At 44.6% G+C, this 288,358-nt stretch overlaps 5 protein-coding genes across 7 annotated transcripts in view; 4 read left to right on the forward strand and 1 right to left on the reverse strand.

Moving 5' to 3' along the window:
• The first annotated feature begins 7,783 nt into the window (after nucleotides 1-7,783).
• Nucleotides 7,784-23,880, forward strand: TIMM50 (translocase of inner mitochondrial membrane 50). 2 transcript variants are annotated; one of them, XM_077285893.1, is made up of 12 exons: nucleotides 7,784-7,997; nucleotides 11,290-11,537; nucleotides 13,448-13,592; nucleotides 13,675-13,706; nucleotides 19,729-19,750; nucleotides 20,290-20,348; nucleotides 20,435-20,554; nucleotides 20,956-21,060; nucleotides 21,448-21,546; nucleotides 22,222-22,378; nucleotides 23,352-23,458; nucleotides 23,637-23,880. In XM_077285893.1, the coding sequence occupies exons 2-12, from the start codon at nucleotides 11,385-11,387 to the stop codon at nucleotides 23,739-23,741; spliced, it is 1,104 nt and encodes a 367-aa protein (XP_077142008.1). In that variant the 5' UTR covers nucleotides 7,784-7,997; nucleotides 11,290-11,384; the 3' UTR covers nucleotides 23,742-23,880. The 2 variants fall into 2 exon arrangements, with proteins under 2 accessions (XP_077142008.1, XP_077142009.1); XM_077285894.1 differs by lacking the exon at nucleotides 11,290-11,537 and having other exon boundaries at nucleotides 7,785-7,997.
• A 41,673-nt stretch (nucleotides 23,881-65,553) lies between these two features.
• DLL3 (delta like canonical Notch ligand 3) lies at nucleotides 65,554-194,685 on the forward strand. The gene is made up of 9 exons (XM_077285897.1): nucleotides 65,554-66,037; nucleotides 66,952-67,191; nucleotides 74,057-74,114; nucleotides 96,906-97,163; nucleotides 145,479-145,840; nucleotides 180,415-180,634; nucleotides 180,721-181,351; nucleotides 183,954-184,065; nucleotides 193,603-194,685. Exons 1-9 carry the CDS (start codon nucleotides 65,987-65,989, stop codon nucleotides 193,606-193,608), a joined length of 1,938 nt encoding a protein of 645 aa, XP_077142012.1. The 5' UTR covers nucleotides 65,554-65,986; the 3' UTR covers nucleotides 193,609-194,685.
• A 2,535-nt stretch (nucleotides 194,686-197,220) lies between these two features.
• Nucleotides 197,221-261,608, reverse strand: LOC143806012 (adenosine deaminase domain-containing protein 2-like). The gene is made up of 9 exons (XM_077285898.1): nucleotides 261,454-261,608; nucleotides 229,481-229,567; nucleotides 227,581-227,703; nucleotides 227,352-227,505; nucleotides 226,889-227,053; nucleotides 218,138-218,346; nucleotides 217,673-217,907; nucleotides 213,423-213,546; nucleotides 197,221-197,560 (listed from the first exon to the last, which is right to left on the reverse strand). The coding sequence occupies exons 2-9, from the start codon at nucleotides 229,548-229,550 to the stop codon at nucleotides 197,393-197,395; spliced, it is 1,248 nt and encodes a 415-aa protein (XP_077142013.1). The 5' UTR covers nucleotides 229,551-229,567; nucleotides 261,454-261,608; the 3' UTR covers nucleotides 197,221-197,392.
• Nucleotides 261,609-265,868: 4,260 nt separating this feature from the next.
• Nucleotides 265,869-268,284, forward strand: LOC143806010 (uncharacterized). The gene is made up of 3 exons (XM_077285895.1): nucleotides 265,869-266,155; nucleotides 266,310-266,472; nucleotides 267,242-268,284. Exons 1-3 carry the CDS (start codon nucleotides 266,059-266,061, stop codon nucleotides 268,260-268,262), a joined length of 1,281 nt encoding a protein of 426 aa, XP_077142010.1. The 5' UTR covers nucleotides 265,869-266,058; the 3' UTR covers nucleotides 268,263-268,284.
• A 4,686-nt stretch (nucleotides 268,285-272,970) lies between these two features.
• The window catches only part of CAPNS1 (calpain small subunit 1), a 24,867-nt gene continuing 9,479 nt past the window's right edge, over nucleotides 272,971-288,358 (forward strand). Inside the window, exons 1-5 of one of the 2 annotated variants that reach the window (XM_077285900.1) lie at nucleotides 272,971-273,289; nucleotides 276,963-277,088; nucleotides 277,471-277,504; nucleotides 285,476-285,565; nucleotides 286,386-286,443. In XM_077285900.1, the coding sequence (XP_077142015.1) occupies nucleotides 276,976-277,088; nucleotides 277,471-277,504; nucleotides 285,476-285,565; nucleotides 286,386-286,443 (295 nt within the window). In that variant the 5' untranslated portion in view covers nucleotides 272,971-273,289; nucleotides 276,963-276,975. The remainder of the gene's footprint in view (nucleotides 273,290-276,962; nucleotides 277,089-277,470; nucleotides 277,505-285,475; nucleotides 285,566-286,385; nucleotides 286,444-288,358) is intronic. The other variant, XM_077285899.1, reaches the window with a different exon arrangement.

Below are 288,358 nucleotides of genomic sequence, written 5' to 3' on the forward strand. Positions count from 1 at the left end.
GACCTATAAAACTGTCCCACTAGTTAACCCCTTCAGTGAACACTGTAAAAAAAAAAAAACCCGAGGCAAAAAACGCTTTATTATCATACCGCCGAACAAAAAGTGGAATAACACGCAATCAAAACGACGGATATAAATAACCATGGTACCGCTGAAAACGTCATCTTGTCCCGCAAAAAATGAGTCACCATACAGCATCATCAGCAAAAAAATAAAAAAGTTATAGTCCTCAGAATAAAGCGATGCAAAAATAATTATTTTTTCTATAAAATAGTTTTTATCGTATAAAAGCTCCAAAACATAAAAAAATGATATAAATGAGGTATCGCTGTAATCGTACTGACCCAAAGAATAAAACTGCTTTATCTATATTACCAAACAAGGAACGGTATAAACGCAAACCAAAAGAAATTCATGAAAGCTGGTTTTTGGTAATTCTGCCTCACAAAAATCGGAATAAAAAGCGATCAAAAAATGTCACATGCCCAAAAATGATACCAATAAAAACGTAAACTCGTCCCGCAAAAAACAAGACCTCACATGACTCTGTGGACCAAAATATGGAAAAATTATAGCTCTCAAAATGTGGTAATGCAAAAAATATTTTTTGCAATAAAAAGCGTCTTTTAGTGTGTGACAGCTGCCAATCATAAAAATCCGCTAAAAACCGGCTATAAAAGTAAATCAAACCCCCCTTCATCACCCCCTTAGTTAGGGAAACATAAAAAAATTAAAAAATGTATTTATTTCCATTTTCCCATTAGGGCTAGGGTTAGGGCTAGGGTTGGGGTTAGGGCTAGGGTTAGGGCTAGGGTTGGGGCTAGAGTTGGGGCTAGGATTGGGGTTAGGGTTGGGGCTAGGGTTGGGGCTAGGGTTAGGGCTACAGTTAGGGTTAGGGCTACAGTTAGGGTTGGGGCTAAAGTTAGGGTTAGGGCTGGGGCTAAAGTTAAAGTTAGGGCTACAGTTGGGGTTGGAGCTAAAGTTAGGGTTGGGGCTAAAGTTAGGGTTAGGGTTGGGGCTAAAGTAAGGGTTAGGGTTGGGGCTAAAGTTAGGGTTGGGGCTAAAGTTAGGGTTAGGGTTTGAATTACATTTACGGTTGGGATTAGGGTTAGGGGTGTGTCAGGGTTAGGGGCGTGGTTAGGGTTATGGTTGGGTTTAGGGTTAGGGGTGTGTTTGGGATAGGGTTTCAGTTAGAATTGGGGGTTTCCACTGTTTAGGCACATCAGGGCTCTCGAAATGCGACATGATGTCCGATCTCAATTCCAGCCAATTCTGCGTTGAAAAAGTAAAACAGTGCTCCTTCCCTTCCGAGCTCTGCCATGCGCCAAAACAGAGGTTTACCCCAACATATGGAGTATCAGCATACTCAGGACAAATTGGACAACAACAATTGGGGTTTAATTTCTCCTGTTACCCTTGGGAAAATAAAAATTTGGGGGGGGAGCTAAAAAAACATTTTTGTGGGAAAAAAAATAATTTTTATTTTCATGACTGCGTTATAAACTGTTGTGAAACACTTGGGGGTTCAAAGTTCTCACAACACATCTAGATAAGTTCCTTGGGGGGTCTAGTTTCCAAAATGGTGTCACTTGTGGGGGGTTTCTACTGTTAAGGTGCATCAGGGGCTCTGCAAATGCAACGTGACGCCTGCAGACCAATCCATCTAAGTCTGCATTCCAAATGGTGCTTCTTCCCTTTCGAGCTCTGCCATGCGCCCAAACGGTGTTTCCACCCACATATGGGGTATCAGAGTACTCAGGACAAATTGGACAACAACTTTTGCAGTCGAATTTCTCCTTTTACCCTTGGGAAAATACAAAACTGGCGGCTAAAAAATAATTTTTGTGGAAAAATTTTTTTTTTTTATTTTCATGGCTCTGCGTTATAAACTCTAGAGAAACACTTGGGGGTTCAAAGCTGTCAAAACACATCTAGATAAGTTCCTTAGGGGGTCTGCTTTCCAAAATGGTGTCACTTGTGGGGGGTTTCTATGTTTAGGCACATCAGGGGCTCTCCAAACGTGACATGGTGTCCCATCTCAATTCCAGTAAATTTTGCATTGAAAAGTCAAATGGCGCTCCTTCCCTTCCGAGCTCTGCCATGCGCCCAAACAGTGGTTTACCCCCACATATGGGGTATCGGCGTACTCAGAACAAATGGCACAACAACTTTTGGGGGCCAATTTCTTCTCTTACCCTTGGGAAAATAAAAAATTGGGGGCGAAAAGATCTTACTTGTGAAAAAATATGATTTTTTATTTTTACGGCTCTGCATTATAAACTTCTGTGAAGCACTTGGTGGGTTAAAGTGCTCACCGCACATCTAGATAAGTTCCTTAGGGGGTCTACTTTCAAAAATGGGGTCACTTGTGGGGGGTTTCAATGTTTAGGCACATCAGGGGCTCTCCAAACGCAACATGGTGTCCCATCTCAATTCCAGTCAATTTTGCATTGAAAAGTCAAACGGCGCTCCTTCCCTTCCAAGCTCTGCCATGCACCCAAACAGTGGTTTACCCCCACATATAGGGTGTCAGCGTACTCAGAACAAATTGTGCAACAACTTTTGGGGTCCATTTTCTCCTGTTACCCTTGGTAAAATAAAACAAATTGGAGCTGAAGTAAATTTTTTGTGAAAAAAAGTTAAATGTTCATTTTTTTAAACATTCCAAAAATTGCTGTGAAGCACCAGAAGGGTTAATAAACTTCTTGAATGTGGTTTTGAGCACCTTAAGGGGTGCAGTTTTTAGAATGGTGTCACACTTGGTTATTTTCTATCATATAGACCCCTCAAAATGACTTCAAATGTGATGTGGTCCCTAAAAAATATTGGTGTTGTAAAAATGAGAAATTGCTGGTCAACTTTTAACCCTTATAACTCCCTAACAAAAAAAAATTTTGGTTCCAAAATTGTGCTGATGTAAAGTAGACATGTGGGAAATGTTACTTATTAATTATTTTGTGTGACATATCTCTGTGATTTAAGGGCATAAAAATTCAAAGTTGGAAAATTGCAAAATTTTCAAAATTTTCGCCAAATTTCCATTTTTTTCACAAATAAACACACGTTATATCGAAGAAATTTTACCACTATCATGAAGTACAATATGTCACGAGAAAACAATGTCAAAATCACCAGGATACGTTGAAGCCTTCCAGAGTTATAACCTCATAAAGGGACAGTGGTCAGAATTGTAAAAATTGGCCCGGTCATTAACGTGCAAACCACCCTCGGGGCTTAAGGGGTTAAATGACAGAGAATTACTCTATGTAAAAGCTTGTGTTAAAATTGCATTCGGAAGTCAGACAGATGCTAGGTTAGAAAGATTGCATTGTACTCATGCAAGGAGGTGGCGGGGATCCTCACGTGCCTTCTCTCTTCTGGACGCTGTTCGCATGTCTTACGTGCGGCACCCTGATGTTTTATTAATGTAATGTGTAGTTTTCTAATGTTCCTGTATTGTGTGTATACTGTAATGTGATGCATTTGTTATGTATTGTGTAAGCTTAGGGACAGTTTAGGACCGTAGGGGGATTAGAATAGAGGGGAGCGTCATAGAGATAGGATAGAATAGATAGAAGTGTTGATTCAGGCAGTATAGGGGTTCAGCAGATGGGAGGAGTTACAGAGCAAGGAGGTATAGGACAGACAGCTCTTCCCAGGGCAAGATGTGAGGAGCAGTGAAGCAGACAGTTTACAGGCCGTGGGGATAAAGCTGCTATGGCAGTAAGGGACCCCAGGCTGAAGAATTGTGCAGTCGGGCACCAGCTCAACAGGACCTTCCCCAAGAAGGGTCTGGGGTCTAAGACCGGGGAGGGAGCAGCTGAGATGGCGCTCCCGGCACCTTTCCCAATTGCAACCGGACGAGGGGCTGACAGGGAGCTGGTGACGTGGAAGGCACAGATGGGACACGGACTATCCAAAGAGGTTGCCCGGATGGCAGGGAAAAGGAAGGCACAGACAGGATAGAGTTTGACCAGAGGTATGACAGCGAACGCCGGGAAGAAAGAGAGAAAGGTTACAGAAAGAATAGAGTCTGCCCGGAAGGCAGGGAAAGTGCAGGATAAGTGGCTCTGTGTGAATTGTGCTGCCCGTGTGATGAATACGCTGCGGTCTAGTAAAGTTAAGCTGTTGGATAAAGACCTCGTCTCTGAAGTGATTTGTGGAGCTCATGGATGCGGAGCCGACATGGCAGCTGCTGAGGGGAATCTGACAGGGCCTGTAAGTGTGCTGTGGCAGAATGGACTTTGCATTTCATCTGTGGGGCACCAGGGGACGGGAACAATACAGCTCGTTGCCACGAATACCACCCTGGCCGCCTTACACTTGCATGAAAATCGCATGCCACTCATCTGACTTTTCAGGAGCTACATCGGACCAATTTTATTCACGCTGATGGGTATGAGCTCTGAGGAGCAAACGTCGGCAAGCGCTGCTCTGAAGATGACCGGTTCAGTATGCCTGCACTGTAAATCTTTAGGAGCGGACCGTGCCTCTCGGACCAGCAGAACAAATATGAGAAAACCCCTTTAAGATCCTGGTTATACTGTACTTTTATACACTGGATGTAGTACGATGAGTCTTATACTATATGGCCAGCAGGTGGCAGCATCAGCCACAGTTTGCTCTACCGGAGAGACTCCCGCCAGTCTTCGGTAAGGAGCCTTATGTCAGGGAGCAGCGGCTATTCCTCTCTGCCAGGGCGCTGCGGCTGTTACTGGACGTGTCACTGCTATATAGATGCTGTAGACAGCACTGCTATAGGCCCTGTTCATACACCCATTTTTCATGCCCATGAGACAAGTCCGATTTGGATCTAAGTCTTTATCAAACTTGCCCATAGTGGTCAATGGCTCTGTGAAAACAGTGGTCAGATACCATCCACGTGTCGCCTCAGTGCTGTGTAATGGGTAAAAGTACCTTGGAAATGTTGTTTTGCATATGAGGAAAATGGATGTCGCACTTAGGGTAAAAAAATGGATGAAAATTGGATGCTGTACATTGATGAAAAATGGTAAATCTGAATGAGGCGAACACGAAAAGACCCCCCAACGCCACCCAGCTCCCCTTATTGTCTATGGGGCTGATGGAAATAGCTGAGCTCTGTACTCTTCAGTCTCACAGACAATGAATGGAGTTGGGGGGCCGTGCATGGAGCCCACCTCTGCTCCACTCAGGATGGGACTCCAAAGCCCTGATGTCAGGTTTTCTGGGGGTCCCAGGGATCAGCAGATTATCCCTTAAACTATAGAAAGCAGATAACTTTTATTTTGTGTGTGTGTGTGGGGGGGTGGGGAGATGGGGTGCAGATAACAATTTCAATCACGGCATGGCGGTACTGTTCGTTTACTAGATTATGGCATGCAGACACTGTATAGTATTGGCTCTGCACATTAGTGTTATGGCACTGTATATTATGTGGCAGTATATATATACAGGTGTGTCTCACAAAATTAAAATATCATCAAAAAGTTAATTTATTTCAGTTCTTCAATACAAAAAGTGAAGCTCATATATTACATATAGTCATTACACACAGTGATCTATTTCACGTGTTTATTTCTGTTAATGTTGATGATTATGGCTTACAGCCAATGAAAACCCAAACGTCATTATCTCAGTAAATTAGAATAATTAACAAAAACACCAGCAAAGGCTTCCTAAGTGTTTAACAAGGTCCCTTAGTCTGTTTCAGTAGCTCCACAATCATGGGGAAGACTGTTGACCTGACAGATGTCCAGAAGGCAGTCACTGACACACTCCACAAGGAGGGTAAGCCACAAAAGGTCATTGCTATAGAAGCCGGCAGTTCACAGAGTGCTGTATCCAAGAATATTAATGGAAGGTTGAGTGGAAGGAAAAAGTGTAGTAGAAAAAGGTGCACAAGCAACCGGGATAACCGCAACCTTGAAAGGATTGTTAAGAAAAGGCCGTTCAAAAACATGGGGGAGAGTCACAAGAAGTGGACTGCTGCTGGAGTCATTGCTTCAAGAGCCGCCACACACAGACGTGTCCAGGACATGGGCTACAAGTGTCACATTCCTTGTGTCAGCCACTCATGACCAATAGACAACGCCAGAAGCGTCTTACCTGGGCCAAGGAGAAAAAGAACTGGACTGTTGTCAGTGGTCCAAGGTGTTGTTTTCAGATGAAAGTAAGTTTTGCATTTCATTTGGAGATCGAAGTCCCAGAGTCTGGAGGAAGAGTGGAGAGGCCACAATCCAAGCTGCTGGAGGTCTAGTGCGAAGTCTCCACAATCAGTGATGGTTTGGGGAGCCATGTCATCTGCTGGTGTAGGTCCACTGTGCTTTATCAAGAGCAAAGTCAGCACAGCCGTCTACCAGGAGACTTTAGAGCACTTCATGCTTCCCTCTGCCGACAAGCTTTATGGAGATGGAAATGTCATTCTCCAGCAGGACTTGGCCCCTGTCCACACTGCGAAAAGTACCAATACCTGGTCTACAAACAACAGTATCACTGTGCTTGATGGGCAGCAAACTCATCTGACATTAACCGCATAGAGAATCTATGGAGTATTGTTAAGAGGAAGATGAGAGACACCAGACCCAACAATGCAGACGAGCTGAAGGCTGCTATCAAAGCAACCTGGGCTTCCATAACCCCTCAGCAATGCCACAGACTGATCACCTCCATGCCACGCCGCATTGATGCAGTAATTGATGCAAAAGGAGCTCGACCAAGTATTGACTGCATTTACTGAACATACATTTCAGTAGACCAATATTTCTGATTTTAAAATAATTTTCCAAGCTGGTGTTAGAAAGTATTCTAATTTACTGAGATAATTACTTTTATGTTTCATTGGCTGTAAGCCATAATCATCAACATTAACAGAAATAAACGCATGAAATAGATCCATCTGTGTGTAATGTCACTATCTACTATATAATTGTCTAAGGGTCACTTCCGTCTTTCTGTCTGTCCTTCTTTCTTTCTGTCACGGAAATCCCAAGTCGCTGATTGGTCATGGCAAAACGGCCACGACCAATCAGCGACGGGCACAGTCCGGCGGCAAAATGGCCGCACCCTACCCCCCTGCCATCAGTGCCCGCTCCATACTCCCCCCCAGTCAGTGCTCACACAGGGTTAATGGCTGCATTACACCGCGTTATGCCGCGGTGTAACGCACTCTGTTAACACTGCTATTAACCCTGTGTGACCAACTTTTTACTATTGATGCTGCCTATGCGGCATCAATAGTAAAAAGATCTAATGTTAAAAATAATAAAAAAAAATAAAATATCATTATATTCTCACCTTCCGTGGGCCCCCGGATCCAGCCGACGCCGTTCCCGCTCCTCGCGACGCTCCGGTGACCGGTCCATACATTGCGGTCTCGCAAGATGACGTAGCGGTCTCGCGAGACCGCAATGCACTCTTGGGACCGGAGAGTCGCGAGGAGCGTCAGTAAACGCCTCGGCTAGATCCGGGGGCCGACGGAGGGTGAGTATATAACTATTTTTTATTTTAATTCTTTTTTTTAACCGGGATATGGGTCCCACATTGCTATATACTGCGTGGGCTGTGCTATATACTACGTGCAGGGGTGGGATTCAGCCGGTACGACCCGGTACGGGGCAGCCGTTTACTAAAATTTCTATCTGCCAGCGTTCCGGTAATTGAAAATGGTTGCCACGCCCCCGGGGCCATAGCAACTGACAGCAGGCACGTGACGGGCTGCCGCTCCGGGGTCGCATGGCTACAGCAGGCAGCGCACGGCTCTGTCCCCTCCCGCTGCCAACTGTTACAACCAATGCGCCAGAGCCCGCGCCGGGTGATGACGTAACAGACGTCAGTGCTTGGACCCACAACAGCTGCGCAGCGGAGCCTGCAAGGGCCGGGGTCCGGACCCTGCCGAGGATGCAGCCGCTGACTGTACGAGCGGCGAGGCCTTGATCTACCGCAAGGAACGGGGGCTTCACACCTTTCGGGCCGCAGCTGTCACCGGGCGGAGAAGACCCTGAGCGGAGCGTCCCCTGGTAATGATGGTGATGGCAGCAGATCTGTCACTAGTTACCTCTCCTGTCCTGCAGCTGTGCTGATCACTGTCCGCATCATGTAAAGGTGCCGTTACACTAAGCAACTTACCAGCGATCGCGACCAGCGACGTGATCGCTGGTAAGTTGCTGTGTGGTCGCTGGGGAGCTGTCACACAGACAGCTCTCTCCAGCGACCAAGCGACTTCGGCATCGCTGAAACTGTCTTCAGCGATGCCGAAGTCCCCATGTAAAAAAAAAAAAAAACACTACATACGCACCTTCTGTCGTCCTTCATGTCCCTCGGCGCTTGCCGCACTGACTGTGTCTCAGCGCCGGCCGGCCGTAACAGCGGTGCCCAGCGGTGAACCGCTGTTACTGCAGGTTCACCGCTGGGCTCTGCTTTACGGCCGGACGGCGCTGAGACAGTCAGTACGGCAAGCTCCAGGGGACGTGACGGACAACAGACGGTGAGTATGTAGTGTTTTTTTTTACTTTTACCATGGTATCCATGGTAAATATCGGGTTACTAAGCGCGGCCCTGCGCTTAGTAACCCGATGTTTACCATGGATACCAGTGAAGACATCGCTGGATCGGCGTCACACACGGCGATCCAGCGGTGTCAGCGGGAGAGTTGCGACGAAAGAAAGTTCGTCCACTCTCCCTGCAACCAGCGATATCCCAGCAGGATCCAGATCGCTGCTGCGTGCCAAACATAGCGATATCGCTATGCAGGACGCTGCAACGTCACGGATCGCTGGCGATATCGCCTAGTGTGACGGTACCTTAAGATGGCTGCCTGTGCTCCTCTCCACACTGTGTGCAGGATCTGGCCTTCATGCTCTACTGTTCTCTGGTAGCAGCCATTCCATTCTAGGGAGAAACTGATGGTAGTTTTCTTCATTGGGGTTAGTGACAGGAAGTGGAGAAATGTCAGTGCCCCCAGTTACAGACCTCCGTATGTGCAGGTGTCTAGCGGACCTGTATATTGATGTTGTGTAGATAGACTGACGAGTGTACGTATCTGGTTATACCGGTGGTTGCAGTTGTTGTTCTCCGCCGTATGGATGATGCTTTTGCCTCGCTGCAGGCTAATGATGGTTGTGCTTGGTGATACGGTGTATACAATGCATCCATGATAATCATCTGTCGTTCGGGTAATATGTGATGTGCAGCTACACTGCCCGCACTCCGCAAGCTGCAATGCACGGGGGCGTCTGCCATCTTCCTATAATAAGGCTCTGATCACATGGTGCGCCGACATTCCCGGTGTCTGTTCTGTCTTAGGGACCAATAAATGGAATACGTGATCTGCTGCATCCTTCGTGCTCATTGTTGACAGAGTGGCCCCAGTGATCATGATTGGGTCTGGTTTTTTTAGAACAGAAAAAAGTCCTTAAGAAACCAAATCCAAACAAACCCCATAACTATCAATGAGGCCTCTCTCGTCTCCACTGGCATACCTGATACAGCGGGTCACTTATTCTGTTTGTTCCTTAAACAGAACAGTCAGATGGAGTGTCCGAACATCAATGTGAACAGAACTTTAAAGGGTTAAACTCAACAATCCAAGTTATTAGCCAGTCCTCAGGAGAACAGCATTCAGCTTTCTGCATCAGTCCCATAGCCAATGTGTGGAGGGGTGGCATGCATGGGTCGCCACCACGCCATTCTGTCGGGGCATGTCACAGCCACCTTCTCAGGTTCAGTGAGAGTCCCAGGGGCCGGACCCCCCCCGGTCAGCAAGTTATCACCTATTCTGTGGGTGTAATAGATGTATGGAAATTATTAGCAGCTTTTACATTGTGGCATGCCCATCCTAACAGCATGAATTCCCACTCTATCCATGGTCGTGTTCACTGCAGGTTGTATTTCACTTTTGTAACGTCCCTTTGCTTAGGTTGGAATTGAGAAGAAATCCATAACTTATTGCAGATTTTTACATCATGTTCAATAAGTCCTAAAATCTATGCAAATTATTTCCTCCAATAAAATTGAGATTTCAAACAGACATTAAAGGGATTTTCCACTTCCTTAATTTACCTCTCATACTATGGCCAGGTTTTTGCCAATCACCCTGAGAGGTTTTTTTTTATTCTCCAGACTCTCAGAGTCTGGAGAATCGTGCCACTGGGCGTGGCTTATTAGTATGGGCGGGGTTATTGAAAATGGGCGTGGCCAAAATTCCGGCCGCCGCGACTTAGAGGACCTGTTGTTAAAAATTTGAATCCCACCCCTGACTACGTGGCTGTGGTATATATTACGTGGCTGGGCAATATACTACGTGGCTGTGCTATATACTACGTGGCTGGGCAATATACTACATGGCTGGGCAATATACTACATGGCTGTGTTATATACTACGTGGCTGGGCAATATACTACGTGGCTGTGCAATATACTACGTGGCTGTGCAATATATTACATGGCTGTGCAATATACTACGTGGGCTGTGCTATATACTACGTGGCTGTGCTATATACTACGTGACTGGGCAATATACTACATGGCTGTGCTATATACTACGTGGCTGGGCAATATACTACGTGGCTGTGCTATATACTACGTGGCTCTGTGCTATATACTACGTGGGCTGTGCTATATACTACCTGGGCTGTACTATGTACTACGTGGCTGGGCAATATACTATGTGGCTGTGCTATATGCTACGTGGCTGGGCAATGTACTACGTGGCTGTGCTATATACTACGTGGCTGGGCAATATACTACATGGCTGTGCTATATACTACGTGGCTGTGCTATATACTACGTGGCTGTGCTATATACTACGTGGCTGTGCTATATACTACATGGCTGTAAGCTACATACATATTCTAGAATACCCGATGCGTTAGAATCGGGCCACCATCTAGTATAATATGTGAGTTTCACTTTTTGCAATGAAGAACTGAAATAAATTAACTTTTTGATGATAATCTAATTTTGTGAGAAGCGCCTGTATATAATGTGACACTGTATGGCAGCACTATTTGGCAACATACACGGTATTATTAGAGCCCTATACACTGATATTTCTGTACACAGTGTGGCTGTATCTATGAGGGGCTGTAGCTCGGCACACTATTGCAGTTTCTGAGTGCCTGCCTGGGAGCGATATTATTTCCTCTGTTTGGCCTGTGCCCCCCATACATTAGCGTCCATCATACCGTAACCTGCGCCACCTCCCCCCCCCCACGTGTAGTATCAGCACTCTGCTGCCACACACAACATGGTCGCCGAACCCTGACAAATAATTAACACACACCCCCTTTTCCTATTGGCTGCTCTCTTTCAGCGTTTTATTGGCCGTTGGCTCTCCGAAGTTTTGATTTGGTTCTGGATATTCCCGGCTTCCTTCGGATTGGCTGGCAATGCGCAGTGCCAGGAAAGATGGCGGTCTCGCTGGTGCCTGCGTGCGGGAGGTCGGTGCGGTTACTCCTGTCAAGCCGGGCCGTGCTGAGATGCCGGCAGCTGAGTACCGGCCCGGGGGAGAGTCTTACCGGGGCTGTGCTGCAGGACAAGCTGCGGAGCCAGCAGAAGGAGGTGAGGGCTGTCACTGACCTGTCTCTGACCTGTCACCTGTCTGACCTCCCCTGTCACTCGTGCACACGCCCCTTCTATCTGCTGTGCCCCCCATAGTAATGTGCCCCCTGCTCTGGATAGCGGCACTCACCCTTCTGGCAGCTGCTCATCTCCCTGGGATATTGTGTAATGTAGCTGTGTACCATTCCTGACAATGGAGCGGGGTGTGTGGCCCCCATGGACCCCCAGGACGCGATCACAAGGAGCCAATGTCGTAACAGCCAGGGGGTCTGATGAAGCCCCCATCACTGCGGCCTTGGTCTTACTAATCTCAGGTTTAGCTCCTCTCTGGGGTGAAAAAACAGAGGAAAAAATATTTAAAGTCTTCCCCCTTTTTGCTGGTTTATAAATAGAAAAACAAACAAATCTTTTTGTTCAGTATCGCCGCGCCCGTAAAAGTCTGAGCTATTAAATATCAAATTAACCCGATCAGTAAGCGCCGCCAAGAGAAAATCCAAACTCCAGAATTGACGAGTGTTTGTCACCTCAATTCCATTAAAAAAAAACAAAAAAACATAAAAACTGATTACAGAAAACAAGTTTGCGGGCGGTCTCAGAAAATGGCGACGGAAACAAAAAATTTTCTTTTAGCAATATTATCACCACATAAGGAAAAAACACTAAAATGATGGCTGAATTGCAGGTTTCTTTTTCAGCATTTAGGTTTTTTTTAAATTTCAGTACGTTTTATGGTAAAATGAACGGTGTCATTCAAAATCGTCCTGTGAAATCCATGCCCTGATCTGGGTACGGTGAGGGGAAAGTGACAAAGTTCTGGGTCTTGGGAGAAAGCAAAGAATGTGACTAGGCTGTGACAGGGAGGGGTGTAGCGCAGATAACAGGCTGTGATTAGGCAGAGTTTTTATAACTTGGGTTTATTCCATGGATCCGTGAAGGGTTCATGTCTAGAGCCGGCGCCATTCGATTTGCAGGATCCTGTTCATTGGCGGAGTCAGTGATCTGTGGCCCCTGGGTGAGAGCGGCCTCCTACCTCCCCGGCCTCTGTGGCTCTTCACTTGATTAACCGTTGTGAACATGAAACATTGCGCCAAGCCAGAAGGTCTGTGGTGGTCCGAATCAATTCTCAGGGCTTCTCATGTGGAGCTCCGGGGTTGGGACCGGGTGGGCGAGTGCACCGTGAGGAGCTTGGGGCGCCAGGTGGGCGTGAGGAGTGGGCATGCACATCGTGAGGAGCTCGGGGTGCCGGGTGGGCATGCGCATCCTGAGGAGCATGTGGCTCCGGGTGGGCATGCGCATCGTGACGAGCTCGAGGCGCTGGGTGGGCGCTCGCATCGTGAGGAGCTCGGGGTGGGCGTGCGCATCGTGAGGAGCTCGGGGTGCCGGGTGGGCGTGCGCATCGTGAGGAGCTCGTGGCGCCGGGTGGGCGTGCGCATCGTGAGGAGCTCGTGGCGCCGGGTGGGCGAGTGCATCGTGAGGAGCTCGTGGCGCCGGGTGGGCGTGCGCATTGTGAGGAGCTCGTGGCGCCGGGTGGGCGCGCGCACCGTGTGGAGCTTGGGGTGCCGGGTGGGGTCCTGCCTGCACAACAGGAGACATGCACCTGACCTGTGTCTAGTGGGCAGATATATACTGCTCGCTTCAACCTATAGCCGACACAAATCAGCTGCTTATTAGATTTTCTTTCCAGCCCTTCGGCCATCAGTGTCTGTACACCCCTCTGTGTTTGAGTATCTGCACCCCCTGTATTGAGATGCACCTCCTCCCAGATGCTGTGGTGGCCGTCACTTTCTGCTTCTCCCCCTCATATCCACATACTGATGCCCCCCTTTGTGTCTCATGCTCCCCCTATACGTTCACCCTCTCATAACCTTTCTCTTGTGGACTAATTACTTTTTTATTTTTCCCACCCACAGGCCACTGAAGACCCCCAGAGTAATCCTGAAACGGAGGAACAGCAGAAGAAACAGAAAGAAAACAAAGCCAGGGCTAAAAAGTTTGTCCTCCGAGCGGCCGGCGTCATGGGCGTGTTGGGGAGCGGCTTTATGGTGTATACATTTGGTGAGGACCCTGTGTTGTGCACTGGTTGGGGGGTTACTTCGCCTTTCTTGTCCTTCTGACCTGATCTGTGTTCTGGATGCAGGTAGCAGTGCAGTAGACGAGGCGGGAAATAAGGTAAGAAGTTTATATATAATATACATAGACACACCCGCACTGTGGATTTAAAGGTATAGTTCCCTCTGAGAATATAACCTTGTGATGGTTTCCACCCAGTAGCTGTTGACAAGACCAGTATAACTTCATCCAACTGGGAGACAAAAGTTATCACCTCTCCACAGCATAGCTGATGACTCTTAGATCAGTGGTAGTCTGACTGTTTGAAACACCCCCCTATAATTAATAACCAGCAAAGGCTGGGCAGACAGCTGTTGACTGATATTAATAGGCTATTTTCCCCCTCCCAGACTAAAAACATCTGCTCTCCGCCACCCCAGAAATGGCGCATCCATAAGATGCGCCAATTCTGGCATTTAGCTTCATTCTTCTCACTTGCCCTGGTGCAGTGGCAAGTGGGGTAATAATATTGGGGTTGATTCCAGCTTTGTATTGGCAGCTGACATAAAACCTAGGTGTTAGCATTGGAGAGGCATCTATAAGATGCTCGCATTACTAACCCCATAGTCATATTGTAAATAACAAGCACCCACAATATAGTCCTTTAATTGAAATAAAAACACTGACACTAGTAATGAGCGAATATACTCGTTACTCGAGATTTCCCAAGCACGCTCGGGTGTCCTCCGAGTATTTTTTTAGTGCTCGGAGATTTAGTTGTCATTGCCGCAGCTGAGTGATTTACAGCTATTAGCCAGTTTGATTACATGTGGGGATTCCCTAGCAACCAGGCAACCCCCACATGTACTCATGCTGGCTAGCAGCTGTAAATCATGCAGCTGCGTCAACAAAAACTAAATCTCCGAGCACTTACAAATACTCGGGAGACCCCCCCCGAGCGTGCTCGGGAAATCTCGAGCAACGAATATACTCGCTCATCACTAACTGACACCTTTTATTTGAAATCTAAAAAAAAAAAAAAGTTATACCCCCCTTTACATCTAATCCACTGAAGCTCATGTCACCTGTAAAAAGACAAACAAAAAATAATAAAGCACAATTTTCCTCACTGGTCCAACAAGAAGATAATCCATTGTGTCCCGCAACAAGTCTAGCTCTGCAACATCTAGAACGTTGGCATGATGCAAGCTTTCAGCCTGGCATCCAGCAAAGACACTGAGCTGCGCAGCATTAGTGGCTTTGGGTGATATGAATTATAGGCGAAGTACTCCGTTCACCTCACTGACATCACTGCTAGCACGAGAAAGTTCATGGCCCCTTCCTTAATATCAGCCGACAGCTGTCTGCCTAGCCTTTGCTGGTTATTAATTATAGGGGTGCCCCCCATGTCCTTTTTTTTTTTTTTCTGAATTATTAGGTAAATACATTTTACATTAAAATACACACAGACTATACTAATTATATATGTCACTGACCTCTTTCTGGCTATTCTATGTACATATCTATTCTATTCTGATGGGTCACGCCATGAATTTACTGTATTTGGCTGATGAAATGTTGACTTCTCTAGGAGACGTGCGTAAAAATCGGGCGACACTCGCATGCTCCGAATATAAAAAAAAAAAAAGAGGTTACAGCTCTTAGGCTGGGTTCACATTGCGTTAATGGCAATCTGCTGACGGCATCCGTTACATAGCGGCACTAACGCTATGTAACGGATCCGTTAGCGCACCCATTGACTGCCATTATGTAGCGCATCGCTAACGCATGTCATAATCGGCATGCGTTAGCGATGTGCCGTCATTCTGTGACGGACCCTCGGACGCAGTCTGCAGCGTTTTCGGGTCCGTCACCGCTAGCACAGATAGAGCATCTGCGCTAGCGCGATCGCATAAACGCAATCTTTTTCGGCACTTGCGTTAACGCAATCTGCTAGCGTATGCGTTGAACGGACTGCACTAACGCAATGTGAACCTAGCCTTAGAAGAAGGGGAGGAAAAGAAAAAACTGAAATTGCAAAAAAAACGAAAATTAGATTTGTCCTTAACGACCGCTGGCAGTTAAGGGTGCTTATTCCTCAGCGTCGCTTTTTGACGAAACTAAGAAATAAGTGTATAGCGCCACCCATTGTTGGAAAATCTCTGGGGTCTCTTCCCCAGTCACATGATCGCCATTATTCACCGAATAACGCCAATCACAAAAAAAAGTCCGATTTTCCATTCATATCAGAGGAGAGAGAAATGGGGTTCCATTTTGGTACCTCCTCCATCCCTGGATCCTCCTGCTCTGTCCCCCGGCCCTCTGCATCATCTTCCTGGAAGAAAATGGTGTGCCTGCTGAGATCTGCTGGCCGATACCTGGAAACAATAGATTTTTCCTATTCGTTCATTTTGATCACAGTGATAGACCTGATCACAATAATCAAAATAAAAAAGTAGTAAATCAAACCACCTTTATCACCCCCTTAGTTAGCTAAAAATAATAAAATTAAAAAAATTGTAATTTTTTTCCATTCTTTGCCATTCGGATTGGAGCTAGGGTTAGGGGCTAGAGCTGTGGTTGGGGTTAGGGCTGTGTTGCAGGGTTTCCACTGTTTAGGTACATTGGGAGGTTTTCAAAATCGACATGGCGCCCGATTCCAGCCAATTTTGTGTTCAGAAAGTCAAATTTTCACAGATTTTTGTGGTAAAATTAGGTTCCTCTGCTTATACTCGAGTATTTAAGGTATGTTTCCAAAATTGTGCTGATGTAAGGTAGAGATGTGTGGAAATGTTATTTATTAACTATTTTGTGTGACATATCTCTCTGATTTAAGGTCACAAAAATTAAAAGTTTGATAATTGCAATGTTTTCTACATTTTTGACAAATTAGTTTTTTTTTCTATAAATAAACGCAAGTCATATTGAACAAATTTTACCACTAACATTAAGTACAATATGTCACTAAAAAACAATCTCAGAATCAGTGGGATCCTTTGAAGCGTTTCAGAGTTATAACCTCATAAAGTGACAGTGGTCAGAATTGTAAAAATTGGCCTGTCAGGAAGGCTCCGTCACTAAGGGGTTAAGGCTGCTGGGTTCTCCATTTACTCTATAACTATCTACCTGTAGTCTGCTGTTTTCCCTGCGGGGGCAGCATAGACCTGTATGAAGAACTGTCTTTGCTGACTACGCGGCACTAGGGGGCAGTACACACTCTGGGCACATCTGAGGTTGTTACCTCCAGGGTGTCAGAACCTTCCGCCATTCTCTGCGAGGGTCAATGTGAAAAACAAAACTTACGCAAAAATTTCCAGCATGATGTGATAAGCATTTTTCGTGGTATTGCAGAGACCCAAAAAAAATATACATTTTTTTGTCTTTACGGCGTTGATTAATTTTTATATACTCGCCCATTATTATTTTTTTTGCCATCTTTATTTTTAATGGGGAAAAGGGAGCAATATTAATTTTTTTTTTTTTTTTCCAGATTTTTTAAACGTTTTCACTTTATTAGAGATCATCTTGTGCCATATACAACGATGCCGCTGTATCGCTCCATGGAGTGTAAATCACGGTCTACTCTGACACTCGGCCATGGGCTGGATTTCAAGGGAGCTCCGTAATAAGCACGGGGGGTCTTCAACAGATCCCGGCTGTTATAGCAGTCCATCGGTGACCCACAATTGTCACAGGCGCATAGGATGACACACGCGGATGTCAGTAAGGGGTTAAACCCCCTATATCACTGGAGTCCACATGACAGCAAATAAGTTGTGCAAAACCCCAGAGAAAGTGGAGTGTAAAAATAGTAATCTATGTGCAGCGATTTTATTTTTTTATTACCATGAAGGCAGATTTTATTGGGCAGCATGTGCCGTCCATAAACCAGCGACATATTGGCCGGGGGTCCCAGCTGCTGCTCTGCCATAGATCAGTGTAAGAACGCGACTAATTGATATGTCATAAAAGTGAAGGAGCCGGACATAAGGCGCTCGGCTGTATGTCCTGGAGGGGCTGTATGTCCTGGAGGGCCGCCTAAGTGGTCCTGCTGCCACCTAATAATATGGCGTATGGGGGGCTTTTCAAGCTTATGATGAACGGTATATGACCAATTTGTGATCAGCCAACGCAACTCTTATCTGTAACTTCCATGGTGCCAACCAAAACTGGCACAAGGCTTGGTGAAATACGTCCCTGAAATACCAAAGTGTTATGCTGGGGGTCTGCCTTTGAGAACAAGGGTCTGAAATGCTCCATCAGAAAGGAGCCGGGGGCTGATAGTGTGCCCCTACTTCATTAATTATTTCCTAATGTCAGGCATCGGGGGTCTCGCTCAGTATTGGCATTCTCATGGAGAACAAATGAAGCGGTGGCACAATCTCAAATTCTGTGGGGTCTGTAAAGCATCGACGAAATGAGAACTTGTTGGCGTGTGCTTTTGGCAATAGTTGATTACAGGCTTTAGGTGTAGGAACCCTTTCTAAAAGTGACATAGACCTTTTATTTCTCCTCCTGTGTGGGATCTGTTCCCAGGCCAGTCCCGTGGTCTGTGGGAATATCACACACGATCTATAATGGAGCCCACTTCTCAGTCAGGTGACAAGTGTGTCCCTCTCTGATGCTGGGCCTTGTGCCTCCGCTTCCTCCTCCTGCTCCTCTTTGATGCCGGGGAGGATGTCGGACAGAAGGTATACAGCCATTTTATACTGTTATTAGGAGGGTTATGTGAAGAGGAAGCTCGCTGCACCGTTCCCACGCTCAGGAGGCTGCACTGTCCTGGGATATGTGGATGTGTGCACGCCGAGGATTCGGATTCTGCCGTGTGATGCGGGACCACTCCAAACAACGCCTGAAAAATCGCTAAAAACTCCTCTTTGTCTACGTGCACGCGGTGTCAGGACGTGCGCAATATCGCGCTGACATCCTGCGCAGGATGATCATTTTATGGGGCGCTTTTTCGGTCCTGAATTCACCTAAAAAAAAAAAAAAAACACTGATATGGCTGGAGCAAACGGTGGCATTACTCCATGTATGTGATTTGCAGACTTGCGGTCACGTGCTGACCGGTCTCGCCCAACTTCTTTTAATAGAAGTGACCACATGACCAAATCGCTTACATGTAGTCATGGGGCTGCTCGCTCGCACCAGCAATACCGGAGAATGGCGTTCCTGCTATCAAACCTGGACGACCCCTCTAATCATCTCATATTGTTCAGAGTTTTGAGCATTTTTCTTCCACTTTTTTGGTAAAAATCTCGGTGGTTAAAAAAAGAAAATTAAAAATACATAAGGGAAAACTCTCCAAACCGGGCACCGTCCAATCAAATCGCTGCCAAAAAAAACTCTTCCGAAAAATAAAACTTTTCAAAATGGAAGGACTCCACAAAGAAAGGTCTCTACTAGAAAACCTGTTATTTTGACTGCCGTGTGCACGTAGCTGTGGAGGGGAGGACGGGCTGGGCAGCCATGATTCCCCTACAGGACATATCCCCAATCTCTGTAAATCTGGGGTGACATAACATAGAGGGTAATGGATAAGAGGATGAGGGCGGTAGGAACTCCTACAGAAGCCGTGGTGCCGCTCGTAGTATTAGGATAGTACATGACATGGAGAGAATGAGGGGTCTGTACTGTCCCCCCAGGCGTTTGGTCTTCTAACATATTGCAGGTACTTCTGTCTGTGGCCATTACGGCCCCTTTCATCTGTGGCTTCCTGTTGACGCCCTGGCTTCCTCTCCGGGCCTTTGATATGCGCAGGGTCTCACCTTGCTGTGACTGCCACACTTATGGCCGGGGCTCGGGCACGCTCCTCCTCGGTGCCCCTGGGTCTTTGATGTTTAGTGTGTGTTTAGCAGCACACTTCTCCATTGTTCCTGCTCTCACATCTTCTGCAGAATTGTGCCAAGTGTGAGGGTCCTATTTGGTGGCCATCTGGGCACTACCCTGCAAATACCGGCCCGTGCATGCAAGTATGGATCTACAAAGCTTCACTGTGCGGCGGTGACCCTCGCATCGAGCGAGACCCCCCCACTAATATTGTATAGGCCCTTATGAATCCTGTAGGGGTCCTGCCGGGTCCTGATCTGTCATATGGGGACGTGTTGTGATCGCTCTCTAATGTTCACCTTTTCTTTTTTAGATCCCCGATGAGTTTGACAGCGGTGAGTACACGGATATTTCCATTATCTGTACCCTGGTCCATACACCTCGGACAGGTGCTGCTTGTATGGGGGTCGGCAGGAATCGGTTTTGGTATTATGAGTGATTGGCCGTCTATGGATCCATTTCCTCAAGTTGCTTTCTACCCATTGACCAGATATGGGGTCGGCACAATCTGTAGGGGGACAGTGACCAGCCCTATATTGGCACCGCAGATATTGAGAGCACCAGTTATGATCTGTAGACTGTAATGGACCCGCTAATCAGAACCGTTCATGTGTTTGGGGCCGAGCGGTAATCCCACTCACGGCTGCTACTAAAGGCACAGAGCCATGTCTGATATCGGTTCATTATAGGGGTGGTCCGCGTGGTGAAGCCCCGTATGATCTTGTATTCATAGCTTTCCCAGCAGTTAGTGCAATGACTATTATAGGGCTGAGCTGCAATACCACACACAGCCAGGAGACAAAGGGGCACCATTACTGGATGTAAGCAGACTTGTTGTTCTAGTCCTTTTCACCCATCCCGTTTCTTCTTGCAGATCCTCCATTTTTACAGCAAATTAAAAGGACATACAAATACTTCAAGGACTATCGGCAGGTGAGCGAACTCCCGCTGTGCCGCTTCTGCCCTCACCTGGGGTTCTCTGTTCACCCAATTATATCGCTTCTCTCTCCATTTTACAGATGATCATAGAGCCGACAAGTCCCAAATTGCTACCGGATCCCTTGAAAGAGCCGTATTACCAGCCGCCCTACACGCTGGTCCTGGAGCTGAAGAACGTCCTGCTACATCCAGAGTGGTCGGTGAGTCTGCTCCGTCAGTTCTCGCGCTCTTAATGGGGTTGTGCGCCATTGGAAATCAGCGTCTGCTTTTAATTTACGGAGCTGAGCCTGGTCTTAAATGACGCAATACCAGACACGGCCATCGGCGAGGGTGGCGCTTTAACCCCTTTGTGACTTAGTCAATTTTCACACATGTTGTCGACATAGCTGTAGGAGAGCGTGTGTGTGTGTGTGTGTGTGTGTGTGTGTGTGTGTTTTATGGCTTTTTAGTCCATTTTTTGTTGTTGTTGTGGAATGGGCTTGGTTGCGTACGTGCACCCGCACCTGACCTCCTCTGTTCATGTCCAGGTTTGGAAGGGGGTATAATTTCTTCTCGTTAAGTGTCGTCCACTCCCCGTTCTGATCTTGTTCTCTGCTCTCAGTTAGAAACAGGATGGAGGTTCAAGAAGCGAGCTGGCATCGACAACCTGTTCCAGCAGCTGGCGCCTCTCTATGAAATTGTTATATTTACCGCCGAAACTGGCATGGTAGGTGCAAGCCGTCTGTCTTGTGCCTTCTTTTTCTTTATATCTGCTACCAGGGAAATGTAGTATTACATCCGACCATCATGTGTCCTGCAGGCTCCTCGCTCTGGGTCACGGAGAGGAGGTTCCGAATTAATCCTCTGATTTTCTTATGCCCTATTAGGGTGGTTCTAGTTTGCATTTTACAGCATCTACCCTTATAGGACACATGCAGGAGGCTTCTCCTGTATCTCGGTGCTAAGCAATGTGGACCCTGATCAGTTGGGGTCTCATACCCACCAATAATGTAATCTTCTGACTTGTCAAGCATGTGCAGCTATCATTAATGTTACACGTACACACATATATATCTTTCTGTAACCTGCTGCTAAAATGTGCTCTGTTCTGCAGACCGCATTCCCCCTCATCGACAGCTTAGACCCTCACGGATTCGTATCCTATCGGCTTTTCCGAGATGCCACCCGGTACTCAGACGGGCACCACGTGAAGGTAAAAGGGATCGATTGTATGTAGTTTTGTCAATCAGCTTGTATCCTTCAGCTAGGGCGACATGCCGTCAGCCTGGACTTAAAGGGGAACTCCACTTTTGTACAACATACTTGGAAAAGCCAGAGGTAAACTCTTCATAAAATGTTGAATGCATTCGCACTCAATCCTTTATCTCATCCTCCGTTCACATAGTATGATGAATGCCACGTTCTGCTCTGAAGGGGTCTTTTTACAATGATGGCCCATCTTAAAGGGGTTCTTTAGAATAACCATATGGATAGGCTATCCATTGAATAGGTCATCCCAATCAGATCAGTGGTGGTCCGATGCCCGGCACCCCCACTGATCAGCAGTAAGAAGGTTTGTGGTCGCCGAGTACGCGGCGTACTGAGCCCCAACACCACGGCTCCACACACTGTGTAGTGGCTGTTTTTGGGTACTGGCTCCTATTTACCCCAATGAGAGCGAAGTTTCTGTACCTGTGAGCGGCCATTACCAGTGTACAGAGCTAGGCACGTCTGGAAACTAATTAGTGGGGGTGCCGGACCCCCTCAATCTGATATCAATTACCTGCCCACAAATGGTCTGCCGACATACTAGTCCTGGACAGTTGTGATTTTCGACCTCCTCCGCCAAGCTGTGTGCGCGCTCACCCATCATGTTTACCGTTCGCAGGATATCTCGTGTCTGAACAGGGACCCGTCACGTGTCGTCATTGTAGATTGTAACAGAGAAGCGTTCAAGCTGCAGCCGTACAACGGCCTGGCCATAAAGTCGTGGGACGGAAACTCTGAAGACCGGGCGCTCTACGACCTCGCCGCCTTCCTGAAGAGTAAGTGCGGTCCTGACTCGTCCTACCTGTGTAGATATATGGAGCTCCCAGATTATTAGGAACGTGGGTCAGGAGGGGAAGTAGTCTCCATGCAGATGGCACGCCAGGTGAGATCCAGGACTACAGTGTTACCCACCGAGCCACCCTGGTGCGTTCACTAGAAAACAGGGGCTTCACAGAGACACGTCCGTCATGCCCAGAACTCCACATCCTCATGGGCATAAATGAGGCTGTCGGGAGACCCACGGCCGGTGTGTACGTGAACCGCCACACAGGGATGTGTTAACGCTGGACCGACACAGGCTGTTTAAGGGATTCCTACTTTATAGTTACTAGTGATGAGTGAATGTGCAGGTATAAGGTGTTATCTGAGCATGCTCAGGTGCTGACCGAGTGTCTTTGACATGCTCCAATACCATGTTCTAGTCCTCGCGGCTGTTCGACAGCCACAACACATGCAGGGATTACCTAACAGCAGCAGGGACTCGAACATATTTTTCAAGCACGCCAAAGACACACTGTTAGCACCCGAGCATGCTTAGATAGCACCTTACCTGAGCATGTTCACTCATCACTAATGGTTACTGAAATTAGGAGAATGAGGAATCGCTGACCCCTTTTAAAAAATGTAAAAAATAAAGCATCATACACTTGCACTTTACAGCCTGTGCCGCTCTGCTGTACGCTGGCGCTTGTTTCCTTTTCCTCTGGTGCCGCACCGCTATGCATTGAGCAAATTGCAAATAGTTTTTGTTTGTTTTTTTTCCAAGTCTGAAAACACTAATGGGTACTGATGAAGTTTTCATCTTTGGGAAATGCAATCCTATTTTTGATGCCCTGTCCATAGCCATTAGAAAGCCGCGGACCCGGTTGCTGGCGTTCTGGTGCAGTGTGTCTGTCATACAGCCGTCCTGAGTGCAGGTGATCGATTTCACTACAAATCTGATCATTTCTATATTCTCCCCCTCTGCAGCCATTGCAACCAGTGGTGTAAGTGATGTCCGCACCGTCCTGGAGAACTACTCCCTGGAGGAAGATCCCTTAGAAGCGTTTAAACGCCGACAGACGCAGCTGGAGCAGGTAGAGCGCCATCCGGTGGCACAAAGAGTGGGACGTGCATTGTGCACAACCCTGATACCTTACAGAATATGGGGGATGGGCAGCAGGCACTAGGCAATATTCCAAACAACCAAATGTCCATGGCTGTGGTTCCCTTTTTGCATATATTATATGTATATTTTCTCTTCTTTCCCCGCAGGAGGAGCAGCAGCGATTAGCAGAACTCTCCCAGCTTAGTAAGAGGCAGTCCATGTCATTAGGTTCTATCACCGGACGGTTTTGGCCTCGCTCTAAACAGCAGTGACCTCAACAGCGCCCCCTATAGTCAACGCAAGCCGAAGACAGACGAGTGTGAGCCGCCCCGCCATCCCTGTGTACATATAGAGGGGACATGGTCGTCTCTCCATCGGACATGTGTATGAATAAACCTTTTTGTAGACTTACTTGGTCACGTTCTTTACTCCAGTCATATCGGAATTTTTGTGTCTGTCCTTTTATTTGCGACAGAGGCCGCCTACCAAATGTTCTGGATTATCAGACAGCCGCAGAACCGCACGGGCACATGTTATGTATTTGCAGCCGAAATTTCTGCACCAAAACTGCATTTGTTGGCAGGAAAAATACTGTGTAAAATATGTGCATTTTTTTTTTTTTTGTCCCATTCATTTGGGTATAAAAACAATTGACAGCCTGCGGATCTGAAACTGCATCAGATCTGCAAGGAAGAAATAAGCAGCGCGTGCACGAGACTTCAGGGATTGCAAACTTTGCTGGTACAGTTTCCGCTGCAGAAAAAAAAAAAGACGCGTGAACAAGCTTTTATTTGTCTCTTTAGACAAGTTTTCGGATACTTTCTCCTAAATCCCTGAATTCCCATATAATATAAATAGAACACTACATGCGATCAAGAAGTGGCACCTTTAACAAAAAAAACCACACGCATAGTCTACCATTTTCTAGGAACAGGGGGTTTTGTGAACCGTACATTAAAATAAAAAGGCACTCTGAATAACTGATACTGTTTTTTTCCCATTTTCTAGTACACAATATGGTAAAACCAATGGTGTCGTTCAAAAGTACAACTCGTCCTGCAAAAAAATAAGCCCTCACTTGGCCATATTGACTGAAAAATAAAAAAAAAGTTATGGCTCTGGGAAGGAGGGGATCGAAAAACGCAAAACCGAAAAAAGCTCTGGGGGTTAAGGGGTTAAATTCTGGGGGGAAATGTCCTATTGATTGATCGATCGCTCCTGGTTATAAACCATCTGTGCGGTTTGCAGACTGACATTGACCTTCTACCTGGGTTATTGCCCACGGCTGTCATATTTGCTGCGGTTATTGAAGTAGTATCCCAAAAAAAAAAGATTTGGGGGGGACTACAAAATAACGTGTGGGGCAATAAAAGCGTGTAAGGGGGCAACAGTGAAGATTTATGGTGGGATTAGGGCCATGAACTAGTTTGGTTCCCTGGCTGTCTGGGATTGAGCAGGATACTTAAAACATAACTACTACGAAGTGATGTATATGGGGCGTGAAAGGAGCGAGCGAACGGGATGGGGGAGGGGAGGATGTAGAGCCATGAGCTTTGGGTCTGGTTTAATCATTACTTAAAGACATATTTCCCACCTGGCCCTGGAGACAGTTCATAATATATAGGAGCCAAACATGAAATGTATTTGAAGTCAAACTGTTTAAAAAAAAAATAAATAAATTAAGAATTTTCTATTCGCCACGACAGCACCCACTGAGAGAGGGGATCCGCCCCTGGGAACAGGAAACCTACAGAGAGATAAAAGGGGCGGCCCCCCCTCGCTCCTCAGTTGGTTTCCTGTTCCTAGACGGGAACCCACAGAGAAGACTCTATGGAGTAACTATGAAGAGGAAAGCCCGCCTGGACTGCCGCCTGTACGACTCTGCTGAGCGGCAGGGGCTCCAGAGCGGGTAGACAGACGGGAATGATCCTGCGGGCCACCCCTCATCTGCTGATGCTGCTGCAATGCCTAGTAGTTATCAACGGTCTCCCTGCTGGGACACCGTTGTATGAGGCTACCGTCCTTCCTCGTCCGGCCGGACCTGGGTCAGGTAATATACTCCGGGGGTATGTGGACGTCTCCCCGGTGGGTTTTTTCCCCTCCTGGTCCCTCCGGAGTGGAGGTATTGAATTACTGGTAGCTGCAGGTGCAGCACTTACCATGGCGTCTTCCAGCGTGCAGCAGAGACGCGGGCGCATGCGCAGTAGCATCGGCGTCCCGGAAGTGCTGGGTTGAACTTCCGGGATCGCGGGGGCAGCCTGGGCTCGACTACAGGCGCTATTGTGCCGGTAGTTACTGCAAAGCATCTGCGGCTGGAGAAGCCAGGGCTAGTCGCTAATCTCCCCTGATAATCAGGTACTGAGAAAAAAAAAAAAGGGGGAGTGTTTTCTCAGCTGTGGGCAAGCGGTGCTATATAAGGCAGTTCAGAGCACTCCTGGTTGCGCAACATGTCGTCCCAGGAGGATATCGAGCGCCCACTGGAGGATTCAATCCTGCCTAGTGGTGATGCCCAAAAAGGCAGTGGACACTCAAAGAGGAGTGACTCCACTGAGAAATCGGGGAAAAAGTCAGGCCGCTCTGCACCGAAAGCTGATCGTACAACCCGGCAGACGGTATTTAACCTTACTCCTGGGTGAATGCGTAGCGGGCTTTATGGGGACTAATGGTAGTTTCTCCTACTTCTATCTTATAGGGTAAGCGGACGGAGAAATCTAGGCACAAGCAGTGTGCGATGTGTAATGAGCCCCTGCCGGACTCCTATATTAAGAAATTGTGTCAGAGTTGCATAGATTACACCTTACAGCAGGAAAGTTCTGTCAGGATGAAAGAAATTCGTCTCATGATTAGGGAAGAACTTCAGTCCTTGGGAGGTAGTCCGGCGGTGAATGTTGAGAAAAGAACCAGGAAGGCGCCTTCACCTGCAGCAGACACGTCAGCAGAAAGTGGGGAGGTCAGCTCAGACGTTTCTCAGAGATCGGGCTCCTCGGATGACGAGGATTACGTCTGTTTCCCTACAGACAGTGTAAATAATCTGATTAAGTCAGTGAGAGGTACTATGGGGGTATCAGAGTCTAAAGAACCTCAGACACCTCAGGACGCTATGTTTGCTGGTCTTTCGCAGAAGAAAGGCCATGTGTTTCCGGTGAATCAGGCCATCAAGGACCTGGTTAAACGGGAATGGAGTAAAGGACAAAAGGGGTTTGTGCCAGTCTCGTGTAAAAGGCGGTACCCCTTTGATGATGAGGACTTGACCACTTGGTCCAAAGTACCTAAAGTGGATGCGGCTGTGGCATCCACCTCCCGCCGTTCCTCCCTGCCAGTGGAAGATGCAGGTTCCTTATCAGATCCTATGGACAGGAAATCTGACACAATACTTAAAAAGTCATGGGAGGCCTGTGTAACTGCCTTTAAACCTGCAATTGCAGCCACATCTACTAGCAGGTCTATGCTAGTTTGGCTCGACCAGCTGGACCAAAACATCAAAACTGGGGTATCCAGGGAAAAATTGCGCTCTGCTATTCCTTTAATTAAAGGGGCGGCGGCATTTATTTCTGATGCCTCTATTGACTCACTCCGTCTGGCGGCCAGAACGGCCAGTCTTACTAATACGGCTCGTAGAGCCTTATGGCTAAAAAACTGGAAAGGAGATGCCCAGTCCAGGTCAAAATTGTGTGCCATACCCTGTCAGGGTGAGTACCTCTTCGGAACAATATTAGATGAAATACTCACTAAGGCGGGTGAAAGGAAGAAGGGGTTCCCTAATCCCTTTATTCCTTCTTACAGAAGGGCGTTCAGGAAGCCACCGTTCGGCAAAAAGGGAGGCTTTAAAGACCGGTGGAATAATAATAAAGAATTTAAACAAAAAGGAAATTTGTTCAATAAACGTCCCTTTAAGCCAGCGGATAAATTCCGTTGACCCAGTTCTGCCAGTGGGGGCTAGACTTCTAGAGTTTGCAGAGCAATGGAAGAAAATAACGGTCAATCCATGGGCCATCAATTTAGTATCTTCAGGCCTCGTTTTAGACTTCATCCAAACACCTCCGGATTCCTTCCTTCTTACATCCTTAAAATCTAGGCCTCAGCAGGAGGCCCTTGAAACGGAAATTAGATCCCTCATATCCAAACACGTATTAATAAAAGTACCACCATCCCAGATAGGGAAGGGCTTCTACTCCCCCTTATTTCTAATTTCTAAGCCCGACGGCTCTTTCAGAACCATAATCAATTTGAGAAAATTGAATTCCTTTATAAAACCCAGAACATTTAAAATGGAATCTATTCGTTCAGCTATTAAAAATTTGTTTCCAAATTGTTACATGGTAGTATTGGATCTTAAGGAGCTTACTACCATCTCCCCATACACCAGTTACACCAACAATTTCTCCGGGTAGCAGTGGTTATAGATGGGGAGGTCTGTCATCTACAGTACCGGGCAATGCCATTTGGTTTATCCATGGCTCCAAGGGTTTTTACCAAGTTACTATCAGAAGTAATGTCCTTCCTACGAGTAAGGGACACACTAGTAATTCCGTATCTAGATGACCTGTTGATTGTAGGTAAAGATTCCCTACAGTGTGAGAAGAGGTTGGGGGAAGTAGTATTTTCTTTGCAAAAACTGGGCTGGATTATAAACTGGGAAAAATCCAGGCTCCAGCCAGTGACATGTCAGAAATTTCTGGGGCTCCTATTGGACTCAGTTGACCAGATATGTAGGCTTCCTGATGAGAAAAAGACCACCATAATACATAAAGTGAGTATAGCCATCAGTAAGCGTAGTATGTCATTAAGGAATGCCATGTCTTTATTAGGTTCCCTGACTTCTTGTCTTCCCGCAGTCCAATGGGCGCAATTCCACACTAGACAGCTACAGAAATTTGTATTACAAGAGGACATTAGGAAGGAAGGAGAGCTGGATGACACAGTCGTTCTAACGTCAGATGTGATACACTCCCTTGCATGGTGGTTAGATTGGGGCAATCTATCTAAGGGAGTTTTATGGGTTATCACTTCATCCACTAATGTTACCACGGATGCTAGTCCCGATGGCTGGGGGGCACACTTTCAGGATCAGGTAGCCCAGGGTCTCTGGTCTTATGCAGAGCTTGAGAATTCCTCTAATGTAAAAGAGTTGAAAGCTATATTTTATTCCCTGCTCCACTTTCTCCCTCAGCTGAGAGGCTCTCACACAAGGGTCTTCTCCGACAACACAACCGCAGTGGCCTATCTGAACCGTCAAGGAGGTACTCGGTCAGAAAATCTTATGGGAGTTGCTTCGGACATCATGGAGCTAGCCGAAGGTCACCTACTATCCTTGTCGGCGGTTCATATCAGAGGCATAGACAACCTTCGTGCAGACTTCCTCAGCCGCCACACTCTGCATCAGGGGGAATGGATGCTCAACAGGGAAGTGTTCAAGTTAATAACAGCCAAATGGGGTGTACCCCAGATAGACTTGTTCTCCACACGAGCAAACCGTCAGGTGAGGATGTTCGCCTCTCTATGCAGAGAGGACAATCCGGACATATTCGATGCCCTCCATATAACATGGGCATTCGACCTAGCCTATGCATTCCCTCCATGGAATCTACTGCCTGTGGTCATAAGAAAGATAAGGGAAGAAGGGGCAAGAGTTCTACTGATAGCCCCATTCTGGCCCAAGAGGCCATGGTTTTCGTGGCTCAGAGCGATGTCAATTTCAGACCCCTGGATTCTGCCTCAGACCAAGGACCTTCTATCTCAGGGGCCGTTCCTACATCCTCAAGTAAAAGGAATGAACTTGACTGTCTGGAATTTGAGAGGCAATTACTAGAGCTTAGAGGGTTCTCTAAGGGGTTAATAAATACCCTCATGAGGAGTAGAAAGCCTTCCACTACCAGAATTTATGTTAGGATTTGGAAGAAATTTCTTGAATTCCATACTGCACAACTCTCTTCGGAAGTTCCTATATTCTCAATATTAGAATTTCTACAGAAGGGTCTGGACTTGGGACTCTCGGTTAGCACATTAAAGGTCCAAATTTCGGCTCTAGGAGCTCTGTTTAATTCTGATGTTGCAGGCAATAGATGGATATCTAGGTTTATTTCCGCTTGCGAGAGATCAAAACCTATTAAGGTACCACAGATTCCTCAGTGGGATCTGACGTTAGTCCTGGATGCATTGACACAAAGCCCTTTTGAGCCTCTTCAGACAGCCTCTCTGAAGCATGTCTCATTAAAAACGATATTACTAGTGGCATTAGTATCTGCCAGAAGGGTGAGTGATCTCCATGCCTTATCAGTAGATCCTCCATTCCTATCAGTGACTTCTGACAGAATAGTTTTAAAAACAGATCCATGTTATCTCCCTAAAGTAGCCACTAGTTTTCATAGGTCTCAGGAGATCTTGTTACCTACCTTTTATGAGAACCACTCGACTCCAGAAGAAGCTAGGCTTCATACCCTAGACGTTAAAAGAGCTATTCTAACCTATATAGAAAGAACTAGGGACTGGAGGGAGAGTAGGGCTCTCTTTGTGTCTTTCCAGGAGAAAAACAAGGGATCCAGAGTCACAAAGTGCACACTGTCGCGCTGGATCCGGGATGCTATAATCTTGGCGTACAGATCTAAGGGAAGAGACCCTCCTCTGCATATCGGAGCACACTCCACTAGGGCCGTATCGACTTCCTGGGCAGAAAGAGCGAACGTGCCAATACACCTTATATGTAAGGCTGTAACTTGGTCTTCGCCTAATACCTTCTATAAGCACTATAGACTAGACCTATCTGCTGCTTCTGATCTAACCTTTGGGGTATCGGTTCTCGGCTCAGTTAACCCACCCAATCTATAATCTCTGTAAATCTCTCAGTGGGTGCTGTCGTGGCGAATAGAAAATACCGGATTACTCACCGGTAATGCTCTTTTATAGAGCCCACGACAGCACCCATTCGATTCCCTCCCTTTTCTTTATTTAGTTGCACGTGGTGTCTTGTAGGGAGATGTATATAATAGAGTAAGATGATATGAAGTTGTAAATATGTATATATAACTAAACCTGTTAAACTAAAAAACCTGGCGGCGGTTCCTCCTTATTCTCTGTAAAACAACTGAGGAGCGAGGGGGGGCCGCCCCTTTTATCTCTCTGTAGGTTTCCTGTTCCCAGGGGCGGATCCCCTCTCTCAGTGGGTGCTGTTGTGGGCTCTATAAAAGAGCATTACCGGTGAGTAATCCGGTATTTTTTTTATATCTAATATATTTTTACGTCAATTGCTTAACAAAGAAATGTTTTTATACAGTATGTCCCTGTCTCCCTTTTGTGTTTGTGTGTGTGTGTGTGTATGTATATATATAGAGAGAGAATTTTTTTTTTTTATATATTTTTTTTTTTTCTTTCCTTTTTACAATTGACCTAAAATGGGAATTTCATTATATCTATATTGAAAATTTCCTTTATTTGATGTTAATTGTTCAAAAAAATTAAGTGTGTGTGTATAATACACACACATGTAAAATGTGTATGTGTGTATATAATTTATATTTCGACGAATCTAGAATTGACAAAAAAAAAAATTATTTCCCTGGCGCAAAATATTTATATTTCGTACGATTTTCATGATTCCTATTTATTTATTTTGTTAAAGTGAAGATAGATTTAAAAATGAATCTAATTGAAATGACACTTAAAATGTTAAATGCATTAAAAAAAAAATCTGCAATTTCTGATAAAAATGTGTTATGACATTAAGAAGTCATATTTTTTTTTTTCTCCCAGTAATTTGTTTACCAGTCCGTAGATTCCCGACTTCACCGGTGACCTCCGCTGCATACAGCTGCTTCACTCTAATGTACTCAATTAGTTAAAAAAGTTAAAAGAACAAAAAGAAATAAGGATCTGAATGTGAGTGCGGAGCCCAGGGCAGGTTTATAGGTCTCTGTGGTCGGAATAAATTTAGGAGTCAGTGGTAACAGCTGTCCCTCTATTGATGCAGGGGCTGAGGGTCAGTGTGCCGACAGCTGGACCCGGCTCCTTCTGTTTCAGGCCTGACATAGAGAGAGGCCGGGTCCCCAGAGGCAGATAATACGCTCATAGTTATCTGTGGAGGCTGCGGGGAAGGTCCAGGGGTTTAGGGATAAAAAGAGGGGAACGGCCAAACTCGGGGTCATTGCACCTGTATCGGGGGTTGGTGTCATTACTCCATTATCTGGCGGACCTGTGTAACCCATCTATGCTCCCAGAAGACAGGTGAACACTTGCAGACTGTTCCCGAGGATCCGTGCTCCAGTCATTCTCTACACGATTGCCAGTAAAAACAGTGCCACAGAGAATGGAGCGGAGGTGCAACCCCTGTTACATTCAGATGGGGGCATTTTAGAGACCAATTCTTGGGATCGATGAGGGTCCAGTAGTGGGGGCCACCACCACCCAACAAAATGAATAGGCAATAACCTTCAATGACCGGGATAGCCCTTTGAGACCCCATACACATTAGGTTATTGTTGGTGGGATTGGTACCGTCTGGATGTATTGGGAAGGGTCTCCTAACTCTACCGCTGAAAAATGGTGAGGGGAGAGAAGAGTAGAAATATATAAAAAAAAAAAAATAGCATTTTTCCTTGCCAAGATGGGTGCGAAATCCCCCAAGGTTATCAGCAAAACTACTTCCATACAAAAACTCCAAAATAAGGGCAGCTCTCCAAAATCGTACCGTGATAAGAAAAGACTCATTCTGGGAAAAAACGTGACAAGGGCTGATTAAAATCTTTTTTTTTTTTTCTCATTTGACTTTGGAGAGCTGGTATGTAAAAGTTTGGACACCCCTGGTCAACATTACTGTCATTGTGAACAGTTAACCAAGTTGAAGATTAAATTATCTCTAAAAAGCCTAAAGATGACACATTTCATTTGAATATTAGGCAAGAAATATATATATGTAACTTTTACATTTTAAAAAGAAAAATGGGCCGATGCAAAAGTTTGGGCACCCTTGGAGATTTGTGTTCTCAAATAAATTTGACCAAGGTTTGAGACCTTAATTAGCCTGTTAGGGCTCGTTCACACTTAAGATGTAATTGGACGAGTGTAATCTGATAAAAAATGCTAATGACTCTCAGCTCTTGCTCTCCTGGGAGCAGAGTGTCAGTGCTCTGCACTCCGATCCTCTTGCACATGAGAATCTGTGCAAAGCTGCGGAGGAGATTGAGAAAGTAATATCTCCATCTCCTCCATTGCCGGCGCCCGCGGGAAGCGCACTGCACTCGGGTGACATCCGAGTGCAGGGCGATGTTTCACACTCTCCCATCGAACTATATTGGGGCGTGCAATCCGATTCTCAGATGCAATCGCAGTATGTTGCCAAATCGGCAAGAGAAAATTATCACAGATGTGAGCTGCCCAATAGGCTAACATTGGGCACAGTGCAATCTGATTTTTTTTGTGTTACAACAGTAGAGAAATGTTTCACCACCACTCCTTGGACACTTTGGAGAAATGGCCGCACCACTCGTTCGTTCCACAGCCAAACCTATGGAACACAGCTGTTCGTGCACCAGGAATGAAAACTAAAGGGGTCTGGCTGCTGTACATTATTCACCATATTTCCAAAAGTACGTAGAATCGGTGAGATGTTCTCCAGACCAATCTTCGGTTATCATTAAGACAAAAGTGAGACTCGTCTCTCATGAAGACAGACCTGCAGACCTATTCAAGCCTCCATTTCTGTCTTGCATTGCACATTGATAGCCATGGACGTCTGGCTCGTAGCTCAATGTGCAAGTGCCTTTTGATGGTTTGAAGGGGATAATGTGTCACAATTTCGGTTGGTACGTGACGACCAAATTTCACTTGTACAGGATGGACCAATCCTGCATCCAGTGCTGCGACCATTTCTCCAAAGTGTCCCAGGAGCCCTGTTCTCACAACCCCAGGCTTCATGTTGGTGGTGCCACTGTGAGCAGCCAAAACGTGCTATCATGGTCTACAGCGTCTCCGGACATCCCTCCCATTGAGATCATCTGGGACATCATGGGTTGTTGATCACAAAGTAGCTGCCAGCAGAGGATCTTGATGATTTGCCCAAGTGCGTTCAGCTCCAGAACCTTCCTCAGGTGACCAATAATATCCTCAGTGATAACAGCCGAGGCTGGAAGTGCCGGGATTTCTGCACAAGGCTCCGACTCCAGACTGAAGAAATTGAAGGGTACTGCAGGGGTGACCACAGACCATTTCTCTGTTCTCATCCTTTTTGGCAGTTTTTTTGGTCACTTTTGGATTTTGTCATTGCTCTCACCACTAGAGGTACAGTAGAATGAGGTGGTGTCTACAACCCACACAGGTTGCTCAGGTAGTGCAGCTCATCCAAGATGGCGCATCAATGCGAGCTGTGGCAAGAAGGGTTGCTGTTAGTGATGAGCGAGTATACTCGTTGCTTGTGTCTCCCCGAGCACGCTCAGGTGATCGCCGAGTATTTGGATGTGCTCAGAGAATTAGTTTTCGTCGCCACAGCTGCATGATTTACGGCTGCTAGACAGGTTGAATACATGTGAGGAATGCCTGTTTGTTAGGGAATTCGCACATGTATTCAGGTTGTCCAGAAGCTGTAAATCATGCAGCTGAGTCCACGAAAACTAAATCTCCGAGCACATCCAAATACTCGGAGATCACTCGAGCATGCTCGGGGAGACCTGACTCGCCCATCACTAGTAGCTGTGTCTGTCAACAGAGTGACCAGAGCATAGAGTAGATACCAGGAGACATGGAGGGGGCCATAGGAGGGCCACAACCCCGCAGCAGGACCACTACCTCGTCCTTTGTGCAAGGAGGAGCAGTACCAGTACCATGTGTCTGCTCAAACTGTCAGAAACAGACTCCATGACAGTGGTATGAGGGCCTGATGGCAAGTGGGTGCTGTGCTTACAGTGCAGGGCGATTGACATTTGCCAGAGAACACCAAGATTGGTAGATTCAACATTGGCTTTCGTTTTCTTCACGGATTAGAGCAGGTTCACACTGAGCACATGTGACAGACATGACAGAGTCTGGACACGCTGTGGAGAGTGATCTGCCTGCAACATCCTCCCGCAGTAACGGTATAGCAGTGGGTCAGTAATGGTGTGGGGTGGCATTTCTTTGGAGGGCCGCACAGCCCTCCATGTGCTCGCCAGAGGTAGCCTGACTGCCATTAGGTGCCGAGATGAGATCCTCAGACCGCTTGTGAGACCATATGCTGGTGCACTGGGCCCTGGGTTCCTTCTGATGCTTGACAACGCTAGGACTCATGTGGCTGAAGTGTCAGTAGTTCCTGCAAGATGAAGGCATTGAAGCTATGGACTGGCCCGCCCGTTCCCCAGAACGGAATCCAATCAAGCACCCTGAGAAATCGCTCCTGTCAAACCAATCTAATCAGTTTTTATGAAGAGGTAAGCTATAGGCTGGACCACGGTGAGTCATTGGACGTGGTATATCTCGATTTTTCCAAAGCGTTTGATACCGTACCGCACAAGAGGTTGGTACACAAAATGAGAATGCTTGGTCTGGGGGAAAATGTGTGTAAATGGGTTAGTAACTGGCTTAGTGATAGAAAGCAGAGGGTGGTTATAAATGGTATAGTCTCTAACTGGGTCGCTGTGACCAGTGGGGTACCGCAGGGGTCGGTATTGGGACCTGTTCTCTTCAACATATTCATTAATGATCTGGTAGAAGGTTTACACAGTAAAATATTGATATTTGCAGATGATACAAAACTATGTAAAGCAGTTAATACAAGAGAAGATAGTATTCTGCTACAGATGGATCTGGATAAGTTGGAAACTTGGGCTGAAAGGTGGCAGATGAGGTTTAACAATGATAAATGTAAGGTTATACACATGGGAAGAAGGAATCAATATCACCATTACACACTGAACGGGAAACCACTGGGTAAATCTCACATGGAGAAGGACTTGGGGATCCTAGTTAATGATAAACTTACCTGGAGCAGCCAGTGCCAGGCAGCAGCTGCCAAGGCAAACAGGATCATGGGGTGCATTAAAAGAGGTCTGGATACACATGATGAGAGCATTATACTGCCTCTGTACCAATCCCTAGTTAGACCGCACATGGAGTACTGTGTCCAGTTTTGGGCACCGGTGCTCAGGAAGGATATAATGGAACTAGAGAGAGTACAAAGGAGGGCAACAAAATTAATAAAGGGGATGGGAGAACTACAATACCCAGATAGATTAGCGAAATTAGGATTATTTAGTCTAGAAAAAAGACGACTGAGGGGCGATCTAATAACCATGTATAAGTATATAAGGGGACAATACAAATATCTCGCTGAGGATCTGTTTATACCAAGGAAGGTGACGGGCACAAGGGGGCATTCTTTGCGTCTGGAGGAGAGAAGGTTTTTCCACCAACATAGAAGAGGATTCTTTACTGTTAGGGCAGTGAGAATCTGGAATTGCTTGCCTGAGGAGGTGGTGATGGCGAACTCAGTCGAGGGGTTCAAGAGAGGCCTGGATGTCTTCCTGGAGCAGAACAATATTGTATCATACAATTATTAGGTTCTGTAGAAGGACGTAGATCTGGGGATTTATTATGATGGAATATAGGCTGAACTGGATGGACAAATGTCTTTTTTCGGCCTTACTAACTATGTTACTATGTTACTATGTTACCCTCAAAAGAACATCCGCCGCCTCATCAGGAGCATGCCCAGGCGTTGTAGGGAGATCATACAGGCACGTAGAGGCCACACACAATTGAGTATCATTTCCTTGTTTTAAGGCCTTTCCACTGAAGTTGGATCAGCCTGCAATTTGATTTTCCACTTTGATTGATCCAGACCTCCATGGGATATTAATTTTGATTTACTTTGATCATTTTTATGTTTTATTGTTCTCAATGCATTCCACTATATAATGAATAAAGATTTGCAACTGGAATATTTCAGTGATATCTTGGAAGTGGTAATTTAGCATTCCTTTAATTTTTTGAGCAGTGTATGTATGTGTGTATAAAATATATACAGTATATCTGCTGGACATGAAAGGAACATCTTTAGCTATCATTCATTATCAGCCATTGTTACAGTCCCCCTGTAGTCATCATTAAGCAGTCCCTTTTCACTAAACCAAAATGTTAGGATGTTGCTGGATAATTTCCCCTAATTCATATGCTGTCTACAGTGTGTCCGGGTGTGAAGTGTGCACTCAGCAGTAAGGGACAGTGTGACATCTAACGCCTCACCAACATGGAGACCTGCAGTGACAAACTTCCCAGGATGTGCAGTGTAATTCTCTTGTATTGGCAAATGGGAACGTGATTAGATAGATAATAGCTAAGATAGATAATAGATAAAAAGATAGATAATAGATAGATGATAGAAAGATGGATAATAGATGAAAGATATATAGATAGATAGATGATAGATAATAGATAACAAGTAATAGATAATAGAAAGATAGATAATAGATAACAAGTAATAAATAGATAATAGATGATAGATAATAAATGATAGGTATAGATAAAAGAAAAATAGAGAAACAGCACCTAAAAAAAAAGTCAAAGTTGGGTGCAAAGCTTCATAGTTACATACCAGTCTCTATAGTAGAAAAAAATGAGGAAGTGGCACATCATAGATTTAGTTTTTTTGCACTGTTTTAATGGCCCATTTATGCGACGTTTTGACTCTGTGTGTAAGCCTTCTTCAAGAAGACGACTCTTAACAAAGAGCCGAAACGTCACATAAATGGGCCATTAAAACAGCTTTTTTTTTGCACTAAATCTATGGTTTACCGCTTCCTCATTTTTTTTACTAGATAGATTATAGATAGATAATAGATAGATCATATCTATCTCGGCTATAACAGGCCCTGCTCTTCTGGGAAAGATTTCTACAACATTTTGGAGGTGTCTATTGGAATTTTTTCCCTTTCATCCAGAAGAGATTTGTGAGGTCAGACTCTGTGTTCTAGGACTAGGTAATCCAAATGGTGTTGGATGGAGTTCAAGTCCGGCCTCTGTGCTGCCGGTTGTATGTGCACACGATGCAGATTTAGTGCAGAATTGGTGCAGAACTGCACTGTGATTTACAGTACAATGTAAATCAATGGGAAAAACAAAAAGCTGTGCACATGGTGCAGAAAAATCTGCGCAGAAACGCTGCAGATTTCAAAGAAGTGCACGTCGCTTCTTTTGTGCAGTTCTGCAGCGTTTCTGCTGCAGATTTTTCTGCACCATGTGCACAGCTTTTTTTTTTTTCCCATTGATTTACATTGTACTGCACAGAAACTGCATAGAAACTGCATAGAAACTGCACAGAAACTGCACAGAAACTGCACAGAAACTGCATAGAATCTGCGCAGAAACTGCATAGAATCTGCATAGAATCTGCATAGAAACTGCACAGAAACTGCATAGAATCTGCGCAGAAACTGCATAGAAACTGCACAGAAACTGCATCAAATCTGCAGATGCAGATTTAGTGCAGAAAATTCTGCACCACATTTCCTACGTGTGCACATAGCAGGCTCAACTGCTGAGCTGAATCCACTAAGCCTCAGGTCAAGGTAGGCACACGGATCCCATGCATTGGTGCAGCAATGTACATGTGTAGAAAGGTCTTGGCAAGCTGGAAACAACAGCAGGACAGGTACAGAAAGGATCCGGGTAAGTCCGAAGCAGCAATGAAAGGATTCAGACAAATCATTGGTGCAGTGCAGGAATGATCAATATGAAGAGAGTCCAGCAACAGCTCAGTAGTCCACTGAATAAATCAAGGTGGTGGATGGCAGAGGATTAACCAACAAGGCAAAGTTACAAAGATCCAGCAAGGCAAATATGAGCTGAAGGTGAAGCACACCAAACAAACTGAAAACATAAGTCTAGTTCCTAAGACACAGGTCTGTGTCTAAGTGGGCCTTAAATAGGCCAAGAGAGATCAGGTCATAAAGCATGGAGGCAACTTTCAAAACCTGATGTGGAGCACAACAAAAGCAGCGGACCCAGGGGAATGAAGGGGAGCCCAGGATACCCCGGAAAAGTGCATAATACAAGTCATATTCTTCCATCAAACTCGCCCAATCATGTTTTTATAGACCACGTGGACTGGACACAGTCATAGGGAAAAGAGCCATCCCTAAAATGTTCCCACAAAACTGGAAGCTACAACTGTCTACAATGTCTTGTGCTGAAGGATTAAGATTTCCCTTCACCGGAACTAAGGCTCTGAGGCCGAGCCCCGATAACAAGCCCATAGTATTATTCCTCCCCCACCAAACTGTACAGGGGCATAATGCAGTCAGGGGGTAACATTCTCCTGACATTCGCCAAACCGAGACTCTTCTATCAGACACCAGATAGAGAAGTGAGGTTCATCACTACACAGATCACGTTTCCTTCAGAGTCACGTTACGAGGTTTCTTGCGGTTTCTTACACTTCTTAATAATATCACTCACAGGTGATGCGGAAGATTCAGAAGGAAGAAACGTCATGAACAGACTTATTATACACAGATGTTACACAATGAGAGGCAAGGGGTGAGATGCTATACACCTGACTCTATAGTATAATGCACCTCCCATAGGCAGACTCTATATAGTATAATGCATCTCCATAGTCAGACTCTATAGTACACTGCTCAAAAAAATAAAGGGAACACTCAAATAACATCCTAGATCCGAATGAATGAAATATTCGCATTGAATACTTTGTTCTATACAAAGTTGAATGTGCTGACAACAAAATCACACAAAAATCATCAATGGAAATCAAATTTATTAACCAATGGAGGCCTGGATTTGGAACGATACTCAAAATCAAAGCGGAAAATCAAATTACAGGCTGATCCAACTTCAGTGGAAATGCCTCAAAACAAGGAAATGATGCTCAGTAGTGTGTGCGACCTCCACGTGCCTGTATTACCTCCCTACAATGCCTGGGTATGCTCCTGATGAGGTGACGGATGGTCTCCTGAGGAATCTCCTCCCCGACCTGGACTAAAGCATCCGCCAACTCCTGGACAGTCTGTGGTGCAACGTGACGTTGGTGGATAGTGCGCGACATGATGTCCCAGATGTGGTCAATCGGATTTAGGTTTGGGGAACGGGCGGGCCAGTCCATAGCTTCAATGCCTTCATCTTGCAGGAACTGCTGACACACTCCAGCCACATGAGGTCTGGCATTGTCATGCATTAGGAGGAACCCAGGGCCAACCGCACCAGCATATTGTCTCACAAGGGGTCTGAGGATCTCATCTCGGTACCTAATGGCAGTCAGGCTACCTCTGGTGAGCACATGGAGGGCTGTGCGGCCTTCCAAAGAAATGCCACCCCACACCATTACTGACCCATTGCCAAACCGGTCATGCTGAAGGATGTTGCAGGCAGCAGATCGCTCTCCATGGCGTCTCCATACTCTGTCACGTCTGTCACATGTGCTCATTGTGAACCTGCTTTCATCTGTGAAGAGCACAAGGCGTCAGTGGCGAATTTGCCAATCCTGATGTTCTGTGGCAAATGCCAAGCATCCTGCACGGTGTTGGGCTGTGAGCACAACCCCCATCTGTGGACGTCGGGCACTCAGACCATCCCCATGGAGTCAGTTTCTAACTGTTTGTGCATACACATGCACATTTGTGGCCTGCTGGAGGTCATTTTGCAGGGCTCTGGCAGTGCTCCTCCTGTTCCTCCTTGCACAAAGGCTGAGGTAGCGGCCCTGCTGCTGGGTTGCTGCCCTCCTACGTCCCCTCCACTTCTCCTGGTGTATTGACCTGTCTTCTGGTAGCACCTCCAGCCTCTGGACACAGCAAACATTGCCACAGCTCGTATTGATGTGCCATCCTGGATGAGCTGCACTACTTGAGCCACTTGTGTGGGTTGTAGAGTCCGTCTCATGCTACCATGAGTGTGAAAACACAACCAACATTCAAAAGTGACCAAAACATCAGCCAGAAAGCATTGGTACTGAGATGTGGTCCCCACCTGCAAAACCACTCCTTTATTGAGTGTGTCTTGATAATTGCCAATAATTTCCATCTGTTGCCTATTCCATTTGCACAACAGCATGTGAAATTGATTGTCAATCAGTGTTGCTTCCTAAGTGGACAGTTTGATTTCACAGAAGTTTGATTTACTTGGAGTTATATTCTGTTGTTTAAGTGTTCCCTTTATTTTTTGAGCAGTGTATAGTGCACCCCCATAGGCAGACTCTATATAGTATAATGAACCCCCATAGGCAGACTCTATATAGTTTTATGCACCCCCCATAGGCAGACTCTATAGTATAATGAACCCCATAAAAAAATACAATGCTCACCTCTCCTGCTTCTTCCCCCTCGGCTCCCAGCTTCAGCACATCTCCGGACAGTGGGAGATAAGTACTGACGTCATCGCGCCCGCTGTCAGTGTCTGGGTCAGTGACGTCAGAGGCTGAGAGGGGGAATGATGGGAGAGAAAACGTAATGCTCCCTGTCTCATCAATGCGGTCAACTGTATTAGCATCTTCTAGCCGATGCAGTTGAACTTGCGATGACGGGCGGAGGGACCTACTGCTGGCACCGGGGCTCCCCTCCTGCTCAAGGGGCCGCATAGCGGCCAGGTGGAAATGCAGGAAGATCGATTCTCCCTGCTCTGCCGCAGAGTGTAACTGTATGGGTGTGCTGTGCACGCCGATACAGTTACAGTAGTATAGCTCCGGGTAGGCTCCCTCAGAACTTGGAATCTGGGCGACCACCTGCCTTTCAGATAGCTACGCTACTCACCGAATATTATACTCCGGGAGCAAGGGGATGAATGCTATGCACCGGGGGGGGGGGGGGGGGGGGCTAGAGGCCAGATGTTATACACCAGGGAGCAATGGAGCTGTAGGTTATACATGTGGTCTATGGAGCTGGATGTTATACTCCGTGGGGGCAATGGGACCGAAAGAACAGTCTGAACTCAATTATTAAGATGCGAGTCTCAAAACATTTCTCCATATTGTATAGATGGATACACACAGAAAGGTAGATAAATATAACATAGATATTTATGACAGATGGATATACAGGTCCTTCTCAAAAAATTAGCATATAGTGTTAAATTTCATTATTTACCATAATGTAATGATTACAATTAAACTTTCATATATTATAGATTCATTATCCACCAACTGAAATTTGTCAGGTCTTTTATTGTTTTAATACTGATGATTTTGGCATACAACTCCTGATAACCCAAAAAATCTGTCTCAATAAATTAGCATATTTCACCCGACCAATCAAATAAAAGTGTTTTTTAATACCAAACAAAAAAACCATCAAATAATAATGTTCAGTTATGCACTCAATACTTGGTCGGGAATCCTTTGGCAGAAATGACTGCTTCAATGCGGCGTGGCATGGAGGCAATCAGCCTGTGACACTGCTGAGATGTTATGGAGGCCCAGGATGCTTCAATAGCGGCCTTAAGCTCATCCAGAGTGTTGGGTCTTGCGTCTCTCAACTTTCTCTTCACAATATCCCACAGATTCTCTATGGGGTTCAGGTCAGGAGAGTTGGCAGGCCAATTGAGCACAGTAATACCATGGTCAGTAAACCATTTACCAGTGGTTTTGGCACTGTGAGCAGGTGCCAGGTCGTGCTGAAAAATGAAATCTTCATCTCCATAAAGCATTTCAGCCGATGGAAGCATGAAGTGCTCCAAAATCGCCTGATAGCTAGCTGCATTGACCCTGCCCTTGATGAAACACAGTGGACCAACACCAGCAGCTGACATGGCACCCCACACCATCACTGACTGTGGGTACTTGACACTGGACTTCAGGCATTTTGGCATTTCCTTCTCCCCAGTCTTCCTCCAGACTCTGGCACCTTGATTTCCGAATGACATGCAAAATTTGCTTTCATCAGAAAAAAGTACTTGGGACCACTTAGCAACAGTCCACTGCTGCTTCTCTGTAGCCCAGGTCAGGCGCTTCTGCCGCTGTTTATGGTTCAAAAGTGGCTTTACCTGGGGAATGCGGCACCTGTAGCCCATTTCCTGCACACGCCTGTGCACGGTGGCTCTGGATGTTTCCACACCAGACTCAGTCCACTGCTTCCTCAGGTTCCCCAAGGTCTGGAATCGGTCCTTCTCCACAATCTTCCTCAGGGTCCGGTCACCTCTTCTCGTTGTACAGCGTTTTCTGCCACATTGTTTCCTTCCAACAGACTTACCATTGAGGTGCCTTGATACAGCACTCTGGGAACAGCCTATTTGTTGAGAAATTTCTTTCTGGGTCTTACCCTCTTGCTTGAGGGTGTCAATGATGGCCTTCTTGACATCTGTCAGGTCGCTAGTCTTACCCATGATGGGGGTTTTGAGTAATGAACCAGGCAGGGAGTTTTTAAAAGCCTCAGGTATCTTTTGCATGTGTTTAGAGTTAATTAGTTGATTCAGAAGATTAGGGTAATAGGTCGTTTAGAGAACCTTTTCTTGATATGCTAATTTATTGAGACAGGTTTTTTGGGTTATCAGGAGTTGTATGCCAAAATCATCAGTATTAAAACAATAAAAGACCTGACAAATTTCAGTTGGTGGATAATGAATCTATAATATATGAAAGTTTAATTGTAATCATTACATTATGGTAAATAATGAAATTTAACACTATATGCTAATTTTTTGAGAAGGACCTGTATAGGTAGGGCTGGAGGAATACTCAGTATTGTTATTGGACCTGTGTTCACCACAGATGAATAAACAAGTCACTTTCTTTCTCCTAAATGAATATATATCGTGGACACATAGTAATTACCCTTCATTTGCACCCACAGATTTTGATGATTACATTTCATTTTGGGGACACAGATAGGTACATAAATGATAGATCTCTACATATCAATTCCTTGTTTTCAGTGATTATATATTATCCCCCTGCATCATCAAAATGTGTGTATCATCTCCTCACTGACTATATATCTGTATATATCCGCCCCTTGAAGAAGCACAGGTGAAACCTACATTGGGTGTAGACGGCAGCAGCGGAATGTCACCTTATCTTTAATAAGGTCTAAAATATTATACTTCATCAGGACTAATTCCACAATGTCTCAGGACAGACTGAACTAAGCACTTATGGCCTAACGGCTCTAATAGGAAACGTCACGCCTTAGGAAGGCATCCATTATATGGACCATTTACAAGATGATCTTGTAGTAGATGGAGCCGTTTCTCGTAAAATCTATGATTATTATATCTGTATAATTTTCTCCTTGTTATTATATCGGTATAATATCCTCCTCGGTGATTATTATATCGGTATAATATCCTCCTTAGTGATTATTATATCGGTATAATATCCTCCTTAGTGATTATCATATCTGTATAATCTTCTCCTTGTTATTATATCGGTATAATATCCTCCTCAGTGATTATTATATCGGTATAACATCCTCCTCAGTGATTATATCGGTGTAAGATCCTCCTCGGTGATTATTATATCGGTATAACATCCTCCTCAGTGATTATATCGGTATAAGATCCTCCTCAGTGATTATTATATCCGTATAACATCCTCCTCAGTGATTATATCGGTATAACATCCGCCTCAGTGATTATTATATCGGTATAACATCCTCCTCAGTGATTATATCGGTATAAGATCCTCCTCAGTGATTATTATATCCGTATAACATCCTCCTCAGTGATTATTATATCGGTATAACATCCTCCTCAGTGATTATTATATCGGTATAACATCCTCCTCAGTGATTATTATATCGGTATAACATCCTCCTCAGTGATTATTATATCGGTATAACATCCTCCTCAGTGATTATTATATATGTATAACATCCTCCTCAGTGATTATTATATCGGTATAACATCCTCCTCAGTGATTATTATATCGGTATAATATCCTCCTCAGTGATTATTATATCGGTATAACATCCTCCTCAGTGATTATTATATCGGTATAACATCCTCCTCAGTGATTATTATATCGGTACAACATCCTCCTCAGTGATTATTATATCTGTATAACATCCTCCTCAGTGATTATTATATCGGTATAACATCCTCCTCAGTGATTATTATATCGGTATAATATCCTCCTCAGTGATTATTATATCGGTATAATATCCTCCTCAGTGATTATTACATACGTATAACATCCTCCTCAGTGATTATTATATCGGTATAACATCCTCCTCAGTGATTATTATATCGGTATAACATCCCCCTCAGTGATTATTATATACGTATAACATCCTCCTCAGTGATTATTATATCGGTATAATATCCTCCTCAGTGATTATTATATCGGTATAACATCCTCCTCAGTGATTATTATATCGGTATAACATCCTTCTCAGTGATTATTATATCGGTATAATATGCTCCTCAGTGATTATTATATACGTATAACATCCTCCTCAGTGATTATTATATCGGTATTATAACATCCTCCTCAGTGATTATTATATCGGTATAACATCCTCCTCAGTGATTATTATATCGGTACAACATCCTCCTCAGTGATTATTATATCGGTATAACATCCTCCTCAGTGATTATTATATCGGTATAACATCCTCCTCAGTGATTATTATATCGGTATAACATCCTCCTCAGTGATTATTATATCGGTATAACATCCTCCTCAGTGATTATTATATCAGTATAACATCCTCCTCAGTGATTATTATATCTGTATAACATCCTCCTCAGTGATTATTATATCGGTATAACATCCTCCTCAGTGATTATTATATCGGTATAACATCCATCTCAGTGATTATTATATCTGTATAACATCCTCCTCAGTGATTATTATATCGGTATGACATCCTCCTCAGTGATTATTATATCGGTATAACATCCTCCTCAGTGATTATTATATCGGTATAACATCCTCCTCAGTGATTATTATATCGGTATAACATCCTCCTCAGTGATTATTATATCGGTATAACATCCTCCTCAGTGATTATTATATCGGTATAACATCCTCCTCAGTGATTATTATATCGGTATAACATCCTCCTCAGTGATTATTATATCGGTATAACATCCTCCTCAGTGATTATTATATATGTATAACATCCTCCTCAGTGATTATTATATCGGTATAACATCCTCCTCAGTGATTATTATATCGGTATAATATCCTCCTCAGTGATTATTATATCGGTATAACATCCTCCTCAGTGATTATTATATCGGTATAACATCCTCCTCAGTGATTATTATATCGGTACAACATCCTCCTCAGTGATTATTATATCTGTATAACATCCTCCTCAGTGATTATTATATCGGTATAACATCCTCCTCAGTGATTATTATATCGGTATAATATCCTCCTCAGTGATTATTATATCGGTATAACATCCTCCTCAGTGATTATTATATCGGTATAATATCCTCCTCAGTGATTATTATATCGGTATAACATCCTCCTCAGTGATTATTATATACGTATATCATCCTCCTCAGTGATTATTACATACGTATAACATCCTCCTCAGTGATTATTATATCGGTATAACATCCTCCTCAGTGATTATTATATCGGTATAACATCCATCTCAGTGATTATTATATCTGTATAACATCCTCCTCAGTGATTATTATATCGGTATAACATCCTCCTCAGTGATTATTATATCGGTATAACATCCCCCTCAGTGATTATTATATACGTATAACATCCTCCTCAGTGATTATTATATCGGTATAATATCCTCCTCAGTGATTATTATATCAGTATAACATCCTCCTCAGTGATTATTATATCGGTATAACATCCTCCTCAGTGATTATTATATCTGTATAACATCCTCCTCAGTGATTATTATATCAGTATAACATCCTCCTCAGTGATTATTAAATCGGTATAACATCCTCCTCAGTGATTATTATATCGGTATAACATCCTCCTCAGTGATTATTATATCGGTATAACATCCTCCTCAGTGATTATTATATCGGTATAACATCCTCCTCAGTGATTATTATATCGGTATAACATCCTTCTCAGTGATTATTATATCGGTATAATATGCTCCTCAGTGATTATTATATACGTATAACATCCTCCTCAGTGATTATTATATCGGTATTATAACATCCTCCTCAGTGATTATTATATCGGTATAACATCCTCCTCAGTGATTATTATATCGGTATAACATCCTCCTCAGTGATTATTATATCGGTATAACATCCTCCTCAGTGATTATTATATCGGTATAACATCCTCCTCAGTGATTATTATATCGGTATAATATCCTCCTCAGTGATTATTATATACGTATAACATCCTCCTCAGTGATTATTATATCGGTATTATAACATCCTCCTCAGTGATTATTATATCGGTATAACATCCTCCTCAGTGATTATTATATCGGTATAACATCCTCCTCAGTGATTATTATATCTGTATAACATCCTCCTCAGTGATTATTATATCGGTATAACATCCTCCTCAGTGATTATTATATCGGTATAACATCCTCCTCAGTGATTATTATATCGGTATAACATCCTCTTCAGTGATTATTATATCGGTATAACATCCTCCTCAGTGATTATTATATCGGTATAATATCCTCCTCAGTGATTATTATATCGGTATAACATCCTCCTCAGTGATTATTATATCGGTATAACATCCTCCTCAGTGATTATTATATCGGTACAACATCCTCCTCAGTGATTATTATATGCGTATAACATCCTCCTCAGTGATTATTATATCGGTATTATAACATCCTCCTCAGTGATTATTATATCCGTATAACATCCTCCTCAGTGATTATTATATCGGTATAACATCCTCCTCAGTGATTATTATATCTGTATAACATCCTCCTCAGTGATTATTATATACGTATAACATCCTCCTCAGTGATTATTATATCGGTATTATAACATCCTCCTCAGTGATTATTATATCAGTATAACATCCTCCTCAGTGATTATTAAATCGGTATAACATCCTCCTCAGTGATTATTATATCGGTATAACATCCTCCTCAGTGATTATTATATCGGTATAACATCCTCCTCAGTGATTATTATATCGGTATAACATCCTCCTCAGTGATTATTATATCGGTATAACATCCTCCTCAGTGATTATTATATCGGTATAATATCCTCCTCAGTGATTATTATATACGTATAACATCCTCCTCAGTGATTATTATATCGGTATAACATCCTCCTCAGTGATTATTATATCGGTATAACATCCTCCTCAGTGATTATTATATCGGTATAACATCCTCCTCAGTGATTATTATATCAGTATAACATCCTCCTCTGTGATTATTATATCGGTATAACATCCTCCTCAGTGATTATTATATCGGTATAACATCCTCCTCAGTGATTATTATATCGGTATAACATCCTCCTCAGTGATTATTATATCGGTATAACATCCTCCTCAGTGATTATTATATCGGTATAACATCCTCCTCAGTGATTATTATATCGGTACAACATCCTCCTCAGTGATTATTATATCGGTATAACATCCTCCTCAGTGATTATTATATCGGTATAATATCCTCCTCAGTGATTATTATATACGTATATAACATCCTCCTCAGTGATTATTATATCGGTATTATAACATCCTCCTCAGTGATTATTATATCCGTATAACATCCTCCTCAGTGATTATTATATCGGTATAACATCCTCCTCAGTGATTATTATATCTGTATAACATCCTCCTCAGTGATTATTATATACGTATAACATCCTCCTCAGTGATTATTATATCGGTATTATAACATCCTCCTCAGTGATTATTATATCGGTATAACATCCTCCTCAGTGATTATTATATCGGTATAACATCCTCCTCAGTGATTATTATATCTGTATAACATCCTCCTCAGTGATTATTATATCGGTATAACATCCTCCTCAGTGATTATTATATCGGTATAACATCCTCCTCAGTGATTATTATATCGGTATAACATCCTCCTCAGTGATTATTATATCGGTATAACATCCTCCTCAGTGATTATTATATCGGTATAATATCCTCCTCAGTGATTATTATATCGGTATAACATCCTCCTCAGTGATTATTATATCGGTATAACATCCTCCTCAGTGATTATTATATCGGTATAACATCCTCCTCAGTGATTATTATATCGGTACAACATCCTCCTCAGTGATTATTATATCGGTATAACATCCTCCTCAGTGATTATTATATCGGTATAATATCCTCCTCAGTGATTATTATATACGTATAACATCCTCCTCAGTGATTATTATATCGGTATAACATCCCCCTCAGTGATTATTATATCGGTATAACATCCTCCTCAGTGATTATTATATCGGTATAATATCCTCCTCAGTGATTATTATATACGTATAACATCCTCCTCAGTGATTATTATATCGGTATAACATCCCCCTCAGTGATTATTATATCTGTATAACATCCTCCTCAGTGATTATTATATCGGTATGACATCCTCCTCAGTGATTATTATATCTGTATAACATCCTCCTCAGTGATTATTATATCGGTATAACATCCTCCTCTGTGATTATTATATCGGTATAACATCCTCCTCAGTGATTATTATATCTGTATAACATCCTCCTCAGTGATTATTATATCGGTATAACATCCTCCTCTGTGATTATTATATCGGTATAACATCCTCCTCAGTGATTATTATATCGGTATAACATCCTCCTCAGTGATTATTATATCGGTATAACATCCTCCTCAGTGATTATTATATCTGTATAACATCCTCCTCAGTGATTATTATATACGTATATCATCCTCCTCAGTGATTATTACATACGTATAACATCCTCCTCAGTGATTATTATATCGGTATAACATCCATCTCAGTGATTATTATATCTGTATAACATCCTCCTCAGTGATTATTATATCGGTATAACATCCTCCTCAGTGATTATTATATCGGTATAACATCCCCCTCAGTGATTATTATATACGTATAACATCCTCCTCAGTGATTATTATATCGGTATAATATCCTCCTCAGTGAATATTATATCGGTATAACATCCTCCTCAGTGATTATTATATCGGTATAACATCCTCCTCAGTGATTATTATATCGGTATAACATCCTCCTCAGTGATTATTATATCGGTATAACATCCCCCTCAGTGATTATTATATATGTATAACATCCTCCTCAGTGATTATTATATCGGTATAACATCCTCCTCAGTGATTATTATATCGGTATAACATCCTCCTCAGTGATTATTATATCTGTATAACATCCTCCTCAGTGATTATTATATACGTATATCATCCTCCTCAGTGATTATTACATACGTATAACATCCTCCTCAGTGATTATTATATCGGTATAACATCCATCTCAGTGATTATTATATCTGTATAACATCCTCCTCAGTGATTATTATATCGGTATAACATCCTCCTCAGTGATTATTATATCGGTATAACATCCTCCTCAGTGATTATTATATCGGTATAACATCCTCCTCAGTGATTATTATATCGGTATAACATCCTCCTCAGTGATTATTATATACGTATAACATCCTCCTCAGTGATTATTATATCGGTATAACATCCTCCTCAGTGAATATTATATCGGTATAACATCCTCCTCAGTGATTATTATATCTGTATAACATCCTCCTCAGTGATTATTATATCAGTATAACATCCTCCTCAGTGATTATTAAATCGGTATAACATCCTCCTCAGTGATTATTATATCGGTATAACATCCTCCTCAGTGATTATTATATCGGTATAACATCCTCCTCAGTGATTATTATATCGGTATAACATCCTCCTCAGTGATTATTATATCGGTATAACATCCTCCTCAGTGATTATTATATCGGTATAATATCCTCCTCAGTGATTATTATATACGTATAACATCCTCCTCAGTGATTATTATATCGGTATTATAACATCCTCCTCAGTGATTATTATATCGGTATAACATCCTCCTCAGTGATTATTATATCGGTATAACATCCTCCTCAGTGATTATTATATCTGTATAACATCCTCCTCAGTGATTATTATATACGTATAACATCCTCCTCAGTGATTATTATATCGGTATTATAACATCCTCCTCAGTGATTATTATATCGGTATAACATCCTCCTCAGTGATTATTATATCGGTATAACATCCTCCTCAGTGATTATTATATCTGTATAACATCCTCCTCAGTGATTATTATATCAGTATAACATCCTCCTCAGTGATTATTATATCGGTATAACATCCTCCTCAGTGATTATTATATCGGTATAACATCCTCCTCAGTGATTATTATATCGGTATAACATCCTCCTCAGTGATTATTATATCGGTATAACATCCTCCTCAGTGATTATTATATCGGTACAACATCCTCCTCAGTGATTATTATATCGGTATAACATCCTCCTCAGTGATTATTATATCGGTATAACATCCTCCTCAGTGATTATTATATCGGTATAACATCCTCCTCAGTGATTATTATATCGGTATAACATCCCCCTCAGTGATTATTATATCGGTATGACATCCTCCTCAGTGATTATTATATCTGTATAACATCCTCCTCAGTGATTATTATATCGGTATAACATCCTCCTCTGTGATTATTATATCGGTATAACATCCTCCTCAGTGATTATTATATCGGTATAACATCCTCCTCAGTGATTATTATATCGGTATAACATCCCCCTCAGTGATTATTATATATGTATAACATCCTCCTCAGTGATTATTATATCGGTATAACATCCTCCTCAGTGATTATTATATCGGTATAACATCCTCCTCAGTGATTATTATATCTGTATAACATCCTCCTCAGTGATTATTATATCGGTATAACATCCTCCTCAGTGATTATTATATCGGTATAACATCCCCCTCAGTGATTATTATATCTGTATAACATCCTCCTCAGTGATTATTATATCGGTATGACATCCTCCTCAGTGATTATTATATCTGTATAACATCCTCCTCAGTGATTATTATATCGGTATAACATCCTCCTCAGTGATTATTATATACGTATAACATCCTCCTCAGTGATTATTATATCGGTATAACATCCTCCTCAGTGATTATTACATACGTATAACATCCTCCTCAGTGATTGTTATATCGGTATAACATCCATCCTCAGTGATTATTATATCTCTATAACATCCTCCTCAGTGATTATTATATCGGTATAACATCCTCCTCAGTGATTATTATATCGGTATAACATCCCCCTCAGTGATTATTATATACGTATAACATCCTCCTCAGTGATTATTATATCGGTATAATATCCTCCTCAGTGATTATTATATCGGTATAACATCCTCCTCAGTGATTATTATATCGGTATAACATCCTCCTCAGTGATTATTATATCTGTATAACATCCTCCTCAGTGATTATTATATCAGTATAACATCCTCCTCAGTGATTATTAAATCGGTATAACATCCTCCTCAGTGATTATTATATCGGTATAACATCCTCCTCAGTGATTATTATATCGGTATAACATCCTCCTCAGTGATTATTATATCGGTATAACATCCTCCTCAGTGATTATTATATCGGTATAACATCCTCCTCAGTGATTATTATATCGGTATAATATCCTCCTCAGTGATTATTATATACGTATAACATCCTCCTCAGTGATTATTATATCGGTATTATAACATCCTCCTCAGTGATTATTATATCGGTATAACATCCTCCTCAGTGATTATTATATCGGTATAACATCCTCCTCAGTGATTATTATATCGGTATAACATCCTCCTCAGTGATTATTATATCGGTATAACATCCTCCTCAGTGATTATTATATACGTATAATATCCTCCTCAGTGATTATTATATACGTATAACATCCTCCTCAGTGATTATTATATCGGTATTATAACATCCTCCTCAGTGATTATTATATCGGTATAACATCCTCCTCAGTGATTATTATATCGGTATAACATCCTCCTAAGTGATTATTATATCTGTATAACATCCTCCTCAGTGATTATTATATCGGTATAACATCCTCCTCAGTGATTATTATATCGGTATAACATCCTCCTCAGTGATTATTATATCGGTATAACATCCTCCTCAGTGATTATTATATCGGTATAACATCCTCCTCAGTGATTATTATATCGGTATAATATCCTCCTCAGTGATTATTATATCGGTATAACATCCTCCTCAGTGATTATTATATCGGTATAACATCCTCCTCAGTGATTATTATATCGGTATAACATCCATCCTCAGTGATTATTATATCTCTATAACATCCTCCTCAGTGATTATTATATCGGTATAACATCCTCCTCAGTGATTATTATATCGGTATAACATCCCCCTCAGTGATTATTATATACGTATAACATCCTCCTCAGTGATTATTATATCGGTATAATATCCTCCTCAGTGATTATTATATCGGTATAACATCCTCCTCAGTGATTATTATATCGGTATAACATCCTCCTCAGTGATTATTATATCTGTATAACATCCTCCTCAGTGATTATTATATCAGTATAACATCCTCCTCAGTGATTATTAAATCGGTATAACATCCTCCTCAGTGATTATTATATCGGTATAACATCCTCCTCAGTGATTATTATATCGGTATAACATCCTCCTCAGTGATTATTATATCGGTATAACATCCTCCTCAGTGATTATTATATCGGTATAACATCCTCCTCAGTGATTATTATATCGGTATAATATCCTCCTCAGTGATTATTATATACGTATAACATCCTCCTCAGTGATTATTATATCGGTATTATAACATCCTCCTCAGTGATTATTATATCGGTATAACATCCTCCTCAGTGATTATTATATCGGTATAACATCCTCCTCAGTGATTATTATATCGGTATAACATCCTCCTCAGTGATTATTATATCGGTATAACATCCTCCTCAGTGATTATTATATACGTATAATATCCTCCTCAGTGATTATTATATACGTATAACATCCTCCTCAGTGATTATTATATCGGTATTATAACATCCTCCTCAGTGATTATTATATCGGTATAACATCCTCCTCAGTGATTATTATATCGGTATAACATCCTCCTCAGTGATTATTATATCTGTATAACATCCTCCTCAGTGATTATTATATCGGTATAACATCCTCCTCAGTGATTATTATATCGGTATAACATCCTCCTCAGTGATTATTATATCGGTATAACATCCTCCTCAGTGATTATTATATCGGTATAACATCCTCCTCAGTGATTATTATATCGGTATAATATCCTCCTCAGTGATTATTATATCGGTATAACATCCTCCTCAGTGATTATTATATCGGTATAACATCCTCCTCAGTGATTATTATATCGGTATAACATCCTCCTCAGTGATTATTATATCGGTACAACATCCTCCTCAGTGATTATTATATCGGTATAACATCCTCCTCAGTGATTATTATATCGGTATAACATCCTCCTCAGTGATTATTATATCGGTATAACATCCTCCTCAGTGATTATTATATCGGTATTATAACATCCTCCTCAGTGATTATTATATCCGTATAACATCCTCCTCAGTGATTATTATATCGGTATAACATCCTCCTCAGTGATTATTATATCGGTATAACATCCTCCTCAGTGATTATTATATCGGTATAACATCCTCCTCAGTGATTATTATATCGGTATAACATCCTCCTCAGTGATTATTATATCGGTACAACATCCTCCTCAGTGATTATTATATCGGTATAACATCCTCCTCAGTGATTATTATATCGGTATAACATCCTCCTCAGTGATTATTATATCGGTATAACATCCTCCTCAGTGATTATTATATCGGTATTATAACATCCTCCTCAGTGATTATTATATCGGTATAACATCCTCCTCAGTGATTATTATATCGGTATAACATCCTCCTCAGTGATTATTATATCGGTATAATATCCTCCTCAGTGATTATTATATCGGTATAACATCCTCCTCAGTGATTATTATATCGGTATAACATCCTCCTCAGTGATTATTATATCGGTATAACATCCTCCTCAGTGATTATTATATCGGTACAACATCCTCCTCAGTGATTATTATATCGGTATAACATCCTCCTCAGTGATTATTATATCGGTATAACATCCTCCTCAGTGATTATTATATCGGTATAACATCCTCCTCAGTGATTATTATATCGGTATTATAACATCCTCCTCAGTGATTATTATATCCGTATAACATCCTCCTCAGTGATTATTATATCCGTATAACATCCTCCTCAGTGATTATTATATCGGTATAACATCCTCCTCAGTGATTATTATATCGGTATAACATCCTCCTCAGTGATTATTATATCGGTATAACATCCTCCTCAGTGATTATTATATCGGTATAACATCCTCCTCAGTGATTATTATATACGTATAACATCCTCCTCAGTGATTATTATATCGGTATAACATCCTCCTCAGTGATTATTATATCGGTATAACATCCTCCTCAGTGATTATTATATCGGTATAACATCCTCCTCAGTGATTATTATATCGGTATAACATCCTCCTCAGTGATTATTATATCGGTATAACATCCTCCTCAGTGATTATTATATCGGTATAACATCCTCCTCAGTGATTATTATATCGGTATAACATCCTCCTCAGTGATTATTATATCGGTATAACATCCTCCTCAGTGATTATTATATCGGTATAACATCCTCCTCAGTGATTATTATATCAGTATAACATCCTCCTCAGTGATTATTATATCGGTATAACATCCTCCTCAGTGATTATTATATCGGTATAACATCCTCCTCAATGATTACTATATCGGTATAACATCCTCCTCAGTGATTATTATATCGGTATAACATCCTCCTCAGTGATTATTATATCGGTATAACATCCTCCTCAGTGATTATTATATACGTATAACATCCTCCTCAGTGATTATTATATCGGTATAACATCCTCCTCAGTGATTATTATATCGGTATAACATCCTCCTCAGTGATTATTATATCGGTATAACATCCTCCTCAGTGATTAGTATATACGTATAACATCCTCCTCAGTGATTATTATATCGGTATAACATCCTCCTCAGTGATTATTATATCGGTATAACATCCTCCTCAGTGATTATTATATCGGTATAACATCCTCCTCAGTGATTATTATATTGGTATAACATCCTCCTCAGTGATTATGATATCGGTATAACATCCTCCTCAGTGATTATTATATCGGTATAACATCCTCCTCAGTGATTATTATATCGGTATAACATCCTCCTCAGTGATTATTATATCGGTATAACATCCTCCTCAGTGATTATTATATCGGTATAACATCCTCCTCAGTGATTATTATATCGGTATAACATCCTCCTCAGTGATTATTATATCGGTATAACATCCTCCTCAGTGATTATTATGTCGGTATAACATCCTCCTCAGTGATTATTATATCGGTATAACATCCTCCTCAGTGATTATTATATCGGTATAACATCCTCCTCAGTGATTATTATATCGGTATAACATCCTCCTCAGTGATTATTATATCGGTATAACATCCTCCTCAGTGATTATTATATCTGTATAACATCCTCCTCAGTGATTATTATATCGGTATAACATCCTCCTCAGTGATTATTATATCGGTATAACATCCTCCTCAGTGATTATTATATCGGTATAACATCCTCCTCAGTGATTATTATATCGGTATAATATCCTCCTCAGTGATTATTATATCGGTACAACATCCTCCTCAGTGATTATTATATCGGTATAACATCCTCCTCAGTGATTATTATATCGGTATAACATCCTCCTCAGTGATTATTATATCGGTATAACATCCTCCTCAGTGATTATTATATCGGTATAACATCCTCCTCAGTGATTATTATATCGGTATAACATCCTCCTCAGTGATTATTATATCGGTATAACATCCTCCTCAGTGATTATTATATCGGTATAACATCCTCCTCAGTGATTATTATATCGGTATAACATCCTCCTCAGTGATTATTATATCGGTATAACATCCTCCTCAGTGATTATTATATCGGTATAACATCCTCCTCAGTGATTATTATATCGGTATAACATCCTCCTCAGTGATTATTATATCGGTATAACATCCTCCTCAGTGATTATTATATCGGTATAACATCCTCCTCAGTGATTATTATATCGGTATAATATCCTCCTCAGTGATTATTATATCGGTATAATATCCTCCTCAGTGATTATTATATCGGTATAACATCCTCCTCAGTGATTATTATATCGGTATAATATCCTCCTCAGTGATTATTATATCGGTATAACATCCTCCTCAGTGATTATTATATCGGTATAACATCCTCCTCAGTGATTATTATATCGGTATAACATCCTCCTCAGTGATTATTATATCGGTATAACATCCTCCTCAGTGATTATTATATCGGTATAACATCCTCCTCAGTGATTATTATATCGGTATAACATCCTCCTCAGTGATTATTATATCGGTATAATATCCTCCTCAGTGATTATTATATCGGTATAATATCCTCCTCAGTGATTATTATATCGGTATAACATCCTCCTCAGTGATTATTATATCGGTATAATATCCTCCTCAGTGATTATTATATCGGTATAACATCCTCCTCAGTGATTATTATATCGGTATAACATCCTCCTCAGTGATTATTATATATGTATAACATCCTCCTCAGTGATTATTATATCGGTGTAACATCCTCCTCAGTGATTATTATATCGGTATAACATCCTCCTCAGTGATTATTATATCGGTATAACATCCTCCTCAGTGATTATTATATCGGTATAACATCCTCCTCAGTGATTATTATATCGGTATAACATCCTCCTCAGTGATTATTATATTGGTATAATATCCTCCTCAGTGATTATTATATCGGTATAACATCCTCCTCAGTGATTATTATATCGGTATAACATCCTCCTCAGTGATTATTATATCGGTATAACATCCATCTCAGTGATTATTATATCGGTGTAACATCCTCCTCAGTGATTATTATATCGGTATAACATCCTCCTCAGTGATTATTATATCGGTATAACATCCTCCTCAGTGATTATTATATCGGTATAACATCCTCCTCAGTGATTATTATATCGGTATAATATCCTCCTCAGTGATTATTATATCGGTGTAACATCCTCCTCAGTGATTATTATATCGGTATAACATCCTCCTCAGTGATTATTATATCGGTATAATATCCTCCTCAGTGATTATTATATCGGTATAACATCCTCCTCAGTGATTATTATATCTGTATAACATCCTCCTCAGTGATTATTATATCGGTATAACATCCTCCTCAGTGATTATTATATACGTATAACATCCTCCTCAGTGATTATTATATCGGTATAACATCCTCCTCAGTGATTATTATATCTGTATAACATCCTCCTCAGTGATTATTATATCTGTATAACATCCTCCTCAGTGATTATTATATCGGTATAATATCCTCCTCAGTGATTATTATATCGGTATAACATCCTCCTCAGTGATTATTATATCGGTATAACATCCTCCTCAGTGATTATATCTGTACAATATCCCCTCGGAGCGGACGCCACACTGTGGCTGACATATTGCCGGGTGTTGTGACTTGTCGCCTCCTCTGTGGCCGCGGACACGTGTTGCCGGGTAACCTGAGCGCCCTGCTGCCGCCCGGGTCCAGATGCTGGCGCTGGGCCGCTGGCCTTTGTTGTGGGGCGGATGGAGGAGGCCGCAGCTGAGACACGCGTCCCTGTCATTACCATTACAATGGGGACTTGAGAAGAACAACAGTTTGTCAATCTGCCCCCTCCCCGCCATGTGTCAGAGCTCTAGCAGCAGCCATGTGGCCCAGGGGACATCAATACCCCCCATCTCCTATACACAGGGCCAGACAAAAGACAGCGACCCCCCTGCACCTCACCTCCTGCTAGATGAGAGGGGGCTGCCCACCAACACTTACTACATGATTATATATATATATATATATATATATATATATATATATATATATATATATATACCCACAGCCTGTCATGGCCTCGTCCCCCACATCAGGGCATAATCACAGGATCACCGCATCTTCCTGCAAAATTTACTGACGACTGGTTGATAATTGATCATTAGCGATTCTCACCTAGGCCAAAATTACATAAATCGCAGGTAACCGGGGCCCGGTCGCCTCCTCAGGTGTTCTCATACCTCCCAAAGACTAAGCACACAGAATTGGGGACCACCACAAAGACTAACCACGCAGAATTGGCGACCACCACAAAGACTAACCACGCAGAATTGGCGACCACCACAAAGACTAACCACGCAGAATTGGCGACCACCACAAAGACTAACTACGCAGAATTGGGGACCACCACAAAGACTAACCACGCAGAATTGGGGACCACCACAACGACTAACCACGCAGAATTGGGGACCACCACAAAGACTAACCATGCAGAATTGGGGACCACCACAAAGACTAACCACGCAGAATTGGGGACCACCGCAAAGACTAACCACGCAGAATTGGGGACCACCACAAAGACTAACCATGCAGAATTGGGGACCACCACAAAGACTAACCATGCAGAATTGGGGACCACCACAAAGACTAACCACGCAGAATTGGGGACCACCACAAAGACTAACCACGCAGAATTGGGGACCACCACAAAGACTAACCACGCAGAATTGGGGACCACCACAAAGACTAACCATGCAGAATTGGGGACCACCACAAAGAGTAACCACGCAGAATTGGGAAACACCACAAAGACTAACCACGCAGAATTGGGGACCACCACAAAGACTAACCACGTAGAATTGGGGACCACCACAAGACTAACCACGCAGAATTGGGGACCACCATAAGGACTAACCTTGCAGAATTGGGGACCACCACAAAGACTAACCATGCAGAATTGGGGACCACCACAAAGACGAACCATGCAGAATTGGGGACCACCACAAAGACTAAGCACACAGAATTGGGGACCACCACAAAGACCATGCAGAATTGGGGACCACCACAAAGACTAACCATGCAGAATTGGGGACCACCACAAAGACAAACTACGCAGAATTGGGGACCACCACAAAGACTAACCACGCAAAATTGGGGACCACCACAAAGACTAACCACGCAAAATTGGGGACCACCACAAAGACTAACCATGCAAAATTGGGGACCACCACAAAGACTAAGCACGCAGAATTGGGGACCACCACAAGACTAACCATGCAGAATTGGGGACCACCACAAAGACTAACCATGCAGAATTGGGGACCACCACAAAAAATAAGCACACAGAATTGGGGACCACCACAAAGACTAACCATGCAGAATTGGGGACCACCACAAAGACTAACCACGCAGAATTGGGGACCACCACAAAGACTAACCACGCAGAATTGGGGACTACCACAAAGACTAACCATGCAGAATTGGGGACCACTACAAAGACTAAGCACGCAGAATTGGGGACCACCACAAAGACTAACCACGCAGAATTGGGGGCCACCACAAAGACTAACCATGCAGAATTGGGGACCACCACAAAGACTAACCATGCAGAATTGGGGACCACCACAAAGACTAACCATGCAGAATTGGGGACCACCACAAAGAGTAACCACGCAGAATTGGGGACCACCACAAAGACTAACCATGCAGAATTGGAGACCACCACAAAGACTAACCATGCAGAATTGGGGACCACCACAAAGACTAACCACGCAGAATTGGAGACCACCACAAAGACTAACCATGCAGAATTGGTGACCACCACAAAGACTATCCATGCAGAATTGGGGACCACCACAAAGAGTAACCACACAGAATTGGGAAACACCACAAAGACTAACCACGCAGAATTGGGGACCACCACAAAGACTAACCACGTAGAATTGGGGACCACCACAAGACTAACCACGCAGAATTGGGGACCACCATAAAGACTAACCTTGCAGAATTGGGGACCACCACAAAGACTAACCATGCAGAATTGGGGACCACCACAAAGACGAACCATGCAGAATTGGGGACCACCACAAAGACTAAGCACACAGAATTGGGGACCACCACAAAGACCATGCAGAATTGGGGACCACCACAAAGACAAACTACGCAGAATTGGGGACCACCACAAAGACTAACCTTGCAGAATTGGGGACCAACACAAAGACTAACCATGCAGAATTGGGGACCACCACAAAGACTAACCATGCAGAATTGGAGACCACCACAAAGACTAACCATGCAGAATTTGGGACCACCACAAAGACTAACCACGCAGAATTGGAGACCACCAAAAAGACTAACCATGCAGAATTGGTGACCACCACAAAGACTATCCATGCAGAATTGGGGACCACCACAAAGAGTAACCACACAGAATTGGGAAACACCACAAAGACTAACCACGCAGAATTGGGGACCACCACAAAGACTAACCACGTAGAATTGGGGACCACCACAAGACTAACCACGCAGAATTGGGGACCACCATAAAGACTAACCTTGCAGAATTGGGGACCACCACAAAGACTAACCATGCAGAATTGGGGACCACCACAAAGACAAACCATGCAGAATTGGGGACCACCACAAAGACTAAGCACACAGAATTGGGGACCACCACAAAGACCATGCAGAATTGGGGACCACCACAAAGACAAACTACGCAGAATTGGGGACCACCACAAAGACTAACCTTGCAGAATTGGGGACCAACACAAAGACTAACCATGCAGAATTGGGGACCACCACAAAGACGAACCATGCAGAATTGGGGACCACCACAAAGACTAAGCACACAGAATTGGGGACCACCAGAAAGACAATGCAGAATTGGGGACCACCACAAAGACAAACTACGCAGAATTGGGGACCACCACAAAGACTAACCATGCAAAATTGGGGACCACCACAAAGACTAACCACGCAAAATTGGGGACCACCACAAAGACTAACCATGCAAAATTGGGGACCACCACAAAGACTAAGCACGCAGAATTGGGGACCACCACAAAGACTAACCATGCAGAATTGGGGACCACCACAAAGACTAACCACGCAGAATTGGGGACCACTACAAAGACTAACCACGCAGAATTGGGGACCACCACAAAGACTAACCATGCAGAATTGGGGACCACCACAAAGAGTAACCACGCAAAATTGGGGACCACCACAAAGACTAAGCACGCAGAATTGGGGACCACCACAAAGACTAACCATGCAGAATTGGGGACCACCACAAAGACTAACCACGCAGAATTGGGGACCACTACAAAGACTAACCACGCAGAATTTGGGACCACCACAAAGACTAACCATGCAGAATTGGAGACCACCACAAAGACTAACCATGCAGAATTGGGGACCACCACAAAGACTAACCACGCAGAATTGGAGACCACCACAAAGACTAACCACGCATAATTGGGGACCACCACAAAGACTAACCATGCAGAATTGGGGACCACCACAAAGACTAACCATGCAGAATTGGGGACCACCACAAAGACTAACCACGCAGAATTGGGGACGACCACAAAGTCTAACCACGCAAAATTGGGGACCACCAAAAAGACTAACCACGCAGAATTGGGAACCACTACAAAAACTAGCCATGCAGAATTGGGGACCACCACAAAATCATCCCTCACTGCTAAGAATTTGCCACGTGAAAACCCCCTTTAAATGCATATTTCTGCATGGTGGGGGCCCCCAACTATGCACCACGTAACCATCGGGCAAGTTATTAATCCTCCTGGTGATAAATAGCGCATAGGGCAATTAATGCGCCATGAGGAAGGACCTGCCACTGGAAAACCACATTAAGTCTGGGGATATATGGCAATTTTAGCCACTATTTTACATCGACAACGCTGCAGACAATCACTGCGTTCAGGGGCTCTTCCCCAGTTGCTGGCCCAGGCTGCTCAGAGCCGCTAACCTCACTGATTGGCTGCAGCGCTGCCACAATAACATCAGTGTTGCTTGCAGATGATAACAGACACTGGGAGCAGCAGCAGAGACTCAGTATTGAACCAGGGGAGGAGGAGTAAAGCTGCAAGTTTTGGAAAATCACTTTAACATATTCGGCACAGCTACGTTCGTGACTTTCTGAATAAAATATTAAAATATAATGTTTATCAGGAGGAATCGCTGTATTGACAACAAAACATTTTTTTTTAAGTTTTCTTTTGGAAGGAGTGAAAGGAAAGTGGAGAAGGGGCCCCCTGGGGGTCTGTTGATCAAGGGTCCGCGTAAATCTGTAGTCGTCGCGGAGAGAGCGCGGGGGTCTGCTGACGATGGCGTTGTGAAGGGTATCATACAATGATAAAAATTAATGATCGCCGATCATCTTCCTACATCATTGATCAGGGAAGAGGATCCTTACTTGGAGCCCCCCATAATTTAATGGGTGCAACTTTAAACAATCCATGGGTTAAGTTTTGTGGGGGTCCACATTTGAGTTTTTTGGATAGGCTGAATATATCGGATCAGTACTTTGTGATGTAGCCGGGGAGCAGATCTCCTGATATAAGGACACCAGGAATAATCTGTCATTTATATGCAAACAATTAACTTTGGGGGAAGGGCTCCACCACATATAGATGAGGGAGGGGGCTGTATATAGAGGGAAGAGGGATTCCTCCCCTCATCAGGCGCACGTCCGGATAATTAATATTCAGAAGTTGGTCTGAGCTCTTTCTCTCTTTAGGAAACTAAATCGATCCCTATTATTCCCCTTAATCCCATTTTTAAGGCGCAATGATAAATATAAGGGGACTACATGGAGGGGTCCCAACTTCATTTTATTTTGCTGATCTAATGATGCAACATTAGCAGGAGGGGAGCAGATTGTAGGTGTCGTTGAGGGTTACGCTATGGGTGGTGGCATAGGGGTTCAGCTCAATATTTGGGGTTGGAATTGAATGTATCTGGGGTCGGGGGTTTAGAGTTCATGTTCGGATGGGCTGTCACTGACATTCTAGGGGGCCCTGAACCCTGTAATAAGAGAACAAAAGGGGACGCAAGATTTTCAGGGGCCGGGACAAAGACAAAGAGACAGAAGGAAGGAAGCAGGATGCTGGAGAAAGTGAGGTGAGACACAAGAAGTGTGCTGGGGTGAGAGGGACAGGTGCCTCCTATTAGCATACAGCTGATACCCCCACCCCCATCCCTCTCATCCTATTCACTGGCTATAACAAAAGACCCCCAGCCAACCATAACAAGTTCTCTCCATTACAAAGCGTCCCCCCTTCATACACTCACCTCATTAACAAACACACACCTTAATAATGGGGAGGTGAGCGTGACACACGTCAGGGGGAAGTGTGCGCATTGTGTAAGTAAGGGGATAGGTGCGGCTCTTATGTATTATGGATAGTATCTGACATATGCCATATAGATAATTCGAGCCCGACAGTAGCCACAATGGGGCCGGGTTATGTGATATCCTATAGGAAGCTTCACCCGATACCTCCATCCTATACTACATATACTACTGATGCTTGTATAGTGCATGGACAACCCCAGAAACGAGCGCACTGTCCGGCGTACACCATATATACGTTCTCAGAAGTGCGCGCTATTCCAGAAGTGAAGGAGGCATGTTCGTCATCGGTCAGCCGAACCTCCAACCTTCTATGTAAGAGGGTTTCCTCAATGAATGGAAAGGTCGGGCATGTTGGATCTCAATTTGCCCAATCCTTTTGTGCTCACTAGATAAAGCCAGTGTACTTGGCAGAGGCTTATTTTACTTTTCTGTCTATAAAACATATGCATGTTTGAGAAGAATAGATGTTAACGTCAGGACTATTGAAGGTGTATACCCGGCTTTAGACTCCTTTCCCGGTACCACAAAGGGGTTAGGTCAAGCTTTCTAGTATTGCAGTCTGCAGTGTCACAAATACCTGAATACTTAATGGATCCCAATAAAGTCAACATGGTCTTTTAAAAAGTAGATTGTGTGAACAAAAACTTAAAAGGGGTGTCCTGACCTTCTGGGGTTATCCGATCTGCCAAGTACTTCTGGAAAATAGCAGTTAATGTGCACTATCTGGCAGTGGCCACTACACATAGCATGGTCACAAATGGCTAATAACGGCTGATCGGTGCGGCTGCCAGATGTCGGACCCCCTACTGATTTGATATTAATGATACTTCTTCAAGAAAAGGTTCTAAACATCAACCAGTGTAAGAGTCTGATGGAAGGTTCTGTAAGGAAGCCTTGTCACCATTCTTTCCGTGGAGACGATGGACACCTCGGTAGAAAGCGATGGACCCTGTTGTCTGTCAGTGGGCATCGGTGCTGTTTGTAGTGACACAGATCCAGCACCGTATCATGGTTTTTATTCAGAACAGAGCCTAGTAGAGGCGTTGTGTGGTTCTAAAATGATGCCCGGAGCCACCGGTCCTATTTTTGTCAGGGTTCTCAATTCAGACCAATGTAAAAGACACTGATTTCTCCTACATCCAAGAAGGTAGAATTTTTCCTTAGGAATATCTTCCCCATTATTCACTTTTTGAGCCACATACAATCTCCCAAAAAATGAGGTCCTGATAATGTGAAATGTTGGCACATTTTTGGGGGACAACTTTACATCAGTCAGGTTTCAACTTTTCACTCCAAAATTTCCAGGATTCTCTTTTTGCGCCGATAGATTATGAAGCTCTTATTTTTTATGTTTATAATTCTGCAAATTGTCACATTGGAGGATAATATTACATCACGGTCCCATTTTTAGTCCAAGCTTTGGCTTTCGATCTTCTGACAATACAGATCCCCAGGAGCTGTGGTCCGGGGGTGAAGCCATTGCTCCTGTTGTTTAGGATAAGACTTTAATTTGTTTTCTTCATGGTTTTCGGAAAGCTGATCAAAGAAAAGTGTGATGTGAGGAGGAAAGGATGGAAAGGAGGGAGGAGGAGGAGGAGGGGAGGCTAAATTTGTAGGGGGAGTGAGGGAGGGGGCTATGTAACACCAGGAGGCTCTGTATAAAGCCCCAGGATTGACTTAGAAGAACTTTAGTCACAGCCAAAGCAGACAAGCTCTGAGGACAAAAGACCACACAGGATTCAATAGAGAGCGTGCCCATCAGCGATGCCTGCCTGATCAGGACGCATCACTTCTAAAGGAAAACTCATCCAGATGCCTACAAAGCCTGCCAGGCTGATATACTTTCTATTTCATAAACTTTCCTAGGCTGAGATATACTTTTGCCTGCCAGGCATTTATACCCTCTAGGTCTAACACCAGTTTGGATAACTCTTGACATTTACAGAAATACTCTTTATCGTTTTTCATTACACTTTGCTTCGTGGAGACACCTGCCTTTAGTTCCTAATTCTTCAATTCAATCCCTCTAGTAGGACTACATTGACTTCAGCTTCAGCCCTGAGATTTACACGTGAACGTCGATACCATGACAGAAAACACTCCACTCTTCCTGGTGGTGCTACTGTTCCTGCCAATGGTGAGTACCAACCATCCTGAAATATACATACAACAGGGCAACATTTGTAACTTCAGTCGGTCATACCTGGTTACATCTACTCTATGTGATGATTTCATATTTGAATACTTGTGATAACTTCCCCCCAATCGTCTATCCCCTTGCAACATAGATGGTTTTGGTCCATATGTCCTGTGATCTAGATTAAATAGCTCTGGTGCGGTATATGGTTTGGCACTGTACAAAGGCAGTGATATTACCAAGACATGAGTAACAATTTCGACTAGTTGGTCTTCAGTGTTTCTTATCTTGAAGAACCATCATAAGTTCTTGTCACTGACTACCAGGTGGTACAATGCATGGGCTTCAATTTTGACTGGTTGGTTTTCAGTGTTCCTTATCTTGAAGAACTGTCATCAGCTCTTGTCAATGACAACCTGGTGGTGCAATACATGGGGGACAATTTTGACTGGTTGTTCTTCAATGTTCTTTATGTTGAAGAACCATCATCAGCTCTTGTCTAGGACTACCTAATGGTCCAATACAAGAGTAACAATTTTGACTTGTTGGTCTTCAGTGTTCCTTATCCTAAAGAATAATCATCAGCTCTGGTCAAGGGCAACCTGCAGGTCCAATATTTGAGTAAACATTTTGACTGGTTGGTTTTCAGTGTTCCTTATCCTAAACAATCATCATCAGCTCTTCTCAAGGGCTAAGTGGTGGTCCAATACATGGGAAACAATTTTAACTGGTTGTTCTTTAATGTTCCTTATTCTAAAGAATCATCATCAGCTCTTGTCAAGGGCGACCTGGTGGTCCAATATATGACTAACAATTTTGACTGTTTTTTCTTTAATGTTCCTTATCTTGAAGAAGCATCATCAGCTCTTGTCAATGACTACCTGCTGGTCCAATTACTGTCTCTATATTCCCAGGTGGAGGCAGCTGGAGTGTTTGAATTGAAGGTCCATTCTTTCAGCAGTCCCCGAAGTGTTTGCGTAGCTGGTCGCTCCTGTCACATTTTCTTCCGAGTGTGTCTTAAACATGCCCAGCCAGTGGTGTCTCCAGATCCTCCTTGCACATTTGGAACAGCCCTGGGCGACTTGATGGCTGTGGATCCAGCGGCCATAGCGGCCAGTAGCCCTGTACGAGTCCCCTTTCACTTCAAGTGGCCGGTGAGTAACATTACAGCTGTTGGGGTATTGTGATACTTCATGTAACGTCCCCTGTTTCAAGGCCAGGAGGCAGCGACATTGACCCGGCCAGGTGGCTTCTCTGCTGTTTTGTTCCTTTCTAGTTGACAGCTGGTTGCAGAAGTGGCAGCTGCTGACAAAATAAAGATTGATCTTTGACCCGCATAAAGTCTTTATAGACACTCGTAAGATAAATGCGATGTATTCTGTAGCCCAAGAAGTGATATTTAAGATGAACCGTAGATGTATAGAAGTATCCCTTCTCAACTGGAAATTACATTTCCATCTTCTAGTAATGGATCGTTGAGCCACTGGTGGTGGACTTCGTAGGCTCTTCATATACTACTTCCAATAGATTCCCATCTCTTTGAGCTTTTGGCTTGTCCTCACATCCACAATAACCTTTGTATATTAAAATGACCCTCGACCCCGAGATTGTGTCTATACATTTATCGTGTATACCTCCTACAAAAATTTCCATACTTATACACACATCATCAATAAAACATCTAAGCCCCAATTCATCATTGTCTTTGAGCCTATTTTTCTGGTGTAAATAGTTGTAATAGTTGCTTTACGTTTTATTCATCATTTATTTTGCGTCCTTTTTTAAGGTAACTTTACCTGGTTTTGTCCTTTTTTTTATCTTTTATTAATTCTGTATTATGGGCGTAGTTTTGGTTAACCAGATGTTATAGCCTAATTCAACTTTTGCAACTTTAAAAAATAGGAAAATTTTTATACACAACTGTACGCCAGGACCCTAGTGGTGGTACAAAACCTTTATAATTTTTTTTTTCTAAGACTAACATGTGCTGTTTTACAGGACTGTGCGACTTTTTGGTCACAAAAATAGATAATAATACGTACAAAAAATAGAGCATCCTTAATTTAGCTAAAAATTCATCAAAATGGCTGAGCCACTTTAAAAAAACTTTGCGTAAAAAAATAAATAAATGGCAATACCACAAAACAAAAACAAAAGTCACTGAAAAAGGTACAAATGATGAATTGAACCCTTAATTTTATTAATGATAGACTACAGTTATGCTTTATTAAAAATGTGTGGTAGTGCATGACTCCAGAGATTTCGGAATATAATATTGGAAGTTTCTACCAGAGATTTACCATAAATTTGTGACTACAGGATGCACTTTTTAGCAAGTTAACATCTTGCTAAAAATTGTGTGCAGTCAGGAAGGACAACAGTGTCCGTCCTCTCCGACTGCTTCCTTAAAGGGAATCTGTCACTAGTTTTTTGCCACCTAGTCAGAGAGCAGCATAATTTAGAGAGAGACCCTGATTTCACTGATGTGTTACTTACTGGGCTGCTTCCTGTAGTTTTGATAAAAGCACAGTTTTATCAGCAGGAGATTATCACTACAGGACTAGTAAACCTGCTGCCATGTACTCCTCCATATTCATGAGTTCTGTATAACCCTGCCCCCCACCACTGATTTGCAGCTTTCTACCTAGGCATGTTGTACACAGAAAGCTGCTAATCAGTGGTGGGGGGCTGGGTTATACAGAGCTCAGCATTCAGAGAACTGGCAGATCTGTAGCAGAGATAACAGAGACTTTATCAAAATTGCAGCAAGCAGCCCATTAAGTGATACATCACTGGAATCAGGACATCATGCTTCTCTCAGAAGGGGTAGGAATAAACCTGATGACAAATCCCCTCTAAATCATTGGGAATAGCATGCATAGGCTGATGTGCTCCGAACACTGATAGAACTATGTGGCTCCGTAGTACTATCTTTGTTGGGGAGTCAGAAGCTTTTCTCCTCCATTTGCACTTGCTATTCTCTGTGCACTATATCCTGTTTTGCCAGATTTATGGTGGTCATTTATGGTGGTCAAGGAGGATATCTTCTACTAAAGTGTATAACTGGCACATAAATGAAAGGCATTACCCAGGTAAGACACTAAGCACATAGTTTTTGGTTGACCTTGCCTAATATTATGTGCACTAGATTTTGGTATGAATCCCTACTTCTTTTACCACCCCTCTTCTCCCTTAGACCTCCAATGTACGTGACATTAACCCTCTGCAACTTTACATCACCAGCATAGCTCTAATTAGTACAAAATATATATTTTTTTCTTATTTTCTGTTCTCTAAACCTGGGCGAGTGAGTTTTTTTTTAGTCCAAACAATATAGTCACTGAGGGAGGACTCTATATCTTTTTGAGATGGTCCTAGTCCAAACATATAAATGGTACCTAGTGAATATAGAGGTAGTCATACTTGTCATGTATAGTCATCTTACCTGGTGCTCTCTCATTGCCCTACTAAGTTCCTCCCGCTTCCAAGATGACTGCTGCAGTGGCACAGGGAGTGCAGTGGTAAAGGCCCAACATACACTGAAGTCAAAATTGGGCTGACTATCAATTGTTCATCTGTTGAAAGAGCATTTGTTAAAAAAAAAAATCTCCGACATACCAGCCTTGTTAAATTTTTCAGGTCAACAATGCAGCCAGTCCTTATCACTGGTGAAAAAAATCCAACATGCTCGATTGATGTTTTGAAAGGTAACGATCTCTTATCAGTCGGGCATCAATGATTCTTTACTATCAAAATTAGTAATTTTCGCTCACTTTTATGTGTATGGGGTATTTATGTCTGAACAACACCTTTCCTTTGCTGGGCAAATAGCCTCTACAGAGAAACAGGGCAGAGACTCTGGAGCCACCTATTGGAGGTAGCAACCCTAAAAGTCAACATCAACTCTTTAAAGGGCCTTGCCACATGATCGAAAATAGGAAGCCAGACCAGAAGATCCATTCTCAGCCATGTGTTTCTGAGTTTTTGCCCTTCAGTAGTGCAAAACAAGAGGACAACTGGTTGGTCTCTGAAGAGGCTGTCTGAATGTTAAAATTCTCACAGGGTCGCTGCATGGGCTATAAGTCTATCTACACCAATTTGGCGGTCTGTTCAAGGAGAAGTGTTACCCCTTATGCCCTTGTCATAGGTCTCTCACTCAGCCAAACAGTTCTCATGCTTTGCACCGAAATTTGTGTCTGCAAATGGATGTTTTGGTTTGGCTTAATAGTAATGTCCCAAGGGCCTTGACACATGACCAAAAATAGGACGCCAAACCAGAAGATCCATTTACAGACACGAGCTTCTGGATTTTTGCCCTTAATCAGTGCAAAGCAGGACAACTAGCTGCCTCTGAAAAGACTATCTGCATATTTAAATTCTCAAGGGGTCACTGCATGGGGTATAAGTTTCTCTACATAAACTTGGCACTCTGAACAATGAGACATTTTACCCCTTAAGCTCTCTGTCATAAGTCTCTCACCCAGCCAACCAGTTCTCATCTCTCATGATTTGCACTACTGAGGGGCAAAACACCGGAAACATGTGTCTGCTAATGGATCTTTTGGTTTAGCTTGCTATACAAAGTCATGTGGCAAGGCATTTTAAAGGGTCAATAGTGGCTTTTATGTTTGCTACCCCCAATATGTGGCGCTTGAATTCCTGTTGTCTTTCTCACTGAAGAAGCAATTTCCATATTTACATTTTCAGGGAAACATTGCATGGCCTATAAGTCTCCCTACCTCAACTTTGGGTTTTCCATAAGGAGAAATTTTATAATCTTTTGATTCTCTGTCCTGCAGAATAGGGAAGGCATGGCTTAGGTTTACCAGTAGAGTGCCCTTGCCACTGTGGTAGCTATATTAGAAACCAGAGAAAAGAAATGTTGATGTGAACAGAGGAAACAGGGGAAGCAAACAGAGGGCACCAGGCAAGGTGCAGTGGTAAAAGTCACCATACACATAAGACAAAGGTGGGCTGGCGAACGACACATCTCATACACAGCAGCCATGTTAGATTTTGTCAGTCGATGATACAGCCAGTGCTTATCATAGGGACAAAAAATTCTGATCAGCGTTTTGAACGATAATGATCATTTATTGGTCAGGCATAAGTTGCTTCGCTGAGGTCAAAATAGGCTATTTTGGCTCATTTTTCTATTGTGTGTATGAGGTTCTCAAAAAGTTACCGTCATTGAAATTTTAATAAAGTCAATAATACTCATGGAAATAAGAAACTTTGTAATATATGTTATCAGAGAAATCTGCTTCTTTCTCCTTGTGTATGTATCTTTCACTCTCAATTCATGGGTAAAATCTGTATTCAATGAAGTCATATCTTACCATTGCTTAGATAGGAGATGGCAATTGGTGCCTTTAAAATTCTATGGAAGGGGAGGAGCTAGAGGAACACAGGCATTCTCCTGCAAGTTCTCCTGAAACAATAGTTACAGTTCTCCATAGAACTTTATGAGCACCATCTGTCATCTCCTATCTCTTTAATGGGGAAATCTATATTCATTTAGGACAGATTTTACCTTTGAAGTGAGGATTTTGAGAATGAATATTCGGTCCAGGAGGAGAAAGAAGCAGTTTTGTCTAATACCACATTTTACAGAGTCATTTATCTTCACATTAATTATCAATTTCTGAAAGAAAAAAAATCACAACGACAATTACTTTATAAGGTTAAGGCTATATGTGACCGTTGCATGACCAAAGTTTGTTTAGTGCTGCTGCATTGTACCGCTATACAAGGGAATAAGTTGCATTGTGACATTTACACTACTGAGACTGTGACAAGCAAGTTGGCAAAAATTAGACTCAGTTGGATTATTTGTGACTTGGTTGTTGCGGTAGCGTAGGTGAAGGGTCGCAGTGCGACTCCATGCACTTGTATAGTGTTGCGATGTAGCACAGCTCCAAACATACTTCAGTCATGCAACGTCTGTTGTGGCCATGTAGCCCTAGCCTTAGTCTGAACCGCGCTTTCCCTGTGCTGTGCAGATATGTATAGACACTTCCAGTTCCAGAATGGAGGGTCCCTTAACTGTTTAAAAGCAAATTGAGCACTTAGTTCTCCTCCTGTTATCTTCCTTTAAGGGGTCTTACTATCTCGTAGGGTTACAACATACTCACGGAATATGCCATAAATGTACAACAGATGCGAATCTCACTAATGGAACCCGCATCGGTCTTGCGAGACGGATTATAGAAGGGTCTGAATTCTCATCTACTTACATGGGAATTCCGTCCCCCACCCCCCTGCATTAACAGCAGCTCACAACGGGGTCCTGCACGAGAGAGAGAGATGCAGGTCCGATCGGTGGGATCCGTATCTACCTAACATTTATGCCAAATTTTGAGGCTATGACAGCAGTTTAGTTGTTGGCAATAGCCCTTTAATATATTACCCAGTTTGTGTTTTGGAGACCAGACGTTTCGCCGTCTATGAGGCATCTGTGTGGCATTCTAGTAAAGTTTCATAATTGACTATTTAGACTACTCCGCGATCCCAACACATTTACTTTCAGACCCTAAATACTAACCGTCCTATAGTTCTCATTGCAAGATGCTCTTCAGCTCTGAAAGTTGCCACGTGGCTATCGGCACAAATGGTGGATCCCTAGCTTTGTGAAGGAATATCAGAGATGCTTCAAAGGTTTAGTATTAGATACCCCTATATTACATTTCACATTTAGTAACGTATTTTTTTATATATATATTTTCCTACCGAAGTTACGTCTTTAAATGAATGCTCGTTAGCCTTATGTCCGTCAGCCATATACAAGAATACACTGTGGTGCTTGGAGGTCCAGGTAGTACAAGCATCACGCAACGTATGCCTTAGAGAAGACGATGGTCAGAGCACTGATGGCTCATCTCGCAGTCACAGGGTTGAGTCCACTCTTTACCATTAGTCAGTCCATTAACAATTTGCAACCGGTCTTGGAGTAAATCTCAAATTACGATTTCAGATGCTCGATACCAGCTCAGTGCTGTGGTCTTCACCAGGTTTGCTCTTGACTTTCATTCGGCCATGGTGACATTTTCTTACATATCCAAATTCTATCCCATGTAAAGACCTAGACAGTCCACTGACCATCTTCAAACTATTTTACAAAAAGTTAATAAATGTAGAAAAACTGTAATTCAGGACTAATCCTTTCCTCTGAGGGTTCCAATCTCCGACTTTTCCTCTTGACCTCCATCGCAACACTGTCCCCACTTTACCTTCATTTGGAATCTTTTTAAAGGTCACCTTCAAAATGGGATTTACCAGACCTGTAGAGGACTTAGACCCCATAAAACTCACACATGCACTACAGATTTTACTTTAGTTGGACAGAAAAATGATTTTATTTCATGTCAGTGAAGGCTCCGTGGTGCACCCAGGTATTGACTTAGGAGGCGGAACAGTTCACTGAGCCCTTCGGCCACACCAAGGGTGCACAGAGGTCTCATCATCTGCATATGAAATAAAACCATTTGTCTGTTCAACTAAAGAAGTAAAATCTGTACTGCAGGAATAAGATTTATAGGGGACTGAGTCCACTACAGGACTGTATATGTAGTTGACATTGAGTTTTATGGGATGACAGATTCTCTTTGAAGCGAATCTGTCACCAGGTTTTAACTTCCCCAACCTGATAACAGATTAATGTAGTAACAGAGACCCTGATCCAGCAATGTAACACCTACTGGGCTGCTTGCTGCAGTTTTGATAAAATCACTGTTTTTTCCGCTGGAGATCTAGCAGTTCTCGGAATGCTGAGCCCTATATAAACCCCACCCCCATCACTGATTGGCAGCTTTTTGTGTATACTGAAAGCTGCCAATCAGTGTTGGGGCGGGGATATACAGGGCTTATGAATATGGAGGACTACATGGCAGGAGGTTTATAGTCCTCCACTAGTTTTTGGTTCTGCAGACGACCTCCATATTAAATTTTATAGGTCCCAAACACAACATCCAACTAGTACATGCCTGTGTTGTACTGACTTGGACACTTGTTTCGTTGCAGGGTGTTTTTTCACTTATCATTGAATCCTGGAGCACACACACAGCAGAGAAGTCTACAGGTAAGTGCACTTTGTAGTGTTACCAATATATCACAATGTCTAGTTCTATCGGTATTTGCATACCTCCCTCATTTTATGGGGTTCAACTCCCAACTACCATCTTACAGGGGAAATATTTGTACATTTTTTTATATGATTTTTCACTGCCAATCTCTAGGGTGGCACTATTAATATAAACCCAATATTGTACTTGTCCACTCTATGTCCTAAGGGAACCCACCCATCAGATGTGGACCCTAGACATGCCCCATGCTGAGATGAAGTTGTGTTTCACTCCGCGAGTTCTGGACAGGATGCCAGGAGTAGATGTCTGCCAAATAAGCTCTCAGATGAGAGAATCAGACCATTTACTGCTACATTAAATAGTGGACTGCATGGTCGAATGATGAAAGGAGGACACCTGAAAATTGTTGACCAATTAGACTCAAAAATTGCTGTTTTTAGGTACTATACTATTACAAAGGAGTAAATTGTTGAGATTTACTACTTATATAAAGTAAGTTCTCAATTCCCACTCACTTCTCTGTCCTATAGCTATATACACTGCTTTCAGTCTTGGACCCATTATTTTTTACCTATATTATATAATCGATGAGATCCATACAATGAGGTTAAAAATGATTGTCTGATATTGGGCAGCCCCAAATTACTTGGAAAAGAGTCCATTCACTCACAGTGAAGGGTTGTATACTCTAATAAAATATTAGAAGACTAAATTTCAAAAGAGCCTAAAGTATCTGCCATGGGGTCCATAAAGAGGCCTACCCCTACCTAAAGCTGGCCCCTTCCCACTTTCCAATTGGCAACATAATCTTGCTTCAGACTCTCTAAGATAGAATTGAACTGAGCTATTATCTTTGCCTCATCTTTGTCATGTTTTTTGTATATTCTGTGATGCCAGTTTTGTTGTGTATAGGGATCCAGATGAGAAAGCTCTTGGCTAACATCAGTCTAATGTATTTTGGGCTTTGAGGCCCCCATACACATTAGACTAACATTGTCCAAACCCGATATCATCAGGATCGGCCAACTTTTTAATGTGTATGGAGGCATTCTGACTCCCCCAACAGGTGATGTCAGAAAAAGAAAAGATCTGGCATGTCAGATTTCTGACAGCTGATACTTTTGTTCTTTGTTAAATAAGCCACTGCCACAGTAGTCTGGCAGTGGCTCTATCATGGAAAACACAAAAGCGCTTAGCAAAGATGAGTGTTCCTGTACATGGGGGACTCAGGATTGATAGCCAAACAATCATTTTGCCAATAGATATCTACTGTCTATGGGGCGTATTAAAGAGTCCTTTCAACTCTCAGTTACCACAACAATGAGGTCTATAAACTTATAAACTGAGACCAATTACTGGTACTTCTAATCCTTTCCGTTTAATTCATATCTGATAGTTATATAACAATTTCCCCAACGCCTATCATACAAGTTCCAGCAGTAATTTGGTATATGAGGTGTCTGGCTGTGGCTTTTTCCCAGAGTGAATGGCCATGTAGATTAGATAAAAGTTGGCCAAACTTGATTCTGGAGGGATTGGCTAACCATCTAACATGTACAATGGACTCTTAACTCTTCAAGTGATGTCGGTGGAAAGAAAGAATCGTTCTGCTGAATTTCATAAGTTCATCAGGGAAATAAGCCTCTGCCAGTAGAGTCTGACAGCAGATCTCTCATGGAAAACAGAGGAACTCTTAGCCGAGTCAATCGTTCCTGTGTATTGGGGAAGGGGGAGACAGATGTTGGCTGAATGATCATTCGGACAGGTATATAATGTGTATGGAGGGACTTAAGGGTTTGTTTACAGTACATTGTAGACTGGCACCTTCACTGTCCCCATTGTTAGAACGTTAATTTACATTCTTTTGGCTTATATGCCCAGAGATGTTACATCAGACTTTACATACCAGAGTTGCTTTACTAATAGTTATATTGTACATTTTAAAAAAGTAATTTTCATACACCCTATTATGAAATTCAGAGATGGCTATGGCCCAAATGGTAAGGTACTCCATATCACCATCTTGGTCAAACTGGCCTATGGTCTTTGGATGCTCCAGTCCAGACAATGGCGCTTTGCACCATGCGGCCGCTCTCCACCTGGCATCTTAATTATCTGGCGTCTCCACCTGGTATCTCGTCTCGAGATGCCAACTGGTATCTCGATCCATCCTCAGGATGTAGATACAGTGGAATGCAATGGTGGACCATTCGTTTCCTGTTCCACCATTCAAACTATGCATGGAGTCTCAGTGCAGCAGGTATGATGACATCACTACATCGCGCCTGCTGGGCGGAGTCTCAGTCCACAAGAGGCACAGAGCGGAACAGTGCATCAAAGGAACAAGCCTAGATGAGGTTTTTTGTCAGTCAGTACTTATAGGGGGGGAACTGTTAGGACATCTTACAATGTGGAGAGATGTGGGGGTTTCATAAAGTGTGTGGGGACATCATAATATTTGGGATACTGTGGGTTCATCATAACGTGTGTGAGGATCTGGGGGTATTACCGTATACCGTGTGTGAAAGTCAGTGGGCTCTACATCATACTGTATGTGGGGGTATGATACTGTGTGTGGGAGCATCATGCTATGTGTGGGACTGTGAGCTCCATATTTGTGTATGTGGGAATGTGGGTGCATCATACTGTGTGTGGGGGGCATCATACTGCGTGTGGGGGGCATCATACTGTGTGTGGGGGGCATCATACTGTGTGTGGGAGGCATCATACTGTGTGTGGGGGGCATCATACTGTGTGTGGGGCATCATACTGTGTGTGTGGGGCATCATACTGTGTGTGGGGGCATCATACTGTGTGTGGGGGGCATCATACTGTGTGTGGGGGTATCATACTGTGTGTGGGGGGCATCATACTGTGTGTGGGGGCATCATACTGTGTGTGGGTGTATCATACTGTGTGTGGGGGGCATCATACTGTGTGTGTGGGCATCATACTGTGTGTGGGGACATTATACTGTGTGTGGGGCATCATACTGTGTGTGGGGGGCATCATACTGTGTGTGGGGGCATCATACTGTTTGTGGGGGGGCATCATACTGTGTGTGGTGGGCATCATACTGTATGTGGGGGGGGTATCATACTGCGTGGGAGGCAGTGGCGTCTATCATACAGTGTGGAGGGCTGTGGACCCACACTACACTATTGTATGTGGCTTTGATTAACTACTACTGATAAGAATAAATGCTACTATAAGCGCCATTGTAGCATTTATTAACAATATCAGCAAGTCAACATACTTAATTCTGCTGAACATTTACGAGAAACTGTCAGCAGGATTTCACCCCACAAATTGTTTATATGCACACGTAGCTCTTTCGAAGACAAGTCCAGCAACACCTTTACATGGCCGGACCGTTCCTCCGTTATTGAGAAATCAGCATTTGAATTGACACGGTGGCTCAGTGGATAGTCCTGGGTTCAAAATCCCACCAAGCACAACATCTGCAAGGAGTTTGTATGTTCTCCCCGTGATTGCGTGGGTTTCCTCCGGGTGCTCCAATTTCCTCCCACATTCCAAAGACATACTGATAGGGAGTTTATTGGAATTTAGATTGTGAGCCCCATTGGGGACAGCGATGATAATGTGTGTAAAGCGCTGCGGAATATGTTAGCGCTATATAAAAATAAATATTATTATATGCAAATGAGACTAAAGAGCTATGGTAGATCTGAAGCCCCTGTCACTCCAGCTCTATGAACATAGAGGCTGTCTGTCACAGTCAAGCACGAGCAGGTGGCGCTGGACGAGGAATAGAGCTGGAGTGACAGAGGCGTCAGATCTATCATAGCTCTTGAGTCTCATTAGCATATCAATACAAAAACTGATTTCTCAGTAATGGAGGAACAGACTGGACATGTAAAGGTATTGCTGGACTTGTCTTTGAAAGATATACACACATATAAATAGGGGGCTAAAATCCTACTGTCAGATTTCCTTTTAACCCCTTCACTCCCAGAGCCACGACTCTTATTTTTCTGTCCACATAGACATATGAGGGCATGTTTTTTGCAGGACGAGTTGTTCTTTTGAAAGACACCATTCATTTTACCACATAGTGTACTGTAAAGTGGGAAATAAATTTCAAGTGCAGAGAAATTGTGAAAAAAAAAATCGCAATTCTGACTGTTTTTTTTTAAATTGTTTTTAAGATGTACATTTTGTGCTAAACATAACCCTGCAATACGATTCTCCTCATCAATATGATTACGGAGATACCCAACATGGCCATTTTTTTTTAAATTACTTTAGTGGTGAAAAAAGCTTTGAAAAAAATAATTTCGGGGGTTGTGACACCATTTTCTGAGACTCGTAACATTTTTATTTTTTCGGCCGATGGAGTTGTGTGATGATGGCTCATTTTTTGCAGGGCGAGACCATGTTTTCTTTAATACCATTTTGGGATTGATGTGACTTTTTGACTGCTTGTTACAACCTTTTTTTGGAGTCACCTGAAGAATGATAATACCAGGATATTTTTACTGCACAACAAACACCATAAAACAGTTCCCCCCCTCCCCCCAAAAAATAACAGAATTTAGGGGTTTTTGGGGGTTAATTTTTAGCACATCATAGGTTAAAATGAATGGTGTATCCTGCAAAAAAATAAGCTTTGTTGACAAAAAAATAAAAAGTTTTGGCTCTTGGAAAAGGGGAAGAAAAACGAAAACGCAACAATGGAACATTTCCTAGTCGGAAAGGGGTTAAGGTGGCCACACACCTTAGATATCGATTGGACATTCACTTCACTTGGGATCATGGGGGAAGACCTACCGGTTAGCCCTCCATGGTCAGTATGGTATCTCCTACTCCATGGACCCCAGGTGATACCAAAATCAGGGTTCAGGAGCCCAAGAACCAGACTCTCTCATCTTGAATGGCGCAGAGTTGAGCATACTTGACTCCTGCTCCGCTCATTGTCTATGAGACTGGCAGTGAAAAGCCAAGTACAGCGATCAGCTATTTTCAGCAGTCTCTTAGAGAATGAATGGGGGGAGGAGGACAAGTTTGCTCAACTCTGCTCCATTTAGGCCTCATTCACACGTCAGTATTTGGTCAGTATTTTGCATCAGTGTTTGTATTCCAAAGCCAGGAATGGAACTTACAGAGAAAAACTACAATTGAAAGATTGACACCTGTTCTGTGTTTTGAAAACATTTCTGGTTTTGGCATACAAATACTGATGAAATACTGACGGAGAAATACGGACGTGTGAATGAGCCCTTAAGATGAGAGAGTCTGATTCCTGGCCTCCAGATGTCAGGTTGGCAGGGGAAACAAGTGGTCAGACCCCAGTGATCAGTATTTTATCCCCCATCCTTTTGGATATAGGATAACTTAGTATTTGTGATATATCCCTTTAAGGCCCCCTACACATTGGTGTGTTTTTAAGTACGGTATGTGTGGTGACAGTTTTTACACATATTGGAGACTCTTACACAGGTACATCCATTAAAATCTATATGTTCGTGTTTTCACACACACCGTGGGTCCATCTGACCCCCATATGGACATGTCCATTTTTTCCTGCAGCACAGATGTTAATACGTCCCGCATGGATATCACAAAGTATGACATCCCTGTGCCGCCCGTGTGACACGCACTGGAATAGAGTGCAGACAAGAAATGACAAGATGTTTAGGTGTTAAATGTGCAAAGATAGATAGATGATAGATAATAGATAGATAGATAGATAATGGATAGATGATCGATAATAGATAGATAATAGATAGCTGATAGATAGATAAATAGATAGATAGATAGATAGATAGATAGATAGATAATAGATATATAGGTAGATAGATAATAGATAGTTAATGGATATATAGATGATAGATAGAAAATGGATGGAAAGATAACAGATAATATAGATAGATAATAGATAAATAGATAGATATATAATAGATAGATGATATATACATATTGTTTAGATAGAAAGATATCCATGAGATGTATAATTAGTGTCGTGTGTGTAGTTTACTGTGCTTGTATTTAGCTAATATATAAATAATGGAAAAAAGCGATGTAAGGTCCCCCCCTATTTTTTGATAACCAGCCAAGGTAAAGCAGACAGCTGCTGGCTTCTATTATCAGCCTGTGAAGTTCCATGGTTATTGGGCTTTTCCCAGCCTAAAAATACCAGACTGCAACAGCCCCAGAATTGGCGCATCACGTTAGATGCGCCAATTATGGCACTTTGCTTGGCTCTTCCTGATTGCCGTGGTGCTCTCGCAATCGGGGTAATATTTTTTGGGATTGATGTCAGCTGTGTAATGTCAGCTGGCATCCAGCCCAGGGGTTAGTAATGGAGAGGCATCTATCAGACACCCCCATTACTAACATGGTAAGTTAAAAGAAAGCTCAAAAATATGTAAAAAAAAATACTCCCCAACTCCCTGGTTCACTAATTTATTAATTAAAAAAAAAAAGCCATGCTGGTTTGAAGTAGTCCAAAGATTTCGATGTAGTCCAAAAATGGCAACCTGAAAGACATAAAAAGAGAGAATTAAAGGGAAGGTGCCATCAAAAAAATTTTTTTTACAGCAATTGTAAAAATGTAAAGAATTAATGTTTAAATTTTCTTAAAAAATATTTTCATTTGTTTATAATTTAGTAAAATATGAAAAATAATTTGAAAAGTTTTGGAATTTCCACTTTTAAACACTAGGGGGAGCAGCTGCTGAAATTTCAGAAAAACCTAGTGTACAACTAGCTCACATTACAGCACTGCAGTAATTATGGGCGGAGTCTGCTGACGTGTGTGATGTCTCCTCTCCTCCCCTTCTGGGTGTTTGCTAAGGGATAAGAGCGGATGATATTCAGGAATCCAGTGAGCAGCCATTTTGTTGGTGACTGCAGAGTAAGGCTGCCGTCCCACTAGCAGTATTTGGTCAGTATTTTACCTCAGTATGTGTAAGCCAAAACCAGGAGTGAACAATTAGAGGAAAAGTATAATAGAAACATATGCACCACTTCTGCATTTATCACCCACTCCTGGTTTTGGCTTACAAATACTGATGTAAAATACTGACCAAATACTGAATGTGTGACGGCAGCCTTGTACTGACAAGTATTTCAGGAGAGCAGTGTGCTGGTCTATGGGGGGCACCCTGTTCAGTGCGCAGAGCAGCCAGGGATTGCACATAGAGCGCTGTCTTTTATACACATGGATGGACCGTCTGCTCCACAGAAATCCAGGAAACATTTCTGCGGATTGATGGCCTGTTCTGATCCAGACTCTGCATGCAAAGACCCCATTCCCCTCCTCAGATCCTGTCTTCTCCATCCTGTCCTGGCGATGTGTGAAAGTGAGACAACAGACGCAGTCCGGGGTGACGCTGGGAAGGAAATGTAGCCATATAGTAACGATAAGGCCGGAGACACACTGGTGCGAGATACGGCCGAGTCTCGCTGGTTAAAAGCAAGCTGTGGCGCCGGCACTCCGGAGCGGAGCTGTGCAGCTCCATGTATTGCTATGCAGCTGCACACTCCGCTCCGGAGTGCAGGTGCCACAGCTTGCTTTTAACCAGCGAGACTCGGCCGTATCTCGCACCAGTGTGTCTCCGGCCTAAAAATGAGACCCCTCTCTTCAGCTGCATCACCAGCCCTGACTGCACCTAACTGGAGGTCATGCTGCCCCCTCTATTACCCCAGACCCGTGTGCAGGTGCTCAGCCAGAACCACCATAGAATGGGTCCGCTTTCTGAAGATAATACTGCCATAGTGTTCTCACATAATACCGCCATATAGATCTCACATAATACCGCCATATACATCACACACAATACTATCAAATAGATCACACAATACTGTCATACAGTTCTCACATACCACCATATAGATCACACATAATACCGCCATATAATTCTCACCTAATACTGCCACATAGATCACACATAATCCCACAATATAGTTCTCATATACCACCGTCATTTAGTTTTTACATCATTCCACAACACTGATCAAACATAATATTGCCATATAGATCACATATAATACCGTCACATAGATCACACAATACTTGGCGGCATAATGTGTGATATTATATATATTATAATATCCCGGCATAATGTGTGGTCTTTATGGGAGTAATATGTGATAAATATATATATAGCGGCATTATACGTGATCCATATGGTATTGTGCTGCTCTAGGGAGGTGAGAGACGTATGGTGGAAGGAGCAGGGTGACAGGAGCACAGTATTTCAGGACAGCAGTGTACTGGTCTATGGGTGGGAGCGTGTGCTCACACTCACACGCTCCCAACTGTATACTTATAGCCTTTACTGGCTATTAAAATGGGGGACACCCACCCCCAAAAAAGACGTGGGGCCCCCTATAATTAATAACCATCAAATATTATGCAGACAGCTGCGGGCTTACATTAATAGCCTAGGAAGGGGCCATGGATACTGTCCCCCCCCAGGCTAAAAACATCAGCTCTCAGCCGCCTTTTACATGCGACTTTTCTGGCGCTTTGCCTGGCAATTTCCACTTGCCCTGTAGCGGTAGCAAGTGGGGTTCATATTTGTGGGGTTAATGTCACATTCATATTGTCCGGTGACATCAAGCCCACGGCTTAGTAATGGAGAGGCGTCTATAAGGCACCCATCCATTACTAATCCTATAGTTGTATTGTAAATAAAGACTCGGCCAGAATAAAGTCCTTTATTAATCTTTTTTAAACCATACCGAATGCGTAATCCTCGACTCCCTCATCTCCCACAGCAAAAATAATAAACCACAATGGGGAAAGACACGCAGGGGGGAGAGGAGTGCATAGGAGAGGATTAGATACTGACTGCTGAGCCGTGTATCTAATCCTGTCCTGTGATACCGACTACTGAGCCGTGTATCTAATCCTGTCCTGTGTGATACCGACTGCTGAGCCGTGTATCTAATCCTGTCCTGTGTGATACCGACTGCTGAGCCGTGTATCTAATCCTGTCCTGTGTGATACTGACTGCTGAGCTGTGTATCTAATCCTGTCCTGTGTGATACTGACTGCTGAGCTGTGTATCTAATCCTATCCTGTGTGATACTGACTGCTGAGCCGTGTATCTAATCCTATCCTGTGTGATACTGACTGCTGAGCCGTGTATCTAATCCTATCCTGTGTGATACTGACTGCTGAGCCGTGTATCTAATCCTATCCTGTGTGATGCCGACTGCTGAGCCGTGTATCTAATCCTGTCCTGTGTGATACTGACTGCTGAGGACACAGTACACGGGACAGGATTAGCTACCCAGGACAAGATTAGCTGCACAGGACAGAGGTAGCAGTGGTAGGTGTATATAGAGGCAGGTAGCAGTGGTATATAGAGGCAGATAGTGGTATACAGAGGCAGGCAGCAGTGGTATACAGAGGCAGGCAGCAGTGGTATACAGAGGCAGGCAGCAGTGGTATACAGAGGCAGGCAGGCAGTGGTATACAGAGGCAGGCAGACAGTGGTATACAGAGGCAGGCAGACAGTGGTATACAGAGGCAGGCAGACAGTGGTATACAGAGGCAGGCAGACAGTGGTATACAGAGGCAGGCAGACAGTGGTATACAGAGGCAGGCAGACAGTGGTATACAGAGGCAGGCAGTGGTATACAGAGGCAGGCAGGCAGTGGTATACAGAGGCAGGCAGTGGTATACAGAGGCAGGCAGGCAGTGGTATACAGAGGCAGGCAGGCAGTGGTATACAGAGGCAGGCAGGCAGTGGTATACAGAGGCAGGCAGTGGTATACAGAGGCAGGCAGTGGTATACAGAGGCAGGCAGACAGTGGTATACAGAGGCAGGTAGGCAGACAGTGATATACAGAGGCAGGCAGACAGTGGTATACAGAGGCAGGCAGACAGTGGTATACAGAGGCAGGCAGACAGTGGTATACAGAGGCAGGCAGACAGTGGTATACAGAGGCAGGCAGACAGTGGTATACAGAGGCAGGCAGGCAGTGGTATACAGAGGCAGGCAGGCAGTGGTATACAGAGGCAGGCAGGGGTATACAGAGGCAGGCAGTGGTATACAGAGGCAGGCAGGCAGTGGTATACAGAGGCAGGCAGACAGTGGTATACAGAGGCAGGCAGTGGTATACAGAGGCAGGCAGGCAGTGGTATACAGAGGCAGGCAGGCAGTGGTACACAGAGGCAGGCAGGGGTATACAGAGGCAGGCAGTGGTATACAGAGGCAGGCAGACAGTGGTATACAGAGGCAGGCAGTGGTATACAGAGGCAGGCAGGCAGTGGTATACAGAGGCAGGCAGTGGTATACAGAGGCAGGCAGGCAGTGGTATACAGAGGCAGGCAGTGGTATACAGAGGCAGGCAGGCAGTGGTATACAGAGGCAGGCAGGCAGTGGTATACAGAGGCAGGCAGTGGTATACAGAGGCAGGCAGTGGTATACAGAGGCAGGCAGACAGTGGTATACAGAGGCAGGCAGACAGTGGTATACAGAGGCAGGCAGACAGTGGTATACAGAGGCAGGCAGACAGTGGTATACAGAGGCAGGCAGACAGTGGTATACAGAGGCAGGCAGGCAGTGGTATACAGAGGCAGGCAGGCAGTGGTATACAGAGGCAGGCAGGGGTATACAGAGGCAGGCAGTGGTATACAGAGGCAGGCAGGCAGTGGTATACAGAGGCAGGCAGACAGTGGTATACAGAGGCAGGCAGTGGTATACAGAGGCAGGCAGGCAGTGGTATACAGAGGCAGGCAGTGGTACACAGAGGCAGGCAGGCAGTGGTATACAGAGGCAGGCAGTGGTATACAGAGGCAGGCAGGCAGTGGTATACAGAGGCAGGCAGGCAGTGGTATACAGAGGCAGGCAGGGGTATACAGAGGCAGGCAGGGGTATACAGAGGCAGGCAGGGGTATACAGAGGCAGGTAGTGGTATACAGAGGCAGGCAGGCAGTGGTATACAGAGGCAGGCAGTGGTATACAGAGGCAGGCAGTGGTATACAGAGGCAGGCAGTGGTATACAGAGGCAGGCAGGCAGTGGTATACAGAGGCAGGCAGGGGTATACAGAGGCAGGCAGACAGTGGTATACAGAGGCAGGCAGTGGTATACAGAGGCAGGCAGTGGTATACAGAGGCAGGCAAGCAGGCAGGCAGGTAGCAGTGGTATACAGAGGCAGGCAGTGGTATACAGAGGCAGGCAGGCAGTGGTATACAGAGGCAGGCAGGCAGTGGTATACAGAGGCAGGCAGGCAGTGGTATACAGAGGCAGGCAGTGGTATACAGAGGCAGGCAGTGGTATACAGAGGCAGGCAGTGGTATACAGAGGCAGGCAGACAGTGGTATACAGAGGCAGGCAGACAGTGGTATACAGAGGCAGGCAGACAGTGGTATACAGAGGCAGGCAGACAGTGGTATACAGAGGCAGGCAGGCAGTGGTATACAGAGGCAGGCAGGCAGTGGTATACAGAGGCAGGCAGGGGTATACAGAGGCAGGCAGGGGTATACAGAGGCAGGCAGTGGTATACAGAGGCAGGCAGGCAGTGGTATACAGAGGCAGGCAGACAGTGGTATACAGAGGCAGGCAGTGGTATACAGAGGCAGGCAGGCAGTGGTATACAGAGGCAGGCAGGCAGTGGTACACAGAGGCAGGCAGGCAGTGGTATACAGAGGCAGGCAGTGGTATACAGAGGCAGGCAGGCAGTGGTATACAGAGGCAGGCAGGCAGTGGTATACAGAGGCAGGCAGGGGTATACAGAGGCAGGCAGTGGTATACAGAGGCAGGCAGGGGTATACAGAGGCAGGTAGTGGTATACAGAGGCAGGTAGTGGTATACAGAGGCAGGCAGGCAGTGGTATACAGAGGCAGGCAGTGGTATACAGAGGCAGGCAGTGGTATACAGAGGCAGGCAGTGGTATACAGAGGCAGGCAGGCAGTGGTATACAGAGGCAGGCAGGGGTATACAGAGGCAGGCAGACAGTGGTATACAGAGGCAGGCAGTGGTATACAGAGGCAGGCAGTGGTATACAGAGGCAGGCAGGCAGGCAGGTAGCAGTGGTATACAGAGGCAGGCAGTGGTATACAGAGGCAGGCAGGCAGTGGTATACAGAGGCAGGCAGTGGTATACAGAGGCAGGCAGGCAGTGGTATACAGAGGCAGGCAGGCAGTGGTATACAGAGGCAGGCAGTGGTATACAGAGGCAGGCAGTGGTATACAGAGGCAGGCAGACAGTGGTATACAGAGGCAGGCAGACAGTGGTATACAGAGGCAGGCAGACAGTGGTATACAGAGGCAGGCAGACAGTGGTATACAGAGGCAGGCAGACAGTGGTATACAGAGGCAGGCAGACAGTGGTATACAGAGGCAGGCAGGCAGTGGTATACAGAGGCAGGCAGGCAGTGGTATACAGAGGCAGGCAGTGGTATACAGAGGCAGGCAGGCAGTGGTATACAGAGGCAGGCAGGCAGTGGTATACAGAGGCAGGCAGACAGTGGTATACAGAGGCAGGCAGTGGTATACAGAGGCAGGCAGGCAGTGGTACACAGAGGCAGGCAGGCAGTGGTATACAGAGGCAGGCAGTGGTATACAGAGGCAGGCAGACAGTGGTATACAGAGGCAGGCAGGCAGTGGTATACAGAGGCAGGCAGGGGTATACAGAGGCAGGCAGTGGTATACAGAGGCAGGCAGGGGTATACAGAGGCAGGTAGTGGTATACAGAGGCAGGCAGGCAGTGGTATACAGAGGCAGGCAGTGGTATACAGAGGCAGGCAGTGGTATACAGAGGCAGGCAGTGGTATACAGAGGCAGGCAGGCAGTGGTATACAGAGGCAGGCAGGGGTATACAGAGGCAGGCAGACAGTGGTATACAGAGGCAGGCAGTGGTATACAGAGGCAGGCAGTGGTATACAGAGGCAGGCAGGCAGGCAGGCAGGTAGCAGTGGTATACAGAGGCAGGCAGTGGTATACAGAGGCAGGCAGTGGTATACAGAGGCAGGCAGGCAGTGGTATACAGAGGCAGGCAGGGGTATACAGAGGCAGGCAGACAGTGGTATACAGAGGCAGGCAGTGGTATACAGAGGCAGGCAGTGGTATACAGAGGCAGGCAGGCAGGCAGGTAGCAGTGGTATACAGAGGCAGGCAGTGGTATACAGAGGCAGGCAGTGGTATACAGAGGCAGGCAGTGGTATACAGAGGCAGGCAGGTCTAGGTGGTATATAGGGGCTGGTAGCAGTGGTAGATGCATAACAAAATAAAAACGCTGTACTTACCTTCTTTCCTCTACCAGGAAGTGCTGAGTCATGTTCAGGGCAGAGCAGTGGGACGATCTCCCTGCTCTGCTCTGAACAGGTTGGCAGTGATTGCAGCCTGTAATGTAATACTAAGTACAGGCTGCAATCACAGCTCCTCGCTGCAGATACTTACCCCGGACCCTCGGCAGCAGCTTCTCCCAGCAGCAGCTTCTGCCATCGCACGCACTGAGCTGTGTGTGCGATGGCAGAGGGAAATAAACAAAATGGCCGCAATCTCCTCTCACAGCTGTGACGTAGCAGCTCAGTGGGCGTGGCCAAGTCACAGCTGAGAGGCAGGAGATGCGGTCGGAGCCCGACCGTTGGCTCCTATGTACATGGCTGCCGTAAGTGAGGAGTGCAAGTGTCGTGCCCAGACACTTACACCCACACTAATGAAAATGGCGGCCTCCAGTGGTGAATGTAAAAGTGAATAAATAAAAAAGTATGAAAGAGGTACATTTACTTTTGTATTAAAAATAATTGATTGTATAATCAATAATTATTAATACAAAAACTAAAATCACGGCACCCTCCCTTTAAGTAATTCAATAAAGACAAGAGACAGTCCCTCGATCACCAATTTATTAACCCCCACAACTCCGACATAATTCATGGCGTTCCTATGACGTCTACTGATTCTGTAGTACAACCTATGGAGGTTTGTCCTCAGAACCAAGCTTCCTAGGTCATTCCTGGTCAGGCTGTACTCTGTGTGACCCAGCAAGGGAGATGATGTTAGTAACAGTACTGACGTCCACCACCGCTTTTGCTGGATCTGGTGGAGTGCAGCCTGACCGGCAGTGACCTATGAAGCTTTATTCTCAGAATGAGGTTCCATAGGTTGTACTACAGATTTGGTAGATCTCATGGGAATGTCATGGATTACGTGGGAGCTGCGGAGTTAATAAATTGGTGATCGAGGGACTGTCTCTTGTCTTTACTTACCGTATATACTCGAGTATAAGCCGACCCGAGTATAAGCCGACCCCCCTAATTTTGCCACAAAAAACTGGGAAAACTTATTGACTCGAGTATAAGCCTAGGGTGGAAAATGCAGCAGCTACCGGTGAATTTCAAAAATAAAAATAGATGCTCCATACCGTTCATTATTGCCCCATAGCTGTACCATAGAAAGCTGTGCCATATAGTGCTCTGCACCGTTCATTATTGCCCCATAGCTGTGCCATATAGTGCTCTGCACCGTTCATTATTGCCCCATAGCTGTGCCATATAGTGCTCTGCACCGTTCATTATTGCCCCATAGCTGTGCCATATAGTGCTCTGCACCGTTCATTATTGCCCCATAGCTGTGCCATATAGTGCTCTGCACCGTTCATTATTGCCCCATAGCTGTGCCATATAGTGCTCTGCACCGTTCATTATTGCCCCATAGCTGTGCCATATAGTGCTCTGCACCGTTCATTATTGCCCCATAGCTGTGCCATATAGTGCTCTGCACCGTTCATTATTGCCCCATAGCTGTGCCATATAGTGCTCTGCACCATTCATTATTGCCCCATAGCTGTACCATAGAAAGCTGTGCCATATAGTGCTCTGCACCGTTCATTATGGCCCCACAGCTGTGCCATATAGTGCTCTGCACCGTTCATTATTGCCCCATAGCTGTGCCATATAGTGCTCTGCACTGTTCATTATTGCCCCATAGCTGTGCCATATAGTGCTCTGCACCGTTCATTATTGCCCCATAGCTGTGCCATATAGTGCTCTGCACCGTTCATTATTGCCCCATAGCTGTGCCATATAGTGCTCTGCACCATTCATTATTGCCCCATAGCTGTGCCATATAGTGCTCTGCACCGTTCATTATTGCCCCATAGATGTACCATAGAAAGCTGTGCCATTGCTGCTGCTGCTGCTGCTGCAATAAAAAAAAAAAATGACATACTCACCTCTCTTGCTTGCAGCTCCTCAGCGTCCCGTCCCGGCGTCTCTCCGCACTGACTGATCAGGCAGAGGGCGGCGCGCACACTATATGCGTCATCGCGCCCTCTGACCTGCACAGTCAGTGCGGAGAGACGCCGGGAAGATGGAGCGGCGCCCGGCGTGTGGAACACGGACAGGTGAATATGTAATACTTACCTGCTTCCGGCGTCCCGCTCCTTCCCCCGGACAGCTGGTCTTCGGTGCCGCAGCCTCTTCCTCTATCAGCGGTCACTGTTACCGCTCATTAGAGAAATGAATATGCGGCTCCACCCCTATGGGAGTGGAGTCCATATTCATTTCTCTAATGAGCGGTCCCACGTGACCGCTGAACAGGGGAAGAGCTGCGGCACCCGGAGACCGTGGGACGGGCAGGGGGAGCGCCAGGAGCGCCGGGACTAGGTAAGTATGCGACTGTCCTCTCTCCCCCTCACCCGCCGACCCTGCTGCCGACCGTGACTCGAGTATAAGCCGAGGGGGCACTTTCAGCCCAAAAATTTGGGCTGAAAATCTCGGCTTATACTCGAGTATATACGGTAATTTTCTCTTTTTATGTCTTTCAGGTTGTGATTTGTGGACAAAGTCAGAATCTTTGGACTACTTTGGACCAGAATGCCTTTTTTTAAATATATAAAATGGTGAACCAAGGAGTCAGGGGATATTTTATATTTTGCAATAAAATATTTTCGTGTGTTTTTTTTAATTTTAACTTAAAGGGTTTGTACTTGGAGTGTCTGATAAATACCTCTCCATTACTAACCCCTGGGCTTGATGCCAGCTGACATTACACAGCTGACATCATCAATCCCAAAAAATATTACCCTGATTGCCATCGCACCAGGGCAATCGGGAAGAGCCAGACAAAGTGCCAAAATCTATATGATACACCAATTAGGGGACGGCTGCGAGCTGGTATTTTTAGGATGGGAAGGGGCCAATAACCAGGGACCTTCCCAGCCTAATAAGATCAGTCCCCAGCTGTTTGCTTTACCTTGGCTGGTTATCAAAAAAATAGGGGGGACCCCAAGCCTTTTTTGTTTGTTCAATTATTTATTAGCTAACTGTAAGTACAGTAAACCACACACGCACGGCACTAATTATATATCTCACGGATATCTTTCTATCCATCTATACCAGATCTATTGATCATCTATCTTTTCTCTATCTTTGCACATCTAACACCTAAACTTCTGTAATTTCTATTCTTCATTCTATTCCAGTACGTGGCACATGGCTGGTGCACATGGACGGCATGCGAATGACACATACGGACATGAATAGCACCGGCACTGGTTTTTCCAGTACCGGTTAATATCAGGGACTGTGACGGGGGCTTTAAAGAGTATGCCTTTCTCAGGATCCTCATCTCTTCAATAGATTTAATTGAGGAACAGAAAAGCTGCAGTTACAATAAAAGATTACTGCAAAACACAAAATGCTTGTTCATCGGGTGAAATTATCTTTTGTGAAAGAACTGTCGAGAACTATGGCAGTCTATGTGCACAAAGCGATCTATGGCGTGGCATGCAGTCAGTCTGCTGTGTAACCAGGATTATACTGTGACTACCATTCATGGGACTGCACCAGACTTACTAAGGAATACTTTTTTTTAAATCTGTATGTAGAGGCTGAGACCCAGGTACCAGTCATGTATCACTTACCCAGCGGTGTTTTGCAGTTTCAATAAAATCAGTGTTTTATCACCAGGAGATTATCACTACAGGACTAGTTGTCTCGGGCCTCCTGGTCCAACCACGTCCCCCACCACTGATTAGCAGCTCTCTCACACTATACAATGTACAATGAAAGCTGCCCATTATTGGTGTTGGCAGGGTTATAAAGGGCTCAACATCTGAGCTCTGCTAGATCAGCAGCAGAGAAAATTGTTTTTGTATCACAACTTCTGTATGCAGTAAACTAAGTGACACATCACTGGGATTAGGGTATCTGTCCCTACATCATTCTGCTCTCAATTACATTATTATAGCTCCATTTATTCCATGGCGCTTTACATGTGAAGAGGGGTATACATAATAAAAAAACAGTACAATAATCTTGAAACAAAATGAGTCACCGACTGGTACAGAAGGAGAGAGGACCCTGCCCGGGAGGGCTCACAGTCTACAAGGGATGGGTGAGAATACAGTAGGTGAGGATAGAGTTGGTCGTGCATCGGTATGGTGGAACGATGGTTAGTGTAGGCTTGTCGGAAGAAGTGGGTCTTCAGGTTCCTTTTGAAGGTACCCATGGTAGGTGATCAGGAGTCTAGATCATAGATGTATGGAGGAGACAGGTTGTGGATGGCTTTGTATGCCAAGGTTAGGGGTTTGAACTGGAGTCTCTGGGTAATTAGAGCCAGTGGAAAGATTGACAGAGAAGAGAGGCCGGGGAATAGCAAGGGGACAGGTGGATTAGTCGGGCAGCAGAGTTTAGGATAGATTGGAGGGGTGCTAGAGTGTTAGAGGGGAGGCCACAGAGCAGGAGGTTGCAGTAGTCAAGGCGGGAGATGATGACGTCATGGACTAGGGTTTTTGCAGATTCTTGATTAAGGAATGTACGGATCTGAGAAATATTTTTGAGTTAGAGATGGCAGGAAGCAGAGAGGGCTTGGATATGTGGTTTGATTACATAGCTAAAACCTCCTGACAGATTCCCTTTAAGGTGGCCCAAAAATATACTGCCCGTTACATGTTAATATTTCTAGCAGGGAACTCTCTTTTGTAGAGATCCCATGCTGAGGAAGGATTGGTGGCTAGTAGGGAAACATGCTGCTTTATATCCCAGTAGTCACATAAGTACAATGTTACACCAAGAGAATACACACTACAAAGGTTGTCTCATCTTCTGAAGGAGCGCAGTGATCCTTAGGCTTCCTGCTTGTACGACAGCTGGGCCAGCGGCGTGACCACAAACTATGTTCTCTCCAGCTTAGGTTCTGCAACATCAGAGAGACGCAGGGGCTCTGAAACTGCCTGGGATCTGGAGGTAACAGTGCACTCCAATGATCCGGCGAGCTTCAGAGCAGCGCTTACAAGCCCTATTGGCAATGAGAAGTAAACAATAAGAACAAAAATTGCTACATTCTTCAGAAGTGAAATTTGCAGTTTGCAATTTTAGCCATTAACAAACATGAGAATAAAGCCGGCCATACACATTAGATGGCTGTTGGCCGAACAATGCTTCAGCCAATTGTTTGGCTATCGGTGATCTCGGCGGTCTCTCCCATACTCAGGAGCATTCACATGGAAGAGCACTCCTGTGTTTTCTATGGGAAAGTTGCCGACAAGCAACACTGTCTGATTCCGGCTTATCTCCGAGAGAGTGCAGTCCGAAACTGGACATGCCGCATTGATATCTTCCCAACGATCAGTTGGCCGGAGCCCCCATACACATTAGACTGTAGGCAAAACTGGTCGATATTGGCAGGTTAGGCCAATATTAGTCTTATGTGTATAGGGAGCTTTAACCATTTAAATGACTTAACCTATCATTTTTTAATCTATCATTTTGTGCTACTCCAATGAGGGTACAATTGTAGTACTTGGGTGGTAGCATCAGATGGAAGAATACAATCAGTTGACTTTAAGAAGGGGTAAAGTTGATCAGAGAGATGAAGGAAGGGCTACTTCAGGGCTAGCTTCATCAGAAGATGGAGGGAGGGCTGAAGTCTATAGAAAAGTTGAAGAAGTTCCAAGCAGAAACAAGAAAAAGGATTAACAGTGAAGGCTTTTGTAGATGTCCATAAACCTGAAGACAAATGTAGCAGACAAAAGAGTGAATGACTTGGAGGTCAAAGGAAACTACTGAACACTGCAAGAACAAATAAAGGGGAGGGAAAGAACAAAGTGAAGAACATTGGAAAGTCCTGTGAGCAAAAAAAACAAGATGGAATCGAGAACAATGAGAAGTTTTAGGCTACTTTCACACATCAGGTTTTTGCCGTCAGGCACAATCCGTTGAATGTTGAAAAAAACGGATCCATCGCAGATTGTGAAAAACTGATGAGATGGATCTGTTTTTTCAACGGATCCGACTAGCATATCCAGATAATTGGAATTAAAAAAAATTAAAAAATTGGAGCATGCTCAGTTAAAAAAAAACGGAATCTGACCCCGAAATCTGTCATTTTCCAGATTCGGCACCTTCCGGCTCCCATAGGCTTCCATTGTAGCAAAAAGCCGGAAGCGCCGGATCCGGCACTTCTGGCTTTTTCGCCGGAGACAAAAAAAGTTACTGTGTACGTTTTTTTCTAACGCCGGGAAACGACATTTTTGCCGGATCCGGAAGAAACGTCTATGGGAAAAAACTGGATCCGGCGGCATCTTTCGCCGGATCCAGTTTTTTAATAATTTGCCGAATTGAGCCAGACGGCGAAAGACTGATGTGTGAAAGTAGCCTTAGCTGCAAAGTTGAAGGATTATCTGGAATGAGGGTTCCTAGAATGAGCAAAACACTTGTTTGTTGGGTGAAATGATCTTTTGCTTTGCCTAAAATTTCATTGCATTCAGCAGTACATTGCCCTGTGTAAACTGGACCTGTGCTGCCGAGAATAAATGACAGCCTATGTGTACTGGACATCTGAAGCGGGGTTGGCCAGTGTAAATGTATTAATACATCGTAATACATCCTATCTAATAATACATCCTATATTGATTCTTATGAGTGAGCACAATACCGGTCAGATGCCGGCTATGTTTCATAGCAGGCATCTGCCTGCAACTGCAGCAACTGGAGTTTGCTCTGATTGCTGTAGTTTAAACAAAAATATACAAAAAATTGAACTATTCCTTTTTCCTCCTATTAAAACATACAAATAAAAATATTTAGTATCATAGCATCAGCAAAAGACTTATCTATCAAAATAAAAAGCTAATTCAGTAAACACCATCAAGAAAAAAAATAAAATGCCAGAATTGTGGTTTTCCGATCTCTGAGTCTACACCAATAAGATCCAGAAAGTAAGAAGTGATGAAAACTTCAAATCTACCCTAAAATTATAACAATAAAAAATGTCAGATCTCCATGCAAATAAACAAGCCTTCACACAGCTTCATAGACGTAAAAAATTAAAGTGTTACAAGACTTGAAAAGTAGCGAAAATAATTTTTTTTTAATTTCTGAAAATTTGTGCACTATTTAAATAATAAAAAAAACATAAAAGTTTGGTAGCGCCATAATGGTACTGACCTGTAAAATCGTGTTCCCAGTTAATTTTTTACAGCATGATGAATGCTGTAAAAACAAAACTCCAAAAAACAAATGCGGAATTGTTTTTCTGTCCAAATTTTAACGCATTTGAAAACATTTTTCACATTTACCGCAACACTCAATCTTGGAAGATGAGGAGAAATAAAGGCACATAAATTGAAAATTGATTGGTCAGGAAGGGGTTAAACCACCGTTGACTGACCGATCAGCTGTTGCCTAATGCCACCAATGAATCGGTTTAAAAGCATCCTAAAAAGAGAAACTTGAGAAAGGGAACTTAACTACACCTTAACGGACCATAGTAGATAAATGAGATTGTGCCTCTGTGGGTTAGAGGAGTTGGCGTCAGACACAGCCAGACTCCTCATAGAGAAGGCAGTGATGGTTTATTACCATCTTTGCCTTCCCGATAGCTGTATACACAGTGCTAAACAAGTACTGTGTACACAACAAATAGGAAAAGCTAAAAGCGCTTCCTCCCCTGTACAGAGTAGTCAGCTCTGCTATGTGGCCGGGAGATTGAATTTCTTCTTTAACCGGGGCTAGTTTACCATCCCTAGTCACAGGAGAAATCATGTAAAAAAAAGTATTTAAATGCCCCTTAGATGTCCTTTATGACCTTATGGGGCACTATGTGAAATAACTGAAAAAATACTCGATAAACAAATAAAAAACAAGAAAAATAACAATTAAAAAAAAGCCTCGCCTCGTAAAGGAAAAAAAAGTGTCGAATATATAAAAAATGTTTTTTTATGTAATAGGGAACAAACTTTATATTTTGGTGCTCATTTCTGGTTATAAAAAAAGTGACAAACAGACATTTTTCATCTGTTTTCCCATTGATGTGGAAAAAAAAAGAGAATATGAAAATAACAAAAAATTACTCACAATATATCACGAAAACAAGGTGCAAAATTTTTGAATATTCAAAATCAAACATTTGTTATAGTTCTTGAAACTGAATAAAGGAAAATAACTGAAAATGTGCCCAGTAAGAGTGTGAATGGATTGATCTTGCATTGGTCTTTTTTCATGAGTCCATAGTACAAATTAAAATAAGAAACCTTGTAATATTTCTTATCAAACAAATCTGCTTCTTTCTCCTCCTGGTCTGATCATTTAAGGTACCGTTACACTAAACGACTTACCAACGATCACGACCAGCGATACGACCTGGCCGTGATCGTTGGTAAGTCGTTGTGTGGTCGCTGGGGAGCTGTCACACAGACAGCTCTCTCCAGCGACTAACGATCAGGGGAACGACTTCGGCATCGTTGAAACTGTCTTCAACGATGCTGAAGTCCCCCTGCCGCACCCGGGTAACCAGGGTAAACATCGGGTTACTAAGTGCAGGGCCGCGCTTAGTAACCCGATATTTACCCTGGTTACCATTGTAAAAGTTAAAAAAAAAAACACTACATACTCACATTCCGATGTCTGTCATGTCCCCCGCCGTCAGCTTCCCGCACTGACTGTGTCAGCGCCGGCTGTAAAGCAGAGCACTGCGGTGACGTCACCGCTGTGCTCTTCTTTACGGCCGGCACTGACAGTCAGTGCGGGAAGCTGACGGCGGGGGACGTGACAGACATCGGAATGTGAGTATGTACTGTTTTTGTTTTTGTTTTACTTTTACAATGGTAACCAGGGTAAATATCGGGTTACTAATCGCGGCCCTGCACTTAGTAACCCGATATTTACCCTGGTTACAAGTGAACACATCGCTGGATCGGCGTCACACACGCCGATCCAGCGATGACAGCGGGTGATCAGCGACCAAAGAAAGGTCCTGATCATTCCCTAAGACCAACGATCTCCCAGCAGGGGCCTGATCGTTGGTCGCTGTCACACATAACGAGATCGTTAGCGGGATCGTTGCTACGTCACAAAAAAGCGTGACGTTGCAACGATATCGTTAACGAAATCGTTATGTGTGAAGGTACCTTAAGTCACAAAATTGTCAGTTCTTGGGTACAATGTGTCTTCAGTGAAAAGGAATGTTCCTATTACTGAGATAGGAGATGACAGTTGCTTCTCATAAAGTTCTATGGAACTAGCAGCGGAATGTCTGTGTCGGCCTCTGGCTCCTCCCCTCTCCATAGAAATTTATGAGCACCAATTGTAATCTCTTATCGCAGTACCCAGAATACAGATTTCAGTGACAGATCAGTCACGGAGGAGAAAGAAGCAGATTTCTCTGATCATTTTTTTAATTTTCACTATCATCTAAAATTTTCTTTTTAGGGCAATGCTTTCTTAGATGTCGTCATCGATGAATATGTCTGTACTGTACTTTTTAGAGCAAAGCTGTAATTTAAATATTCATTATTCACACTGTAGAAAGGTTAAGCTGATACTGTAATTACATGAAGTATGCATTTTCCATTCCTTGCAGAAAACCCCAACAACCTACTGAGCCGCCTGGCCACTCGTAGACGCCTATCTGTCGGCGAAGACTGGTCTCAGGACATACACCTCGGGCAGCAGAGTGAATTACGTTACTCCTATCATGTCACCTGTGACGAGCATTACTACGGAGACAGCTGTTCTGATTACTGCCGACCGCGGGATGACACTTTCGGACATTATGTTTGTGACCAAGAGGGAACGCGGTTATGTCTGAATGGCTGGAAGGGAGAATACTGTGCTGAGCGTGAGTATCTCTGAATTCCTACTACAACTCTTTGTGCCATTCTTTTGTTCTTTTCTTTTATAATATCTGCTTTACCCATAACATAAAGTGTCAAAAGTCCCAAATACAGATTAAACTAAGGGCCTCAATACACATTAGACTGAAGTTGGTTGAACCCAACGATATTTATGGACTCGGCCAATGGGCTAATGTGTATGGGGCAGCAGCCCACGGATGGTCAGGGGAGGTGACAATCGGACATGTCCAATTTTGGACTGCCGATCGCACTGTTCTACCTAAGAAAAGCCGCTGGCGGTAAGTTAGTAGCTTTTTCATAGAGAACACAGGAGCGCTCGGCCAAACTAGCGCTCCTTTGTATGTGAGGGTCATCTGAGATGGCGTATGATGGCTGACAGCCATCTACCTAATGGCGACCGAACTCGGCAGACTGTCCAAGGTGTATGGGAGCCTCCCGACTCTCACCTAAGTAATGATTTTGGAGAACAGAAGGATCAGCAAAGATTGGTTTGATTTCCAATGGTCGAGAATTTTGATCTCCAGGTAATAAGATGCTGCCAAAGGAGTCTGGCAGTGGCTCTTTCGAAAAGAACACGGAGCCTGGTGTTCCTGTGTATGGCTGAGGCGGGAGAGCTGTCTAATGCCTCAATACATCCCAACAAGCCCGATAGAGGAGAAGGTGCTTTAGGCTAAGTGTTTATCTGATCCCTTTATAAGGAAAACATTATAATATTGCTAAGATGTCTCCACATAATAGTGTCTTAGTAATATTAATATCATACATGAATGACAGTGCCATATAGTGCCCAAGTAACCAACCAATTTACTTTTAGGTGCAGGCACGGCATGTTAACCATGGTGTTTTTTTTTGTGCTAAATTTCGATATCCTAGCTGCATGCTAAACCCTTCAAAAGTGTCGGCAAGTTGATCAGACCCATTGGTTTAAACATTCCTGAATATAAATGTGCTTTTTTTAAAAAATTGCATGAGTCAAAGTAGTTATTTTCCCCTATAATATGGCCCTACTGAAGAAAAAGTCAGCCAGCATCCAAGATAAAACTTCCAATTTTATTCCGTTTCACAAAATCATGGTCCATCATAGACAGTAAGTCATCCACCATTTAGACGCCCAGATGGCAGATAGTCAATGAGAGACGGGAACTGCAGTCAATTTTTGCTCTCAAAATTAAAAACGATAATAGGAGCGCTCCATAGTGTAATACTGTACAATCATAAAATGCTGAAAAAAAAGGGAAAAAGAAATCCGCTCACCTTTTAGAGTTATTCAAAGGATGGCAAAACTCTGTGACGCAGATTAGGTTTGGATGTTGGCGCTCCACCGGTAGAACCGGGCAAATTGAAAGCCTTAATTTAGAACATAATCAATTCACATGTGACAGTAACAGTTTCACTTGGGAACTGCTGACAATTTAGAAAAAAAAAAGGTCCAATAATGGAGCGTATTGTACAACGCGTTTCAGACTCCTTCGTCGGTTACATATGAAGAAAGGGCAAGCCCACAACATTGTAATAAATCTTCTGCATAGAAATGTCAATTTTTACAAAAACATATAAGAAACAAATAAATACACTACTGTGCAAAAGTTTTAGGCAGGTGTAGATAAAATGCTGAAAAATCAAAATTCTTTTAAAAATGGAAGTGTTAATAGATTATTTTGTATCAATTAACAAAATAAAAAGTGAATGAAGAAAAATGAAAACTAAATGACATCAATATTTAGTGACCGCCCTTTACCTTCAAAATAGCATCCATTCCTCTAGATTGGAATTTGTAAGATTATAGTCAGGTGTATAAATAACCACTTACAGCAAGTGAGTGATAATGATGTAGATTGAAAGACCAAGCTCTGCTATAAAGGTGAGGTTGTGGAAGACAGTTTCATGTCACAAGTCACACACCATGGCAACACTGAGCACAGCAACAAGATACAGGGTAGTTCTACTGCATCAGCAAGGTCTCTCCCAAGCAAAAATTTCAAAGCAGACTGTGGTTTCAAGATATGCTGTTCAAGCTATTTTGAAGAAGCATCAAGAAAGATGCAACGATGAGGACCGTAGATACAGAGATCGGCCAAGTAAAGCAGATGAAAGACACATAATGCTTACATCCCTTCTAAATGAGAAGATGACCAGCAGTGCCATCAGTTCAGACCAGGCAGCAACTACTGGGACCCAGATATTTATAAATATCTAATGTTTAGAGAAGTCGTCTTTATGGAAGAATTGCGGCCAAAAAGCCACACACTCCTGTTGTGAATTCTGCTCTTGGGTTCCCTCCGGTGGTTGTTGGTGGTAGTGCAGTTGTCCCTGGGTTGCAATCCTGGGCAGGTGACCCTGCTGATTGCAGCTCTGACTGGGGTATTTAGGTGTGCAGGATTCATTAGCCCTTGCCAGTTGTCCATTGTTCTTGGAGGGTTTGCATCTCTGTCTGGTTCCTCCTGCCCTGCTCCAAATCAGCAAAGATAAGTGTCTGGTTTTTGTTTCTACAGCACACATGCTGTGTGCTTTACAATTCAGTGCTATTCATTGTTTTTTCTTGTCCAGCTTAGACTGTGTTTGGATATTTCAGTCAAGTTGGATTCTCAGGAGATGCAGATATACATTCCATGTCTTTAGTTAGATGGTGGAATTTTTGTACTATCTGCTGTGGATATTTTTAGGGTTTTAATACTGACCGCTTAGTATTCTGTCCTATCCTTTCCTATTTAGCTAGCGTGGCCTCTTTTGCTAAATCCTGATTTCTGCCTGCGTGTGTCTTTCCTCTAATACTCACAGTCAATATTTGTGGGGGGCTGCCTATCCTTTGGGGTTCTGCTCTGAGGCAAGATAGAATTCCCATTTCCATCTATAGGGGTATTTAGTCCTCCGGCTGTGTCGAGGTGTCTAGGATGTGTTAGGTACACCCCACGGCTACTTCTAGTTGCAATGTCAGTTTAGGGTTTGCGGTCAGTACAGGTTCCACCTACTCCTGAGAAAGTCTCATGCGGCTCCAAGGTCACCGGATCATAACACCCTCCAGATGGAAACAAGGCTACGTGTCTCAGGGAGGACCTTGATTGGCCATAAATCTATTCTGTAGCAGGACAATAACCCCAAACATACAGCCAATGTCATTAAGAATTTGTGCCAGTTTTGATGGAACTCAGCAGGAGGTTGTGTTCCAAAACATGTTGAAGAACTAACCACAGATCTTCTGTGGATGTCAAGTTGTGCAAATCCTTTGGTCTCTTCATGAAATCCCAGGCAGATGCAATGATGTTGAGATCAGGGCTATATGGGTTCGTATAATCACTTCCAGGACTCAGTTTTCTTCTTCTTGCTGAAGATAGTTCTTAATGACATTAGCTGTATGTTTGTGGTCAACATCAACAGAAGATCTGTAGTTAGTTCACTAAGATGTTTTGGGACAGCCTTGCTGCCAAGTTCCATCAAACACTACACCAATTCTTAATGACATTGTATGTATGTTTGGGGTGGTTGTCCTGCTGCAGAATAAATTTGGAGCCAATCAGACGTCTCCCTGATGGTATTACATGATAGATAAGTATCAGACTCTATGGCTACGGTCACATTATCAGTATTTGACATCAGTATTTGTAAGCCATACCAGGAGAAGGTCAAAAATGCAGAAGTGATGACGTGTTTCTCTTATACTTTTTCTCTGATTGTTCCTCACCTGGTTTTGGCTTACAAATACTGATGTAAAATACTGACCAAATACTGACCGTGTGACCGTAGCCTATTACTGATCATTGAGAACACCATTAATTCCTGCAAAGTCCACAACTCTATTTGCTGAAATGTAGCCCCAATCTTCCAGGGACGCTCCATCATGCTTTACTGCTGCCTGCAGATGACACTTGTCACTGTACCGCTCTCCAGCCCTTCTGTGAACAAACTGCCTTCTGTTACAGCCAAGTATTGACTTATCAGTCCAGAGCACCTGCTGCTATTTTTCTGCACCCCAGTTCTATTTTCATACATAGTTGAGTCAGTTGGCCTTATTTCCATATCGAAAGGTAATGCTTTTGGCCATAATTCTTCTGTGAAAACCACTTCTAACCAGACTTCTCATAATGGGTGTAGCTGGGTCCCACTGGTTGCTGCCAGTTCTGACCTGATGGCACTGCTGGACAAATTCTGAATTTGAAGGAAAGCAAGCATGTTGTGCCTTTCATCTGCTGCACCAAGTTTCCTTGGCCGACTGTGTCTGTGATCCTCACCACTGCCTATTTCTTGGTGCTTCTTCAAAAGAGCTTGGAGAGCACATCTTGAAACCCTGGTCTGCTTTGAAATCTCTGCCTGGGATGATGCAGTATAACTACCTTGGGTCTGCGCTCAGTCTTGCCATGGTGTATGACTTGTGACATGAAACTGTGTTCCACATCCTCACCTTTGTAGCATAGTTTGGATGTGTCTCACCTAGTCTTAAGCCTCCTACACAGCTATTTCTCTTTCTATTTATGACTGTGTTTCAACGTAAATATGAAACGATGATCATTATCACCTGTTTGGTATAATCCTACAAAATACATGAGATTGTGCAAATGCACCTAGAAAAATTGATCCTGTTTTGATGACAAAGGGCGGTCACACCAAATATTGATGTCATTTCCATTCTTCTTTAGCTCATTCACATTTGAATTTTGTTAATTGATAAAAATAAACGCTTCTATTTTTTTAGAGCAGCATTTCTTCCACACCTGCCTTAAACTAGTCCACAAAAGAATAATGAATTTTTACATTTTTGGGGGTTTGTCAACTGGCCAGATTGTTGTTCCACCACCCCTAAGACCTGGACTACACTGCAACTTTTTTTTTTTTAATGCAACTGATTATTTTCTACTAATAAGTGACAGCTGCAGTCCACGCAATTGAATGCAACTTTTTGGACTTTAGATGGTGCTAAATAGTCAAAATCAATCAGAAGTGCTACTAAAAAATCACAGTGAAGCCCTCACCTTCTACTCGCGCACTTTTGCCTACAGAAATAGGGCATTTATCTAACATCAATGACTATATTGTACACAACCACGAACCTTTATTTTTACAGCATGTATGACGCCCGTATCACATTATAAACACCCCTTTCGCTTCCTCGTACATCTAAGTTTCTCGCCTAAAGCGATGACGATCTTATAATATAATCCTATAGGTTGCAAGCACAAAAGCCCCGTGCGCGACCAGCTGTGCATCGCGGAACCTGGAGCATTTCTATGAATGTAAACCGTGTCTTCAGATAATTGCCCTGAGCTTAAACCCTTGCTTGGTCTTTTCACACTGACTTTTCTCTCCAAAATGAGTCCCAATTATCTGCGTCGCTCATTATGGGCCTGAATAAGCAAACAGGCATCACGTGAAGTCCTGCGGTGCTCCCAATTCACGAGGACACAGTCGGCCAGAGAACTCTACGAATATAGCGCAACTTTTTGTGACTCAATGCCTCTGTAAATCTTCTGCATCTAACCTCGCCGTTTGCTCATCTCTGGCTTCTCCCAATCCTTCCACAACATTCTTCGAAGCTAAACACATTGGACAGGGTAGATAAAAGACGAGATGAGTTGGTCTGAGCACAAAGACCTAAAAGCAGCATATGGTGACTGGTTATGGGCCGTGCACCCTGCCAGACGGTCATCAAGGTAAATAGGAGTGTGTAGGGGGTTGGGGACATGTGGTTTTAACCAGATTTCATTGTGAGTAGCGAAGACAGATTAATAGCCCCCTCCTCGTTGGTCCCCACTCCCCAATTGTTCTGTGCACAATAGAGGCAGGCGGCGTGCATTAAGCACCCTCCATCCCCCCTTGGGCAGGTGCTGTTTGTGTATGGGGCTGATATCTGCAGTTACAACATCTCATCTGTCTGCCACTCAGCAGCCATACAGAAAAAAATCTAATAGCGCAGGGGGGACTGATGAGGGACGATGTGATACAATGAGGGGCTGATGAGAGCTCGGGCTTCTGCCGCACATAATAAATGCAGCGCTTCTTAACACATGCTAATAATGCATATTTGCTCCTCCAAACCAGTGATGATACAAATGTAGGTTAGATTTATTTATTTATTTTTTTAAGCAATGGTGAAAACATATCAGAAAATAAGCCAAAAAAAGTGTAAAAAAAAATAGAATAGTAAAAAAAAAATGTTTAAAAATTGAAATCAGATGGCAGCAACCATGGAAAAAAAAGTCTTGTTTTAGATACTAACAAGTCCACAGATGTCTCTTTCCCTGAATCAACTCAATGTGCTTGGTCTAAAAGCAGATGTAGCTGTCAAGAGGCCATTAATGAGAAGCCAAGCAAATAGGAAGAATGGTGGCACAAGGGCTGGAGAAGCCTGGACATCGGAGAATAGGAGGAAGGTTTTATGGACTGATGAGTCTAAATAGGAGATGGATAGAAGGAACAGAAGGAAGTGTGTCCACCCACCGCAGCCATGAAAGGCTTTTCACAGCGGGTCTACGACCATCAGTTGGCCGTGGTGCGAGTTAAACAATATGTAGAACATCTGGAGTTGGTCACTGATTTTTAATGAAAGGAATCAGGAGAATTACTTGAAGAAGGCAAGCTAAAGACTCAAAGCCAACTGATGTGAAGAGCAAGAGTACAGAGGTGGTGGGGGGCCTCAAGTACTGATCAAACTATACAGCTAAAGCCCCCAATACACATTACATAGCCAGCAGGTATCTCGGCCGACTCCCAGATACAGGAGTGCTCACTCTCTTACAGAACAAAAAGGATCAGCAGTCTAAAAATCAGAAATCAGGATCCTTAAAGGGGTATTCCCATCTCCAAGATCCTAGCCCAATATATAGTAGGTGTAATAATATTAGCAAATACATCCAATTAGAAATGTAGTATAGTTTTTCTGATTCGCTATGTCTCTTTCCTCATGTGTAGACAGTGCATTACCTTAGGTGTCCATGGTTACGACCACTAGCAACTAGCTGTCACTATATTCCTCAATAGGAATCCGCAGGTGAAATCCGCACAAAAAAACACTGGAAATCTGCTGTAAATCCGCAGGTAAAACGCAGTGCCTTTTACCTGCAGATTTTTCAAAAATCGTGCGGAAAGATCTCACACGAATCCGCAACGTGGGCACATAGCCTTAGGGTTAGGGTTGGAATTAGAGTTAGGGTTGGAATTAGGGCTAGGGTTTGAAATAGGGTTAAGATTAGGCTTGTGGTTAGGGTTACGGATAGGGTTAGGGGTGTGTTGGGGTTACAGTTGTGGTTAGGGTTGGGATTAGGGTTACGGTTGGGATTAGGGTTAGGATTAGGGTTGGAATTAGGGTTACGGGTGTGTTGCGGTTAGGGTTGTGGTTAGGGGTGTGTTGGGGTTAGGGTTGTGATTAGGGTTATGGCTACAGTTGGGATTAGGATTAGGGGTGTGTTGGGGTTAGTGTTGAAGTTAGAATTGAGGGGTTTCCACTGTTTAGGCACATCAGGGGTCTCCAAACGCAACATGGCGCCACCATTGATTCCAGCCAATCTTGCGTTCAAAAAGTCAAATGGTGCTCCCGCCCTTCCAAGCCCCGACGTGCGCCCAAACAGTGGTTTACCCCCACATATGGGGTACCAGCGTACTCAGGACAAACTGGGCATCAACTGTTGGGGTCCAATTTCTCCTGTTACCCTTGCAAAAATAAAAAATTACTTGCTAAAACATAATTTTTTGAGGAAAGAACAATTTTTTTTTATTTTCACGGCTCTGCGTTATAAACTTCTGTGAAGCACTTGGGGGTTGAAAGTGCTCACCACACATCTAGATAAGTTCCTTCGGGGGTCTAGTTTCCAAAATGGGGTCACTTGTGGGGTGTTTCTACTGTTTAGGCACATCAGGGGCTCTGCAAATGCAATGTGACGCCCGCAGACCATTCCATCAAAGTCTGCATTTCAAATGTCACTACTTCCCTTCCGAGCCCTGACGTGTGCCCAAACAGTGGTTTACCCCCACATATGGGGTATCAGCGTATTCACAACAAACTGGGCAACAAATATTGGGGTCCAAATTCTCCTGTTACCCTTGTGAAAATAAAAAATTGCTTGCTAAAACATCTTTTTTGAGGAAAGAAAAATGATTTTTTATTTTCACGGCTCTGCGTTGTAAACTTCTGTGAAGCACTTGGGGGTTGAACGTGCTCACCACACATCTAGATAAGTTCCTTGGGGGGTCTAGTTTCCAAAATGGAGTCACTTGTGGGGAGTTCCTACTGTTTAGGCACATCAGGGACTCTGCAAACGCAACCTGATGCCCGCAGAGCATTCCATCAAAGTCTGCATTTCAAAACGTCACTACTTCCCTTCTGAACCCCGACGTGTGCCAAAACAGTGGTTTACCCCCACATATGGGGTATCAGCGTACTCAGGAGAAACTGGACAACAACTTTTGGGGTCCAATTTCTCCTGTTACTCTTGCAGAAATAAAAAAATTCTGGGCTAAAAAAATATTTTTGAGGAAAGGAAACACATTTTTTATTTTCACGGCTCTGCGTTATAAACTTCTGTGAAGCACTTGGGGGTTCAAAGTGCTCACTACACATCTAGATAAGTTCCCTTGGGGGTCTAGTTTCCAAAATGGAGTCAATTGTGGGGAGTTCCTACTGTTTAGGCACATCAGGGGCTCTGCAAATGCAACGTGACGCCCGCAGAGCATTCCATCAAAGTCTGCATTTCAAAACGTCACTACTTTCCTTCCGAACCCCGACGTGTGCCAAAACAGTGGTTTACCCCCACATATGGGGTATCAGCGTACTCAGGAGAAACTGGACAACAACTTTTGGGGTCCAATTTCTCCTGTTACCCTTGGGAAAATAAAAAATTGTGGGCTAAAAAATCATTTTTGAGAAAAGAAAAATTATTTTTTATTTTCATGGCTCTGCGTTATAAACTTCTGTGAAGCACTTGGGGGTTCAAAGTGCTCACCACACATCTAGATTAGTTCCTTGGGAGGTCTAGTTTCCAAAATGGGTTCACTTGTGCGGGAGCTCCAATGTTTAGGCACACAGGGGCTCTCCAAACGCGACATGGTGTCCGCTAATGATTGGAGCTAATTTTCCATTCAAAAAGCCAAATGGCGTGCCTTCCCTTCCGAGCCCTGCCGTGCGCCCAAACAGTGGTTTACCCCCACATATGGGGTATCATCGTACTCAGGACAAACTGGACAACAACATTTGGGGTCCAATTTCTCCTATTACCCTTGGGAAAAGAAAAAATTCTGGGCTAAAAATCATTTTTGAGGAAAGAAAAATTATTTTTTTATTTTCACGGCTCTGCGTTATAAACTTCTGTGAAGCACCTGGGCGTTATAAGTGCTCACTATGCATCTAGATAAGTTCCTTGGGGGGTCTAGTTTCCAAAATGGGGTCACTTGTAGGGGAGCTCCAATGTTTAGGCACACAGGGGCTCTCCAAACGCGACATGGTGTCCGCTAACGATTGGAGCTAATTTTCCATTCAAAAAGTCAAATGGCACGCCTCCCCTTCCGAGCCTTGCCGTGCACCCAAACAGTGGTTTACCCCCACATATGAGGTATCGGCATACTCAGGAGAAATTGCCCAACAAATTTTAGGATCCATTTTATCCTGTTGCCCATGTGAAAATGAAAGAATTGAGGCTAAAAGAAATTTTGTGTGAAAAAAAAGTACTTTTTCATTTTTGCGGATCAATTTGTGAAGCACCTGGGGGTTTAAAGTGCTCACTATGCCTCTAGATGAGTTCCTTGGGGGGTCTAGTTTCCAAAATGGGGTCACTTGTGGAGGAGCTCCAATGTTTAGGTACACAGGGGCTTTCCAAACGCGACATGGTGTCCGCTAACGATGGAGATAATTTTTCATTGAAAAAGTCAAATGGCGCTCCTTCCCTTCCGAGCCTTACCATGTGCCCAAACAGTGGTTTACCCCCACATGTGAGGTATTGGTGTACTCAGGAGAAATTGCCCAACAAAATTTAGGATCCATTTTATCCTGTTGCCCATGTGAAAATGAAAAAATTGAGGCTAAAATAATTTTTTTGTGAAAAAAAAGTACTTTTTCATTTTTACGGATCAATTTGTGAAGCACCTGGGGGTTTAAAGTGCTCACTATGCTTCTAGATAAGTTCCTTGGGGGGTCTAGTTTCCAAAATGGGGTCACTTGTGGGGGAGCTCCAATGTTTAGGCACACGGGGGCTCTCCAAACGCGACATGGTGTCCGCTAAAGATTGGAGCCAATTTTTCATTGAAAAAGTCAAATGGCGCTCCTTCCCTTCCGAGCCCTGCCGTGCGCCCAAACAGTGGTTTACCCCCACATATGAGGTATCAGCGTACTCAGGACAAATTGGACAACAACGTCCGTGGTCCAGTTTCTCCTTTTACCCTTGGGAAAATAAAAAAATTGTTGCTAAAAGATCATTTTTGTGACTAAAAAGTTAAATGTTCATTTTTTACTTCCATGTTTCTTCTGCTGCTGTGAAACACCTGAAGGGTTAATAAACTTCTTGAATGTGGTTTTGAGCACCTTGAGGGGTGCAGTTTTTAGAATGGTGTCACTTTTGGGTATTTTCAGCCATATAGAACCCTCAAACTGACTTCAAATGTGAGGTGGTCCCTAAAAAAAATGGTTTTGTAAATTTTGTTGTAAAAATGAGAAATCACTGGTCAAATTTTAACCCTTATAACTTCCTAGCAAAAAAAAAATTTGTTTCCAAAATTGTGCTGATGTAAAGTAGACATGTGGGAAATGTTATTTATTAACTATTTTGTGTCACATAACTCTCTGGTTTAACAGAATAAAAATTCAAAATGTGAAAATTGCAAAATTTTCAAAATTTTTGCCAAATTTCCGCTTTTTTCACAAATAAACTCAGAAATTATCGACCTAAATTTACCACTAACATGAAGCCCAATATGTCACGAAAAAACAATCTCAGAATCGCTAAGATCCGTTGAAGCGTTCCTGAGTTATTACCTCATAAAGGGACACTGGTCAGAATTGCAAAAACTGTTGAGCGGATCAGAATGTTTAGTGATTGAATAGAGTGTTACCCATCCCTAGTGTGTGGTAATGGGTCTGGGTCATATGTTCACAAGGCACAGATCTGGCCAAGGTTACAACAGAATTTCTGCAGTACTCAAGGTTCCTAACAGCACAATGGCCTCCATAACCCTTAAATGGAAGAAGTTTGGGACCACCAGAAGTCTTCCTAGACCTTGCCGTCCAGCCAAACTGAGCAATCTTGGGAGAAGAGCCTTGGTGAGAGAGGTAAAGAAGAACCCCAAGATCACTGTGGCTGAGCTCCAGAGAAGCAGTAGGGAGATGGGAGGAAGTTCCACAAAGTCAACTATTACTGCAGCCCTCTGCCAATCGGGCCTTTATGGCAGAGTGGCCCAACAGAAGCCTCTCCTCGGTGCAAGACATATGAAAGCCCGCATAGAGTTTGCTAAAAAACACATGAAGGACTCCCACACTATGAGAAATAAGATTCTCTGGCATGATGAGACGAAGATAGACCTTTTTGGTGATAATTCTAAGCAGTATGTGTGGAGAAAACCAGGCACTGCTCATCACCTGCCCAATACAATCCCAACAGTGAAACATGGTGGCAGCATCATGCTATGGGGGTGGTTTTCAGCTGCAGGTACAGGACGACTGGTTGCCATTGAAGGAAACATGAATGCGGCCAAGTACAGATATATCTGGGATGAAAACCTCTTCCAGAGTGCCCTGGACCTTAGACTTGGCCGAAGGTTCACCTTCCAATAAGACAATGACCCTAAGCACACAGCTAAAATAACAAAGGAGTGGCTTCAGAACAACTCTGTGACCATTCTTGACTGGCCCAGACAGAGCCCTGACCTAAACCCAACTGAGCATCTCTGGAGAGACCTGAAAATGGCTGTCCACCAACGTTCACCATCCAACCTGACGGAACTGGAGAGGATCTGCAAGGAAGAACGGCAGAGGATCCCCAAATCCAGGTGTGAAAAACGTGTTGCATCATTCCCAAGAAGACTCATGGCTGTACTAGTTCAAAAGGTGCTTCTCCTCAATACTGAGCAAAGGGTCTGAATACTTATGACCATGTGATATTTCAGTTTTTCTTTTTTAATAAATTTGCAAAAATTTCTACATTTCTGTTTTGTTCAGTCAAGATGGGATGCAGTGTGTACATTAATGAGAAAAAAAACATATTTGATTTTACCAAATGGCTGCAATGAAGCAGAGTGAAAAATTTCAAGGAGTCTGAATACTTTCCGTACCCACTGTATGTGGGGGTCCATACTGTATTTAGGGAGCTACGTGCGGGCTCATACTATGTAAAGGGGACTATGTGAGGACTCATACTGTATATAGGAATCTGATGGTCATACTGTATGTAGGGAGCTATGTGGGGCTTATCCTGTAGGGCAGCACGGTGGCTCAGTGGTTAGCACTGCAGCCTTGCAGCGCTGGGGTCCAGGGTTCAAATCCCACCATGGACAACATCTGCAAGGAGTTTGTATGTTCTCCCTGTGTTTGCGTGGGTTTCCTCCAGGTACTCCGGTTTCCTCCCACATTCCAAATACATACAGATAGGGAATTTAGATTGTGAGCCCCATCGGGGACAGTGATGATAATGTGTGCAAACTGTAAAGCGCTATATAAAAACATAATGTAAGCAACATGTCTCGCTTACAGATACAGACTGTCTGGTTTCCCGGCTGCGATCCGGAAGATACCTTTTGTGTTCCGGTTGTAAGTTTCTTTGGACATTAAAAGACATTTGTTTTGAACTTTTCTGTGGTCACTGCCTCTATATCACACTGCACCAACCCCGCTGCACTACAGAGGCTATGTTAGAGCTCGTACTGTATATAGGAGTGTATGTGAGGGTTCATACTGTATATAGGAGCGTATGTGAGGGTTCATACTGTATTTAGGTGGATATGGGGCTCATACTGCATATTGGAATCTAAGGGTCATGCTGTATATAGGGAGCTATGTGGGGCGCATCCTGTATATAGGGAGTTATGTGGTTGCTCATACTGTATCTAGGGGGCTATGTGAGGGTTCCTACTGTATGTATGTAACTATGTGGGGGCTTATACTGTATCTACAGGGCTATTTGTTGGCATATTGGAGCTATGTGAGGGCTCATACTGTATGTAGTGGTTGTGTGCGGACCCATACTGTATCTAGGGGGCTCAACTTGTATGTAGAGGGCTATGTGGGGCTCATACTGTATATAGGGGGATGTTAGCATACTTAATTTTGTTCAATAATAAGATACAATTAATATAATTATAACTAATATGTTAATATTTATATTGAGCAGAATTAATTTCTTCCTATTGGTTCGGCCTCCACAATAGTCACGGTCTGTCATGTGGGCCCTTGGGAAAATTATTCTCCCACCCCTGGTCTATTTTGCATAGCCCTATGTTCTGTATAGTGCTGTATATAAGGGAAAAATTAGCATGACACGTTATGCTATCTTTGTCGTTTTCCATCTACAGATGTGCACCAGAGAACCTGTGTGTTACTCGCATGATCTATCACAGGGACATGTCATGTGATACATCGTGTACCTAGGGAGGGCCTACACCTTCCAAACTGTCTGGGACCATGGCTACGTTTAATCCACTCCTGGTTGTGCATATACCTACTATTTGGCCAACCCTGGTATTGCAGCATCGGCCATGGCTGGATTGTAATATTTCACCAGTTTTTTAGGTGAAATATTACAAATCGCTCTGATTGGCAGTTTCACTTTCAACAGCCAATCAGAGCAATCGTAGCCACGGGGGGGGTGAAGCCACCCCCCCTGGGCTGAAGTACCACTCCCCCTCTCCCTGCAGATCGGGTAAAATAGGAGTTAACCCCTTCACCCGATCTGCAGGGACGCGATCATTCCATGACGCCGCATAGGCGTCATGGGTCGGGAAGGGGTTAAACTGCACGCTGAATCAAGAAGTGTTGTAATCTTTTTGATAAAAAGTTATAACTTTATTAAGGGTACTGTCACACAGTGGCACTTTGGTCGCTACAACGGCACGATCCGTGACGTTCCAGCGATATAGTTATGATATCGCTGTGTCTGACACGCTACTGCGATCAGGGACCCCGCTGAGAATCGTACGTCGTAGCAGATCGTTTGAAACTTTATTTCGTCGTCAAGTGTCCCGCTGTGGTGGCATGATCGCAGCGTGTAACAAAGGTGTGCACGATATTCCCAATGTCCCGTATGACTTCTACATCGCAACTACGTCATGAAATTATCGCTCCAGCGCCGTGCATTGCAAAGTGTGACCGCAGTCTACGACGCTGGAGCGATAATCAAGCGACGCTGCAACGTCACGGATCGTGCCGTCGGAGCGATCAAAGTGCCACTGTGTGACAGTACCCTAAGACACACAATACAAAAAATAAAACAATGCCTCAAAACCATAAAGATCAATTATGCGATAGCAGATGGGCGTAGAAAAAATCCTAATGGTAGCGGAAAGCACCCGGTAATACAGACAGTCTTTTATTTATTACACTAGCCAATAAAGCATGCTAAGAAAATATCTTTGGCACATGTTGTTGTTTTCCTTGGTTTGGAATTGGTTGATGTAAGTATACTATATATAACGCATAATCAGGAACGCTAACCAACTTGATTAACATACCATGGACACATACACTGCAAGTGCATCTGAACAGCAAGGTGGATTGCTGTTGAGGGGAGATAGAGAGAAAAAAAAAAATCTATAAATCTTCAGCACAGCGAGTGTGAGCGAGCTGAGTGTGACCTGAGCGTAAAGGTACCGTCACACTAGGCGATATCGCCAGCAATCCGTGACGTTGCAGCGACCTGGATGGCGATATCGCTGTATTTGACACGCAGCAGCGATCTGGATCCCGCTGTGAAATTGCTGGTCGCTGCTAGAAGGTCTGCACATTATTTGGTCGCTAGGTCGCCGTGTATCGCCGTGTTTGACAGCAAAAGCGACGATACCAGCGATATTTTACACTGGTAACCAGGGTAAACATCGGGTTACTAAGCGCAGGGCCGCGCTTAGTAACCCGATGTTTACCCTGGTTACCAGCGTAAAAGTTAAAAAAACAAACAGTACATACTCACCTGCGCGTCCCCCAGCCTCTGCTTCCTGACACTAAAGCGCCGGCCCTAAACTGAAAGTGAAAGCAACAGCGGTGACGTCACCGCTCTGCTGTTAGGGCCGGAGCTCAGTCAGCGTCAGGATGCAGAGGCTGGGGGACGCGCAGGTGAGCATGTACTGTTTGTTTTTTTAACTTTTACGCTGGTAACCAGGGTAAACATCGGGTTACTAAGCGCGGCCCTGCGCTTAGCAACCCGATGTTTACCCTGGTTACCCGGGGACCTCGGCATCGCTGGTCGCTGGAGAGCGGTCTGTGTGACAGCTCTCCAGCGACCACACAGCGACGCTGCAGCGATCGGCATTGCTGTCGCTATCGCTGCAGCGTCGCTTAATGTGACGGTACCCTAAGTGTGAACGGCGGTAAGTGTGTGACTTGTGATTCAGTGACTTTGGAATCAGGGAGTTTCCAAGGGAGGAATTGCTTCTGTTTTTTTTTTTTTTTTTAATTAATACTTTGTATTTATTTTTAATTAACGTTTCTGTGTGGTGCAATCCCCATAAGGAAATGTGCTCCACAATTGTTAATGCCATCCAGTGCACATCTTGCCACATGTATGCAGTCCTTGACCAGCTGGTCGAGGGTGCATACTGCTGTGCGAGATGTGAGCACATTGTGCATTTGGAAACCCAGATACTGGATCTAAATATGCAGCTGGCAACACTGAGATCCATAGACAATATGGAGAGGAGTCTTCTGCTCACAGAGCAGACGCTCAATGGGATAGATGAGGAGGGGGATGGTAGGATGGAGCTGCAGGACAGTGTGGCAGTTAGCTGGGTGACAGATAGAAGGCGGGGTAGAGGGAAGAGTGCCAGGGAGGCTAGTCCTGATCTGGCACACCCCAATAAGTTTGCTAAGTTGGCAGATGAGGGGGGTGCCAGTACAGGGGTAGCACTGCTGCAGCCAGGCATGTCCTCTGAAAGCCGGAGGAGTGACTGCTCCAGTAAGGAGGGAAATAGGAGAGCAGGGCAGGCCAGACAGGTGCTGGTAGTGGGGGACTCAATTATTAGGGGAACAGATAGGGCAATCTGTCACAAAGACAGGGATCGTCGGACGGTGTGCTGCCTACCTGGCGCTCGAGTCCGACACATCGCTGATCGGGTGGACAGATTACTGGGAGGGGCTGGTGAGGACCCAGCGGTCATGGTGCACATTGGCACAAATGACAAAGTTAGAGGTAGGTGGAAGGTCCTTAAAGATGATTTCAGGGAATTAGGCTGCAAGCTGAAAGCAAGGACCTCCAACGTGGTATTTTCCAAAATACTGCCTGTACCACGAGCCACGCCAGAGAGGCAACGGGAGATTAGGGAGGTTAATAAGTGGCTCAAGAATTGGTGTAGGAAGGAGGGGTTTGGGTTCCTGCAGAACTGGGCCAACTTCTCAGTTGGCTACAGGCTCTACGCTAGGGACGGGCTGCACCTCAATGGGGAAGGTGCAGCTGTGCTGGGGGAGAAAATGGTTAGAAGGTTGGAGGAGTGTTTAAACTAGGGATTGGGGGGGAGGGTATTCATTTTATAGGAGGGGAAGATAGTGCAGATAGAGACCTGGGCACAAATAAGGAAGTTGGGGTTGGGGGTGGCGGTGGCATGGGGGGTGGGGTTAGAACAGTTAGTAATTTAAGAAAGAATAGAGGTACAGAGAGTAACATCAAGTGCATGTATACTAATGCCAGAAGCCTTGCCAGCAAAATGGATGAATTAGAACTAATGTTGTTGGAGCATAATTATGACATGGTGGGGATATCTGAAACATGGCTGGATGAGAGCCATGACTCGGCTGTTAACTTGCAGGGCTATAGCCTGTTCAGAAATGACCGTACAGATAAGCGAGGGGGAGGGGTGTGTCTATATGTAAAATCTTCCTTAACCCCTTCCCGACATGTGACGTAATAGTACGTCACATGTCGGGACCCCCGCTTTGATGTGCGCTCCGGCGGTGAGCGCACATCAAAGTCGCGACATGTCAGCTGTTTTTTACAGCTGACATGTGCGCGCAATAGCGGCGGGTGAAATCGCGATCACCCGCCGCTATTAACTAGTTAAATGCCGCTGTCAAACTCAGACAGCGGCATTTAACTACCGCATCCGGCCGTGCGGCCGGATATGAGCGCATCGCCGACCCCTGTCACATGATCGGGGGTCGGCGATGCTTGTGCATTGTAACCATAGAGGTCCTGGAGACCTCTATGGTTACTGATTGCCGGTGGCTGTGAGCGCCCCCCTGTGGTCGGCGCTCACAGCACACCTGCATTTTAGCTACATAACAGCGATCTGATGATCGCTGTTATGTAGCAGAGCCGATCGGGCTGTGCCTGCTTCTAGCCTCCCATGGAGGCTATAGAAGCATGGTAAAAGTTTAAAAAAAAAGTAAAAAAAAATGTGAAAAAAATAAAAAAAATATAAAAGTTTAAATCACCCCCCTTTCGCCCCAATCAAAATAAATCAATAAAAAAAAAGCCCAACCTACACATATTTGGTATCGCCGTGTTCAGAATCGCCCGATCTATCAATAAAAAAAAAGCATTAACCTGATCGCTAAACGGCGTAATGAAAAAAAAAATCGAAACGCCAGATTTACGTTTTTTTGGTCGCCACGACATTGCATTAAAATGCAATAACGGGCGATCAAAAGAACGTATCTGCACCGAAATGCTATCATTAAAAATGCCAGCTCGGCACGCAAAAAATAAGCCCTCACCCGACCCCAGATCACGAAAAATGGAGACGCTACGGGTATCGGAAAATGGCGCAATTTTATTTATTTATTTTTTTGCAAAGTTTGGAATTTTTTTTCACCACTTAGGTAAAAAAGAACCTAGTCATGTTTGGTGTCTATGAACTCGTACTGACCTGGAGAATCATAATGGCAGGTCAGTTTTAGCATTTAGTGAACCTAGCAAAATAGGCAAGCAAAAAACAAGTGTGGGATTGCACTTTTTTTGCAATTTCACTGCACTTGGAATTTTTTTCCCGTTTTCTAGTACACGACATGGTAAAACCAATGATGTCGTTCAAAAGTACAACTCGTCCCGCAAAAAATGAGCCCTCACATGGCCAAATTGACAGAAAAATAAAAAAGTTATGGCTCTGGGAAGGAGGGGAGCGAAAAACGAAAACGGAAAAACGGAAAAAGCTCCGGGGGTGAAGGGGTTAAAACCCATCCTGCGTGATAATATAGGTGAATTTAATGAAAATGTAGAGTCCCTGTGGGTGGAGATAAGGGGAGGGGGAAAAAATAATAAATTACTGATAGGGATTTGTTATAAATCTCCAAAAATAATGGAAGCAATGGAGAATATCCTCGTAAAGCAAATAGATGAAGCTGCGACTCAAGGAGAAGTCATTATTATGGGGGACTTCAACTACCCTGAAATAGATTGGGGAACAGAAACCTGCAGTTCCAGCAAAGGTAATCGGTTTTTGACAACTATGAGAGACAATTACCTTTCACAACTGGTTCAGGACCCAACAAGAAGGGGGGCACTGCTAGACCTAATATTAACCAACAGGCCAGACCGCATATCAAATATAAGGGTTGGGGGTCACTTGGGGAATAGTGATCACAAAATAATAAGTTTTCATGTAACCTTTAATAAGATGGGTAGTAGGGGGGTGACAAGGACACTAAACTTCAGGAGGGCAAATTTCCAACGGATGAGAGAGGATCTTGGTGCAATTAACTGGGACGATATCCTGAGACACAAAAATACACAAAGAAAATGGGAGACATTTATTAGCACCCTGGATAGGACCTGTGCACAGTATATACCGTATGGGAATAAACATACTAGAAATAGGAGGAAACCAATATGGCTAAATAGAGCTGTAAGGGGCGCAATAAGGGATAAAAAGAAAGCATTTAGAGAATTAAAGGAAGTAGGTAGTGAGGAGGCATTAAATAAATACAGAAAATTAAATAAATTCTGTAAAAAGCAAATCAAGGCAGCAAAAATTGAGACAGAGAGACTCATTGTCAGAGAGAGTAAAAATAATCCCAAAATATTCTTTAACTACATAAATAGTAAGAAACTAAAAAATGACAGTGTTGGCCCCCTTAAAAATAGTCTGGGTGAAATGGTGGATGAGGATGAGGAAAAAGCCAATATGCTAAATGACTTTTTTTCATCAGTATTTACAAAAGAAAATCCCATGGCAGACAAAATGACTAGTGATAAAAATTCCCCATTAAATGTCACCTGCTTAACCCAGCAGGAAGTACAGCGGCGTCTAAAAATAACTAAAATTGACAAATCTCCGGGCCCGGATGGGATACACCCCCGAGTACTGCAGGAATTAAGTACAGTCATTGATAGACCATTATGTTTCATCTTTAAAGACTCCATAATAACTGGGTCTGTACCACAGGACTGGCGTATAGCAAATGTGGTGCCAATATTCAAAAAGGGGACAAAAACTGAACTCGGTAATTATAGGCCCGTAAGCTTAACCTCTACTGTGGGTAAAATCCTGGAGGGCATTCTAAGGTATGCTATACTGGAGTATCTGAAGAGGAATAACCTCATGACCCAGTATCAGCATGGGTTTACTAGGGACCGTTCATGTCAGACTAATTTGATCAGCTTCTATGAAGAGGTAAGTTCCGGACTGGACCAAGGGAGCCCAGTGGACGTAGTGTATATGGACTTTTCCAAAGCTTTTGATACGGTGCCACACAAAAGGTTGTTACATAAAATGAGAGTAATGGGGATAGGGGAAAATATGTGTAAGTGGGTTGAGAGCTGGCTCAGGGATAGGAAACAAAGGGTGGTTATTAATGGAGCACACTTGGACTGGGTTGCGGTTAGCAGTGGGGTACCACAGGGGTCAGTATTGGGCCCTCTTCTTTTTAACATATTTATTAATGACCTTGTAGGGGGCTGTTATGACCCCAATGGCGAGGGTCTCAGAGGAACGTGGAAGTCTGCAGAATACAAAAATCCAGCTCATAGGGCAGTGGTAACTGGGTTGACCATATATCTACTCCTAACGCCAACACTAGAAGTAGCCGGGGATCATTCCTACGTTGATTCTAGATGACACGCGCCAGCCGGAGAATCTAGCTACCCCTAGTAGAGGAAAACAAAGACCTTTCTTGCCTCCAGAGAAGGGGACCCCAAAGCTGGATAGAAGCCCCCCACAAATAATGACGGTGAGGTAAGAGGAAATGACAAACACAGAAATGAACCAGGTTTAGCACAGAGAGGCCCGCTTACTGATAGCAGAATAAAGAAAGGTAACTTATATGGTCAACAAAAACCCTATCAAAATCCACACTGGAAATTCAAGAACCCCCGAACCGTCTAACGGTCCGGGGGGAGAACACCAGCCCCCTAGAGCTTCCAGCAAAGGTCAGGATATAGATTAGGAACAAGCTGGACAAAAATACAAAACCAAAACAAATAGCAAAAAGCAAAAGGCAGACTTAGCTGATATAACTGGAACCAGGATCAGTAGACAAGAGCACAGCAGACTAGCTCTGATAACTACGTTGCCAGGCATTGAACTGAAGGTCCAGGGAGCTTATATAGCAACACCCCTAACTAACAACCCAGGTGCGGATAAAAGGAATGACAGAAAAACCAGAGTCAAAAAACTAGTAACCACTAGAGGGAGCAAAAAGCAAATTCACAACAGTACCCCCCCCTTAGTGAGGGGTCACTGAACCCTCACCACGACCACCAGGGCGATCAGGATGAGCGGCATGAAAGGCACGAACTAAATCGGCCGCATGAACATCAGAGGCGACCACCCAGGAATTATCCTCCTGACCATAGCCCTTCCACTTGACCAGGTACTGAAGCCTCCGCCTGGAGAGGCGAGAATCCAAGATCTTCTCCACCACGTACTCCAACTCGCCCTCAACCAACACCGGAGCAGGAGGCTCAGCAGAAGGAACTACAGGCACAATGTACCGCCGCAACAAGGACCTATGAAATACATTGTGAATAGCAAACGACACAGGAAGATCCAGACGAAAAGATACAGGATTAAGGATTTCCAATATCTTGTAAGGCCCGATAAAACGAGGTTTAAATTTGGGAGAGGAGACCTTCATAGGAACAAAGCGGGAAGAAAGCCATACCAAATCCCCAACGCGTAGTCGGGGACCCACACCGCGGCGGCGGTTGGCAAAGCGCTGAGCCTTCTCCTGTGACAACTTCAAGTTGTCCACCACATGATTCCAGATCTGCTGCAACCTATCCACCACAGAATCCACCCCAGGACAGTCAGAAGGCTCCACATGACCCGAAGAAAAGCGAGGATGGAAACCAGAGTTGCAGAAAAAAGGCGAAACCAAGGTGGCGGAACTAGCCCGATTATTAAGGGCAAACTCAGCCAACGGCAAGAATGTCACCCAATCGTCCTGATCAGCAGAGACAAAACACCTCAAATAAGCCTCCAAAGTCTGATTGGTTCGCTCCGTCTGTCCATTAGTCTGAGGATGGAAAGCAGACGAAAACGACAAATCAATGCCCATCCTACTACAAAAGGATCGCCAGAACCTGGAAACGAACTGGGATCCTCTGTCTGACACAATATTCTCAGGGATGCCGTGCAAACGAACCACGTTCTGGAAAAACACAGGAACCAGATCGGAAGAGGAAGGCAGCTTAGGCAAAGGAACCAAATGGACCATCTTGGAGAAGCGATCACATATCACCCAGATAACGGACATGCCCTGAGATAGCGGAAGATCAGAAATGAAATCCATGGAGATATGTGTCCAAGGTCTCTTCGGGACAGGCAAGGGCAAGAGCAAACCGCTGGCACGAGAACAGCAAGGCTTAGCTCGAGCACAAGTCCCACAGGACTGCACAAATGACCGCACATCCCTTGACAAGGAAGGCCACCAAAAGGACCTGGCCACCAGATCTCTGGTGCCAAAAATTCCCGGGTGACCTGCCAACACCGAGGAATGAACCTCGGAAATGACTCTGCTGGTCCACTTATCCGGGACAAACAGTCTGTCAGGTGGACAAGACTCAGGCCTATCAGCCTGAAATCTCTGCAACACACGTCGCAGATCCGGAGAAATAGCTGACAAGATAACTCCATCTTTAAGAATACCAACAGGATCAGCGACTCCAGGAGCATCAGGCACAAAGCTCCTAGAAAGAGCATCGGCCTTCACATTCTTTGAGCCTGGTAAATACGAGACAACAAAATCAAAGCGGGAGAAAAACAATGACCAGCGGGCCTGTCTCGGATTAAGGCGTTTAGCAGACTCGAGATACATCAGATTTTTGTGATCAGTCAAGACCACCACACGATGCTTAGCACCCTCGAGCCAATGACGCCACTCCTCAAATGCCCATTTCATGGCCAACAACTCCCGATTGCCAACATCATAATTTCGCTCGGCAGGCGAAAACTTCCTAGAGAAAAAGGCACAAGGTTTCATAACAGAGCAACCAGGGCCTCTCTGCGACAAAACGGCCCCTGCCCCAATCTCCGAAGCATCCACCTCAACCTGAAAGGGAAGTGAGACGTCAGGCTGGCACAAAACAGGCGCCGAAGTAAACCGGCGTTTCAACTCCTGGAAAGCCTCCACGGCAGCAGGAGCCCAGTTAGCTACATCGGAGCCCTTCTTGGTCATATCCGTCAAAGGTTTCACAATGCTAGAAAAATTAGCGATAAAACGACGGTAGAAGTTAGCGAAGCCCAAGAACTTCTGAAGACTCTTAACTGACGAGGGCTGAGTCCAATCAAGAATAGCTCGGACCTTGACTGGGTCCATCTCCACAGCAGAAGGGGAAAAAATGAACCCCAAAAAGGGAACCTTCTGTACACCAAAGAGACACTTTGAGCCCTTGACAAACAAAGAATTTTCACGCAAAATTTTAAAGACCAACCTGACCTGCTCCACATGCGAATCCCAATTATCAGAAAAAACCAAAATATCATCCAGATAAACAATCAAAAATTTATCCAGATACTTCCGGAAAATGTCATGCATAAAGGACTGAAAAACTGAAGGCGCATTGGAGAGCCCAAAAGGCATCACCAAGTACTCAAAATGACCTTCGGGCGTATTGAATGCGGTTTTCCATTCATCACCTTGCTTAATGCGCACAAGGTTGTACGCACCACGAAGGTCTATCTTGGTGAACCACTTGGCACCCTTAATCCGGGCAAACAAGTCAGACAACAGCGGTAAAGGATACTGAAATTTGACAGTGATCTTATTTAAAAGCCGATAATCAATACAAGGTCTCAAAGATCCGTCCTTTTTTGCCACAAAAAAGAATCCCGCACCAAGAGGGGAAGAAGACGGACGAATATGTCCTTTCTCCAGAAACTCCTTGATATATGAACGCATAGCGGTATGTTCAGGTACCGACAGATTAAACAGTCTTCCCTTAGGAAATTTACTGCCTGGGATCAAATCTATAGCACAGTCACAGTCCCTATGAGGAGGCAGTGCACTGGACTCAGACTCACTGAAGACATCCTGATAATCAGACAAATACTCCAGAACTTCCGAAGGCGTAGAAGAAGCAATAGACACAGGCAGGGAATCCCCATGAATACCACGACAGCCCCAACTTGAGACTGACATAGCCTTCCAGTCCAGGACTGGATTATGGGTCTGTAACCATGGCAGCCCTAAAACAACCAAATCATGCATTTTATGTAAAACCAGGAAACGTATCACCTCGCGGTGTTCAGGAGTCATGCACATGGTAACCTGTGTCCAATACTGCGGTTTATTTGCTGCCAATGGTGTAGCATCAATACCCCTAAGAGGTATAGGATTTTCTAATGGTTCAAGAGTAAAACCACAGCGCTTAGCAAATGAGAGATCCATGAGACTCAGGGCAGCACCTGAATCTACAAACGCCATGACAGGATAAGACGACAGTGAGCAAATCAAAGTTACAGACAGAATAAATTTAGGTTGCAAATTACCAACGGTGACAGGACTAACAACCTTAGCTATACGTTTAGAGCATGCTGAGATAACATGTGTAGAATCACCACAGTAGTAGCACAAGCCATTCCGGCGTCTATGAATTTTCCGCTCATTTCTAGTCAGGATTCTATCACATTGCATTAAATCAGGTGTCTGTTCAGACAACACCATGAGGGAATTTGCGGTTTTTCTATCACATTGCACCGAATTAGGTGTCTGTTCAGACAACACCATGAGGGAATTTGCGGTTTTGCGCTCCCGCAACCGCCGGTCAATTTGAATAGCCAGTGCCATAGTATCATTCAGACCTGTGGGAATGGGAAAACCCACCATAACATTCTTAATGGCTTCAGAAAGGCCATTTCTAAAATTAGCGGCCAGTGCACACTCGTTCCAATGTGTCAGCACGGACCATTTCCGAAATTTTTGGCAATACACTTCAGCCTCGTCCTGCCCCTGAGACATAGCCAGCAAGGCCTTCTCTGCCTGAATCTCAAGATTGGGTTCCTCATAAAGTAAACCGAGCGCCAGAAAAAACGCATCAAGATCAGCCAATGCCGGATCTCCTGGCGCCAGCGAAAAAGCCCAATCCTGAGGGTCGCCCCGTAAGAACGAAATAACAATTTTTACTTGCTGAGCAGAATCTCCAGATGAACAGGGTCTCAGGGACAAAAACAATTTACAATTATTCACGAAATTCCTAAATTTAAACCTGTCTCCGGAAAACAGTTCAGGAATCGGTATTTTAGGTTCTGACCTAGGATTTCTGATAACATAGTCTTGTATGCCCTGCACACGAGTAGCCAGCTGGTCCACACTTGTAATCAAGGTCTGGACATTCATGTCTGCAGCAAGCATAGCCACTCTGAGGTAAAGGGGAAGAAGAAAAAAAAAAAAAAAAAAACTCAGAATCTTCTTTCTTATAATCCCTCTTCTGCAATGCATTAAACATTTAATATTGGCCTGGCAAACTGTTATGACCCCAATGGCGAGGGTCTCAGAGGAACGTGGAAGTCTGCAGAATACAAAAATCCAGCTCATAGGGCAGTGGTAACTGGGTTGACCATATATCTACTTCTAACGCCAACACTAGAAGTAGCCGGGGATCATTCCTACGTTGATTCTAGATGACACGCGCCAGCCGGAGAATCTAGCTACCCCTAGTAGAGGAAAACAAAGACCTTTCTTGCCTCCAGAGAAGGGGACCCCAAAGCTGGATAGAAGCCCCCCACAAATAATGACGGTGAGGTAAGAGGAAATGACAAACACAGAAATGAACCAGGTTTAGCACAGAGAGGCCCGCTTACTGATAGCAGAATAAAGAAAGGTAACTTATATGGTCAACAAAAACCCTATCAAAATCCACACTGGAAATTCAAGAACCCCCGAACCGTCTAACGGTCCGGGGGGAGAACACCAGCCCCCTAGAGCTTCCAGCAAAGGTCAGGATATAGATTAGGAACAAGCTGGACAAAAATACAAAACCAAAACAAATAGCAAAAAGCAAAAGGCAGACTTAGCTGATATAACTGGAACCAGGATCAGTAGACAAGAGCACAGCAGACTAGCTCTGATAACTACGTTGCCAGGCATTGAACTGAAGGTCCAGGGAGCTTATATAGCAACACCCCTAACTAACGACCCAGGTGCGGATAAAAGGAATGACAGAAAAACCAGAGTCAAAAAACTAGTAACCACTAGAGGGAGCAAAAAGCAAATTCACAACAGGGGGCATTCAGAGTAGAATTTCAATATTTGCAGATGACACTAAACTCTGCAGGGTAATCAATACAGGGGAGGACAATTTTATATTACAGGATGATTTATGTAAACTAGAAGCTTGGGTTGATAAATGGCAAATGAGCTTTAATGGGGATAAATGTAAGGTCATGCACTTGGGTAGAAGTAATAAGATGTATAACTATGTGCTTAATTCTAAAACTCTGGGCAAAACCGTCAATGAAAAAGACCTGGGTGTATGGGTGGATGACAAACTCATATTCAGTGGCCAGTGTCAGGCAGCTGCTACAAAGGCAAATAAAATAATGGGATGTATTAAAAGAGGCATAGATGCTCATGAGGAGAACATAATTTTACCTCTATACAAGTCACTAGTTCGACCACACTTAGAATACTGGGCACAGTTCTGGTCTCCGATGTATAAGAAAGACATAGCTGAACTGGAGCGGGTGCAGAGAAGAGCGACCAAGGTTATTAGAGGACTGGGGGGTCTGCAATACCAAGATAGGTTATTACACTTGGGGCTATTTAGTTTGGAAAAACGAAGACTAAGGGGTGATCTTATTTTAATGTATAAATATATGAGGGGACAGTACAAAGACCTTTCTGATGATCTTTTTAATCATAGACCTGAGACCGGGACAAGGGGGCATCCTCTACGTCTGGAGGAAAGAAGGTTTAAGCATAATAACAGACGCGGATTCTTTACTGTAAGAGCAGTGAGACTATGGAACTCTCTGCCGTATGATGTTGTAATGAGTGATTCATTAATTAAATTTAAGAGGGGACTGGATGCCTTTCTGGAAAAGTATAATGTTACAGGGTATATATACTAGATTCCTTGATAAGGGGTTGATCCAGGGAACTAGTCTGATTGCCGTATGTGGAGTCGGGAAGGAATTTTTTTCCCCATGGTGGAGTTACTCTTTGCCACATGGTTTTTTTTTGCCTTCCTCTGGATCAACATGTTAGGGCATGTTAGGTTAGGCTATGGGTTGAACTAGATGGACTTACAGTCTTCCTTCAACCTTAATAACTATGTAACTATGTAATATCTATATACACAAAGAATGAGCAGGTAAACAATGGTCATTCCACTTCTTAATGCATGCTGAACTCAGACATCAAAAACTACATTCAGATTGCCCAATAAGAGAAAATTTATTCAAACCTGCTACTGTAAATAGTGCAGCAAAACACTATCTGACCAAATATGCCAGATCAATAGGCAAGCGATAGCAACAACGCAAAACACTGCATGGACTAATTTATCCCATAAAGTGAATGAAAGCCACTATGTATAACCCGTATGTAACAACGCTAAAATAAAGCATATGCCAGGTTCAATGTTTACAGTTGTTGAACAGCGCTGGAAACTAAGGCTCAAACCTGCAGGCTCCGAACTGCAGCTACAATGCTACAGCTGCGAGAAATGCAAATGTCCATATATAAATGTGCCTAATAGTTTCTCTAAACCAAACCTTGCTGTCATGTAGACCCTTGCTTGCATCTAACCAGCAATCTAAACAATATGCAGCACAGAGAACTAAAATATACGTATCACCTGAAAATACGGTGCTCGCCGCTTCCAGCCACACGTGGCACGCCAGTCTCTGCCTAACCCCGACGCGCGTTTCGCGACAGCTTCCTCTTGGGGGCGTGTCTATAGTGAGGCGTCATGGTGCCTTGCCACAATTCTGTCTCTGAGCTCCTTGGCCAGTTCCTTTCACCTCATGATTCTCATTTGGTCTGACATGCACTGTGAGCTGTGAGGTCTTATATAGACAGGTGTGCGCCTTTCCAAATCAAGTCCTATCAGTTTAATTAAACACAGCTGGACTCCAATGAAGGAGTAGAACCATCTCAAGGAGGATCACAAGGAAATGGACAGCATGTGACTTAAATATGAGTTTCTGAGCAAAGGGTCTGAATACTTATGACCATGTGATATTTCAGTTTTTCTTTTTTAATACATTTGCAAAAATTTCTACATGTCTGTTTTTTTCAGTCAAGATGGGGTGCAGAGTGTACATTAATGAGAAAAAAAAAATAACTTATAAAAAATAACTTATTTGAATTTACCAAATGGCTGCAATGCAACAAAGAGTGAAAAATGTAAAGGAGTCTGAATACTTTCCGTACCCACTGTAGCCTCCTATATACAGTATGAGCCCTCACATAGCTCCTGAGATACAGTATGAGCCCAAACATAGCCTCCTATATAAGATACTAGCTGATGACCCCAACAAAGCCTCCTATATAAAATATGGGCCCCTATATACAAGTGCTTCTCACTAAATTAGAACATCATCAAAAAGTTAATTTATTTCAGTTCTTCAATACAAAAAGTGAAACTCATATATTATATAGAGTCATTACAAACAGAGTGATCTATTTCACGTGTTTATTTCTGTTAATGTTCATGATCATGGTTTATAGCCAATTAATTTGTAATGACTCTATATAATATATGAGATTCACTTTTTTTACTGAAGAACTGAAATATATTAACTTTTTGATGATATTCTAATTTAGCGAGAAGCACTTGTACAGTATGAGCCCTCGCACAGCCCATATATATAGGCACACATTCCATACACATATTAAAAAAACCCCATATACTCCCTCGCTAGCCCAGATTTCCCTCCTGCTTATGTGCCCCAACATAGCAACCTACAGAATATACAATATGCGCCCTCACTTAGCCCATACATTCCATACACATATTACAACATATACTCACCTTGCTCCCATTTCCTTTACGCTCTGCTCCGGTCCCCGAGGCTCCACTTCTACTTAAGGCCAGGGCGTACATGTTGGCAGGTGGTGATGTCATTGCGCTGGTACATCACAGCAGATGGCGCTGCCATTCAGTAATGGCAACAGCGGAGCGCCAGGAAAGCCACCTTCCAGGATATGTGCGCCGCCATCAGCAGTGCACAAAACATTACAATGAGGGCAATCTGGCCATGGGACCCCCGGAAACATGGGCCCCGGGTGGTAGCCCAGATTTCCCTCAATATAATCTGCCTATGTGCACAACTGTAAGCCTGTGGAGGATCCTACACTTTCAGATTTGCAGGGCTCCAGAGGCACCAACAGCTTCAGATACCTCTTTGCTGCTTTGTAATGGTATTATAGCAGCTGCTCTCTTAATGCAATTAATTTGTCTGTCAGAAACCTTCCTCATTATGCCTTTATCTGCACAAATCCGTACCTGCTCTTTATAAGCCACAAATCTCTTCACCAGTACAATGATTATGCTTTTCATACCTTGTACCTTGTACTTGATGCTATTTGGCAGCAGAGAGATCATTTTTCTTTCCCATATTCTTTGAAACCTGTGGCTGCTTAATAATGTAGAGCATCCTTCTTAAGTAGTTTTCCTTTAATTGGGCTCACCTGGCAAACTAATTATCACAAGTGTTTTGAGATTCATTTCAGTGACCCAAAGAGCCTGAGACACAAAACATCCATGAGGTTATTTCAAAAAACTAAAATTTACATATTTATAACTCTTGGAATGCCGTGTATATGCCCATAATGCCGTCCTCTGCCCCCTGTATAGTACTTAGAGAAAAGGAGTCTAGATGACCATACAATGAGTGCAGCTATCCAAATAGTTTATGAGAGTTACTGAACACAGAGTAGTCAGAGATGGCTGGGGGGCTGCACAGAATGCCACCGCAGATCGCAGGTTGTGCACCCTTAGTCTATTGTCTACGGAGGCCTTAAAGAGGAACTGTCATCAGTTGACAAGTGCTCTCATTTTATTCCCACTGATCCCGAGTATTCAGTTTTTTTAAAATTCTATTAAAATCCCCCATACAGTACCAGAGATATGTGCCTTTTTATTTAGTGGTGATTTTTGTTGTCTTTAGTAAACGGGTGTAGCTCACTGGGTAATTATGCAAAACAACCTAAAGACACACCCCAGAGGATCCTGTAACCAATGCTCTCCCTAATTAAAGACCATAAAAAATAAAAAGGCCCATCTCTCTGGAACTGTATTGAAGATTTTAATAAAACAAAAAATTCCAAAATACTTAGCAGAGCATTGGGAATAAAATAATAGCAAGAGCTGGCCGTTTTTTTACCTGGTCAATCCTTTATGACCTATGAGAGTGACGCTACCAGACTCCTCTGGCAGCAGCTTATCTACCAAAAAAACCAAAAGGATCAGCCTTTGTGATTCTTAGGCGCCGGATCCTTATCTCCCTTGACATCATCGGTTAGGAAAGAGTCGGGGAGGGGGGCAATATTAGACTGTTGGCTGATCCAACCAATAGCAGGTTCAGGTCACTTTATTCTATTGTGAATGGGGGCCTTAGAAGGGTTGTAAGAAACCTAATAGTCAATGACTATCTAATTTTAAAGGCTAACCACTTTTGTAATTTACATTAACTGAAAATTCCCTACTGTTCCCTGCTCCAATTTCCTGATTCAGAATTTTCTTTCACTTCCAATGAAGTTCCGTCCGAGTCTCCCAGCATGCACTGGGGAGTCTTAATTGGAATGTCATCAAGTGGCTGGGGCTGCGGTCACTCCCCACAACTGTTTTAATCGCTCTGAAAAAGGACATCATTACGGACGTCCGTTTCGTATACTGCACTTGTCTCTTCTACAGAACATGCGTTGGTTGTCAATTCTGATGCATGCACAGTATGCTCTGCCTGCTCTCTCCCTTTAATGTGCACTGGCAGTGTGCTCCCTCACTGGCTCGTCACTTCCATTTACTGAGCATGAGTAAGTTGTAAGTTCCTACACATGCTCAGTCTGCTTTCTCTGCTAATTTTCCTATAATCCTTTCAATATGCACTGACAGTGCGCTCCCTCCTTGGCTCAAAATAGGAGCAATACGATAGGGGTGAATAATAGAGTGCACTGTCTATCAAAAGAAAGCGATTATGACAAAGTGGGAGTGCATATTGAAATCAATAGGGAGAGCATACTGTGCATGTCTGGAACTAACAATCGGCGTATGCTAAGAAGAATAAAGAACAGCCCATCCCTTAAAACAGATGTCACTGATGATGAATGCAATGAAATCAGCTGTAGGGAGTCACCGCGGCACCTGCTCCCCGATTACATCCCATTTGAGGGAGGTAAAGAAGCGGTGGGTGTTATCGCAACCCCAGCCCTTTGATAATGTCCTGTATGAAACTACAGAGTGCATTCTGGGAGACTCAAGCAGAACATCTCCAGAGGTGAAAAAAAATCCTGAAACAGGAATTTGACGTATAGAGGGAATGGTAGTGAATTTTCAGTTGATGCCAGTTACAGAAGTGGTAAGCTTTTAAAATGAAATATACATTGACTATTAGGCTGGGGCTACACGGTGCCATGTGTTGCGTGACACTGAATCGCACCAACAAATTGCAAGATTGGATGTAATGGTTGTAATAAAATAATGCAGCGTGTAGGCGCATGTTCACACTGCACACTAAACAGACAAAACCCAAGATAAAAACATAACAATTAAATATCCTGCAGTAAATAAACAGGAATAGTGCCTGAAAACAATATAGGGTGCTCAGTTAACATAATTTTGATTAAAAAATAATGTAAAAGCTGTCCCACAATGTCACAGTGACCCCATTCAGGACAGTCCTAACCTCTAATATCTGCAACTTGGCTATTTTTGTTTTGCAGCAAAATGAGATATAAAAAATAGTCAAGTGACAGCAAGTTGAGACAAGTTGCACATATGTTTTTATCACGCAACTTTTCATGAAACCACTGTCGTGCAACACGTCGCTGTGTAACATTAATCTTAGGTTTCAAGCAAGCCTTTCAAGCTGCTAACAGGTAGGAGGCTTCTATACGTAGGACCAAAGGCATGTTGAAATTCAACATTCCGGTTCCTTCATCTACCTGACATCTGCAGAACGAATGTTGTCCAAATGGCTAATATAAATTAGATGATTGGACGGTGCTGTTGTAAAATGCCCAAGCGAGGTAGTCGTGGGCGAGCTTCTGTTCCCACTCTCTTTGGCATCCTACACACAACTTGTATCCCAGTCCCTGTGTGCTGCTGTGTGTGAGGTGCACTACACTTACTTCAGGGCCGCAGGCCTCTTCTGACTCCAGGAATCCTTCTTCTGGAACCAGGGCAGCAATCAATCCAGGAGACATGAGGTTCATAAAAACATCCAAAGTTTTACTTGGTGAATGGCAGTATTTACAGGCAGGTCTAGAGGATAAGGCCCAACAGTTTGTCATCTTTCCCACAGGTACCTGACACAACTTCAGCCCTGGTTCTCGTTATAAGTAGAACATCCCTTTTACTATCTTCTCTAGCTCTTGGGGGATTTTTTCATTTTCTAGCAGTATATATGGATTCTCTCTCACTCTGCCTCTTAGAGTTTGAGTCCAACTTCTCCTGCAGCTTTGCAGAAGGAGTGTGGGCCCTGATGTCTATCTTGAGGTTCCCAGGCTTGTGCGAAGCGGTTCTCTGGCAATACACTGCTCTAAGCTCCTGGGCTCATGCTGTCCCTAGCAGCCCCTGTCCTGAGCCTGTTACTTGACACTGCTCAGAACTCACTCAGGACTCCTGTACCTGACATAAGCTCTCAGCTCCCCCCTTGCAAACTGGTCCGGCCATTACAGTTAACCTTGTCTAAGCTAACTGTAGCCCCAGTGAGTGAGCTACACCACTCCTACACTGTCAAAATTAGGATTTTAGTCTAAGGCCTCATTTAGACATTAGTGATTTTTCATGTATGCAAAAAAACAGTGGGAGTGTAATCTGTGTTTTTTTTTATCCGATTTTCATCAGTGTTTGGTCAGTGTGTCATGTTTTACAGTGATTGTTTTGTCGGTGATTTTCACATATGGATAAGTACAATAATTACAAAGCTTCTACTATTCATTGCAATGTTAATCACGCAGACCATAGATTGATGCCATCCGTGTTCTGTCCGTGAGATTTCTGGACCCATGGACTTGTATGTGTGACTTTCATCACGTGATGCCAATAACGGACATGTGAAGAGTCTTTATGTGTGCTGTGAAACCCACAAATACAAAATGTACGCGAAAAAAATGATGAGTGAATGAGGCCTAACACGTATGGCCAACTTTATAAGAATGATCAAGCCATCTAAGGGATTAAGCTACAAACCTAATTAAATGGGTTTGCATAACAACCAAGAAATGTCACCAAACTCTCTCTATATATAAATATACAGTGGTGCTTGAAAGTTTGTGAACCCTTCAGAATTGTCTATATTTCCTCAAAAATTTGACATAAAACTACATCAGAATATCACAAAAATCGTAAAAGTAGATAATCAACCAAATCAAACAAGTGAGTGAAACATATAATACTTTGTCATTTTTGTATTGAGGAAAATGATCTAATATCACAAGTCTGTGAGTGGCGAAAGTACAGTAGGTGAACCCTAAGGATGCAGTCAGGCCGCCGTATAAATCAGAACGAGATCAAAGCACAGTGCACGGACTGACCGGCAGCTCTCCTGACTCTCCATCCCGAGTGTGATAGCTGCATAAAAATACATGAAGCTGTAGCGTTCGGGTTGGGAGAGCCACCAGCCAGTCTGATGGCGTTCCGATTTATATGGTCGTGAGTCGTGACTGCGCCCTTAGGATTAGCAGTTAATTTGAGATGTTTTCAATAAATGGGATACCAATCAGGTGTGAGTGGGTGACCAGTTTTATATAAAATAAGAGGGAGCTATAAAATTCTGATCTTCACAACATGTTTGTGGAAGTGTATCACTGGATGAACAAAGGAGATTCCTGAAGACTGGTTTTCGGCTTCGGATTGGAGCCTTCATCAGGTAAATTTAACGAAGACTCCCGTCTTGAGATGAAAACCAGTTTCTGATTTTGAAAACTCCTCAATAAAAAGGTCCTTATTTTAATTACCGCATATTATTATTATACATTTTTTTATAGCGCCATTTATTCCATGGCGCTTTACATGTGAAAAGGGGGCAAATGTTGACAAATACAATAAACATAAATAATAATAAATAAACATGAGCAAAAAACAAGGCACTTACAGGTACAGAAGGAGGGAGGACCCTGCCAGCGAGGGCTCACAGTCTACAGGGGATGGGTGAGGATACACTAGGAGAGGGTAGAGCTGGTTGTGCAGCGGTTCAGTAGGTTGAGGAACACCGCAGGCTGTAGGCTTGTCGGAAGAGGTGGGTGTTCAGGTTCTTTTTGAAGGTTTCTATGGTAAGCGAGAGTCTGATGTGTTGGGGTAGAGAGTTCCAGAGTATGGGGGAAGCACGGAAGAAGTCTTGGATGCGGTTGTGGGAAGAAGAGATAAGAGGGGAGTAGAGAAGGAGATCTTGTGAGGATCGAAGGTTGCGTGTAGGTAAGTCCCGGGAGACCATGTCACAGATGTATGGAGGAGACAGGTTGTGGATGGCTTTGTATGTCATAGTAAGGGTTTTGAACAGGAGTCTCTGGACGATAGGAAGCCAGTGAAGGGCTTGGCATAGGGGAGAGGCTGGGGAATAGCGGGGAGACAGGTAGATTAGTCGGGCAGCAGAGTGTAGGATGGATTGGAGTGGTGCCAGAGTGCAAGTCGCAGCTCGCCAACAATACAGTTTATCATTTCTAAGGAATTCAAGGTAACGTCTAAGCAACTAAAGGCCTGTCTCACATTAACCAATGTTAATTTTCATGAGTCCATCATAACAAGGACACTGAACAACAATGGTATGCATGGCAGAATTGCAAAGAGAAAGACACTGCTCTCAAAAAAGAACATTGCTGTCCCATCTGCAGTTTACTGAAGATCATGTAGACAAGCCAGAGAAGGCTACTGGAGTAATGTCTTCTGGACAGAAGAGACTGAACTAGAGCTTTTTAGTTTAAATGAAAAATGTTATGGTTGGAGAAAGAGAAACACTGCATTATAGTATGAAACTTCATCCCATCTGCGAAACACGTTGGTGGTAGTAACATGATTTGGGCCTATTTTCCTACATCTGGGCCAGGATGTCTGCTATCATTGAGAGAACAATAAATTCAGAATTATAGCAGAAAATTCCAAAGGAAAATATCAGGACATCTATCAATGAGGTGAATACCAAAAGAACATGGGTAATGCAGCAAAACAACACCCCAAAGCCACAATTTGTTATTCAAAAGAATGGTTAAGGAAGAGTAATGTTAAGGTCTTGGAATGGCCAAGTCAGAGACCTTAATCAGACCCCTGACCTGAAGGGAGCAGTTCAGAGAAGAAAACCCACCAACACAACAGAGCTGAAGGGAGGAATTGGCTAAAATTCCTTAAAACCAAAATGACTTTTGTGAAATTATGATGTAGTTTTAGGTCAAATTTATGCAGAAATATGGAAAATTCTTGTTTGCTGGTGGGTGGGCAGTTATTTAGTAGCTTGCTGATATAGGCAGAGTGTGCTTCAGATGCTGTAATAGAGTGTTTAATGTGCATCGGCTGCCATTGTTCTCGGCAGCACAGGTCCTATTTACACAGGACAACGTGCTTCCGATAATGATTATGTTTTGTACAGCATAAAAAATAATTTCAACCGACAAACAATTGTTTTGCTTGTTTGTTAGGTGATCGACAGCCTGTTTGGACTGCATGATTACCGTGAAACGAGCGTTCCTAGGATCCGTCATTTACAAAAATCTTGCCATGTAAATGCACCTTTTAGGCACTACAAACTTAAGGCGCATTTACACAGGAAGATTATCGTGAATGAGCGTTTCTAAGAATGCGAAGTTCACAATAATGCTTCAGTAAACAGGCTGCTGATCACCTGATGAACGAGCAAAACATTCAGTTTAAAATATCAAAAGTTTTTGAGAACAATGGCAGCCTATGCGCACTGAGTGATCTATTCGGCTGCTTTCACACATCAGTTTTTTGCCATCAGTCACAATACGTCGAATTTTGAAGAAAATGGATCCGATTGTGAAAAACTGATGCGACGGATCCATTTTATCCGATATAGCTGATCCAGCTAATTGGATCCTAAAAAAATCGGAGCATGCTCAGTTAAAAAAAAAAGTGATTCGGTTGCCGGATTCCGTCATTTAACGGATCTGGCGCCATAGGCTTCCATTCTAGCAAATGACGGACTGCGACGGATCTGTCGCTGTCCGTTTTTTCAACGGACACAAAAAACTTTACTATGTCCGTTTTCTCCAGCCGCCGGATAAACAATTATTGACGGATCCTGCAAAAAACTAATGAAACGTGAGGCCATCCATCGCTAATACAAGTCTACGAGAAAAAAACAAATCCGGCAGCAATTTTTGTCGGATTGTTTTTTTTCAAAATTCGCCGGATTGTGACTGATGGCAAAAAACTGATGTGTGTAAGGGGCCTTACAGATCGTGCACATTGTTTACAGTGGTCTGTCTCTGTAAGGCTACGTTCACATTTACGTTGTTGGGCGCAGCGTCGGCGACGTGACGCAACCAACAACGCATGTACACAACTCAGCGTTTTGCGACGCATGCGTTGTCATAAGATCCTACAGATCGGGACTTTCGGCGCAGGGAAAACACTACAAGTAGCGTCCCCTGCGCCCTGTCTTGTGCGTCTATATGACGCATGCGTCGTAAAACGCAGTACAACGCATACCGGCGCATGTCCATGCGCCCCCCATGTTAAAGATAGGGGCGCATGACGCATGCGTCGGTATGCGTCGACGACACTGAGCCCAACAACGCAAATGTGAACGTAGCCTAAGCAGGCTATTAAACGACCACCAATTGCAAAATATTTATTGATCTGTGGTCGTTTAGTGCTGCTGGCTGGTCGTTGTAAATGGGCCTTTAGACTAGACAGTTATAAAATCTGCAAGATTTAAAGTGAACCTGTCAGCAGGATTGTGCTCCGTAACCTACACACAGTGTCAGGTCGGTGCCGTTATACTGATTACAATGATACCTGGTGATGAAATCCGTCTTGTGGTTGTTGTGTAATCTTTATTTTCAGTTTTCAGTTAATGAGATTCTCGTGTTTCGGGGCGGGGCTTGTTGTGAATTCTGCTCTTGGGCTCCCTCCGGTGGTTATAAGTGGTAGCGCTGCTGTCTTGGGATCGCAGCATTCATCAGTTGTGTCTACTTATTGCAATTCTGACTGGGCTATTTAGTCTTGCTTTATCCTTTAGTCAGTGCCAGTTGTCCATTGTTTCCTGGAGGATTCACTTCCCAGCCTGGTCTCTCTTGCTTTGCTGTTCATTTCATCAAAGATAAGTTCTGGCTTTGTTTTTTGCAGTCCACATGCTGTGGGCCTGATCGTTCAGTGCTTTTCCATGTTTTGTCTTGTCCAGCTTGGTCTGTATAAGGATTTGCTCAGCCAAGGTGGTTACATGTGGAGATTTTTGTATTTTCTGTGGTGGATATTTTCTAGTGTTTTAATACTGACCGCATAGTACTCTGTCCTATCCTTTCTATTTAGCTAGAGTGGCCTCCTTTGCTAAATCCTGTTTTCAGTCTGCGTGTGTTATTTCCCTCTCCTCCCACAGTCAATATTTGTGGGGGGCTGTCTATCCTTTGGGGATTTTCTCTGAGGCAAGATAGTTTTCCCTTTTCTATCTTTAGGAATAATTAGTCCTCCGGCTGTGTCGAGATGTCTAGGGAGTGTTAGGTACATTCCACGGCTACTTCTAGTTGTGGTGTTAAGTTCAGGGTCTGCGGTCAGTACAGGTACCACCTCTCCAGAGTACGTCTCATGCTGCTCCTAGGCCACCAGATCATAACGGGCTGTGGCTTTTTGTGGTGCTCAGCTTACATATTCATCCTTATGGCTTATGACAGGTCACTGATCCCTCAGTGACCCGCCCCTATTTTACATACTGTATATCTTATTGTTTGGAAAAAAAAAATTACATTAATCATGCTTGTGTCGGCGGCGCCTGCGCTGTAGCATGATATAATCTATAATATCCATATTTTCATTTGATCTTATCATATAAATTTCTTGAAAAAAAAAATCTTAATCAAAATGGCGCCTGCGCGGTAGCATGAATATGAGCACCACATGAAGCCCCGCCCACAGCTCCACCCACAGGTCGCCCAGAGCCCCGCCCACAGCCCACCCCAGAGCACGAGAATCTCATTAACCGGAAACTGAAAAAAAGATTAAACAACAACCACAAGACGGATTTCATCACCAGGTATCATTGTCATCAGTATAAAGGCGCTGACCTGACACGGTCTGTAGGTTACTGTGCACAATCCTGCTGACAAGTTACCTTTAAGATACTGGTTCATACGTGATTAATCTAACGTTAACACTGTCTAGTACAAGGTTGTCAAAGTCAAATACGCAGAAGACAAAATTAAAAACTTGGACAAAGTCGCAGACTAACCTTGATATTTATTTTAAAAATGTCTACAATTGAGGACGTTTTTCCTTATCAGCAAATATAACGAAGAACCTTTTCACATGGAAAGAACTTAGGCTACTTTCACACTAGCGTCGGGCTCGGCCCGTCGGGCCGACGTTCCCGACGCTAGCGTTGTCTCCGCCGCACAACGGGGGCAGCGGATGCATTTTTCCAGCGCATCCGCTGCCCCATTGTGAAGTGCGGGGAAGTGCGGGGAGGTGGGGGCGGAGTTCCGGCCGCGCATGCGCGGTCGGAAAAAGCAGACCGTCGTGAGCAAAAAACGTTACATGTAGCGTTTTTTGCTCCCGACGGTCCGCCACTGCACGACGCATCCGTCGCACGACGGGTGCGACGTGTGGCAATCCGTCACAATGCGTCGCTTAATGTTAATCAATGGTGAAAAAACGCATCCTGCAAACACTTTTGCAGGATGCGTTTTTTCGGCAAAACGACGCATTGTGACGGAATGCAGTTAACGCTAGTGTGAAAGTAGCCTTAAAGGGGTTGTTGTCCCATTTCAATTAACAGATCTTAGAATAACATAAACACATAATCACAAATGGGGCATACTGGAATAATATAATATTGTATGTTATGTAAGAGCAGTAAAAAGCATATGGCCCAATTTAAATATGTAATAACAACGGATAAAAAACCTTAGCCCTTAACATCCAATGACGGACATGGAGTGCCGACCAGGGCCGTGACATTACTCGCTACCAGGCTGGTTCTTAAAGAGGATGTGTTACGGTAGCAGTGACCCGGTTCGTGGCCCTGGGCGTCCAATTAAAGGCATGGGGGAAATAGTTATAGGGGATTGGTCGTGATGCCACCTGTGGTACTTGGCCAGGGATGGCCGGTGCTGCTTAGAGGGATCTGCTGGGGCCGATGGTGATGCAGCTTAGATGGTTTTGCTCACCACAGGTGGAGCGGAGGCCCCAGGGATACCAGGACAGTCTATGAGGGGTTGCGGATGTTGGGGTGCAGGAATAATCGGAAGACACAGGGACTGTAGTTTCTTTACCTTTAATTGTAGGTGCTGTCCAGGGCACTGGTGACAGGTGGTGTTGGAGGTCTGGGCAGCCTGGAAACAATTCAGAATCCCCCTAGTCAGGTGGATTTGGAGGCCTTCCTTACTGCGCTGTTTTCAAGGTTCTTGATGCTTTATGCTCTATTCAAGTCCCTCTCTCTCTGTCCTTTAAGTGGAACACCACCCACATGGCAGGCAGCTCAAGCCTTTTCCAGGTGTCACTCTCTCTTGTGGTGACTCCGGGCTCTAGTTTGCTGCTGTGCCTTCAAGTCTCAGTTGTGGCCAGGAGGCCTGCAATCTCTTGTCCTCTGGATTCAGTTGTGAGGCCTACAGTCCCCATACAACCACAGACTCCGGTGTCCGGCCTTTTGCGCTCAGTCCTGGAGTGAGCTTAATCGCAGCTTCACTCCCAGGCTTTCCCCTTATGTTTCCTCTTCCTTCACTGTCTGCACCCTCACTCTCCCTCCCTCGGACTCAGACTAACTAACCCCGCCTCCAGACCAGAACTTATAGGGCAGCTCCCCTGAAACTGGGTTTAGAGCTCCTCCTTCTGGTCTGGAGTCAGGAAAAGTGTTGAATGCCAGTATTACCCGCTAAGGGGATTCCTTCTTGCTTCCAGACATGGAATCACCCCCTGTGAGGGAGGCAATGCCATTGTGGCAACCAGACTCCTGGAGTGCCACATTCCCCCCTTGTTAAATCCAGTACTCCCGGACTGGGAAAACATAAACAAATAACAGGTGAACAATTATAAACAAAGAACAGGTAAAACATCAACTCTACTTCCCTTTATGGGAGGCACTTCTCTTAAATGTTACATTTTAAAAGTGCAAAACTTATTGAAAATGCAAAACATATTGAAAATGCAACAGGTTGTGAGAACCCGCATCTGGGTGTCCTCACTAACTGTTCTTTTTCCAGGGTAGGTCCTCAGGCCTGCATCCTCCTGGACTGGAGGTCAGCTGGATCTTCTCTTTTGGGGACACTTGCATGGACTGCACGGTTTTGGTTAGTGCAGCCACACTTTTGGTCAGCGCCTGGACCTGGAGACGTAGGTCTGCAGAGGAGTCATTATCTTGGGTTGGCGAGTCGGCCCCAAGGGCGGGTCTGGGGAAAAGATGCTGCCTCCTGCTGGTATGTAATTGCTGGGCACCTAGGGGGCGCTGTGCTGCTGGAATTTAGTTCATGCAGCACCCGGATGGCCCTATCTTTAAAGTGTGCAAAGTCCAGGTCAGGATTTTGTAGGGCTATAATGCGCAGCTATGTTCTTTGGGTGTTAGACAGGAGTCCCTGTATAAACTGTTCCGTTAGCAACTTATCTTCATCTTGCACGCTGTCAGGGTCAACCTGCTTTACGGTCCGTAGCGCCTCCTGGAGGTTAAGAGCATAGTCCCGTACTGTACTGCACCCTTTGTTTGCACCCAAAGATTCTCATTTTTATTTCTGCTGCAGTGCGGGTATAAAGGTGTCCTTCAGCTTGGCCAGGATTTGTTTGACAGTCCCTTTATCAGTGTCCAGCCAGGACTTTACTTCCCTCTGGGCCACACCAGTTAACTGACCAATGAGGATGTTGACTTTTTGCTTCTCAGACAGGGGGTACACTTTAAACAAACTGCAGAGTCTCTCCTTAAAATCGCTCAGGGTGTGTGACTTCCCTGAGTACTGCGGCAACCCGGTATGTATGGCATTAATAGCGGCATTATGGGTACTGCAGCAGCGGTCGCTAGATCTTGCGGCACTCTGGAGGCTGCGTTTGCGTCTGCCGCCAGAGTCTGCTGTACTATGGGGGCTGCGGTTGCGTCTGCCACTGAATCTTGCGGCACTATGGGGGCTGTGTCCGCCGCTAGATCTCCACCTGAGTTGGACATGTCCATTCCCCCCCTAGTGAACCTCAGCCAGGCTGTGGGTTTCGTTACCATGATCAGTGGCTGCTTTACCGGTGGGATGAATTGCGCTCCTCTCGGTTTCCAGTTGGGGCCTCTGGCTCTTTCACCTGCTGACGACAGAACATGGAGCACGGCTTTGTTCGCGCTCTTTCTCTGGCTCCGCCCACTAAGACACGCCTGCTCTGCTCCTTGCACGCCACGTGGCGTGACAATGGCAGCAATCAAACAGTTCAACACAGTCTACGGCGCACAGGACCCAGTTTGCTGGGTCCGTCCATCCTGTTCGTGACGCCAACTTGGAGCACTCACCAGGGCCGTGGGGTTACTCGGTACCGGGCCAGTTCTTAAAGGGGATGTGTCACGGTAGCAGTGAACCTGGTCGTGATCCTGGGTGTCCAATGAAAGGGATGAGGGAAATAGTTATAGGGGATTGGTCATGACGCCACCTGTGGTACTCGGCCAGGGATGGCAGATGCTGCTTAAAGGGATCCGTTGGGGCCGATGGTGATGTAGCTTAGATGGTTTTCCTCACCTCAGGTGGAGCGGAAGCCCCAGGGATACCAGGACAGTCTATGAGGGTTTGTGGATGTTGGGGTGCAGGAATAATCGGAAGACACAGGGACTGTAGTTTCTTTACCTTTAATTGTAGGTGCTGTCCAGGGCACTGGTGACAAGTGGTGTTGGAGGTCTGGGAAGCCGGGAAACAATTCAGAATCCCCTAGCCAGGTGGATTTGGAGGCTTTTCTTACTGTACTGTTTTCAAGGTTCTTGATGCTTTATGCTCTATTCAAGTCCCTCTATCTCTGTCCTTTAAGTGGAACACTACCCACATGGCAGGCAGCTCAAGCCTTTTTCAGGTGTCACTCTCTCTCGTGACTCGGGCTCTAGTTTGCTGCTGTGCCTTCAGGTCTCAGTTGTGGCCAGGAGACCTGCAATCTCCTGTCCTTCAGATTCAGTTGCGAGGCCTACAGTCCCCATACAACCACGGACCCCAGTGTCCGGCCTTTTGCGCTCAGTCCTGGAGTTAATCGCAGCTCCACTCCCAGGCTTTCCCCTCATGCTTCCTCTTCCTTCACTGTCAGCATCCTCACTCTCCCTCGGACTCAGATTAACTAACCCCACCTCCAGACCAGAACTTATAGGACAGTTACCCTGAAACTGGGTTTAGAGCTCCCCTTTCTGTTCTGGAGTCAGAAAAGTGTTGAATGCCAGTGTTACCTGCTAAGGGGATTCCTTCTCGCTTCCAGGCATGGCATCACCCTCCACGGGAGGCGGGCACTACCACTGTGGCATCCGGACTCCTGGGGTGCCACAGACACAGTCCGTTATTGGATGCCTCCCCCTGTTTAGTTCCAGCACATGTCAGCTGATCTAGTCATCTGACATGTGCCCGAAACAGTGTGTGTGTGTGATGAGCTGCTGCGGTGAGCTGTGTGTGTGTGGTGAAGGACAATGATATTGGTGGGGGGAGAGAATGATGGAGGTGATGGGCAATGATGGTGGGGGGAAGACAATGATGGAGATGATGGGCAATGATGGTGGTGGTGGGGAGGCAATGATGGAAGTGATGGGCAATGATGGTGGGGAGACAATGATGGAGGTGATGGGCAATGAGGATGAGGGGAGGCAATGATGGAGGTGATAGGTAATGATGGTATGGGAGGCAATGATGGAGGTGATAGGCACTGATGGTGGGGAGGCAATGATGGAGGTGAAGGTGTTATGGTTTCCAATGGCAAGGAAACATCAGAAGCACAGAATAAACGGACAAGCTCTCGGGTGATGGAAACTAGAGCTGACCGCGATGCTAAACCTACACACCACACTAGAAGTAGCCAGGGGGCATTCCTGCGTTGTCTCTAGATGCCGCGCGCCAGCCGGAGAACTAACTACCCCTGGTAGAAGAAAACACAGTCCTGGCTTGCCTCCAGAGAATGTCCCCACAGGAGATAGCAGCCCCCCACATATAATAACGGTGAGAGCAGATGAAAAGACACACGTAGTATGAAAGCAGATTTAGCACAGAGAGGCCCGCTAACTAAATAGCAGAAAGATACAACAGAGGACTTCGCGGTCAGCTGCAAAACCCTTCAAAACACCATCCTGAAATTACCTTAACTCATGTGACAACTCATGCCACTGGAGTGGTAATTTCAGCCCAACAAGAGCTTCCAGCTGCAGAGATTCACATAAGTGCAAACTGGACAAAACATACAAAAATAGACTTAAGGACTAAAGTGTCCAACTTAGCTGAGCAGAAAACTGGGAGCAGGAACATGCAACAGAATCACTCTGGATACATTGATGGCCAGCATTAGAATGACTGAGGAGCAAGGTTAAATAGGATACTCCCACATCCTGATAGGAACAGGTGAACTGAGAAGGCAAAGCTTGCAGGACACCAGTACCACAAGAGACCACCGGGGGAGCCCACGAACCGAATCACAACATGAAGGGCAATGATGGTGGTGGGGGGAGACAATGATGGAGGTGATGGGCAATGATGGTGGGGGAAGACAATGATGGAGGTGATAGGCAATGATGGTGGTGGTGGGGAGGCAATGGTGGAGGTGAGGGGAGGCAATCATGGAAGTGATGGGCAATGATGGTGGTGGGGGAGGTAATTATGGAGGTGATGGGCAATGATGGAGGTGGGGGGAGGCAATGATGGAGGTGATGATGGAGGTGATGAAATGGACAATGATGGTGGGGGAGGAGGCAATGATGCAGGTGGTGGAATGGGCAGTGATGGAGGTGGTGGGGGAGAATGATAGGAGTGGTGGGGGAGAAGGTAATGATGGAGGTGGTGATGAGGACAATGAGGGGGGTGGAGAGGGGCTGCATTATACTTTATGAGGGGGTTACATTATATTCTGTGGGGGGACTGCATTATTCTCAGGGGACTACATTATATTATGGGGGGCTACATCATACTATGTGAGGGGGCTACAGTATACTCTACGGGGGGCTGCATTATATTCTGTGGTGGGGCTGCATTCTCTCAGTTGACTACATTATATTCTGTGGTGGCTGCATTATACTATATGAGGGGGCTGCATTATACCCTATGAGGGTGCTACATTATACTCTATGGTGGGGACTGCGTTATACCTGAGGGGGTTGCATTATATTTTGTGGGGTGCTGCATTATATTCTATGAGAGGGGACTGCGTTAGATTTTATGAGTGGGCATATTCTCTATGTAGCAGAGGCGATCGGACAAGGGCAGGTTCTAGTCTTCCATGGAGACTATTGAAGCAAGAAAAGAAAAATGTTTTTAAAAATACAAAAAAAAATAAATATATATATATAAAAGTTCAAATCACCCCCCTTTCACCCCATTCAAAATAAAATAAAAAAAATCAAATATACACATATTTGGTATTGCCGCATTCGAAATCGCACGATCTATCAATATATAAAATTAATTAATCTAAGGCCTCTTTCACACTTCTGTTTTTTGGCGTCAGTCTAAAACCGCCAGTTTCCTCAAATAACGGATCCGTCATTTTTTTTGGCGGATCCGTTATTTTCCCATAGACTTGCATTGGCGACTCATTGTGACGGATGGTCGTCCGTTCCATCCGTCATGCGACGGATCCGTCGAAATTTGGCGGACGTTGTCTAGACATAGACGGACATTGAAACGTTTTTTGTCAACGCCAAAATGACGGTTCGCGGCGGATCCGTCGCGTCCGTCATTCCATAGAATGGCCGCCTATGGGCAACGGATCCGTCGCGACCGTCATTTCGGCGGATCCGTCGCCCCAATCCGCTTTTTCAATTGCGCATGCTCCAAAAAGTAGATACTTTTCCCAGACAACCCCCAAGTAACGGATCCGTCAAAAAAACGGATCCGTTGGAACTGTTTTCTCAACAATTGTGACGGATCCGTCGATCCGTCACTATGTCGGAAGTGACTGACGCCAAACAACTGAAGTGTGAAAGAAGCCTAATCAGTAAATGGCGTAGCGAGAAAAAAAATCGAAAATGACAACTTTTTTTTTTTTTACAATCTTTGGAATTTTTTTCACCACTTAGATAAAAGAAAACCTAGACATGTTTGGTGTCTATGAACTTGTAATGACCTGGAGAATCATAATTGCAGGTCAGTTTTAGCATTTAGTGAATATAGTAAAAAAGCCAAATAAAAAACAAGTGTGGGATTGCAAATTTTTTGTAATTTCAACGCACTTGGATTTTTTTCCTGATTTCTATTACATGACATGGTAAAACCAAAGGTGTCGTTCAGAAGTACAACTTGTCCTGCAAAAAAATAAGCTCTCACAGAGCCATATTGATGGAAAAATAAAATAGTTATTGCTCTGGGAAGGAGGGGAGCGAAAAATGAAAAACCAAAAATACCCCTGGTCGTTAAGGAGTTAAATAATAAAGTATAATGCCAACAAAACATTTCCCCCCACACAGTAAGATACCTCCACAGTAAATGTATCCACTGTGTCCTCCACATGCACAGTATGATGAGCCTACTATACCTCTCCCAACCCTCCTGGCAAAGTATGATTCCCCAACAGTGATCCCCACACAGCCCTCGATACAGTATAATGAGCTCCACATAGTCTTCCATACAGTATAATGGGCCCTGCATTGCCTTCCATACAATATAATAGCCACACATAGTGGTCTAATCAGTATAATGAGCTCCACATAGTCCTCCATACAAAATAATGGGCCATGTGTTGCCTTCCATACAGTATAACAGCCTCACATAGTCCTCCATACAAAATAATGGGCCATGCATTGCCTTCCATATAGTATAACAGCCTCACATAGTCCTCCATACAAAATAATGGGCCATGCATTGCCTTCCATACAGTATAACAGCCTCACATAGTCCTCCATACAAAATAATGGGCCATGCATTGCATTCCATACAGTATAACAGCCTCACATAGACCTCGATACAAAATAATGGGCCATGCATCGCCTTCCATACAGTATAACAGCCTCACATAGTCCTCCATACAAAATAATGGGCCATGCATTGCCTTCCATACAGTATAACAGCCTCACATAGTCCTCCATACAAAATAATGGGCCATGCATTGCCTTCCATATAGTATAACAGCCTCACATAGTCCTCCATACAAAATAATGGGCCATGCATTGCCTTCCATACAGTATAACAGCCTCACATAGTCCTCCATACAAAATAATGGGCCATGCATTGCATTCCATACAGTATAACAACCTCACATAGTCCTCCATACAGAATAGTAGGGCCAGTATTGCCTTTAATACAGTATTATGGGCCAGCATGGTGCTCCATACAGTATAATATCCCCACGTAGTCCTCCATACATTATAATGGCCTCACATAGTCCTCCATAGAGTATAATGAGCTCTGCACTGCCTTCCATACAGTATAATGGCTCTACATAGTCCTCCATACAGACTCTCTACCAGAGTCTTTTAAAAGGGTTCCTTAACCCCTTTGCATCACAAATAGTTTTGGTCGTTATGACAAACCATTTTTTTCTTATTGTTTTTATTGTCACATTTCAGGAGCCATACCTTTTTTGACAACATAGTTGTTTAAGAGATTATCTTTTTTTTTTTTTCGGAATGAGTTGCATCTGTCAGTGGATCATATTGGGAAACCTCATTAACCCCTTCCCGACATGGGACGTTCTGGCGGACTTGAATTTTACTATATACTGTAATACTGTGGCTGCATTCGCTGGTTCAAAACCCCTGGGGTGAACGGGGAACTAAAACTTAAAGTAAAACTAAACAATTGTTTTTAAAAACATAAACAATAACACAAAACCTTGAATCACCACCCAACACCACCATTAAATATAAAGAAATTTTAAAAAGCATTAAAAAATGAACATATTTGGTATCCCTGCGTCTGATGATTCTGTAAAAATGAAAATTATACGAGTCTTGTAAACTAGCGCCAAAAATAATTTTTCTATTTTAATTTACAATTTTTTTTCACTACTTAAAAAAAATAAACATCCAGGTTTGGTATTGCCATAATTGGACTGATCTGGAGAATCATGTTGTCAGGTCACTTTTACAGCAGAATGAACATCGTAAAAACAAAACATAAAAAAAAAATACAGTTTCAGAGATATGGACCATTGTATTTATTGCTAATTTTTAGGGTCTTTACAAGGGGGCGTGGCTCACAGGGTAATAATGCAGAACAGCCTAAAGACACGCCCCAGAGGATCCTGTGAGCCACACCTCCTTAGTAAAATCATAAAACAATAACAAATAAAAAGGTCCATAGCTGTGGAACCGAATGGTGGACTTAAACATAAAAAAAAACCTGAATTAGGGGAATAGTGGGAATAAAATCTGAGCAAACTGACCACTTCTGTCCTAGTGACAGATCTTTTTTAAAAATCTTTCTTTTTAGCTCTTTATTGGGAAGAAGACAAACAAAATATCAATTCTGTCACTTTTTATTGTGTTTCAAATTTTAGGCTATTCATTGGGCTGCACAATAAAGTGTTCTCAACTTTATTTTTTAGGCAAAGTACGATTACGGTGATATAAAATTTATATGGTTTTCTTTATGTTTTATTACTTTTGTATGATAAATACACACTTTGAAAAAAGAAATCACTTGTTTTTGTGATGACATATTCTAAGGGTCAGAAACGTCAACATTTTTCATCACTTATTTTTGGCGTGAATGACATTCGTTGGTGTCATTTTGTGTTACAAGCAATGGAAAGTAAAGGAAATACGTTTCTGTTTTTCATGTTTTTTTATGACCAGAAAGTACCATAGAAATCTGTTTCCTTTTCAGTAATGATTATTTTTATATATATCGAATATGTTTTTTTTTCCCCGACCGGGACGGGGCTCGTAACATAGATTTTCATTCTCAGTGGGAGTTTTTTTATATTTATTGTTACATGCTTGTTATCCATTTATTTCACATATTGTGCTTCTTACACGGTCACAAGAGACCACTGAAGGGCACTTCAATATTTAAATATTGTTTTTTTTTAACTTGATTTCCCCTGTAACTCGGGCTGGTATATCAGCCCTAGTGGCAGTGGAATTTCAGCCTTCAACCTGCATAGCGAAAGCTCAAAAATGAAATAAAACGTCCGGTCTTTCATGGGTTTAGCGAATGGGATATTGTAATGTTTCGGTTCATCCGCTAGGGGCGCTGTTATGTTTCTAATAAAGGAGATTAAAAGGAAAACTCACACAAAGGGAGATGACAGGTAAGTGAATGCGCTTGGTAAACGTGTTTGCGCTTTCTTTTACAGCTATCTGTCTGCCTAGCTGCAGCGAGTCGCATGGTTTCTGCGAGGTGCCTGGGGAGTGCAAGTGTCGTATGGGATGGCAAGGTCGGCTCTGTGATGACTGCGTACGTTACCCCGGCTGTCTGCACGGGTCTTGCTCGCAGCCATTTGAATGCACCTGTCAAGAAGGCTGGGGAGGACTGTTCTGCAATCAAGATCTGAACTACTGCACCAATCACAAACCGTGCTACAACGGGGCCAGCTGCACCAACACCGGTCAGGGGAGTTATTCCTGCAACTGCCGAGCGGGATACACGGGAACCAACTGTGAGATTGAGAGCAATGAATGTGCCAGTAACCCATGCAAAAATGGAGGCAGCTGCAACGTAAGTCAACACGCCCAGTCTTTTATCACTGTCCCGCTGGGCTCCGGCTACATTGGAGACTTTTGCACTGGTCCTGTGGCGTAGAGGCAGCTACACGGGAGCGAGGCATTCCGTATCTTCTTTGGTGTCTAGGACAACTCCAAGTGGTCCCATCACTCCAAGCCAATGCCGCTATAAAAGCGCAGCCGCTCCTCCGCCAAGATAGCAAAATCCTCAATGTAGCCCCAGACCAGCTGTTTCCTCTCCACCCCTTTATATAATAAGACGATCTTATTACTTCATGGTTAAAGGCAAACTCAAACCTCTAAATTAAAGAACTCACCGAATACTCCACCGATCCAGCACAGAAACCCTGGCGGTCCCCAATGGTTGGTAAGTGACCACTGCAGCTAATCAGTGGCCGCAGTAGTTGTGCACCGTGCTACCGCCATCATGGATCCTACTGCCGAGATGTCAGCAACTTGGTTATGAAGATGGATGGGAGCGTCGGAGCTTCTTTCCTGGATTGGTGGGGGAACATTTTCTGCTTTTTCTTTTTATTTAAAGGCTCTAAAGGAAAGCTGTGATCAGAATGTACTTACTGATAAAATCAGGATTTTGTGTTACATGTATTTTATATGAGAAACTAGAAATAATAATTTAGCAATTTTCGCACTGGAAACTGAGGTTATTTTAGACTCATACTTCCTGTTCTTTCAGGAAGTTTTCAGCAGGCTCCTTATCATCAAAGGCAGGATTACAATAACAAGTAACACCTCAGTACACTGCTTATAGCACAGGATCCACCATTCACAATAGGAGATGTTACAGTTCACCTCCTCCTCCTGTACAATGACTGATAACATCCCTATATACAGTAGATAACACAGGATCCACCATTCACAATAGGTGATGTCACAGCTCACCTCCTCCTCCTGTACAATGACTGATAACACCTCTATATACAGTAGATAACACAGGATCCACCATACACAATAGGTGATATCACAGCTCACCTCCTGCTCTCCTGTACAATTACTGATAACTCCTCTATATACAGTAGATAACACAGGATCCACAATTCAAAATAGGTGATGTCACAGCTCACCTCCTCCTCCTGTACAATGACTGATAATACCTCTATATACAGTAGATAACACAGGAACCACCATTCACAATAGTTGATATCACAGCTCACCTCCTCTTCCTGTATAATGACTGTTAACATCTCTATATACAGTAGATAACACAGGATCCACCATTCACAATAGGTGATGTCACAGCTCACCACCCCCTCCTCCTGTACAATGACTGATAACACCTATATACAGTAGATAATACAGGATCCACCATTCACAATAGGTGATATCACAGCTCACCTCCTCCTGTACAATGACTGATAACATCTCTATTACAGTAGATAACACAGGATCCACCATTCGAAATAGGTGATGTCACAGCTCACCACCCCCTCCTCCTGTACAATGACTGATAACACCTATATACAGTAGATAATACAGGATCCACCATTCACAATAGATGATATCACAGCTCACCTCCTCCTGTACAGTGACTTGTAACATCTCTATATACAGTAGATAACACGGGATCCACCATTCACAATAGGTGATGTCACAGCTCACCTCCCCCTCCTCCTGTACAATGACTGATAACACCTCTATATACAGTATATAACACAGGATCCACCATTCACAATAGGTGATGTCACAGCTCACCTCCTCCTCCTGTACAATGACTGATTACACCTATATATAGTAGATTACACAAGATCCACCATTCACAACAGGTGATGTCACAGCTCACCTCCTCCTGTACAATGACTGATAACACCTATATACAGTGGATAACACAGGATCCACCATTCACAATAGGTGATGTCACAGCTCACCTCCTCCTCCTGTACAATGACTGATAGCACCTCTATATACAGTAGATAACACAGGATCCAGCATTCACAATAGGTGATGTCACAGCTCACCTCCTCCTCCTGTACAATGACTGATAATACCTCTATATACAGTAGATAACACAGGATCCACCATTCACAATAGGTGATATCACAGCTCACCACCTCTTCCTGTACAATGACTGATAACATCTCTATATACAGTAGATAACACAGGATCCACCATTCACAATAGGTGATGTCACAGCTCACCTCCTACTCCTGTGCAATGACTGATAACACCTCTATATACAGTAGATAACACAGGATCCACCATTCACAATAGGTGATATCACAGCTCACCACCTCCTCCTGTACAATGACTGATAACACCTCTATATACAGCAGATAACACAGGGTCCACCATTCATACTAGGTGATGTCACAGCTCACCTCCTCCTCTTGTACAATGACTGATAACACCTCTATATACAGTAGATAACACAGGATCCACCATGAACAGTAGGTGTTGTCACAGCTCACCTCCTCTCCTGTACAATTACTGATAACTCCTCTATATACAGTAGATAACACAGGATCCACCATTCACAATAGGTGATGTCACAGCTCACCTCCCCCTCCTGTACAATGACTGATAACACCTCTATATACAGTAGATAATACAGGATCCACCATTCACAATAGGTAATATCACAGCTCACCTCCTCTTCCTGTACAATGACTGATAACACAGGATCCACCATTCACAATAGGTGATGTCACAGCTCACCTCCTCTTCCTGTACAATGACTGATAACACCTCTATATACAGTAGATAACATAGGATCCACCATTTACAATAGGTGATGTCACAGCTCACCTCCTCCTCCTGTAGAATGACCGATAACACCTCTATATACAGTAGATAATACAGGATCCACCATTCACAATAGATGATATCACAGCTCACCTCCTCCTGTACAGTGACTTGTAACATCTCTATATACAGTAGATAACACGGGATCCACCATTCACAATAGGTGATGTCACAGCTCACCTCCCCCTCCTCCTGTACAATGACTGATAACACCTCTATATACAGTATATTACACAGGATCCACCATTCACAATAGGTGATGTCACAGCTCACCTCCTCCTCCTGTACAATGACTGATTACATCTATATACAGTAGATTACACAAGATCCACCATTCACAACAGGTGATGTCACAGCTCACCTCCTCCTGTACAATGACTGATAACACCTATATACAGTGGATAACACAGGATCCACCATTCACAATAGGTGATGTCACAGCTCACCTCCTCCTCCTGTACAATGACTGATAGCACCTCTATATACAGTAGATAACACAGGATCCACCATTCACAATAGGTGATGTCACAGCTCACCTCCTCCTCCTGTACAATGACTGATTACATCTCTGTATACAGTAGATAACACAGGATCCACTGTTGTGAATTTGCTTTTTGGCTCCCTCTAGTGGTTACTAGTGATTTGACTCTGGGTATGTCAGTCATCCCTTGTATGCTCACCTGGGCCGTTAGTTCAGGGGTGTTGCTATATAAGCTCCCTGGACCTTCAGTTCAATGCCTGGCAACGTTGTAATCAGAGCTAATCTGTTGTGCTCTTGTCTACTGATCCTGGTTCCTGCTAGATTAAGCTAAGTCTGCTTTCTTGCTTTTTGCTATTTGTTTTTGTTTGCATTTTTGTCCAGCTTGTACATAATCTGTATCCTAACCTTGCTGGAAGCTCTAGGGAGGCTGGAGTTCTCTCCCCGGGCCGTTAGACGGTTCGGGGGTTCTTGAATTTCCAGTGTGGAATTTTGATAGGGTTTTCGTTGACCATATAAGTTATCTTACTACATTCTGCTATTAGTAAGTGGGCCTCTCTTTGCTAAACCTAGTTCATCTCTGTGTTTGTCATTTCCTCTTACCTCACCGTTATTATTTGTGGGGGGCTTGTATCCAACTTTTGGGGTCTATTATCTGGAGGCAAGAGAGGTCTTTGTTTTCCTCTTCTAGGGGTAGTTAGTCCTCCGGCTGGCGCGAGACATCTAGCGACCAACGTAGGCATGTTCCCCGGCTACTTCTAGTGTTGGCGTTAGGAGTAGATATATGGTCAACCCAGTTACCACTGCCCTATGAGCTGGATTTTTGTACTTCGCAGACTTACTTGTTCCTCTGAGACCCTCGCCATTGGGGTCATAACAGTTTGCCAGGCCAGTATTAAATGTTAAATGCATTGCAGAAGCGGGATTATAAGAAAGAAAAATTCTGAGTTTTTTTTTCTTTTTCTCATTTTTTTTTTTTCTTTTCCCCTTTACCTCTGAGTGGCTTGTGTTTGCTGCAGACATGAATGTCCAGACCTTGATTACAGGTGTGGACCAGCTTACTGCTCGTGTGCAGGGCATACAAGATTATGTTATCAGAAATCCTATGTCAGAACCTAAGATACCGATTCCTGAACTGTTTTCCGGAGACCGATTTAAATTTAGAAATTTCAGGAATAATTGTAAATTGTTTTTGTCCCTGAGACCCTGTTCATCTGGAGACTCCGCTCAGCAAGTGAAAATTGTTATTTCTTTTTTACGGGGCGACCCTCAGGATTGGGCCTTCTCGCTGGCGCCAGGAGATCCGGCATTGGCTGATATTGATGCGTTTTTTCTGGCGCTCGGTTTGCTTTATGAGGAACCCAATCTTGAGATTCAGGCAGAAAAAGCCTTGCTGGCTATGTCTCAGGGCCAGGACGAGGCTGAAGTGTATTGCCAAAAATTTCGGAAATGGTCCGTGCTGACCCAGTGGAACGAGTGTGCATTGGCTGCAAATTTCAGAAATGGCCTTTCTGAAGCCATTAAGAATGTGATGGTGGGTTTTCCCATTCCCACAGGTCTGAATGATTCTATGGCCCTGGCAATTCAAATCGACCGGCGGTTGCGGGAGCGCAAAACCGCAAATTCCCTCATGGTGTTGTCTGAACAGGCACCTGATTTAATGCAATGTGATAGAATCCTGACTAGAAATGAGCGGAAAATTCATAGACGCCAGAATGGCTTGTGTTACTACTGTGGTGATTCTACACATGTTATCTCAGCATGCTCTAAACGTCTTACTAGGGTTGTTAGTCCTGTCGCCATTAGTAATTTGCAACCTAAATTTATTCTATCTGTAACTTTGATTTGCTCACTGTCATCGTATCCTGTCATGGCGTTTGTAGACTCAGGTGCTGCCCTGAGTCTGATGGATCTGTCATTTGCCAAGCGCTGCGGTTTTGTTCTGGAGCCATTAGAAAATCCTATCCCTCTTAGGGGTATTGATGCTACGCCTTTGGCAAAAAATAAACCGCAGTTTTGGACACAGGTTACCATGTGCATGACTCCCGAACATCGGGAGGTGATACGTTTTCTTGTTCTGCATAAGATGCATGATTTGGTTGTTTTGGGTTTGCCATGGTTATAGACCCATAATCCAGTCTTGGACTGGAAGGCAATGTCGGTGTCAAGTTGGGGCTGCCATGGAATTCATGGAGATTCCCTGCCCTTGTCTATTGCTTCTTCTACGCCTTCGGAAGTTCCGGCGTATTTGTCTGATTATCAGGATGTCTTCAGCGAGTCTAAGTCCAGTGCACTGCCTCCTCATAGGGAATGTGACTGTGCAATAGATTTGATTCCTGGCAGTAAGTTTCCTAAGGGGAGACTGTTTAATTTGTCGGTACCTGAACATACCGCGATGCGTTCATATATCAAGGAGTCTCTTGAGAAGGGGCATATCCGTCCTTCTTCTTCCTCTCTTGGTGCGGGATTCTTTTTTGTGGCCAAAAAGGACGGATCTTTGAGGCCTTGTATTGACTATCGGCTTTTAAACAAGATCACTGTCAAATTTCAGTATCCTTTGCCGCTGTTGTCAGACTTGTTTGCCCGGATTAAAGGTGCCAAGTGGTTCACCAAGATAGACCTTCGTGGTGCGTACAACCTTGTGCGCATTAAGCAAGGCGATGAATGGAAAACCGCATTCAATACGCCCTAAGGTCATTTTGAGTACTTGGTGATGCCATTTGGGCTCTCTAATGCACCTTCAGTTTTTCAGTTCTTCATGCATGACATTTTCCGGAAGTATCTGGATAAATTTTTGATTGTTTATCTGGATGATATTCTGGTTTTTTCTGATGATTGGGACTCGCATGTGGAGCAGGTCAGGATGGTTTTTAAGATTTTGCGTGAAAATTCTTTGTTTGTTAAAGGCTCAAAGTGTCTCTTTGGTGTACAGAGGGTTCCCTTTTTGGGGTTCATTTTTTCCCCTTCTGCTGTGGAGATGGACCCAGTCAAGGTCCGAGCTATTCATGATTGGACTCAACCCTCGTCAGTTAAGAGTCTTCAGAAGTTCTTGGGTTTTGCTAACTTCTACCGTCGTTTTATCGCAAATTTTTCTAGCGTTGTTAAACCATTGACGGATATGACCAAGAAAGGCTCTGATGTAGCTAACTGGGCTCCTGATGCCGTGGAGGCTTTCCAGGAGTTGAAACGCCGGTTTACTTCGGCGCCTGTTTTGTGCCAACCTGACACCTCACTTCCCTTTCAGGTGGAGGTGGATGCTTCGGAGATTGGGGCAGGGGCCGTTTTGTCGCAGAGAGGCCCTGGTTGCTCTACTATGAGACCTTGTGCCTTTTTCTCCAGAAAGTTTTCGCCGGCAGAGCGAAATTATGATGTGGGCAATCGGGAGTTGTTGGCCATGAAGTGGGCATTTGAGGAGTGGCGTCATTGGCTCGAGGGTGCTAAGCATCGTGTGGTGGTCTTGACTGATCACAAAAATCTGATGTATCTCGAGTCTGCTAAACGCCTGAATCCTAGACAGGCCCGCTGGTCATTGTTTTTCTCCCGTTTTGACTTTGTGGTCTCGTATTTACCAGGTTCTAAGAATGTGAAGGCCGATGCTCTGTCTAGGAGCTTTGTGCCTGATGCTCCTGGAGTCGCTGAACCTGTGGGTATTCTTAAGGAAGGAGTTATCTTGTCAGCTATTTCTCCTGATCTGCGGCGTGTGTTGCAGAGATTTCAGGCTGGTAGGCCTGACTCTTGTCCATCTGACAGATTGTTTGTGCCTGCTAAATGGACCAGCAGAGTCATTTCCGAGGTTCATTCCTCAGTGTTGGCAGGGCACCCGGGAATTTTTGGCACCAGAGATCTGGTGGCCAGGTCCTTTTGGTGGCCTTCCTTGTCAAGAGATGTGCGGTCATTTGTGCAGTCCTGTGGAACTTGTGCTCGAGCTAAGCCTTGCTGTTCTCGTGCCAGCGGGTTGCTCTTGCCCTTGCCTGTCCCGAAGAGACCTTGGACACACATCTCTATGGATTTCATTTCTGATCTTCCGGTGTCTCAGGGCATGTCTGTCATCTGGGTGATATGTGATCGTTTCTCCAAGATGGTCCATTTGGTTCCTTTACCTAAGCTGCCCTCCTCTTCTGATCTGGTTCCTGTGTTCTTCCAGAACGTGGTTCGTTTGCACGGCATTCCTGAGAATATTGTGTCGGACAGAGGATCCCAGTTTGTTTCCAGGTTCTGGCGATCCTTTTGTGGTAGGATGGGCATTGATTTGTCGTTTTCGTCCGCTTTTCATCCCCAGACTAACGGACAAACGGAGCGAACTAATCAGACTCTGGAGGCTTATTTGAGGTGTTTTGTCTCTTCTGATCAGGATGATTGGGTGACCTTCTTGCCGTTGGCTGAATTTGCCCTTAATAATCGGGCTAGTTCCGCCACCTTGGTTTCGTCATTTTTCTGCAACTCTGGTTTCCATCCTCGTTTTTCCTCGGGACATGTGGAGCCTTCTGACTGTCCTGGGGTGGATTCTGTGGTGGATAGGTTGCAGCGGATCTGGAGTCATGTGGTGGACAACTTGAAGTTGTCACAGGAGAAGGCTCAGCGTTTTGCCAACCGCCGCCGCGGTGTGGGTCCCCGACTTCGCGTTGGGGATTTGGTATGGCTGTCTTCTCGATTTGTTCCTATGAAGGTCTCCTCTCCCAAATTTAAGCCTCGCTTCATTGGTCCTTACAAGATTTTGGAAATCCTTAATCCTGTATCCTTTCGCCTGGATCTTCCGGTGTCGTTTGCCATTCACAACGTATTTCATAGGTCCTTGTTGCGGCGGTACGTTGTGCCTGTGGTCCCTTCTGCGGAGCCTCCTGCTCCGGTGCTGGTTGAGGGCGAGTTGGAGTACGTGGTGGAGAAGATCTTAGATTCTCGTCTCTCCAGGCGGAGGCTTCAGTACCTGGTCAAGTGGAAGGGCTATGGTCAGGAGGATAATTCCTGGGTGGTCGCCTCTGATGTGCATGCGGCCGATTTGGTTCGTGCCTTTCACGCCGCTCATCCTGATCGCCCTGGTGGTCTTGGTGAGGGTTCGGTGACCCCTCACTAAGGGGGGGGGTACTGTTGTGAATTTGCTTTTTGGCTCCCTCTAGTGGTTACTAGTGATTTGACTCTGGGTATGTCAGTCATCCCTTGTATGCTCACCTGGGCCGTTAGTTCAGGGGTGTTGCTATATAAGCTCCCTGGACCTTCAGTTCAATGCCTGGCAACGTTGTAATCAGAGTTAATCTGTTGTGCTCTTGTCTACTGATCCTGGTTCCTGCTAGATTAAGCTAAGTCTGCTTTCTTGCTTTTTGCTATTTGTTTTTGTTTGCATTTTTGTCCAGCTTGTACATAATCCAGCTAACCTTGCTGGAAGCTCTAGGGAGGCTGGAGTTCTCCCCCCGGGCCGTTAGACGGTTCGGGGGTTCTTGAATTTCCAGTGTGGAATTTTGATAGGGTTTTCGTTGACCATATAAGTTATCTTACTACATTCTGCTATTAGTAAGTGGGCCTCTCTTTGCTAAACCTAGTTCATCTCTGTGTTTGTCATTTCCTCTTACCTCACCGTTATTATTTGTGGGGGGCTTGTATCCAACTTTTGGGGTCTATTATCTGGAGGCAAGAGAGGTCTTTGTTTTCCTCTTCTAGGGGTAGTTAGTCCTCCGGCTGGCGCGAGACATCTAGCGACCAACGTAGGCATGTTCCCCGGCTACTTCTAGTGTTGGCGTTAGGAGTAGATATATGGTCAACCCAGTTACCACTGCCCTATGAGCTGGATTTTTGTACTTCGCAGACTTACTTGTTCCTCTGAGACCCTCGCCATTGGGGTCATAACAATCCACCATTCACAATAGGTGATGTCACAGCTCACCACCTCCTCCTGTACAATGACTGATAACACCTCTATATACAGTAGATAACACAGGATCCACCATGAACAATAGGTGATGTCACAGCTCACCTCCTCTCCTGTACAATTACTGATAACTCCTCTATATACAGTAGATAACACAGGATCCACCATTCACAATAGGTGATGTCACAGCTCACCTCCCCCTCCTGCACAATGACTGATAACACCTCTATATACAGTAGATAACACAGGATCCACCATTCACAATAGGTGATATCACAGCTCACCTCCTCTTCCTGTACAATGACTGATAACACAGGATCCACCATTCACAATAGGTGATGTCACAGCTCACCTCCTCTTCCTGTACAATGACTGAAAACACCTCTATATACAGTAGATAACATAGGATCCACCATTTACAATAGGTGATGTCACAGCTCACCTCCTCCTCCTGTAGAATGACCGATAACACCTCTATATACAGTAGATAACACAGGATCCACCATTCACAATAGGCGATGTCACAGCTCACCTCCTCCTGTACAATGACTGATAACATCTCTATATACAGTAGATAACACGGAATCCACCATTCGCAATAGGTGATGTCACAGCTCACCATCCCCTCCTCCTGTACAATGACTGATAACACCTATATACAGTAGACAATACAGGATCCACCATTCACAGTAGGTGATATCACAGCTCACCTCCTCCTGTACAATGACTGATAACATCTCTATATACAGTAGATAACACGGGATCCACCATTCGCAATAGTTGATATCACAGCTCACCTCCTCTTCCTGTATAATGACTGTTAACATCTCTATATACAGTAGATAACACAGGATCCACCATTCACAATAGGTGATATCACAGCTCACCTCCTCTTCCTGTACAATGACTAATAACACAGGATCCACCATTCACAATAGGTGATGTCACAGCTCACCTCCTCTTCCTGTACAATGACTGATAACACCTCTATATACAGTAGATAACATAGGATCCACCATTTACAATAGGTGATGTCACAGCTCACCTCCTCCTCCTGTAGAATGACCGATAACACCTCTATATACAGTAGATAATACAGGATCCACCATTCACAATAGATGATATCACAGCTCACCTCCTCCTGTACAGTGACTTGTAACATCTCTATATACAGTAGATAACACGGGATCCACCATTCACAATAGGTGATGTCACAGCTCACCTCCCCCTCCTCCTGTACAATGACTGATAACACCTCTATATACAGTATATAACACAGAATCCACCATTCACAATAGGTGATGTCACAGCTCACCTCCTCCTCCTGTATAATGACTGATTACACCTATATACAGTAGATTACACAAGATCCACCATTCACAACAGGTGATGTCACAGCTCACCTCCTCCTGTACAATGACTGATAACACCTATATACAGTGGATAACACAGGATCCACCATTCACAATAGGTGATGTCACAGCTCACCTCCTCCTCCTGTACAATGACTGATAGCACCTCTATATACAGTAGATAACACAGGATCCACCATTCACAATAGGTGATGTCACAGCTCACCTCCTCCTCCTGTACAATGACTGATAATACCTCTATATACAGTAGATAACACAGGATCCACCATTCACAATAGGTGATATCACAGCTCACCTCCTCTTCCTGTACAATGACTGATAACATCTCTATATACAGTAGATAACACAGGATCCACCATGAACAATAGGTGATGTCACAGTTCACCTCCTCTCCTGTACAATTACTGATAACTCCTCTATATACAGTAGATAACACAGGATCCACCATTCACAATAGGTGATGTCACAGCTCACCTCCCCCTCCTGCGCAATGACTGATAACACCTCTATATACAGTAGATAACACAGGATCCACCATTCACAATAGGTGATATCACAGCTCACCTCCTCTTCCTGTACAATGACTGATAACACAGGATCCACCATTCACAATAGGTGATGTCACAGCTCACCTCCTCTTCCTGTACAATGACTGATAACACCTATATACAGTAGACAATACAGGATCCACCATTCACAATAGGTGATGTCACAGCTCACCTCCCCCTCCTCCTGTACAATGACTGATAACACCTCTATATACAGTATATAACACAGAATCCACCATTCACAATAGGTGATGTCACAGCTCACCTCCTCCTCCTGTATAATGACTGATTACACCTATATACAGTAGATTACACAAGATCCACCATTCACAACAGGTGATGTCATAGCTCACCTCCTCCTGTACAATGACTGATAACACCTATATACAGTGGATAACCCAGGATCCACCATTCACAATAGGTGATGTCACAGCTCACCTCCTCCTCCTGTACAATGACTGATAGCACCTCTATATACAGTAGATAACACAGGATCCACCATTCACAATAGGTGATGTCACAGCTCACCTCCTCCTCCTGTACAATGACTGATAATACCTCTATATACAGTAGATAACACAGGATCCACCATTCACAATAGGTGATATCACAGCTCACCTCCTCTTCCTGTACAATGACTGATAACATCTCTATATACAGTAGATAACACAGGATCCACCATGAACAATAGGTGATGTCACAGTTCACCTCCTCTCCTGTACAATTACTGATAACTCCTCTATATACAGTAGATAACACAGGATCCACCATTCACAATAGGTGATGTCACAGCTCACCTCCCCCTCCTGCACAATGACTGATAACACCTCTATATACAGTAGATAACACAGGATCCACCATTCACAATAGGTGATATCACAGCTCACCTCCTCTTCCTGTACAATGACTGATAACACCTCTATATACAGTAGATAACATAGGATCCACCATTTACAATAGGTGATGTCACAGCTCACCTCCTCCTCCTGTAGAATGACCGATAACACCTCTATATACAGTAGATAACACAGGATCCACCATTCACAATAGGCGATGTCACAGCTCACCTCCTCCTGTACAATGACTGATAACATCTCTATATACAGTAGATAACACGGAATCCACCATTCGCAATAGGTGATGTCACAGCTCACCATCCCCTCCTCCTGTACAATGACTGATAACACCTATATACAGTAGACAATACAGGATCCACCATTCACAGTAGGTGATATCACAGCTCACCTCCTCCTGTACAATGACTGATAACATCTCTATATACAGTAGATAACACGGGATCCACCATTCGCAATAGGTGATGTCACAGCTCACCTCCCCCTCCTCCTGTACAATGACTGATAAATCCTCTATATAGAGTAGATAACACGGAATCCACCATTCGCAATAGGTGATGTCACAGCTCACCATCCCCTCCTCCTGTACAATGACTGATAACACCTATATACAGTAGACAATACAGGATCCACCATTCACAGTAGGTGATATCACAGCTCACCTCCTCCTGTACAATGACTGATAACATCTCTATATACAGTAGATAACACGGGATCCACCATTCACAATAGGTGATGTCACAGCTCACCTCCTCCTCCAGTACAATGACTGATTACACCTATATACAGTAGATTACACAAGATCCACCATTCACAACAGGTGATGTCACAGCTCACCTCCTCCTGTACAATGACTGATAACACCTCTATATACAGTAGATAACACAGGATCCACCATTCTCAATAGGTGATGTCACAGCTCACTTCTTCCTCCTGTACAATGACTGATAACACCTATATACAGTGGATAACACAGGATCCACCATTCACAATAGGTGATGTCACAGCTCACCTCCTCCTCCTGTACAATGACTGATAGCACAGGATCCACCATTCACAATAGGTGATGTCATAGCTCACCTCCTCCTCCTGTACAATGACTGATAACACCTCTATATACAGTAGATAACACAGAATCCACCATTCACAATAGGTGATGTCACAGATCACCTCCTCCTCTCCTGTACAATTACTGATAACTCCTCTATATACCGTAGATAACACAGGATCCACCATACACAATAGGTGATGTCACAGCTCACCTCCTCCCCTCCTGTACAATTACTGATAACTCCTCTATATACCGTAGATAACACAGGATCCACCATACACAATAGGTGATATCACAGCTCACCTCCTCCTCTCCTGTACAATTACTGATAACTCCTCTATATACAGAAGATAACACAGGATCCACCATTCACAATAGGTGATGTCACAGCTCACCTCCTCCTCATGTACAATGACTGATAACACCTCTATATACAGTAGATAACACAGGATCCACCATTCACAATAGGTGATATCACAGCTCATCTCCTCTTCCTGTACAATGACTGATAACACAGGATCCACCATTCACAATAGGTGATGTCACAGCTCACCTCCTCTTCCTGTACAATGACTGATAACACCTCTATATACAGTAGATAACATAGGATCCACCATTTACAATAGGTGATGTCACAGCTCACCTCCTCCTCCTGTACAATGACCGATAACACCTCTATATACAGTAGATAACACAGGATTCACCATTCACAATAGGTGATGTCACAGCTCACCTCCTCCTGTACAATGACTGACAACATCTCTATATACAGTAGATAACACGGGATCCACCATTCGCAATAGGTGATGTCACAGCTCACCTCCTCCTCCTGTACAATGACTGATAATACCTCTATATACAGTAGATAACACAGGATCCACCATTCACAATAGGTGATATCACAGCTCACCTCCTCTTCCTGTACAATGAATGATAACATCTCTATATACAGTAGATAACACAGGATACACCATTCACAATAGGTGATATCACAGCTCACCTCCTCTTCCTGAACAATGACTGATAACACAGGATCCACAATTCACAATAGGTGATGTCACAGTTCACCTCCTCCTCCTGTACAATGACTGATAACACCTCTATATACAGTAGATAACACAGGATCCACCATTTACAATAGGTGATGTCACAGCTCACCTCCTCCTCCTGTACAATGACCGATAACACCTCTATATACAGTAGATAACACAGGATCCACCATTCACAATAGGTGATGTCACAGCTCACCTCCTCCTGTACAATGACTGATAACATCTCTATATACAGTAGATAACACGGGATCCACCATTCGCAATAGGTGATGTCACAGCTCACCTCCCCCTCCTCCTGTACAATGACTGATAACACCTCTATATACAGTATATAACACAGGATCCACCATTCACAATAGGTGATGTCACAGCTCACCTCCTCTTCCTGTACAATGACTGATAACACCTCTATATACAGTAGATAACATAGGATCCACCATTTACAATAGGTGATGTCACAGCTCACCTCCTCCTCCTGTACAATGACCGATAACACCTCTATATACAGTAGATAACACAGGATTCACCATTCACAATAGGTGATGTCACAGCTCACCTCCTCCTGTACAATGACTGACAACATCTCTATATACAGTAGATAACACGGGATCCACCATTCGCAATAGGTGATGTCACAGCTCACCTCCTCCTCCTGTACAATGACTGATAATACCTCTATATACAGTAGATAACACAGGATCCACCATTCACAATAGGTGATATCACAGCTCACCTCCTCTTCCTGTACAATGAATGATAACATCTCTATATACAGTAGATAACACAGGATACACCATTCACAATAGGTGATATCACAGCTCACCTCCTCTTCCTGAACAATGACTGATAACACAGGATCCACAATTCACAATAGGTGATGTCACAGTTCACCTCCTCCTCCTGTACAATGACTGATAACACCTCTATATACAGTAGATAACACAGGATCCACCATTTACAATAGGTGATGTCACAGCTCACCTCCTCCTCCTGTACAATGACCGATAACACCTCTATATACAGTAGATAACACAGGATCCACCATTCACAATAGGTGATGTCACAGCTCACCTCCTCCTGTACAATGACTGATAACATCTCTATATACAGTAGATAACACGGGATCCACCATTCGCAATAGGTGATGTCACAGCTCACCTCCCCCTCCTCCTGTACAATGACTGATAACACCTCTATATACAGTATATAACACAGGATCCACCATTCACAATAGGTGATGTCACAGCTCACCTCCTCCTCCTCCTGTACAATGACTGATTACACCTATATATAGAAAATTGCACAAGATCCACCATTCACAACAGGTGATGTCACAGCTCACCTCCTCCTGTACAATGACTGATAACACCTCTATATACAGTAGATAACACAGGATCCACCATTCTCAATAGGTGATGTCACAGCTCACCTCCTCCTGTACAATGACTGATAACACCTATATACAGTGGATAACACAGGATCCACCTATCACAATAGGTGATGTCACAGCTCACCTCCTCCTCCTGTACAATGACTGATAATACCTCTATATGCAGTAGATAACACAGGATCCTCCATTCACAATAGGTGATATCACAGCTCACCTCCTCTTCCTGTACAATGACTGATAAAATCTCTATATACAGTAGATAACACAGGATCCACCATTCACAATAGGTGATGTCACAGCTCACCTCCTCCTCCTGTACAATTACTGATAACACCTCTATATACAGTAGATAACACAGGAACCACCATTCACAATAGGTGATATCACAGCTCACCACCTCCTCCTGCACAATGGCTGATAACACCTCTATATACAGCAGATAACACAGGGTCCACCTTTCATATTAGGTGATGCCACAGCTCACCTCCTCCTCTTGTACAATGACTGATAACACCTCTATATACAGTAGATAACACAGGATCCACCATTCACAATAGGTGATGTCACAGCTCACCTCCTCCTCCTGTACAATGACTGATAACACCTCTATATACAGTAGATAACACAGGATCCACCATTCACAATAGGTGATGTCACAGATCACCTCCTCCTCTCCTGTACAATTACTGATAACTCCTCTATATACCGTAGATAACACAGGATCCACCATACACAATAGGTGATGTCACAGCTTACCTCCTCCCTTCCTGTACAATTACTGATAACTCCTCTATATACCGTAGATAACACAGGATCCACCATACACAATAGGTGATATCACAGCTCACCTCCTCCTCTCCTGTACAATTACTGATAACTCCTCTATATACAGTAGATAACAGAGGATCCACCATTCGCAATAGGTGATGTCATAGCTCACCTCCTCCTCCTGTACAATGACTGATAACACCTCTATATACAGTAGATAACACAGGATCCACCATTCACAATAGGTGATATCACAGCTCACCTCCTCTTCCTGTACAATGACTGATAACACAGGATCCACCATTCACAATAGGTGATGTCACAGCTCACCTCCTCCTCCTGTACAATGACTGATATCACCTCTATATACAGTAGATAACACAGGATCCACTATTTACAATAGGTGATGTCACAGCTCACCTCCTCCTCTCCTGTACAATTACTGATAACTCCTCTATATACAGTAGATAACACAGGATCCACCATTCGCAATAGGTGATGTCACAGCTCACCTCCTCCTCCTGTACAATGACTGATAACACCTCTATATACAGTAGATAACACAGGATCCACCATTCACAATAGGTGATATCACAGCTCACCTCCTCTTCCTGTACAATGACTGATAACACAGGATCCACCATTCACAATAGGTGATGTCACAGCTCACCTCCTCCTCCTGTACAATGACTGATATCACCTCTATATACAGTAGATAACACAGGATCCACTATTTACAATAGGTGATGTCACAGCTCACCTCCTCCCGTACAATGACCGATAACACCTCTATATACAGTAGATAACACAGGATTCACCATTTACAATAGGTGATGTCACAGCTCACCTCCTCCTGTACAATGACTGATAACATCTCTATATACAGTAGATAACACGGGATCCACCATTCGCAATAGGTGATGTCACAGCTCACCACACCCTCATCCTGTACAATGACTGATAACACCTATATACAGTAGATAATACAGAATCCACCATTCACAATAGGTGATATCGCAGCTCACCTCCTCCTGTACAATGACTGATAACATCTCTATATACAGTAGATAACACGGGATCCACCATTCGCAATAGGTGATGTCACAGCTCACCTCCTGTACAATGATTGATAACACCTCTATATACAGTAGATAACACAGGATCCACCATCACAATAGGTGATGTCACAGCTCACCTCCTCCTCCTGTAGAATGACTGATTACACCTCTATATACAGTAGATAACACAGGATCCACCATTCTCAATAGGTGATGTCACAGCTCACCTCCTCCTCCTGTACAATGACTGATAACACCTATATACAGTGGATAACACAGGATCCACCATTCACAATAGGTGATGTCACAGCTCACCTCCTCCTCCTGTACAATGACTGATAGCACCTCTATATACAGTAGATAACACAGGATCCACCATTCACAATAGGTGATATCACAGCTCACCTCCTCCTCCTGTACAATGACTGATAACACCTCTATATACAGTAGATAACACAGGATCCACCATTCACAATAGGTGATATCACAGCTCACCTCCTCCTCCTTTACAATGACTGATAACACCTCTATATACAGCAGATAACACAGGGTCCACCATTCATACTAGGTGATGTCACAGCTCACCTCCTCCTCTTGTACAATGACTGATAACACCTCTATATACAGTAGATAACACAGGATCCACAATTCACAATAGGTGATGTCACAGCTCACCTCCTCCTCCTGTACAATGACTGATAACACCTCTATATACAGTAGATAACACAGGATCCACCATTCACAATAGGTGATGTCACAGCTCACCTCCTCCTCCTGTACAATGACTGATAACATATCTATATACAGTAGATAACACAGGATCCACCATTCACAATAGGTGATGTCACAGCTCACCTCCTCCTCCTGTACAATGACTGATAACACCTCTATATACAGTAGATAACACAGGATCCACCATTCACAATAGGTGATGTCACAGCTCACCTCCTCCTCCTGTACAATGACTGATAACATATCTATATACAGTAGATAACACAGGATCCACCGTTCACAATAGGTGATGTCACAGCTCACCTCCTCCTTCTGTAGAATGACTGATAACACCTCTATATACAGTAGATAACACAGGATCCACCATTCACAATAGGTGATGTCACAGCTCACTTCCCCCTCCTGTACAATGACTGATAACACCTCTATATACAGTAGATAACACAGGATCCACCGTTCACAATAGGTGATGTCACAGCTCACCTCCTCCTCCTGTACAATGACTTATATCACCTCTATATGCAGTAGATAACACAGGATCCACCATTCACAATAGGTGATGTCACAGCTCCCTTCCTCGACCCTTCACAATGACACACATTTATTAGATGCTTCAATACAAAACATAGGGTGTGAGTCTGTTTATTGCAGTTAATATTCATGTGTTGTGTCCTGAAACAGGAACTTGGAGTCCAAAAAAGCCCTAGTGGCCGGTGTGAAAATTGCAAGTTATATCTTCTCTTTTTAATACAGATTGTGATAAGGAAAAAAATACATAACACAAAATCATGATTTAAACAATATTTAATTTTTCCGATGAAGTTATGACCCTGACACCGATTTACTTCTGCGCAGGAGCTATGATCACCCTAAGTATTGCACTTTTAAAGGAACAATCCAGGCAAAAATTGATCTTATGAAGGGGTATTCCTATAAATGAATGCTATCGTCTATCCATTGGATACTAGGATCTGACCACTGCAACACCTAAGGATCTTGAGAGTGGGGCTTTGGATCTCCTAAATGCCATGGAGGTGCCCACACTCCATCTGAGCTCCATTCATTGTCTATGGGACTATCGGAGAAAGTTGAGCACCGCGCTCCGCTATTTCCATAAGTCCATAATCAATGAATGGAGTGGAAATAAAGGATGCACATTTCCACTGTACTATGCAGACCAATATTTGTGGGATGGCAGGGGGTCCAGCGGTCAGACCCCCAGCAATCTGCTATCCGATCAATAAGGGATATCTTCCAGTTGAGGTAATAACCCTTTAATGAAACGCTGCTCGGTCGAAAAACAACAGAGCGGGAATATCCCCGGGTTATCACTGCCACCGGAGCCCCTCCACTAGGCAATCCACAGCATATCTGTTTTGCCCCAAATGTTCCTTTATAGATCAGTATTGATCTTCATGCAAGGATTTATTTTTAACCTGTTGATGGCAGGCATGCAGAATGTAACACATTTTTTGTTTAGACTCTCTCCACAGCCTCTGTTCTCACATATTCAGCATTTTTTCTCCAGCAGGCCTGATATAAAGTTGTTCCATACTGTATATCTACTACTCAGCAGGAACGAGTAGTAAATCCTAGTTGAAAGTCTATGTAATTAGCAGGCTTGGCAAATGTGCGGTTTTATAGCAGTTGTATGTCAAGTGAGACCCTATCAGTTTGAAGGACCCTTTAAAGAAGAGGTTGTACAACACTTTTAGGTCTGTATCACACATGGTTGAAACACGGAACGTGCTTGCATTGCAATATCCAGCCCGACAGGGGGGCTTCCTGACTTGAGCTAACTACCTCATAGGCATACAGTGGTGTTGAAAGTTTATGATCCCTTCAGAATTTTCCCTATTTCTGCTTAAATTTGTTATGAGTTCACCTGTTGAGGTGAATCCTCTAAGCTCTAGGGTGAAGTTGGACAACATGGACCAAAGGAGACATTACAACGTTCAGGACTTGCCGGATGGTAAGTGGAACAGCGAGGACCACGGTCAACAGTGTTAGTAGTGTGAACAAGTTCAGTGAAGAGTTCCTTAAGATTGTAGCAGACAAAAGGTTAGTTACTGGTTTGAACGAGGAGGTAAATGCCGATTTTAGGAACAAACAGGAGTTTGCCGAGATGGTTACCAGCTGAGAAAACTGGGAAGGCTAACTCCAAGTAACAGAACACAAAGCTAACTAATATTCACACACGTAAGTGTCCTAGTTGGCTTTAAAAGGAGTGCGCCGGGCAACTTGTAAAACCTGACGTGGAGCATAGCAAAGGGCCACAGCCTTAAGAAAAGGGAGCAAAGCCTGGACCTGCAGCCAAGACAGGTGCCTAACCAAGTGTGACCTTAAACTATAAAAGATTTTTATAGACCTAAAAGTTGACAAAGACATAAAAATCAAACAAATTAGTAAAAAATATAGTTTTCAAATAATAAAAATGATCCAAAATCACATGTCTGTGAGTGGAAAAAGTATGTGAACCTTTAGGATTAGCAGCAAATTGAAAGTGATGTTTTCAATTAATTGGATGACAATCAGGTGTGAGTGGGTGAGCTGTTTTATTTAAAAAGCAGTAACTAATCAAAGTCTGATCTTTACAACATATTTCTGGTAGTGTATCTTGGCAAGAAGAAAGGAGATTTATGAGGTCCTCGGAATAAGGGTACCGTCACACAGTGCCATTTTCATCGCTACGACGGCACGATTCGTGACGTTCTAGCGATATCGTTACGATATCGTAGTGTCTGACACGCTACTGCGATCCGGAACCCCGCTGAGAATTGTACGTCGTAGCAGGTCGTTTGAAACTTTCTTTCGTCGTCTAGTGTCCCGCTGTGGCGGCATGATTGCATCGTGTGACACAGGTTGTATACGATGTGCGCACAGTAACCAACGGCTTCTACATCGCAAATACGTCATGAAATTATCGCTCCAGCGCCGTGTATTGCAACGTGTGACCGCAGTCTACGACGCTGGAGCGATAATCATACGACGCTGCAACGTCACGAATCGTGCCGTCGTAGCGATGAAAATGGCACAGTGTGACGGTACCCTAAGAGTTGTTGATGCTCTTCAGGCTGGAAAAGGTTGTAAAACCATCTCAAAGGAGTTTGGACTCCATTCATTTCAAGTCAGACAGACTGCATACAAATAAAGGATATTCAAACCTATTATTACCCTCCCCAGTAGTGGTTGACCTACAAACATCACTTCTAGGACAAGGCTTGTAATAGTTTGTGAGGTCACAAAGGAACCCAAGGTAACCTCTAAGTAACTAAAGGCTTCACACTAGCTAATGTTAATTGTCATTAGTCCACCATCAGGAGAACAATGAACAACAATGGTGTGCATGGCAGGATTGCAAGAAGAAAGCCACTGTTCTGCGAAAATAATATTGCTGCCCATCTGCAATTTGCTAAAAACAAGCCATAAGGCTATTGGAACAATGATTTGTGGGTGTATGAGACCAAACTGGTTTAAATAAGGGGTAGAGAAATAAAAACACCGCACTACATAAAAACTTCATTTCTGAAAAGCAGTTGTGGTAGTATTGTGTTTTTGGCCTGTTTCGCTGAATCTCAGCCAGGAAGGCTGCCATATATGTTACTAATTCTGAATTATAGAAGCAAATTCTAAACAAAATGATCAGCACATCTGCAGCAAAACAACAACCTAAAAAACTCAAGTAGTTCTACAAAAGAATGGTTTCAGAAGAGTAAAGCTAAAGTTTTGAAATGAACGTGCCTCAGTCCCGAACGTAGTCCTATAGAAATGTTGAGTAAGGACCTCAAGTCAGCAGTTTATAGGAGAAAACCCATCAACATACCAGAAGTAAAGCTGTTTTGTAAAGAGGAATGGGCTAAGATGCCTCCAAATAGATTTTCAGAACTAATCAACAATTACCGAAAATGTTTAAATTCAGTTTTTGCTTCACAAGGAGGTCACATCAACACTGAAAGCAAAGGTTCACATACTTTTACCACTCAGACATGTGATATCAGATCACTTTTCTCAATTATTATAATTTATATAGTGCCATTTATTCCATGGCGCTTTACATGTGAAGAGGGGTAAATATAGACAAGCACAATAAACATGAGCATTACAAGGCACACACAAGTACAGGAGGAGAGAGGATCCTGCCCGCGAGGGCTCACAGTCTGCAGGGGATTGGTGAGGATACTCTAGGAGAGGGTAGAGCTGGTCGTGCGGCGATTCAGCAGACTAAGGATCACTGCAGATTGTAGGCTTGTCGGAAGAGATGGGTCTTCAGGTTCTTTTTGAAGGTTTCCGTGGTAGCCGAGAGTCTAATGTGTTGGGATAGAGAGTTCCAGAGTATGGGGGAAGCACAGAAGAAGTCTAGTATGTGGTTGTGGGAAGAAGAGATAAGAGGGGAGTAGAGAAGGACATCTTGTGAGGATCGAAGGATGCGTGTAGGTATTTTCCTCAATAATAAAAACTGGGATCAATGATCACTCTAGGTGCAGCGACAACACCTCAAGTCAATAGGAGAATAGCTATGGGCAAATTAACAACGGAGTCAGTGGACAAGGTCTTTAAATCGAGGAACATTTCACAGGCAATGAAGACACGGCTCGCACATAATCTGGTCTATTCTGTAGTGACATATGGATGCAAAACCTGGACGATAAAAAAAAAAATAGAAGAAAAATCAACGCCTTCGAAATGTGGTGCTGGAAAAGGATGTTGTCAATAACATGGATGGCAAGAAGAACAAATACTGTAAATCAATTTTGGAACAAATCAAGCCAAACATGTCACTTGATGCAAGGATCACCAAGCTAGGACTTGCCTATTTTGGACACATCATACGAAGAGAGCAATCACTGGAGAGGGACATCATGGTGGGAAGAATAGAAGGAACAAGGTAAATAGAACACCAGCAACCCGATGGCTTGATACAATCAACATAATAGTTGAGAAGACCCCGATGGACCTATCTAAGCTTGACCAAGGTTGATCTTCCTAAAGAGCGTTCAACCATCAAGTCACCATGGCTCGAGATCGAGCTAAAGGCTGATAATAATAATATCTTTTACTCATTTGTCTGATTTGGTTATTTTTTTTATCTACTTGAGGATTTGAGTGAAAATCTGATGTAGTTTTAGGACAAATTTATGTAGAAACATGGAAAAGTCTGAAAAGTTCACGAGCTTTTAAGCACCACTGTACATGAAAAAGTTGACTAATGTAAGGAGACAAGACAGTTGGCCGGGTATTGTGATCTGAGAGTGGTCCGCTGTTTCACAGATGTGTGTGAAACCATGAAATCAGCCTTATCATGTGAGAGGTAATGCAAAGCATTGCAATTGTAAAGTATCTGGAGTGATCATACAGACGCTACACTCCCATAAACACCTCACAACACATGCATGATGTCAGGTACGTATGTACTGTATACCTGCATCCTAACATAGATGTAGAGCACATACTACTACACATTAGCAAGTATAAAATCCATCCCTCCTTATAAATATGTGTCACATCACCATACAAAGCGTTCATGTTTCCACCCTCGATGTGAATGGAGCCTTCTTCAGGCAGGTTTCACACATGCGACATTCACAAGTCAAATACAGACGCCATGTCTTGACCGGCCGCAGGTCTCCTGACCCAAACAGCTTTATACACATGTATACAGTACAGACCAAAAGTTTGGACACACTTCATTTAAAGATTTTAAATGCAAAGCAGTCATCAAAGCAAAAGGTGGCTACTTTGAAGAACCTAGAATATAAGACATATTTTCACCTGTTTCACACGTTTTTGTTAAGTATATAATTCCACATGTGTTAATTCATAGTTTTGATGTCTTCAGTGTGAATGTACAATTTTCATAGTCATGAAAATACAGAAAAATCTTTAAATGAGGTATGTCCAAACTTTTGATCTGTACTGTATATATCAGGCTATTAAGTTCGGATCAGTAGACCTTTGCAGTCCGTACTCAGACCGTGAATGTCGGACATGTAAAACCAGCCTTAAAGGGATATTCCTATCTCAAAAACTAGGATATGTTCTTACTTTGTGACTGGTGGGGGTCCGACCCACTATTTCTGAGTACAAAAGGGACACAGCGATGCATATTGTTGTGATTGCTGGAGGTCCCAGAGATCATAAAGTGGTGGTATATCCTTTACGAGATGGAAATATCCATTTAAAGAGGTTTTCTGTAATCCTATTGTCTATTTTCTAATATACTTGGTTTTCTTCACTTTTTTACTAAGATCTTTGCTTGCTCTCTGTGAACGATAAACATTAAGAGGATTGTTCACCTTTGGGGACAATTTCTACATATTCTTTTGTACTTATGTGCATGTAACTGGGGCTAAAAATAATATTTGCAACAGGTTTTCACCAACAATTTTGCACCATTTGCCTTCTACAACCCGTGTGTTGCGCTGTCTTTTGCTGGCTGCAGAATGAGTTATCTGAGAGTCCGTCTGAGGCCTCTTTCACACGTCCAGATAATTCCGGTACCGGAGAAATCGGTACCGGAGTTATCCGTGTCCGTGTGCTCACGTGGCACATCAGTGTGACACACATGCGGCATCCGTGTGCCGCCCGTGTGCCGCCTGAGGACCACACGGACCGTGCAGGAGAGACAGCGCTACACTAAGCGCTGTCCCCCCCGCTGTGGTGCTGAAGGCGGCATTCATCTCTTCTCCCCCGCGGGAGAGAAGAGATGAATGATCAATTTTTTTTTTTTGTTAAAAATAAAGTTGCTGGGACCTCCCGCCTCCCATCCCTAGTGCGCCGCCCGGCCCCTTGCAGAAGAAATACTCACCCGGCTCCCACGATGTCTCCTCTCTCCTCTGGCCCTTTCTCCTGTGTGAGCGGTCACGTGGGACCGCTCATTACAGTGAGGAATATGCGCATATTCCTCACTGTAATGAGCGGTCCCACGTGACCGCTCACACAGGAGAAGGGGCCAGCGCTGAGAGGAGAGAGGAGACATCGCGGGAGCCAGGTGAGTATTTCTTCTGCAAGGGGCCGGGCGGCGCATTGGGGATGGGAGGCGGGAGGTCCCAGCAACTTTATTTTTAACAAAAAAAAAAAAAAAAAAATTGATCATTCATCTCTTCTGGGGGAGAAGAGATGAATGCCGCCTTCAGCACCACACAAGGGGGACAGTGCTTACTGTAGCGCTGTCTCTCCTGCGGGCGGTACGTGCACACGGAGGAGAGTGCACACTGTTCTCCGTGTGCACGTGTGCAGGACGTATTGCTGTACGTGCTGCCAGAGAAACACGGACATGTCTCCATGTTTTGCACACGGAGACATGTGCATAGACCCATTCATTTGAATGGGTCTACGTGTGTCAGTGTTCCGGTACGTGAGAAAACTGTCACTACACGTACCGGAGACACTGACGTGTGAAAGAGGCCTGATAGAGAGTTTGTAGCTCCTTCGTCTGATTAATGACCACCGACCACAGAGAAGTTGATTGTAGAGAAAATTAGAGCCTGTAAAAGCCAAACAGTGCAAAAATTTTAACGAAACCCACTTGCAAAAATTCTTTTGAGCCATAAATACATGCATTTAAGAAGAAGAAAAAAAGAAATGGTCAACAAAAATGAGCAACTCCTTTAAGGCCATACACCCAGATAGAAGAAACATGTTTTTTTTTGTGTTTGCAAAAATCTGCTGCATTTTTAATGGAATCTCCTACCTACTGTCCATTAAAGATGTTCAAACTGTGACTTTTTTGGTGCATTTTTTCCCCTTTAGGCTATGTGCACACATTGCTGAATTGCCGCGGAAATTTCCGCAGCAATTCCGCAACTCCCTGCCGCGGGTAAAACGCATGCAGAATTGGCATGCGTATTCCTGCTAAACACTAGCATTTTGCAAGCGTAATTAGCTTGCAGAATGCTAGCGTTTTCCAAGCGATCTGTAGCATCGCTTGGAAAACTGATTGACAGGTTGGTCACACTTGTCAAACATAGTGTTTGAGAAGTGTGACCAACTTTTTACTATTGATGCTGCCTATGCAGCATCAATAGTAAAAAGATATAATGTTAAAAATAATAATAATAATAAAAAAAATTGTGATATTCTCACCTTCCGGCGGCCCCCGCAGCCTTCCCGATCCTCTTGATACTCTCGGCAACTCCCGTTCCCAGCGATGACTCGTGACAATGACCCAGTATGACGTAGCATCACGCGAGACCGCTACATCATCACAGGTCATTGTCACAAGGCATCACTGGGAATGGGAGCTGCCGGAAGCATCGCTAAGGCTTGGGCTGGATCCGGGGGCCGTCAGAAGGTGAGTATATAACTATTTTTTATTTTAATTCTTTTTTTAGGGCCTGGAGGAGTCTCCTCTCCTCCACCCTGGGTACCAGCCGCACATGATCAGCTTACTTTTCGCATGGTGGGCATAGCCCCATGCAGGAAGTAAGCGGATCAATGCATTCCTATGTGTGCAGAATCGCCGAGATTCCGCACAAAGAATGAGCATGCTGTGTATTTTTCCGCGATGCGATTCCACCGTGGAAAAATACGCAGCATTAGCACAGCATTGCGGAATCACATTGAATTCAATGGGTTGTGTTGTGCATGCGTTTTCACGGCGAAAAACCGCGGCAAAAACGCTTACAATCCGCAACTTGTGCACATAGCCTCAGGCTTCTATCGGGAGCCGAAAAACACATGTAAAAAAACACCTTGTGTTTTTAGTGCAGATTCCCAGTGTTTCTGCACTTATAAAATGCATTGACAAAGGGGAAAAACAACAAAATAAAAATGATCAAAGCAGATTGCTATTGTGAATCATGGTGCGGAATCCTGCAGATGAAAAATGCAGCGTTTCCGCACATGGGAACTTGGTCTCCTAACATCTGTGGGGTGAAAGAACTGTCCCAAAAATTTTCTGCCAAGATATGTGTACATGACGCCTTAATTCCAAAGGGGGAATTGTCAAGGTTTTCCAAGTTGAAACCGCTTCAGGAAAAAGCCATTATCCTGAAGCAGCATTGCCGCTAGTTCGTTTGCCGATCTTTGCGGTGGCTACACTGCCGATGGCTTTTTCCTAGCGGAAGCCTCCTGGCAGATGAAAATTTTAAATATTTCAAGGTTTCTGAACCCTAAAGCAGTTAAAAGAAGGAACAGAGGACAGAACACATGCACAGCCATGTCGTTTTTACATTGCTGTGCACTATGTCCATTTTTTTTCCAACAGTTTTGCCTTAAAAAAATTCTGTGCGCACATACCCTCAGAGTGAATCAGAGATCTCAGCTCTTATAGACCCCCCAACAGGTTTTTCTTTTATAAAAATATCCATTCCATTCACTTCCAGCAGAGCTTTTCGAAATTGTTTATTAGAAACTTGCAAAACGTTTTATTTTACAGTGGATACAGAAAACCTCTCTCTTTAGGGGAAATGTTAAAAAAAAACTAGTGCAAATAAAAATAGTGATGTTACTATCAATTAAGCCATAGGAAACTTGTCAGGACCCCTAACCGTTAGAAACCACCATTATACTTATACAGTACTAGGTAACAGTTTTAGGCAGGTGTGGCAGAATGGCCGCTCTCAAAAATAGAAGCGTTGTTTGTTTTTAGCTATTTGTAAAGTGAAAGAACAAAAGAGAAATCTAAATCACATTAATATTTGGTGTGACTGCCTTTTTTCCTTCTAAAAAGCATCAGATATGAGCATCAGCATGATGATGCGAGATCGGGGCTCTGCGTGGGCCGCATCATTTCTTCCAGGACTCCTTGATCTTCTTTACACTCCATTTGCTCAAAAGCAGCCCCAAACTTGCTAGAAACCTTCATCATTCTTCACTATTGCCTGCAGATACAAGTGCTTCTCACTAAATTTTGATGATATTATAACGTTAGTTTATTTCAGTTCTTCAATGCAAAAAGTGAAACTCATATGTTCTATAGAGTCATTACAAACAGAGTGATCTATTTCACGTGTTTATTTCTGTTAATGTTGATGATTATGGCTTACAGCCAATGAAAACCAAAAAGTCATTATTTCAGTAAATTAGAATAATTAACAAAAGCACCTGTAAAGGCTTCCTAAGCATTTAAAAAGGTCCTTTAGTCTGTTTCAGTAGCTCCACAATCATTGGGAAGACTGCTGACTTCACAGATGTCCAGAAGGCAGTCATTGACACACTTTACAAGGAGGGCAAGTCACAAAAGGTCATTGCTAAAGAAGCTGGCTGTTCAGAGTGCTGTATCCAAGCATATTAATGGAAAGTTTAGTGGATGGAAACAGTGCGGTAGAAAAAGGTGCACAAGCAGCAGGGATAACCCCAGCCTTGAAAACATTGTTAAGAAAAGGCCGTTCAGAAATTTGGGGGAGATTCACAAGGAGAGGACTGCTGCTGGAGTCATTGCTTCAAAAGCCACCACACACAGACATATCCAGGACATGGGCTACAAGTGTCACATTCCTTGTGTCAAGACACTCATGACCAATAGACAATGCCAGAAGCGTCTTACCGGGGCCAAGGAGGAAAAGAACTGGACTGTTGTCACTGGTCCAAGGTGATGTTTTCAGATGAAAGATGAAAAATTTTGCATTTTATTTGGAGATCGAGGTCCCATAGTCTGGAGGAAGAGTGGAGAGGCCACAATCCAAGCTGCTGGAGGTCTAGTGTGAAGTCTCCACAATCAGTGATGGTTTGGGGAGCCATGTCATCTGCTGGTGTAGGTCCACTGTGTTTTATCAAGATATCAGGATATTTTACAGCATTTCATGCTTCCCTCTGCCGACAGCTTTTTGGAGATGGAAATTTAATTCTCCAGCAGGACTTGGCCCCTGTCCACACTGCCAAAAGTACCAATACCTGGTTTACAAACAACAGCATCACTGTCCTTGATTGGCAGCAAACACCTGACCTTAACCCCAAAGAGAATCTATGGAGTTAAAAATCAGAAAGAAATATAGCAGCACAGCCCCCCTGGCGTGGAGACAATGTCACGTGGAGTCTGTGCAAACGTACCAGATAATACAGCAAAGAGCGGAGGTGCTAGCGTCAGGCAAAAAAGTCCATGAGAGAAGCAATCATGAGGAAGAACGCCAAAGCACTCACCGGTCTTGCAGTTCAGGAAGTCTTTATTAATTCATATACAAAACATGAAATTTCTTCACGGCACACGGGAGGACAAAGTGCAGAGTGCAGCGGACGAGACAACGGCCGTTTCGCGCTTAGAACAGCGCTTCAACGGGTCTAACAAACGGCCGTTGTCTCGTCCGCTGCACTCTGCACTTTGTCCTCCCGTGTGCCGTGAAGAAATTTCATGTTTTGTATATGAATTAATAAAGACTTCCTGAACTGCAAGACCGGTGAGTGCTTTGGCGTTCTTCCTCATGATTGAATCTATGGAGTATTGTCAAGAGGAAGATGAGAGACACCAGACCAAACAATGCAGAAGAGCTGAAGGCTGCTATCAAAGCAACCTGGGCTTCCATAACCCCTCAGCAGTGCCACAAGCTGATCGCCTCCATGCCACGCATTGATGACAAAAAGAAAAAGAACCAACTGACCAAAAAGTCCAAAACAGAAAATAAATACTTTATTAAATAATGCTGACGATATTAAAAACAAAAATAGGAGCCGAAAGGACAATGTATGTAATAAAAGTTTAAATAGTAAGGCCGCATAGATGCAGTAATTGATGCTAAAGGAGCCCTGACCAAGTACTGAGTGCATTTACTGAACATACAGGGTGGGCCATTTATATGGATACACCTAAATAAAATGGGAATGGTTGGTGATATCAACCTCCTGTTTGTGGCACATTAGTATATGGAAGGGGGAAATTTTTTAAGATGGGTGGTGACCATGGCGGCCATTCTGAAGTCAGCCATTTTGGATCCAACTTTATAAATGACCCACCCAGGTGTATCCATATAAATGGCCCTCCCTGTACATTTCGGTAGGCCAACATTTCTGATTTCACAATCATTTTTCAAGCTGGTGTTATAAAGTATTTTAATTTACTGAAATAATGACTTTTGGGTTTTCATTGGCTGTAAGCCATAATCAACATTAACATAAATAAACACTTGAAATAGATCACTCGGTGTGTAATGACTATGAGTTTCACTTTTTGTATTGAACTAAAACAAATTAACTTTTCAATGATATTCTAATTTAGTTAGAAGCACTTGTATATAGGGGCTCATATTGTACATGGGAGACTATGTGGGGGCTCATACTGTATATTGGGAGCTATGTGCGGGCTCATACTGTATCTAGGGAGCTATGTTCATGCTTATACTGTATATAGGGGCTATGTGAGGGCTCATACTGTATATAGGAGGCTATGTGCAGGCTTTTCAATGATATTCTAATTTATTGAGAAGCACTTGTACATTACAGCTGTCTATGGTCACATGGCAGCTATTAATATGCCTTCCATGCACTAGCAACTCCGACTATCAGTTCCCAGACCGACACCCTTTAAAGGGAATCTGGCACCAGGCTTTTTTCACCTTATCTGAGGGCAGCATAGTGTTGGGGAAGAGACCCTAATTTCAAGGATGTATCAATTACTGGGCTACTTGCTGTGGTTTTGATAAAATCACTCTTTTCTCTGCTGCAGTTCACTGAATGCTGAGCCCTGTATAACCTCGCCCAAACCACTGGATTGTCAGTTTGCTGTGTACACTGTGCATATGCAGAAAGCTGCCAATCATTAGTCTGGGCGGAGGTTATACAGAGCTCAGGACTATGGAGGACTACTTGGCAACAGGTTTACTAGTCCTCTAGTGATAATCTACTGATAAAACCAGTGATTTTATCAAATTACTGCAAGCAGCCGAGTAAGTGACACATTACTGGAATCAGGATCTCGGTCTGTACATTATAGTGCTCTCAGATTTAGTAGCAAAAACCTAGAGCAGAGCTCAGTCAGTCACTGAAACGGGTTGGTAGGAGCGGTCAGGTCAGACATCAGAACAAAGAGGGCAGACAAGGAACAAAATCAAAACATGGAATAGTCAGGAAATGGGCTGAAGATTAGAATGGGAATAACCCAGGCTAAACAGGAGCTGGACTAGAAATGTGAACCAGGGCTAGTAAAACTATAACTGGCAGTAAGTTAGGAGGTTTAGTAAGGTGTAGTGCTATCTTATTGGCCAAAGCAGGGAGCCGATTACTGCAGTTGGACAGTACACACATGCCAATCTGCCTGACTTCTCTGGTGCAGGCTCTATCCAGCCAACCCAGAGCCTTCACTGCCCCGAGCTTATGCTCCCAACATCTCCTCCATCACCAGAATGAATACGGCAACACATGGAGCCATACGCACATTACAGCAGACACTCATTATTCTACTGCTTGAAGCCCTTCAGCGAATAAATTGCTTTTTGTTCAGAGCCAAATACCGTATTTCTCATTTTGACTCACCTATCTGGAGAAGCGACTGCTATTTTTCTGCACACCAGTCCCTATGTTTTTATACATAGTTGAGTCACTTGGCCTTCTTTCCACGTTGAAAGTATGGCTTTTTGGCAGCAATTCTTCTATGAAGACCACTTCTGGCTCGACTTCTCTGAACAGTAGATGGGTGTAACTGCGTCTCACTGGTTTCTGACAGTTCTGACCCGATGGTACTGTTGGACATCTTCCAATTTCAAAGAGAAGTAAGCATGACGGGTCTTTCATCTACTGCTCTAAGTTTCCTTTACCAACCACAGAATATCTCATCCTTAGGCTACTTTCACACTAGCATCGTTTGCAATACGTCGCAATGCGTCGTTCAGGAGAAAAAACGCATCCTGCAAAGTTTTCTGCAGGATGCGTTTTTTCCCCATAGACTTACATTACCGACGCATTGCGACGTATTGCCACACGTCGCAACCGTCGTGCGACGGTTGCGTCGTGTTTTGGCGGACCGTCGGCACAAAAAAAGTTACATGTAACTTTTTTTATGCGTCGAATCCGCCATTTTCGACCGCGCATGCGCGGCTGAAACTCCGCCCCCTCCTCCCCGGACCTTGCAATGGGGCAATTTATTTCACAGCATGCGTCGGTACGTCGGCCCGACGCACTGCGACGGGCCCGTACCGATGCTAGTGTGAAAGCAGCCTTAAGGATGCCCATTTCTAATGCTGTTCAAACGCTTTTGAAAAAGCACTATCTTTAAACCAGTTTGCTTTGAAATATTTGCCTGGTAAAGACCTTGCTGATGCAGTGTAACTACCTTGTGTCTTGTTATGATTTATGACATGAAACTGTCTTCCAACACCTCACCTTTATAGCAGAGTTTAGTTGTTCCTCACCCAGTCTTAAGCCTCCCACAGACATGTTTCTATTTCAGTTAATGACTGTGATTCGACCTACATCTGAAAATAATGATCATTACCACCTGTTTGGTATAATAGGTTACTCATACACCTGACTACAAGCCTTCAAGATCTTACTTTGTGGAAGTGTACCTAGAAGAATTGATGCTTTTTTTGAAGGCAAAGAGTGGTATTTTGGTCATTTCCCTTTTGTTCCTTCACTTTACAGTTTCAGTGATAAAAATATACCATTAGCGCTTCTATTTTTGAAAGCATTCTTGCTATAACCATTGTTTCCATACCTACCTAACACTTTTGCAGAGTGCTGTAAATATGTCGAGAGGAGCCTTTGCAGTTTTAATCGAACATTTCTGTGCTTTTAAAAAAGGTCTTTTATTCTGGAGCTTGTCAAATGTATATGGACCAGGATTCTTTCGACAAGGTATCGTTTCCCCTAGACTAGCCCTGGCTCTGATCCTCAAATCATGTCCCCCTGGTTGTGATTGACATCTTCCATACAATCTACTACATTGTAGAGTTGTTGAAAGTCTAAAGCATGCATACAATGTACAGACAGTCCAACAATGAGCTACATAAAATAAAGTATGTAGATTATGCACTACTTAACGATAAGACAGCCGGCAAGCAGCGCGCATGCACAAGATTTCGCACGGTCTGGCCATTAAGTAGATTGTATGGAGGATATCAATCACACCGAGCCGGGAACAGACACACTGAACCTTGTGCCCCATTTACACAGGCTGATATGTCAGATTCTACTGCTAACGACTAGTGATGAGTGCAAGTGCTCATCTTTCGAGTTTGACTAGGGTGCTCGGGTATGGACCGAGTATAGTGGGTGCTCGAGTCACATGTTTGAGTCCCCATGACCGCTTGTTTCACAGCCATAAAACATGTGGGGGATTCCCCATGTTTGTCAGGCAATCCACGAATATTTTGTGGCTGCCTAACAGCCGCGAAACATGAGGTCGCGGGGACTCAAAGATTTCACCCGAGTATCCGCGATACTTGATGCATACCCAAGCACCCCAGGCAAACTCGAGTGACAAGCACTTGCGCTCATCACCACTAACAACCTATCATTCATGATAATTGTGCAATGTGAAATGGGTTGAGCGACTGAAAAAATTCTTATTCAATTTTCGAAAATTGTGAAATGTAAACGGAGATTGATCATTCAATAGTTTCACCGACAAAAAAGAGGAGTGGAAATTCAAGTCCTAAGTAGGGTTGACTGCGTTCCACATTTCAGTAGCAGTTGATGCATTCGAACGAGTACTTTTTGACAGATGGGGCGAGTTCATGTTCTTAATTAGCGAAAACATTTTAGCTTAGTTAATTCAATTAAATATTCTTTATATGGTATGAACAGAAATGTTTGTACAATACTTTGTGAATTTATGTATTCAAAATAATTACGGGATATGAACATTGAAGATGCCTACACTTCAGATTATTTGTCTGTGTCCACAGAGTGCACAACGTTCAATGTTACGATCTCTATTCAACCACTTCATTCATGGTTCTTCTCCTGTATAAAGACTTGTCTGAAATTGGTTGTTGGCCGTGAGATGCGAACCTTGGTCTGTGGCAAGTGACGCCCCACCAGAAAAAAAATAATCACAGAAATGTTGAATTGAGACTTTAAAGGCTTTATTATAATGTATATATATATATATATATATATATATATATATATATATATATATATATATATATAGATGATTAGCTGTTTCAAAGGGTTAGGGGAACTGAGCAGTTTCCTTTACAGTTTGTATCAAGATCAGATCTTACCTCCAATCCATCACTGCTCTCTTCAGCTCTCCATTGAGAATGAATAGAGAGGAGGTGCGCATCCACTCCACCAAGATGGGGCTCTTCCCGCAAAAGGTTCCCCTCAAATGGGAAGCTATCCCCCATCACATGGATAGGGTAACTTCTAATCAACCCAATTAAGATACACTATCAGACACAAACTGTGGACGTGAATGGGGCTGTTTTTGGAAGAAAGTAGCCATGTTATTCTAACTAAAGTCAACTCCTATTTTTCTTTTGCACTAGGTTTTACGTTGTACCCCAATATGTGCACGCGTGTGTAGACATTGTCAAATACATCCTTATTAACAACTCCTTTTTCCCCTCTCTGTGTCCATTATCTTCTCCCTATTTCACCCATCATTTTCCTTTCATTCGCTCTGTCTATTATTTTCCTTAATTGGCTTCCACTTTGTCTAAACTTCTATTTTTTTTTGTACTCTCAATTAAACTATACCTTTCTCTCTCCAAATGTCTTCCCGCTCATTATCCCCCTTCTCTGATTCCATTGCCCCTTACCCTTCCCATCTCAGGACTTGGAAAATGACTACAAATGTGTATGTCCTCGAGGTTTTTATGGCAAGAATTGTGACATAAGTGCCATGACGTGTGCCGATGGCCCTTGCTTTAATGGTGGCACCTGCGTAGAGAAAAGCATTGTGGGTGGTTATGTCTGCCGTTGCCCCATCAATTACCATGGATCCAACTGTGAGAAAAAAATTGATCGTTGCACCAACAACCCGTGTCTGAATGGTGAGTCTTCACCACTACATATTTCTTGTGATTTTTTCCTTCTTCTTTAGGGTAACATCCTACAACTTTGTAAAATTTCTTCGTAGGTGGCCATTGTTTGGATGTTGGGCGTAACGCAGTGTGCAAATGTCGCGTAGGCTTTTCAGGCTCTCGGTGTGAAGTAAATGTCGACGACTGTGCCATCAACCCCTGTGCCAATGGCGGCACCTGCGTAGATGGGCTGAACACCTACACCTGTTCCTGTACTCTTGGTTATGGTGGAAAAGATTGTATTCAACGAGTAGATGCCTGCAGTACCAAGCCCTGCCTTAATGGAGGCACTTGCTTCACCCACTTCAGTGGCCATGTCTGCCAATGTTCCTCTGGCTTCATGGGTTCCAGTTGTGAGTTCAGGGTGCAAGAACCAACTTCATCCTCTTACTATGCTGATCCTCCATCCAATGTAGCCCTGACGGTTTGCCTAGGGGTGATCACGTTGAGCTTGCTGGTGTGCGGTCTGCTCCTCCTTATGAGAGGTCTTAAGAAAGGTTTCCTCAATCAAAAAGGGATAGTCACCAATGACTTAGAGCACAAGAATAACCTAAAAGAGAAGGAGCCATTTCTTATCTCACCTCCACATTTCAAGATGCCCAATCAGGACTGCCTTAGGGAAAAATCCAGAAGCAAGCAGAAGCTACTCCCAGCATCAGACATAGAGGAGGAGAAAGATGTCCGCCGGTGAGTTGCTCTAACATTACAGATGTACGGATAATGTATCATCATAATTCATCAGAGCAATATCTTTTTTTTCTACTTCTTTGTTGAAATTGCCGTACGGGGGCTTGTTTTTTTATAGGATGTGTTCTAGTTTTGAAAGACATCATTCATGTCATCATATAATGTACTGAAGAATGGGAGAAAAAAAATCTAAGTGTGGCGAAAAAAATGTATAATTCTACTATTTTTTTTTTTTTTGGGGGGGGGGGGGGGGGGTTGTTTCTATGGCATTCATTGTGGGGTAACAATGAACTGGCAACATGATTCTCCAGATCAGTACTATTATGGCGATACCAATTTTTTCTGGTTTTTTTTTTAGCTTTTTATTTTAACAGTGAACTTTTTTTTTCAAGGACTTGGTAAAAAATAAAATTTGGTTTGTGTCGCCATTTTCTGAGACTTTATTTATCCAGCAATAGACCTGTGTGAAAGCTTGATTTTTCATTGCAGATCTGTAGTTTTTGATACGATTTTGGGGTACCTATGATGTTCGGATTGCTTTTTATTGTATTTTTTTGGGGGAAAATGTGTGTAGACCAAAAAACAGCAATTCTGGAGATTATTCTTTTTATATGAAGTTTACCATATGGATTAAATATATACACCGCGTTCCAAATTATTATGCAAATGCTATTATTATCTGATTTTTTTTAAGAGTTTGATGCAAACGAGTCAGTATAATGTCCAAATCATCAACCATTAAAAGTATAAATCAGGTTTTATTGGACAAACCTCCCAGTAATAGCAGTATATTACAACTAAAAAAACTCATAATACACTGCTCCAAATTATTAAGCACAACAGTTTCCAAACATTTTATAGGTTGTAAAGAACTGAAAATGATCATTTGTTGAATGTGCGGCATTAAGAGGTCACATTTACTGAAATCAAAAGCTTTTCTAATCAAAAACATCTTAACAGGCCAAGTTACATGGTAACCACAGGCCCCATTCTTTGATATCTCCTTGACAATTCTTGCATCTATTGAACTTATGAGTTTTTAGATAGTTTGGACTTTAATTTCTTTCCATGATGTCAGACTAGCCTCCCAGAGCTGCTGTCTTGATGTAAATGGCATCTCACCCTCATAGATCATTTGCTTGATACTCCAAAGGTTCTCAATAGGGCTGAGGTCACTGGAGGATGGTGGCCACCCATGAGATTATCTACCTTTATACCCAGAGGTCTTTACAGCATGAAGATGATCTTGTTACAGATGGCACAGTTATTTCAGTAACAGGAAGAAAGTGGTCAGTCATAAATACTATATACTTCGCCGAGGTCATTTTCACACCTTCAAGGACCCTAAAAGACCCTACCAGCTCTCGCACCATGATTCCGACCCAAAACACATGACAAACATTACTCCGCCACCTCTTTAGTGATGTCGCAGCCTTGTTGGGACATGATGGCCGTCCATCAACAGTCCACTACTGCATCCATCTGTACCAACCAGGGTTGCACTGCACTTATTAGTAAGCAAGACTGTTTTAAAATTAGTATTCATGTATGTCTGGATCCACTGAAAGTTTCTGCTTGTGAGCACTGTTTAGGGGCAGCTGAATATTAGTTTTCGGCACGACAACAAGCCCTGGAGGATCCTACAACTTGAGGTTTATGGGGCTCCAGCAGCTTCAAATACCTGTTTGCTGCTTTGTAATGGTATTTTAGCAGCTACATTCTTAATCCAATGAATTTGTCTGGCAGAAACCTTCCTCATTATGCCTTTATCTGCACAAAACTGTCTGTGCTTTGTGTCAGCCTCAAATCTCGTCACTGTACAATGATCACGCTTACGTTTTTGTGAAATATCTAATGTTTTCATACCATATACAAGGCATTGAACTATTTAACGCTTTTCGGCAGCAGACAGAGCCTTTTTCTTTCCCATATTGCTTGAAATCTGTGGCCTGCTTAATAATGTTGAACGTTCTTATTAGTTTTCCTTTAATTGGACCTCACCTGGCAAACTAATTATCCCAGGTGTTTGAGTTTTATTTCAGTAATCTAAAGAGATCGAGACACAAACCATACTTGAGGTTACTTGAAAAAAAAAAAAAAAAAATCAAACCTTTTTGATATAGAAATCCAATTTCCATATAACAATTTGGAACACGGTGTAATATGTTGATAAATGAGACATTTATGGACGTGGCAATACCGAATGTTAATTTTATTTTTTACAGTCTTTATTTTTACATGGGGAAATGGAAGCGAGTGGGGTGTGTGATTCGAATTTGTATGTTTTTTTTTATTTTATGTCTTTATTTTATTTTTTTTAAGTCCCCCTAGGAGATTTGAACCTGAGATTGTTCTATATACTGTTAGATCACAGAATGGCAATATATAGCTAAAATCATGGTCTCCTATAAAGTCCAGTTGTGACTGGGCTTCAGGAGTGCAGCCACGCAGATACCGGTTCATACGCTCCATACACTCGCACGCATCTTACATGTACAGCGGATGTTGGGAAGGGGTTAATACTAGTGGTATTATCGGTAAGTAGTAATATATATCTCCAGTATCCCCTATACCTTCTATAACAATTGTGTTTTTCTTTTAGCGCAAAGTCAGATGTCAGACACAGCAATGCCATAGGGCAGAACCAAGATGCTGTTTGTCATCCAATATACCTCCTTCCAGGCTCCTCTGAGCAGTGTGTGTTCGCCACTGAGGTACCAATCCTTCATTTCATCCATGTAACAAAAAAAAAATTCACTTTTTATAAGACTTCTTGCAAAGGTTATGCAGCTGACAGCTTGGCTGAGCCCTCACGTGTCTTTTATGAGGAAGGCGGGCAATGTCACTTCCGTACATGCCAGCGGCATGGGGAGCAAAATAATAGGGAGTTTTAATACAAAATGTCCAATTCTTGACTCACCTGATATCATCTTCCATGGGAAAGTTGGAAGGACCCAACATAAATAATCAGTGGGTCTGAAATTGGCAGGTTTTGGTTTTTGACTTTGGAGCTCAAGAGTTTGGCAATATACAGCTGCAATCAAAATTATTCACACTCCCATTGCAAATGAGATCTTTATAGAAATGGGCACATTTTCTGCAGTATAGCAATAAAACAAGAACAACTTAAATTCCTAAAAAGTTGGGATGCTGTGTAAAATGTAAAGAAAAAGAGAAGGCGATGATTTGCAAATCTCTTCTCGATATTATTCGTGTTATTGACAATAGAACGTAAATCACAAATCAGAAGTTGAACATTGGACATTTTTACATTTCAATTTTAAAAATGAACTCATTTAGAAATTGATGGCAGCGACATCTCAAAAAAGTTGTGCCCGGACCGTATCCACCATTATGCGGCATCCATTCTTCTATTCATAACAAGTCTGTTAACGTAGGGGAAGCGAGGAGACAATTGTAGCTTTGAGAGAGGAATGTTGCCCCATGGTTTTGCTAACCCTGTCTCAACTATCCTGAGATAGGTCGCCACCATCAATGAGTTACATTTTTTCAACTGAGATGGAAAAATGCCCATCGTTCAACTTCTGATCTGTGTCCCATGTTTTGCTATGAATAAAATATGTAGATAAAGAAATTTCCAAATCATTGCATTCTTGCAATTTTACACGGCGTCCCAAATTTTTTCGGAACTGGGGTTCTGTATAAATGGCTCAACACAACTAATATAACAATTGGTTCCCCAAAAATGCATCACAAAATTTCCACTTTTGCTGACTACCGCAGGCACAAAATTATTCTACTTCTTCATTACAAGCGTCTTTAGAACTTAGTAGAGCCCCTCTATGACCTGCTGCAGATGTGATGCATAGCCAGATACCGACTTATAGCAGCAATCCCGAGGAATCTTAGCCTATTCCTCATTAGCAATGGCTTGCAGATAAGTAATATTCTTGGGTTTGCTTCCTTCAAATCCCAACAAAGATTTTCTATGGAGGTTCAAGCCAGGTGACTGTGATGGCCACTCCAGAAGGTCTTCCGTATCCAAGCCTTGGTGGACTTTGAGGTATGTTTGGGATGACTGTCCTGTCGCAAGATCCTATGTCGCCCAAACATCATCTTCCTCACAGAAGGTATGATGTTTTATCATAGGATTTCCTGATACTTGATTAAATGCATCTTGTCCTCCACACACTGCAGGTTTCCAGTGCCAGAGGAAGCAAAGCATCCCCATGGCTTTACCAAGTCACTGCCAGACATCACCGAGTCCCTGAAATGCTTCACTGTAGGCATCCCCGAGCCCCCATCATGCTTCACTGTAGGCATCACCGAGCCCCTGCCATGTTTCACTGTAGGCTTCAATGAGGCAACACTATGCTTCACTGTAGACATCACCAAGTCCTCCCCCCACGATGCTTCATAGTAAGAATGATAGAGCCATCAACATGCTTTACTATAGACAAATTAGCCTCCACCATGCTTCACGGTATATATCACGAGCCACCACCATGCTTCACTGTAGGCATCACTGAGCCCCCACCATGCTTCACTATAGGTATCACAGAGCCCCAACCAACCATACATCACTGTAGGTATCACTAGGCCACTCCTATTCTTCAATGTAGACATCACCGAGCCACCGCCATGCTTCACTGTAGGTTAAGTGTCCTTTGTCATTGTATGCTTAATTTTTCCTCCTCCAGAGATTGCACTAATCAATCCATCTCAATTTTGTTTCATACGTCCACAGAACAAAATCTAAAAACTTCTGAGGCTTATTTATATGGTTTTGAGCATATTGGAGATAACTATTCTCGTACATTATTATTATTTCTTATTATAGCGCCATTTATTCTATGGCGCTTTACATGTGAGGAGGGGTATACATAATAAACACAAGTACAATAATCTTGAGCAATACAAGTCACAACTGGTACAGGAGGAGAGGACCCTGCCCGCGAGGTCTCACAATCTACAAGGGATGGGTAAGGATACAGTAGGTGAGGATAGAGCTGGTCGTGCAGTGGTTTGGTCGATCGGTGGTTACTGCAGGTTGTAGGCTTGTCAGAAGAGGTGGGTCTTCAGGTTCTTTTTGAAGGTTTCGATGGTGAGAGTCTGATATGTTGTGGTAGAGAGTTCCAGAGTAGGGGTGATGCGCGAGAGAAATCTTGTATGCGATTGTGGGAAGAGGAGATAAGAGGGGAGTAGAGAAGGAGATCTTGTGAGGATCGGAGGTTGCGTGCAGGAAAGTACCGGGAGACGAGGTCACACATGTATGGAGGAGACAGGTTATGGATAGCTTTGTATGTCATGGTTAGGCTTTTGTACTGGAGTCTCTGGGTAATGGGGAGCCAGTGAAGGGATTGGCAGAGGGGAGAGGCCGGGGAATAGCGGGGGGACAGGTGGATTAGTCGGGCAGCTGAGTTTAGAATAGATTGGAGGGGTGTGAGAGTGTTAGTGGGGAGGCCACAGAGCGGAGGTTACAGTAGTCGAGGCGGGAGATGATGAGGGCATGGACTAGGGTTTTTGCAGATTCTTGGTTTAGAAATTTACGGATCCGTGAAATATTCTTGAGTTGAAGGCAGCAGGAAGTGGAAAGGGCTTGGATACGTGGTTTGAAGGAGAGATCAGTGTCAAGGATTACCCCGAGACAGTGAGCTTGTGGGACTGGGTACATCTTGGAATTCAGGTATAGAGACTGGCAGAGTGCTTGCTGCGGGACTTTTACCACATCAGAAATCTGGTGGCAGCTGGAGACAGCTTCTTCTGCCACGTACAGATATTCTACTCAGTTTTCCAATAATTTCGAGCTTGAGAACTCCACTTCCTTTTCCTTGTTTGTGCAAGGCAATAATCTCTTCTCTTAACTTTTTGGGTCACTCTCTTGGCTTAGCCATATTTTTACCATGCGGTCAAACATCACAATCAACAAACCACCCCTAGTCAAAACAGTCCAGGTATTTGTTGTGCTTTAAATCGAGCTCACCTGATCCAACTAATGAAGCCCTTGATTATTATATCATGCCATGCTTCACTGTAGGCAACACAAAACTTTTTTACTTTTCTTTCTTTTTTTCGATCCCCATTGGGGACTCAGACTTGCGACCGCCTATTCTATAAAACTGCCATAACACAATATTACAATATATAGTCCTAATCATGGTGTCCTATGAAATTTAAACAGCTTCTGGGCTTTACATAACTACCAGCATAGCAGTAACAATGGGAAACCATCAGCATCACATTGCAGTGGTGAGCTGAGGGCTCAGAACAGACTCCCATGCAGATTTGCACATCTTAAATGCAGCTGTCAGTGACTTGACAGCTGCACTTAAGGGGTTAACATCAGCAAGCTGAGCTGACTTACCTGTCACAGAGTATTACATGGTTAAAAAGTGGTACTTTGTGAAATTAGAAAAAAATACTTGTTATATTAGTAGGGTTGAGCGATATGAATTGTTCGTGTTCGATAGGTTCATTGCAAACAGTAGGAGGTTTGTAAATTTTGCCAATGGACAGGATTAGTAATGGGGTCGGGGTCGGGGGGGAGGGGGGGATGTGTGAAATTTTTGATTTTAACTGTAGTTTCCGTTGTGGACTTACACTTTTTCCATGCATTCACTTAGGGTATTCATGTCTATGGCAAAGAGACCAAACCAAACAAAGAACCTTACACGTAAAGCAATGCAGTAAGGACAACCTGTTTTACTGCTACTGCTTAAGAACAGGTTCAGGTAGCTGTATTTCACAGTACATCTAAGAACTGCAATACCTGGACTGTCTGCAGGTCTCCTGACCCAAAATTACAGCCTCACATGATCTTATAAAGTTGTAAGGTAGTCTGACAGAGGGAGATCACTCCCTCAGTCAATCCATCGGTATCCCCACACCATGATCAGGGGATGCCGATTGTTGGATACGGCACCCCGAGGGCTAGTAATGGCCTCTTGAGAATGCTTTATACCACCGGTATACTTCAGAGGAGTGGTGTAATAGGCTACTTATCAGTATAGTACTCGCAGGCTTACAATTGTTCTCAAAAGTTGACATACCCCACCAGAATTTTTGTCTTCTTGGCCTTTTTTCAGAGAAAATGAATAACACCAAAACTTTTTCTCCACTCACGGTTAGTGGTTGGGTGAAGCCATTTATTGACAAACTACTGTTTTCTCTTTTTAAATCATAATGATAACCCAAAACATCCAAATGACCCTGATCAAAAGTTTACATACCCCATTTCTTAATACCGTGTATTGCCCCCTCTAACCTCAATGAAAGCTTGAAGTCTTTTGTGGTAGTTGTGGATGTGGTTCTTAATTTTCTCAGATGGTAAAGCTGCCCACTCTTCTTGGCAAAAAGCCTCCAGTTCCTGTAAATTCCTGGGCTGTCTAGCATGAACTGCGCGCTTGAGATCTCCCTAGAGTGGCTCAATGATATTGAGGTCAGGAGACTGAGATGGCCAATCCAGAACCTTCACTTTGTTTTCCTGTAGCCAATGACTGGTCGACATGGCCTTGTGTTTTGGATTGTCGTCATGTTGAAACATCCAAGTATGTCCAATGCGGAGCTTCTGGGCTGATGATTGCAAATTTGCCTCCAGTATTTGTTGATAACGTGCTGCATTCATCTTTCCTTCAATTTTGACCAAGTTTCCTGTGCCTTTGTAGATCACACATCCCCAAAACATCAGTGATCCACCTCCATGCTTTACAGTAGGAATGGTGTTCCTTTCATGATAGGCCTTGTTGACCTCTCTCCAAATGTAACGTTTATGGTTGTGGCCAAAAAGTTCAATTTTGGTCTCATCACTCCAAATTACCTTGTTCCAGAAGTTTTGAGGCTTGTCTCTGTGCTGTTTTGCGTATTGTAGGCGGATACTTTGTGGCATATGGGTATGCAAACTTTTGATTAGGATCGTTTGGATGTTTTGGGTTGTCATTATGATTATTTAAAAATAGAAAACACAGTAGTTTGACAATAAATGGCTTCACCCAACCACTAGCCATGAGTGGAGAAAAAGTTTTGCTGTTATTCATATTCTCTGAAAAAAGGCCAAGAAAGCAAAAATTCTGTCAGAGTATGTAAACTTTTGAGCACAACTGTTGTTAATACATTGCACTACGTAAGTTGTGAAGTGTACTATTTATGCGACTAAAGTTCACTTGGGAGGGATAACAAATGTTGTAAAACAAAATGCTCTAAGTGTTCAAAATATCAAGTGTAAATATCAAATATCAGGGTACGTGCACACGTCCGGATTTCTTGCAGAAATTTCCTGAAGAAAACCGGAAATTTTCTGCAAGAAATCCGCATTTTTTTTTGCGTTTTTTTTCGCGGTGTTTTTTTTAGCATTCTGCAAGCGTAATTAGCTTGCAGAATGCCAAAGTTTTCCAAGCGATCTGTAGCATCGCTTGGAAAACTGACTGACAAGTTGCTCACACTTGTCAAACATACTGTTTGACAAGTGTGACCAACTTTTTACTATAGATGCTGCTTATGCAGCATCTATAGTAAAAGATAGAATGTTTAAAAATAATACAAAAAATAAAAAAATGGTTATACTCACCCTCTGCAGACAGCCAATCTCCTCAGCGGCGTCCGTTCCTATAGATGCCGGTGTGGTTCAGGACCTTCGATGACGTCGCGGCTTGTGATTGGTCGCGTGAGTCACATGAGCGGTCACGCGACCAATCACAAGACAGTGACGTCATCACAGGTCCTGAACCACACCATCTATAGGAACGGAAGAGAGAGCATGCACCGGAGAGGCGGGAACACTTCGGGGGCCATCAGAGGGTGAGTATATCCCTATTTTTTATTTTAATTCTTTTTTTTTTACCAATTATATGGTGTCCAGTTCGTGGAGGAGAGTCTCCTCTCCTCCACCCTGGGTACCAACCGCACATAATCTGCTTACTTCCCGCATGGTGTGCACAGCCCCGTGCGGGAAGTAAGCAGATCAATGCACTCCTAGGTGTGCGGAATCCCCGCAATTCCGCATTTTTAATGAACATGTTGCTTTTTTTTTCCGCGATGCGATTTTTTTGCAGAAAAAAATGCCACATTTGCACAAAAAATGCGGAATACCCTGTAAATAATAGGAGGCATATGTAAGCGTTTTTTTCGCGTTTTTATCACGTTTTTATAGCGAAAAAACGCGAAAAATCCTGAACGTGTGCACATGGCCTCAATGTACAAAAGCCCCAAAATACAAGTTTTTTATGTTTAGAAAAACACTAATGCCCCACAGATTCGGCATTGCTGTTTTCTGTATCAACCGGAACTATAAACATGGTAAACACTGTAAAAAAAAAAAAAAAACACGTCAGACCTGCTGGTTTTTTTAAAAAAAATTCATACACAGCCCAAAATGATACCAACAAAAACAATAGCTTGTTACACACAAAAAAGCCATCACCGCCATGTACATAAAAAAGTGAAAGAACTGTGACTGAAACAAAATTACCTTAAAAAGTGATTTCCTTGTGCCAAAGAAGTAAAACATAATAAAGATATAAATTAGGTATAACCTAGATTATACTGAGCCATAAGCATGAAACTGTGTCGTTATTTATCCCTTACAAAAATAAAAAAAAGTTATGGTTACCAGAACACGACAACGCAAAAAACAGAAAAAATTTGTTGTGCAAAATTAGCAAAAAATAAAAATCTATCTAATGTTGGCGATACTGTCGGAATTGTATCGAATCCCAGAATAAAAATAAAACGTTACCGGTAATTAAATGATACCAAATGGTGTTTAGAATAACTAGAATTGCTGATCTTTTTTGTTCATTTTGCCTCCTAAAGAATGTAATAAAAAGTGATCAAAAGGGCAAATGTGCCACAAAATGTTATCAATGAAGAATGCAGCTTGTCACACAAAAATGAAATCCTCAAACAGCTCCATAGACAAAACATGATAAAACTTGTGGCTTTCAAAACATGGTGAAAAAGTAAAATATAAAAAAAAGTTTTTATAGATAAAGTCAAAACTCGGAAGGAGTTAAAAAGTTCATTCTGCCAAAAATCAAGTTGTCCCCTATTCATAGGATAGGTAATAACTTGTTGATTGCTGTGGGTCCGACCGCTGGGGCCCCCAGCGATCCTGAATAAGGGGCTCTACTGCCCATCTTGATAGAGCAGAGGTGAACATGCGCAGTGTCTATGGGACTGACGAAACTAGCCACGCGCAATGCTCGGCGGCCACAAAGATAATGAATGGTGTGCAGGCTGCGCAAGCGCACCTCTCGTCCTTCGCGATTGGTTGTAAGAATCCAGTTCTAAGGATTTCAGAGTCCCAATTTCGGTATCGCTTGGAGTCCCAGCAATTAGATTCTCACCAATCAGCAAGTTATCCTCTATCCCTGATTTATTTTGGAATAACCGCTCAAGATCTTTGCAGGTGCGAGACTATTGCAGGACATAAAGTTGCCGTCGATCAATCTCATGCACATAAATAAAGGTTTATGCTCATATAGTGACGGCATGTCGCTAAGATGGACAATAACTTAATGATCAGTGTGGAGCTGAACTCTAGGACCCTCGCTGATCCATATAATGAAGGGGCCGCAGCTGTAAAGGGACAAGCAGCTGACCCTGTTCTGGACTGTGAAGGGGACCTAACACTGAAGCTGCACTACAGCCCCTTCATTTTTAGGATTGGTGGGGGTCCCAGCGGCAGCCATCACCCCTTTAAGCACAATAAACAGTATAAAATATCTGAATCTGTTAAAGTACTAACGAAAAAGTCACAAACATAAAACCTCCAGATATATGTAAGGAAAAGTCAACACTTATTATCCAGAGTCCACAGGCTAATCCATATGGCCCCCTAAGACAAAGCATTCATGTAGATGAGGAGTGTGAATATTACATGTAGCACAAAAGCTTCATCAGGGGTGCTGTGCATCCCCAAGCAAAGGGGCTTCATCAGGGGTGTTGTGTATCACCATGCAAAGCGGCTTCATCAGGGGTGCTGTGTATCGCCATGCAAAGTGGCTTCATCAGGGGTGCTGTGCATCACCATGTAAAGGGGCTTAATCAGGGGTGCTGTGCATCACCATGCAAAGGGGCTTCATCAGGGGTGCTGTGTATCACCATGCAAAGTGGCTTCATCAGGGGTGCTGTGTATCTCCATGCAAAGTGGCTTCATCAGGGGTGCTGTGTATCGCCATGCAAAGGGGCTTAATCAGGGGTGCTGTGCATCACCATGCAAAGGGGCTTAATCAGGGGTGCTGTGTATCGCGATGCAAAATGGCTTAATCAGGGGTGCTGTGTATCGCCATGCAAAGGGCCTTAATCAGGGGTGCTGTGTATCGCCATGCAAAGGGGCTTAATCAGGGGTGCTGTGTATCGCCATGCAAAGGGGCTTAATCAGGGGTGCTGTGCATCACCATGCAAAGGGGCTTAATCAGGGGTGCTGTGTAACGCTATGCAAAATGGCTTAATCAGGGGTGCTGTGCATCACCATGCAAATTAACTTCCTCAGGGGTACTCCCACATGACAGCAACAGGATGAGTAATTTGGAACCGACTAGTGTTTACACACATGGTTGTTTCTCTGAATATTGCTGTTTGGCCACTTTTTGATGCACTTTATTGAAACCACATTCTATTACTTTGTGCGTTGTGCCGCAAATTATAGTATTGGTATGGAGATGAGCTTTTCTGTTGCATGTAATATTCACACTTACTATCTAAGTGTACGCTTTTTCTTTGGGGGTCGTGAAGGATGGTCTGGACTTTATCGTGGGTCTGAATGCTTTAGAATTTTAGAATTGTGTGTATTTGACTCCTATTTCTTCTGTCTGGATAATAATAAAATAATGAAATTTTCTGACGTGTACCTTAACATGCAACCTTGTTTAGTTGTATGTGACTTTCTCTGTTGGTACTTTATGCCACTGTCTTCATACATTGACTGGCAGTCCACATTTAATGCCAGTGCCTACTTGATACTTAAAGGGTTATTTCCCAAAACAAAGAAGTTATTCCCCCCCCCCCCCCATCTACAGCATAGGGTATAACTTGCTGACTGAAGGGACCCCTGGAAATACCGAGATCAGGGTTCTGCTTCCCAGCTCATGCGTGGCCAACACTCCACTCATTGTCTACTGAACTAATGGAAATGACCAAGAAGCCCCATAGACAATGCATGGAGCAGAGGCCGCACATGAACTTCCAGGGAATAACATCAAATTTTTTTGAGAATAACCCTTTAACTGCTTATACAACTTCGTTCACACTTTATTTCTGCCATTTATATATTAACCTGAATTCTCCTACCTTAGGTGTAATCCGCTCCCGACACAAGGCTGACCATCATCCTTCATCCTTCCGTGGAAAAAAATACTACCTTTTTACCATCTTCACTTTTTATTTTTAAGGCGCTATTTATTTTTTAGCTTTCCTTGTAAATATTCCAACAGATGTATATATATTTTTATATTTATTATCTGCGCTGCTGCTGCTAAAAAGAAGAAACACAACAACAAAAAAGGACTGCCGAAAAAATAAAAATTATCATTCCATTGCCAAAGGCTTCAGGACCAATGGGTTCTGGTGACTCCCTCCATTTGCCGGACGCTGTGGTGACCCTGCCCTCCCCTCAGTACGGGAGTGATTGTACTGGGAGGCAGAGAAAAAAATGGAAGGGAGCTTCGAAGAGGACATAATTAATAATGCAAGACCCTGGCTTGACTCTTCCGACTTCCGAAGAAAACCTCATGGATGGACTTTTTTTTTTATTTATGCGGGCTCTGATCCTGTGACTTGTTTTTGATCCAAAGACTGCTTCTATTTTCTTCAGACTGGTTATAGCTTTCTCATGTTTGTACAATTCAGACTTAATAAATGTATATTTAATGCACCCAATTCTGGAGAAGTGCCCTCTAGATGCCGCAGCCTTCATACGCCGCTCACACAACGCTAGATGTGATGTATACGGATGGCGCTCACTCTCCCCGGGTCCAGCCCCGGCTCTCTGCCACTGCTCTGGTCTCTGGGTTTCAGGTTCAGTAGTGTCCTCACACCTACAGCACACATCACCGCTGCAGCCAATCACTGGGTGCAGTGGTTCTGCTGCGGTAGAAGACATGAGCCACTAAGCTCAGTGATTAGCTACTTTTCAGGAGAGAATGATCAGGTACTGGTAACACTTTGGGAGGGCAAATGTCTTCTGTCAGGTTACCCACCGCAGAACTAAATGTAGTCTCCTCTCTGGACATGTCCCTATCGCTAGGATTTTGTATCCCTCATAACATAACAATTCTCAATCAATTATATGACTAAAGGGAATGTGTCATCACAAAATTTGTTGTGTAAACCAAGTTTTTTTTTTTTTACATATTTTTTATATCATAATCTGCTTTTAAAAAAATAAATCTTGTAATTTTACCCTGGTCACTGGGATTGTTCTAGACTCAAAATTCCTGTTTCAGGAAATTTACATGTACATCAGAAGCAACAGACTTACATTGATCCTATTAATTGTATTAAAGTGTCTAAGGAGGAGGAGGTGAGTTGTGACACCAACTATTGTGATGGTGGATCCTGTGTTATCTACTGTATATAGAGGTGTTATCAGTCATTGTACAGGAGGAGGAGGTGAGCTGTGTTATCACTTATTGTGAATGGTGGATCCTGTGTTATCTACTGTATATAGAGGTGTTATCAGTCAATGTACAGGAGGAGGAGGTGAGCTGTGACATCACCTATTGTGTATGGTGGATCCTGTGTTATCTACTGTATATAGAGGTGTTATCAGTCACTGTACAGGAGGAGGTGAGTTGTGTTATCACTTATTGTGAATGGTGGATCCTGTGTTATCTACTGTATATAGAGATGTTATCAGTCAATGTACAGGAGGAGGAGGTGAGCTGTGACATCACCTATTGTGTATGGTGGATCCTGTGTTATCTACTGTATATAGAGGTGTTATCAGTCACTGTACAGGAGGAGGTGAGTTGTGTTATCACTTATTGTGAATGGTGGATCCTGTGTTATCTACTGTATATAGAGATGTTATCAGTCAATGTACAGGAGGAGGAGGTGAGCTGTGACATCACCTATTGTGTATGGTGGATCCTGTGTTATCTACTGTATATAGAGGTGTTATCAGTCACTGTACAGGAGGAGGTGAGTTGTGTTATCACTTATTGTGAATGGTGGATCCTGTGTTATCTACTGTATATAGAGGTGTTATCAGTTATTGTACAGGAGGAGGAGGAGAGCTGTGACATCACCTATTGTGTATGGTGGATCCTGTGTTATCTACTGTATATAGAGGTGTTATCAGTTATTGTACAGGAGGAGGAGGTGAGTTGTGACATCACCTCTTGTGAATGGTGGATCCTGTGTTATCTACTGTATATAGAGGTGTTATTAATCATTGTACAGGAGGAGGAGGTAAGCTGTGACATCAGCTATTGTGAATGGTGGATCCTGTGTTATCTACTGTATATGGAGGTGTTATCAGTCATTGTACAGGAGGAGGAGGTGAGCTGTGACATCACCTATTGTGAATGGTGGATCCTGTGTTATCTACTGTATATAGAGGTGTTATCATTCATTGTACAGGAGGAGGAGGTGAGCTGTGACATCACCTATTGTGAATGGTGGATCCTGTGTTATCTACTGTATATAGAGGTGTTATCAGTCATTGTACAGGAGGAGGAGGTGAGCTGTGACATCACCTTTTGTGAATGGCGGATCCTGTGTTATCTACTGTATATAGAGGAGTTATCAGTCATTGTACAGAAGGAGGAGGAGGTGAGCTGTAACAACATTGTTGTTAATGGTGGATCCTGTGTTATCTACTATATACAGATGCACCAATGCTGGAGTAGCCACAAACCATCAAAAAAATATTTACAATTATTCTTACTGAAGCATAATAAAAAGAAAATGGGTACATGCGTAGTATAGTAGTCTAATGAGGAGGGAAAAATGATGGTGGAATATCAATATCCTGAAGCACACACAAGTAAAGCGTAATTACATCTAATTCATATTATAATAAATGCTGCTGGAGAGAGAGCGCAAATAGCGTCTTATCTGGGAAAAATAGGGTTAATACAATTGGATTGTACTCACCAGACTGAGCTATTATTATAGCACGTAGAATTATCTGCTGCAGCAGATCCACAGGTCCACAAACAACCAAACCATAGAAACAAAAGGGGTAAGCGTGGATATAATGACTAAATGACTAAATGCCGAATGACTAAAGATCCAGATGTATTTTCATAAAGAAGTGTGGCTTATTCAACGCGTTTCAGAGCTCTAAGACTCCTTCATCAGGAAGTACCACAAACATGGAGCTGTCAGTGTGGAGGATCCATCAGCCCTGATACACCATGGGTAAGCAGTGCATTTGGCATTAATTCATACATCTCTTTCTGGGATGTTTATGCATATGGATGTTTATGTGTGATAACAATACATGTTAGATGACCGCATGGACTTTTTGCACTTGCTCACTTCTGTGTTTATATGGTATATTTGAAACCTGGCAAAACCTTTGGCCCCAAATTTACTGAAATGGGCGGTCAGGATATGCCTAGTATGTGAATGCCTTCCAAACTAAAATGGCACCACATCCTATTTAACAAAAGGGCAACGGAGCTCTGAACTTACAGCTGCACAATATCAATTAATGCGGTTTATATTGGGGAGATGATGACTACTTGTAAACCTGTGATACGTATTAACCCTGTGCTGTCCACAATACACAAGGGGTCAGATACTGATCATTAAATATGCACAGCCTACTGAGCTCTGAACTTGCAGCTCCACAAGCAGGCATGTTCTTAATATTAACTAATGTGGTATAGATTGGGGAGAAGATGAGTATTTATAAACGTAGGATACTTTACACTAACACTGTGCTGTCAATAACACACTGGGGGCATGTGACGATCACTGTTTATTCACAGCACAAACATGGGAAAATAACCAAAACTCAAATGTAGATTTGCAAGAAGCACAGAACAGATTTCTTTTTCTCCTTCATGGCGAGAGGGTTTAACAAAAGGTAAAAACAAAAATAAACAATAGGACTAAACCGATTACCAGTAGTGATCAATGACGCTCCAAGTAAAACTGAATCCATAAGTCTCCGTCCTGTCCCTGCCATGGAGAGGCTTTGAAACTGTCGACACAGAGCTTTCGGGGCCACATGCCATAACTGTATTCATACAGCTGAGTGTACAGCAGATCCTTCACACGCTTGTACTGGTCTGAGGAAGCCTGGCACATAGGAAGAGAACGCTTACAGTTATTATATAGATATACGTACACAGAGAAACTGTTTCTAACTCTCTAATATACTTTGTCTTTTTGTCATAACAAAGCATCCACTTGTCACAAGTTTACCACGACAGACAGGGGCCAGAAGACCGCAGCATCTGATTTCACATACTCCTACACTCATAAGACGCACTTTTCCTTCAAACGGTGCACGTTTCTGCTAACAGTGCAGGTGTTAAACTGTTCAGCATAGAGTCTCTGAAGCTCGGATGATATCAGCTGCTCAGTGTTGGTCACTTCTCTCTCCTATATATACTCACCACTGGCAATGTGGATTTCCAGTGTTAGGGCAGAGACAGACTGCCGTATTTCTCGTGCGAGAATCGCATTGTAAACCTCGTACTGGCTTTGGCTCTCCTGACCTGAGCTTGACAGCTGCATAGAAATACATCATACTGTCTTGCTCAGGTCAGGAGAGGTGCCAGGCCAGTCCATGCACGAGAAATACGGCAGTCTGTCTCTGTCTTTAGCTGCCTGGTGTGGAGTCGAGGTGTCGGTAGAGGCGTTTGGAGTGTTGATCTATGATTGTTGCTTGGTGTTTCAGCTGTGTGCAAATCCTCATCCTCTCCAATTTGATTTACCTTCCTTTTCTCCCTGTAGTAACTCCTTGTTGTCTATGAGTGCATACAGTGGGGCAAAAAAGTATTTAGTCAGTCAGCAATAGTGCAAGTTCCACCACTTAAAAAGATGAGAGGCGTCTGTAATTTACATCATAGGTAGACCTCAACTATGGGAGACAAACTGAGAAAAAAAAATCCAGAAAATCACATTGTCTGTTTTTTTAATCATTTTATTTGCATATTATGGTGGAAAATAAGTATTTGGTCAGAAACAAAATTTCATCTCAATACTTTGTAATATATCCTTTGTTGGCAATGACAGAGGTCAAACGTTTTCTGTAAGTCTTCACAAGGTTGCCACACACTGTGGTTGGTATGTTGGCCCATTCCTCCATGCAGATCTCCTCTAGAGATCTCCCTCCAAAGGTTTTCTATAGGGTTGAGATCTGGAGACTGGCTAGGCCACTCCAGGACCTTGAAATGCTTCTTACGAAGCCACTCCTTCGTTGCCCTGGCGGTGTGCTTTGGATCATTGTCATGTTGAAAGACCCAGCCACGTTTCATCTTCAATGCCCTTGCTGATGGAAGGAGGTTTGCACTCAAAATCTCACGATACATGGCCCCATTCATTCTTTCATGTACCCAGATCAGTCGTCCTGGCCCCTTTGCAGAGAAACAGCCCCAAAGCATGATGTTTCCACCACCATGCTTTACAGTAGGTATGGTGTTTGATGGATGCAACTCAGTATTCTTTTTCCTCCAAACACGACAAGTTGTGTTTCTACCAAACAGTTCCAGTTTGGTTTCATCAGACCATAGGACATTCTCCCAAAACTCCTCTGGATCATCCAAATGCTCTCTAGCAAACTTCAGACGGGCCCGGACATGTACTGACTTAAGCAGTGGGACACGTCTGGCACTGCAGGATCTGAGTCCATGGTGGCGTAGTGTGTTACTTATGGTAGGCCTTGTTACATTGGTCCCAGCTCTCTGCAGTTCATTCACTAGGTCCCCCCGCGTGGTTCTGGGATTTTTGCTCACCGTTCTTGTGATCATTCTGACCCCACGGGGTGGGATTTTGCGTGGAGCCCCAGATCGAGGGAGATTATCTGTGGTCTTGAATGTCTTCCATTTTCTAATTATTGCTCCCACTGTTGATTTCTTCACTCCAAGCTGGTTGGCTATTGCAGATTCAGTCTTCCCAGCCTGGTGCAGGGCTACAATTTTGTTTCTGGTGTCCTTTGACAGCTCTTTGGTCTTCACCATAGTGGAGTTTGGAGTCAGACTGTTTGAGGGTGTGCACAGGTGTCTTTTTATACTGATAACAAGTTTAAACAGGTGCCATTACTACAGGTAATGAGTGGAGGAAAGAGGAGACTCTTAAAGAAGAAGTTACAGGTCTGTGAGAGCCAGAAATCTTGATTGTTTGTTTCTGACCAAATACTTATTTTCCACCATAATATGCAAATAAAATGATAAAAAAACAGACAATGTGATTTTCTGGATTTTTATTTCTCAGTTTGTCTCCCATAGTTGAGGTCTACCTATGATGTAAATTACAGACACCTCTCATCTTTTTAAGTGGTGGAACTTGCACTATTGCTGACTGACTAAATACTTTTTTGCCCCACTGTACATGTATGTTTGATATTTTCGTTTACCCCTGTTTATCCCTTTTTAGCCTGGTTTATGTATATACAAACACTATTACTCCTGAGTCCCCACTTCCCTGGGGGAAGAGGTAAGATATAGGGCTGATTCAGAATTTCAGCAAGGTAAGTGGCCCTGGCATCTTCACCACGAGAAGTAATCTGCAGAGAAGGGATAGCTAGGGCGCCCTTAGCACTAGGGGCAGGGAAGGAGCCCCTGGCCCGGGGTATTCCGACAACAGAGTTGTGTCATTAACACTGGCTCATACTATTTTTTCATTCCATCACATGGATCCTATTACTGCTCTGGCTGTGCAACTGCAGCCGCTCAGCATGGAGGTGGCCGATCTTTGCTCTGTTACACAACACTCAAACACGGCTGGTCTGGGGACTGCACCTCCCAGACAGCCCCTGGTGGAGCCCATGATCATTTTGCCTGACAGGTTCTCTGGGGGTCGGGACAAGTTTGTTGTGTTCAGGGAGGCCTGTAAGCTACACTTGAAATTATGTCCTCTCTCCTCTGGAACTGAGGAGCAACAGGTGCAGATCGTAATTTCGCTACTTCAGGGTGACTCTCAAGCATGGCCATTTTCACTTCCAGCCGACTCTCAGTCACTTCAGACGGTTGAGTAATTTTTTCAGGTGGTGGGTCACATATACGGTGACTACGACCCTGTTTTCCTGGTTGAGTGTATGCTTCGGCAGGGAGATTGGCCAGGAGAGCAGTATTGCTGAGTTTCAGAGGTGGTCTACCGATATTAAGTGGAATGATCTCGCACTCTGCAGTCAGTTCTATCAAGGGATATCTGTGATGGTAAAGGATGCCATTGCCCTGCATGAGACTCAGGTCTCCCTTGAGGCTGCCACGTCTCTGGCCATCCGTGTGGACCACCGTCTTCGTCAGAGACATAAGGAGACACTCCAATTTGCAGGGGGCCTGGAGTCCAGGGAACCTGGGTCTGAGTCAACAGAGGAACCCATGCAGTTGGGTGGGGCGGCACATTCTTTTGGTCCAATGGTAGTTCGGTGTAAAGCGGGAGTGTATTTCTTCTGTAGTGGAAAGTGTCTTTTTGTTGGTGTTTGTCCTTCTATATCCTACTATAAACAGCTGCTGGTAAACTAAGCCAGGGTTGCGGGGAGGTTGGCAATACGGGTGTACTTCTTTCCTCCATTGGTAGATCTCAATTGTTTCTACTGGCCAAGATCCATCTTGGCAAAGATAAGCTGGTCATTTCTGCCTTTCTGGACAGTGAGGTGAAGTTTAATTTGATCAACGCTCATGGCCTCAAACAATAAATATTGTCTAGATCAATGCCAATTATTGCTATTGATTCTGCACCCTTGAGGCAGGGGTATTTTACTCAGGTCATTCGTATGTTGCATTTACAGGTAGGGGGCCATGCACTCTGATGTTACAGACTGTTACGTGCTAGAGTACTTGCCCTCTCCTGTGGTTCTTGGACTACATTGGCTTACACTGCACAACCCTGTGGTAGACTGGCATACTCGGGAGATGGTGAAATGGAGCGAGTATTACCAAGAACACTGCTTTGGTAACCGGCTAGCCAATCTCTGCCTGAATACCTGACTTCTGAGATGTGTTTTCGGAACAGGGATAGGTCAAGAACTTCCTCCACATCGTTCTTATGATTGCCCTGTTAATCTGATTCCTGGGACCAAGTTGCTGAAGAGCAGGCTATAAGATATCTCTGGTCCAGAGAGGTAGGCCATGAATGACTATACCGTTGAAAGCCTGGCAAAAGGGTCGTATCAGACCTTGTTCATCTCCCGTTACTGCAGGATTTTTCTCTGTCAAGAAAAAAAGACGGGGGGGGGGGGGGGGTACATAAACTTTCGCAAACAATTGATCACCGTCCAGGATTCATACCCTCTCCCTCATATCCCAGACCTCTTTAATCAGATTGTAGGAGCCAAATGGTTTTCTAAACTGGATTTCAGGGGGATTCTAATCTCATTCGCATAAAGGAGGGAGATGAATGGAAAACAGCATTCAATTGGAGTGAGGAACACTATGAGAACCTGGTGATGCCTTTTGTGTTGACTAATGCTCCCGCCATCTTTCAACACTTTGTTAATGACATTTTTAGACATATGGCAGGTAGGTTTGTCGTGATTTACCTTGATGACATTTTCATTTATTCACCTGAACTCAAGTCACATCAGGTACATGTCAGGCAGGTCCTTCAGATACTCAGAGTCAAATTATTTGTCAAACCAGAGAAATTCACGTTCTTGGTTCAGGAGATCCCTTTACTGGGTAATTTTTTTTATTATCCACCGGTTTTCGCATGGATCTGGTGAAAGTCTGGGTCGGTACTGGATTGGGATTGTCCTGAGGACCTAAAGGCCTTACAAAGCTTTTGAGGTTTCGCCAACAACTACCGAAAGTTCATCAAAAACTTTTCAGCTGTGGCCAAACCCCTGATGGACTTTTACAAAATGTTCCAGTCTGGCCCGGGAGGCTTTTGATACCTTGAAAAGATGATTTGCAATTGCACCAATCCTTATACAGCCTGACGTGACTCAGCAATTGTAGAAGTTGACACGTCTGAACTGGGGGCTGTATTATCCCAGGATGCATCTCCTAGTAAATGGCATCCATGTGCATATTTTTCTAAGAAACTATTGTTTGCTGAGAAAAACTATGACACTGGTAACAAGGAACTCTTGGCAATTAAGTGGGCTTTTGAAGAGTGGTGACATTTTCTGGATGGGGCAGTTCATCCAATCATGGTAATCACTGATCATATAAATCTTTTATATGTAGAATCTGCTAAGCATCTGGTGCCTAGGTGGTCTTTGTTCTTCGCCAGATTTCACTTTTAATTGAAATATAGGCCGGGGTTAGGAATATTAAGGCGGATGACTTATCCCGTAGTTTTCCTGGCGGTGGAGATATTTGTGAACCGGCCCCTATAGGAGTAGCTATTGCTGCTATAAGTTCTGACCTTGGGAAAGAGGTTGTAGAGGCTCAGTGGGCACGCCCCTGCTGCCAGTCCTTTAGGTAAACTGTTCGTGAACATCATGATTCGGTCTTAGCCAGACACCCTGGTAGTAAAGCCTTGCCACCTACTTGTAGGATTCATAATGTGTTTCACCTACACCTCCATCTCCTGTTGATGGAAATTTGGAGTTTCAGATAGCAAACATCGTGGATTCTCGCCTGGTTTGTTGGTCTATTCAGTATCTGGTACCCTGGAAGGGTTACGGTCCTGAAGAGAGAATGTGGGTATCAGCATCTGATGTCCATGCGGTCAGGTTAATCCGGTCCTTTCAAGCTGCACATCCTTATAGACCTGGCTGTTGTGAACTATACTTCTTGGCTCCCTCTTGTGGTCACTAGTGATTTGGCACTTGGATTGTCTTTTACCAGGTTTGTACTCACCTGCTTCGTTAGGCCTGGGGTGTTGCTATTTAAACTTCCTGGATTCTCAGTCCAGTGCCTGGCATCGTTGTAATCAGTTCATTTCTGTTTGCTCCTGTCTTCAGGTCCTGGTTCTTTGCAAGATAAGCTAAGTCCTGCTTTCTTACTTTTGTTTATTTGCATTGTTCTTATTTTTGTCCAGCTTGTACAAAATGTGATTCCTGATATCGCTGGAAGCTCTAGGGGGCTGATATTCTCCCCCCTCACCGTTAGTCGGTTTGGGGGTTCTTGGATATTCAGCGTGGATATTTTGCAGGGTTTTTTGCTGACCATATAAGTCATCTTACTATCTTCTGCTATTTAGTCAGTGGGCCTCTCTTTGCTAAAATCTGGTTCATTCTTACGTTTGTCTTTTCTTCTTGCCTCACCGTTATTATTTGTTGAGGGCTTGTATTTCTTTGGGGTCTTTTCTCTGGAGGCAAGAGAGGTCTTATTTTCCCTGATAGGGTTAGTTAGTTCTCCGGCTGGCGCGAGACGTCTAGGATCAACGTAGGCACGTTCCCCGGCTACTGTTAGTGTTTGTGCTAGGATCAGCTATATGGTCAGCCTAGTTACCACTTCCCTATGAGCTGGTATTTATGTTTGCAGACTTTGCTTAATCTCTGTGATCCCTTGCCATTGAGATCATAACATCTGGCCCTGAGGTTCCGGAAGTCCCTCTTACAAGGGGGATGGGGCACGGTCACGGGTTTACCGCCACATAGAGGGGTCAGAATACTGCAAAGTCTGATATTGCCTACTCCTGCACTGATTAGAAGCACTTCTCCTTCATATTAAATGGTGCAGGTTTCTGTTAGCAGTACAGGGGTTAATCTGTTCAGCTTAGACTCTCTGAAGCTTGAATGATCTCAGCTGCTCAGTGTTGGCCACTGCCCCCATACTGGCAATGTGGATTGCTAATGTTAGTATTAAACTGCCTGGTGTGGAGTAGAGGTGTCGGTTGTTGGTAGAGGCATTTGGAGTGTTGATCTATGACTGCTGCTTGGCATTTCGGCTGTGTGCAAATCCTCATTCTCTCTTATTTGGTTTTCCTTCCTGGTATTTTCATTTATCCTTGTACATTCTCCCTTGTTGGTCTGGTTTGTGTATATACATACACTATTACTCCCCACTTCCCTGGGTGGGGGAGCAGGACATTTATACAGCTGCTTCAGGAGTTCAGCAAGGTACATGGCCCCGGCGTCTTCAACATCAGAAGTAATCCAGGAAGCAGGGATAGCTAGGGCCCACCTAGCGTTAGGGACAGGGAAGGAGCCCATGACCCCGGTTATTCCGACAACAGAATTGTGACACCACCATTTACAAGAGGTGATGTCACAGCTCACCTCCTCCTCCTGTACCATGACTGATAACACCTTTATATACAGTAGATAACACAGGACTCACCATTCACAATAGGTGATGTCATAGCTCACCTCCTCCTCCTGTACCATGACTGATAACTATGCTATATACAGTAGATAATACAGGATCTACAATTTGCAATAGGTGATGTCACAGCTCACCTCCTCCTCCTGTACAATGATTGATAACACCTATATACAAGAGGTAACACAGAATCCACCATTCACAATAGGTGATATCACAGCTCACCTCCTCCTCTACAATGACTGATAACACCTCTATATACAGTAGATAACACAGGACCCACCATCACAACAGATGTCACAGCTCACCTCCTCCTCCTGTACAATGACCGATAACACCTCTATATACAGTAGATAACATAGTATCCACCATTCACAATAGGTGATGTCACAGCTCACCTCCTCCTCCTGTACAATGACCGATAACACCTCTATATACTGTAAATAACACATTTACAACAGATGTCACAGCTCACCTCCTCTCTTTCCCTATGCAATAACCTTTGCCCAGATTAGAAGTTCAGATAACGCTTCTATACAAAAAATGTGGTCTGAGTCAGAGTATTGCTGCTAATCTAGGCGGCCATTGAGTCAACTGGGTGATTTTTTTCCTTTAAATAGGGTGACATGAAGAATAAAAAAGTAAAACTTTTTTTTAACCCCTTCCCGACCTTTGACGCCACGTAGGCGTCATGAAAACCCGTGCCAATCCGACCCATGACGCCTATGTGGCGTCATGGAATGATCGCGTCCCTGCAGATCGGGTGAAAGGGTTAACTCCAATTTTACCCGATCTGCAGGGACAGGGGGAGTGGTACTTCAGCCCAGGGGGGGTGGCTTCACCCCCCCATGGCTACGATCGCTCTGATGAAAGTGAATGAATGGCTGTTGAAAGTGAAACTGCCAATCAGAGCGATTTGTAATATTTCACCTAAAAAACTGGTGAAATATTACAATCCAGCCATGGCCGATGCTGCAATATCATCGGCCATGGCTGGAAACACTGATGTGACCCCCCCCCACCCCACCGATCGCCCCCCCCAAGCCACCGATCTGTGGTCCGCTCCCCTCCGTCTTGTGCTCCACTCCCCCGTCCTCCTGTCCGCTCCCCCTGTGCTCCTATGCCACCCCCCCGTGCTCCGACGCCCCCCCCCATGCCCCGATCTCCACCCCCTTATACTTACCGAGGCTCCCGGTGTCCATCCGTCTTCTCCATGGGCGCCGCCATCTTCCAAAATGGCGGGCGCATGCGCAGTGCGCCCGCCGAATCTGCCAGCCGGCAGATTCGTTCCAGATATAATTTGGTCACTGTGATAAAACCTATCACAGTGATCAAAATAAAAAAAAATTGTAAATGACCCCCCCCCCCTTTATCACCCCCATAGGTAGGGACAATAATAAAAAAAAGAAAATATTTTTTTTTCTTTTTCCACTAGGGTTAGGGTTAGAACTAGGGTTAGGGTTAGGGGTAGGGTTAGGGCATGTGCACACAGTGCGGATTTGGCTGCGGATCCGCAGCAGATTGGCCACGGATCCGCAGCGGATTGGCCACAGATCCGCAGCGGATTGGCCGCGGATCCGCAGCGGATTGGCCGCTGCGAATTCGTAGCAGTTTTGCATCAGGTTTACAGTATCATGTACACCTATGGAAAACCAAATCCGCTGTGCCCATGGTGCGGAAAATTCCGTGCGGAAATGCTGCGTTGTATTTTCCGCAGCATGTCAATTCTTTGTGCGGATTCCGCAGCGTTTTACACCTGTTCCTCAATAGGAATCCGCAGGTGAAATCCGCACAAAATAACACTGGTAATCCACTGTAAATCTGCAGGTAAAACGCAGTGCCTTTTACCTGCAGATTTTTCAAAAATCGTGCGGAAAAATCTCACACGAATCCGCAACGTGGGCACATAGCCTTAGGGTTAGGGTTGGAATTAGAGTTAGGGTTGGAATTAGGGCTAGGGTTGGAAATAGGGTTAAGATTAGGCTTGTGGTTAGGGTTACGGATAGGGTTAGGAGTGTGTTGGGGTTACAGTTATGGTTAGGGTTGGGATTAGGGTTAGGGTTGGGATTAGGGTTAGGATTAGGGTTGGGATTAGGGTTACGGGTGTGTTGGGGTTAGGGTTGTGGTTAGGGTTGTGATTAGGGTTAGGGCTACAGTTGGGATTAGGGTTAGGGGTGTGTTGGGGTTAGTGTTGAAGTTAGAATTGAGGGGTTTCCACTGTTTGGACACATCAGGGGTCTCCAAACGCAACATGGCACCACCATTGATTCCAGCCAATCTTGCGTTCAAAAAGTCAAATGGTGCTCCCTCCCTTCCAAGCCCCAACGTGCGCCCAAACAGTGGTTTACCCCCACATATGGGGTACCAGCGTACTCACGAAAAACTGGGCAACAACTGTTGGGGTCCAATTTCCCCTGTTACCCTTGCAAAAATAAAAAATTACTTGCTAAAACATAATTTTTGAGGAAAGAACAATTATTTTTTATTTTCACGGCTCTGCGTTATAAACTTCTGTGAAGCACTTGGGGGTTCAAAGTGCTCACCACACATCTAGATAAGTTCCTTGGGGGGTCTAGTTTCTAAAATGGGGTCACTTGTGGGGTGTTTCTACTGTTTAGGCACATCAGGGGCTCTGCAAATGCAACGTGATGCCCGCAGACCATTCCATCAAAGTCTGCATTTCAAATGTCACTACTTCCCTTCTGAGCCCTGACGTGCGCCCAAACAGTGGTTTACCCCCACATATGGGGTACCAGCATACTCACAACAAACTGGGCAACAAATATTGGGGTCCAATTTCTCCTGTTATTCTTGTGAAAATAAAAAATTGCTTGCTAAAACATCTTTTTTGAGGAAAGAAAAATGATTTTTTATTTTCACGGCTCTGCGTTGTAAACTTCTGTGAAGCACTTGGGGGTTGAACGTGCTCACCACACATCTAGATAAGTTCCTTGGGGGGTTTAGTTTCCAAAATGGGGTCACTTGTGGGGGGTTTCTACTGTTTAGGCACATCAGGGGCTCTGCAAACGTAACATGATGCCTGCAGACCAATCCATCAAAGTCTGCATTCCAAAACGTCACTACTTCCCTTCCGAGCCCCGGCATCTGCCCAAACAGTGGTTTACCCCCACAAATGGGGTATCAGCATACTCAGGAGAAACTGGTCAACAACTTTTGGGGTCAAATTTCTCCTGCTACCCTTGGGAAAATTAAAAAATTCTGGGCTAAAAAAATATTTTTGAGGAAAGGAAACACATTTATTATTTTCACGGCTCTGCGTTATAAACTTCTATGAAGCACTTGGGGGTTCAAAGTGCTCACCACACATCTAGATAAGTTCCCTTGGGGGTCTAGTTTCCAAAATGGGGTCACTTGTGGGGAGTTCCTGTTTAGGCACATCAGGGGCTCTGCAAATGCAACCTGACACCCGCAGAGCATTCCATCAAAATCTGCATTTCAAAACGTCACTACTTCCCTTCCGAACCCCGACGTGTGCCAAAACAGTGGTTTACCCCCACATATGGGGTATCAGCGTACTCAGGAGAAACTGGACAACAACTTTTGGGGTCCAATTTCTCCTGTTACCCTTGGGAAAATAAACAATTGTGGGCTAAAAAATCATGTTTGAGAAAAGAAAAATTATTTTTTATTTTCATGGCTCTGCGTTATAAACTTCTGTGAAGCACTTGGGGGTTCAAAGTGCTCACCACACATCTAGATTAGTTCCTTGGGAGGTCTAGTTTCCAAAATGGGGTCACTTGTGGGGGAGCTCCAATGTTTAGGCACACAGGGGCTCTCCAAACGCGACATGGTGTCCGCTAATGATTGGAGCTAATTTTCCATTCAAAAAGCCAAATGGCGTGCCTTCCCTTCCGAGCCCTGCCGTGCGCCCAAACAGTGGTTTACCCTCACATATGGGGTATCATCGTACTCAGGACAAACTGGACAACAACATTTGGGGTCCAATTTCTCCTATTACCCTTGGGAAAATAAAAAATTCCGGGCCAAACTCATTTTTGAGGAAAGAAAAATTATTTTTTATTTTCACGGCTCTGCGTTGTAAACGTCTGTGAAGCACCTGGGGGTTTTAAGTGCTCACTATGCATCTAGATAAGTTCCTTGGGGGGTCTAGTTTCCAAAATGGGGTCACTTGTAAGGGAGCTCCAATGTTTAGGCACACAGGGGCTCTCCAAACGCGACATTGTGTCCGCTAACGATTGGAGCTAATTTTCCATTCAAAAAGTCAAATGGCGCGCCTCCCCTTCCGAGCCTTGCCATGCACCCAAACAGTGGTTTACCCCCACATATGAGGTATCGGCGTACTCAGGAGAAATTGCCCAACAAATTTTAGGATCCATTTTATCCTGTTGCCCATGTGAAAATGAAAAAATTGAGGCTAAAGGAAATTTTGTGTGAAAAAAAAAGTACTTTTTCATTTTTACGGATCAATTTGTGAAGCACCTGAGGGTTTAAAGTGCTCACTATGCTTCTAGATAAGTTCCTTGGGAGGTCTAGTTTCCAAAATGGGGTCACTTGTGGGGGAGCTCCAATGTTTAGGCACACAGGGGCTCTCCAAACGTGACATGGTGTCCGCTAGCGATGGAGATATTTTTCATTCAAAAAGTCAAATGGCGATCCTTCCCTTCCGAGCCTTACCATGTGCCCAAACAGTGGTTTACCCCCACATGTGAGGTATCGGTATACTCAGGAGAAATTGTCCAACAAATTTTAGGATCCATTTTATCCTGTTGCCCATGTGAAAATGAAAAAATTGAGGCTAAAATAATTTTTTTGGGAAAAAAAAATACTTTTTCATTTTTACGGATCAATTTGTGAAGCACCTGGGGGTTTAAAGTGCTCACTATGCATCTAGATAAGTTCCTTGGGGAGTCTAGTTTCCAAAATGGGGTCACTTGTGGGGGAGCTCCAATGTTTAGGCACACGGGGGCTCTCCAAACGCGACATGGTGTCCGCTAAAGATTGGAGCCAATTTTTCATTCAAAAAGTCAAATGGCGCTCCTTCCCTTCCGAGCCCTGCCGTGCGCCCAAACAGTGGTTTACCTCCACATATGAGGTATCAGCGTACTCAGGACAAATTGGACAACAACGTTCGTGGTCCAGTTTCTCCTTTTACCCTTGGGAAAATAAAAAAATTGTTGCTAAAAGATCATTTTTGTGACTAAAAAGTTAAATGTTCATTTTTTACTTCCATGTTGCTTCTGCTGCTGTGAAACACCTGAAGGGTTAATAAACTTCTTGAATGTGGTTTTGAGCACCTTGAGGGGTGCAGTTTTTAGAATGGTGTCACTTTTGGGTATTTTCAGCCATATAGAACCCTCAAAATGACTTCAAATGTGAGGTGGTCCCTAAAAAAAATGGTTTTGTAAATTTTGTTGTAAAAATGAGAAATCACTGGTCAAATTTTAACCCTTATAACTTCCTAGCAAAAAAAAAAATTGTTTCCAAAATTGTGCTGATGTAAAGTAGACATGTGGGAAATGTTATTTATTAACTATTTTGTGTCACATAACTCTCTGGTTTAACAGAATAAAAATTCAAAATGTGAAAATTGCGAAATTTTCAAAATTTTCGCCAAATTTCCATTTTTTTCACAAATAAACTCAGAAATTATCGACCTAAATTTACCACTAACATGAAGCCCAATATGTCCCGAAAAAAACATTCTCAGAATCTCTAGGATCCGTTGAAGCGTTCCTGAGTTATTACCTCATAAAGGGACACTGGTCACAATTGCAAAAAACGGCCAGGTCATTAAGGCCAAAATAGGCTGGGTCATGAAGGGGTTAAATACATTTACCGTATATACTCAAGTATAAGCCGACCCGAGTATAAGCCGACCCCCCCAATTTTGCCACAAAAAACTGGGAAAACTTAATGACTCCAGTATAAGCCTAAGGTGGAAAATGCAGCAGCTACCAGTAAATGCACCGGGTCTGCGAACTGAGATACTGATTTGGTTTTTATCCTAAGTCATATTGCACGACTCGTTAAAGGGTTGATTGTGACTTGTAGGATCGCTACTTCCAACAGGTGGCGCTATAGAGTTAAGTCCTCTTTTTCTCAGAAGAGGCAATTTGCATATGCAAAAGTAAAAATAAATACCAATATAAGTAAAATTAATTGATACATCAGTAGGTGAAGTGTTTTTGAATATCCATATTGAATCAGGAGCCCCATATAATGCTCCATACAGTTCATGATGGCCCCATAAGATGCTCCATATTAAAATATGCCCCATATAATCTTGCATAAAGGTTGATAATGGCCCCATAAAATGCTCCATATTAAAATATGCCCCATATAATCTTGCATAAAGGTTAATAATGGCCCCATAAGATGCTCCATAGACACATTTGCCCAATATAATGCTGCACAAATGTTGATTATGGCCCCATAAGATGCTCCATAAAGATATTTGCGCCATATAGTACTGCACAAACGTTGATTATGGCTCCATACAGACACTTGCCCCATTTGCTGTTTCTGCGATAAAAAAAAATCAAAAAATCACATACTCACCTCTCTGTCGCTCAGGCCCCCGGCACTTTCAATATTCACCTCACTTCATTCCGGCGCCGCTCCATCGTCAGTGTCTTCTGCACTGACGTTCAGGCAGAGGGCGCGCACTAACCACGTCACCGCGCCCTCTGACCTGAGCTTCACTGCAGAAGACACTGAAGACGGAGCGATGCCGGAACAGGGAGCAGGTGAAAATCGTGCAGCGCTCCCCCTCCCCATTATACTCACCTACTGCGCTGTGCAGTCCCTGCTTCCCCGGCGCCGCAGCTTCTTCCTGTACTGAGTGATCACAGTTACCACTCATTACAGTAATGAATATGCGGCTCCACCCCTATAGGAGGTGGAGCCGCATATTAATTACTGTAATGAGCGGTACCATATGACCGCTCAGTACAGTTAGAAGCTGCGGCGTCGGGGAACCAGGGACCTGCAGGGACCGCGCCAGGAGCAGGGGAGTATAATTTAGACAGCCCCCGCTCCCCCTCCCCTGCCGACCCGAGTATGACTCGAGTATAAGCCGAGAGGGGGACTTTCAACTTTCCAAAAAATGGGCTGAAAATCTCGGCTTATACTCGAGTATATACAGTAATATAAAAACTTAACTTAAACAAAAGGTAATTTTCTGATATGCATTCGCTTTAACCCCTTCACAACATGCGCCGTATATGTACTACGCACGTCGTGTCCCTCACTTTGGATGTGGACTCCGGCGCTGAGCCCACATCTTTTCTGGCATATGTCAGCTATTTTGAACAGCTCACATGTGCCCCTAACAGCCACGGATGGAATCGCGATCCACCCGCGGCTGATAACCCGTTAAATGCCGCTGTCAATCTCTGACAGCGGCATTGAATGTGATTGCGCCGGAAGCGCTTAATCAATCCCGCCCATCGGTGACCCCATCACATGATCGCGGGTCACTGATGGGTCGGCATGACAACCAGAGATCTCCAGCAGACCTCTATGGTTGTCATAGCCAGGTTGCAATGAGCGCCGCCAGGTGGTCGGCCCTCATAGCAATTGAGCATTTCTGCTACACACAGGTGATTTTGATCATATATATGGGTATGTTCCCACTGTCAGTAAACGCTGCGGGTTGGACGTCCAACCCGCAGCGGCCAGATGTTACAGCATAGTAGACGGGATTTGAAGAAATGCCATCTCCACTATGCATGCCATGCGGACACGGACATGCGGCGCATTTTTCCAGACTGCAGCATGTCAATTTATCTTTCAGAGACGCTCAGTCTCCGCAAGATAAATATCACCCGTACAATGTATTGGGCGCGATGATTCTGCTCTGTTCAATGAACACATGCGGAATCACCTGTGGTCAAATAGGAAACCTCTTTAAAGGGAACCTGTCACCCCCCTCCCCCCCCCGGCGTTTGAAACTAAAAAACCCACCTTCTGCAGCAGTAATGCTGCATTCTGACAAGGTGGCTCTTTTAGCTATTGGTGCGTTAACTGCAGAAATAATCCGTTTTGTAATTTGTCCCAAATACCTTTCTTCAGTCCTGGAGGCAGGCCTTTCCCCCCCTGCTGCAGACGCCACACAGCCGTCACTCAAGTCTTCTTGGCGCCGCCTCCTCAGCGCTGTTTTGAAATGAGCCGGCGCCTGCGCCCTTTTCTCCTGCCTTGGGCAGGCGCAGTGAGCTGACTGCGCCTGTGCGGCCGCCCTGCCTGTGAATCCCAGCCCCGCAATGTGAGAATAAATCAGAAGACACTGCGGAGCGGGGATTCACAGGCAGGGCGGCCGCAGCAGGGGGGGAAAGGCCTGCCTCCAGGACTGAAGGAAGGTATTTGGGACAAATTACAAAACGGATTATTTCTGCAGTTACAGCACCAATAACTAAAAGAGCCACCTTGTCAGAATGCAGCATTACTGCTGCACAAGGTGGCCCTTTTAGTTTCAAACGCCTGGGGGGGGGGTGACAGGTTCCCTTTAAGTGATTGTGGCTATTCTGTGCAATTCAATAACTGCCCACTAGATGGCATCACCATAAATCAGAAATGGAATACTGACACAGTGGAGACCTGAAGAATCTGAATTTCTATGTTCACAGAAAACCTCTCATACATAATGCAAGATCGTGAGTAGGTAGCATTGCCACGTTTTATGACAGGCCCCTTTACAGAAGCGGCCTCCTTCAAAATTATCCAGCATGGACGTCCTATTAAATAAGGGAGCCGTTCTTACAAAATGTGCAGGAAGACTACAGACCACAAGCCTTGCTTACCTTAGCATAGAGATAGCTGTCCTGAATCTGCGCTTTCCCCAGTAATCGCTGGACATTCATGTAGTACACAAGCATGGCTGCTTTACAAAGTCGGCTCCCAGAAGAAGGCGGCAGGCTGAAATGACTGTCAATATGATAAGAGGGAAAATAAAATACTGGTGTGCATCATTAGTGACAACGGCGGGGAGCGATTACAGCAACCACTCACAGTATCGTCAGTATGTCAGTATTACTGACAGCTGGTGTCTCCCAGGAAGTTAATTTCCTCCTAGTAGCCGCACTTTCAGTAAGGCGGCTGGGCAGCATTTTAACACTATTTACCTGCAGATAAATGGCATTTTTTGGACCAGACTGCTGGTTTAACAGAGTAGTTTGGACAATCAGACATGTTATATTCCTATATAACAATGTCCGGCGCCCAGTTCTTCAAAAAGTGAAACTCATTATAAAAAGTCATTAGAGAGTGATCTATTTCACATGTTTACTTCTGTTAATGTTGATGATTATGGCTTACAGCCAATGAAAACCCAAAAGTCATTATCTCAGAAAATTAGAATAATTAACAAAAACACCTGTAAAGGCTTCTTAAGTGTTTATAAAGGTCCCTTAGTCTGTTTCAGTAGCTCCACAATCATGGGGTAGACTGCTGACTTGACAGATGTCCAGAAGGCAGTCACTGACACACTCCACAAGGAGGGGAAGCCACAAAAGGTCATTGCTAAAGAAGCTGGCTGTTCACAGAGTGCTGTATCCAAGCATATTAATGGTAAGTTGAGTGGAAAGAAAAAGTGTGGTAGAAAAAGGTGCGCAAGCAACCGGGATAACCTCAGCCTTGAAAGGATTGTTAAGAAAAGGCCATTCAGAAATGTGGTGGAGATTCACAAGGAGTGGACTGCTGCTGGAGTCTTTGCTTCAAGATCCACCACACACAGACGTGTCCAGGACATGGGCTACAAGTGTCGCATTCCTTGTGTCAGCCACTCATGACCAATAGACAACGCGAGAAGCGTCTTACCTGGGCCAAGGAGAAAAAGAACTGGACTGTTGTCAGTGGTCCAAGGTGTTTTCAGATGAAAGTAAATGTTGCATTTCATTTGGAAATCAAGATCCCAGAGTCTGGAGGAAGAGTGGAGAGGCCACAATCCAAGCTACTGAAGTTCTAGTGTGAAGTCTCCACAATCAGTGATGGTTTGGGGAGCCATGTCATCTGCTGGTGTAGGTCCACTGTGTTTTATCAAGACCAAAGTCAGTGCAGCCATCTACCAGGACATTTTAGAGCACTTCATGCTTCCCTCTGCCGACAAGCTTTATGGAGATGGAAATGTCATTCTCCAGCAGGACTTGGCCCCTGTCCACACTGCCAAAAGTACCAATACCTGGTGTACAAACAGCAGTATCACTGCGCTTGATTGGCAGCAAACTCACCTGACCTTAACCCCATAGAGAATCTATGGAGTATTGTCAAGAGGAAGATCAGACCGCAGACCCAACAATGCAGACGAGCTGAAGGCTGCTATCAAAGCAACCTGGGCTTCCATAACACCTCAGCAGTGCCACAGGCTGATCGCCTCCATGTCACACTGCATTGATGCAGTAATTGATAAAAAAGGAGCCCGACCAAGTATTGAGTTCATTTACGGAACATACATTTCAGTAGGCCAACATTTCAGATTTTAAAATAATTTTTCAAGCTGGTGTTATAAAGTATTCTAATTTACTGAGATAATGACTTTTGGGTTTTCATTGGCTGTAAGCCATAATCATCAACATTAACAGAAATAAACACATGAAATAGATCACTCTGTCTGTAATTACTCTATATAATGTATGGGTTTCACTTTTTGTATTGAAGAACTGAAATAAATCAACTTTTTGACGATATTCTAATTTTGTGAGAAGCACCTGTAGAAGGGAAAGGGGAGAGACAAGAACACAAAAACAATCGTCACCTTACTGATAAGAGAGTGAAAACATTTCTCTTTGGATGTCATTCCAATCTATATATTTCTATTGCACCTAATGTACATATGGGTCCAATACCCAAAAGTCTTCTTTATTAAATCAAACCTAATCTGGGTCTCATTAATTCGCTAGGCGCTAGCCCTGATTCTTCAATCCATGAAGCCCATAGTTGTTCAAATTTATGAATGGTACCAGTGATGAGCAAACGTGCTTGAATAAGGCTACTTTCACACTAGCGTCGTTTTGAATACGTCGCAATGCGTCGTTTAGGAGAAAAAACGCATCTTGCAAAGTTGCCTGCAGGATGCATTTTTTCCCTATAGACTAACATTAGCGACGTATGGCCACACATCGCAATCGTCGTGCGACGGTTGCGTCGTGTTTTGGTGGACCGTCGGCACAAAAAAAAAGTTACATGTAACGTTTTTTTGCGCATCGTGTCCGCCATTTTCGACCTCTTCGGCCCTCTGTGAGACATGCCGCACCAGCCTGGCAAGGCTGCAATGTTGGACCAGGACCGCCACAGAATCGCCCGACTCCAGCTGCCACCACACTATTTGTAAGTATATTCTGACTATAAGATGCACTCCATTTTCCCCAAAACTTTTTTTGGGGAAAAAAGTGTGTCTTATAGTCCGAAAAATACAATACCTGTTTCCATATTTAGAAACTCGTTTATTTTATCAGTATATTCCTTAATCACATAGTCTGAAACTAACTGACCTACCCGTCTCACCCCCTTCTTCTTATACCTCTGAAAGCCAGCCAAAATTTTCAGATTGACCAACCGAGGGGTTTCCCCATATTGATGTAAATTGCGAACATCCCTCTATTAGCTGCAGTTCTCTTATCTTCCATCATATCTTATGTATTTATTATAATGTGGGGGATCTTTTCAAAGAAGATATGAGCACTTTCCTGGGTGCTCACAATGTCCATACCTTCTATTTGGCTCCCTTCTCTTATACCGTATTTTTCGGACTATAAGGCGCACCCAGGTTTTAGAGGTGGAAAATAGGGAAAAAAATATTTGAAGCAAAAAAAATGTGGTAAAATATTTAATAACATACTATTATATGTGGTGTTATTATATATAATAGTATGTTATTATGTTGGAAGCTGCGGGACCAGTGTGGTGTCTGTGAAGTACGATATGAAGACGCTGGAGGGTGAGTATAAGGGCTCATTTCCACATGCGAGGCACACGTCCGTATCTCGCACGTGGAAACCAAGCTCTGGCGCCGGCACTTTGGAGCGGAGCTGTGCAGCTCCATGTGTTCCTATGCGGCCGCACGCTCCGCTCTGGAGTGCCGGCTCCACAGCTTGGTTTCCACATGCGAGATACGGACGTGTGCCTCGCATGTGGAAATGAGCCCTAAGAATGGGTGCACAGGGCTTATAGTGAAAGCACCACTCCAGCACTGCAAAATAACACTGGAGTGCTGCTTTAAAATCCCATGGGAGAACTATAACTCCCAGCATGTCCTGCAGATCCTATGACATGCTGGGAGTTATAGTTCACCAAAGGAGTGGCAGAGTGCTTTATTGTGTTTTGTAAAGACTGACCTCTTAATTGTGGCAGCCAGCCACACTGTGGTGAGGTAAAAGCTGGAGCATCCCATGGCTGCACACACACAGAGCCCTCCCTGTTGTTGTTGCCTTTCCACAGCGCAGGACATAAGAGGAAGCTGCAGATTCTAGGTGGGAGTCTGAAGGACCTGTGATGATGTCAGAAGAGGGAGGGCTCTGAGCTGCCATGTGATGCTCCAGCCCGCCCACTTCTGACATCACACAGGTCCTCCCTGTGCACCAGACAGCTCAACGTCCAGCACAGGCAGGTATGCAGCGATCTCCTGGCCCCTGCTGCTGCCTCCTCCTCCCCCGGACACACAGATTCTCCCCGGAATCAGTGCTGGGGAAACTGTGTGTCCCTGCTTAAGTGCAGCATTCATTTGCTGCTCCCCGCTCACCTGATCGGTGGGCGGGGAGCAGCTAATAAATATTCACTGCACTTAATCAGCGGGGCCATGTGCTTTCCCCAGCAGCTGATTCCGGGCAGCGGGGACATCCTGAAGTGGGATAACAGTGCGATCCCACTCGCTGCTGCCCCCCTCCCCACATGCTATATCCGTACTAGAAGACGCACCCACACTTTCCTCCCAAATTTGGAAAAAAAAAGTGCGTCTTATAGTCCGAAAAATACGGTACTTTCGGGTGTCCGGGTGGTCAGATGCCTTCTGACGAAAACCCTATGATTACCAGAGACCTCCATTCTGCGTTGCACTCACCTTTCCACGGTTTGCCCGGTGCTGGCATCTATAATCTCCACATTCTTGTCCCCCTTAGTCCAGTTGATGCTATGAGAAGGATGGACGGCTGGAGCAGATTTGAAATTGACTTCTGGGCTGGAAGAGAAGTATATGCGATGCACAGCGTAGGGGGGAAACAGTGACAAGTCCAAGGGAGGTTGCAGGCGACCAACTACGGCCTTGGATAAAGCTTCTTTCTTCTGCTCTGAGGTTCCTAGATTTGGTGTAAAATGCAGGCACCATCAAACATAAAGCTTGAATCACACATTCTATCTGAGCACGGCGCGGTCGTCCTGACCTGAACTTGACAGCCTAACATACGTCTAGGAGGCTGATGAGTTCTGGTTGGGAGATGAGGCTGGTCCGCGTACAGTGTGGCGACACATGGATGTGTAAGTGCAGCGTCGGTCTTCTGTGGAGTGTGTCTATCCACACACACTTTACCTGTGACGATGCTCGTTATGTACAAAGGATCCATGAACTGACTAAGCGGCGCTCCCTGGACCCCGAGCACGCTCCACTTCAGCAGCTTGTCAGTGGCGGACATACAGCAGACGCATGCGTCCAAAACACTGGGGAGACACCTGGACACTGGAAGCAGGGAGCCTTTAGCGTGAATACTCAGGTGCAAACTGGTCTGTCCGACCAAAGATCTAGGAGGCAGAATATCACAAGAGGGTTCAGTACAAGCAAAATAAATGTAAGCTCTGATATGGTGGATTTGTCCACTATTTATTGCACATTTTTGGCTTTTTCTACTAGGTCAATGCATTGAATGTTACCCGGGGTCGGAAGAAACTGCCAGAGCGATCTATAAAATACGTTAAAATGGCCTCCAACCCATCCATGCACATGTACACTCGCCTCAGCTGTGCGTTCATACACTGAATGGAGAATTCAGCCAAATCAAAAACTATTGGGCTTGATGAAATGTCTAATCCTTCTCTCCTCCCAAACACTTTGTGGAAAGTCGGGCACCACCATGCACTTTAACACCCGGAGCTTTTTTCGGTTTTGCGTTTTTCGCTCCCCTCCTTCATAGAGCAATAACTTTTTACTTTTCCATCAATATGGCCATGTGAGGGCTTGTTTTTTGCCGGACAAGTTGTACTTTTGAACGACATCATTGGTTTTACCATGTCTTGTACTAGAAAATGGAAAACAAAATTCCAAGTGCGGTGAAATTGCAAATAAAGTGCAATCCACACTTGTTTTTTGTTTGGCTTTTTTGCTAGCTTTACTAAATGCTAAAACTGACCTGCCATTATGATTCTCCAGGCCATTACGAGTTCATAGACACCAAACATGTCTAGGTTCTTTTTTATCTAAGTGGTGAAAAAAAAAATCTAAACTTTGCTTAAAAAAAAAAAAAAAAAAAATTGGCCATTTTCCGATTCCCGTAGCGTCTCCATTTTTCGTGATCTTGGTTTGGGTGAAGGCTTATTTTTTGTGTGCCGATTCTGACGTTTTTAATGATACCATTTTGGTGCAGATACGTTCTTTTGATCACAAGTTATTGCGTTTTAATGCAATGTCGCGGCAACAAAAAGAGGGATTTTTGTGTACTCACCGTAAAATCCTTTTCTCCGAGCCAATCATTGGGGGACACAGACCGTGGGTGTTATGCTGCTTGCCACTAGGAGGACACTAAGTGATACAAAGAAAGTTAGCTCCTACCCTGCAGTAAACACCCTCCTGCTGGCTCTCAGCTAACCAGTTCGGTGTAAAAGCAGTAGATCAGTAACAACATATGAGCTTACAGCATGTCATATTATATATGAGAGTATAGCATATCAGATTATAAAAAACAAGCATAAGCTAATACCAGGGTGGGCGCTGTGTCCCCCAATGATTGGCTCGGAGAAAAGAATTTTACGGTGAGTACACAAAAATCCCTCTTTCTCCTTTGCCTCATTGGGGACACAGACCGTGGGACGTACCAAAGCAGTCTCTGGGTGGGGACAACATCAGATCAGGCCCGATGTAACCGCTAAGTACAAGTGCGCCACCGCAGCCTGCAGAGTCCGCCTGTCCAGACTCCCATCTGTGGAAGTGTGGGAATTATAGTGCTTCAAGAATGCATGCGGACTGGACGAATCCGCAAGCTTGCAGGCATTTCTTGTCGACGCCTGGTGCCTAGAACCCACGATAGACAGGGAGGACTCCTGGATGGTGAAAAGAATACACCAGGCTAAATGGCCGATGAAGACTGCTAAACCCTTCCTGTAAATGTCAGGAAGCCTTCCTCTTACCGTCAGGAAACCCAAGATACAGTGTCCAACCTTCGGAAGGATGCCGTCCTTGAGACGTACCTACTCAGAGCACTCGCTTTGTCTGGAATATGGGGAACTCATTCAATTTTGTGGACTGGTGCCGAAAGAGATGAGGGAAGAAATATGCCCTCATAACAGTGGTAGTACAATACCACCTTGGTAACAAGGGACGGGGATGGCCTGAGGACAATCTTGCCTTGAAGGAAATAAGGGAAAAAAGTCTGAAAAGACCCGTTAGCACCGAAGACTCATCAGGATGAGGATATCGCAGAGAAAAAAGGGGCGACCTTCCTTAATAGTAAGTTCTGTCCGGATCAAAAAAGGAGTCTACTGTAATACTCCTAGGACAATTAAGGTCCCAATGATCTAACGGTATGCTATAGGTAAGAACTACGTGTGAAAACTTCCTGCGAGAAAGTCCCTACTTGCAGTTTTGTTGCAGAAAGGCGGAAAGCTACCAGCTACGCAAGCAAAAAAACTGATGTGGTCAGTGCGGATTTCTGAGGATCACTGGGGCCCTTTCTGCTTCTGACAAGCTTTCGGAAGTAGTGGAAGGGGAGTTGTGGAAACTGGTACCACGGAAGAACCAGAGCTTGCAGTGCGATGGCTCTTGGATCTCGAGGCTGAACCACGAACTCGAGTACACAGGCGATCAGTCTGGATGCCATCCGAACTACAACTGGAGAGCTCCAGTGAAGGCAGGTCTGATGGAAGACTTCCGGGTGAAGTTCCCACTCACTTGAGGCGAAACCCTGACGGCTGAATATGTTCGCCGCCCAGAGTTATACTCCTGGGACATGTACTGCCGAGATCACTGAGTGATAGATCTCGGCCCATCAGAGAATGTGAGGTACCTCGGCCATGGAGCCTGAACGTGGGTACCTGCTAGATGATTGATGTATGGCACAGCCGTGGCATTGTCCAATTGAATTCAGATGGGTTGACCCGCCAGAAGGCAGTGGACCTACTGTAGGACTACTGTTCGGATCTCCAGAGCAATGATCGGGAGAAGAGGACTGCATTGGTAGTTACTAGTAACCACTGAACCGGGAGAAAGGCCCTGGATGAAGAAGGAGCTCAGAGACTATCGTCTGAAAGTCTGTTTGACTTGCTGAAAACGAGCAGAGCGAAGGAAATTGCTTCCATTGTCGTCACCATTTTTCCTCAGAACCCTCCCAGCAAATCGAATGAAATGAGAGGATGAGTGATCAAGTGCGCAAGCTCCCTGTTGAAGGACCATGACCTTGTCTGGAGGGAGAATTACCATCCTTCTGGAAGAGTACCGGATCATCCTCAAAAAGGATATCTGCTGGGCTGAAAATGAGAAGTTGTCTAAGTCTAGCCACCAGCCCAGGTGAGAGGGTATCGCAAGTGATATAAACTACTTAGCGTAGTCCTGCAAGGGCGGCTAGACAGTCGGCCAAACAGGGCAGGACGACCACGCCTCTAGGGTGCAAGAGGAACATGACAGCCACCATGAGCCTTGTGAACACTCTGGGTGCGGTAGCAAGGCCGAAGACAAGGTCGTGAGTTGAAAATGCTGCTCACCAACGGAAAGGCGAAGGAATTTTTGAAGAGGGTAAGCATCCCGAATGTCGATGGATGCCAAAAACTGCACCCTTTTCTGTTGAAGTAATGGCTGAGCGGAGGAACTCCATTCGAAGAAGAAGAACCTTGTGAAAGGTTGTTAGAAGTTTGAGGTCCAGGATCGGTCCTACTTCTCCTTAGATCTACACTGTCCTGGACAACCCTCCCACTGCTAGTCGGGGCTGTAGGAACATACGATCCTTTGTTAGTCTCCCGCTCAAAAGATTTGATTGACCAGCTGTACTGTCTTCAGGAAAGGGTTACTGGTGTGAATCAAAGTAGTTAAGGTCTCCAGCCAGGAGACCGTTGCTCTAGCAATCCATGCGGCGGCTAGGGAGGGTAGAGGGCTGGACCCGAAGCCGCAAAACGGAACGAACCAGATTTGCTATCTGACAGACCGTGGCATTTTCAATTGATGACACATCGGGCAGGGATACTGGTAGGTAAACCACAGGGGATTGTACCCGGTTAATCTGCCAAGTGGCAGAATGCGCGGCTGCATCCAGCAGGTCATAGTCTCTTGCCATCGCCGCTATTTTGACGGTGCAGAGTTAAAAATTAGGAACCCTCGATCCACCATCCTCTTAAGAGGGATCATCTGCCTTCTTGCATCTTTTTTTAAATAGTGGTGATGCAGAGGGGGGTGCTCAGACGCCTGAAAAGGGTGCCTCTGTACATCCACAGAGTTCAGGTCTCCAGGTGAACAGGACAGGTTGTCTGGCGTTAGGCCTGGATGCAGAAGAGGATACCTGGAGGCGACACTGTGTGCCCGTCTGTTGATGGTGTGGGGAGATCGGTGACCTTTAAAGGGCCCGTCGCCCTTAAAAATCAGACAAGGCATGGCATCCCATGTAGAGGCTTCTGTCCAGTGAATCGCATATCCGGACTGGATGGCAAATGCTCTACGAGGGAGTTTAGTCTCCTTATGAGGGACCCTGTGTAGTCTAGAGCACGACCGGAGTCCTCGTCAATGTACAGAGATTGGATGATATAAATAGGCGAGTTCATCCTTTACTGAAGCTCTGGCAAGTCCAGGTCCAAGGCAGTATCTGATCCGTGTTCAGAGTCTTGTTATCAGCAAATCCTTGGGAGAGAGATCATGAAATGAAAACTTCCGTTTTGTAGATGCCTGTATGTTCCTAAACGCCTGTACATTTCTAGAATACTCGCGGCCCCTGCTAGCCGACGGATCCCATGAAGGAGAGGGACCATGTATATCGGTCCTGCGAGCACTCCGAGCCACAGAGGGATCACGGAGGGATTCAATCTCTTGGTCAGAAAAACCATGGGTTGCGGCAGTGACGAAGTCCACTGACGGAACATTACACTGGGATAAACTGGGATCAGCGGCGGAGGGCTCCTCATTTATGACCGGCTTCGGATTGGTCATGTGCCATTAAAGGGAACCTGTCACCACGTTTTTGGAAGATGGGATAAAAATAGCGTTAAATAGGGGCAGAGGTGGGCATTACATTAGTGTGTTTGTTATGCGTTTATTACCCACCTAAGTTGCCGAAATACCTTTGCAAAGTCTCTGTTTTCGCCTGTCAATCAGGCTGGTCTGGTCAAAAGGGCGTTGTCTTCCCCCAGATTTTGCGTAGTTTTCCGTTGGTGGCGTAGTGGTGTGCGCATGCCCAAGGTCCCGAATCCTCTGCCAGGGGATTTAAAAGAGCGCGCTGTTCGTTTTCATTGGTGATCGGTGGGCGCGGCCATCTTCCTTTGGCCGCGCGTGCGCAGAAGCGGCGCTCTGCTGGCCGCGGCTTCAGGAAAATGGCCGCCGCGATATCCATCTGCGCACGCGCGGCATCCCGCGGCCATTTTCCTGAAGCCGCGGCCAGCAGAGCGCCGCTTCTGCGCACGCGCGGCCAAAGGAAGATGGCCGCGCCCACCGATCACCAATGAAAACGAACAGCGCGCTCTTTTAAATCCCCTGGCAGGGGATTCAGGACTTTGGGCATGCGCACAACACTAGGCCACCAACGGAAAACTACGCAAAATCTGGGGGAAGACAAGACGCCCTTTTGACCAGACCAGCCTGATTGACAGGCGAAAACGGAGACTTTGCAAAGGTATTTCGGCAACTTAGGTGGGTAATAAACGCATAACAAACACACTAATGTAACGCCCACCTCTGCCCCTATTTAACGCTATTTTTATCCCATCTTCCAAAAACGTGGTGACAGGTTCCCTTTAAGACCAGGGAATACTGGTTGTGTGCCTTTAAGACCAGGGAATACTGGTAATGTGCCTGTAAGACCAGGGAATACTGGTTGTGTGCCTTTAAGACCAGGGAATACTGGTCACATGCCTTTAAGACCAGAGAATAATGGTCATGTGCTTTTAACACCAGGAATACTGGTCATGTGCCTTTAAGACCAGGGAATACTGGTCATGTGCCTTTAAGACCAGGAATACTGGTCATGTGCCTTTAAGACCGGGGAATACTGGTCATGCGCCTTTAGATAAAATCTCGCAGAGAGCAAGAAGCGCCAATTCGGGGGGCGGGGCCACAGGCACGACATGGGCAGAGCCTCGAGACTTCCATGAATAGGCCCAAGCAGGGGCCTAAATTTCTGCAGCCAGCGCCAGCGTAGAAGTAAGGGGTGTTGCAGTGGCCGAGAAAATTGAGCGCTTCCGTGCCAGGCGAAAAGCGCCAGGAAAACGGGCAGAGCCACCTTAGGGCGCCATAGTGCGCTTCCGGGGTGCGGCCTACACATCGGCCGAAGCCGGGGACTAAATTTTTGTAGCCGGCCGGAGCGTTACCTCAGGGAGGTGGGCCACAGCCCATCGCTGACAGGATCCACTCACCATCGGTGCGCGTCCCGGCATGGAGCCGCCGCAGATGTCGGGTATTGCAGTGTGGACGGTGCAGGGATAGAGAGTTAAAGGGAACCTGTCACCTCAATTTGGCGGGACCGGTTTTGGGTCATATGGACGGGGTTTTCGGGGTTTGATTCACCCTTTCCTTACCCGCTGGCTGCATGCTGGCCGCAATATTGGATTGAAGTTCATTCTCTGCCTTCCGGAGTACACGCCTGCGCAAGGCAATATTGCCTTGCGCAGGCGTGTACTCCGGAGGACAGAGAATGAACTTCAATCCAATATTGCAGCCAGCATGCAGCCAGCGGGTAAGGAAAGGGTGAATCAAACACCCGAAAACCCCGCCCATATGACCCAAAACCGGTCCCGCCAAATTCAGGTGACAGGTTCCCTTTAAACCTCAATCCATCATCCCTTTGTTAGGGAGGTGGAGAGGAACCGTCTGCCTCCTTGTGCCATCCGCTTTCACAGTGGTGGGACAGTGGGAGCTGCTCGGACGCCATAGAGAGGGGCCTCTGTACATCCACGGAGTTCAGTCCGGGTGGACAGGGCCAGTTGTCCGGCATTAGGCCTGGCTCCAGGAGAGGATACATGGAGGCGACACTCCATGTGGTCGCCTGCTGCTGGTGTGGGGAGATCGGGACCGTGAAGGAACAGTCGCCCCTGAAGTGAGCTGGGCGGGGCTCCGGCGGTTGGCGGTGATTTCAACTGCGGCCTAGTCCGTCTGAAAAAGCCGGGGACTAAATTTATGGAGCCTGCTGGTGGAGCGCGTCGGCGGGCCGCGACGTAGCGCCGAATGATTGCCGCTGGCATCCGGCCAGCGGCACCTCTCCCAGGGACCAGGACCGCACCTTCCACGCAGGCAGCGTAAGGAAGGAAACTACTCACCACCACCGAGCAAAGATGCAGCCGCTATTGCAAGGGAATAAGCTCAATCGATCCTCCCTTTGCCGGGGGATGGAGAGTCTCTGTCCTTCATATGTGCCTGCCGCAGGGGACTTACGGCTGTGCCTGCCGCAGGGGGCTTACGGCTACTGTGGGGACTACATGACGCCAACAGGTGAGGGCTTAATTGCGGAGGTGCCCGGGAGATGCACATAAGAGGTATACTCTATGTGCTCGCCATCGTACAGGGGGGAGATCGGGACGTATAGGAACCGTCGCCCTAGCGTAGATTAGGTGTGCCCCAGTCGTCGCAGGAAAGGTACGGGGAGGTAAACTCGCCGTGCTTGCCTGTTGATGGTTCGGGGGAGAGCGGACCCTATTTACAGAAAATAAAAATACAAAATGTTGGGGTCTGAAAACAGACCCAAGTGCCTCCTACAGACACTAAGCAAGAACTGGTTAGCTGAGAGCCAGCAGGAGGGTGTTTACTGCAGGGGAGGAGCTGACTTTCTTTGTATCACTTAGTGTCCTCCTAGTGGCAAGCAGCATAAGATCCACGGTCTGTGTCCCCCAATGAGGCGAAGGAGAAAAAACGGAATTCTGGAGTTTGGAATTTTTTTTCTTGCTACGCCATTTAGCAATCAGGTTAATCCTTTTTTTGTTGATAGATTGGGCGATTCTGAAAGCGGCGATACCAAATATGTGTAGGTTTGATTTTTTTATTATTTTATTTCGAATTGGGAGAAAGGGGGTGATTTGAACATTATATATATATATATATATATATATATATATATATATATATATATATATATATATATATATATATACACATACACAGTATATAAATATTTTTTTTTTTTACTTTTGCCATGCTTCAATGGTCTCCATGGGAGGCTAGAATGTGGCATAGGCTGGTCGACTCTGCCACATAGCACATAGGAGCGATGCTCAGATCGCTCCTATGTAGCCGAATTACAGCATTATTATGAGCGCCGACCACATGGTGGCGCTCACAGCAATCTGGCATCAACAACCATAGAGGTCTTCAGGAGACCTCTGGTTGTTATGCCAACGCACAGATGACCCCCGATCACATGAAGGGGGTCAGTGGTGTGAGCATTTCCAGCCCGATGGCCAAAAGCGCTTGTTAAATGCCGTTGTCAGCGTTTGACAGCGGCATTTAACTAGTTAATAGCGGCGGGCGGATCGCGATTCCACCTGCCGCTATTGTGGGCACATGTCAGCTGTACAAAACAGCTGACATGTTCCGGCTGTGATGCGGGCTCACCACCGGAGCCTGCATCAAAGCAGGGGATACTGCCATCGGACATACTATCCCGTCTGATAGCAGAAAGGGGTTAAGGCTAGAGATAGATGGTGACAACTGTGCCTTCTGCACCACTGTGGTGGGGTTACTGCATAGTAAAGCCAGACTTATAGTCTGGAAGGTACTGGCCCGAGAGTCTAGAAAGAAGTGGTACAGGCCTCCAGTGCACATGGCTAACAAGTCCCTGAAACTAAGTTCTAGTAATGCTTAGAAACCAACCACTGCCATGTTTTACAGGAGATTGCCCAGAGACGGTGCTGGGACGTGCGCCCCTCCTGTGTACTGTAGCGTGGCACTTACAGGCCGCTGTGTGTGGCTCCTTCCGGGATGCAGCTTAAATACAGATGCAGAAAGGTGTTCGGTTTCAGGACCAGGGCCTGCGTCTCGTGGGAAGGACAGAAGATGCTCTTCTCTCTGGCCCCAGGGATATTGCTATAGTACAGGGTGATTTCTTTGTATAGATATCTAGGAAGAAAAATGAATGAAATGGTTAATCAAATGTATGAAAAACTGGCGTCCGGCTATCGGCCTGTCCATGTACGCCAACACTAGCAACCACGTGCGTATGAAAAGGACCGATCATCGAGCATATGAGCAGATCCCGACCTCAGTAATGGAGAACTATAGACAGTAGCGGCTGGAAGGGACTGCAGCCAGACCAACGCACTGACATCACCAAAACTCTAAGGTACCGGGAACATGGGACCAGCGGCACATTCTAGGAATATATGCCATTTTCTCAGTAAAACCAATGACATCTCACCTCAGCAGCGCCCTCCTCGCTACAACCAGTGCATGGCAATCGTGTACCAGCAGGCCGTTGTACTCCTGCCATTCCTGATACCAGGTCACACCAGTCCCCAGTGCCACCACCTGGTAGACATCACCATCCTCCTCCTCCTTCTTACCCTGCAGATCTGTAGATCAGAGACTTATCAGTGAGAAGGACGGCAGATAATCAGGGTGTATGCAGTAGGACGATGGCCGCTCACCTCTCTGCAGGATGAAGGCCGCCAGGTTTGTCCTGTGCGTGTAATATTCCGTTTCACCCACCAAACGTTGAAACGTGTAATTGGCCGTCGCAGCGCATCTCTGCTCATGTATGATAATGGAGTCTGCAGGAGAGAAAACCTACAGATGTCAGCATCCCAGGTGTGCACACGGGCGACAGTCATACTCAAATTCTACTTACGATCCCTCCTGTCTGAGGACCGCAAACGAGGGGGAGGGCAGAGCTCAGGGACCTAAAGAACTCAGATTTCATGCTGTCAGCACTCCTGTGAGTCTTGTGTCCCCTACCCTACTCATTAAAGAAAGCCTGTGAGTCCTGTGTCCTCTGCCCCACTTATAAGAGAAAGCCTGTGAGTCATGTGTCCTCTGCCCCACTCATAAGAGAAAGCCTGTGAGTCCTGTGTCCTCTGCCCCACTCAATGAAAGCCTGTGAATCCTGTGTCCCCCTGCCACATTCATAAGAGAAAGCCTGAGAGTCCTGTGTCCTCTGCCCCACTCATAAGAAAAAGCCTGTGAATCCTGTGTCCCCTACCCTACTCATAACAGAAAGCCTGAGTCCTGTGTACTCTGCCCCAGTCAATGAAAGCCTGTGAATCCTGTGTCCCCCTGCCCCATTCATAAGAGAAAGCCTGTGAGTCCTGTGTTCCCCACCCACTCATAGAGAAAAACTGAGTCCTGCAGCCCCCATCCGTTCATAGTGAAAGCCTGTGAGTCCTGCTGCCCCAGTACATTCAGACAGAAAGCCTGTGAGTCCTGCTGCCCCGTCCACTCATAAAAGAAAACCTGAGATCTGTGTCCTCTGCCGCCTCATAAAAGCCCGATTACTGCTTCCCCTGTTCACTCACAGAAAAAGCCTGTGAGCCCTGCTTCCCGCGCTCACTCATAGAGAAAGCCTGTGAGTCCTGCTTCCCACGCTCACTCATAGAGAAAGCCTGTGAGTCCTGCTTCCCGCGCTCACTCATAAAGCCTGAGTCCTGCTTCCCGCGCTCATAGAGAAAGCCTGTGAGTCCTGCTTCCCACACTCACTCATAGAGAAAGCCTGTGAGTCCTACTTCCCACGCTCACTCACAGAGAAAGCCTGTGAGTCCTGCTTCCTGCGCTCACTCATAGAAAAAGCCTGTGAGTCCTGCTTCCCGCGCTCACTCATAGAAAAAGCCTGTGAGTCCTGCTTCCCGCGCTCACTCATAGAGAAAAAGTCCAATCACCTGCAGCAGCGCTAAAAAGAGCTGGGCTGGGTCAGTAACCAGAGCCTAATCTAGCGTTGTCTTTGGATGTCATAAATACATTTTCTCTGAAACACAGCTGGAAAAGAACAGCCAGGCTCCGATTCACGATGCCCGCGGTCTGGACGGTATGAATCAGAGGACAGGTTTTCTTTAACTAAATGGGCCACATACAGCAGAATGATGAGCTTTGGTGGAGACCCTGATTCCAGTGATGTGTCACTTTCCAGGCTGTGTTTTGCTGTTTCACTACAATCAGTGTTTTATCAACAGGAGATTATCACTACACAACTAGGTGTCTCCTGCTTCCTAGTCCAACCACACCCCCCACCACTGATTGGCAGCTTTCTGTCTATCCACAGCGCACACATGAAATGCCAATCAGTGGTGTGGGCGGAGTTAAACACAGCTCTGCATTTGAGCACTGCAAGATCTGCAGCAGAGAAAACGGTGATTGTATCAAAATGACAGCGAGCAGTCCCGTGACATCACTGGAATCATGGTTTCTGCCCCTACATCATGCTGCTCTCAGATTACACAGCAAAAACCTGATGGAGGATTCCCGTTAATGTCTCTGTGCTGACACATCAGGGGCTGTATACCTGGTGGCACGCACTGTAATACCAGAATATGCCACCTATGAAGCTGGAAAGCTCACCTGCGTCTTCTCCGCAGTGCTTCAGATCCACAGCTGTGTGGTACCGCGGCAGGAGGAGCTGCATCGTCATCACTAGGACCTGTGAGGCTGCACATACACAGAGAACATGAAGACATCACACTGCTATAGAGACTGGGGGTCTCTGGCACTAAGGACGGCTATGACGCGCAGCTCAGTGTCTTTACTGGATGCCAGGCCGAACGCTCGCCTCCTGCCAACATTCAGTATGACATCTAGATGTCAGGGGGCACACTCTGTCTGACACTGATTAGGGGGCACTCTCTGCCTGACACTGATTAGGGGGCACTCTCTGCCTGACACTGATTAGGGGGCACTCTCTGCCTGACACTGATTAGGGGGCACTCTCTGCCTGACACTGATTAGGGGGCACTCTCTGCCTGACACTGATTAGGGGGCACTCTCTGCCTGACACTGATTAGGGGGCACTCTCTGCCTGACACTGATTAGGGGGCACTCTCTGCCTGACACTGATTAGGGGAACAATCTCTGCCTGACACTGATTAGGGGGCACTCTCTGCCTGACACTGTTTAGGGGCACTCTCTGCCTGACACTGTTTAGGGGAACAATCTCTGCCTGACACTGATTAAGGGGCACTCTCTGCCTGACACTGTTTAGGGGGCACACTCTGCCTGACACTGATTAGGGGGCACTCTCTGCCTGACACTGATTAGGGGGCACTCTCTGCCTGACACTGATTAGGGGGCACTCTCTGCCTGACACTGATTAGGGGGCACTCTCTGCCTGACACTGATTAGGGGGCACTCTCTGCCTGACACTGATTAGGGGGCACTCTCTGCCTGACACTGATTAGGGGGCACTCTCTGCCTGACACTGATTAGGGGGCACTCTCTGCCTGACACTGATTAGGGGGCACTCTCTGCCTGACACTGATTAGGGGGCACTCTCTGCCTGACACTGATTAGGGGGCACTCTCTGCCTGACACTGATTAGGGGGCACTCTCTGCCTGACACTGATTAGGGGGCACTCTCTGTCTGACACTGTTTAGGGGAACAATCTCTGCCTGATACTGATTAGGGGGCACTCTCTGACATGGTTTAGGGGGCACTCTCTGACACTGATTAGGGGGCACTCTCTGCCTGACACTGATTAGGGGGCACTCTCTGCCTGACACTGATTAGGGGGCACTCTCTGCCTGACACTGATTAGGGGAACAATCTCTGCCTGACACTGATTAGGGGGCACTCTCTGCCTGACACTGTTTAGGGGCACTCTCTGCCTGACACTGTTTAGGGGAACAATCTCTGCCTGACACTGATTAAGGGGCACTCTCTGCCTGACACTGTTTAGGGGGCACACTCTGCCTGACACTGATTAGGGGGCACTCTCTGTCTGACACTGATTAGGGGGCACTCTCTGCCTGACACTGATTAGGGGGCACTCTCTGCCTGACACTGATTAGGGGGCACTCTCTGCCTGACACTGATTAGGGGGCACTCTCTGCCTGACACTGATTAGGGGGCACTCTCTGCCTGACACTGTTTAGGGGGCACTCTCTGCCTGACACTGATTAGGGGGCACTCTCTGCCTGACACTGATTAGGGGGCACTCTCTGCCTGACACTGATTAGGGGGCACTCTCTGCCTGACACTGATTAGGGGGCACTCTCTGCCTGACACTGATTAGGGGGCACTCTCTGCCTGACACTGATTAGGGGGCACTCTCTGCCTGACACTGATTAGGGGGCACTCTCTGCCTGACACTGATTAGGGGGCACTCTCTGTCTGACACTGTTTAGGGGAACAATCTCTGCCTGATACTGATTAGGGGGCACTCTCTGACATGGTTTAGGGGGCACTCTCTGACACTGATTAGGGGGCACTCTCTGCCTGACACTGATTAGGGGGCACTCTCTGTCTAACACTGATTATGGGGCACTCTCTGACATTGTTTAGGGGGGCACTCTCTGCCTGACACTGATTAGGGGAACAATGTCTGCCTGACACTGATTAGGGGGCACTCTCTGACACTGTTAGGGGGCACTCTCTGTCTGACACTGTTAGGGGGCACTCTCTGTCTGACACTGATTGGGGGCACTCTCTGTCTGACATTGTTTAGGGGGGCACTCTCTGCCTAAGGCCGGGGTCACACTTGTCAGTGCAATATGAGAAACTCGCACAAGTCTCTCACCTCAATTCCCGGCACTGCCGCCGGCGGTATGGACCAGAGTGTTCAGCTACATAGATATACATGCAGCCGCACGCTCCGGTCCAAAGTATTGAGGCGAGAGATTCGTGCGAGTTTCTCGTATTACACTCGCAAGTGTGACCCCGGCCGTAGACTGAGAGAAATCCATTTCTGAATCCGATTATGGGGCAACCCATGTCTGTCACCTTTTTCGTACATAAGCCGCGGCCACCGGCATCAGGGGCTTATCCACAGCATTCTGTAATGAATACGAATATGAATACTGATTACGGGGCTCTCTTTGGCACTCTAGAGGGCACTCTCTGGACGACACCGTCCTGTTTATAGACAGGTTGGCAGGCACGAAACAAGTTTTCACGTTTTATATCATTTATGACAGGGAAAGATACCCAGGCTATCCCTCACTGAGCCCGTGTAGGAAAACGCCACATAACAGCGCTCAGCGATAGACTATGGCCGCGCCTCTGTCACTGCTCACCTTACCGCGCTGCAGCGCACTTTGACTTCCACACAGTTCCTCGCACACGTGACCAGTAGCGCACAGCCAATCAGCGCCCACCACCCGCACCCTCAGCAAATTAACAGCCGCGTTCTACCTTAGCCCTATCAGGAAAAGCGCGCTCTGTCAGTAACCAATCAGGAGCGCTCTGGGCCCAGACGCTCGCAGTCGCTATGCTGGCTGGTTGTGTTCGCTTGTTGTTGTCGGGTCTGGTTGGTAGAGGAGGAGGAGCTTGATGACACAGACCGTGGTAACCTGCGGATCACCTGGTTGTCGGGTAAACCAGCAGTACAGGTGTCCTTGGTTATGTTTGACGCTCTGGATTATCTGCAGTTTTGGGTGTAATAGTAGCTCCCTGTACTGTACATGTAATTTCAGACTCTGGAACACTCCGCATGGCACAAGACTCTGCCACATGAGAGAAATGTTCTAGAACTTTCCTGCACACATTTCATTTCCTCTCCATTTTGTGTGACTGCTGTGAGTAAATGGAAACGTTCCTGTTTGGGTTCAGAGGCCTATAGGGGGTTTCTCAGTTTTCTCCCACATGCCGACTACATGCCCAAATTATTTTTTGAGCTTTTTTATTTACCATGTTCACTATATGGTAATTCCCCAGGTCAGTACGAGTGCGCAGATACCAGACGTTTCATGCGTGCGAGCCTGCATCACAGGGAGGGACGCAGCATACTGTATGACGTAACTGTCGTGTGGGGAAGGGATTAAAACATTAAAAAAAAAGAAAACGGTATAATTTGGTATCACTATCGTATTTGGTATCATCACTACTGAGCAACAATGGCAGAATTGTAGTGGGTTTTTTTCCACCATTTCGCTGCATTTGGAATGCTTTCCTGTTTTTTCAGCATATTCTGTGGTAATTCCTAAGTGCAACTCATTTAAAAAAATAAAATAAAAGGAAGCCCCCTCTTGGCTATTCCGATGGAAAAACAATAAGAGAGTGGAAGAAGAGGGGGGGGGGGAAAACTAAAGCAGAAACAAAAATCTACCACAGTGGGAAGGGTTAATAACTGTTAAAGGGTTTATCTAATCACGAAAAAACGACCCCAGATGCAGGTCCCAACATATCACAGGGCGGCCATTCGGATAAACAGCTCGATGTCCTAATAGGGCATACACCGTAGACAAAGGTCAGCAGGCCGCCCCTTTAATCCCACAGAGCAGAACAGATTATCGTTCTCCGGCTGATGTAAACTACATTTTTTACTGTAAACATTTCTTTGGTTCGGCGCCCGGAGGCACGCCGTCATATACGCCGCATTCCTGGGAGGGAGCCGCTGGGCTGATAGGAGTCACCTGTCCATCACCGGGAGGAAGAACTGTGAGGCCGATGATGACATCATGGCGAGGAGGGAGCGGCGCTACCTGATATCCTTTGTATGATGGCAGCTCTGCTGAAAACTCGCTTGTAGTTGTTAAAGGGATTGTCCAGGAAAACCCCTTTAAATAGGAATTCAACTGGATTTTTGTCACTGCTCAGCTGATGCTGGAACAGATTTTCCTTTTATTCTGTGCCCCTCTGTTCCAAAGTTATGTCCCCCTGAAAATATAGGTGCAAATTTCCACTTCAACCGTGTGGGCGTATACCACAAAATTCGCAATGAACAACCTGCCCAATTCCAGCCTTGCTAAAGCATCCCCAGATCATCACCGATCCTCCACCAAATTTCGCAGTGGGTGCAGACACTGTGGCTTGTACGCCTCTCCAGGTGTCCGTCTAACCAATAGACGACCACGTGTTGATCTGGGGATGCTTCAGCAAGGCTGGAATTGGGCAGGTTAATCTTTGCGAAGGACGTATGAATCAAGCCGCATACAAGGTTAGCTTGGAAGAACAGTTGATTCCTTCTGCTCAGGCAATGTTCCCCAACTCTGAGGACTGGTTTTTCCAGCAGGACAATGCGCCATGCCACACAGCTAGGTCAATCAAGGTGTGGATGAAGGACCACCACATTAAATCCCTGTCATGGCCAGCCCAATCTCCAGATCTGAACCCCATTGAAAACCTCTGGAATGTAATCAAGAGGATGATGGATAGTCACAAGCCATCAAAGAAGAACTGCTTAAATGTTTGTGCCAGGAGTGGCATAAGGTCACCCAAAAGCAGTGTGAAGACTGGTGGAAAGCATGCCAAGGCGCATGAAAGCTGTGATTAAAAATCATGGTTATTCCACAAAATATTGATTTCTGAACTCTTCCTAAGTTAAAACATTAGTATTGTTGTTTCTAATGATTATGAGCTTGTTTTTTTTTTTGCATTATTTGAGGTCTGCAAGCAATTCTCTTTTTTTTTTGTTATTTTGACCATTTCTCATTTTCAGAAAATAAATACAAAATTTATTGCTTGGAACTTCGGAGACATGTTGTCAGAAGTTTATAGACTAAAAGAACAGTTTACATTTTACTCAAAAATATACCTATAGAGAGAAAAATCAGACAAACTGAACATTTTGCAATGGTCTCTTAATTTTTGCCAGAGCTGTATGTCGTGCCCATAATACTGTATGGAGCACTATGTGGTCCTCATAATACTGTATGGAGGACTATGTGGTGCCCATAATACTGTATGGCAGACTATGTGGTGTCCATAATACTGTATGGAGGACTATGTGGTTCTCATAATACTGTATGGAGGACTATGTGGTGCCCATAACACTGCATGGAGGACTATGTGGTGTCTATAATACTGTATGGAGGACTATGTGGTGCCCATAACACTGCATGGCGAACTATGTGCCCATAATACTGTATGGAAGACTATGTGGTGCCCATAATACTGTATGGCGAACTATGTGGTGCCCATAATACTGTATGGAGGACTATGTGGTGCCCATAATACTGTATGGTGAACTATGTGGTGCCCATAATACTGTATGGAGGACTATGTGGTGCCCATAATACTGTATGGCGAACTATGTGGTGCCCATAATACTGTATGGAGGACTATGTGGTGCCCATAATACCATACCTCCCAACCGTCCCGGATCCTGCGGGACTGTCCTGATTTTGACAGTCAGCCCCGGGATCCCGGGCGGGACACTAATGTCCCGCACTACGTGCCTAGGGCAGGGACAATGCAGGGGGCAGCACCTGAGTAGCTTAGGTTTGTGGCTGTTTTTTTTTTCTTATACATGCTGGGTCTCCTCCCGACCGATCCCGCCCCCCCCCTCCCCCGCCCCCTGTGCGGCGCTGCGCTGCGCTGCCACGCTGAGGGAGAGAGCCAGCAGCGATCAAGATGAGAGGTCAGCGACTCACTACCTCCTGTGTGTGCACGGAGCTCCGGCTTCTCCTGCTCTTAGCTGCTATCCCGGCAGAGAAGGAGAGACGGGGGAGGTGCCGGGACAGAGCAGAGCTGTGAGCAGCCGGAGAAACTGAAGAGCTGCACATGGACAGATCAGCCGCCCCTGCAACACAGAGGAGATTGTGTGTGTGTGTGTGTGTGTGATGTGTGTGTGTGTGTCTGATGCTGCATGTGTGTGTCATTGTGTGTGTGTGATGCTGCATTTGTGTGTCATTGTGTGTGTGTCATGTGTGTATGAGGTATCTGGTGTGTGTGATGGATGGGTGTGTGTGTGTGTGTGATGGCTGGGTGTGTGTGTGTGATGGCTGGGTGTGTGTGTGTGTGATGGCTGCGTGTGTGTGTGTGATGGCTGCGTGTGTGTGTGATGGCTGCGTGTGTGTGTGATGGCTGCGTGTGTGTGTGATGGCTGCGTGTGTGTGTGTGATGGCTGCGTGTGTGTGTGATGGCTGCGTGTATGTGTGTGATGGCTGCGTGTGTGTGATGGCTGCGTGTGTGTGTGTGATGACTGCGTGTGAGTGTGATGACTGCGTGTGTGTGATGGCTGTGTGTGTGTGTGTGATGGCTGCGTGTGTGATGCATTTGTGTCAAAGCTGCATGTGTTTGTCAGCTGCGTTTGTGATGCGTGTGTATGTGTGATACTGTGTGTGTGATGCTGCATGTGTGTGAGCTGCGTGCGTGTGTGAGCTGTGTGTGTGCTGCATGTGTGTGAGCGTGTGTGTGAGCTGCGTGCCTGTATGTCATTATACAGTATGGAGAACTGTGGCCATTATACAGTATGGAGCATCATGTGCGGTCATTATACAGTATGCAGCATCATGTGGGGTCATTATACAGTATGGAGCATCATGTGCAGCCAGCATACAGTATGGAGCATCATGTGCGGTCATTATACAATATGGAGCATCATGTGCGGTCATTATACAGTATGGAGCGTCATGTGTGTTCATTATACAGTATGGAGCATCATGTGTGGTCATTATACAGTATGGAGCATCATGTGCAGCCATTATACAGTATGGAGCATCATGTGCGGTCATTATACAGTATGGAGCATCATGTGCAGCCAGTATACAGTATGGAGCATCATGTGCGGTCATTATACAGTATAGAGCATCATGTGCGGTCATTATACAGTATGGAGCATCATGTGCGTTCATTATACAGTATGGAGCATCATGTGCGGCCATTATACAGTATGCATGCGGTCATTATACAGTATGGAGCGTCATGTGCGGCCATTATACAGTATGGAGCGTCATGTGTGGTCATTATACAGTATGGAGCATCATGTGTGGCCATTATATAGTATGGAGCATCATGTGTGGTCATTATACAGTATGGAGCATCATGTGTGGCCATTATACAGTATGCAGCATCATGTGTGGCCATTATACAGTATGGAGCATCATGTGTGGCCATTATACAGTATGGAGCACTGTGTGGCCATATTTTTTTGTTTATAACTATTGTATATGAAACAGTGTGATCAGCAGTGCTAAATGGGTGTGGCTGGGACGTGGATATGGGTGTGACTAATTATGAATGGGTGTGGTCAGAGGCGTGGCCTAAAATTTGCCACGACGCGCTTTGCGCGCCGCAAACTTTGTCCCTCTTTCCCATCTTCAAAAGTTGGGAGGTATGCATAATACTGTATGGCGAACTATGTGGTGCCCATAATACTGTATGGAGGACTATGTGGTGCCCATAATACTGTATGGCAGACTATGTGGTGTCCATAATACTGTATGGAGGACTATGTGGTTCTCATAATACTGTATGGCAGACTATGTGGTGCCCATAATACTCTATGGAGGGCTATGTGGTGCTCATAACACTGATGGAGGACTATGTGGTTTTCATTATTTTGTATGGAGGACTATGTGGGGCCCATAATACTGTATGGAGGACTATGTGGTGCCCATAATACTGTATGGAGGACTATACTGTCCGGTTTCTGAGTTATTGCAGAATTTACACTAGATAAACACTCATGTAAAAAATGATTGAAATCTTTGGCTTTGTACTACACCTATATTTCTTATCTGTGCACCATGAATAGTGCATAAAAAGTACAAAAAAGTCAGCTCACCTATTTAGATGTCCAGGACTTCGAGCACAGAGATCTGCTGTGCAGCAGGAAAAGTAGTTGAACAAGTAGGAAAATGCGGCTCAAATGATCCCATAAAAAGTTATTCTATTTTATTGAAAATTCTTTAAAATCATTCCATTCAGCATAAATGTCAAAACTTCCAATACAGGGAGAGTTATATTGACAGACGCGTTTCGAACCTTGCAGTTTAAAATGTATGAAACCTTTATGGATGTGTTCACACAGAGGTTTTTTAACATCACTTCTACCTCCTCTCCATTTGTAACACAAAAATTAAAGGGAAGGCGCTATAAAAAAAAATACAAAATGTACTAATGTTTTAAAAAAATGTTAAACCCCTTCACCACCCAAGTCTGATTTCATCTTCCTGACCAGGCCAATTTTTACAATTCTGACCACTGTCACTTTATGAGGTAATAACTCTGGAACGCTTCAACGGATCCCACTGATTCTGAGAGTTTTTTCATGACATATTGTACTTCACGATAGTGGTAAAATATGTTTGATGTGACTTCGTTTGTGAAAAAATCAGAAATTTGGCAAAAATGTTGACATTTTTGCTATTTTCAAACTTTTAATTTTTATGCTCTTAAATCAGAGAGTCATGTCACAAAGAAATAGTTAATAAATAACATTTCCCACATGCCTACTTTACATCTGCATCATTTTTTAAACATATTTGTTTTGTTAGGAAGTTACAAGGGTTAAAAGTTGACCAGCAATTTTACATTTTTCCAAAAAAATTTACAAAACCATTTTTTCAGGGACCTCCTCACATATGAAGCGACTTTGAGGAGCCTATATGACAGAAAATACCTCAAAGTGACATTATTCTAAAATCTGCAACCCTCAAGTGCTCAAATTCAAATTCAAGGATTTGATTGACCCAACAGGTGCTTCACAAGAACTAAAGCAATGTGGAAGGAAAAAATTAACATTTTACTGTTTTTTTTTCACAATTTTTTTTTTAATTTTCACAAGTGTAACAGGATTAAATGGACCCCAAAATTTGTTGAGAAATTTCTTCTGAGTACGTCCATACCACATATGTGATGGAAAACTACTGTTTGGGTGCACGGCAGGGCTCGAAAGGGAAGTAGCACCATTTGACTTTTTGAAAGCAAAATTGTTTGGATTCCAGAGCGTACACCATGTCACATTTGGAGTGACCCTAATGTGCCTAAACAGTGCAAACCCCCTTCAAGTGACACAATTTTGTAAACTAAACCCTATCTAGATGTGTGGTGAGCACCTTGAACTCCCAGATTCTTCACAGAAGTTTATAACATAGAGCCGTTAAAATAAAAATTCACATTTTTCCACAAAAAAAATCTTTTAGCCCCAATTTTTTTATTTTTACAAGGGTAACAGGAGAAAATTAACATCAAAATTTGTTGTGCAATTTCTCCTGAGGTCGCTGATATGTCATGTGGGGAAAAACTACTGTTTGGGTGCATGGCAAGGCTCAGAGGGGAAGGAGCAACGTTTGACTTTTTAACACAAAAATGGCTGGAATTGAGAGCAGACGCCATGTTGTGTTTGGAAAGCCCCTGATATACCTAAACAGTGGAAACTCCCGACAAGTGACCCCATTTTGGACCCCAAAATTTGTTGTGCAATTTCTCCTAAGTATGTCGATACCAAATATGTGGGGGAAAACTACTGTTTGGGTGCATGGCAGGGCTCAGAAAATGATGTTTTGGAATGCAGACTTTGATGGAATGGTCTGCAAGTGTCACGTCATGCTTGTAGAGCCCCTTATTTGCCTAAACAGTGGAAACGCCCACAAGTGACCCCATTTTGGAAACTATACCCTTTAAGGACTATGTCTAGACATGTGGTGAGCACCTTGAACCCACACGCGCTTCACAAAATTTTATGTTTTACTGTGAAAATGAAACAAAATGTATTTTTCCCACAAAAAAAATTTTTATTTCATTTTAATTTCTCCTGAGTACACCAATACCCCATATGTGCTCGAAAACCACTTTTGAGGCACAGTGCAAAGCTCAGAAGGGAAGAGGCCCCATATTGGAGTTCATATTTTGATGGAATGGTTTGAGAGTGCCCTGGCACATTGGCAGAGCCCCTGAGGGGCCAGAACAGCAGAAACCCCCCAAAAGTTACCTAATTTTACAAACTACACCCCCAATGAATTAATTTAGGGGTGCAGTGAGCATGTTGACATCACATGTGCCTCACAGAATTTTATACCATTGTGCTGTGAAGAAAGAATATTCACATTTTTACCACTAAAATGTTATTTTAGCTCCAAGTTTTACATTTTTCTGAGGGCTAATAGGAAAAAATGGACCTTAGTTTGTTGTGCATTTTTTTCCTGAGTGCGCCATTACCTTACATTATGCTCTCAGTGTGAAAAACAAGAGGATCTTGTAGTTATAATACCTTTTAATAGCTAACAAAAATAAAATAAATGATGTTACAAAGCAAGCTTTCGGGACTTCTTAGGTCCCTTCTTCAGGCACGGTATAAGGCTATGTGCACACTTTGCAGGTTTTACCACGGATCCGCAGCGATTTTGATTTTACATGTAAACCCTATGGAAACCGCAATCCGCTGTGCACATGCTGCGGGAAAAACCGCGCAGAAACGCAGCGGTTTACATTCCGCAGCATGTCACTTCTTTGTGCAGAATCGCTGCGATTCTGCACACATAGGAATGCATTGATCCGCTAACTTCCCGCATGGGGCTGTGCCCACGATGTGGGAAGTAAGCGGATAATGTGCAGATGGTACCCGGGGTGAAGGAGAGGAGACTCTCCTCCAGGCCCTGGGAACCATATTAGTGTAAAAAAAAAAGAATTAAAATTAAAAATAATGATATACTCACCTCTCAGCGCTGCACGCGGCCATCCGGTTGCAGGGTTGCTGTGCGAGCAGGACCTGCGGTGACGTCACGGTCACATGACCGTGACGTGACGAAGGTCCTTCTCGCACAGCATCTTTGGAACCGGACCGCCGCGTGCAGTGCCGAGGAGATCGGGACGTCAGAGGGTGAGTATATAACCATTTTTTATTATTTTTAACATTACTACTGATGCTGCATATTGCTGCATATGCAGCATCAATAGTATAGGAGTAAACCCGCAGCGGAAACCGCAAAACAAACCGCGATAAATCTGCAGGGATAACCGCAGCGGTTTTGCCCTGCAGATTTATCAAATCCGCTGTGGGAGAACCCGCAGAGGACCCCGCAAAGTGTGCACATAGCCTAACAAGGTTTCTGAAGAAACACATATATGCACAAACAAACAGCAAAAAAAAGGGCAAGGTATAATAAATGAACCTTTGAATAAACACACAAACTGAGCTCAGAGACTAAATCCTTAATTGGATTAGATTAGATTGGATTAGATTCTGTCATTTCCCCCCGGGATCAATAAAGTGTATCGCATAAAGGTACCGTCACACTCAGCAACTTTGCAACGAGAACGACAACAATCCGTGACGTTGCAGTGTCCTGGATAGCGATCTCGTTGTGTTTGACACGCAGCAGCGATCTGGATCCCGCTGTGCCATCGTTAGTCGGAGCTAGAAGTCCAGAACTTTATTTCGTCGCCAGGTCGGCGTGTATCGTCATGTTTGACATCAAAAGCAACGACGCTAACAATGGATGTAATGGAGCTAACAACCAGCGAGAAGGAGAAGTGAGTCGCCGTTACGTCACTGGATCGCTCCTGCATCATTCTGGAGTTGCTGTGTTTGACGTCTCTACAGCGACCTAAACAGCGACGCTCCAGCGATCTAGTTTAGGTCGGCTCGTTGTCTATATCGCCGCAGCGTCGCTGAGTGTGACAGTACCTTTAGTGGTGAAGTTTTATAGTCCTCATATCCAAGTAAGGCCGGGGTCACACTAGCCGCTAGCGTATAACACGGCAGAGTGCTATGCGAGAAAACATCGCATAGCACTCGGACCAGTGTTAACCCCTTCATGACCTTGTCGTTTTTTGCAATTCTGACCAGTGTCCCTTTATGAGGTAATAACTCAGGAACGCTTCAACGGATCCTAGCGATTCTGAGATTGTTTTTTCGTGACATATTGGGCTTCATGTTAGTGGTAAATTTAGGTCGATAATTTCTGAGTTTATTTGTGAAAAAAACGGAAATTTGGCAAAAATTTTGAAAATTTCGCAATTTTCACATTTTGAATTTTTATTCTGTTAAACCAGAGAATTATGTGACACAAAATAGTTAATAAATAACATTTCCCACATGTCTACTTTACATCAGCACAATTTTGGAAACAAATTTTTTTTTGCTAGGAAGTTATAAGGGTTAAAATTTGACCAGTGATTTCTCATTTTTACAACAAAATTTACAAAACCATTTTTTTAGGGACCACCTCACATTTGAAGTCAGTTTGAGGGTTCTATATGGCTGAAAATACCCAAAAGTGACACCATTCTAAAAATTGCACCCCTCAAGGTGCTCAAAACCACATTCAAGAAGTTTATTAACCCTTCAGGTGTTTCACAGCAGCAGAAGCAACATGGAAGTAAAAAATGAACATTTAACTTTTTAGTCACAAAAATGATCTTTTAGCAACAATTTTTTATTTTCCCAAGGGTAAAAGGAGAAACTGGACCACGGACGTTGTTGTCCAATTTGTCCTGAGTACGCTGATACCTCATATGTGGGGGTAAACCACTGTTTGGGCGCACGGCAGGGCTCGGAAGGGAAGGAGCGCCATTTGACTTTTTGAATGAAAAATTGGCTCCAATCTTTAGCGGACACCATGTCGCGTTTGGAGAGCCCCCGTGTGCCTAAACATTGGAGCTCCCCCACAAGTGACCACATTTTGGAAACTAGACCCCCCAAGGAACTTATCTAGACGCATAGTGAGCACTTTAAACCCCCAGGTGCTTCACAAATTGATCCGTAAACATGAAAAAGTACTTTTTTTTCACCAAAAAATTATTTTAGCCTCAATTTTTTCATTTTCACATGGGCAACAGGATAAAATGGATCCTAAATTTTGTTGGGCAATTTCTCCTGAGTACACCAATACCTCACATGTGGGGGTAAACCACTGTTTGGGCACATGGTAAGGCTCGGAAGGGAAGGAGCGCCATTTGACTTTTTGAATGAAAAATTATCTCCATCGTTAGCGGACACCATGTCGCGTTTGGAAAGCCCCTGTGTGCCTAAACATTGGAGCTCCTCCACAAGTGACCCCATTTTGGAAACTAGACCCCCCAAGGAACTCATCTAGAGGCATAGTGAGCACTTTAAACCCCCAGGTGCTTCACAAATTGATCCGCAAAAATGAAAAAGTACTTTTTTTTCACACAAAATTTCTTTTAGCCTCAATTCTTTCATTTTCACATGGGCAACAGGATAAAATGGATCCTAAAATTTGTTGGGCAATTTCTCCTGAGTATGCCGATACCTCATATGTGGGGGTAAACCACTGTTTGGGTGCACGGCAAGGCTCGGAAGGGGAGGCGTGCCATTTGACTTTTTGAATGGAAAATTAGCTCCAATCGTTAGCGGACACCATGTCGCTTTTGGAGAGCCCCTGTGTGCCTAAACATTGGAGCTCCCCTACAAGTGACCCCATTTTGGAAACTAGACCCCCCAAGGAACTTATCTAGATGCATAGTGAGCACTTATAACCCCCAGGTGCTTCACAGAAGTTTATAACGCAGAGCCGTGAAAATAAAAAAATAATTTTTCCTTCCTCAAAAATGATTTTTAGCCCAGAATTTTTTATTTTCCCAAGGGTAATAGGAGAAATTGGACCCCAAATGTTGTTGTCCAGTTTGTCCTGAGTACGATGATACCCCATATGTGGGGGTAAACCACTGTTTGGGCGCACGGCAGGGCTCGGAAGGGAAGGCACGCCATTTGGCTTTTTGAATGGAAAATTAGCTCCAATCATTAGCGGACACCATGTCGCGTTTGGAGAGCCCCTGTGTGCCTAAACATTGGAGCTCCCGCACAAGTGACCCCATTTTGGAAACTAGACCTCCCAAGGAACTAATCTAGATGTGTGGTGAGCACTTTGAACCCCCAAGTGCTTCACAGAAGTTTATAACGCAGAGCCATAAAAATAAAAAATAATTTTTCTTTTCTCAAAAATGATTTTTTAGCCCACAATTTTTTATTTTCCCAAGGGTAACAGGAGAAATTGGACCCCAAAAGTTGTTGTCCAGTTTCTCCTGAGTACGCTGATACCCCATATGTGGGGGTAAACCACTGTTTTGGCACACGTCGGGGTTCGGAAGGGAAGTAGTGACGTTTTGAAATGCAGACTTTGATGGAATGCTCTGCGGGCCTCAGGTTGCGTTTGCAGAGTCCCTGATGTGCCTAAACAGTAGGAACTCCCCACAAGTGACTCCATTTTGGAAACTAGACCCCCAAGGGAACTTATCTAGATGTGTGGTGAGCACTTTGAACCCCCAAGTGCTTCACAGAAGTTTATAACGCAGAGCCGTGAAAATAATAAATGTGTTTCCTTTCCTCAAAAATATTTTTTTAGCCCAGAATTTTTTATTTTTGCAAGAGTAACAGGAGAAATTGGACCCCAAAAGTTGTTGTCCAGTTTCTCCTGAGTACGCTGATACCCCATATGTGGTGGTAAACCACTGTTTGGGCACATGCCGGGGCTCGGAAGGGAAGTAGTGACGTTTTGGAATGCAGACTTTGATGGAATGGTCTGCGGGCATCATGTTACGTTTGCAGAGCCCCTGATATGCCTAAACAGTAGAAACCCCCCACAAGTGACCCCATTTTGGAAACTAGACCCCCCAAGGAACTTATCTAGATGTGTGGTGAGCACGTTCAACCCCCAAGTGCTTCACAGAAGTTTACAACGCAGAGCCGTGAAAATAAAAAATCATTTTTCTTTCCTCAAAAAAGATGTTTTAGCAAGCAATTTTTTATTTTCACAAGGGTAACAGGAGAATTTGGACCCCAATATTTGTTGCCCAGTTTGTTGTGAGTACGCTGATACCCCATATGTGGGGGTAAACCACTGTTTGGGCACACGTCAGGGCTCGGAAGGGAAGTAGTGACATTTGAAATGCAGACTTTGATGGAATGGTCTGCGGGCGTCACATTGCATTTGCAGAGCCCCTGATGTGCCTAAACAGTAGAAACACCCCACAAGTAACCCCATTTTGGAAACTAGACCCCCGAAGGAACTTATCTAGATGTGTGGTGACCACTTTCAACCCCCAAGTGCTTCACAGAAGTTTATAACGCAGAGCCGTGAAAATAAAAAATAATTATTCTTTCCTCAAAAATTATGTTTTAGCAAGTAATTTTTTATTTTTGCAAGGGTAACAGGAGAAATTGGACCCCAACAGTTGTTGCCCAGTTTGTTCTGAGTACGCTGGTACCCCAAATGTGGGGGTAAACCACTGTTTGGGAGCACGTCGGGGCTTGGAAGGGCGGGAGCACCATTTGACTTTTTGAACGCAAGATTGGCTGGAATCAATGGTGGCGCCATGTTGCGTTTGGAGACCCCTGATGTGCCTAAACAGTGGAAACCCCTCAATTCTAACTTCAACACACCCCTAATCCTAATCCCAACTGTAGCCATAACCCTAATCACAACCCTAACCCCAACACACCCCTAACCACAACCCTAACCGCAACACACCCGTAACCCTAATTCCAACCCTAATCCTAACCCCAACCGTAACCCTAATCCCAACCCTAACCACAACTGTAACCCCAACACACCCCTAACCCTATCCGTAACCCTAACCACAAGCCTAATCTTAACCCTATTTCAAACCCTAGCCCTAATTCCAACCCTAACTCTAATTCCAACCCTAACCCTAAGGCTATGTGCCCACGTTGCGGATTCGTGTGAGATTTTTCCGCACGATTTTTGAAAAATCTGCAGGTAAAAGGCACGGCGTTTTACCTGCGGATTTACAGCAGATTTCCAGTGTTTTTTTGTGCGGATTTCACCTGCGGATTCCTATTGAGGAACAGGTGTAAAACGCTGCGGAATCTGCACAAAGAATTGACATGCTGCGGAAAATACAATGCAGCGTTTCCGCACCATGGGCACAGCGGATTTGGTTTTCCTTAGGTGTACATGGTACTGTAAACCTGATGGAAAACTGCTTCGAATTCGCAGCGGCCAATCCGCTGCCAATCCGCTGCGGATCCGCGGCCAATCCGCTGCGGATCCGCGGCCAATCCGCTGCGGATCCTGTCATGATTCTCAATGGCGAGAGAACATAGCCCAGCATATATGAGAACTAGCTCTTGGAAGATGGAAACTATACTGACCATGAACTAAACCTGCCGCACAACTAGAAGTGGCCGGGTAGCATGCCTACGTTTTTTATCCCTAGATGCCCAGCGCCAGCCGGAGAACTACCTAATCCTAGCAGAGGAAAAGACAGTCCTGGCTCACCTCTAGAGAAATTTCCCCAAAAGGCGGACAGAGGCCCCCACATATATTGGCGGTGATTTTAGATGAAATGACAAACGTAGTATGAAAATAGGTTTAGCAAAATCGAGGTCCGCTTACTAGATAGCAGGAAGACAGAAAGGGCACTTTCATGGTCAGCAGAAAACCCTATCAAAACACCATCCAGAAATTACTTTAAGACTCTAGCATTAACTCATAACACCAGAGTGGCAATTTCCGATCACAAGAGCTTTCCAGACACAGTAACGAAACAGCAGCTGTGAACAGGAACAAAATGCAAAAACACACAAGGACAAAAGTCCAACTTAGCTGGGAGTTGTCTGGTAGCAGGAACATGCACAGAAAGGCTTCAGATTACATTGTTGACCGGCATGAAACTGACAGAGGAGCAAGGTTATATAGCGACTCCCACATCCTGATAGGAGCAGGTGAACAGAGGGGATGATGCACACAAGTTCAATTCCACAAGTGGCCACCGGGGGAGCCCAGAATCCAATTTCACAACAGTACCCCCCCCTCAAGGAGGGGGCACCGAACCCTCACCAGAACCACCAGGGCGATCAGGATGAGCCCTATGAAAGGCACGGACAAGATCGGAGGCATGAACATCAGAGGCAGTGACCCAAGAATTATCCTCCTGACCGTATCCCTTCCATTTGACCAGATACTGGAGTTTCCGTCTGGAAACACGAGAGTCTAAGATCTTTTCCACAACGTACTCCAACTCACCCTCAACCAACACCGGAGCAGGAGGCTCAACGGAAGGCACAACCGGTACCTCATACCTGCGCAACAATGACCGATGAAAAACATTATGAATCGAAAAGGATGCAGGGAGGTCCAAACGGAAGGACACAGGGTTAAGAATCTCCAATATCTTGTACGGGCCGATGAACCGAGGCTTAAACTTAGGAGAAGAAACCCTCATAGGGACAAAACGAGAAGACAACCACACCAAGTCCCCAACACAAAGCCGAGGACCAACACGACGACGGCGGTTGGCAAAAAGCTGAGTCTTCTCCTGGGACAACTTCAAATTGTCCACCACCTGCCCCCAAATCTGATGCAACCTCTCCACCACAGCATCCACTCCAGGACAATCCGAAGATTCCACTTGACCGGAGGAAAATCGAGGATGAAACCCCGAATTACAGAAAAACGGGGACACCAAGGTGGCAGAGCTGGCCCGATTATTGAGGGCGAACTCCGCCAAAGGCAAAAAAGCAACCCAATCATTCTGATCCGCAGACACAAAACACCTCAAATATGTCTCCAAGGTCTGATTAGTCCGCTCGGTCTGGCCATTAGTCTGAGGATGGAAAGCAGACGAAAAAGACAAATCTATGCCCATCCTAGCACAGAATGCCCGCCAAAATCTAGACACGAATTGGGTCCCTCTGTCAGAAACGATATTCTCCGGAATACCATGCAAACGAACAACATTTTGAAAAAACAGAGGAACCAACTCGGAAGAAGAAGGCAACTTAGGCAAGGGAACCAGATGGACCATCTTAGAGAAACGGTCACACACCACCCAGATGACAGACATCTTCTGAGAAACAGGCAGATCCGAAATAAAATCCATCGAGATGTGCGTCCAAGGCCTCTTCGGGATAGGCAAGGGTAACAACAATCCACTAGCCCGAGAACAACAAGGCTTGGCCCGAGCACAAACGTCACAAGACTGCACAAAGCCTCGCACATCTCGTGACAGGGAAGGCCACCAGAAGGACCTTGCCACCAAATCCCTGGTACCAAAGATTCCAGGATGACCTGCCAACGCAGAAGAATGAACCTCAGAGATGACTCTACTGGTCCAATCATCAGGAACAAACAGTCTACCAGGTGGGCAACGATCAGGTCTATCCGCCTGAAACTCCTGCAAGGCCCGCCGCAGGTCTGGAGAAATGGCAGACAATATCACTCCATCTTTAAGGATACCTGTGGGCTCAGAATTACCAGGGGAGTCAGGCTCAAAACTCCTAGAAAGGGCATCCGCCTTAACATTCTTAGAACCCGGTAGGTACGACACCACAAAATTAAACCGAGAGAAAAACAACGACCAGCGCGCCTGTCTAGGATTCAGGCGCCTGGCAGACTCAAGGTAAATTAAATTTTTGTGGTCAGTCAATACCACCACCTGATGTCTGGCCCCCTCAAGCCAGTGACGCCACTCCTCAAAAGCCCACTTCATGGCCAAAAGCTCCCGATTCCCAATATCATAATTCCGCTCGGCGGGCGAAAATTTACGGGAAAAAAAAGCACAAGGTCTCATCACGGAGCAGTCGGAACTTCTCTGCGACAACACCGCCCCAGCTCCGATTTCAGAAGCGTCGACCTCAACCTGAAAAGGAAGAGCAACATCAGGCTGACGCAACACTGGGGCGGAAGAAAAGCGGCGCTTGAGCTCCCGAAAGGCCTCCACAGCATCAGGGGACCAATCAGCAACATCAGCACCCTTCTTAGTCAAATCAGTCAATGGTTTTACAACATCAGAAAAACCAGCAATAAATCGACGATAAAAGTTAGCAAAGCCCAAAAATTTCTGAAGACTCTTAAGAGAAGAGGGTTGCGTCCAATCACCAATAGCCTGAACCTTGACAGGATCCATCTCGATGGAAGAGGGGGAAAAAATGTATCCCAAGAAGGAAATCTTTTGAACCCCAAAAACACACTTAGAACCCTTCACACACAAGGAATTAGACCGCAAAACCTGAAAAACCCTCCTGACCTGCTGGACATGAGAGTCCCAGTCATCCGAAAAAATCAGAATATCATCCAGATACACAATCATAAATTTATCCAAATAATCGCGGAAAATGTCATGCATAAAGGACTGGAAGACTGAAGGGGCATTTGAAAGACCAAAAGGCATCACCAAATACTCAAAATGGCCCTCGGGCGTATTAAATGCGGTTTTCCACTCATCCCCCTGCTTGATTCGCACCAAATTATACGCCCCACGGAGATCAATCTTAGAGAACCACTTGGCCCCCTTTATACGAGCAAACAAATCAGTAAGCAGTGGTAACGGATATTGATATTTAACCGTGATTTTATTCAAAAGTCGATAATCAATACACGGCCTCAAAGAGCCGTCTTTCTTAGACACAAAGAAAAAACCGGCTCCTAAGGGAGATGACGAAGGACGAATATGTCCCTTTTCCAAGGACTCCTTTATATATTCACGCATAGCAGCGTGTTCAGGCACAGACAGATTAAATAAACGACCCTTAGGGTATTTACTACCCGGGATCAAGTCTATGGCACAATCGCACTCCCGGTGCGGAGGTAGTGAACCAACCTTGGGTTCTTCAAAAACGTCACGAAAGTCAGACAAGAATTCAGGAATCTCAGAGGGAATAGATGATGAAATGGAAACCAAAGGTTCCCCCCCCATGAGTTCCTTTACATCCCCAGCTTAACACAGACATAGCTCTCCAGTCGAGGACTGGGTTATGAGATTGCAGCCATGGCAATCCCAGCACCAAAACATCATGTAGATTATACAGCACCAGAAAGCGAATAACCTCCTGGTGATCCGGATTAACACGCATAGTCACTTGTGTCCAGTATTGTGGTTTATTACTAGCCAATGGGGTGGAGTCAATCCCTTTCAGAGGTATCGGAGCCTCCAATGGCTCCAAATCATACCCACAGCGTTTGGCAAAGGACCAATCCATAAGACTCAAAGCAGCGCCAGAGTCGACATAGGCGTACGCGGTAATAGATGACAAAGAACAAATCAGGGTCACAGATAGAATAAACTTAGACTGTAAAGTGCTAATTGAAACAGACTTGTCAGGCTTCTTAGTACGCTTAAAGCATGCTGATATAACATGAGTTGAATCACCACAATAGAAGCACAACCCATTTTTTCGTCTAAAATTCTGCCGCTCGCTTCTGGAGAGAATTCTATCACATTGCATATTTTCTGGCGTTTTCTCAGTAGACACCGCCAAATGGTGCACAGGTTTGCGCTCCCGCAGACGCCTATCGATCTGAATAGCCATCGTCATGGACTCATTCAGACTCGCAGGCACAGGGAACCCCACCATAACATCCTTAATGGCATCAGAGAGACCCTCTCTGAAAATCGCCGCCAGGGCGCACTCATTCCACTGAGTAAGCACAGACCATTTGCGGAATTTTTGGCAGTATATTTCAGCTTCATCTTGCCCCTGAGACAAGGACATCAAGGCCTTTTCCGCCTGAAGCTCAAAATGAGGTTCCTCATAAAGCAACCCCAAGGCCAGAAAAAACGCATCCACATTGAGCAACGCAGGATCCCCTGGTGCCAATGCAAAAGCCCAGTCTTGAGGGTCACCCCGGAGCAAGGAAATTACAATCCTGACCTGCTGTGCAGGATCTCCGGCAGAGCGAGACTTCAGGGACAAAAACAATTTGCAATTATTTTTAAAATTTTGAAATTGAGATCTATTCCCCGAGAAGAATTCAGGCAAAGGAATTCTAGGCTCAGACATAGGTGCATGAACAACAAAATCTTGCAAATTTTGTACCTTTGTGGCGAGATTATTCAAACCTGTAGCTACACTCTGAAGATCCATTTGAAACAGGTGAACACAGAGCCATTCAAGGATTAGAAGGAGAGAAAGAGAGGAAGGCTGCAGTATAGGCAGACTAGCAAGTGATTCAATTAAGAGCACACTCAGAACTAGAGGAAAAAAAAAAAAAAAAAAAATTGTAGCAGACTTCTTTTTTCTCTCCTTTCTCAGCCAGTAATTTAACCCTTTTTTGGGCCGGTCAAACTGTCATGATTCTCAATGGCGAGAGAACATAGCCCAGCATATATGAGAACTAGCTCTTGGAAGATGGAAACTATACTGACCATGAACTAAACCTGCCGCACAACTAGAAGTGGCCGGGTAGCATGCCTACGTTTTTTTATCCCTAGATGCCCAGCGCCAGCCGGAGAACTACCTAATCCTAGCAGAGGAAAAGACAGTCCTGGCTCACCTCTAGAGAAATTTCCCCAAAAGGCGGACAGAGGCCCCCACATATATTGGCGGTGATTTTAGATGAAATGACAAACGTAGTATGAAAATAGGTTTAGCAAAATCGAGGTCCGCTTACTAGATAGCAGGAAGACAGAAAGGGCACTTTCATGGTCAGCAGAAAACCCTATCAAAACACCATCCAGAAATTACTTTAAGACTCTAGCATTAACTCATAACACCAGAGTGGCAATTTCCGATCACAAGAGCTTTCCAGACACAGTAACGAAACAGCAGCTGTGAACAGGAACAAAATGCAAAAACACACAAGGACAAAAGTCCAACTTAGCTGGGAGTTGTCTGGTAGCAGGAACATGCACAGAAAGGCTTCTGATTACATTGTTGACCGGCATGAAACTGACAGAGGAGCAAGGTTATATAGCGACTCCCACATCCTGATAGGAGCAGGTGAACAGAGGGGATGATGCACACAAGTTCAATTCCACAAGTGGCCACCGGGGGAGCCCAGAATCCAATTTCACAACAGGATCCGTGGCCAATCCGCTGCCTATCCGTTGCGGATCCGCGGCCAATCAGCTGCGGATCCGCTGCCGATCCGCTGCGGATCCGCGGCCGATCCGCTGCGGATCCGCGGCCGATCCGCTGCGGATCCGCGGCCGATCCGCTCTGTGTGCACATGCCATAACCCTACCCCTAACCCTAACCCTACCCGTAACCCTAACCCTACCCCTAGTTCTAACCCTAGTTCTAACCCTAACCCTAGTGGAAAAAGAAAAAAAAATATTTTCTTTATTTTATTATTGTCCCTACCTATGGGGGTGATAAAGGGGGGGGGGTTATTTATTATTTTTTTATTTTGATCGCTGTGATATAACCTACCACAGCGATCAAAATGTACTTGTAATGAATCTGCCGGCCGGCAGATTCGGCGGGCGCACTGAGCATGCGCCCGCCATTTTGGAAGATGGCGGCGCCCAGCGAGGAGACGGACCGACACCGGGAGCCTCGGTAAGTATAAGGGGGGGAGATCGGGGCACGGGGGGGGGGCGTCGGAGCACCGGGGGGTGACATCGGAGCAGGGGGGGAGCGGGCAGGAGGACGGGGGAGCGGAGCACAGGACGGAGGGGACCGTGTTGTGAAATTGGATTTTGGGCTCCCCCGGTGGCCACTGGTGGAATTGAACTGGTGTGCATCATTCCCTCTGTTCACCTGCTTCCATCAGGATGTGGGAGTCGCTATTTAACCTTGCTCCTCTGTCACTTCCATGCCGGTCAACATTGTAATCAGAAGCCTTTCTGTGCATGTTCCTGCTGCTAGACAACTCCCAGATAAGTTGGACTTTAGTCCTCGTTTGTTTTTGCATTTTGTTCCAGTTCACAGCTGTAGTTTCGTTTCTGTGTCTGGAAAGCTCTTGTGATCTGAAATTGCCACTCTGATGTTATGAGTTAATACTAGAGTCTTAAAGTAATTTCAGGATGGTATTTTGATAGGGTTTTCAGCTGACCATGAAAGTGCCCTTTCTGTCTTCCTGCTATCTAGTAAGCGGACCTCAATTTTGCTAAACCTATTTTCATACTACGTTTGTCATTTCATCTAAAATCACCGCCAATATATGTGGGGGCCTCTGTCTGCCTATCGGGGAAATTTCTCTAGAGGTGAGCCAGGACTATATTTTCCTCTGCCAGGATTAGTTAGTCCTCCGGCCGGCGCTGGGCGTCTAGGGATAAAAAACGTAGGCAACGCTACCCGGCTACTGTTAGTTGTGCGGCAGGTTTAGTTCATGGTCAGTTTAGTTTCCATCCTTCCAAGAGCTAGTACTTATGTTTGCTGGGCTATGTTCTCTTGCCATTGAGAACCATAACAGTTTGACCGGACCGCAAAGGGTTAAATTAATTGACAGAGAAAGGAGAGAAAAGAGAAGTCTGCTGAAGATTTTTTTTTTTTTTTTTTTTCCCTTCCCTTCAGTTCTGAGTGTGCTTGTAATTGAATCTCTTGCAAGTCTGCCTATATTGCAGCCTTTCTCTCTCTCTCTCTCTCCTTCTAATCCTGGAATGGCTCTGTGTTCACCTGTTTAAAATGGATATTCAGAGTTTAGCTGCAGGTTTGAATAATCTCACCACGAAAGTTCAAAATTTACAAGATTTTGTTGTTCATGTTCCTATATCTGAACCTAGAATTCCTTTGCCTGAATTTTTCTCGGGGAATAGATCTTGCTTTCAAAATTTCAAAAATAATTGCAAGTTGTTTTTGTCCCTGAAATCTCGCTCTGCTGGAGATCCTGCTCAGCAGGTCAGGATTGTGATTTCCTTGCTCCGGGGCGACCCTCAGGATTGGGCTTTTGCATTGGCTCCAGGGGATCCTGCGTTGCTCAATGTGGATGCGTTTTTTCTGGCCTTGGGGTTGCTTTATGAGGAACCTCAGTTAGAGCTTCAGGCGGAAAAGGCCTTGATGTCCCTATCTCAGGGGCAAGACGAAGCTGAAATATACTGCCAGAAATTCCGTAAATGGGCTGTGCTTACTCAGTGGAATGAGTGCGCCCTGGCGGCGAATTTCAGAGAGGGTCTCTCTGATGCCATTAAGGATGTTATGGTGGGGTTCCCTGTGCCTGCGGGTCTGAATGAGTCCATGACAATGGCTATCCAGATCGATAGGCGTCTGCGGGAGCGCAAACCTGTGCACCATTTGGCGGTGTCTACTGAGAAGACGCCAGAGAATATGCAATGTGATAGAATTCTGTCCAGAAGTGAACGGCAGAATTTAAGACGAAAAAATGGGTTGTGCTTCTATTGCGGTGATTCAACTCATGTTATATCAGCATGCTCTAAGCGTACTAAGAAGCTTGATAAGTCTGTTTCAATTGGCACTTTACAGTCTAAGTTTATTCTATCTGTGACCCTGATTTGTTCTTTATCATCTATTACCGCGGATGCCTATGTCGACTCTGGCGCCGCTTTGAGTCTTATGGATTGGTCCTTTGCCAAACGCTGTGGGTATGATTTGGAGCCTCTTGAAACTCCTATACCCCTGAAGGGGATTGACTCCACCCCATTGGCTAGTAATAAACCACAATACTGGACACAAGTAACTATGCGGATTAATCCGGATCATCAGGAGATTATTCGCTTTCTTGTGCTGTATAACCTACATGATGTGTTGGTGCTTGGATTGCCATGGCTGCAATCTCATAACCCAGTCCTTGACTGGAAAGCTATGTCTGTGTTAAGCTGGGGATGTAAGGGGACGCATGGGGACGTACCTGTGGTTTCCATTTCATCATCTATTCCCTCTGAGATTCCTGAATTCTTGACTGAATATCGTGACGTTTTTGAAGAACCTAAGCTTGGTTCATTACCTCCGCACCGGGAGTGCGATTGTGCCATAGATTTGATTCCGGGTAGTAAATACCCTAAGGGTCGTTTATTTAATCTGTCTGTGCCTGAACATGCTGCTATGCGAGAATATATAAAGGAGTCCTTGGAAAAGGGACATATTCGTCCTTCGTCATCTCCCTTAGGAGCCGGTTTTTTCTTTGTGGCTAAGAAAGATGGCTCTTTGAGACCGTGTATTGATTATCGGCTTTTGAATAAAATCACGGTTAAATATCAATATCCGTTGCCACTGCTGACTGATTTGTTTGCTCGCATAAAGGGGGCCAAGTGGTTCTCTAAGATAGATCTCCGTGGGGCGTATAATTTGGTGCGAATTAAGCAGGGGGATGAGTGGAAGACCGCATTTAATACGCCCGAGGGCCACTTTGAGTATTTGGTGATGCCTTTTGGTCTTTCAAATGCCCCTTCAGTCTTTCAGTCCTTTATGCATGACATTTTCCGTGATTATTTGGATAAATTTATGATTGTGTATCTGGATGATATTTTGATTTTTTCGGATGACTGGGACTCTCATGTCCAGCAGGTCAGGAGGGTTTTTCAGGTTTTGCGGTCTAATTCCTTGTGTGTGAAGGGTTCTAAGTGCATTTTTGGGGTTCAAAAGATTTCCTTTTTGGGATATATTTTTTCCCCCTCTTCCATCGAGATGGATCCTGTCAAGGTTCAGGCTATTTGTGATTGGACGCAACCCTCTTCTCTTAAGAGTCTTCAGAAATTTTTGGGCTTTGCTAACTTTTATCGTCGATTTATTGCTGGTTTTTCTGATGTTGTTAAACCATTGACTGATTTGACTAAGAAGGGTGCTGATGTTGCTGATTGGTCCCCTGCTGCTGTGGAGGCCTTTCGGGAGCTTAAGCGCCGCTTTTCTTCCGCCCCTGTGTTGCGTCAGCCTGATGTTGCTCTTCCTTTTCAGGTTGAGGTCGACGCTTCTGAAATCGGAGCTGGGGCAGTTTTGTCGCAGAGAAGTTCCGATTGTTCCGTGATGAGACCTTGTGCCTTTTTCTCACGTAAATTTTCGCCCGCCGAGCGGAATTATGATGTTGGGAATCGGGAGCTTTTGGCCATGAAGTGGGCTTTTGAGGAGTGGCGTCATTGGCTTGAGGGGGCTAGACATCAGGTGGTGGTATTGACTGACCACAAAAATCTAATTTATCTTGAGTCCGCCAGACGCCTGAATCCTAGACAGGCGCGCTGGTCGTTGTTTTTCTCTCGGTTTAATTTTGTGGTGTCCTACCTGCCGGGTTCTAAGAATGTTAAGGCGGATGCCCTTTCTAGGAGTTTTGAGCCTGACTCCCCTGGTAACTCTGAACCTACAGGTATCCTTAAGGATGGAGTGATATTGTCTGCCGTTTCTCCAGACCTGCGGCGGGCCTTGCAGGAGTTTCAGGCGGATAGACCTGATCGTTGCCCACCTGGTAGACTGTTTGTTCCTGATGATTGGACCAGTAAAGTCATTTCTGAGGTTCATTCTTCTGCGTTGACAGGTCATCCTGGAATCTTTGGTACCAGGGATTTGGTGGCAAGGTCCTTCTGGTGGCCTTCCCTGTCTCGAGATGTGCGAGGCTTTGTGCAGTCTTGTGACGTTTGTGCTCGGGCCAAGCCTTGTTGTTCTCGGGCTAGTGGATTGTTGTTGCCCTTGCCTATCCCGAAGAGGCCCTGGACGCACATCTCGATGGATTTTATTTCGGATCTTCCTGTTTCTCAGAAGATGTCTGTCATCTGGGTGGTGTGTGACCGTTTCTCTAAGATGGTCCATTTGGTTCCCCTGCCTAAGTTGCCTTCTTCTTCTGAGTTGGTTCCTCTGTTTTTTCAAAATGTGGTCCGTTTGCATGGTATTCCGGAGAATATCGTTTCTGACAGAGGAACCCAATTCGTGTCTAGATTTTGGCGAGCATTCTGTGCTAGGATGGGCATAGATTTGTCTTTCTCGTCTGCTTTCCATCCTCAGACTAATGGCCAGACCGAGCGGACGAATCAGACCTTGGAGACATATTTGAGGTGTTTTGTGTCTGCAGATCAGGATGATTGGGTTGCTTTTTTGCCTTTAGCGGAGTTTGCCCTCAATAATCGGGCCAGCTCTGCCACCTTGGTGTCTCCTTTTTTCTGTAATTCGGGGTTTCATCCTCGATTTTCTTCTGGTCAGGTGGAATCTTCGGATTGTCCTGGAGTGGATGCTGTGGTGGAGAGGTTGCATCAGATTTGGGGGCAGGTAGTGGACAATTTGAAGTTGTCCCAGGAGAAGACTCAGCTTTTTGCCAACCGCCGGCGTCGGGTTGGTCCTCGGCTTTGTGTTGGGGACTTGGTGTGGTTGTCTTCTCGTTTTGTCCCTATGAGGGTTTCTTCTCCTAAGTTTAAGCCTCGGTTCATCGGCCCGTACAAGATATTGGAGATTCTTAACCCTGTGTCCTTCCGTTTGGACCTCCCTGCATCTTTTTCTATTCATAATGTTTTTCATCGGTCATTGTTGCGCAGGTATGAGGTACCGGTTGTGCCTTCCGTTGAGCCTCCTGCTCCGGTGTTGGTTGAGGGCGAGTTGGAGTACGTGGTGGAAAAAATATTGGACTCCCGTGTTTCCAGACGGAAACTCCAGTATCTGGTCAAATGGAAGGGATACGGTCAGGAGGATAATTCTTGGGTGACTGCCTCTGATGTTCATGCCTCCGATCTGGTCCGTGCCTTTCATAGGGCTCATCCTGATCGCCCTGGTGGTTCTGGTGAGGGTTCGGTGCCCCCTCCTTGAGGGGGGGGTACTGTTGTGAAATTGGATTTTGGGCTCCCCCGGTGGCCACTGGTGGAATTGAACTGGTGTGCATCATTCCCTCTGTTCACCTGCTTCCATCAGGATGTGGGAGTCGCTATTTAACCTTGCTCCTCTGTCACTTCCATGCCGGTCAACATTGTAATCAGAAGCCTTTCTGTGCATGTTCCTGCTGCTAGACAACTCCCAGATAAGTTGGACTTTAGTCCTCGTTTGTTTTTGCATTTTGTTCCAGTTCACAGCTGTAGTTTCGTTTCTGTGTCTGGAAAGCTCTTGTGATCTGAAATTGCCACTCTGATGTTATGAGTTAATACTAGAGTCTTAAAGTAATTTCAGGATGGTATTTTGATAGGGTTTTCAGCTGACCATGAAAGTGCCCTTTCTGTCTTCCTGCTATCTAGTAAGCGGACCTCAATTTTGCTAAACCTATTTTCATACTACGTTTGTCATTTCATCTAAAATCACCGCCAATATATGTGGGGGCCTCTGTCTGCCTATCGGGGAAATTTCTCTAGAGGTGAGCCAGGACTATATTTTCCTCTGCCAGGATTAGTTAGTCCTCCGGCCGGCGCTGGGCGTCTAGGGATAAAAAACGTAGGCAACGCTACCCGGCTACTGTTAGTTGTGCGGCAGGTTTAGTTCATGGTCAGTTTAGTTTCCATCCTTCCAAGAGCTAGTACTTATGTTTGCTGGGCTATGTTCTCTTGCCATTGAGAACCATAACAGGACCGGACCCCATAACGGAGCACTGGGGGGGCGATCGGTGGGGTGGGGGGGGGTCACTTCAGGTTTTCCAGCCATGGCCGATGGTATTGCAGCATCGGCCATGGCTGGATTGTAATATTTCACCAGTTTTTTAGGTGAAATATTACAAATCGCTCTGATTGGCAGTTTCACTTTCAACAGCCAATCAGAGCGATCGTAGCCACGGGGGGGTGAATCCACCCCCCCCTGGGCTGAAGTACCACTCCCCCTCTCCCTGCAGATCGGGTAAAATAGGAGTTAACCCCTTCACCCGATTTGCAGGGACGCCACATAGGCGTCATGGGTCGGGAAGGATCTGCGATTATTTTCTCATGCCGAATCGGCATGCAAGAACAATCGCAGCATGATGCGATTGGCACCGAGACTCGGCCGAGTGTCGGCTCACTCGCACCCATATAAGTCTATGGGTGCGAGTGACACAATGCACAGCAGTCGGATATCATCTGAGTGTGGTGCAATATACGCCGACGCCGGCAATTGAGGAGATGGAGAAATTAGTTTCTCCGCCTCCTCCCCAGCTTTGCTCCGATCCTCTCTGTGCAAAAGGCTCGGAGCACAGCAGCCTGACACTCGGCTCCTGCTTACAGCAGAGCAGGAGCCGAAGGTCATTAGCATGCTCTCGCATCGGATGTCATACGCTAGTACGACCCCGGCCTAAGATCAGAGGCCTGGTGCCCTCAACTTCTTTGGCCATCCAGACACTCCATAGTACAGTGTCATCACACGCTGTTAGGCATTGTTGGCCATTTTTTTCTGCCGGGTAACCAGGGACGCCACCGGCCGGGGCGCCCCTGGCTCTGCGCGGATTCACCTTTATCCCCACTGCGACGGAGCTCCGTTCCAAACCACGACAGCTGATCATTATCTGCAGGAACGGACAGGGCTTCACGGCATCTAACCGGGACGAAGCGACAGCAGGGTAGGATATATGCCATAGAGACTGTATTGAATCTCCTACCTGCTGCCTTGTATTGTATCCCTCTTTTTCACAAGTACTCCCACCTGTGCCTTTCATTGCCTCCCTCCTTTCCACAATTATTATTCATTGTGTATTTGTGAAGACGTACACTGGGCATTATACCATCAGAGAGTGACTATAAATGCAATATTTCATTTTAAATTAGGATATTGCAATTGATTTTTTCCTGTGTCTTTTGTTTAGAAGCGGTGGAATAAGCACCCAGCACTTTTAAGCACTCAGCATGGTAATGCTGCACTTTGTTTTAGTGTGAACCACCTTTTATTAGTTATCCATTTCATGCTAATTAGTAATCATCATATGGATTAGCGCAACAAACTATATCTTTTATTTTTAGTAGTTTTGGCTTAATCCTTGCATTTTGCACTCAGAATCCTAAGTTTCTCTGCTGTTTTGTATCCTATTCCTGCTTTTCCTATATCATTGATGGCGCTAATGTTATTGTCTGATTTTTTACTTTTTTCTTCGGGTCGGTGTGATTACAGTGATACCAAATTTATATCAGGTTTTTGTGTTTGGCTGCTGTCACATACTAAAAGAAGGTTTTTTTTAAAAAAACTACCGTAGTTATTACATCGCCTTATTTTAGGAGCTATAATTTTTCCATATTTCAGCCGACAGAGTCCTGTTATGGCTTGTTTTTTTTGCAGGACGAGTTACCGTTTTCGGCACATGACATTTTTTTAGGCTCGCTTTCTACTCTGATTTATGAGAGGCAGAATAAACAAAGAACAGCAATTCAGGATTTTTTTTTTATGCTGTTCAGCTTGTGGTAAAATTGATAAGGCATCTTTATTATTTGGGTCAGTACAATTACAGCGATACCACATTTATATAATTTTATGATGTTTTGGTGGTTTTTTTTACACAATGCATCTCCATATAGTTTAATGCACCATCATAGTCCTCCATATAGTATAATGCACCATAATAGTCCTCTATATAGTTTAATGGACCTCCATAGTCACCCCCACAGGGCCGTAACAACATGGAAAGAGGGCCCCATCGAATAGTCAAAGCCCTAATTAGCATAAGAAAAGCGGAGGTTATAGATGATTTTTTAAAGCATTTATTAAACTGAATTACATTATACAGGGCTGGTCAGGGAGGGAGTTTAGTCACACATAGCTGAATTCTGCTGGATTGGAGGGCAAGGGGGACCTGACAGGTTCCTTTTAAGGCCTCTTTCACACTTCTGTCTTTTAGCTGCCGTAAAAATCCGTTGATTTTTGAAAAAACGGGATCCAGCAAATGTTTCTGCTGGATCCTGTTTTTTCCCATAGACTTGTATTAGCGACGGATTGTGACAGATGGCCATCCGTTTCATCCGTCGTGCACTGGATCCTTCGGAAAATCGCTGTCCGTCGGGCGGAGAAAACGTTCAGAGGAATGTTTTTTCTGCACGTCGGAAAATCGCTCAGTGACGGGTCCTGCGCTGCCCGTCGTCGGCTATGATGGAAGGCTATGGACGCAGGATCCGTCTCTGACTGTGAAAAGCAGGAATCCAGCGACGGGTTCCGTCTTTTGAAACTGAGCATGCGTGGAAGAATTTCCAGTCAGGGAAATTCTCTCTCTCACTCTTTCTCTCTTTTTACTATTGATGCTGCCTATGCAGCATCAATAGTAACAAGATATAATGTTAAAAAAAAAAAATCGCAATATTCTCACCTTCCGGAGTCCCGCGCAGCGTTACCGATGCTCCCGGCAGCTGGCTTTCCCAGTAATGCATTGCGAAATGACCCGATAACATTGCGGTCCGCACGTTATCAGAGGTCATTGCACGCAAGGCATTACTCGGAAAGCCAGCTGCCGGGAGCATCGCAAGCATTGGTAACGCTGCGCGGGATGCCGGAAGGTGAGAATATTGCGATCTTTTCTTTTTTTTAACCTGGCTTTTGTTGTGTATGCGTTTTCGCAGAGGAAAACCGCTGCGAAGACGCATGCACAACAGGTGCACATAGCCTCGACGGGTCCGTCAGAAAAACGGGCCCAGTGCACCCGTTTTTTACAATCTGCATAGGATCCGTCATTTCAACATTTTGACGAATCCTGTGCAGATTGTAAAAATGGAAGTGTGAAAGAAGCCAGACGCAGGATTTTGCAGTGAGATCAATGAGTCTTTGAAAAATTGTGCAGTTGATCATTTAAATGTTTTTTTCATCGAAAACGTGCGGAACGTATGTAGTGTATTCCCTTCCAAAACTCTGCTTGCTTCATGCTGGAAAAAAAGAACGCTGCAAAAACGCTACGTGTGAATGGATCGCCCCCACGTTAGGGCAATGGGGTACTCGGCACCGGGTCCTTCGGTTCGGGGGATGTCACGATGGCTTGACCCGGTCCGTGGCCCTTGGAGGGGTGTCCAATAAAAGTGAATATTTGTATAATGTTCGTGACGCCACCCGTGGTATTTGGCCAGGATGCTTAGGGGTCCGCTGGGGTGATGTTATGGCAGCTAAATGGTATACCTTCCCACAGGTGAAGTGTATCCCCAGGGCTTCCCAGAGTGTAGATGGTGATGGTGGATGATGTGAGGCGCAGTGAATAACGAGGACACAAGGTTGCAGTCTCTTTACCTTTTACTGAAGGCTTCAGTGTCCACAGTCCAGGGCACCGGATCACAGGGTAGGCAGAGTCCGGCCGGTCTGAAGGCAAATCCAGAGGCTCCTTATCCAGGTGGAATTCAATAGCCTTCCTATGCGCACAGTAACACAGTAGGTTCCCACTTGCATAAGCTCTAATAAGATCCTCACTGTTATTACTCTTCTCACTGTTCCTCGTGGTCGGAGAGAACAAAACCCGTATGACTGATGACCTGAGGCTTGTTTATAGGGACCCTAGAGACGCCCCGACCCCCACAAGTTGCCACCGTGTCTTCCTAGGTATTAAGGTCAGGCAGCCAACTTGGAATTGACTGTCCTGCCAGTCTCTGAAGCAAGGCGTAGAGCACTTTACTCCCTCGGTGTTCTGGCCACCGGATCGCGCACCAGAAGTATGTCGCTTCTCTCGGCCACTATCCTCTCTGGTATCCACTTGTTGCTATGCCTTCATTTCTCACTCACTGCAATACACTTCCTTTCAATGTCTCTTGGATGCTGCCGCACGTGGGGCAGGCGCAGCTCCGTGGACCCTCGTTCTCTGCAGACCGCAGTCTGGATCTGGCTGGAACCCACTCCAGCCAGCTTCTGCCAAACTCCGTTGGACTCTGTGTGTGCAAAGCCCAGTCAGCTTCTGTCTAACTTCCTAACCAACCCACCAGTTTTACCTAACTGTGAGGCGTGGCCTAGTAGATAGAACCTTTGCTCCCCCTGGTGGACTGGAGTGTGAAGCGTGTTGTGTGTGGTTGTGATACCTGGACAGAAGATCTCCTTTATTGCCTTCAGACGTAATATCACTCCCCCTGGTGGAAGAATAACATTATTGCAATGACCAGGACTCTGGGGCGCTGCATGAACGTCCTCTTAGGTTGTAGCTATGTGGTGACGAGCGTCATGTGATTATTTTGAAATAAAATGAGCAAATTTCAGAAAAGTCGCGACTTGTATTGGTGCGTCCGTCAGGTGAGTTGCGTCTGCTCGGCTGCCATGTTTAGGACGCCGTCTGGGACATTGTAGGTGACACTGGTGACTTCTCAGTCCTCAGTAACCCTGTAATATGAGAGCAGTCACCATTATACAGAATTTCCCCTAAAATTAACCCCTTCACAACATCCACTGTACATGTACGTCGTAAGACTGAAGCGGGTGAGCTGCCCCATGTTCGGCAGGTGATGGCTGTGTGTTACAGCCAGGACCTCCCTCTAACAATCCCGGGTGGAGCGGTGCTCCGCATGCGATTGTTAACCTGTTAAATGCCGCTGTCATACTCTTAACAGCAACATTTAACATGCACCGTCATGGGGGCGCATCATTCCATATGGCCAATGGCGCGGCCATGACGTGATTGTGGGTTGCCGATGGGTTGCATTGACAGCCAGGGATAAATTGAAGATCTTCGTCCCTGTCATTACAGAGCTCCAATAAAACTCAGCCTGTGGCCCGGCTTCAAAGGAAGCAATGAGTTCTGCTAAATACAGCGATGCTATGGCATCGCTGCGTCTTTCACAAGCAATCAGATGATCGCAGCTTAACCCCTTTCTGTCCTCGGACGGAATAGTACGTCCGAGGACAGAAACCCCGCTTTGATGCGGGCTCCGGCGGTGAGCCCGCATCAAAGCCAGGACATGTCAGCTGTTTTGTACAGCTGACATGTGCCCGCAATAGCAGCGGGTGGAATCGCGATTCACCCACCGCTATTAACTAGTTAAATGCCGCTGTCAAACGGCATTTAACTAGCGCTTTCGGCCATCGGCATGACAAACAGAGGTCTCCTGAAGACCTCTATGGTTGTTGATGCTAGATTGCTGTGAGCGCCACCCTGTGGTCGGCGCTCATAGTAATGCTGTAAGGCTACGTTCACATTTGCGTTGTGCGCCGCTGCGTCGTCGCCGCACCAAAACGCATGCGGCGTGCGGCCCTATATTTAACATTGGGGCCGCATGGCGCCGCATGTACATGCGTTGTCATGCGTTTTGGTGCGTTGTACGCCGCATGCGGCGTTAGGGCGCACCTGTCAGGGCGCGGCAAACGCAACATGTTGCATTTTTTGGGCGGCGCAGACTTTGTAAAAAACGCATGCGTCGTGTTTGCGTCGTGTTTGCGTCGTCAATGCGGCTTTTTCCCCATTGACTTGCATTGACAACGCAGACGACGCAAGTACTTGCGTCGTGGTGCGTTGTACGACGCATGCGTTTTCCACTAAAAAATGCAAAACATTGTCTAGACTTTGTCTAGACAAAAAAAACCCACTATATATAGAGAGAAAAAAAGGGGTTTGGCATTGTCTTTCACAAGGCTATCAGACAAGACAAGTCACTGAGGAGAAACCTGCTTTAAAAACCTGTAAGTATATATTTCTCTTTGCATATTTTTTATTCTGTGTTTTATTTATTGATTTTGATTTAATTTGTGCAATGTTTGGTCTGTGCTATTGTACGGTTATGGCACTGTGGGTTGTATTGAAAAATTGTTTTTTTTAATCTGGTTTTGATGTACTTCTGGCGCTATATGATGGCGTTTATTGTCTTCGGCCTTGCTTGGTTTTGGGTTGTTCTGGTGTCATGCGGTTGTTCAATGTCTTTAAATTTGGCAGATTTTTATGTGAAATTTCTGGTGCATGTTTTTCTGGTTTCTATTGTTGGGGGTATCCGTATGGCATTTTCTTGGCTCATGTCTTGCTGTGTTTTATTATGCTGTGGGCATTTTTTTTTCTTTCCTTGAGTGTCTTTTCTTGCTGGTGGGGGGGGCTACATTTATGATGTTTCATTTGTATTGTATTGTTCTGGGCTGCTATGCCATTCTATTTTCAATTGTATTTTCCCTTTTTTTGGGGGGGTTTTAACTATGATGGTTTTACGTCGTTTTCCGTATGGCTTCCGTATGTATCTCCTTTCTTGAATGTTTCCATTGACAAGTGTGTAGTATGGCCTTTATATTAATTTTATTTTTTAGTTGGGGGCCTTTTTTTAAAAATTTATTGTTTTTTCTTTTCTATTTCACTATGTTTTATCTTTTGGGTTGCTGTATATTGTAACAGCGGTTGTCCCGTAATGTTTATTGCTTATTATCTAGAATGGTATTTATCGCCTTTTTCTGATGTATTTCGGTGGATGTCACCAGATGGTGTTGTTTTGGATCATGTCTTGTTGTAATTGTAAATTATGGCGTTCATTAGTTTGCTATTTCATTGTGCCTTTTTTTTTCAGTATTTTTTTTTTGGATAATTTTGTAGCTTTAGAAAATTTTACATAGGTGTCTATTTTTGCTTAATTTTGTTTGGGTCTATTCTTGTATTGTTTCTTCGATTGTATTCTCTTGCAATGTATGGCGTTGTGGTGTCGCTTTTTGAGTTTGCATTGTACTATCAGTCAACAGTCAATTGTGTTTTTTTAATGTTTTGGGCCTATTTTATTGTCTGTGGCATTGGATGTGATTTTTTGCTCATTTTTTCATTGCAGAACAAACTTGCAAGAATGCCAAGTTCTTCGGAGCATAGCCAATCGGCGCGGGGGAGTGCGGTGAGTAATTATGTCCAGTTGCTTACTATTAGCTGCCATTTGTAGCATTGACAATAATTTTTGTATACAATTTTTCCAGGCTTCTTCAAGTGAGGGGGAAGGCAGTCAGCGGGAGCAGAGAGATCGGGGCCAAGATGTGGCGTCAGGCCGGCGAGTGAGTATTTTTTTTTTTTTTATCTTTTTTATTGCAGTAGCATCCTGCTGTGAGGAACATTACATTTGAGGAGCATCCTGCTTTCACTAGGGATGTTTAGTAAAGCTTAGGCCCCCGTCACACATAGCGAGATCGCTGTTGAGTCACAAGTTTTGTGACGCAACAGCGACCTCAGTAGCGATCTCGCTATGTGTGACCCGTACCAGCGATCAGGCCCCTGCTGTGAGATAGCTGGTCGTGTTGGAATGGCCTGGGCCGTTTTTTGGTAGTTGAGGTCCCGCTGACATCGCTGAAGTGGTGTGTGTGACACCGATCCAGCGATGTCTTCCCTGGTAACCATGATAAACATCGGGTTACTAAGCGCGGCCCTGCACTTAGTAACCCGATGTTTACCCTGGTTACCCGGGTGCTGCAGGGGGATTTCGGCATCATTGAAGACAGTTTCAACGATGCCGAAGTCGTTCCCCTGATCGTTGGTCGCTGGAGAGAGCGGTCTGTGTGACAGCTCCCCAGCGACCACACAACGACTTACCAACGATCACGGCCAGGCAGTATCGCTGGTCGTGATGGTTGTTAAATCACTATGTGAGACGGGGCCTTTATACATTATAGATTTTCAGGGCAGCAAGTATTGGGGGAAGGTAAAATAAAGTTGAACTCCCTGCACACAAACATTCCAAAACACAGGTGTAGAAAACATCAATATACATACATCAAATGGCAAAGGATAGGGCAGAGGTACCTATCATGCCAGGTGCTGGTGGTTGTTAATATTTGCATATTTATAACCTATTTGTTTTCTAATTTTTCTAGGTTTCACAACGGGCCCAAGGAGAGAGTGTAGATGTGGACCTCCTTATTTCAAGCATCCAGGAGCGTGGCCCGTTGTGGGACAGCCGTGACCCCCGGCACATGGACCAGGTGGTGATAAGGCGTTTGTGGGCAGAGGTGGCAAACTCGCTGTGGGATGGCTTTGACAGTGCCTCAGCGAAGGACAAAGGCACCTTTAGTGAGTATTGCTGAGACGCTGCTATGACCCATCTTGCTAGGATAAACACAACCGTGTGTGATGCGATCAACGCCTACACTTTGCATCGCACACGGTTGTTTTATCCTTTTACAATGCTAAATATGTAACAATTTTTTTGTCTTTACATTAACAGTGAAAAAGTTGAGGACCAGATGGCGATCCATAAAGGACCGTTTCAATAAGGGGATTCGTGCTGAGGAGGAGCAATCTCGGAGCGGTGCTGCTGCTTCCAAGTCTGTGGCCTACAAGTACAACAGGGCCCTCCAGTTCCTAAGACCGGTCCTTACCCGCCGACAGTAAGTATTTTTGCCACATACCATATTGCACAGCCACATTGTACATTGCCCAGACACATAGCATATTGCACAGCCACATAGTACATTGCCCAGCCACGTACATTGTGCATCCACATAGTAGATTTCCAGGCCACTATATCGCAGCCACATAGTACACGTTCTAGCCACGTATCCACATAGTATATTTCCAAAGGAACATAGTATATTGGCCATCCATGTAGTCATCGTAGCATTTTGGCCATCCTTTTACCCTTGTGGAATGGTATATAGCCCATTAGTAATTTTTTGGGTTAGGCGTGAGTCATTGTAGTCCATGACAGGTTACGTTCTGAGTCAGGGTAGTTCTGATTGCAGGAATAATGATGACGTCTGGATCACATGATCCTAACGTCATGGTCATTCCTGCGATCAGATCAGCAAAGTCTTTTTTTTTTCGTTTTTGGTTTTTTAAATTTTATTCTTGACTTTAAATTTTATACTATTTTTGTGACATAGGCATTATCTAGATTTTTTTTTTTAGATGACAGGGGTATGCATTGCCTTTGCCAACTTGAATGAACAGTCATTTTCTGCCGTCGGTATGTCCATGATTGTTATCGTGAGCCCTAATGCTCAGCTGGCGATAACAATCAGCAATTTATTATAGGCCACACAGACTGAGAGACAGGGGATTGTAATGTTTTGATGTGTCATGTAATTTTTTTGACAGGAGTTGGCGTATGTGATAGGTTATTAATTGAAGACTAATTTTTTCATTATCTTTTCACAGGACACACAGCAGCACCCTCCAGCGAGCTCCCCCCTGTGAAGCGGAACTTCATGGATCGCCATCTGAGCCGTCACAGCCATCCCACAGCGACAGCAGGCTTGCACCACCATCATCTGGAGAACCGGCTGCCGGTACGTCAGGTTTTCCCCTGCCCGAGGCCTCTGGCGCACCTTCGTTCGGGTATTCCCGACAGCGCCAGCGGGCCTCGGACAGGTCAGTCATGCCTGAATTTTTGCACTTGGGCACGGTGTTCCAGAACGGTTTCAAGGCGTTGAGAGATGAAATGTCCAGTATGGGACGGCGCCTTGAAATCCTGGAAGCCGAGCTCTCAAATCTGGCAAAACATTTCTTCAGCACACTTGCTAAAGGCATGGTGGAAAACCTTACGCCGGAACTCCAGATTTCGGTGATGCAGGACTGCAACAATTCTTACGTGAGGGCTCTGCAGCAGTCTCGGGTCGCGCAGTCAGCGACACTGCCCGTAGTGCCGTCGCTGGCTAGCGTGACTCCGACTACTGCTGCAGAGTCACTCCAGCCCCCCCACCCTGGTCCAAGTGCCGGGCGACGCCACCACAGGCACCATACCAGTGTGCGGCCCACTCCTGCTCCTGCCAGGCCCTCATCCTCCCGTAGGAGTGCTTCTGGGGGAGATGCCGCAGAAGGCAGGAAAAGGAAAAAAAAATATAAGAGGAGGCACACAGACACACACACAGAGGCACAGGTTCTGGCTGCTCCAGGACACACACCATCTCGTCGTGGCTCTAGCCACAGCAGGAGCAGCCAGGGCCAACCAAGCCAAAAACGTAGGCGGCTTGTGTTGCCTCCTCCCTCCTCTACTGACGAGGCGGTCTCCCTAGTGTACCCTGCGGGGGGTTTGGACCTGCCATCAAGCTTACTAGAGTATGGCGGCTCCTCCTCCTCCTCCTCCTCTACCACTCCCACTCCCAGGTCCAGAACTAGAAGCTACCGGTCACCGGTGGTAGCGGATGTTGATCCCCCCTCGGCTGTTGAAACCCCATAATTTTATTTTCCCTTTTTTTCTGTTTCCCCTCAATAAAAATTTAATTTTTTGTATACAATATTTGGTCTTCTTTTCAAGTACACTGCTCGGTAATTCACTCCGTGCGTCGTTTATTTGTGCTTCAAACACCTCATATATGCAATGTCAGACAGTATTTTTGGATTTTTTAATTTGACCGTTTCTTTGGGTGTCTTTCATTGCTGTATGAGGTGTTTCCAAACACTAAAGTGTATGAGTTGTTTTCAAAGAAAAAGGGTATGTGTCCACGCTCAGGATTGCATCCGGATTTGGTCCGGATTTTAATTAAATATTTGTAGCCAAAACCAGGCGTGGGTAATAAATACAGCAGTGGAGCATATGTTTCTATTCTACTTTTCCTAATTGTTCCACTCCTGGTTTTGGCTTACAAATATTGATGAAAAAACCTGAGCAATTCAGGATGCAATCCTGAACGTGGACACATACTGTAAAGGTACCTTCACACTTAACAATGCTGCAGCAAAACAGACAACGATGCAATTCACTGCAGCATCGCTATTTGGGAGCTGGAGAGCGGTCTGTGTGACCGCTCTCCAGCGACCAACGATGCCGAGGTCCCCGGGTAACCATGTTAAACATCGGGTTGCTAAGCGCAGGGCGCACTTCCGATGTTTACCCTGGTTACCAGTGTAAAATGCAAAAAAAAAAAATATTCACAATCGCATCCCCCGGCGTCAGCTTCCCTGCACTGACTGAGTGACGTCCCTCACAGCAACGCTGTGCTGTGCATTCACTTTACGGCCGGCGCTCACTCAGTGCAGGAAGTGGACGCCAGGGGACGCGAAGATGAGTATATTTATTTTTATTTTTTAGTTTACAATTAACACTGGTAACCACGGTAAACATCGGGTTACTAAGCGCGACCATGCGCTTGGTAACCCGTTGTTTACCCTGGTTACCAGTGTAAAACATCGCTGGTATCGTTGATTTTGCTGTCAAACACAACGATACACGGCGATCTGACAAACAAATAAATATGGTATGGTATAAATTTTGTCTTGGAAGCATGGTAGAAAACGTAAGAAAATTTTTTTATTAAAACACAACATTTTAAAAACAAAGGTTTCCAAGTTTTTTAGATAAGGCACATTTACATTGGTGAACTATTTTTAGCATAGTCACACCAGAATACAGTCCAACAGTTTATTACACCATTGAATCTTGCCATGACAGACGGCCAACATCTGACACAAAATAGCCCGCAAAACGGTCCCTCATCTGCGCAATTTCAACACTTGTCCTCAGAGGATGATCATGGAAATTGGGCAATGGGTTGGCTATGGTTTCATCCAGATCAACGTTCAGTCTCTCTTTGGCCAGAATAAAATTGTGGAGAACCACACACGCCTTCACCACCTCATCCACTGTCTCAGTTTTCAGATTAATGGCGGATCCTAATATCCGCCATTTAGAGACAAGGATGCCAAAGGCGCACTCCACAGTCCTTCTGGCCCTGGACAGTCTGTAATTGAACACCCTTTTCGTGTGGTCCAAGCCCCGACTTGAGTAGGGTTTCAATAGGTTGGCAGACATTTGGAATGCCTCATCCCCAACCACAACAAATGGCATCGCAGGGCCTTCGGTGTGGGGAAGAGGTCGTGGCTGGGGGAAATTGAAATTGTTGCCATATAATTTTTGGCCCATATCAGACTCTTTGAATGTGCGCGAGTCATTTGACCGGCCAAAAGCACCAATGTCGACTGCCAGAAAACGGCAGTCCGCACCGGCAATTGCCATCAGCACAGTGGAAAAATATTTCTTGTAGTTATAGAAAAGGGATCCACTTTTCCCTGGCTTGGTAATACGAATGTGCTTGCCATCCACCGCGCCAATACAGTTTGGAAACGAACACACTTCCTCAAATTTCTCGGCGTTGGCCAACCAGATATCGCTTGTAGGGACGGGTAAAAATTCTTCCCGGAGGTTATCCCACAAAGCGCGGCAGGTCTCAGCAATAATTCCGGAGAGAGTGGAGACTCCAATCCGGAACTGAAATTGAAGGGATCGCAAGGTCTCTCCGGTAGCCAGGAAACTGCCAAGAAGATAAAGAAATTACATTAGTACATTGCAATTTATAAGGGTATGTCTCCACTGTCCGGAGACGCGGCGCTATCGTTGCAGCGGCGAAGCCGGTCGGCGATAAGCCCCGCCCCCTTCCTGGGACGCGATGGTGCCGGATGTGTACAGTACACATCCGGGATCATCGCACCCCTCGCCATAGGGCCCTGTGATATACCTTGCGGGGACGCTGCGTCCCCGCAAGGTGTACGGACATGCTGTGTTCTGAAAAGACGCGCAGCATGTCCGGAGTCGCAGGGCCTCCGCGTGCGGGTTTCCACGCATAGTGGAGACGGGATTTCATAAAATCCCCTCCACTATGCTGGAACATCTGGACGCTGCTTGTTTGACGCTGCAGCGTCAAACAAGCAGCGTTTACTGACCGTAGAAACACAGCCTAAAAGTACATTGACCATACCACCCCCAACAAAAATTAAGAAAAAAAAAAAAAAAAAAGGGAAGATGTGAACGTAGCCGAACATATCTCAAGTCATTCAAACAGCTACGTACCGTAGAGTCACCAGCAGCCGCTCCTCTGCGGATATAGCTCTCCGGAGCTGAGTATCCTGCCTGCTGATGGCTCCTTCCACCCGACGCAGAAGATACCGGAAGCTCTCCTGAGACATCCTGGTGTACTCGAAATACTTCTCCAGGTTGTCATTGAGTTCGCCAAACAAGCTATGGTATGCTCCACGGCTCTCCCGGACTTCCAAGATAGGGTGTATCCAAAATCTGCGATGAATCCATCTCCGTTTTTCTCTTTCTCTTTGATGAGCACAGGCGACAGCATAGGCATGAGCCAAGGCTAAATCCATCTCCATATCCATGACGATACTGTCCATGGGACGCTCCATCATGAATACCAGCAAATGGGAGGAATTCATGTCTGCCATGGTATATATACACAATTACATAAACACCAACCCTCTTCTAGCCATTGGTGGCCCTTATCTATTGTGTAGACACTTTTTTTTGTGGGTGGGATGAAGAATGACTCACTGCACAAAAAACGCATGCGGCGCAAAACGCAGCGTTGTGTATGCGTTTTGCTGCGTTTTTGTTTGCGTTGTGCGTTGCGGCGACGACGCAGCGGCGCACAACGCAAATGTGAACGTAGCCTAATTCAGCTACATACAAGCGATCTGAGCATCACTCCTATGTAGCAGAGCCGAACAGGCTCTGCTAGCTTCTAGTCTCCCATGGAGCCTATTGAAGCATGGCAAAAGTAAAAAAAAATATTTTAAAAAATATGAAAAAAATAAAAAAAATAAAAGTTCAAATCACCCCCCTTTCACAATAAAATAAAAAAAATGAAACCTACACATATTTGGTATCGCCGCTTTCAGAATCGCTAAAAAAAAGGATTAACCTGATCACTAAACGGTGTAGCGAGAAAAAAATAAAAAAAGCCAGAATTACGTTTTATTGATCGCCACGACATTGCATTAAAATGCAATAACAGGCGATCACAAGAACTTATCTGCACCAAAATGGTATCATTAAAGGGAACCTGTCACCCCAAAATTTGCCTATAAGCTGCGGCCACCGGCATCAGGGGCTTATCTACAACATTCTGTAATGCTGTAGATAAGCCCCCGATGTAACCTGTTGAGGGCAGAGTAAAGTGCTGCAGTGCGCAGGCGTCGGGAAAGGTCAGAGAGGCCCAGCACCTGCGCACTACAGTACTTTACTCTGCCCTCAACAGGGAAAACAAAGTACGCCTGCGCCGGAGCCGTGACAGAAGCAAGGAAGAGGACGTCATCGTATGAAAATGGGAGGCGCCGGACCCGGACCCTGGGTGTATAATATAACTTCTTTTTCTCATCTTTCAGGTTACATCGGGGGCTTATCTACAGCATTCCAGACTGCTGTAGATAAGCCCCTGATGCCGGTGGGCTTAGCTTATAGGCCAATTTTGAGATAACAGATTCCTTTTAAAAACATCCGCTCAGCATGAAAAAAATAAGTTCTCACCCGACTCAGATCACGAAAAATGGAGACGCTACGGGTATTGGAAAATTGCGCAATTTTTAGCAAAGTTTTGAATTTTTTTTTACCATTTAGATAAAAAGTAACCTAGACATGTTTGGTGTTTATGAACTCGTAATGACCTGGAGAATCATAATGGCAGGTCAGTTTTAGCATTTAGTGATCCCATAAAAAAAAAGCCAAACAAAAAACAAGTGTGGGATTGCATTTTTTTTTTGGCAATGTCACTGCACTTGGAATTTTTTTTCCGTTTTCTAGTACAGTACATGGTAAAACCATTGATGTCATTCAAAAGTACAACTTGTCCCGCAAAAAATAAGCCCTCACACGGCCATATTGACGGAAAAATAAAAAAGTTATGGCTCTGGTAAGAAGAGGAGCGAAAAACGAAAACGCAAAACTGAAAAAAGCTGGGGTCATTAAGGGGTTAAAGTCCCCTAAGGGAAGTAACAAGCAGTGAAAAGTAAAAAAAAAAAAAAGTTTTTAAAATATCAAGAACACACATGTCTATGTGCACAGAAAAATAACAAAGTGATGAAGCTGGGAAGAAGGGGAGGAACAAACAAAGCGATGGAGCTGTGTTGTGAAGGGTTAAAGGTGAGATGGCGGAAACTGAGGGTGTGAAGCCGGCAGCGCTCATCTCTCATCTCTCTCCCCGCAGTATCACTGCAGCTACGCCCAGAGCAAACATCACACACAAGTGTCTCAGTGTCTGCAGTCCGCGGCCATGTTGTGGAAGACTATTATGTCTGCCTAGTACAGAACATTGGTCTCCACAAAGATGGCGGCGGCGGAGCTGTAGCCACAGTGAGCGGGAGGGGTTTGTGGGCGTGGCCATACTTATGGGCGTGTCCGCCACTGTCAGAAGCGTCAGTGAATCCTGCAGCCGCGCCCTGTCCGGAACCGAGGAGGAGAGAGGAGCCCGGAACCGCGGACGGGAGGTGAGAGCACCGGGGCCGGGACAGTGCGGATAGAGAGTGGAGGGACACGGGGCATACCTGTATACAGCGCTGTATACGCCTCCATATAACGAGCACAGGCATATATATATATATATATACTCACATTATATATATACTCACATAATTTACAGGGGTTTTCCAGTCTCTGAACCCCCCATCCCGCCCTTATATATTTTCCAAAGCATTCAATCCATTACTAGCCCTCCCCAGGTCCATTGCTGAGTCTCCACCGCTGCTCTCAGTGCCTGATATTGTCTGCAGCGCTGCAGCCGATCATTGACCTTCCCCCTGTAATCGCCGCTTCTGGTCCATGGCTCCTGTGATGAATGATTCGTGTGTATAGTGTATGTGCAGCGCGGTGTGCCGGACCCCCGTTATATAGGAATACAGTGACTGGTCGTTGTCTCCCCGTTATGTCGCCCATGCCTTGTGCGCTGCCACTGATGTGTGTGTAACACTTATTAGGCTGGGTGCCCACGATCAGGAAGCAGCCTCGCTTTCTCCACAGGAGGAGTGGGCAGGCTGGATGGACACGCCGTGTGTCAGTGTCCGCGGGTGAGCCGGAGGCCACATACACACAGTGGACACGGGGATACCAGAAATCCCCTCCACTACGCTGTCACAGCAGGCCGTTACGGGTCAGACCCTGCATAAATACTCAGCATCTATCCCGCAGCAATTCCTGATCATGGAGGAGTGTCGTTACAGTGTAGCAGGCGCTGTGTTCCCCTGCTGGGGCATGTGGCCCCTTCTCTTTTGCCTCTGGTGCATTCCACTATCATATTTCTACACCTGGTTTTTAAGGTAACATCATACAAGTGAATGCGCCACCATTTATTTATATTACTCACCTATATAGCATCATATATTCCGCAGCGGTTTACAGGCATCATCATCATCACTGTCCCCATCGGGGCTCACAGTCTAGGTTCCCTATCAGTATGTCTGTGGAGGGTGGGAGGAAACCGGAGAACTCAGAGGAAACCCACCAAACACGGGGAGAACATACAAACTCCACGTAGATGTCAGCCTCGGTGGGATTAGCACCCAGGACCCCTGCGAGCCACCGCACTGTGCACACTGACATCAGTTAGCTTCCAACCAGTATGGGGGCTCATTCTTATATAATCCCCCCCCCCAGATGCTTCTCATCCACTTTGTGGAGATGTTTTGGATTTTTACCCCTTTTGATGCACATAAGACTTATACCAGTTGAGGGGGCACTGACCCCCACGATAGTCATGAGATGGGCATGGGGCGGCCCCCGCTCTGAGCCGCTGTTGAGGGTGGACTGACTCCACCATAGTCATGAGATGGGCATGGGGCGGCCCCCGCTCTGAGCCGCTGTTGAGGGTGGACTGACTCCACCATAGTCATGAGATGGGCATGGGGCGGCCCCCGCTCTGAGCCGCTGTTGAGGGTGGACTGACTCCACCATAGTCATGAGATGGGCATGGGGCGGCCCCCGCTCTGAGCCGCTGTTGAGGGTGGACTGACTCCACCATAGTCATGAGATGGGCATGGGGCGGCCCCCGCTCTGAGCCGCTGTTGAGGGTGGACTGACTCCACCATAGTCATGAGATGGGCATGGGGCGGCCCCCGCTCTGAGCTGCTGTTGAGGGTGGACTGACTCCACCATAGTCATGAGATGGGCATGGGGCGGCCCCCGCTCTGAGCTGCTGTTGAGGGGGGACTGACTCTACCATAGTCATGAGATGGGCATGGGGCGGCCCCCGCTCTGAGCCGCTGTTGAGGGGGTACTGACCTCCACCATAATCATGTGATGGGCATGGGGCGGCCCCTGCTCTGAGCTGCTGTTGAGGGGGGACAGACCCCACCATAGTCATGTGATGGGCATGGGGCGGCCCCCACTCTGAGCCGCTGTTGAGGGGGGACAGACCCCACCATAGTCCTGAGATGGGCATGGGGCGGCCCCCGCTCTGACCTGCTGTTGAGGGGGGACAGACCCCCACCATAGTCATGGAGCGGCCCCTGCTCTGAGCTGCTGTATGCATTAGATTAATGTCGCACTGTGTGCTCTGTCTACACTTGCAGATAAGCGTCACCGCAGCCCCCGGCCGCCCCTTATCTCCGCTGGCTGTTATAACTGCAGCATGCTCTCCTCTGCCCTCGCCCCGGCCTGCAGTCACCGCGCCCCGCTGAGTGCCAGCATCCTGTGCAGATTGCAGCTGTCACTTCCCCCGTTCCTAGAAATCACTGTGGACTAGTGAGATCCTGGCCATCAGCCGCAGAGTACTACCACCCCTACTCTCCGCACTGGTCATTCATGTTTTATTAGGTGCAGCTTCCAGTTCTTCTGTACATTACAATGTGTGGGAGTGCTATCCCCCGGGGGAGAGTGGGGCTGCTTTGTGACAAGGGGGTGGGGGTCTGTCATTCATCAGGGTGTGGTTACATCTGCACATTCCTTACAAACCAGCCGGACCGGTGCTGTGTGTGTCATAGTATAGCTTCTGTGTATCTGCCGGGTGGGGATCAGCGGCGCCTGCACTGCCCCGGGATCAGCGGCAGACTGCACATGGCCGCCGGGCAGATTTTACTTCTCTGAATCACAGACCTGTCGGACCGGTTCCTCCAGCGAGCGTACTGTATTTACTGGGGCGCAGACGTGATGGGGAGGGAGGGGTCCGTGTCAACACGGCGATGGCAGAAAGATCCGGCGCATATTGTCTCCGTAAATTCACGGATCGGGGTCACCAACAATCAGCTTGATGATGAAAATTTATCAGATTTACACACGGCTGCTTTTGATTGGTTCTGTTAGATATCTCTGCAAGTAAGAGCCCCGTCCCTACCATACACATGTACACTCGGCTCTGCTTTGACAGCTTTGGATTTATTAAGCTTGAGGAAAGCAGAGAAAGATGGAAGACAAGTAGGTGGAAGGTGCACCGAGCACCTGTGCTTGGTTTGAACAGTCATTCAATGCAGACGGTCCCTTTAAGATCATTGAGGGTTGCCAGCATCTTTCAGCCCTGTGTTGCAGCACTCTAGTATACTGTATGTCTGCCTGAAAGGTGCTGGCCGTACATTGTGGGGAAATTCTGGTGACAGGCTCCCTTTAAAGAGGACCGGTCAGCAGGTCAGAAGTCGCCACTTCTTGCCCTATTTTATTCCCGTTATTCTCCTATTTATGCTGTTTCTTTTAATTTTTAACTCCGACATACGGTGGCAGAGATATGAGCCTTTGATTTAACACTGATTTTTATGGTCTTTACGAAGGTGGCGTGGCTCACAGGGTAATTATCCAGAGAAGCCTATAGCCACGCCCCTGAGGAGCCTGTGAGCAACATAAAAGGCTCATATCTCTAGAATCGTATGGCAGATTAAAAAAAAATAAAATAAAAACTGTATGCTCATGGGAGCAGCAGAAAACAATAAGGGCTAAAACTGTTAATATTTCACCTGGTGACCGGTCCTCTCCAAGAATGGTTCTTTAATGTAATGTTTTGTAAACCCCATTTTTAAGGGGTACTGCAACCTAAACAAGTCCTCTGGATAGGTCCTGTTAGGAGGACACTTAAGATCAATAAAAATTAAACTTTGGGTGATCATGCTTAATACATTTCTCAAACCGTTTTGGGTACACAGCTCTTATGCAGACTTCAGAGTTTTTGTTTTTCTCTTTTAGCTAGACTGCAGCAATGTTCCTGATCAATCAGTACATGGGAGGCGGTGGCGGAAGAGGTGGCGGTGGAAGTTACTTTGGTGCTGGAGGAGGCGGGGGACTCTTCGGAGGGATTCTCAACGTTCTCAGGTGAACCTTCATTGTGATTGACCGTGGTGTAAATTTCACTGTCTTCTCGGACCTAAGGATGGATCCCAGGACGGTACGCAGCTCCGATCACTGCTCTTTAATCGTTTAGATGCCGCTCTGAATCCCTGACGGCAGCATTAAATGGTCCCATTGCCGATGGTCGCATTCTACAACTCATCCGCTCCCCCACAGTGTGAGCATGAGGTTCAGATGCGTTACCATGGCAGACGGGGGTCTACTGAATACCCCATCACTGACATCTTTGTACTCCATGAAGTCCAGCTGGTGGAAGGGATTAGTACGAGATGGGTTCTTCTCCTGTCCTATCACTCTACATTCACATAGATCTAGTAATGGGGTTCTGTGTTTTTTTTTTTTACAGTGACGCAGCTGCAAACTACGACCCAACACCACCGGTGAGTAATCATCTACATTCCCAGCTTCATACCAAGGTGGTCTCTTATACAACCCCTGGCAAAAATTATGGAATCATGTAAAACAAACAAAAAAAACCTCCAACCCATCACTAGTATTTTGTTGCACCACCTCTAGCTTTTATAACAGCTTGCAGTCTCTGCGGCATGGACTTAATGAGTCACACAGGACTCTTCATCAATCTGGCTCCAACTTTCTCTGATTGCTGTTGCCAGACCAGCTTTGCAGGTTGGAGCCTTGTCATGGACCATTTTCTTCAACTTCCACCAAAGATTTTCAATTGGATTGAGATCTGGACTATTTTCAGGCAGGGTGGATTGATTTAAATCACGCCGATTTAAATCATGATTTAAATCACGATTTAAATCAAAAGATTTTTTTCTATTTAAATCGGATCGATTTAAATCATGATTTTAATCATGATTTAAATCACTGATTTAAATCAAAAGGTTTTTTTTAATATAAATCACGATTAAAATGAGAAGTGAGAGCAGTGCGCATGTGCGCCCATAGTTACACGGACGAAACTAGGGGCAACGATCTAACGCCAGGGTGAGGGGGGGACCCCAAAGTAAGTAAAAATCTTTTTCTCTTCGCCACGACAGCACCCACTGAGAGAGGGGATCCGCCCCTAGGAACAGGAAACCCTACGGAGAGATAAAAGGGGCGGTCCCCCTCGCTCCCACAGTTTGGTTTCCTGTTCCTACGGGAATCCACGGAGAAGAGGATGCCTAGCCTGGATGCCGCTTGCGCAGTTTACCTGTGAGGACGGCAAGGGCTCCAGAGCTGGATGCAGCGTCGGGGGTCCTCTCGTCAGTTTCCCCCCTCGGCTGGCAGACGCCATGAGGCCACAACTGCAGGGGTTCCTGGCTCATGGGAATCCATCCGGGCAGTCTGCGGGACCTAGCGCCGAGGAGAGGTAAGCGCTGCGCTTTGGCGAGCGCTCAGGCGGCGTGCAGCTCCACAGTTTACCCGGGAGTCCTGAATTGAAACTCCGGGCGGAGGAGGAGGTGGACGGCACCCGCGCTGATGCCGGTGACAGCGCGAGTGCATACAGTATGGCCGCGACCCGGAAGTGGTTAGCACTTCCGGGTTCAACCGGAAGAAGATGGCGGCCCCCATGTAAAAAGGACACCGGCACAAGCGCCCGGTGTCCACAATGGATGCGTCACAGACCCCTGCGATGCTCTCCATAGAAGACACCACGGCCACCCTGCGTACACGGGGCAGCAGCAGTCGCTCCAAACAGAGCGGATCCTCCAGGAAGAAATCCGATTCTCCACCTAAACCTCCTCGTCAATCGGGAAAGAAAACAGAAAAGACGAAGCACAAACAGTGTGCATTATGCCTCCAGCCTCTCCCGGATAGTTATAAAAAGAGGTTATGCAAATCATGTATTGCTTCTACCTTGCGGGAGGAGGCCTCAGTTAAATCTGAGGACATCAGGCTCATGATAAGGCAAGAGTTACAAACCTTGCGAGATTCTGAGAAAGAGCCACATACTAGAAGTAAAAAAGGATATGAATCCCCTATATCTGACCCTTCTTCGGATAGGGAGAAAGCGGACTCTGACATCTCCTGCGAATATGTTTCCTCGGACGAGGAACAGGATACATGCTTTCCCACGGATAGTATTGACAACCTGGTCAGGTCCGTGTGTAATACAATGGGTATCGAAGATTCTAAAATTCCCAGAACACAGCAGGACATTATGTTCGCTGGCTTATCGGAAAAGAAAAGGCCTTCTTTTCCGGTGATAGCAGCAATAAAATCTTTAGTTAAAAAAGAATGGGAAAGCCAGGGCCAAAGGGGGTTACCTCCATCCTCCAAGAGACGGTATCCCTTCAATGATGAAGAGTTCTCGACATGGTCAAAAGCGCCAAAAGTAGACGCTGCGGTAGCATCTACATCTAAAAAATCTTTGCTACCTGTGGAGGATTCAGGCTCATTACAGGACCCGTTAGACCGTAAAGCCGACTCACTACTAAAAAGAGCCTGGGAGTCGTGTACGGGAGCCTTCAGACCATCTATCTCTGCTACATGCACCGCTAGGTCCATGTTGGTCTGGCTGAGTGACCTAGAGGAAGGTCTTAAAAGTGGTCTTTCCAGAGACAAACTGCTGTCCTCTATACCCTTAATTAGAGGGGCTACAGCTTTTTTGGCGGATTCATCGGCCGATTCTATACGTTTGGCAGCCAAATCAGCAGGTCTCACAAACGCGGCACGCAGAGCCCTATGGCTTAAGGGCTGGAAAGGCGATCCACAGACAAAGTCTAAGTTATGTGGCCTCCCATGTCAGGGTGAGTACCTGTTTGGTACCAAACTGGACGAGATTCTAACTAAAGCGGGGGAGAGAAAGAAGGGCTTCCCTAATAACAACTACCTTCCATTTTATAGGAAAGCGTTCCGGAAGCCCATATTTAATAAAAGAAAAGATTTTAAAAACCAAGATCGCTGGACCCCTAGAGACGCCAAACAAAGAGGTGCATTCTTTGGGAAGCGCCCTTTTAAATCTGAAGACAAGCCCCGTTAGAGCAGATCTACCTGTGGGAGGTAGATTATCCTCTTTTTCAGACCAATGGAGGAAAATAACTTCGAACAATTGGGCTAATAATCTCGTCACCTCTGGCTTAAAATTAAAATTTGCCCGAGTCCCTTCGGACTCATTTCTATTGACTTCTTTAAAGTCACAGGCTCAACAGGAGGCATTACAGCAAGAAGTAATGAATCTGCTATCCAAAGGAGTTTTGGTGGAGGTTCCATTTCTTCAGGAAGGGAAAGGATTCTATTCCCCGCTGTTTCTAATCACAAAACCTGATGGATCATTCAGAACCATCATAAATCTTAAAAAACTGAACACCTTCCTAGAAAATCAAACTTTTAAAATGGAATCCATTCGATCCACTGTAAAACTCCTGTTTCCCCATTGCTTTATGGCGGTTTTGGACTTGAAAGATGCGTATTACCATCTACCAATCTGTAAAGAGCATCAACAATTTCTCCGCGTAGCGGTTATATTAAATGGATGTATACGGCACTTTCAGTATACAGCAATGCCCTTTGGACTATCAATTGCTCCTAGGGTATTTACTAAACTAATGTCAGAGGTTATGTCTTATCTAAGATTAAAAGACACACTCATAATTCCGTACTTAGACGACCTGCTAGTAGTGGGAAAATCCCCCTCACAATGTCAGCAAAGACTATGTCATATGATCTCATCCTTACAGAACTTGGGATGGATAATAAATTGGGAAAAATCTAGACTGATCCCGACAACCCGGCAGGTATTTTTGGGAATTATATTAGATTCTCTAAGTCAAAAATGTTTCCTCCCAGAATCTAAACAAATAACTATTAGGGATAAGGTTCAGTCCATACTAGGTAAACCTATAATTTCCCTCCGGGAAGGTATGTCCTTGCTTGGCTCCTTCACGTCATGTATCCCAGCAGTTCCGTGGGCGCAGTTCCACTCGAGGTGTTTACAGTATACAATTTTACATGAGGAGATAAAATTACAGGGGCGATTACACGGTAAAATTTCCCTTTCTAATGACGTAATCCAATCCCTAACCTGGTGGCTACAGCCAGATCATCTAGTTAGTGGGGTTCCCTGGGAGGTCAAACCCTCAAATATAATTTTTACGGATGCCAGCCCTCAGGGTTGGGGAGCACACTTGGGGGACCAGGTTGTCCAGGGGCTGTGGTCGGTTACGGAGTTAGACGACTCCTCTAATAAAAAAGAACTAAAAGCCATCTATCATGCCCTATGTGAATTCCTCCCACAGTTACACGGAACACATACCAGGGTACTCTCAGACAACATGACATCGGTGGCTTACATCAACCATCAAGGCGGAACGAGATCAGGCACTCTCATGTCTATAGCCGAAAACATCTTGACTATAGCCGAAGATCATCTTCTGTCCTTATCAGCGCTACATATCCGGGGGATAGACAACGCCAAAGCAGACTTTCTCAGTCGTCATACCCTCCATCAGGGGGAGTGGGTGTTAAATCGTCGAATATTCTCTATGATAACTATGAAATGGGGTATACCCGACATAGATCTCTTTGCCACAAGAGACAACAGGCAAATAAAAACATTCGCCTCAATGTTCCGAACAGACAACCCCGATGTTCTCGACGCCCTCCAGATTCCATGGACATTTCAGAAAGCATATGCCTTTCCCCCGATGATCCTTCTTCCAACAGTCATCAGGAAGATAAGAGAGGACAGAGCGAATGTAATCTTGATCGCTCCATTCTGGCCAAAGAGACCATGGTTTTCCCTGCTCAGAGCCATGTCCATCTCGGATCCATGGATTCTCCCAGAGAATCAAGATCTGCTTTTCCAGGGGCCCTTCAACCACCCTCATGTGAAGGGTCTACGGTTGACAGCCTGGAATTTGAGAGGCAGCTGTTAAAACTAAGGGGCTTCTCTGATAAAGTAATTGATACCCTATTGCTGAGTAGAAAAAGATCCACTACATCGATCTATGTGAAAGTATGGAGAAAATTTTTAAGCCTCTATCCCTCAGCCCTGTCAAAAGAAATTCCAGTCCCTATTATTCTTGAATTTCTCCAAAGAGGACGTGATTTAGGCCTTTCAGTTAACACCTTGAAAGTGCAAGTTTCAGCGCTAGGGGCTTTGTATAGTCACAACGTTGCAGGAGATAGATGGATATCCAGATTCATCTCAGCCTGCCAGAGAGCAGAACCAGTCCATATTCCCAACTCACCTCCTTGGGATGTTAATCTGGTCCTTGAAGCCTTAACAAATCACCCGTTTGAGCCTCTACATTCTGCTCACATTAAACATGTCTCCCTCAAAACAGCTCTCCTTGTTGCCTTAGTATCGGCAAGAAGGGTCAGCGACATACAGGCGCTATCAGTAGATCCTCCATTTATGTCAATATTACCAGATAGGATTGTCCTAAAGACAGACCCTTCCTACTTACCTAAAATGAGTACCAAATTCCATAGATCTCAAGAAATTCTCCTTCCTGCCTTCTATAATAATCCTACAAATCAGGAAGAAAAAAAAATACCATACCTTAGATGTGAGAAGGGCTGTAATAACCTATCTAGATAGGACTAGCGCCTGGAGGAAGAGCAGGGCTCTCTTTGTTTCCTTCCAGGGTCAGAGGAAAGGAGCTGGCGTTACGAAAAACACATTATCCCGATGGATTCGGGAGGCGATATACCTGGCCTATTCGTCTAGAGGGGAAGATCCACCTGAGACTGTAAAGGCACATTCCACCCGGGCGATAGCATCATCCTGGGCAGAGCGGGCAGAAGTTCCAATAGAACTCATATGTAAGGCCGCAACCTGGTCGTCTCCTACTACTTTCTATAGTCACTATAGACTAGATTTATCTGCCTCCACTGACCTGTGTTTCGGTAGATCGGTTCTTAACACGATAATCCCCCCCAAATAACTGTCTCTGAAAGTCTCTCAGTGGGTGCTGTCGTGGCGAAGAGAAAACACCGGATTACGTACCGGTAATGCTCTTTTATAGAGCCACGACAGCACCCCTTCACTTCCCTCCCTTATATATATATATATATATTAGTTTACATATGAGCACAAATAAGGGTGAATGGTTCTTGTAAATATTAGTAGTATAAGATAAAATGATGATATAGAATTGCCTACTAATACTGGTGGGCGGTTCCTCGCGATCTCTGTAACCCAAACTGTGGGAGCGAGGGGGACCGCCCCTTTTATCTCTCCGTAGGGTTTCCTGTTCCTAGGGGCGGATCCCCTCTCTCAGTGGGTGCTGTCGTGGCTCTATAAAAGAGCATTACCGGTACGTAATCCGGTGTTTTTGTTTTACTATATGGCAATAGGTAGGTGTTTAAAAGCAGCATGTCTTAATTGTATAAACTATTAATAGCCTCCACATTTTGTTCATACTGCCCCTTTAATTCCACACTTCTAGCTTGGTTTCACTTTTGGTTTAGTTTCTTTTTCCATTCAGTTGACATGCCCAAACTTGTTGGATAGTCAGCATCCTACAGAAACCTCTGGAAGAGCATGGCATTGTGAATGTTACACATATACAGCCTTTATTCTACTGAGTTAAACAACTCAGCTTTATCTCATGATGGAAGAACCTTTGGATGGTAAAATATTTTCCTCAAAAAGCAGTTTATTGAAAAAAATCCGATTTAAATCAAAAAAATCCGATTTTTTTTTTATTTTTTAAAAAAAACATTGATTTTTATCCACCCTGTTTTCAGGCCATGACATTGACCCTATGTGTCTATTTTTTGAGGAATGTTCTCACAGTTTTTGCTCTATGGCAGGATGCATTATCATCTTGAAAAATGATTTCATCATCCCCAAACATCCTTTCAATTCATGGGATAAGAAAAGTGTCCAAAATATCAACATAAACTTGTGCATTTATTGAAGATGTAATGACAGCCATTTCCCCAGTGCCTTTACCTGACATGCAGCCCCATATCATCAATGACTGTGGAAATCTGCATGTTCTCTTCAGGCAGTCATCTTTATAAATCTCATTGGAATGGCACCAAACAAGTTCCAGCATTATCACCTTGCCCAATGCAGATTCACGATTCATCACTGAATATGACTTTCATCCAGTCATCCACAGTCCACGATTGCTTTTCCTTAGCCTATTGTAACCTTGTTTTTTTCTGTTGGGTGTTAATGATGGCTTTCGTTTAGCTTTCCTGTACGTAAATCCCATTTCCTTTAGGCGGTTTCTTACAGTTCGGTCACAGACGTTGACTCCAGTTTCCACCCATTCTTTCCTCATTTGTTTTGTTGTGCATTTCTTGTTTTGGAGACATATTGCTTGAAGTTTCCGGTCTTGACGCTTTGATGTCTTCCTTGGTCTACCAGTATGTTTGCCTTTAACAACCTTCCCATGTTGTTTGTATTTGGTCCAGATTTTAGATACAGCTGACTGTGAACAAACACCTTTTGCAACATTGCGTGATGATTTACCCTCTTTTAAGAGTTTGATAATCCTCTCCTTTGTTTCAATTGACATCTCTTGTGTTGGAGCCATGATTCATGTCAGTCCACTTGGTGCAACAGCTCTCCAAGGTGTGATCACTCCTTTTTAGATGCAGACTAACGAGCAGATCTAATTTGATACAGGTGTTAGTTTTGGGAATTGAAATTTACAGGGTGATTCCATAATTTTTCCTCTATGCTTGATTAAAAAAATAACCATTACTGACTACCACATTTTTTGATTTCTTTTAGTGTTTCTTAAAGCCAGAAAGTTGCCATTTGAAATGACTTTCGTTTTGTGCCATGTCTGTGATATGCTTTTTTTTCTACAAAATTAAACAACTGAATGAACATCCTCCAAGGCCGGTGATTCCATAATTTTTGCCAGGGGTTGTACAAGGCCCCCTCATAACTAGCAGTCATAGATGTTTGGGACCTGGCATAGCTCTGCCAACACGCAACGAATATTGTGGGTCCAGTGGGTGTTTAGTGGCCCTTTAATGAATGATTACATACTAATGATCGCCCCAATGATCAGTGACCGGAGGTGGGCTGTGATTGACAGCTAAGCTCCGGCTGTAGGATGATACCCTGGGGGTCCCACCACTGTATCTACCATCTACCATGATATCTGGTTCTGGAACTGAAACATCATTTCAATACAACGATGGTCACCTATGCACTTAATGTTTAGGTTCATGGTCTTTGGACAATGGTGGTGTGCATGTGAGAGCATTGCTCCGTTTTAAACGATGGGGACCCCCAGCAGCCAGCAAGTTATCACCGATCTTGCTTCCATGGAAAACCCCTTCAGAGACCCCACCATGTGTGTTGTGGAACAGGGACTTCTTAATGGAAGAACCTGATAACAGAAAGCTAGAAAGATCATGTTCTTCTACGCAGCCGGTTAGGTGGACTAGGACAGGTCCATGACTGCCTAATTCTTCTCTTTCTGCAGCCCCCGCGGACCCACATTTCAGTCGTTCAGGCAAATGAGAGCGAGGAGGATCGGCAGTTCCGTCGGCTCTTCAGCCAGCTTGCCGGAGATGTAAGTCACGGGCGCGAGTCAGGGTTGTGGTCTACCCTCACCAGCCATACAGTAAATTAAATGTATGCAATGATCTATACAGAAAATTGCTGCCCCAATCAATAAGTTGTAACAGTAATCCACTATAGCGGAGCAAACCGATCCGAGCCATATATAATTATAAGTAATAGACAGTATCCTCCAGCATAATGCGCACACATGGAAGAAAACAAATATTAAAAAAAATAAAATAAAAAAATGAGTGGAAAAACCCAGTAAGAAATGATTGTGAGGCCATATATGGCCCTTAGAGGGACTAAGGGACTCGTGCCTATCAAAAGGCAAGATCCCATGCGTATCGCCACACTAAAAGGCTTCTTCAGGGGCAAACGTGTTATTTAGTATTATATATTTATTATTTTGCTCCACTATCGTGGATTATTGTTATTGATTAAGGCAGCACTTTTCCGTATCTATCATTGCATTCATCTCATTGACTGGTGGGTTAGGGTAGACCGCAGCTCTGTTGCAGGTTGTTTGGTCAGTTCTTCAGAGCCGTGGGCTTTCTAATTGGTTTTATCCTGTCTTTTGGCTTTTTGTGATGGTCCGATATCTTACTTTTAGTTGACCCCTGTTTTTGCGTCCTTCTTTGTTCTCCTGTTTAGTACTATGTCACCTAGTGTGCAGTAGGTTGATCCCTGTATTATAGGGTGGTGCCCGCTGCTTTATCCTCAGTCACGGGCACACATTGGCACGTCTTCCAGAGTTGACATTGTGTGTGTTGTTATAGGGAGGATGCTCGGTGCTCCACAATGTTTAATGTCCGCTCCTGTTTCTCCAGGACATGGAGGTCAGCGCCACCGAATTGATGGGAATTCTCAACAAAGTGATTTCACGACGTGAGTATTGGAAGGAGTCAATGGTGACAATTAGGGGGTCACTATTAGTGATCAGCCTATATCAGACCTGGGAAAGCTCCGGCCTGCGGGCCACATCCGGCTCCCTGGCTGTTCCACTCTGGCCCGCGGACTGAGATAATCAAAGGGCTGAACCAGTGGCCCACGGACAGCACCACGCCCGCCCGCCGTCCATCCGCCACTGCTTTCTGGCACCGCTATGTGCAGATGGTGTTGAATACATTAGTGGAGGTTAGGACCGCCGGCACCATCTTCCACCAATCGGCGTATGTGGGGGGCTCACACTGTGTATGTATGTAGGGGGGCTCACACTGTGTACGTACGTGGAGGCTATGTGGGGGTGCTCGCACTGTGTATGTATGTGGGGGGCTCACTGTACGTACGTGAAGGCTATGTGGGGGGGGGCTCACACTGTACGCATGTGGAGGCTATATGGGGGGCTCATACTGTACGTACGTGGAGGCTATGTGGGGGGACTCACACTGTGTACGTACGTGGAGGCTATGTGGGGGGGCTCACACTGTATGTATATGGGGGGCTCACTGTACGTACGTGGAGGCTATGTGGGGGGGGGGCTCACAGTGTATGTATATGGGGGGCTCACACTGTATGTATGTGGGGGGCTCACACTACGTACGTGAAGGCTATGTGGGGGGCTCACACTGTATGTGGGGAGCTCACACTGTATGTATGTGGGGGCTCACACTATGTATGTTTGAGCTCACACTGTGCACGTACGTGGAGGCTATGTGGGGGGCTCATACTGTACGTACGTGGAGGCTATGTGGGGGGGGCTCACTGTATGTATGTGGGGGCGGCTCACACTGTGTACGTACATGGAGGCTATGTGGGGGGGTTCACACTGTACGTACGTGGAGGCTATGTGGGGGGGGGCTCACTGTATGTATGTGGGGGGCTCACACTGTACGTACGTGAAGGCTATGTGGGGGGCTCACACTACGTATGTGGGGGGCTCACACTACGTACGTGGAGGCTATGTGGGGGGCTCACACTGTATGTTGGGAGCTCACACTGTATGTATGTGGGGGCTCACACTATGTATGTTTGAGCTCACACTGTGCACGTACGTGGAGGCTATGTGGGGGGCTCATACTGTACGTACGTGGAGGCTATGTGGGGGGACTCACACTGTATGTATATGGGGGGCTCACACTGTACGTACGTGGAGGCTATGTGGGGGGGGGCTCACAGTGTATGTATATGGGGGGCTCACACTGTACGTACGTGGAGGCTATGTGGGGGGGGCTCACAGTGTATGTATATGGGGGGCTCATACTGTACGTACGTGGAGGCTATGTGGGGGGCTCACACTGTACGTACGTGAAGGCTATGTGGGGGGGCTCACACTACGTATGTGGGGGGCTCACACTACGTATGTGGGGGGCTCACACTGTATGTATGTGGGGGCTCACACTATGTATGTTTGAGCTCACACTGTGCACGTACGTGGAGGCTATGTGGGGGGCTCACTGTATGTATGTGGGGGGGGCTCACACTGTGTACGTACGTGGAGGCTATGTGGGGGGCTCACACTGTGTATGTACGTGGAGGCTATGTGGGGGGGCTCACTGTGTATGTAAGTGGGGGGCTCACACTGTACGTACACGGAGGCTATGTGGGGGGGCTCACACTGTACGTACGTGGAGGCTATGTGGGGGGGCTCACACTACACGTAGGCAGAAGCTAAGTGGGTTCACACTGTACGTACATGGAGGCTACGTGGGGGGCTCACGCTACGTACGTGGAGGCTATGTGGGGGGCTCATACTGTACGTACGTGGAGGCTATGTGGGGGGCTCACACTGTACGTACGTGAAGGCTATGTGGGGGGGCTCACACTGTACGTACGTGGAGGCTATGTGGGGGGGCTCACACTG

The sequence above is a fragment of the Ranitomeya variabilis genome, chromosome 2 (assembly GCF_051348905.1).
Source record: "Ranitomeya variabilis isolate aRanVar5 chromosome 2, aRanVar5.hap1, whole genome shotgun sequence".
Classification (NCBI taxonomy): Eukaryota; Metazoa; Chordata; class Amphibia; order Anura; family Dendrobatidae; genus Ranitomeya; species Ranitomeya variabilis.

Excerpts from the sequence above, each read along its gene's own strand:
- TIMM50 (XM_077285893.1), top strand. The coding sequence starts at position 11,385 with ATGGCGGTCTCGCTGGTGCCTGCGTGCGGGAGGTCGGTGCGGTTACTC. Across the intron at positions 21,061-21,447 it reads TTACCGCCGAAACTGGCATG|ACCGCATTCCCCCTCATCGA; the intron begins GTAGGTGCAAGC and ends TCTGTTCTGCAG. Across the intron at positions 23,459-23,636 it reads GACAGACGCAGCTGGAGCAG|GAGGAGCAGCAGCGATTAGC; the intron begins GTAGAGCGCCAT and ends CTTTCCCCGCAG.
- DLL3 (XM_077285897.1), top strand. The coding sequence starts at position 65,987 with ATGACAGAAAACACTCCACTCTTCCTGGTGGTGCTACTGTTCCTGCCA. Across the intron at positions 97,164-145,478 it reads GGGAGAATACTGTGCTGAGC|CTATCTGTCTGCCTAGCTGC; the intron begins GTGAGTATCTCT and ends TTTCTTTTACAG. Across the intron at positions 180,635-180,720 it reads CAACAACCCGTGTCTGAATG|GTGGCCATTGTTTGGATGTT; the intron begins GTGAGTCTTCAC and ends ATTTCTTCGTAG.
- LOC143806012 (XM_077285898.1), bottom strand. The coding sequence starts at position 229,550 with ATGACGATGCAGCTCCTCCTGCCGCGGTACCACACAGCTGTGGATCTG. Across the intron at positions 227,506-227,580 it reads GGCCTTCATCCTGCAGAGAG|ATCTGCAGGGTAAGAAGGAG; the intron begins GTGAGCGGCCAT and ends TCTGATCTACAG. Across the intron at positions 227,054-227,351 it reads GCGAGGAGGGCGCTGCTGAG|ATATCTATACAAAGAAATCA; the intron begins GTGAGATGTCAT and ends TTTTCTTCCTAG.
- LOC143806010 (XM_077285895.1), top strand. The coding sequence starts at position 266,059 with ATGGACCAGGTGGTGATAAGGCGTTTGTGGGCAGAGGTGGCAAACTCG. Across the intron at positions 266,156-266,309 it reads GAAGGACAAAGGCACCTTTA|TGAAAAAGTTGAGGACCAGA; the intron begins GTGAGTATTGCT and ends TTACATTAACAG. Across the intron at positions 266,473-267,241 it reads CCGGTCCTTACCCGCCGACA|GACACACAGCAGCACCCTCC; the intron begins GTAAGTATTTTT and ends ATCTTTTCACAG.